This window comes from Hyla sarda, chromosome 5 (genome assembly GCF_029499605.1).
Source record: "Hyla sarda isolate aHylSar1 chromosome 5, aHylSar1.hap1, whole genome shotgun sequence".
Taxonomy (NCBI): domain Eukaryota; kingdom Metazoa; phylum Chordata; class Amphibia; order Anura; family Hylidae; genus Hyla; species Hyla sarda.
In genome coordinates, this window is record NC_079193.1 from 126679153 (window position 1) to 126967510 (window position 288358).

Here is a 288358-nt window from a genome sequence, read left to right on the forward strand (position 1 = left end):
GCAATAAAAAGCTATTTTATATATTGGATCTATGTTTAGACATACGTGATCGTACAGTCTGAATTGTTCGACCTACGTATTGTAATTGGCAACTACAACTCAAAAGATATATTGCAAAGTGGGTGTCACAGCTGACTCTGTGTTCAATAGAAAATGTTCGCTTAGTCTGAATGGATACAAAAGAAAACTTAGGAGTATTAATCATGGAGCAACACAGACAACGTGGTCTATGGCAAGGGAAGCAACCCAGTTTTGATTCAGAGGTAATTTGATTTTCACCGTTATTGGTTTTAAATCTATTAGGGGCTATCAGGCTCTGCAAGTTTCTAGATCACCAAAAGGTTACACCTGGATTCATAGGTATAATATTTTTCAATACCGGGTCACCACAAAGTATGGGCCAGTTACGTTACAGAATATTTTTTATTTCACTAGCTCTACAACATAGAGTCAGCTGTGACACCCACTTTGCGATATATCTTTTGAGTTGTAGTTGCCAATTACAATACGTAGGTCGGACAATTCAGACTGTACGATCACGTATGTCTAAACATAGATCCAATATAAAAAATAGCTTTTTATTGCATAGTACATCTCGTCATTTTTCTGTAGTACACAATAATAATATTAATGACTTGCAGCTTACCATTTTAGAAACCATTCCGGCAATAACTCCTAACCGTTATCAAAAATTTATAAATCGAGAATCTTATTGGATTTTTAAATTAGCTACGCTTACCCCTCAGGGACTTAATGAATCAATAGAAAATGTTCGATAGTCTTTTATATTGTTTTTCATTGGATATTTATTTTTCATTTTTGTTCTGTAGGTTATTTTTAAATTTTTGTATTTTTGCATTATTGTACCTTTTTAATAATTTCTTATGAATGATTATATCAATGAGATTATCTATTTATAATGATAAAATGTTTTTATATGTAGCACTTAATGTGGTTCACTGTGGATTCGGCATTTTCCGTCTCCCCAAGCAACCCATATTGCGTACATATAATGAGAAAGATATTGCAGTTACACAATTCTACCTATTTTCTTAATCGCATTGCGACTCTCCGTATCCTCTGCTATAAATTAGCAGTGGATCCTGGCGACTCATAATGCAGTTTTATAATAATTGAGGAATTTTCTTCTGCCAACTAAATGGTAAAATTTTTAGCAATCTTCTTTGTTAGTCAATGGGTTAAATCCTACCTATTTATACCTGCTGTGTACTCTATCTGTCATGCCTGATGAAGCTGCGCATGCGCAGCGAAATGCGTTGCATTCTGGACAAATAAATCCTTTTAATCCTTCACCTGTTGTGGTCGTTCAGCGCCGTGGAGCCGGGTTCCCTCTGAAGCCTTGTATTCCTTTAAAGGGGTACTCCGCCCCCAGACTTCTTATCCCCTATCCAAAGGATAGGGGATAAGATGTCAGATCGCCGCAGTCCCGCTGCTGAGGACCCCGGGGATCGCCGCTGCGGCACCTCGCCATCATTACTGCACAAAGCAAGTTCGCTCTGTGCATAATGACGGGCGATACAGGGGCCGGAGCAGCGTGACGTCATGGCTCCGCCCCTCATGACATCACGGCCCGTCCCCTTAATGCAAGTCTATGGCAGGGGGCGTGACGACCGCCACGCCCCCTCCCATAGACTTGTATTAACGGGGCGGGGCGGGCTGTGACGCCACGAGGGGCGGAGCCGTGACACGATGCTCCGGACCCTGTATTGCCCGTCATTACGTGCAGAGCTATCTCGCTCTGCGCAGTAATGATAGCGGGGTGCTGCAGCGGCGATCCCCGGGGTCCCCAGCAGCGGGACCGCGGCGATCTGACATCTTATCCCCTATCCTTTGGATAGGGGATGAGATGTGTAGGGGTGGAGTACCCCTTTAATAGCCATAACTCTTTGATTTGTTCACCTACACACCCATATGAGGGTTTGCTTTTTGCAAAAATAATTGTACTTTGTAATCACCTTCTCAAGCCGTTTGGGCATGCTGGGATTTGTAGTTTTGCAACATCTGGAGGGCCACAGTTTGGAGATCACTGTGCAGTCATCTCTAATTTGTGGCACTTCAGATCTTGCAAAACTACAACTCCCAGCATGCCCAAACAGCAAACAGCTGTCTCGGCATGCTGGGAGTTATAGTTGCATACCTCCAGCTGTTGCATAACTACATCTCCCAGCATGCCCTTTGGCAATCAGTAGATGCTGGGAGTTGTAGTTTTGCAACAGCTGGAGGCACACTGGTTGAAAAATACTGAGTTAGGTAACAGAACCTAACTGAAGGTTTTCCAACCAGTGTGCCTCCAGCTGTTGCAAAACTACAACTCCCAGCATGCACAGTCTATCAGTGCATGCTGGGAGTTGTAGTTTTGCAACAGCTGTAGGTTCCCCCCCCCCACCACCATGTGAATGTACAGGGTACATTCACACGGGCGGGTTTACAGTGAGTTTCCTGCTTCAAGTTAGCACTGCGGCACATTTTACGCTGCAGCGTAAACTCCTAGTGGGAAACTCACCGTAAACCTGCTCCTGTGTGAATGTACCTTAAAACCACTACACTACACTACACTAACACATAATGAAGGGTAAACACTACATACATACCCCCTTACAATGTCCCCCCCACCAATAAAAATAAAAAACATATCGTACGGCAGTGTTTCCAAAACGGGGCCTCCAGCTGTTGCAAAACAACAACTCCCAGCATTTCCAGACAGCCACTGACTGTCCAGGCATGCTGGGAGTTTAGCAACAGCTGGAGGCACCCTGTTTGGGAATTACTGACGTAGAATACCCCTATGTCCACCCCTATGCAATCCCTAATTTAGTCCTCAAATGCGCATGGTGCTTTCTCACTTCGGAGCCCTTTTGTATTTCAAGGAAACAGTTTTGGGCCACATAATGGGGTATTTCTGTACTCGGGAGCAATTGTGTTACAAATTTTGGAGGGCTTTTTCTCCTTTTACCCCTTATGAAAAGGAAAAAGTTGGGGTCTACACGTGCCTGTAAGTGTAAAAAAAAAAAAAGTTTTTTACACTAATATGCTGGTTTTGCCCCATACTTTTTATTTTCACATGAGTTCAAAGGAAAAAAAAGTCCCCCAAAATTTGTAATGCAATTTCTTCTGAGTACGGAAATACCCCATATGTGGACGTAAAATGCTCTGCGGGCAAACAACAAGGCTCAGGAGTGATAGCGCACTATGAACATTTGAGGTCTAAATTGGTGATCTGCACAGGGGTGGCTGATTTTACAGCGGTTCTGACATAAACGCAAAAAAATAAATCCCACATGTGACCCCATTTTGGAAACTGCACCCTCACGGAACATAACAAGGGGTATAGAGAGCCTTAACACCCCACAAGTGTTTGACGAATTTTCGTTGGATGGGAAAATTAGAAAAATTTTTTTTTTTACTAAAATGCTGGTGTTACCCTAAATTTTTTATTTTTACAAGGGAAAATAGGAAAAAAGCCCACCAAAATTTGTAACCACTAATGTGGATGTAAAGTGCTCTGTGGGCGAACTACAATGCTCAGAAGAGAAGGAGTGCCATTGGGCTTTTGAAGAGAAAATTTGTCCAGAATTGAAGGCCACATGTGTTTACATTAAACTTTCATTTGCACAGCCCACTGTTCCAAAGATTTGTCAAACGCCAATGGGATGTAAATGCTCACTGCACCCCTTAGTCCACTGTTCTGGCACCATGGCCCCTGACTTCTATTCCAACCAAATTCTCTCTTCAAAAGCTCAATGGCTCTCCTTCTCTTCTGAGCATTGTAGTGCACCAGCAGAGCACTTGACGTCCATACATGGGGTATTTTCATACTCAGAAAAAATGGGGTTACAAATTTTGGTGGCATTTTCTCCTATTACCCCTTGTAAAAATGTAAAATTTGGAGAAAAAACTGCATTTTAGTGGAAATTTTTTTTTTGCATTTACACATCCGACTTTAAATGGGCACTGTCACCAAACATTTTTTTTATATGTTATAGTACTCATGTACTACAACATATCTCTAATATAGATCTATTATTATTTTTTCATTAAATTAGTTTATTTTACATTTGAAAACCGGCCACTAGGGGGTCTCCCTACTAGTGGCCGGCTGCAGGCTGGCGTGACGTCACGCATGAATTCGGACCGATCCCGTTTCAGCGAGCAGGGAGGGGGATGGGGGGTTTGTTAGCACCGCGGCCATAGAAAATGTATTGTTTTCGGCGGGGGTGGCCGTTGGGGGTGGCTGTATGATTAGCGCCGCGGCCACAAATTTATTGTTCTGGGGGGGCTGCACAGAACAATAGATGTCAGGGCAAGCTGGGAGTTGCAGTGGTGAAACAGCCTGAGGAACCCTGTGTAGATGAACTAAGGGCGGAAGTCAGCCCCCCCAGCAGGCATTAGTGACGTTGTGCCTGGTGGGGAAGTCTGCCTGGTAGTGAGCACACTACCAGGCAGACAAAAAGGCATTTTTTATATAGCAAAAAAAAATTAAAAGCAGGGAGGGGATTATGGAGAGATGGGCAATAGGCAGGGCCAGAAAGAAAAAAGAAAGGATGGTGGGAGCTACCCTTTAACAAAAAGTCATCAAACACCTGTGGGGTGTTAAGGCTCACTGTACCACTTGTTACGTTCCTTGAGGGGTGTAGTTTCCAAAATAGTATGCCATGTGTTTATTTTTTTATTTTTTTTATTTTTTGCTATTCTGGCACCATAGGGGCTTCCTAAATGTGACATGCCCCCAAAAACCATTTCAGAAAAACTCACTCTCCAAAATTCCATTGTCACTCCTTCCCTTCTGAGCCCTCTAGTGCACCCACAGAGCTAAATTTGCTTTCCAAAAGCCAAAAGGGACTCCTTTTCTTCTGAGCATTGTAGTGCACCCACAGTGCACTTGATGTCCACATATGGGGTATTTCCATACTCAGAAGAGATGGGGTTACACATTTTGGGGACATTTTCTCCCATTACCCCTTTTCAAATTCATTTACACATCCAACTCTAACGGAAAGTCGTCAAACACCTGTGGGTGTTATGTTCCTTGAGGGGTTTAGTTTCCAAAATAGCATGCCATGTGTTTTTTTTTCTTTTGCTGTTCTGGCACCACAGGGCTTCCTAAATGTGACATGCCCCTCAAAAGCCATTTCAGAAAAAATCACTCTCCAAAATTCCATTGTCACTCCTTCCCTTCTGAGCCCTCTAATGCACCCACAGAGCACTTGACATACACATGAGATATTTCTCATATGTGGGTCTACAAGAACATGCGAGTGTAAAAAATTACGATTTTGAATTTTCTCCTTCACTTTGCTGCTATTCCTGTGAAACACCTAAAGGGTTAATACACTTACTGAATATCATTTTGAATACTTTGAGGGGTGTAGTTTTTATAATGGGGTCCTTTATGGGGTATTTCTAATAAGAAAGCCCCTCAAATCCACTTCAAAACTGAAATGGTCCGTGAAAAATTCCGATTTTGAAAATTGTGTGAAAAACTGGAAAATTGCTGCTGAACTTTAAAGCCCTCTTGTCTTCCAAAAGAAATAACATGTCAACTTTATGATGTCAACATAAAGTAGACATACTGTATATGTGAATCAATATATAATTTATTTGGGATGTCCATTTTCCTTATAAACAGAGAGTTTCAAAGTAAAAAAATGCAAATTTTTCATCAAATTTTTGCATTTTTCACCAATAAATGATGCAAGTATCGACAAAAATAATTTCCACTAAAATAAAGTAGAATATGTCCCAAAAAAACAATCTCTGAATCAGAATGAAAAGTAAAAGCATCTCAGAGTTATTAATGCTTAAAGTGACAGTGGTCAGATTTGCATAAAAGAGCTGCATCCTTAAGGTGAAAATAAGCTGTGTCCTTAAGGGGTTAAATCTTTTTCATTATGTTTTAGTATTTGAGATTTTTTTTTCTTTAAATTTCCATTTTTTACCCTTTTTTTTGTATAGCCAGCTTAAGTAGGGCATATTTTTTAAGCTGTGATCTGTAGTTTTTTATTGCTATAATTTTGTCATTGTTTGAACTTTTTGATTACCTTTTACTCCTTTTTTGTAGGTTTTTTAATGCTTACACTATGCACTATAAAAAAAAAGAGTAATATTTAAATTGTTCAGAAAAGCAATTATGTTTATTTTTATTATGTTTAAAGGTTTTTTTATGGAAAATGGAAAACTTTTAACATGAAAGGAGTAAATAAATGTATATAAAACCTGTATAATTAAGATTATATTTTTTTTTAACACTTTATTGGTGTCCGTATGGAACTTGCATGAGGAATCAGGAAACAGATAAAGTCAGGAGCCTACATCATACCTCCTTAATGGCATCTTAACATTTATATACAAGTTGTTAAGAGGCTAAACATATTTTTAAAGCAGATTTAAGCATAAATAATGCAGCAAAAGGAATTTGAAATGGAGCACTTACCAGGTCAGTAGCTTGAAGACTGTATTCTTAATTTCATAAATTCATCACAAGTGCAGGGGAGCGGACAAGAGCAGTGAGGGGGAAGTGTATGGGCGAAGGACCGTATCGCGCGTGTAGCGCTTCGTCAGGCCCCTAATTGATACATGTGAAGGAGGTGACATCACCGTTACCAAGGAAACATATAAACATTGCGTTAAAAACACAGGTAATTAAAAACACAACCATTCTATACAAATGAACTGCAGGCATTTAGAGTAAATAACGGTATTTTCAATAAATCCTTTCATTTCTATCATTGAAGCCCAATGCGGCTGTTGCATCTAATCTGTAGATCCATCGAGACTCTTCTGTTAGTAAATGCTGATGCCTATAGCTAGAGATGAGCGAATCGAACTTGACGAACCCAAATTCGTTACGAATTTCATGAAAAATTTGATTTGCAACGAATACGAATATCGTCGCGATTCTATCGCACGAATCGCTTCATTAAACTCCATTTTACAGCGTTCCAGGCTATTGTAGAGCTAAGATGGCGGATCCACATGTGAGTACATGGGATTATGGGATTATGGTATTATGGGAGGGCGGGAAACAGCGGCGGGAATGAAGGTAGGCGGGCTGACCCAGAACCACATGTGAGATGCAGCCTATCAGTGTTCACTGACCCCTGTGATGTCACAGCCCTTATATAATCGGCGGCCATCTTGCCTCACTTCATTTCATCTATGCACTCAGATGGAGAGGACAGGACTGTGTGTGTGAATAGCTCATACCACAGTGTTACACTGCAACTGCTTGTCACATCAGCATTAGGGAAAGGTAGGAGTGCAGAGTACTTTGCTGTTACACTGAGAAGGATCATTGATTGCTAAAACTCATATTCACGTTATTAAGCATTGCAGCAGAGAGTGGCAGATAGCTGTCAGCTGCCTCATACAGATCTCCAAGCTGCCTGAACTTTCTGAAGCATCTTATCTGCTCATTTTTCAGCTCTATTGAGGTTTTTTTTCTCCACAAATCTTCTGATGCTCATAATTGTGTGACAGAGGGCAATTTAGGGTTTAATCCCTGGATTTTTTTTTTGTGGTGCTGCACTGTTGGGTCCTGCTGCTGTTCAGAAATAAGTCATATTAGTGTGGACTTTAGTGCCTTTTTACCATTTTTCCCCTGTTACTCTGTCTCTGTGCTAAATTCAGTGTTATACCACACCTTACAAATACGCTTTTTCAGTGGCCTTATCATTGCAAAGGGCCTAAATACAAGCAAATAGCGTACCATATACTACCCTTTTTTCTGTCTCTGTGCTAAATTCAGTGTTATACCACACGTTATACACCTGCCGGTGTATTAAAGAAAAAAATTTTTTTCTGAGTACAGATACGCTTAACAGTGGCCTTATCATTGCAAAGGGCCTAAATACAAGCAAATAGCGTACCATACACCACCTTTTTTTCTGTCTCTGTGCTAAATTCAGTGTTATACCACACGTTATACACCTGCCAGTGTATTAAAGAAAAAAAAGTTTTTCCTGAGTACAAATACGCTTTTTCAGTGGCATTATCATTGCAAAGGGCCTACATACAAGCAAATAGTGTACCATATACTACCTTTTTTTCTGTCTCTTTGCTAAATTCAGTGTTGCACCACACGTTATACACCTGCCGGTGTATTAAAGAAAACATTTTTTTCCTGAGTACAGATACGCTTAACAGTGGCCTTATCATTGCAAAGGGAATAAATACAAGCAAATAGCGTACCATATACTACCTTTTTTTCTGTCTCTGTGCTAAATGAAGTGTTATACCAGACGTTATATACCTGCCGGTGTATTAAAGAAAAAAAAGGTTTTCCTGCAAAAAAAATACGCTTAACAGTGGCCTTATCATTGCAAAGGGCCTACATACAAGCAAATAGCGTACCATATACTACCTTTTTTTCTGTCTCTGTGCTAAATGAAGTGTTATACCAAATGTTATATACCTGCCGGTGTATTAAAGAAAAAAAAGGTTTTCCTGCGTAAAAATACGCTTAACAGTGGCCTTATCATTGCAAAGGGCATACGTACAACCAAGTAGTGTACTATTTAGTACATGTATTTCTGTCTCGGTGCAAAATTCAGTGCTATTCCACACATTAGTATACACTGGCTGATGTACACAACAAAAAAAGAGTTTTTTTCTGCGTATAAATACGATTAACAGTGCGCTCATCATTGCAAAGGGCATACATACAACAAAGGAGTGTACTATTTAGTAACTGTTATTCTGTCTAGGGCCTATATACTTTGAAAGGACAGCCGTAAGTAATCGCCTGCTGCTGTTCTATACCCTCTTAAACGCACTAAGTATGTCAGGAAGGGAAGTGCCAGGACGTGAACAGAGAAGAGGCAGAGGCCTACATACGTCAGGCAGAGTTGGCAGCAGACTTGGGGCGAGTGGCAGCAGGAATCGCAGCAATAGGCCTGAGCTCCCGTTAACACCCAGCGGTCGTGTCGTCGACCCATCTCTCCTCGTCAATTGGTTTGCACACGCATCCCCATCATCACAAGCGACATCTGACAGCCCCAGTCAAGAGTCGGTGGGTTCCTCAGACACAACCCTCAGTTGGCATGGCCCGGTAGCAGTCCCTGTAATCCCATTGCCTTTGTCCTATGCTGTTCCCTCTCCCAAAGAAGTATCTCATGCTTTGGGTTCAGCTCCACTATTTAGCGAGGACGATGTAATAGAGGACAGTCAGCATCTAATGGGCAGCCAAGAATGGGAGGAGACATGCGTCCCTTGCTCCGCAAGGCGGCCAAGTAGTGATGCGGAGAGTGACGTGGGAGGCGGTGTTTCAGTGTTTCAATTGCTCAGGGTCCTGAGGCAGACACTGTTGTGGAACACAAGGAGGACATCAGTGACGTGCACACATCTTTTGATGATGATGAAGCTGATCGCAATTGGGAGCCGGGTGCAGAAGCCGGGGCTTCATCATCATCAGGAGAAGAGATTTGCTCTTTGTCTTTGAGGCATTAAGGCGGTAGCACGGTTGGCAATGAGCGTGGTGGTGGCAGTAGTGGAAATTCAGGAGCCAAACGTGCCAGGGGGAGACCACCTGCTTCGCGGCAAGCTACCATTCAGGGAGGTAGTGGAACAGGGGTTCCTGGAAACGGCGTCAATAGCAGTGAAATAGTGTGAACTACGGGTGGGAAAATCAGCTACTCTGCGGTGTGGTTGTTCTTCATAAACAATCCGGAGGACCTTAGCGTAGTCACATGCAAAATCTGTCGGCAGAAAGTGAAGCGTGGCCAGGGTCCCAATCTCGGCACCACGGCTCTGTGCTAACACATGATTCGCCACCATAAAGCGGCCTGGGATAACCGTGGCTCCGAGGTAGTGGTCCAGCCTGCCGCATCACCCAGTGGCCATCTGCTCCCTCCATCATCCAGCCAAGGCTCTACCACCACAGCCGAAGGAAGCATTGTGTCAAACCATCCTTCTTGCGCTCCTGCTTTCTCCGCTCGTAGTCAGCCATTCCGCCAATCGATCGGTGAAGCCATGTCCAAGAGACAACAGTATGCGCCCACTCATCCAACGGCGCAGAAGTTGAAGGCGCTCCTGTCCAAGTTGCTGGTGTTGCATACCCTCCCTTTCCATCTGGTGGACTCTGCAACTTTCAGGGAATTGATGGCTTGTGCCGAGCCGAGGTGGAGAGTCCCAAGCCGTCATTTCTTTGCGAAGAAGGCAGTACCAGCCCTGCATAAGTTTGTACAAGAGAAGGTGAGCCAGTCCTTCAGCCTGTCGGTGTGTTCAAAAGTGCACGGCAGCGCCAACGTGTGGAGCTGTAACTACGGGCAGGGACAATACATGTCTTTTACGGCCCACTGGGTAAATGTTGTTCCTGCACAGCCACAGCAGCAACTTGGACAGGTCACACCACTTCCTCCTCCACGCTCTCGCTCCCAGGCATTTGGTCCTTTTACAGTGTGCGCCTCCTCCTCCTCCTCCCCCGTGTCCTCGGCCTCCACTGCACATCCAAATCTCGGTGGCCCTTCATCGTACCACGTGTGTAGGGCACAGCGGTGTCAAGCCGTCCTTCACATGGTTTGCCTTGGCGAACGGAGTCACACAGGGGAGGAACTTCTGAAGTTCATTAGGGTAGAAATCCGAGTATGGCTTACTCCACGAAATCTGGAAAGGGGAACCATGGTGACCGACAATGGGAAGAACATTGTCGCCGCGCCGCGACAAGGAAGTGTGACCCATTCACACTGCATGGCACACGTGTTGAATCTGGTTGTCAAGAAGTTCATCAAGTCTTCACCCCATTTGCAAGACATCCTTACAATGGCAAGGAAACTGTACATGCACTTCAGCCACTCGTACACCGCCAAGAACACTTTGCTTGAGCTGCAGCATCAGAACGGTATCCCACAACATAATTTCATTTGTGACGTTGCCACACGTTGGAATTCCACCCTCCATATGTTGGACAGACTATACGAACAAAGAAAAGCCATCACAGATTTTTTGATGATACAAGCAGATAGGAGTACTCCTCTGTGTAACTTCAATGTGAACAAGTGGCAGCTCATACGTGACACCTGCCGTTTGCTGAGGCCCTTTGAGGAAGCCCCATTTTTTGTTAGTCACTCAAATTACGCCATGAAAGATGTAATTCCACTCCTACATTTACTCCAAAAAATGATTGAAAACATGGCTGGTCACGGCAATGGAGATGTTGAGCCTACATCAGAAGGCTACATGAGTCCTGTGGGGGATGAACTGGAGGAGGATGATGAGGGGCAGAGCGGAGCACAGTTTACGGTGGATGAGATGGCCGGTGTTTCTGGTCATTGGACAGGAGGGGAGGAGCAAGAGCAGCCAGAGGAGCTGGAGGGTTATTACGAGGGAGGCGAGACAGAGGACCCAGAAACACTGTGGCAGTATGCAGTGGAGATGGAGGCAGGTAGTCCCAGTGAGTCACTGTCACATATGGCACGATGCATGCTGAGTTGCTTGCGTAGTGACCCCCGAATTGTCAAAATTCGTCAGTGCGATGACTTCTGGATCTCCACCTTATTAGACCCTCGCTACCAGCCCAGAATGGTGGCCTTTTTTACACCCACTAAGAGGGAGGACAAACTGACCTACTTCAGGGAGCTTCTACGTAGTCGGTTGGCCGATGCCTATGGTCCATCCACTAGCAGGTCTGACTCGGGGGCCCTCTGCGCTCACCTTCCACTGCCCCGGCTGCTGGGGAGGGGAGGGATGGCAGGAGCAGTACCGGCTCAATCACCAGCAGCCTGAGTCTACAGTCGCTGACGAGTAGCTTCCTTCAGCCGCATAGTGAAGCTACTCATCAGCAGTAGGTGGACATGGAGCAGGACCTGAACCAGCAGGTGATGGCTTACCTCGACATGACCCTGCCAACAACCGTTGAAGATCCGCTGGACTTCTGGGCAGCCAAACTCGATTTATGGCCGCAACTAGCGGAGTTTGCCCTGGAAAAGCTGTCCTGCCCGGCCAGTAGTGTGCCATCAGAGCGGGTGTTTGTCAAGATGAATCAGGGATGGATCAGCCAGGATTTACAGCCACCAATGACAGATGGGTCTGAGTAGATTGACCATGCTCCTACAACAAAATTTTCTCTATTGTGGTTGGTTATGAAACCCTCTGGGGCAGACCTGGGGATTGTATGGCCCGCTTGACACATACAGCCCTTTGATTGGCTCTGACCGGCCCGCGCTGATTGGGGGACAACTATGCTGCCTAATCTGGGGGACATCTATGCTGCCTAATCTGGGGGACAACTATGCTCCTAATCTGGGTGACATCTATGCTGCCTAATCTGGGGGACAAGTATGCTCCTAATCTGGGGGAAATCTATGCTGCCTACTCTGGGGGACATCTATGCGGCATAATCTGGGTGACATCTATGCTGCCTAATCTGGGGGACAACTATTGTCCTAATCTGGGGGACATCTATGCTGCCCAATCTGGGGGACAACTATGCTCCTAATATGGGGAAAACTGAAGCTTCTGGCCTTGGGTCTATAATTTTTTGAAGTTTAGCAGTAGCTAAATACATGCTTAATTCAAATGTCAACATTGATCTTTAAATGTAAGGGGTTATGAAACCCTCTTGGGTACTGCAAATGACTGCTCCAGACTCATTCTGTGTCTTTCACAAACTACTTGCCTCCCTGGTGCCTCAGGCCTTGGGCCTATAATTTTTTGAAGTTTAGCAGTAGCTAAATACATGCTTAATGCAAATGTAAACATTGATCTTTAAATGTAAGGGGTTATGAAAACCTCTTGGGTACTGCAAATGCATGCTCCAGACTCATTCTGTGTCTTTCAGGAACTACTTGCCTACCTGGTGCCTCTGGCCTTGGGCCTTAAATTTTTGGATGTTTAGCAGTAGCTAAATACATGCTTAATGCAAATTTCAACAATAGTTTGAACATACATAGTATGTATGGTTGAAAAAAGACATACGTCCATCAAGTCCAACCAGGGAATTGAAGTCAAGGGTGCAAGGGGATAAGGGAAAGGGATGTAGTTTTATAATTCTGCATAAGCATTAATGTTATTTTGTTCCAGGAATGTATCTAACCCTGTTTTAAAGCTGTTAATTGTTCCTGTTGTGACCAGTTCCTGAGGTAGACCATTCCATAAATTCACAGTCCTCACGGTAAAGAAGGTGTGTCGCCCCTTTAGACTAAACCTTTTCTTCTCCAGACGGAGGAAGTGCCCCCTCGTCCTTTGGGGGGGGGGGGGGGGGTTTAACCTGGAACAGTTTTTCTCCAGATTTTTTGTATGGGCCATTTATATACTTATATACGTTTATCATATCCCCCCTTAAACGTCTCTTCTCAAGACTAAACAATTGTAACTCCTTTAATCGCTCCTCATAGCTAAGATGTTCCATGCCCCATATTAGTTCAGTTGCGTGTCTCTGCACCCTTTCCAACTCCGCAGTGTCCCTTTTATGAACAGGCGACCAAAACTGAACAACATATTCCAGGTGAGGCTGTACCAATGCTTTATAAAGGGGGAGTATTATGTCCCTGTCCCTTGAGTCCATGCCTCTTTTTATACATGACAATATCCTGCCGGCTTTGGAAGCAGCAGCCTGACATTGCATGCTATTCTGTAGTTTGTGATCTACAAGTACACCCAGATCCTTCTCTACCAGTGACTCTGCCAGTTTAATCCCCCCTAAGACATACAATGCATGCATATTATTAGTACCCAGATGCATAACTTTACATTTATCCCCATTGAACCTCATTTGCCAAGTGGATGCCCAGACACTTAGACTATCCAAGTCATCTTGTAACTTATGCACATCCTCTATAGACTGTACCGTGCTACAAAGCTTGGAGTCATCTGCAAAGATAGAAACAGAGCTGTTAATGCCATCCTTTATATCATTTATAAATAAATTAAACAACAGCGGGCCCAGTACTGAACCTTGGGGTACACCACTAATTACTGGGGACCAATCAGAGTACTAATCATTGACCACCATTCTCTGGGTACGATCCATGAGCCAGTGTTCAATCCAGTTACAAACTAAAGTTTCCAAGCCCAAAGACCTTAACTTACCTGTCAGACGTCTGTGAGGGACAGTATCAAACGCTTTGGCAAAATCCAGAAACACTATATCCACAGCCATTCCTCTGTCAAGGCTTCTACTCACCTCTTCATAAAAGCAAATTAGATTGGTTTGACAACTTCTATCCTTAGTAAACCCATGCTGGCTATCACTTATAATACTATTATCCCCTATGTATTCCTGTATGTAATCCCTTATAAGTCCTTCAAACAATTTACCCACAATGCACGTTAGACTTACCGGTCTATAATTGCCTGGCAAAGACCTAGAGCCCTTCTTGAAGATTGGTACCACATTAGCCTTGCGCCAGTCCCTTGGCACAATACCAGACACCAGAGAATCTCTAAATATCATGAACAAGGGTACAGATATTACTGAACTTACCTCTCTAAGAACTCTTGGGTGTAGTCCATCCGGCCCTGGAGATTTGCTTACATTTACTTTACTTAACTTACCTTGTACCATCTCTACATTAAGCCAGTTCAGTACATTACATGATGTGTTACTAGCACTGACCTGGCCAATGTCAGCTCCTGTTTCCATAGTGTATACAGAACTAAAGAACCCATTCAGTAGCTCCGCCTTCTCTTGATCGCCCGTGACAACCTCCCCATTATCATTATTAAGGGGTCCTACATGCTCTGTCCTTGGTTTTTTTGCATTTATATATCTAAAAAAATATTTAGGATTCGTTTTGCTTTCTTTGGCCACCTGTCTCTCATTTTGAATTTTTGCTGTTTTTATTACATTTTTACAGATTTTATTAAGCTCCTTGTACTGTTTAAATGTTATAGCTGACCCATCAGATTTGAGTTTTTTGAAGGCTATTTTTTTGTTGTTTATTGCTCTTTTAACATCATTTGTCAGCCATGTAGGATTTAGTTTTAATCGTTTATATTTGTTCCCCTTTGGTATATATTTAGCTGTATAGTTATTTAGAGTTGATTTAAAGATGTCCCATTTACCTTCTGTATCAGTATTTGACAACACCTTCCCCAGTCTATGTCCTGTAGTGCAGCTCGCAGCCCAGGGAAATTTGCCTTTTTAAAGTTATATGTTTTTGCCTTCCCCGTCTGTCTTTGTTTTCTACATTTTAAGTCAAAAGTAACTATATTGTGGTCGCTATTACCAAGGTTTTCCCGCACAGTTACATTACCAACCAGCTCTGCGTTGTTGGAAATGATCAGATCCAACAAGGCATCACTTCTTATTGGGTCCTCCACAAACTGGCCCATAAAATTATCCTGCAATAAATTTAGGAATTTTCTCCTCTTTGTAGTTTTAGCCAGCCCCCGGCCCCAATCTATATCTGGATAGTTAAAATCTCCCATTATTACCACTGTACCTGCCCGGGCGGCTCTCTCTATTTGTTTATTCAGCTGACCTTCTATCTCTTCAGTGATATTAGGGGGTCTGTAGATTACACCAAATACGATTTTTTCAATATTTCCCTCCTTTTGTAATTCTACCCACAGTGATTCCACATCTTCAGAATCATCACACACTATGGCATCGTTCACACTAACTTTCATACCACTTCTTACTCCACCACCTTTTCTGTTCAGTCTATCCTTGCGAAACAATGTAAACCCCTGCAGATTAACGGCCCAGTCATGCGAGGAGTCCAGCCATGTCTCAGTGACCCCAACTATATCAATATGTTCCTCCAGTATCAAGGCCTCAAGCTCCCCCATTTTATTTGCTAGGCTTCTGGCATTTGTGAACATACACTTTACATTTCCATTAAGTTTTACACATATAGTCTCACTAATGAGATTTTCATAGTTGTTGGGGTTAATGTTATTTTTTGAGTTATAAGGGCTAATTGTACTATTTAAGTTATTGGGGCTAATGGGATAGTAATTTGTCCACCCTTTCCACCACATGCTGAACCCTAGCACCAGGGAGACAGCAAACCATTCGGTTGAGGTGGTCTTGGCGACAAATTATTCTATCCGTCTTCCTGATTATAGAATCCCCTACCACAACTAACTGTCTTGGCCTCCCTGCGTTACCATCCCCCACACTACTAGTTGAGCTGTTCCGCCGGCTGTTAGGGAGACCAGTATCCACTAGGGTTGCCATCTCTGATACTGAGGCCCTCGTATCATCGCCCAACTTGGCAATTTTACTTGGGAGATCAGAAGCAGAAGTGACCTTCCTTTTCCTTGCCCCCTTTCCAGTCCCTCTAACTACACTAACCCAGCTCCCTACTTGGGCCTCCTGGCTAGTTTCTCCAACCTCCATTTTTACCCCACTAACTGCTTGCTCTGTAAGATAGTCAATCGCCCTCAATGTTGCATTTTGCTCCTCTAGATTTCTAATACGAGCTTCCAGGTGGGTAACATGCTCACATTTGTCACAGCGGTATTCACCCTGAAGCTGCTGCTCCAGAGATGTATACATGTGGCACAATGTGCACTGAAGAAAACCTCCAATCCTGCTGTCCATATCCTTGGTGACAAACAGCTGTTATTAACTATTAAGAAAAACTACTTTTATCAAGGGAGTGTAATACTTACAGTTACAGTGGGTCCTGCTTACAACTCCTGCTTTTTAAACTTCTGCGTATAAAACTTCTCAGATGTTAACACTTAAGAATGCAACACTTTAGAATACAAACCAAGCTTCAGTTAGTCTCAGTCAGAGCAGGGCTCACAGAGTTTCCCATGATCGTAAAATTCTCGGCGCTCTGCCAGGGCCTTCTCCTACCCCGCCTGGGCCGATCCGAGGACCTCACTAACCAACTCACTAACTAATCCAATCGCTTATAGCGACGGGCAGTGTGTACAAAGGGCAGGGACTTAATAAACGCCAGCTTATGACCCTCACTGGTAATTCCTTGTTTTAAGATTAAATAATTGCAATCACAGATCCCTATCATGAACTGGTTTCAGCGTGCAACACGCACCTGTCCTTGAAAGATAGAGACACGCTAATCCGTTCAGTGGAGCGCTAGTTCGGCCCTGGACATCTGAGGCCATAACACACCTGTTATTGCTCGATCTCGCAATTGATCGGGCAAGGTAAGGGGTTATTAAAGCCTCTTGGGTACTGGTGAGGCCTACTCCTGACTGCTCCTGGTGCAATGTATGGGGTAATTAAACATTCTTGGGTAGTGTTATTGCTAAATTTACTGGTAATTTTATCAGTAATAAAATTGAATTTTGCAGAATGCTAACCGTTACACAACGGAATGCTTGTTGGGTGTGATTTTTTAATGAAAAAAATAAATAAATAGATGGAGAGGGATTAACTCTGCTTAATCATTTTTGGCGAATAGAATCCTTTTGCCATCTGATTTTTTGGAGACAGATGTACTTACACACATGTAATAATTTTTTTAACCAAATTTCAAACATTGTGTGGTTTATAACTTTTTAGAAGAATGTCTTTGGGTGGTCCACCATCCTGCATTATAGAGTCTTCTGAACTGCTGTATATGCGCTTGTTATTTTAAAAAAAAGGTATTTTGTCTGACAATTTCGATAAAATTTTGTGTTTTTTTTGGGGTGGATTGTGAAGCCCGGGTGACGGGTGTGTAGTGTGTACTCGTGCATCAGTCAACTCCAGTCTGTGTCCGTTAGGCAATATATGGGTTACTGATGCAGCAGAGGTGGGGCCTGGGTCTAGGAATTTCAATTATTTAAAAAAAATTTAACATATTGTGGGGTTTATTATATTATAGAAGAATGTCTTTGGGTGGTCCACCGTCCTGCATTATAGAGTTTTCTGAACTGCTGTATATGTGCTTGTTTTTTTTTAAAAAAAAGGTATTTTGTCAGACAATTTCGATAAAATTTAGCGTTTTTTTGGGGTGGATTGTGAAGTCCGGCTGATGGGTGTGTAGTGTGTACTCGCGCATCAGTCAACTCCAGTCTGTGTCCGTTAGGCAATCTATGGGTAACTGATGCAGCTGAGGTGGGGCCTGGGTCTAGGAATTTCAAATTTTTTTTTTTTTATTCAACAATTGTGTGGTTCATTATTTTTGAGAAGAAAGTCTTTGGGTGGTCCACCGTCCTGCCTTATAAAGTCTTCTGAAATGTTGGATATGCGCTTGTGTTTACACAAAGTTGTAAATTAAAAAAAAAATTTATACAATTTTGTTGATTTTGGGGCGGATTGTGAAGCCCTGTGTGTACTGGTGCATCAGCCAACTCCAGGCTTTGTCCTTCAGGCAATAAATGGGTTCCTGATGCCGCAGAGGTGGGGCCTGGGTCTGGGAATTTTAAATTTTTGGATTGCGGGTGCTACAAAAAAAGATGGACACACCCTAATCCGTTCAGTGGAGCGCGCCTGCGGCCCCGGACATCTGAGGGCATAACACACCTGTTATTGCTCAATCTCAGGAGAAGGGGGTTCATCATCGGGAGAAGAAAGTTGCAGGTTGCCCTTGAGTCAGCAAGGCAGTAGCATTGTTGGCAGTCAGCGTGGTGTGGCAGTAGTGGAAATTCTGGAGCCAAACGTGCCCGGGGGAGACCACCTGCTTCGTGGCAGCTTACCTTTCCGGGAGTTAGCGGGTTACCAGCATCGGTCGATGAAAGATAGAGACGCGCTAATCCGTTCAGTGGAGCGCGCCTGCGGCCCCGGAAATCAGAGGGCATAACAAACCTGGTATTGCTCGATCTCGCAATTGATCGTGCAAAGGTAGGGGGTTATTAAAGCCTCTTGGGTACTGCTGAGGCCTACTCTTGACTGCTCCTGGTGCAATGTATGGGGTAATTAAACACTCTTGGGTAGTGTTTTTTTTTATGTACTGATAATTTTATCAGTAATAAAATTGAATTTTCCAGAATGCTAATCGTTACACAACGGAACGCTTGTTGCATGTGATTTTTTAATGAAAAAAATATATAAAAATACGGACAGGGATTAACTCTGCTTCATCATTTTGGGCAAAAAAAGTCCTTTGGTGATCTGATCTTTTGGAGACAGATGCACTTACACACATATTGAATTAGTTTTTGTAAAAAAAATTTCAAACATTGTGTGGTTTATTATTTTTAAGAAGAATGTCTTTGGGTGGTCCACCGTCCTGCATTATAGAGTCTTGTGAACTGTTGGATATGTGCTTGTTCTTACACAAAGGTATTTCTTTAAAACATTTCTAAAATGTTGTTGTTTTTTGGAGGGGATTGTGAAGCCGGGGTGTGTACTGGTGCATCAACCAACTCCAGTCTGTGTCCTTCAGGCAATATATGGGTTCCTGACGCCGCAGAGGTGGGGCCTGGGTCTTGAAATTTCACATTTTTGGATAGCGGGTGCTACCAATGAGAAATCTTTGACAAAAATTTCATACATTGTGTTGTTTTTTTAGGGGGGATTGTGAAGCCCTGGTGTGTAGTGTACTAGTGCATCAGCCAACTCCACGCTGTGCCATTCAGCCACTAAATGGTCTCCTCTTGCTGCCAACATGTCCACGCTATGTCATTCAGTCACTATATGGTCTCCTGACACTGATGCCACCACCAGGCTCTGTCATTGTGCTGCTGTGCGGCAGGGATTCTAAGAGCGATGCCGGTAATCTGCATGCTATTCTGAATAACAGTATTATTTCACTACCCCAGCACACTCCATATGCGTTTTAGGACACAGCAAAGTGTTCTATACCCCTATAGAGGCTGTATGTAGGCTAGAAATAGCCTTTCTTAACATCAATTCGCCGCAAATAAATTCGGATCGAAACAAACTTTGCGGGAAAATTCGGCGAATCGGGTGAATCAAATTTTTGAAAAGTTCGCTCATCTATACCTATAGCCTTCTCCTGCTAGATCTACTTTCTCTACTGCTGTAAATTGTAATACGCTAGAATCCCTTCTCTGACATGGTAAATTCGTTTTGTAGCTTCTACTCCTGTTTTAATGGATCTTAAATGTTCTCTAATCCGATGGAATAGGGGGCAGATAGTTTTGTCAATATAAAATAAACCACATGTACAGAAAAGGGTGTACACAAAAAAACTTTGTTCTACAAGTTATAAATTGTTGTATTTTAACCCCTTAACGACCGAGGGTTTTTCCGTTTTTGCATTTTTGTTTTTTCCTCCTTGCCTTTAAAAAATTTTTGCACCTAAAAATTTTGCTCCTAAAAATCCATATGATGGCTTATTTTTTGCGCCACCAATTCTACTTTGTAATGACGTCAGTCATTTTTCCCAAAAATCTATGGCGAAAAGGAAAAAAAAATCATTGTGAGACAAAATTGAAAAAAACGCTGTTTTGTAAATTTTGGGGGCTTCCGTTTCTACGTAGTACATTTTTCGGTAAAAAAGACACCTTATCTTTATTCTGTAGGTCCATACGATTAAAATGATACCCTACTTATATAGGTTTGATTTTGTTGTACTTGTTATGCCGAGCGCTCCGGGTCCTTGCTCCTCCCCGGAGCGCCTGCGGCGTTCCTCTCTCTGCAGCGCCCCGGTCAGACCCGCTGACCGGGAGCGCTGCACTGACATTGCCGGCGGGGATGCGATTCGCATAGCGGGCCGCGCCCGCTCGCGAATCGCATCCCAAGTCACTCACCTGTCCCGGTCCCCGGCTGTCACGTCCTGGCGCGCACGGCTCCGCTCCTTAGGGCGCGCGTGCCAGCTCTCTAAGATTTAAAGGGCCAGTGGACCAATGATTGGTGCCTGGCCCAATCAGTCTAATTAGCCTCCACCTGCTCCCTGTCTATTTAACCTCACTTCCCCTTCACTTCCTTGCCGGATCTTGTTGCCATTGTGCCTGGAGAAAGCGTTTATTGTGTTTGCCATAACTGTGTTCCTGACCTCTTGCTATATCCATTGACTACGAACCTTGCCGCCTGCCCCGACCTTCTGCTACGTCTGACCTTGCCTCTGTCTAGTCCTTCTGTCCCACGCCTTCTCAGCAGTCAGTGAGGTTGAGCCATTGCCGGTGGATACGACCTGGTTGCTACTGCCGCAGCAAGACCATCCCGCTTTGCGGCGGGCTCTGGTGAATACCAGTAGCAACCTAGAACCGGTCCACCGACACGGTCCACGCCAATCCCTCGCTGACACAGAGGATCCACACCCAGCCTGCCGAATCGTAACAGTAGATCCGGCCATGGATCCCGCTGAGGTGCCGCTGCCAAGTCTCGCTGACATATCCACGATGGTCGCCCAGCAATCTCGACTGATCGCCCAACAAGGTCACGAGCTGTCGCACTTGACCACCATGCTACAGCAACTTCAGTCTCAGCTACAGCAGCAACCATCTCCTCCGCCGGCTCCTGCACCTCCTCCACAGCGAGCGGCCGCTCCTAACCTCCGCTTGTCCCTGCCGGACAAATTTGATGGGGACTCTAGACTCTGCCGTGGTTTCCTGTCTCAATGTTCCCTACATTTGGAGATGTTGTCGGACCAATTTCCTACAGAACGGTCGAAGGTGGCTTTCGTGGTTAGTCTCATGTCTGGGAAGGCCCTGTCATGGGCCACACCGCTCTGGGACCGTGATGATCCTGTCACCGCCACTGTACAGTCCTTCTTCGCTGAGGTTCGCAGTGTCTTCGAGGAACAAGCCCGAGCTTCTTCTGCCGAAACTGCCTTGCTGAACCTGGTCCAGGGAAATTCTTCTGTAGGCGAATACGCCATCCAATTTCGTACCCTCGCCTCTGAATTATCTTGGAACAACGAGGCCCTCTGCGCGACCTTTAAAAAAGGCCTATCCAGTAACATCAAAGATGTGCTGGCCGCACGAGAAATTCCTGCCAACCTGCATGAACTTATCCATTTGGCCACCCGCATTGACATGTGTTTTTCTGAAAGACACCAGGAGCTCCGCCAGGAAAAAGACCTTGATCTCTTGGCACCTCTCTCACAATTATGGACATTTAACAACGGGTTTAGTCAGGTTTTCTTTACTACAATTGTCGCAAAATTGTCGCAACTGCGACTACGCGATTTTTCGTGCGACATTTTGACTGGAAAGCGAGAAAAGCAAGTTTTCCAAAAATTAACTATGTAGTAATAATTTTAAAATGGACTACGGGTAGTCAGGTATTTATTAACTGCGACAGTCGCAACTGTGCAAAAAAAAGTCGCAACACTGTTAAAAATTGACTAAATTTACTCCAGCTCAAACATGGAGCAGAAAAAGCTACTACCAAAGTAAAAAAGTTAAAATTGCTTACGTGAAAGAAAATTATCAACAGGCTGAAACCAGTTGATAAATACGTCACATATAAGCAAAAAACGTGGGAGTGGCGTCTCTTGGTCTGAAGTCTGCTTCTCCACGTCTCACTGTGCCCGTACGGATTTCTCCTTCTGCCAACTCCTCCTTCTCAGCTGTTGCCTTCTTGGACTCTGGTTCTGCGTGAAATTTTATTTTGGCCTCTTTTGTTAATAAGTTCAACATCCCTGTGACCCGTCTCGCCAAGCCGCTCTACATTTCCTCGGTCAACGGAGTAAAATTGGACTGCACTATGCGTTACCGCACAGAACCCCTGCTCATGAGCATTGGACTGCATCACGAAAAAATTTAACTTTTTGTTTTGCCCAACTGCACCTCTGAAGTCCTCCTCGGTCTGCCATGGCTCCAACGCCACTCTCCTACCCTTGACTATACCACCAGGGAGATCAAGAGCTGGGGTGCTTCTTGCCACAAAAAATGCCTCACGTCTGCTCCCAGTCCCGTCTGTCAAACCTCAGTGTCTCCTCCTATACCTGGTCTCCCCAAGGCCTATCAGGACTATGCCGTGCCTCCTCATAGCCCCTGTCCTTGTAAGACTCTGCCCCATGCCAAGCTTCACCCTCTGCCCCCCCCTCCCCATTCCCACTCCTTCTGAACTGCCTGCCTTTGAGTTTTCCCAGGACTTCTCTGTCTTCCAGAAGAAAACTCTACAATCGCTCCCAATGTCCTCGTCCCATGGGAAGCGACAACCGGACAAAAAGAGGGGGAGACCTAAGGGGGGGGGTACTTTTACGCCGAGCGCTCCGGGTCCCTGCTCCTCCCCGGAGCGCTCGCGGCATTCCTCTCTCTGCAGCGCCCCGGTCGGACATTGCCGGCGGGGATGCGATTCGCATAGCGGGACGCGCCCGCTCGCGAATCGCATCCCAAGTCACTCACCTGTCCCGGTCCCCGGCTGTCACGTCCGGGCGCACGCGGCTCCTCTCCTTAGGGCGCGCGCGCGCGCCAGCTCTCAATGATTGGTGCCTGGCCCAATCAGTCTAATTAGCCTCCACCTGCTCCCTGTCTATTTAACCTCACTTCCCCTTCACTTCCTTGCCGGATCTTGTTGCCATTGTGCCTGGAGAAAGCGTTTATTGTGTTTGCCATAACTGTGTTCCTGACCTCTTGCTATATCCATTGACTACGAACCTTGCCGCCTGCCCCGACCTTCTGCTACGTCTGACCTTGCCTCTGTCTAGTCCTTCTGTCCCACGCCTTCTCAGCAGTCAGGGAGGTTGAGCTGTTGCCGGTGGATACGACCTGGTTGCTACTGCCGCAGCAAGACCATCCCGCTTTGCGGCGGGCTCTGGTGAATACCAGTAGCAACCTAGAACCGGTCCACCGACACGGTCCACGCCAATCCCTCGCTGACACAGAGGATCCACATCCAGCCTGCCGAATCGTAACAGTACTTCTGGAAAAAATCATAACTACATGCAGGAAAATTTATACGTTTAAAATTGTCATCTTCTGACCCCTATAACTTTTTTATTTCTGCGCATATTGGGCGGTATGAGGGCTCATTTTTCGCGCCGTGACACCTCATCTTTATTCTGTAGGTCCATATGATTAAAATGATACCCTACTTATATAGGTTTGATTTTGTTGTACTTCTGGAAAAAATCATAACTACATGCAGGAAAATTAATACGTTTAAAATTGTCATCTTCTGACCCATATAACTTTTTTTATTTCTGCGCATATGGGGTGTTATGAGGGCTCATTTTTTGCGCCATGATCTGAAGATTTAGCGGTACCATTTTTGCATTGATCGGACGTTTTGATCGCTTTTTATTCATTTTTTCATTATATAAAAAGTGACCAAAAATGCACTATTTTGGACTTTGGAATTTTTTTGCGCGTACGCCATTGACCGTGCGGTTTAATTAACGATATATTTTTATAATTCGGACATTTCTGCACGCGGGGATACCATATGTTTATTTTTATTTACAGTGGGTTTTTTTTATGGGAAAAGGGGGGTGATTCAAACTTTTAATAGGGAAGGGGTTAAATGATCTTTATTAACTTTTTTTTCACTTTTTTTTTGCAGTGTTATGTCCATAGGGACCTATAACACTGCACACACTGATCTTTCACATTGATCACTGGTTTCTCATAGGAAACCAGTGATCGATGATTCTGCCGCTTGACTGCTCATGCCTGGATCTCAGGCACTGAGCAGTCATTCGGCGATCGGACAGCGAGGAGGCAGGTAGGGACCCTCCTGCTGTCCTGTAAGCTGTTCGGGATGCCGCGATTTCGCCGCAGCTATCCCGAACAGCCCACTGAGCTAACCGGCATACTTTCACTTTAGACGCGGCATTCAACTTTGAACGCCGCGTCTAAAGGGTTAATAGTGCGCGGCACCGCGATCAATGCCGCACGCTATTAGCCACGGGTCCCGCCCTTTTTTAGAGGCCGGGCCCGACCCGCTATGACGTGGGGCCACGTCGTGGACCCGCGTTATAGATCAGGAGCGGACACATGACGTTCCAGTACGTCATGTGTCCTTAAGGAGTTAATCAGGCATCCTCCTAATCTGATTTCTTTTACACCAGAGTTATACCTGCAAACAGAGCATGAACCGCAAGGAAAATTCCCAATAAGGCCTTGTTCAGACAGCCAATGCTTTTTTTTTCTTTCCTTGCTTTTCTTTTTGATGTACTGCTGAATGGCTTTGCTCCTTTTGTAGGTAATAATTTTTTTTTCAGTAGCTAGTGACAAATCATAATGTTGCTGCAACATATACCAATTTTGAAAGATGGCTTTTTTAATACAGTTATTCTTAGGGGTATTAGCGAATGAGAAAGTAATGCAACCATTTTTCTTCTTTTTACTCTTTAATAAATCTTCACGTTTGACTTTATCTGCTCTTTCTCTCGCTTTTTTCACTTTTTTCACTACAGTATGAACCTTTGTTCCAATTCTGCAGATTGGTTCCCTTTCAATAATTTTTTGGTTATGTTTTCTTGCTAAATTTTTAATTAATCATGATATCTGCAGTTTTTATTCTGATCACTAAGCCTAAAAGTAACTCCAGTAACTCCTGTTCTGTATAAAATGCTTTCCAGTGGTGTCCTCCTTATTATTGTATAGATAAGATCCTTTCACAATAGCTAAAAAATTTCCTTTGTGCCCGTCAGAGAGCAGAAAAAAATACTCCCATCATTTGATTGATTATATTAATAAATGCAATGCATACGGATTGCACTGAACTCTTTGAATTATTTAATAGAACTAAAACAAGATTGAACTAAAACAACCAGTATTATAACACCATCTATGTTTATATTAAGACTTATGGGATGGAATTTACCGTACCCAGAGAGTGGTGGTCAATGATCCATACTCATATTGGTCCCCAGTTATTAGTGATGACACAAAGCTTTGTAGAACAGTACAATCTATAGCGGATGTGCATAAGTTACAAGATGACTTAGACAGACAAAGTGACTGGGCATTCACTTGGCAAATGAGGTTCAATGTGGATAAATGTTAAGTTTTGCATCTGGGTACAAAAAACCTGCACGCATCATATGTCTTCGGGGAGGGGTTAAACTGGGAGAGGCACTGGTAGAAAAGGATCTGGGTGTACTTGTAGATCACTGTCTACAGGCCAGCAGGATATTGTTATGTATCAAAAGAGGCATGGACTCGAGGGAAAGGGACATAATATATATATATATAAAGCATTGGTAAGGCCTCACCTGGAAAATGCTCAGTTCAGATTTGGGCACCGGTTCATAAGGGATGTTATAGAGCTGGAAAGGGTACAGAGACGCGCAACTAATAAGGGCCATGTTAACTGTAAGAAAAGATTAAAATAATTAAGTTTGTTTAGTCTTGAGAAAAGACGTTTAAAGGGTAGCTCCCACCATCCTATTTTTTTTTTTTGCTAGCCCGTTACCCTCCCCCCCCCCCCCGCTACGGCACTAGCCCGTTCACTCCTCCAAACCCCCCAGCAACCCGCGCCCCGCATACCCCGTTCCCTCATTACACTTGCAGTTACTGCAGAGTCCGGCAGCGGGCGTGCAGGGACAGCGGCGGGAACGAGGCGGCGGTGCCAATGTGTGGGAGGAGTGGCCTCCCAGCCAGTGGCCAGGGAGCCAATGCGCTCGCTCCCGCCTGTCTGATTGACAGGCAGGGAGCGAGTGCAGCCTAACTGAAAAAGGACTGATTGCCACTCCAAAATCAGTCCTTTTTCAGTAGCCGGTTTTTAAATGTAAATTAAACCTTTTTAATGAAAAAAAATAAAAATAAAAGTATATTAGAGATATGTTGTAGTACATAAGTACTACAACATATCAAAAAATAAAGTTGGTGACAGTGCCCATTTAAGGAGCGGATATGACCAACTTATGTAAATATATAAATGGCCGTATGAAAAATATGGGGAAAAACAGTTCCAGGTTAAATCCCATCAAAGGACAAGGGGGCACTACCTCCGACTAGAGGAAAAAAGAAAGGAAAGTTAAAATGTATCTAAAACTCAAACCTAATGTTTGAACAATAAATATTCAATATTAACCTGTTGGGAATGAAGGGCGTATCCTGGTACTTAACCCCTTAAGGACCCAGGACGTATGGGTACATCCTGGGTCCCGGTCCTGTCATATAACGTGGGGTCACACGGTGACCCCGCATCATATCGTGGCGGGTCCCGACTCATAGTGAAGCCGATTCCCGCCTCTAATAGCGCGGCACTGATCGCGGTGCTGCACTCTATTAACCCTTCAAAGCTGAGCCGCGCGGCTAAAAACGAAAGTGAAAGTTGCCGGTTAGCTCAGGGAGCTGTTCGGGATCAACGCGGCATCCCGAACAGCTGTAGCACAGGAGGAAGGTCTCTTACCTTCCTTCCTGCAGTCCGATCGTCAATTGAATGCTTCAAGCCTGAGATCCAGGCTTGAGCATTCAATCGACAAAAACACTGATTGATCCATTCCTATGGAGATGGATCAATCAGTGTAAAAGATCAGTTAATGCAATGTTATAGCCCCCTATAGGAGCTATAATATTGCATTAAAAAAGTGTAAAAAAATCATTAACCCTTTCAATTATCCCTTCTCCTAATAAAAGTTTGAATCACCCGGCATTACCAAGAATAAAAAAAACACAGTGTAAATAAAAATAAACATATGTGGTATCGCCACGTGTGGAAATGTCCGATTTATAAAAATATACTGCTTTTTAAACCGCACATTCAATGGTGTACGTGCAAAAAAATTCCAAAGTCCAAAATAGCGCATTTTTTATCACTTTTTATACCACAAAAAAGTGAATAAAAAGTGATCAAAAAGTCTGATCAGAACAAAAATGGTAACGCTAAAAACGTACGATCATGGTACAAAAAATGAGCCCTCATAGCAGCCTGCACATAGAAAAATAAAAAAGTTATAGGGGTCAGAAGAGGACTATTTTAAACGTATACATTTTCCTGCATGTATTCATGATTTTTTTCTGAAGTGATACAAAATCAAACCTATACAATTAGGGTATCATTTTAACCATATGGACCTACAGAATTAAGATAAGGTATAATTTTTGCCGAAAAATGTACTGCGTAAAAACGGAAGCCCCCAAAACTTACAAAATAGTGTTTTTTCATAAATTTTGTCGCACATTGATTTTTTTTCTCATTTCACCGTAGATTTTTGGGTAAAATGACTAATGTCATTACAAAGTAGAATTAGTGACACAAAAAATAAGCCATCATATAGAATTTTAGGTGAAAATTTTAAAGAGTTATGATTTTTTAAAGTTAAGGAGGAAAAATGGAAAATGGAAAAACGGAAAAAGCCCGGGTCCATAAGGGGTTAAGGACAAAGGGCGTATCCATACGCATATCCATATCAATCAGCAGGCAACCCATGCAAATGCCCTGGGGGGTCATTAGACCCCCCCCCCACGTCAGTGATTGGCGCAAATCGCAAGTGAATTCACACTTGCGATTTGCGCCGATTCCGGGTCATTATGGGTCTATAGTGACACAATAGGCGGGGATGAACGGGGAACCGAAGAGGACCGAATGCCGACGTCCACTTACCCGTCCGGAGGCGACGGTGATCGGCGGGCGGCTATGGAGATCGGCGGAAGGCTCCCTGGATCCTACGGAAGCCGTTAAGTTGCCTAGCAACATCTGGAGGGCTACAGTGGTCTCTAACCTGTAGCCCTCCAGATGTTGCAAAACTACAACTCCCAGTATGCCCAGACAGCTGTTTGCTGTTTGGGCATGCTGGATTCTGGAATATGTAGTTTTGCAACAGCTGGAGGACTGCAGTTTGAGACCACTATATAGTAGTCTCTAAACTGTATCCCTCCAGATCTTGCAAAACTACAACTCCTAGCATGCCCAAACAGCTCTTTTTGCTGTCTGGGCATGCTGGGATTTTTAGTTTTGCAACATCTGGAGGGTCACAGTTTGGAGATCACTGGGCAGTGGTCTATAAACTGTAGCCCTCCAGATGTTGCAAAACTGCAAATCCCAGCATGCCCAAACAGCAAACAGCTGTCTCGGCATGCTAGGAGTTGTAGTTGCGTACCTCCAGCTATTGAATAACTACATCTACCAGCATGCCCTTCGGCGATCAGTATATGCTGGGAGTTGTAGTTTTGCAACAGCTGGAGGCATACTGGTTGAAAAATACTGAGTTAGGTAACAGAACCTAACTGAAGGTTTTCCAACCAGTGTGCCTCCAGCTGTTGAAAAAGTACAACTCCCAGCATACACGGTCTGTCAGTACATGCTGGGAGTTGTAGTTTTGCTTCTCAACATAATCAGACCACAGGTGTGCACATAATGGGTGGCTTCCCTATGTCTATCTCAGGGCTCTGTCTCCTGAGTGTAGTAAACCATATATATAGAAATAGACATAGACTGGGAATTGCACTTAAAAAGTTCTTTATCTCCAAATTCATCCATGTACAAAACAGTAGAGAGATATACAGAACATAATCACCAGGTGCTCAATAGACTGCTCAAAGGTTATTCCACTCGGTGTCTTCAGAACCTTCCATCCCAGACTTGCTGCTTGCTGGACGGTGTGTTCCTGGCCATGTGGACGCTAATTAGACTTAGACTAAATGAACATAGAAGCTCCATCAGGTTGTTTAAGAAAAAAACAGAGAGTGGAGATAGTGTATCCGAAGATTATAGTCGAGAGAAATTTGGGGAAACGAGTCTGGCTAGACATTTCGTCACAACTCCTCAGTCAGTACATGCTGGAGGCTTGCCCCCCATGTGGTTGTACAGGATACATTCACACGGGCATGTTACAGTAAGTTTCCTGCTTCAAGTTTGGGATGCGGTAAATTTTTCGCCGCAGCGCAAACTCCTAGCGGGAAACTCACCGTAACCCGCCAGTGCGAATGTACCCTAAAAATACTACACTAACACATGATGAAGGGTAAAGCAGTACATATACACCCCCTTACACTGCCCCCCCCCCCCCAAAAAAAACAAAAAATACGTATTATACAGCAGTATTTCCAAAACGGAGCCTCTAGCTGTTGCAAAACAACAACTCCCAGCATTCTGGACAGCCACTCACTGCCCAGGCATGCTGGGAATTTCACAACAGCTGGAGGCACCCTGTTTGGGAATCACTGGCGTAGAATACCCCTATGTCCACCCCTATTCAATCCCTAATTTAGTCCTTAAATGCGCATGATGCTCTCTCACTTTGGAGCCCTGTTGTATTTCAAGGAAACAGTTTAGGGCCACATATGGGGTATTTCCGTACTCGGGAGAAATTGCACTACAAATTTTGGGGGGCTTTTTCTCCTTTTACCCCTTATGAAAAGGAAAAGTTGGGGGCTACACCAGCCTGGTAGTGTAAAAAACATGCTGGTGTTGCCGCATACTTTTTATTTTCACAAGCAGTAAAAGGAAAAAAAGACCCCCAAAATTTGTAACGCAATTTCTCCTGAGTACGGAAATATAGGGGTATAGTGAGCCTTAACACCCCACAAGTGTTTGACGAATTTTCATTAAATTTAGATGGGAAAATGAAAAAAAAATAAAGTTTTCACTAAAATGCTGGTGTTCCCTTTACAAGGGAAAATAGGAAAAAAGTCCCCCAAAATTTGTAACCCCATTTCTTCTGAGTAAGAACATACCACATATGTGGATGTAAAGTGCTCTGCTGGCGCACTACAATGCTCAGAAGAGGAGCGCCATTGAGATTTTGAAGAGAAAATTTGTCCGGAATTGAAGGCAACGTGTGTTTACAAAGCCCCCATAGTGCCAGAACAATGGACCCCCCCACATGTGATCCCATTTTGGAAACTACACCCCTCATGTAATGTATTAAGGGGTGCAGTGAGCATTTACACCCCACAGGTGTCTGACAGATTTTTGGAACAGTGATCCGTGAAAATGAAAAATTAAATTTTTCATTTGCACAGCCCACTGTTCATAATATCTGTCAAACGCCAGTGGGGTGTAAATACTCACTGCACCCCTTATTAAATTCTGTGAGGGGTGTAGTTTCCAAAATGGGGTCACATGTGGTCCACTGTTCTGGCACCACGGGGGGCTTTGTAAACGCACATGGCCCCTGACTACCATTCCAAACTAATTCGCTTTCCAAAAGCTCAATGGCGCTCCTTCTCTTCTGAGCATTGTAGTGCGTCAGCAGAGCATTCTACATCCTAACATGGGGTATTTCCATACTCAGAAGAGATGGGGTTACAAATTTTGGGGGGCATTTTCCCCCATTACCTTTTGTAAAAAATGGTAAATTGGGGAAAAACTGCACTTTAGTGGAAATTTTTTTTTTCATTTACACATCCGATTTTAACGAAAAGTCGTTAACACCTGTGAGGTGTTAAGGCTCACTGGTCCCCTTTTTACGTGCCTTGAGGGGTGTAGTTTCCAAAATGGTATTCCATGTGGGTGTTGCACTGCTGTTCTGGCACCATAGGGGCTTCCTAAATGTGACAAGCCCCCCAAAAACCATTTCTGCCAAATTCACTCTCCAAAATCCCATTGTTGCTCCTTCCCTTCTGTGCCCTCTACTGCGCCCACCGAACACTTGACATACACATATGAGGTATTTCCTTAATCGAGAGAAATTGGGTTACAAATTTTGGGGGGCTTTTTCTCCTATTACCACTTGTAAAAAAAAAAAACTGGGTCTACAAGAACATGCGAGTGTAAAAAAGGACGATTTTTAATTTTCTCCTTCACTTTGCTGCTATTCCTTTGAAACACCTAAAGGGTTAACAAACTTTCTGAATGTCATTTTGGATACTTTGAGGGGTGCTGTTTTTATAATGGGGTCATTTGTGGGGTATTTCTAATTTGAAGGCCCTTCAAATCCACTTCAAAACTGAACTGGTCCCTAAAAAATCAGAAAATTGCTGCTGAACTTTGAAGCCCTCTGATGTCCTCCAAAAGTAAAAAAAACATGTCAATTTTATGATGCAAACATAAAGTAGACATATTGTATATGGGAATCAATATATAATTTATTTGGAATATCTATTTTCCTTACAAGCAGAGAGCTTCAAAGTTAGAAAAATGCTAAATTTTCAAAATTTTCATCAAATTTTTTAATTTTTCACCAAGAAATGATGCAAGTATTGACAAAAATTTACCACTACCATAAAGTAGAATATGTCACGAAAAAACAATCTCGGAATATAAGTAAAAGCATCCAGAGTTATTAATGCTTAAAGTGACAGTGGTCAGATTTGCAAAAAATGCTCCCGTCCTTAGGGTCATAATGGGCTCCGTCCCCAAGGGGTTAAACTCTTAAAGAACACTGATACGCCTTTTTATGATGCTCAGCAATTATTGTATATTGACCAGGCTCACAAGCTGACCCACTCTATATGCACACGTGTTAACTGACATCTACCTACAACTGCCAGCAATCTAACGGTCCGTATGCAGCAATCAATAGAGATTGTGGCAAGCAGAGACTGAACTGACAGGTTCTGCATCAGTCAGGAGTTCAATCAATTACTATCAGGTCCAATCAGGTCCAGTGTTTCCCATTGGCAGCAGGGCCGCTGTCAGGGGGGTACCTACCATCCCGGAACGGCCCCCACATGTCCCGGATTTAACTGTATGTGCCCAATAAGGCACATACAGTTAAATGCGGCGCTCAGTGGGAAGTTTGATAGGGTGAAGAGCCATTGGCTCCTCACCATGTCAATCACTCTTGTGTCCCTGGCTACAGTAAGCCAGCAGACACAAGAGGCTGGACCCTTCCTCTGTGCTCCAGTGTACGAGTGACATCATCAGACGCCGGAGTGCAGAGAAAGAGGAAATAAGAAGGAGAGTCCGCGCTGAGCTGCAGGAGCCGACAGATGAAGAGGACCAAAGACAGCAGGAGGCAGGAGCAAACCAGGGAAAAAACCTGCAGAAGGTAAGTATGCCAGAGCAGGGGAGCCACCCGGGGAGGCGGACCCTGCTGCTTCCTACTGTGGGGTGGGAGACCTGTTATGGGGGAACCTACTGCTATTGCCTACTGTGGGGGGTCCTATTATGGGGGACCCTGCAGCTGACTACTGTGGGAGGTGGGAGGACCTATTATGGGGGACCTTGCTGCTACTGCCTACTGTGGGGAGTGGGGGGGGCTATTATGATGGACCCTGCTGCTGCTACCTACTGTGGGGGGAGACTGCTTCCTCCTATGGGGGAAAATTCTGCTGGTACCTATTATGGGGGAAACTCTGCTGCTGCCTACTGGGGGGGGGGGGCTGCTGCTACTAAGGGGGGAACTGCTGACACTATTTAGCACACTGCTGCCTACTATGGGGGACCTCTGCCTATTATGGGGGAAACTGTTGCCTAGTATAGAATTTGCTGCATACCTAATGTGGCATACTACGTTCCTGCCTAGCAAATATGGGAGGTTAGGACATGGCAATAGATGTGGTTAGGGGAGTGGCTTGTCCCTCTATGCTTTCAGCAAAAGTTGAGAGGTATGCGGTTCTAAAGTGGCGCTGCGGCCTTTAAAACAGTGAGCCTGCGGTTGGGACTGACTGGGGAAGTCGTGCAAGTGACGTTCCACCGCAGACCTGCGCAGGAAGATGTCAGCGACGTCATATGTCAGTTCCAGCCGCCTCAGGAAAGAAGAAATCACGGACGGCCAGGTGAGTGTGTCTATAACTGTTTGTCTGTAGTGTGTGTCTGTAAGTGTATGTCTGTAGTGTGTGTCTGTAAGTGTATATCTGTAGTGTGTATCTGTTAGTGTAAGGCGGGGGGGGGGGCAAAAAAATGCTTGCCCAGGGTCCAATCAAAATTAAAGACAGCCCTGTATGCACCGCAGCTACAGCAGCACACACAGGTCCTGAGACTGACAGGCTGACACAGTGACTGGAGGTCCGGAAGCTACAGAGTCTGTACTACATAACATACAGACAGGACGCTCACTGCTGCCCCTACTGTCTGCCTTCTCCTCACAGGTTCTGGCTCCTCCTGCTGATGGCACATAGGAACAGAAGCTGCTCAGGGGAAAACCTGCTACACTGGGTAAGAGGAAAACCGATCTTATTACTATATGAGGAAGGGGGGCTAAGAGTCTTGCTATGTGTGAGGGGGGAGGGGGCTCTTATGTGAAGGGAGGGGGGTTTAGAGTCCTGCTATGTGTGAGGGGGTACTGGACAGGGGGGGGGGGGTCTGAAAGTCCTGCTATGTGTGAGGGGAGGGGGAGACTGAACAGTGGGGCCTCTTATGTGAAGGGGAGGGGGGGGTGAGAGTCCTGTTATGTGTGAGTGTGGATGGAGAGGGGAGACCTGTTATAAGGGGGGGGGGGGACTTGGAAGTGAAGATCTGCTGTTACCACTTTGTGAGGGAGGGGGCACTTTTTTCTTTTGTTTTTTTGCAATTCATGTTTTTTATTGTCTTTTAATTATTTTTTTATATAGTTACTTACAGTTAAAGGGAACCTGTAATCAGCTTTATGCTGCCAAAACCACGGCCAGTATAAAACTGGCATTGCAATTACGGGACACTATGATACAGTATATATCCTGTGTATAGGGGATAAGAAGTAAGGTAGGGGATTTTCCCTTTAAGTTCTGTAGTATACAGGATTTGGTCAGTAACAGTATGGTAATATGTATGGGGATATTTCCTCATTGAACTCACTGGCTCTTGTTTTTCTTGTCCTGTATTTAAAACATTTTTTTATGGATGATGGGGAAGATAGCAGTCGGGCCCTGGGGGCGGCTACAAGAGTTTGGGAGGTCGGGGCCACAGGTTTTGCGCTATGTAAGGGGCCCTAAAATTTCTGATGGCAGCCCTGATTGGCAGGCACGGTTAAAGGCTTCTTTGACTCCCAAAGATAAGTCTGTTTGCACTGTCTGCTTAAGGCACATTATACCAGAAAAAACTGATTTTACTGTACTTTAGAAGTATGGTCCTTCAAGCAGTAAAGTATTATCTTTCATCCAGGGGGGCTTACTTGGATGGTCATAATAAATTCATCATAGAGTTCTGGAATTTGTACTCACCAGGAATTACTTTCTCTTCGATGGCACGGTATACCACCAACTGAGGGGCACGGCAATGAGGAGCCCCTGTGCCCCCGTATATGCCAACTTATTATGGTCACAATTTATTGATGATATATTTATTCTAGAAACAAAGAGAACCACTTATGAATAAATAATGTGTATCAGCGATTAAACATATATGAAAAACAATTACATACATTATAAAAAGAATGATGAATTGTGAAAGGAATACAGCATCAATAAGGTGATATCACTGGCCCTGCATACAATCTATCAGTAGGAAGTGCATTAATTGGTCACAAGCTATAGCAGCACATAAAACTAAATACAGGTATACTGGCACACTATTGCACTGAAGGGTAAGGGATAGCATGACCACCCTACAAGCTCAAAGTGAGAGTGAGGTGCCAAATAACTAAACAAAGTGACAAATGCAAGTAAGCTGACCACGCTAAATACAGCCCTAATACGGGGGTAAACAGAGAATCAATGGTTACAGGCACGGGGATAGCACCACTCCAACGCATCTAGTGAATGGCCGCTCACCTCAAAGCAATAGAACATGCTCCTATCATCCTAGAGTATAGGGTACCAAAAGATCAGGAAGGCTGCTAAAGCCGGGAGGTTGCAGTAGGCAGGAGGAATTCCGTCCAGGAATTGTGGCAGAGGAAGAAGGAGGAAAAAGACCTATCCACCCGGGCGCTGAAAGTCCTTCACCTAAGTATAAAAATAACAGAAGTAAAATAAAAATACAAAGTAGCATATTATGCGTTTCAAGGGAAACACCCTCTTCATCAGATCTATACATCATGGGTACACTGGAGTTTAAATAATGAGAAAATTGGCGCCAAAACACAAAAATAAACCATCCCTCACCTTCCTGGGTTCCCGCGGAGCGCCACTACAGCTGATCGGTCCTCCGGTCCATCTTCTTCATACTTCCGTGTGAAGCGTCACATGGCGCTCAGCCTATTATGGGCCGAGGCAGAACATCGCGGCGGCCGATTGAGCGCCATGTGACGCTTCGTTCACACGGAAGTATGAAGAAGATGGACCGGAGGACAGATCAGCTGTAATGGCGCTCCGCGGGAACCCAGGAAAGTGAGGGATGGTTTATTTTCATTTTTCTTGCAGCCCGGGCAAGACGGAGCTGGAGTACTCTGCACCAGAGTACTCCTTTAAGTTGTAAAGCAGACGGAGCAGAGCGGTCAGAGATGTCATTCAAGCCGTTGGGGCGGGGCCACGGCCACAGCCAACGGAGGTGTTAAGTGAAAGTCCCCGCCCAGGAGACTTTACAACTTAATATCTTTACCATCCCCGGGGTCACAGACATAATAATGATTTTAGCATATATGACGCATTGCCAAACGTTATGTATACTAAAATGTGCTGATTGGTTCCCTTTAAGGGATAAAGTGGCCATACTGGCTGGGGCGGACTGGCCAGGATAGTGGTTTGGACGAAGAGGCATGTCAGTTGTCTTCTCAAGTGCAGGGCACACAACACGCATTGTCCAGAGCAGAATGTCCACTTGCAGCAGGCGTCGCCAAGGTATCAGCATTAGGACCACAGGATGTGCACCGTCTCTTAGATAGCAATGCATTCTGGCAGAATAAACATGTTCATTCTTTGGTCAGATTTCCATCGGCAGAATTCTGCTGCAGTGACTCCACAGTATGCACAGTATTGAAAACAACAGGACTCTGCTGCAAGCGGATTTCCGTCAGCAGAATGTCCGTACTGTCGACAAGCGCTAAGTCCCCCACACTCCTTAGTCCTCCTACAGACCCTTTAGTTTTCAGACCCCCTATCCTCCTCCATGCTCCTTTTCCAACAACCCCCCAGTCCTCCTCCATATTCCTTGTACAACCCCCGTTCTCCTCCATGTTACATTTACAACCCCCTGTCCTCCTCCTTGTTCCTTTTACAACCCCCCCCTGTCCTCCTCCATGTTACTTTACAACCCCCCTCTCTGTCCTCCTCCATGTTACTTTACAATCCCCCCTCTCTGTCCTCCTCCATGTTACTTTACAACCCCCCCCTCTCTGTCCTCCTCCATGTAACTTTACAACCCCCCCTGTCCTCCTCCATGTAACTTTACAACCCCTCCCTCTCTGTCCTCCTCCATGTTACTTTACAACCCTCCCCTCTCTGTCCTCCTCCTCAATGTTACTTTACAACCCCCTCTCGGTCCTCCTCCATGTTACTGTACAACCCCCCCCCCTCTGTCCTCCTCCATGTTACTTTACAACCCCCCCTCTGGTCTCCTCCATGTAACTTTACAACCCCCCTCTCTGTCCTCCTCCATGTTACTTTAAAACCCCCTCTGTCCTCCTCCATGTAACTTTACAATGCCCCTCTCTGTCCTCCTCCATGTTACTTTACAACCCCCCCTGTCCTCCTTCATGTAACTTTAAACCCCCCCCCCTCTCTGTCCTCCTCCATGTTACTTTACAACCCCCCCTCTCTGTCCTTCTCCATGTTACTTTTACACCCTCCCTCTCTGTCGTCCTCCTCCATGTTACTTTACAACCCCCCTCTCTGTCGTCCTCCTCCATGTTACTTTAAAATCCCCCCTCTCTGTCCTCCTCCATGTTACTTTACTGTCTGGGAGATCACAGGTGGAACAGTTAATTAATTAGCAGCAGATAAATTGCAGGTGTTTGCAGGCAGCTAGCCCTTTGCATCCAGTCTCTCCCAGCAGTGAAACAGCAAGGAAGTCCCTGCTAAATATAAGAGAGAAGTATACAAGCTATTGTTTGAGCTGTGATTGTTTTGAGCTGTATACAAGAGTGTGAAGTATACAAGTGAGTGTGGGTATAAAAGTGAGAGGGACTTAACATTACGTGACTTTAAATTCAGGGAGTTTAACCCCTTAAGGACCCAGCCATTTTACACCTTAGGACCTGGCAATTTTTTGAACATCTGACCACTGTTACTTTAAACATTAATAACTCTGGAATGCTTTTAGTTATCATTATGATTCCGAGATTGTTTTTTCGTGACATATTCTACTTTAACATAGTGGTAAAATTTTGTGGTAACTTGCATACTTTCTTGGTGAAAAATCCCCAAATTTGATGAAAAATTTTAAAATTTAGCATTTTTCTAACTTTGAAGCTCTCTGCTTATAAGGAAAATGGATATTCCAAATATTTTTTTTTATTTCATTCACATATACAATATGTATACTTTATGTTTGAATCATAAAATTGACGTGTTTTTATTTTTGGAAGACACCAGAGGGCTTCAAAGTTCAGCAGCAATTTTCCAATTTTTCACAAACTATTCAAACTCACTATTTTTCAGGGACCAGTTCAGGTTTGAAGTGGATTTGAAGGGTCTTCATATTAGAAATACCCCACAAATGAGCCCATTATAAAAACTGCACCCCCCAAAGTATTCAAAATGACATTCAGTAAGTGTGTTAACCCTTTAGGTGTTTCACAGGAATAGCAGCAAAGTGAAGGAAAAAAATTCACAATCTTTTTACAAGATTTTACAAGGGGTAAAAGGAGAAAATTTATACTTGTATTTGTAGCCCAATTTTTCTTGAGTAAGCACATACCTCATATGTCTATGTAAAGTGTTCGGCGGGCGCAGTAGAGGGCTCAGAAGGGAAGGAGCGAAAAGGGGATTTTGAAGAGTACGTTTTTCTGAAATGGTTTTTGGGGGGCATGTCGCATTTAGGAAGCCCCTATGATGCCAGGACAGCAAAAAAAAAAACACATGGTATACCATTTTGGAAACTAGACCCCTTGAGGAACGTAACAAGGAATAAAGTGAGCCTTAATACCCCACAGGGGTTTCACGACTTTTGCATACGTAAAATAAAAAAAAAAACATTTTCACTAAAATGTGTGTTTTCCCCCCCCAAATTTCACATTTATGCAAGGGTTAATAGCAGAAAATACCCCCAAAATTTGTAACCCCATCTCTTCTGAGTATGGAGGTACCCCATAAGTTGACCTGAAATTCACTACGGGCGAACTACAATGCTCAGAAGAGAAGGAGTCATATTTGGCTTTTTGAGAGCAAATTTTGCTCGGGGGGCATGTCGCATTTAGGAAGCCCTATGGTGCCAGGACAGCAAAATAACCTCCACATGGCATACCATTTTGGAAACTAGACCCCTTGAGGAATGTAACAATGGGTACAGTGAGCATTTACCCCCACTGGTGTCTGTCAGATCTTTGGAACAGTGGGCTGTACAAAATTTTTAATTTGCACAGCCCACTGTTCCAAAGATCCGTCAGACACCAGTGGGGTGTAAATTCTCACTGCACCGCTCATTACATTCTGTGAGGGGTGTAGTTTCCGAAATGGGGTCACATGTGGGTTTTTTTTTTTTGCGTTTGTCAAAACCGCTGTAACAATCAGCCACCCCTGTGCAAATCACCTCAAATGTACATGGCGCACTCTCCCTTCTGGGCCTTGTTGTGCGCCCCCAGAGCACTTTGCGCCCACATATGGGGTATCTCCGTAGTCGGGAGAAATTGCAATACAAATTTTTGGGGGCTTTTTTCCCTTTTACCTCTTGTCAAAATGAAAAGTATAGGGCAACACCAGCATGTTAGTGTAAAAAAATTTTTTTTTTTACACTAACATGCTGGTGTAGACCCCCAACTTCCCCTTTTCATAAGGGGTGAAAGGAGAAAAAGCCCCACAAAATTTGTTAGGCAATTTCTCCCGAGTACGGTGATACCCCATATGTGGCCCTAAACTGTTGCCTTGAAATACGACAGGGCTCCAAAGTGAGAGCGCCATGTGCATTTGAGGCCTGAATTAGGGATTTGCATAGGGGTATTCTACGCCAGTGATTCCCAAACAGGGTGCCTCCAGCTGTTGCAAAACTCCCAGCATGCTTGGACAGTCAACGGCTGTCCGGCAATACTGGGAGTTGTTGTTTTGCAACAGCTGGAGGCTCCATTTTGGAAACAGTGGCGTACCAGACGTTTTTCCTTTTTATTGGGGAGGGGGGGCTGTGTAGGGGTATGTGTATATGTAGTGTTTTTTACTTATTTTATTTTGTGTTAGTGTAGTGTAGTGTAGTGTAGTGTAGTATTTTTAGGGTACAGTCACACGGGCGGGGATTACAGCGAGTTTCTCGCTGCGAGTTTGAGCTGCCACGCAAAATTTGCTGCATCGCAAACTTGCAGCCTGATACTCACTGTAAGCCCCCTGCCCATGTGAATGTACCCTACATTCACAGGGGGGGAAACCTCCAGCTGTTGCAAAACTACAACTCCCAGCATGCACGGTCTATCAGTGCATGCTGGTAGTTATAGTTTTGCAACAGCTGGAGGCACACGGGTTGGGAAACACTGAGTTAGGAAACAGACAATTTTTCCCAACCAGTGTGCCTCCAGTTATTGCAAAACCACAACTCCCAGCATGCCCAGGCAGCCGAAGGGCATATTGGGAGTAGTGGTTACGCAACAGCTGGAGGAGAACAGTTTGGGAACCACTGTGTAGCCCTCCAGATGTTGCAAAACTACAACTCCCAGTATGCCAAAACTGTCCAGGCATGCTGGGAGTTGTAGTTCTGTAACATCTGAATGGCCAGATGTTACAGAACTACAACTCCCAGCATGCCTGGACAGTAAGGGCATGCTGAGGATGTGTAGTTTTGCAACATCTGGAAGGGCACAGTGGTCTCCAAACTGTGGACCTCCAGATGTTGCAAAACTGCAACTCCCAGCATGCCCAGACGCCAAGGGCTGTCTGGGCATGCTGGGAGTTGTAGTATACAGGGTCCCATTACAGCAATGCATGTCGCTTTACGGCGATGTGCATTGCTGTAAAGGGCCCGACCGCGGTTGAAGAGGAACTCACCTGTCGCCGCCGCCTTCATCACCAGGATCCGGGTCTTCAGGGACGAGGTAAGTACCGGTGCCGGTCCCCAGCACTCCCCCGTCCCCCGCCACGTCCTCCGGTCTTCCTCCCATCCTCTCCGGACTTCCAGGGGCCGGGCAGAGCGGGAGGAAGTAACTGCCCCCCCCCCTGCGATTGGTCGGTTAACTAACCAACGGATCGCAGGGTATGGGAGGATGTGGCAGGCTTGCCACCTCGCTCCTATACTTAGCATGGTCCTGGCTGTTTGTGACAGCCGGGATCATGCAAAATTACCAGGCGGTCGGGTCCCAGAGACCCGATCAGCCCGGTATCGCCGCAGATCGCAGCGATTTCCCTAGCGATTTGCGGCGATTGCCGACATGGGGGGCCTACACGGCCCCCCTCGGCGTTTGCCCTGGATGCCTGCTGAAGCATTTCAGCAGGCATCCGCTTCCGATCTCTGCCCGGGGCGCGGCAGAGACCGGAAAAACACCAGGACGTACTAGTACGTCCTGGGTCCTTAAAGCCCAGGGTGCCAGGACGTTCTAGTACGTCCTGGGTCCTTAAGGGGTTAATTGACATATTTGATTGGTTTATTTTTGTTTTTATTTACCGATATTTTTGCAATCCCCAAACCTAGAATGGCCTCCATGTTGGAAAATGCAGTCCGGTGTGCATCTTGTACAATGTATGCAATCCTTGAGCTCACTGAGCAGGCACTCTCGGGGGTAGAGGTGGGGGAGGACAGTAAGACAGAGTTGCAGGACAGTCAGGCAGCTAGCTGGGTTACAGTTAGAAAGCGGGGTAGGGGAAAAAGTGTCAGGGAGGCTAGTCCTGAACTGGCACACTCCAACAAGTTTGCCCGCTTGGCAGATGAGGGGGATGCAATTTCAGAGCTAGCAGTACTGCAGCAGGATACTGCCTCTGACCACGAGGGGGGTGTCTGCTCCAGTAAGGAGGGAGGGAGGAGTGCAGGGAAGGCCAGACAGGTACTAGTGGTGGGGGACTCAATTATTAGGGGGACAGACAGGGCGATCTGTCACAAAGACCGGGATCGCCGAACAGTGTGTTGTCTACCTGGCGCTCGAGTTCAGCACATCGTGGATCGGGTTGACAGGTTGCTGGGCGGGGCTGGAGAGGACCCAGCAGTCATGGTACATATTGGCACCAATGACAAAGCAGTCATGGTACATATTGGCACCAATGACAAAGTAAGAGTTACAACCCCCTCTCGGTCCTCCTCCGTGTTACTTTACAACCCCCCCTCTGTCCTCCTCCATGTTACTTTACAACCCCCCCTCTGTCCTCCTCCATGTAACTTTACAACCCCCTCTCTGTCCTCGTCCATGTTACTTTACAACCCCCCCCTGTCCTCCTTCATGTAACTTTAACCCCCCCCCCCCTCTCTGTCCTCCTCCATGTTACTTTACAACTCCCCCTCTCTGTCCTTCTCCATGTTACTTTTACACCCCCCCTCCTCCATGTTACTTTACAATCCCCCCTCTCTGTCCTCCTCCATGTTACTTTACTGTCTGGGAGATCATAGGTGGAACAGTTAATTAATTAGCAGCAGATAAATTGCAGGTGTTTGCAGGCAGCTAGCCCTTTGCATCCAGTCTCTCCCAGCAGTGATACAGCAAGGAATTCTCTGCAAACTATAAGAGAGAAGTAGACAAGCTATTGTTTGAGCTGTGATTGTTTTGAGCTGTATACAAGAGTGTGAAGTATACAGGTGAGTGTGGGTATAAAAGTGAGAGGAACTTAACATAACGGGACTTTAAATTCAGGGAGTTTAATTGACATATTTTATTGTTTTTTTTTGTTTTTATTTACTGATATTTTTGCAATCCCCAAACCTAGAATGGCCTCCATGTTGGAAAATGCAGTCCGGTGTGCATCTTGTACAATGTATGCAATCCTTGAGCTCACTGAGCAGGCACTCTTGGGGGTAGAGGTGGTGGAGGACAGTGGGACGGAGTTGCAGGACAGTCAGGCAGCTAGCTGGGATACAGTTAGAAAGCGGGGTAGGGGAAAAAGTAGGGGTAGGGGAAAAGGGCAGGCCGCAAGCTTAAGGCAAGGACCTCCAAGGTAGTATTTTCTGAAATATTACCTGTACCACGAGCCACACCAGAGAGGCAGCAGGAGATCAGGGAGGTAAACAAGTGGCTCAGAAGCTGGTGTAGGAAGGAGGGGTTTGGGTTCATGGAGACCTGGTCGACTTTGTTGTCGGTTACCGGCTCTACCATAGGGACGGGCTGCACCTCAATGGGGAGGGTGCAGCTGTGCTTGGGGAGAAGATGGCTAGAAGGGTGGAGGAGTGTTTAAACTAGGGACTTGAGGGGAGGGAACCTACAGCAAAGAGGGGGAAGATAGCGTAGATAGAGAGGTGGGAATTATTAATGTACCTGCGGGTGGAGCGGAAGGAGGGATTAGAATAGTTAATAGGAATAGGCTTCGTAGGAAAATAAAACACATACCCTTGAATCCCATTAACCCCAATAATATAAAGGATGGAAATGTAAAGTGTATGTTCACAAATGCCAGAAGCCTAGCAAATAAAATTGGGGAGCTTGAGGCCTTGATACTGGAGGAACATATTGATATAGTTGGGGTCACTGAGACATGGCTGGACTCCTCGCATGACTGGGCTGTCAATCTGCAGGGTTTTACATTGTTTCACAAGGACAGAATGAATAGGAAAGGTGGTGGAGTCTGTCTGTATGTTAGAAGTGGTATGAAAGTCAGTGTGAACGTTGCCATAGTGTGTGATGATTCTGAGGATGTAGAATCACTGTGGGTAGAATTACAAAAGGAGGGATCTACTGAAAAAATATTTGGTGTAATCTACAGACCCCCTAATATCACTGAGGATATAGAAGGTCGGCTGTATAAACAAATAGAGAGGGCTGCCCGGGCAGGTACAGTGGTAATAATGGGAGATTTTAACTATCCAGATATAGATTGGGGTCGGGGGTTGGCTAAAACTTCAAAGGGGAGACAATTCCTAAATTTATTGCAAGATAATTTTATGGGCCAGTTGTGGAGGACCCAACAAGAAGTGATGCCTTGTTGGATCTGATCATTTCCAACAGCGCAGAGCTGGTTGGTAATGTAACTGTGTGGGAAAACCTTGGTAATAGCGACCACAATATAGTTACTTTTGATTCAAAATGTAGAAAACAAAGACAGATGGGGAAGGCAAAAACATATAACTTTAAAAAGGTAAATTTCCCTGGGCTGAGAGCTGCACTACAGGACATAGACTGGGGGGAGGTGTTGTCAAATACTGATACAGAAGGTAAATGGGACATCTTTAAATCAACTCTGAATAACTATACAGCTAAATATATACCAAAGGGGAACAAATATAAATGATTAAAACTAAATCCTACATGGCTGACAAATGATGTTAAGAGAGCAATAAACAACAAAAAATAGCCTTCAAAAATACAAATCTGAGGGGTCAGCTATAACATTTAAACAGTACAAAGAGCTTAATAAAATCTGTAAAAATGTAATAAAAACGGCAAAAATTCAAAATGAGAGAGAGGTGGCCAAAGAAAGAAAAACTAATCCTAAATATTTTTTTGGATATATAAATGCAAAAAAAACAAGGACAGAGCATATAGGACCCCTTAATAACAATAATGGGGAGGTTGTCACGGGCGATCAAGAAAAGGCGGAGCTACTGAATGGGCTCTTTAGTTCTGTATATACTAGGGAAGAAGGAGGAGATGACATTGGCCAGGTCAATGCTGGTAACACATCATGTAATGTACTGAACTGGCTTAATGTAGAAATGGTACAAGGTAAGTTAAGTAATATTTATAGCATGCAATGTCTCTTCTCAAGACTAAACAATTAAACGTCTCTTCTCAAGACTAAACAATTTTAACTCCTTTAATCGCTCCTCATAGCTAAGATGTTCCATGCCCCATATTAGTTTAGTTGCGCGTCTCTGCACCCTTTCCAGCTCCACAGTGTCCCTTTTATGGACTGGTGCCCAAAACTGAACAGCATATTCCAGGTGAGGCCGTACCAATGCTTTATAAAGGGGGAGTATTATGTCCCTGTCCCTCGAGTCGAATATCCTGCCGGCCTTGGAAGCAGCAGCCTGACATTGCATGCTATTCTGTAGTCTGTGATCTACAAGTACACCCAGATACTTCTCTACCAGTTACTCTGCCAGTTTACTCCCCCCTAAGACATACGACGCATGCATGTCATTAGTACCCAGATGCATAACTTTACATTTATCCCCATTGAACCTCATTTGCCAAGTGGATGCCCAGACACTTAGTCTATCCAAGTCATCTTGTAACTTTTGCACATCCTCTATAGACTGTACCGTGCTACAAAGCTTGGTGTCATCTGCAAAGATAGAAACAGAGCTGTTAATGCCATCCTCTATATCATTGATAAATAAATTAAACAACAGCGGACCCAGTACTGAACCTTGGGGTACACCACTAATAACCGGGGACCAATCAGAGTACGAATTATTGACCACCACTCTCTGGGTACGATCCATGAGCCAGTGTTCAATCCAGTTACAAACTAAAGTTTCCAAACCCAAAGACCTTAACTTACCTGTCAGACGTCTATGAGGGACAGTATCAAACGCTTTAGCAAAATCCAGAAACACTATATCCACAGCCATTCCTCTGTCAAGGCTTCTACTCACCTCTTCATAAAAGCAAATTAGATTGGTTTGACAACTTCTATCCTTAGTAAACCCATGCTGGTTATCACTTATAATACAATTATCCCCTATGTATTCCTGTATGTAATCCCTTATAAGTCCTTCAAACAATTTACCCACAATGCATGTTAAACTTACCGGTCTATAGTTTCCTGGGGAAGACCTAGAGCCCTCTTTGAAGATTGGTACCACATTCGCCTTGCGCCAGTCCCTTGGCACAATACCAGACACCATTGAATCTCTAAATATCATGAACAGGGGTACAGATATTACTGAACTTACCTCTCTAAGAACTCTTGGGTGCAATCCATCTGGCCCTGGAGATTTGCTTACATTTATGTATATAAGTATATTAATGGCCCATACAAAAAATATGGAGAAAAACTGTTCCAGGTCAACCCCCCCCCAAAGGACGAGGGGGCAATCCCTGTGTCTGGAGAAGAAAAGGTTTAGTCTCAAGGGGCGACACGCCTTCTTTACCATAAGAACTGTGAACTTATGGAACAGTCTACCTCAAGAACTGGTCACAGCAGGAAAAATTAACAGCTTTAAAACAGATTTAGATACATTCCTGGAACAAAATAACATTAATGTTTATGAAGAAATATAAAATCCCATCCCTTCCCCACAATATCGCGCCACACCCCTAACCTTCAATTCCCTGGTTGAACTTGATGGACGTATGTCTTTTTTCAACCGTACTAACTATGTAACTATGTAACTATGTATGATTCAGGACCCTGAATTCTGGAAACACCACCTCCCACGTCACCCTCCTCATCAATAATTGCTTGCCTAGCTTAGGAAGTGGCAGATGTCTCCTCCACTTCTTGGCTGGGCAGTAGCTGCTGACTGTCATGTAATACTTCTTCCTCACTGAATAGTAGAGCTGAACCCACTGCGTAAGATAATTCTTTAGGGGTGGGAACAGCATAGGACAGAGGCAATGGAAGGACAGGGACTGCTCCCGGGCCATGCCAACTGAGGGTTGTGTCTGAGGAACGCACGGTCTGTTGACTGGGGGTATCAGATGTTACTTGTGATTAAGTGGATGACCATGTCAACCAATCGACGACGACAGATGGCTTGTCGGTAGAGACACGACCGGTAGCTGATACCGGGAGCACAGGTCTCTCGCTGCGACTGCTGCTGCCACTTGCTCCTAGTCTGCTGCAACCTCTGCTTGATAAATTTAGCCCTCTGCCACTCCTCTGAGCACGTCCTGGCACTTCTCTGCCTGACATACTTAGTGCGTATACAATGGGAGTAAAATACGCTTCACTACACGCCTTTCACTGTATGTGGGCTTGTTGCAGATTAACAGGTTCAAAAAAGCACACTACTTATTTGTAGCTATGTGGTATGCACATATGACAGAAAAAAAGGCTCTAGAGTACACTTTGAAAACGTATTTTTGTAACACACCAGCCGGTGGTTACTATTCCCTCGCCTTTCACTGTATGTAGGTTTGTTTCAGATTAACAGGTACTCTGGAGTTCCCAGAGATGCTTAGCACTTGTTGGCCCTTTTGCCTTCACTCTGCGGTCCAGCTCACCCCAAACCCTCCCGATTGGGTTCAGTTCCGGTGACTGTGGAGGCCAGGTCATCTGGCGCAGCACCCCATCACTCTCCTTCTTGGTCAAATAGCCCTTACACAGCCTGGAGGTGTGTTTGGGGTCATTGTCCTGTTGAAAAAGAAATGATGGTCCAACTAAACGCAAACCGGATGGAATAGCATGCCGCTGCAAGATGCTGTGGTAGCCATGCTGGTTCAGTATGCCTTCAATTTTGAATAAACCTTCAACAGTGTCACCAGCAAAGCACCCCCACACCATCACACCTCCTCCTCCACTCCAGCACACCTGTGAAGTGAAAACCATTTCAGGTGACTACCTCTTGAAGCTCAACAAGAGAATGCCAAGAGTGTGCAAAGCAGTAATCAAAGCAAAAGGTGGCTACTTTGAAGAACCTAGAATATATCATATTTTCAGTTGTTTCACACTTTTTTGTTATGTATATAATTCCACATGTGTTAATTCATAGTTTTGATACCTCCAGTGTGAATCTAAAATTTTCATAGTCAAATAAAGAAAACTTTGAATGAGAAGGTGTGTCCAAACGTTTGGTCTGTACTGTATGACAGAAAAAAAAAGGCTCTCTAGTACATGTCAGGATTCGGCAGGCTGGAGGTGGATCCTCTGTGTCAGAGAGGGATTGGCGTGGACCGTGTCGGTGGACCGGTTCTAACTTGCTGCTGGTTTTCACCAGAGCCCGCCGTAAGCGGGATGGTCTTGCAGCGGCGGTAGCAACCAGGTCGTATCCAACGGCAACGGCTCAACCTCTCTGACTGCTGAGATAGGCGCGGTACAAGGGATTGGACAAGAGGTCGGACGTAGCAGAAGGTCAGGGCAGACAGCAAGGATCGTAGTCAGGGGCAACGGCAAGAGGTCTGGAACACTGGCTAGGGATACACAGGGAACGCTTTCACTGTCACAATGGCAACAAGATCCGGCAAGGAAGTGCAGGGGAAGTGAGGTAATATAGGGAAGTGCACAGGTGAACACACTAATTAAAAACCATGCGCCAATCAATGGCGCACCGGCCCTAAGGAGCGGGGCCGCACGCGCCGGGACAGCACAGACGGGGAGCGAGTCTGGTAAGCGGGTCGGGATGCGCACCGCGAGCGGGCGTGTTCCGCATCGCGAATCGCATCCCGGCTAGGGACATTATCGCAGCGCACCCGGTCAGTGCGTCTGACCGGGGTGCTGCGAACAGGAGAACGCTGTGAGCGCTCCGGGGAGGAGCGGGGACACGGAGCGCTCGGCGTAACAGTACCCCCCCCTTGGGTCTCCCCCTCTTTTTAGAACCTGAAAATTTGTAGATAAGGTCCTTGTCAAGGATGTTATCTTCGGGTTCCCATGACCTCTCCTCCGGGCCGCAATTCTCCCAATCTACAAGAATTTTTTTTTACCTCTGACTGTCTTGGATGCAAGAATTTCTTTAACCGAGAAGATGTCTGAGGACCCGGAGACAGGAGTAGGAGCAACAATCTTAGGAGAGAAGCGGTTAAGGATAAGTGGTTTAAGGAGAGAGACATGAAAAGCATTGGGAATACAGAGAGAAGGAGGAAGAAGGAGTTTGTAGGAGACAGGGTTGATTTGGCACTTGATTTTAAAAGGTCCAAGATAACGTGGTCCCGGTTTATAACTGGGGACACGGAAGCGGATATACTTGGCGGAGAGCCACACTTTGTCTCCAGGAGAAAAGACAGGAGGAGTTCTTCTTTTTTTGTCGGCATGTTTCTTCATCCGGGATGAGGCCTGTATGAGAGATTTTTGAGTCTCTTTCCAGATGGTGGAGAAGTCCCGAGTTACCTCATCAACAGTGGGCAAACCAGAAGGCGTGGGAGTGGGGAGGGGGGGAAGAGGGTGACGGCCGTACACCACAAAGAATGGGGTTTTAGCGGAGGACTCAGAGACTTTGAAATTGTACGAGAATTCGGCCCATGGTAGGAGATCGGCCCAATCATCCTGGCGGGAGGAAACAAAATGTTGCAAATAGTCACCAAGAACCTGATTAACTCTCTCCACTTGCCCATTGGATTGGGGATGATAGGAAGACGAGAAGTTTAATTTGATTTTAAGCTGATTACAGAGGGCCCTCCAGAATTTCGACACAAATTGAACGCCTCTATCCGAGACGATATGCGTAGGAAGCCCATGAAGGCGAAAAATGTGCACAAAAAATTGTTTCGCCAACTGTGGCGCAGAAGGAAGACCTGGAAGAGGAATAAAATGTGCCATCTATGAGAAACGATCAACGACCACCCAAATAACTGTGTTGCCATGGGATAAAGGTAAGTCTGTAATAAATCCATAGCAATCTGAGACCATGGTAGCTCAGGAACAGGCAGAGGAAGAAGGAGACCGGCAGGCTTCTGGCGAGGAGTCTTGTCCCGGGCACAGACTGTACAAGCCCGAACAAAATCAGCAACATCTGCTTCCAGGGTAGGCCACCAATAAAAACGAGAGATGAGCTGGACGGATTTTTGGACGCCAGCATGGCCGGCGAGGTGTGAGGAGTGTCCCCACCTGAGAATCCTGAGGCGCTGGCGTGGAGGGACGAAGGTCTTTCCAGGAGGAGTTTGTCTGATGGAAGCTGGGGAAGCAGAGATCAGACAGTCAGGAGGAATAATGTGTTGCAGGAAGGCTTCCATTTCAGAGGCATCCGAGGAACGAGAGAGGGCGTTAGCCCTAATGTTCTTGTCAGCGTGGCGAAAATGAATCTCAAAGTTAAAACGGGCAAAGAACAACGACCACCTAGCCTGGCGAGGGTTCAGCCTTTGGGCAGACTGAAGATAAGAGAGATTCTTGTGATCAGTGTATATAATAACTGGGTATTTGGACCCCTCCAGCAGGTGCCTCCATTCCTCGAGGGCCAGTTTTATGGCCAGTAGTTCTCGATCACCAATGGAGTAATTTTTCTCCGCCGGAGAGAAGGTCCTAGAAAAGAAACCACAAGTAACACCATGTCCGGAAGAATTTTTCTGTAGGAGTACAGCTCCAGCTCCCACCGAGGAGGCGTCTACCTCCAGTGAGAAGGGTTTAGATGGATCAGGTCTGGAGAGTACGGGAGCAGAAGAAAAGGCAGTTTTGAGACGGTTGAACGCCTCTTCCGCTTGAGGAGGCCAGGACTTAGGGTTGGCGTTTTTCTTGGTTAGGGCCACAATTGGGGCCACAATGGTGGAAAAATGTGGAATAAATTGTCTGTAGTAATTGGCAAACCCCAAGAATCGTTGGATAGCTCGGTGTTCGGAGGGGCGTGGCCAATCCAACACGGCTGATAGTTTGTCCGGGTCCATTTGGAGTCCCTGCCCAGACACTAAATATCCTAGGAAGGGAAGAGATTGGCATTCAAAGAGACATTTCTCCATCTTGGCATATAACTGATTGTCCCGGAGTCTCTGAAGAACCATGCGGACATGCCGGCGGTGTTTTTCTAGGTTAGAAGAAAAAATCAAAATATCGTCCAGGTAGACCACAACACAGGTATATAGAAGATCACGAAAAATGTCATTTACAAAGACTTGGAAGACGGCAGGGGCGTTGCAAAGCCCAAAGGGCATAACCAGATATTCAAAGTGTCCATCTCTGGTGTTAAACGCGGTCTTCCACTCGTCCCCTTCCCTGATGCGGATGAGATTATATGCACCTCTTAAATCCAATTTGGTTAAGATGTTGGCGTCACGTAGACGGTCAAAGAGTTCCTAAATAAGAGGCAGGGGATAGCGTTTTTTTATAGTGATTTTATTAAGACCGCGGTAATCAATGCATGGTCGTAAGGAGCCGTCTTTTTTGGAGACAAAGAAGAACCCTGCTCCGGCAGGGGAGGAAGACTTGCGGATAAATCCCCTTTTTAAATTTTCTTGGATGTACTCCGTCATGGCTTGTGTTTCCGGAGCAGACAGAGGATAGATTCTGCCCCGGGGTGGAGTAGTACCAGGGAGGAGATCAATAGGACAGTCATAAGGCCTGTGAGGAGGCAAAGTCTCTGCTTGTTTTTTGCAAAAAACATCAGCATAGTCCAGATAGGCCTTGGGGAGACCTGGTATCGGAGGAGCCATGGGGTTTTGACTGGCAGGACTGGGAGCAGACATAAGGCATTTTTTGTCGCAAGAAGTACCCCAGTTCTTGATTTCCCCGGTGGTCCAGTCAAGGGTAGGGGAATGGCGTTGCAGCCAAGGTAGTCCAAGAAGAATTTCAGAGGTGCAGTTAGAAAGTACCAGAAATTCAATCTTTTCGTGATGGGGTCCAATGCACATTAAGAGGGGTTCTGTGCGGTAACGCACAGTACAGTCCAATCTTTCACCATTAACAGAGGAGATGTAGAGGGGTCTGGCGAGACTGGTCACTGGGATGTTGAACCTGTTAACGAAAGAGGCCAAAATAAAATTTCCTGCAGATCCGGAATCCAAGAAGGCCACAGCTGAGAAGGAGAAGTTAGAAGAAGAAATCCGCACAGGCACAGTAAGACGTGAAGAAGCAGAGTTTACACCTAGAGCTGTCTCAACATTGTGCAGAATCGGAGTGCGTCTTTCCTGACGTGGAGGTCGGATAGGACAATCCTTCAAGAAGTGTTCGGTACTGGCACAGTACAGGCATAGGTTCTCAATTCGGCGGCGTGTCCTCTCTTGAGGTGTCAGGCGAGACCGGTCTACTTGCATAGCCTCCACGGCGGAAGGCACAGGAACAGATTGCAGCGGACCAGAGAAGAGAGGAGCCGGGGAGAAAAACCGCCTCGTGCGAACAAAGTCCATATCCTGGCGGAGCTCCTGACGTCTTTCGGAAAAACGCACGTCAATGCGGGTGGCCAGATGAATAAGTTCATGCAGGTTAGCAGGGGTTTCTCGTGCGGCCAGCACATCTTTGATGTTACTGGATAGGCCTTTTTTGAAGGTCACGCAGAGGGCCTCGTTATTCCAGGACAATTTCGGAGGCGAGAGTACGGAATTGGATGGCGTACTCACCTACTGAAGAATAACCCTGGACCAGGTTCAGCAGGGCAGTCTCGGCAGAAGAGGCTCGGGCTGGTTCCTCGAAGACACTTCGAATCTCCGCGAAGAAAGAGTGTACAGAGGCAGTGACAGGATCAGGTCCCAGAGCGGTGTGGCCCATGACAGGGCTTTCCCAGACAGAAGACTGACCACGAAAGCCACCTTTGACCTTTCAGTTGGAAATTGGTCCGACATCATCTCCAAATGCAGGGAACATTGCGAGAGAAAACCACGGCAAAGTTTAGAGTCCCCATCAAAGTTGTCCGGCAATGATAAACGGAGGCTGGATGCGGCCACTCGCTGCGGAGGAGGTGCAGGAGCTGGCGGAGGAGATGGTTGCTGAAGCTGTGGTAGGAGCTGCTGTAACATCACAGTCAGTTGAGACAGCTGGTGGCCTTGTTGCGCTATCTGTTGCGACTGCTGGGCGACCACCGTGGTAAGGTCAGCGACAACTGACAGCGGGACCTCAGCGGGATCCATGGCCGGCTCTACTGTCAGGATTCGGCAGGCTGGAGGTGGATCCTCTGTGTCAGAGAGGGATTGGCGTGGACCATGTCGGTGGACCGGTTCTAAGTTTCTACTGGCTTTCACCAGAGCTTGCCGCAAAGTGGGATGGTCTTGCAGCGGCGGTAGCAACCAGGTCGTATCCACTGGCAACGGCTCAACCTCTCTGACTGCTGAGATAGGCGCGGTACAAGGGATTAGACAAGAGCAAGGTCGGGCGTAGCAGAAGGTCAGGGCAGGCAGCAAGGATCGTAGTCAGGGGCAACGGCAAGAGGTCTGGAACACTGGATAGGGATACACAAGGAACGCTTTCACTGGCACAATGGCAACAAGATCCGGCAAGGAAGTGCAGGGGAAGTGAGGTAATATAGGGAAGTGCACAGGTGAACACATTAATTAAAAACCATGCGCCAATCAATGGCGCACCAGCCCTTTAAATCGCAAAGAACTGGCGCGCGCCCGCCCTAGGGACAGCACAGACGGGGAGCGAGTCTGGTAAGCGGGTTGGGATGTGCACCGCGAGCGGGCGTGTCCCGCATCGCGAATCGCATCCCGGCTAGGGACATTATCGCAGTGCACCCTGTCAGCGGGTCTGACCGGGGCGCTGCAAACAGGAGAATGCTGTGAGCGCTCTGGGGAGGAGCGGGGACCCGGAGCACTCGGCGTAACAGTACAATTGGAAAACTTATTTTCGTTAAACACCAGCCGGTGGTTACTATTCCCTGGCCTTTCACTGTATGTAGGTTTGTTTCAGATTAACAGGTACAAAAAAGCACACTACTTATTTGTAGGTATGTGGTATGCACATATGACTGAAAAAAGGTTATATAGTATAGTACACTTGGAAAATGTATTTTCATAACACTGATGAGGGCAGAACAATATGCCAAAAAAACCCTGTATTTTTGTAAAACACCAGCCAGTGAGTACTGTTGCTTTGACTTTCACTGTATGTAGGCCCTTGACAGATTAAAAGGTAAAAAATAGTACAGTACTTAGATGTAGGTATGTGGTATGCACGTATGAGGGCAAAAAAATGCTCTACAATACGCCAAAAAACTGTATTTTTGTAAAACACCATCTGGTGAGTACTGTTGCGTGGACTTTCACAGTATGTAGGCCTTTCACAGATTAACAAGTACAAAATTGTACACGAATTAGATGTACGTATGTGGTATGCACTGATGAGGGCAGAAAAATGTGAAACAATATGGCAAAAAACTCTGTATTTTTGTAAAACACAAGCCGGTGAGTACTGTGGCTTGGACTTTCACAGTATCTAGGCCCTTGACAGATTAACAGTTACAAAATGTTACACTTATTAGATGTATGTTTGTGGTATGCACGTATGAGGGCAAAAAACAATGCTCTACAATGCGCCAAAAACTCAGTATTTTTTTCAGTACGTGGTAACCCCCCACATTAGGTGCAGCAGAGTTCCCCCCACATTAGGTGCAGCATAGTTCCCCCCACATTAGGTGCAGTAGAGTTCCCCCCACATTAGGTGCAGCAGAGTTCCCCTCACATTAGGTGCAGCAGAGTTCCCCCCATATTAGGTAGGCAGTGTTCCCCCCACATTAGGTGCAGCTTAGTTCTCACCACATTAGGTTGGCAGTGTTCCCCCCACATTAGGTGCAGCATAGTTCTCCCCACATTAGCTTGGCAGTGTTCCCCCTACATTAGGTGCAGCATAGTTCCCCCCACATTAGGTTAACAGTGTTCCCCCCACATTAGGTGCAGCAGAGTTCCCCCCACATTAGGTAGGCACTAGGCAGTGTTCCCCCCACATTAGGTGCAGCATAGTTCTCCCCACATTAGATTGGCAGTGTTCCCCCCACATTAGGTGCAGCATAGTTCTCCCCACATTAGGGTGGCAGTGTTCTCCCCACATTAGGTGCAGCAGAGTTCCCCCCACATTAGGTGCAGCAGAGTTCTCCCCACATTAGGTAGGCAGTGTTCCCCCCACATTAGGTGCAGCATAGTTCTCCACACATTAGGTTGGCAGTGTTCCCCCCACATTAGGTGCAGCATAGTTCTCCCCATATTAGGTTGGCAGTGTTCCCCCCACATTAGGTGCAGCATAGTTCCCCCCACATTAGGTGCAGTATAGTTCCCCCCACATTAGGTACAGCAGAGTTCCCCTCACATTAGGTGCAGCAGAGTTCCCCCCACATTAGGTAGGCAGTGTTCCCCCCACATTAGGTGCAGCTTAGTTCTCACCCCATTAGGTTGGCAGTGTTCCCTCCACATTAGGTGCAGCATAGTTCTCCCCACATTAGCTTGGCAGCGTTCCCCCTACATTAGGTGCAGCATAGTTCCCCCCACATTAGGTTAACAGTGTTCCCCCCACATTAGGTGCAGCAGAGTTCCCCCCACATTAGGTGCAGTAGAGTTCCCCCCACATTAGGTAGGCACTAGGCAGTGTTCCCCCCACATTAGGTGCAGAATAGTTCTCCCCACATTAGATTGGCAGTGTTCCCCCCACATTAGGTGCAGCATAGTTCTCCCCACATTAGGGTGGCAGTGTTCTCCCCACATTAGGTGCAGCAGAGTTCCCCCCACATTAGGTGCAGCAGAGTTCTCCCCACATTAGGTAGGCAGTGTTCCCCCACATTAGGTGCAGCATAGTTCTCCGCACATTAGATTGGCAATGTTCCCCCCACATTAGGTGCAGCATAGTTCTCCCCACATTAGGCTGGCAGTGTTCCCCCCACATTAGGCGCAGCATAGTTCTCCCCACATTAGGTTGGCAGTGTTCCCCCCACATTAGGCGCAGCAGAGTTCCCCCCACATTAGGCACAGCAGAGTTCCCCCCACATTAGGTAGGCAGTGTTCCCCCCACATTAGGTGCAGCATAGTTCTCCCCACATTAGGATGGCAGTGTTCCCCCCACATTAGGTGCAGCATAGTTCTCCCCATATTAGGTTGGCAGTGTTCTCCCCACATTAGGTGCAGCATAGTTCCACCCACATTAGGTGCAGTAGAGTTCCCCACACATTAGGTACAGCAGAGTTCCCCTCACATTAGGTGCAGCAGAGTTCCCCCCACATTAGGAAGGCAGTGTTCCCCCCACATTAGGTGCAGCTTAGTTCTCACCACATTAGGTTGGCAGTGTTCCCTCCACATTAGGTGCGGCATAGTTCTCCCCACATTAGCTTGGCAGCGTTCCCCCTACATTAGGTGCAGCATAGTTCCCCCACATTAGGTTAACAGTGTTCCCCCCACATTAGGTGCAGCAGAGTTCCCCCACATTAGGTGCAGTAGAGTTCCCCCCACATTAGGTAGGCACTAGGCAGTGTTCCCCCCACATTAGGTGCAGCTTAGTTCTCACCACATTAGGTTGGCAGTGTTCCCCCCACATTACGTGCAGCATAGTTCTCCCCACATTAGGTTGGCAGTGTTCCCCCTACATTAGGTGCAGCATAGTTCCCCCCACATTAGGTTAACAGTGTTCCCCCCACATTAGGTGCAGCAGAGTTCCCCCCACATTAGGTGCAGTAGAGTTCCCCCCACATTAGGTAGGCACTAGGCAGTGTTCCCCCCACATTGGGTGCAGCATAGTTCTCCCCACATTAGGCTGGCAGTGTTTTCCCCACATTAGGTGCAGCATAGTTCTCCCCACATTAGGTTGGCAGTGTTCCCCCCACATTAGGTGCAGTAGAGTTCTCCTCACATTAGGTTGGCACTAGGCAGTGTTCCCCCCCCACATTAGGTGCAGCATAGTTCTCCCCACATTAGGCCGGCAGTGTGTCCCCCCCCCCCCACATTAGGTGCAGCATAGTTCTCCCCACATTAGGCTGGCAGTGTTCCCCCCACATTAGGTGCAGCATAGTTCTCCCCAGATTAGGTTGGCAGTGTTTCCCCCCACATTAGGTGCAGCATAGTTCTCCCCACATTAGGTAGGCAGTGTTCCCCTCACATTAGGCGCAGCATAGTTCTCCCCACATTAGGTTGGCAGTGTTCCTCCACATTAGGTGCAGCAGAGTTCCCCCCATATTAAGTGCAGCATAGTTCCCCCCACATTAGGTTAACAGTATTCCCCCCACATTAGGTGCAGCATAGTTCCCTCCCTATTAGGTTAACAGTGTTCCCCCCACATTAGATGCAGCAGAGTTCCCCCCATATTAGGTGCAGTAGAGTTCCCCCCACATTAGGTAGGCAGTGTTCCCCCACATTAGGTGCAGCATAGTTCTCCCCACATTAGGCCGGCAGTGTCCCCCCCCCCCACATTAGGTGCAGCATAGTTCTCCCCACATTAGGCTGGCAGTGTTCCCCCCACATTAGGTGCAGCATAGTTCTCCCCAGATTAGGTTGGCAGCGTTCCCCCCACATTAGGTGCAGCATAGTTCTCCCCACATTAGGTTGGCAGTGTTCCCCCCACATTAGGTGCAACATAGTTCTCCTCACATTAGGCTGGCAGTGTTCCCCCCACATTAGGTGCAGCATAGTTCTCCCCACATTAGGTTGGCAGTGTTCCCCCCACATTTGGTGCAGCATAGTTCTCCCCACATAAGGTTGGCAGTGTTCCCCCCACATTAGGTGCAGCATAGTTCTCCCCACATTAGGCTGGCAGTGTTCACCCCCACATTTGGTGCAGCATAGTTCTCCCCAAATTAGGTTGGCAGTGTCCCCCCCCCCCCCCACATTTGGTGCAGCATAGTTCTCCCCACATTAGGTAGGCAGTGTTCCCCCCCCCCACATTAGGTGCAGCATAGTTCTCCCCTCATTAGGTAGGCAGTGTTCCCCCCACATTAGGTGCAGCATAGTTCTCCCCACATTATGTTGGCAGTGTTTGCCCCACATTATGTGCAGCATAGTTCTCCCCACATTAGGCTGGCAGTATTCCCCCCACATTAGGTGCAGCATAGTTCTCCCCACATTAGGCTGGCAGTGTTCCCCCCACATTAGGTGCAGCATAGTTCTCCCCACATTAGGTTGGCAGTGTTCCCCCCACATTAGGTGCAACATAGTTCTCCTCACATTAGGCTGGCAGTGTTCCCCCCACATTAGGTGCAGAATAGTTCTCCCCACATTAGGTTGGCAGTGTTCCCCCCACATTTGGTGCAGCATAGTTCTCCCCACATTAGGTTGGCAGTGTTCCCCCCACATTAGGTGCAGCATAGTTCTCCCCACATTAGGCTGGCAGTGTTCCCCCCACATTAGGTGCAGCATAGTTCTCCCCACATTAGGCTGGCAGTGTTCCCCCCCCACATTAGGTGCAGCATAGTTCTCCTCACATTAGGTTGGCAGTGTTCCCCCCACATTAGGTGCAGCATAGTTCTCCCCACATTAGGCTCGATGCTCCGGTCTTCTCCGCCTCCCTTGCTATGGGCGCACGCACGGGACGTCAGTGACGGCCCCTGCTTTTTTAAACTTAACGCGGGGCCGCAGAGAGTTAATGGGGGCATCCCTGTGTCTCAAAAACATCTTTCGGGACACAGGGATGTCCTTAATAGTGATGGGGGAATCGCCTATCGCTACAGGACGGGCAAGCATGGGCTCTGCTTGGGGCCCCTGGCCAGCTCAGGGCCCAAAGAAATTGCTTGGTTTGCCTGTCCTGTAGCGACGGGCCTGGTTAAGAATGGTGTGAAATGGTTTTTATACAGTCTACAGACGGTGTAAGCAGCAGATGACTTCTTGTGGAAAAAATACACAGAATTGCACTGAAAATTCTTCCCTGCCTCCTGTGATAAGGTTCATGAAGTTCAGGCAGCTTGTTGATATGTATGAGGCAACGAAAAGCTATCTGCCCCTCTCTGATGAAATGCTCAATAAAGTGAATGGCAGGTTTATAGCGTAAAAATCTTTCTCAGTCAGACCATGCAAAGCAATGCACTGCTCTCTGTCCACAACGCTGATGTAAATAGCAGTTGGCAGTGGAACGCTGTGGTATAAGCAATTCAGCGCTTCTGTGTAACACACACAGACACGCAGTCCTTCCTATCTCTGCAGTCTATGTGGCATGAAATTAGCAGGCTGATGATTATATAGGGCTGAGACATCACAGGGATCAATGAATGATGATAGGATGCATCTCGCATGGGATTCAGGGTCATCCCGCCTACCTCCCTTCCCGCCGTACTTTCCTGCCCTTGCATTATCCCCTGCCCCATGTAGTGACATGTGGATCTGCCATTTTAGGTCTCCTTTAGCCTGGAACGCTGTAAAATGCAGTTTAATGAAGCGATTTGCGCAATAGAATCGTGGCGATATTTGCATTTGTTGCAAATCGAATATTTCATGAAATTCGTAACGAATTTGGGTTCGTCAGCTTCGATTCGTTCATCTCTAGTAATGAGTACTAGACTTACGTGGACAGAACTTTGACTGTTTGTAGGTGACCAAATACTTATTTTACCAAGGAATTTAGAAATCCTACAATGTGATTTCCTGTCTTCTTTCCCCCATTCTGTCTCTCATAGTTGAAGTATACCTATGATGAAAATTACAGGCCTCTCTCATCTTTTTAAGTGGGAGAACTTACACAATTGGTGGCTGACAAAATACTTTTTTAGCCCACTGTATGTATATATGAGCAAAGACAATTTTTCCTTATATGCAAATTGATAAATCTAGGCCATCATACCGGAATATTTGACCTGATATTTTGACCTAACATGTTAGACAGTTTAAACTTTTTGGTGCATTGTACCTATCCTTTTCAGAAATTAATTACTATTGTTGCAGGACATTGAGGAAATTCAGATACACACAGTTGCAAGAAAAAGTATGTGAACCCTTTGGAATTATATGGTTTTCTGCACAAATTGGTCATAAAATGGGATCTGATCTTCATCTAAGTCCCAACAATAGACAATCACAGTCTGCTTAAACTAACACACAAATAATTAAATCTTACCATGTTTTTACTGAACACACCATGTAAACATTCGCAGTGCAAAAAGTATGTGAACCCCTAGACCAGTGTTTCCCACCCTTTTTCGGTTTGGGGCACACCTCGGAAATTTTTTTTTCCACGGGGCACCGCTACCGAGGTTGACGAGCAAGAAAAAAAAAAAAGAATTGAAAACGGTAAAAAACGCAATGCACTATATCTATTTATCAGTGGGTATGTAGTTTAAAGTGCTGCTTTATACAGCAACTCACCAATGACGTCTTCTCTAATTTGCATTGTTGCCTTCTCTTCTCCATCTGGTCTGGGCCATCATCACGATTTCTTCCACACACAATTCTTCACCGTTAAACCTGCAAAACAAACCTATTAGGCGCCAAACTTTTTTTCTTTTTTTTTTTTTACATGGGTGACAGAGGGGTGTAGAGGAGTGTACAGAGGGGTGTAGAGGAGTGTACAGAGGGGTGTGGAGGAGCGTACATGGGTGACAGGGGTGTAGAGGAGCGTACATGGGTGACAGGGGTGTAGAGGAGCGAACATGGGTGACAGATGGATGTAGAGGAGTGTACATGAGTGACAGAGGGGTGTAGAGGAGTGTACATGTGTGACAGAGGGGTGTAGAGGAGTGTACATGGGTGACAGAGGGGTATAGAGGAGTTTACATGGGTGACAGAGGGGTGTAGAGGAGTGTACATGTGTGACAGAGGGGTGTAGAGGAGTGTACATGGGTGACAGAGGGGTATAGAGGAGTGTTCATGGGTGACAGAGGGATGTAGAGGAGTGCACATGGGTGACAGAGGGGTGTAGAGGAGTGCACATGGGTGACAGAGGGGTGTAGAGGAGTGTACATGTGTGACAGAGGGGTGTAGAGGAGTGTACATGGGTGACAGAGGGGTGTAGAGGAGTGTACATGGGTGACAGAGGGGTGTAGAGGAGTGTACATGGGTGACAGATGGGTGTACATGGGTGACAGAGGGGTGTAGAGGAGTGTACATGGGTGACAGATGGGTGTACATGGGTGACAGAGGGGTGTAGAGGAGTGTACATGGGTGTACAGAGGGGTATAAAGGGGTGTACATGGGTGACAGAGGGGTGTAGAGGAGTGTACATGGGTGACAGAGGGGTATAGAGGGATGTAGAGGAGTGTACATGGGTGACAGAGGGGTGTAGAGGAGTGTACATGTGTGACAGATGGGTGTACATGGATGACAGAGGGGTGTAGAGGAGTGTACATGGGTGACAAAGGGGTGTAGAGAAGTGTACATGGGTGACAGAGGGGTGTAGAGGAGTGTACATGGTTGATAGATTTGTGTACATGGGTGACAAAGGGGTGTAGAGGAGCATACATGGGTGACAGGGGTGTAGAGGAGCGTACATTGGTGACAGGGGTGTAGAGGAGTGTACAGAGGGGTATAGAGTAGTGTACATGGGTGACAGATGGGTGTACATGGGTGACAGAGGGGTGTAGAGGAGTGTACATGGGTGACAGAGGGGTATAGAGGAGTGTACATGGGTGACAGAGGGGTATAGAGGAGTGTACATGGGTGACAGAGGGGTGTAGCGGAGTGTACATGTTTGACAGAGGGGTGTAGAGGAGTGTACATGGGTGACAGAGGGGTATAGAGGAGTGTTCATGGGTGACAGAGGGATGTAGAGGAGTGTTCATGGGTGACAGAGGGGTGTAGAGGAGTGCACATGGGTGACAGAGGGGTGTAGAGGAGTGTACATGGGTGACAGAGGGGTGTAGAGGAGTGTACATGGGTGACAGAGGGGTGTAGAGGAGTGTACATGGGTGACAGATGGGTGTAGAGGAGTGTACATGGGTGACAGATGGGTGTACATGGGTGACAGAGGGGTGTAGAGGAGTGTACATGGGTGACAGAGGGGTGTAGAGGAGTGTACATGGGTGACAGATGGGTGTAGAGGAGTGTACATGGGTGTATAGAGGGGTGTAGAGGAGTGTACATGGGTGACAGAGGGCTACAGAGGAGTGTACATAGGTGACAGAGGGATGTAGAGGAGTGTACATGTGGGACAGATGGGTGTACATGGGTGACAGAGGGGTGTAGAGGAGTGTACATGTGTGACAGATGGGTGTACATGGGTGACAGAGGGGTGTAGAGGAGTGTACATGGGTGACAAAGGGGTGTAGAGAAGTGTACATGGGTGACAGAGGGGTGTAGAGGAGTGTACATGGTTGATAGATTTGTGTACATGGGTGACAGAGGGGTGTAGAGGAGCGTACATGGGTGACAGGGGTGTAGAGGAGCGTACATGGGTGACAGGGGTGTAGAGGAGTGTACAGAGGGGTATAGAGTAGTGTACATGGGTGACAGATGGGTGTACATGGGTGACAGAGGGGTGTAGAGGAGTGTACATGGGTGACAGAGGGGTATAGAGGAGTGTACATGGGTGACAGAGGGGTATAGAGGAGTGTACATGGGTGACAGAGGGGTGTAGATGAGTGTACATGGGTGACAGAGGGGTGTAGAGGAGTGTACATGTGTGACAGTGGGGTGTAGAGGAGTGTACATGGGTGACAGTGGGGTGTAGAGGAGTGTACATGGGTGACAGAGGGGTATAGAGGAGTGTACACGGGTGACAGAGGGGTATAGAGGAGTGTACATGGGTGACAGAGGGGTGTAGATGAGTGTACATGGGTGACAGAGGGGTGCAGAAGAGTGTACATGGGTGACAGGGGTGTAGAGGAGTGTACATGGGTGAAAGGGGGTTAGAGGAGCGTACATGGGTGACAGGGGTGTAGAGGAGTGTACAGAGTGGTGTTGAGAAGTGTACAAAGGGGTGTAGAGGAGCGTACATGGGTGACAGGGGTGTAGAGGAGTGGACAGAGGGGTGTAGAGGAGTGGACAGATGGGTGTAGAGGAGTGTACATGGGTGACAGATGGGTATAGAGAAGTGTACATGGGTGACAGAGGGGTGTTGAGAAATGTACATGGGTGACAGAGGGGTATAGAGGAGTGTACATGGGTGACAGATGGGTGTGCATGGGTGAAAGAGGGGTGTAGAGGAGTGTACATGGGTGACAGATGGGTGTACATGGGTGAAAGAGGGGTGTAGAGGAGTGTACATGGGTGGCAGAGGGGTACAGAGGAGTGTACATGGGTGACAGAGGGGTGTAGAGGAGTGTACATGTGTGTCAGAGGGGTGTAGAGGAGTGCACATGGGTGACAGGGGTGTACATGGGTGACAGAGGGGTGTAGAGGAGTGTACATGTGTGACAGATGGGTGTACATGGGTGACAAAGGGGTGCAGAGAAGTGTACATGGGGGAAAGAGGGGTATAGAGACGTGTACATGGGTGACAGAAGGGTGTAGAGAAGTGTACATGGGTGACAGAGGGATATAGAGAAGTGTACATGGGTGACAGAGGGGTGCAGAGAAGTGTACATGGGTGACAGGGGTGTAGAGGAGTGTACAGAGGGGTACAAGAGTGATAGATGGGTGACAGAGGGGTGGACATGGGTGACAGGAGGGTGGACAGGGGAGACAGGGGGTCAGAGGGGTGGACAAGGGGGTAAAAGAGGCACAGGAGTGACAGAGAGGGGTGGAGTGGGGTAACAAAGGGACAGATGGGTGAACAGGAGGGTGGACATGGGTGACAGGGTAGACTACGGGGGTAGACAGGGATGGACAGGGGAGTGGACAAGGCAGACATGGATGACAGGAGGGTGGACATGGATGAGAGGAGGGGTGGACATGGGTGACGGGGATGATAGGTGGGGGGACATGTGTGATGGGGGGTGGACATGGGTGACAGGAAGGTGAACATGGGTGACGGGGGGTGTTGACATGAGTGACAGGGAGGGTGGACATGGGTGACAGGGAAGGGTGCACATGGGTGACAGGGAAGGGTGGACATGGGTGACAGGGAGGGGTGGACATGGGTGACATGGGGGGGTGGACATGGGTGAGAGGGGGGATGGACATGGGTGATGGGGGGGGTGGACATGGGTGATGGGGGGGGTGGACATGGGTGACGGGGGGGGGGGTGGGCATGGGTGACGGGGGGGGTGGACATGGGTGACGGGGGGGGTGGACATGGGTGACGGGGGGGTGGACATGGGTGACGGGGGGGTGGACATGGGTGACGGGGGGGTGGACATGGGTGACAGGGGGTGGACATGGGTGACGGGGTCAGAGAGGGACAGGAGTGACAGAGAGGGGTGGACTGGAGTGACAAAGGGACAGATGGGTGAACAGGAGGGTGGACATGGGTGACAGGGTAGACTACGGGGGTAGACGGGGGGGTAAACATGAGTGACAGGGATGGACAGGGGAGTGGACAAGGCAGACATGGATGACAGGAGGGTGGACATGGGTTAGAGGGGAGGTGGACATGGGTGACGGGGGGGGGGTGGACATGGATGACGAGGGGGTGGACATGGGTGACAGGGGGGGTGGACATGGGTGACGGGGGGGTGGACATGGGTGACGGGGGGTGGACATGGGTGACAGGGAAGGGTGCACATGGGTGACGGGGGGTGGACATGGGTGACAGGGAAGGGTGCACATGGGTGACAGGGGGGTGGACATGGGTGACGGGGTGGACATGGGTGACAGGGGGTCAGAGAGGGACAGGAGTGACAGAGAGGGGTGGACTGGAGTGACAAAGGGACAGATGGGTGAACAGGAGGGTGGACATGGGTGACAGGGTAGACTACGGGGGTAGACGGGGGGTAAACATGAGTGACAGGGATGGACAGCGGAGTGGACAAGGCAGATATGGATGACAGGAGGGTGGACATGGGTGAGAGGGGAGGTGGACATGGGTGACGGGGATGATAGGTGGGGGGACATGTGTGAGAGGGGGTGGACATGGGTGACAGGGGGGGGGTGGACATGAGTGACAGGGAGGGTGTGGACATGGGTGACAGGGAGGGTGTGGACATGGGTGACAGGGGATGGTGGACATGGGTGACAGGGGGGGTGGACATGGGTGACAGGGGGGGTGGACATGGGTGACTGGGGGGGTGGACATGGGTGACTAGGGGGGGTGGACATGGGTGACAGGGGGGTGGACATGGGTGACAGGGAGGCAGGGAGGGTGGACATAGGTGACTGGGGGGGTGGACATGGGTGACAGGGGGGGTGGACATGGGTGACAGGGGTAGGTGGACATGGGTGACTGGGGGGGTGGACATGGGTGACAGGGGGGGTGGACATGGGTGACAGGGGTAGGTGGACATGGGTGACTGGGAGGGGTGGACATGGGTGACTGTGGGGGGTGGACATGGGTGACTGGGGGGGTGGACATGGGTGACATTGGGGGGTGGACATGGGTGACTGGGGGGGTGGACATGGGTGACAGGGGGGGGGTGGACATGGGTGATAGAGATGGACAGGGAGGTGGACAAGGCGGACATGGCTGACAGGGGGGGTGGACATGAGTGACGGGGTGGGAATAGAGGGTGGACCTGGGTGACGGTGGGGGGGTTTAGACAGGGTTGAGAAGGTGAACAGAGGGGTGGAAAGGGTACGGTACCTTAAGCAAGCCGGCCCGCGCAGCTTGCAGTTCCACAGCAGGCACGGGAGTCCGGCGCAGGTGCAGCTCGTTCCGCCCCAGGGCACCATTTTCGGCTCACTGCGCCGCAAGGGAGAGGGGGACGGAGGGGAACGCAGGAGATGGAGGGTGAAGGAGGGGGACGCGGGGGACACAGGGAACAGAGGGGGAAGGAGGGGAATACGTGGGACGCGGGAGACGCAGGGGACGGAGGGGAACACAGGAGATGCAGGGGGACGCTGTGTGCGCAGTGCGCATGCAGACTTCCCTCCCCCCCCCTGCGCCGTCAGGCCGGGGCGGGACATTTAAAAAAAATAATAATAAAAAATTTAAAAAAACGCGGCACCACGGGCAGTGCTCAACGGCACACACGTGTGCCGCGGCACCGCGGTTGGGAATCACTGCCCTAGACGAAGGTCATCTCCAAGAGCTAAGAATAGCATGTAATGTCAGGCTGCTGCTTCCAAAGCCGCAGGATATTGTCATGTATCAAAAGAGGCATGGACTCAAGGGACAGGGACATAATACTTACTCCCCCTTTATAAAGCATTGGTACGGCCTCACCTGGAATATGCTGTTCAGTTTTGGGCACCTGTCCATAAAAGGGACACTGCGGAGTTGAAAAGGGTGCAGAGATGCGCGACTAAACTAATATGGGGCATGGATCATCTTAGCTATGAGGAGCGATTAAAGGAGTTACAATTGTTTAGTCTTGAGAAGAGACGTTTAAGGGGGGATATGATAAACGTATATAAGTATATTAATGGCCCATACAAAAAATATGGAGAAAAACTGTTCCAGGTTAAACCCCCCCCCCCCAAAGGACGAGGGGGCACTCCCTCCGTCTGGAGAAGAAAAAGTTTAGTCTCAAGGGGCGACAGGCCTTCTTTACCGTGAGGACTGTTAATTTATGGAACGGTCTACCTCAGGAATTGGTCACAGCAGGAACAATTAACAGCTTTAAAACAGGATTAGATACATTCCTGGAACAAAATAACATTAATGCTTATGAAGAAATATAAAATCCCATCCCTTCTCCAATATCGCGCCACACCCCTACCCCTTAATTCCCTGGTTGAACTTGATGGACATATGTCTTTTTTCGACCGTACTAACTATGTAACTATGTAATTGGAGTGAGGTGTCATCCAACTGGAGTCCAATCAATGAGATGCCCTATAAAAACACCCACCAGTTCTGGGTTTGCTTTTCACAAGAAGCATTGCCTGATGTGAATGATGCCTCGCACAAAAGAGCTCTCAGAAGACCTACGATTAAGAATTGTTGACTTGCATAAAGCTGGAAAGGGTTATAAAAGTATCTCCAAAAGCCTTGCTGTTCATCAGTCCATGGTAAGACAAGTTGTCTATAAATAGAGAAAGTTCAGCACTGCTGCTACTCTCCCTAGGAGTGGACGTCCTGTAGGAGATGACTGCAAGAGCACAGCGCAGACTGCTCAATGAGGTGAAGAAGAATCCCAGAGTTTCTGCTAAAGACTTACAAAAGTCTCTGGCATATGCTAACATCCCTGTAGCGAATCTATGATAAGTAAAACACTAAACAAGAATGGATTTCATAGGAGGATACCACAGAGGAAGCCACTGCTGTCCAAAAAAAATAAAAATTGCTGCACATTTACAGTTTGCACAAGAGCACCTGGATGTTCCACAGCAGTACTGGCAAAATATTCTGTGGACAGATAAAACTAAAGTTGGTTGTTTGGAAGAAACACACAACACTATGTGTGGAGAAAAAGAGGTACAGCACACCAACATCAAAACCTCATCCCAACTGTGAAGTATGTTTGTTGGGGGCATCATGGTTTGGGGCTGCTTTGCTGCATCAGGGCCTGGACAGATTGCTATCATGGAAGGAAAAATGAATTCCCAAGTTTATCAAGACATTTTGCAGGAGAACTTGCAGTTCTCCTGCAAGCTGAAGCTCAACAGAAGATGGGTGTTGCAACAGGACAACGACCCAAAGCATAGAAGTAAATCAACAACAGAATGGCTTAAACAGAAGAAAATACACCTTCTGGATTGGCCCAGCCAGAATCCTGACCTCAACCCGATTGAGATGCTGTGGCATGACCTCAAGAAAGCGATTCACACCAGGCATCCCAAGAATATTGCTCAACTGAAACTGTTCTGTAAAGAGGAATGGTCAAGAATTGCTCTTGACCATTGTGCATGTATGATCTGCAACTACAGGAAATGTATGGTTGAAGTTATTGCTGCCAAAGGAGGTTCAACCAGTTATTAAATCCAAGGGTTCACATACTTTTTCCACCTACACTGTGAATGTTTACATTGAGTGTTCAATAAAAACATCTTAAGATTTAATCATTTGTGTGTTATTAGTATAACAGACTGTGATTGTCTATTGTTGTGACTTAGATGAAGATCAGATCACATTTTATGACCAATTTGTGCAGAAATCCATATAATTCCAAAGGGTTCACACACTTTTTCTTGCAACTGTATTCTAAGAACCATTGGAATGATAAATGTAGAGTCAATCTATTCCACAAGAAGATCAGTAAAATGAAAATAGTTCAGACATTGAGGCCATCACATATTTACCTTGTTCATTTATATGTTATAATGGATTTTTGTATTTTGCAAAAGGAAATGTACATTTGAAGGTCACTCACTACAAACAAGCCTATATTATTTTATTCAAAGAACTACAGAAGGTTTGCTTTTGACTAATGTTGTTTTAATTATGTTCTCTGAATTTCTTACAAGGGTCATAAAGGTTTTTGAGGAGGTGGATGGAAATGTAATTGTTGACCTTTAAAAACATCAACTAACCAAAGCATTAATTTGAAACAACATGAATCCAAAGAAAATTACAAATTTTATAAAGTAGAAAATATTAAATGCAGTGGAAAATAAGCAAGAAACAGAATAATATAGGGAGAGATTTATCAAAACCTGTCCAGAGAAAAAGTTTCTGAGTTGCCCATAGCAACCAATCAGATTGCTTCTTTCATTTTTAAAAAGGCCTCTGAAAAATGAAAGAAGCGATCTGATTGATTGCTATGGGCAACTTAGCAACATATCCTATGGACAGGTTTGATAAATCTCCCCCATAGTCTATAAAACATATGTACATGTATTTAAAGGGGTTTCAATAGAGCATAAAAAATATCAAGTGGGGGAAAAACCCATAAAATAACATAAGAATCATTATTTACATGAAAAATAGTTTAGTACTAACATTCCAATAGGCCATCTGCTACTGTCTCCCACATAGCTAAAAACCTGTGCTGACTATGACAACACCTAACCATAATTTCACATTACAATTATGGTATTACCAGACAGCATTATAATTTCCTTCTGGAGGAGATCTAGTTTCCATATATTTTTTTCCCAGGAAGGATTACATGGGCTATAAGACTCCCTTCACCAGCTCCGGCAGTTTCCTCAATGCTACATTTTACTTTCATTCCCACATAAATGGCCTCTCTGCCATCAAGCCAGAAATGATAGCGAGAATTTTGAAACATCTCTTTACAGCTGGGAATCAGAGGCGGCTCTAGACTTTTTGAGGCCTTAGGCAAAAATAAATCTGAGCCCAACCCCCCCAAGTGCAATAAAAAAAGAAGAAAAAAGAAAAAAATGAAAAAAAAAAGAAAAAAAAAAAACATTTTAAATTTTTTTTTCCGCGGGGCTCCCCTACCGAGGTTGACGAACAAAAATAAAGGATAAAATGGTATAAAGAAAAAAAAATGCAATGCACTATATCTATTTATCAGTGGGTATGTAGTTTAAAGGGCTGCTTTATACAGCAACTCACCAATGACGTCTTCTCTAATTTGCTTCTTTTCCATCTCTTCTCCATTTGGTCCGGGCCATCATGACAATTTCTACCACACACAATTCTTCACCATTAAACCTACAAAACAAACCTATTAGGCTCCGCACTTTTCTTTCCCATGGGTGACAAAGGGGTGTAGAAGAGTGTACATGGGTAACAGAGGGGTGTAGTGGAGTGTACATGGATGAAAGAGGGGTGTAGAGGGGTGTAGAGGAGTGTACATGGGTGACAGTGGGGTGTAGAGGGGTGTACAGAGGGGTGTAGAAGAGTGTACATGGGTGACAGAGGGGTGATTATGGATGAAAGAGGGGTATAGAGGAGTGTACATGGATGACAGAGGGGTGTAGAGGAGTGTACATGGGTGACAGAGGGGTGTAGAGGAGTGTACATGGGTGACAGAGGGGTGTAGAGGAGTGTACATGGATGAAAGAGGGGTGTAGAGTGTACAGAGGGGTGTAGAAGAGTGTACATGGGTGACAGAGGGGTGTAGAGGAGTATACATGGGTGACAGAGGGGTGTAGAGGAGTGTACATGGGTGACAGAGGGGTGTAGAGGGGTGTACAGAGGAGTGTAGAGGGGTGTAGAGGAGTGTACATGGGTGGCAGAGGGGTGTAGAGGAGTGAACATGGGTGGCAGAGGGGTGTAGAGGAGTGTACATGGGTGACAGAGGGGTGTAGAGGAGTGTACATGGGTGACAGAGGGGTGTAGAGGAGTGTACATGGGTGACAGAGGGGTGTAGAGGAGTGTACATGGGTGGCAGAGGGTTGTAGAGGAGTGTACATGGGTGGCAGAGGGGTGTAGAGGAGTGAACATAGGTGACAGAGGGGTGTAGAGGAGTGTACATGGGTGGCAGAGGGGTGTAGAGGAGTGTACATGGGTGGCAGAGGGGTGTAGAGGAGTGTACATGGGTGACAGAGGGGTGTAGAGGAGTGTACATGGGTGGCATAGGGGTGTAGAGGAGTGTACATGGGTGGCAGAGGGGTGTAGAGGAATGTACATGGGTGGCAGAGGGATGTAGAGAAGTGTACATGGGTGACAGAGCGGTGTAGAGAAGTGTACATGGGTGACAGAGGGGTGTAGAGGAGTGTACATGGGTGACAGAGGGGGTGTAGAAGAGTGTACTTGGGTGACAGAGGGGTGTAGTGGAGTGTACATGGGTGACAGAGGGGGTGTCGAAGAGTGTACATGGGTGACAGAGGGGTGTAGAGGAGTGCACATGGGTGACAGAGGGGGTGTAGAGGAGTGTACATGGGTGACAGAGGGGTGTAGAGGAGTGTACATGGGTGGCAGAGGAGTATAGAGGAGTGTACATGGGTGGCAGAGGGGTGTAGAGGAGTGTACATGGGTGGCAGAGGAGTGTAGGGGAGTGTACAGAGGGGTGTAGGGAGGTGTACAAGGGTGACAGATGGGTGTAGAAAAGTGAACATGGTTGACGGGGGCATAGGGGGTGACAGATGGGTGGACCGGAGTGACAAGGTGGTAACAGAGGGGTGGACATGGGTGACAGAGGGGTGAATAGGGGGTGGACATGAGTGACAAGGATGTGATCAGGGGGGTGGACAATGGAGAGTGAACATGGGTGATAGGGATGGACAGGGGTGACAGAGGGTTGGATGGGGGGGTGGACATAGATGACAGGAGGGTGGACATGGGAGACAGGGGGTCTGAGGGTTGGACAAGGGTGACAAGGGGGTAAAAGAGGGACAGGAGTGACAGAGAGGGGTGGACTGGGGTAACAAAGGGACAGATGGGTGAACAGGAGGGTGGACATGGGTGACAGGGTAGACGGGGTAAACATGGGTGACAGGGATGGACAGGGGAGTGGACAATGCGGACATGGATGACAGGGGGGTGGACATGAGTGACGGGATGATAGGAGGGTGGACATAGGTGAGAGGGGGGGTGGACATGGGTGACAGGGGGGTGGACAGGGGTGACAGGAGGGTGGACATGGGTGACAGGAGGGTGGACATGTTATATAACATTATTACGGACAGTGTACACACCTGACATCCTAACTGGCCATGGTGTGGGATGAGTATGGACTGGATAGGTGTTTCCCAACCAGGGTGCCTCCAGCTGTTGCAAAACTACAACTCCCAGCATGCCTGGACAGACTTAGGCTTTCCGGGCATGCCGGGAGTTGTAGTTTTGCAAAAGCTGGAGGCACCCTGGTTGGGAAACACCTATCCAGTCCATACTCATCCCACACCATGGCCAGTTAGGATGTCAGGTGTGTACAGTGTCCGTAATAATGTTATATAACATGTCCACCCTCCTGTCACCCATGTCCACCCTTCCTGTCACCCCTGTCCACCCCCCTGTCACCCATGTCCACCCCCCTGTCACCCATGTCCACCCCCCCTCTCACCTATGTGACAGGGGGGGGGGGTAGACATGGGTGACAGGGGGGGGGGGTAGACAGGGATGACACGGGGTGGACATGGGTGACAGGGATGACAGGGGGGAGGACATGGGTGACAGGGATGACAGGGGGTGGACATGGGTGACAGGGGGAGGATATGGGTGACAGGGATGACAGGGGGGTGGACATGGGTGACAGGGGGGAGGACATGGGTCACTGGGATGACAGGGGGTGGACATGGGTGACAGGGGGTGGACATGGGTGACAGGTGGGAGGACATGGGTGACAGGGGTGACAGGGGGGAGGACATGGGTGACAGGGATGACAGGAGGGTGAAAATGGGTGACGGGAGTGGACAGGGGTGACAAGGGGGGTGGACAGGGGTGAACAGGGGTGACAGGAGGGTGAACAGGGGTGACAGGGGAGTGGACATGGGTGACAGGGGGGAGGATATGGGTGACAGGGAGGAGGACAGGAGGGTGAACATGGGTGACAGGGGAGTGGACAGGGGTGACAGGGGGGTGGACATGGGTGACAGGGGGGTGGACATGGGTGACAGGGGGGTGGACAGGGGTTACAGGGGGGTGGACAGGGGTGACAGGAGGGTGGACATTGGTGACAGGGGGTGGACAGGGGTGACAAGGGGGTGGACATGGGTGACAGGGGGGTGGACAGGGGTGACAGGAGGGTGGACAGGGATGACAGGGGGGTGGACAGGGGGGACAGGAGGGTGAACATGTTTAATAACATTATTACGGACAGTGTACAAACCTGACATACTAACTGGCCATAGTGTGGGATGAGTATGGACTGGATCGGTGTTTCCCAACCAGGGTGCCTCCAGCTGTTGCAAAACTACAACTCCCAGCATGCCTGGACAGACTTAGGCTGTCCTGGCATGCTGGGAGTTGTAGTTTTGCAACAGCTGGAGGCACCCTGGTTGGGAAACACTGGACTGCATACTTATATCATTGATTGTATTGCTATATTTACATCCAGAGCTGCCAGAGTAACACCATTTAAAGGGCCCCTGATCCTTGATGAGCCAGCAGGGCTCCAAGGGGTTTCCCAATACCACAAAATGAATGGCCATGGGTGACAGGGGGGGTGGGGGGTTAGACATGGGTGACAGGGGTGGGGTGGTAGACATGGGTGACAGGGGGGTGGGGGTGGTAGACATGGGTGACAGGGGGGTGGGGGTGGTAGACATGGGTGACAGGGGGGTGGGGGGGTGGTAGACATGGGTGACAGGGGGGGTAGGGGGTGGTAGAAATCGGTGACAGGGGGGTGGGGGTGGTAAACTTTGGTGACAGGGGGTGGGGGGGGGTAGACATGGGTGACAGGGGGGTGGTGGGTGGTAGACATGGATGACAGGGGGGGTGGGGGGTAGACATGGGTGAAAGGGGGGTGGTAGACATGGGTGACAGGGGGGGTGGGGGGGTGGTAGACATGGGTGACAGGGGGGTGGTAGACATGGGTGACAGGGGGGGTAGGATGTGGGTGAAAGGGGGGTTGGGGGGATTAGACATGGGTGACGAGGGGGGGTGGTAGACATAGGTGACAGGGGGGGTGGGGGGTGGTAGACATAGGTGACAGGGGGGGTGGGGGGTGGTAGACATAGGTGACAGGGGGGGTGGGGGGTGGTAGACATGGGTGACACTGACAGGGGGGGGTAGGATATGGGTGACGGATGGACAGGAAGGTAGAGAAGGCGGACATGGATGACAGGGGGGCGGACATGTGTGACGGGGGGGGGGGGGGGAGAGGGTCGACCTGAGTGACATTGGGCAGTTTGGACAGGGTTGAGAAGGGGTAACGGAGGGGCGGAAAAGGTACGCTACCTTATGCAAGCCGGCCCGCGCAGCTTGCAGTTCCACGGCAGTCCGGCGCAGTTCGCTCCAACGTCGGGTACCATTTTCGGCTCACTGCAAGGGGAGGGCGAGGTTTGGACGCGGGGACGCAGGGGGACGCTGTGTGCGCAGTGCGCACACAGGCTTCCTTTCCCCCCTGCGCGCAGGCCGGGGCGGGACATTTGAAAAAAAAAATTAATCTCGACAAAATAACTGCTCTAACTATACGATTTAGGCGACCGCAAGGCCCCTTTTAGCGCGAGGCCTTAGGCGGCAGCCTAAATCGACTAATTAGAGAGCCGCCTCTGCTGGGAATCTCTACCTTTTGGATAAGATTCTGACTTGGCACATAATCCCTAGTCCTGTTTTATGGCTCTTTATCCTATAAGTGGCACAAGACAGCAATCTCTTTTCTTTATTAAGGAGAGCTACTTTTCAGATAGAGTGTGGTATTTACAAAATGCTGTTGGTTTAAGGACCCATTGTTCCCTATTTACTAAAAGTGGTATTTTTTTTACTAGTATGGAATGTTGTTTTATACTTGCCTGATTACCACTCCACTCTGTTTACTATTAAGAAACGCACTTCGGGAAAGATCTGACTAGCTTTTTCTTGGTGCTAATTTCCAGCCATTTATTCACAGAACTTTGTGTAAATTCAATGATAAATAGGTGAGATTGTGAGAACACGCACCTTTTAGTGACCACACCCCTTTTCCAGTTGTCCACTCTCATTTTGGGGGGTTTCCATGTTTGTAGGCTTATTTTGGCACATTACACCACAAAATTCTGGTGCTGGCCCAATTTCTGACACAATATGCAAAATTTGGGCAAACCTTGGTGCAAAACCCAACAAAAGCAGATTGGGTTCACAATAGTAAATGAGGGTGTTAACAGAGCATTCCTCATAGCAATTTACCAACAAAACTAGTCAGAACTATCCTGTAGATTAAAAAAAATACAGCATCTCATATAAATGAGTACACCCCTAACATTATTGTAAATATTTTATTACCTCTTTTTATGTGACAACACTGAAGAAATGTCACTCTGCTACAAAGTATAGTAGTGAGTACACAGCCTGTATAACAGTATTCAATTTTGCTGTTCCCAAAAAGTAACTCAATACACAGCCATTATTGTCTAAACCTTGGCAACAAAAGTGAATATACCGCTAAGTAAAAATGTCCAAGTTAGCCCAATTATCCATTTTCCTTCCCCAGGGTCATGTGACTCGTTAATGTTACAAGGTCTCAGGTGGGAATGGGGATCAGGTAAATTTGGTGTAATCGCTCTCACTCTGGTCACTGGAAGTGCAACATGGTACCTCATGGCAAAGAACTCTGAAAATGGAGGATCTGAAAAAAAAGAATTGGTGCCCTACCTAAAGACAGCCTAGGCTATAAGAAGATTGCCAAGACCCTTAAAATAGCATGGTGGGCAAGTCTATACAGCGGTTTCAAAGGACATGTTTCACTCAGAATAGGCTTTACCATGGTCAACCTAACAAGTTGAGTGCACATGTTCTGCATCACTGCAGAGGTTGAAGGTGTAGGGGGTCAGCCTGTCAGTGCTCAGACCAACCATACTCCACACACTGCATCAAATTGGTCTGACTGGCTGTTGTCCCATAAAGTAGCTTCTTCTAAAGATTAAGCACCAGAAAGCCTGCAAACAGTTTGCAAAAGACAAGCAGACTAAGGACATGGATGTGTGGTAGAGGGTGCGATGAGGGCAGATGCTGTTACCCTAGGGGCAGATGGCATTAACCCCTTGTATTTGTGACGCCAGGGCATGGTTTAGCCTAAAACAACCCAAAGGTATACTGTTGGATCTTGGGCTAGGCACGGGGGCAATAATGACTCCCACGCCAAGTTATAGACAATGGTTGTTTTAGTGAGAATAGACAGTTGGTAAAGTCTATACAATTCAGCCAGGGCCCAAGGAGGTGGCCAGTGATGCAGAGACCTTAAAGGCTTGCTCGGACTTGTAGTAGGACTGGACAATTGAATGCAGACCATGCTGACTTGACAGATGATGGGGACTGACTTGACTCATAAAGCTGTTACTTTAGCTTATTTGAATTGATGGTAGCTGCAGGACTTGACCTCCAACACCCTGGACACACACTAGGCATGACTGCACTGGACCTCAGCAGGAAGCCAGAGCTCTAAGCTCCAAGAGAAAGAAGCTAGCTCCACCCAGGGCTTATATGGTCGAGACTAGCAGGGAGCCCATAGTGCACTCTTGGGATGACTTGGTCACTGACACCTCCTGGGTCACAATCACATGACATAACTCCTAAGGATACAACACATTTTATAATACAATACATTGCAGAATATATGTACACGGGTGAAACAGGTGCAAGGGGCTCTGGGGACACTGAAGAAAGCTGCCTGACAGGGCAGCAAGGGTACGGGGAAACATCTCCCGTACTGGGCCACCACAGATGATTATTGGAACCATGCTCATGGTTCAGGTGGTATCAAGCGTGTATAGCAGGAATTTTGGAACCATGCTCATGGTTTAGGTGGTATCAAGTGTGTGTAGCAGGAATTTTGGAACCATGCTCATGGTTCAGGTGGTATCAAGTGTGTGTAGCAGGAAACCAGGTGAGGAGTACAAAGACAAGTGTGTCTTGTCTTCAGTCAAGCATGGTGTTGGGAGTGTCTTGGTATAGACCTGAATGAGTGCTGCTGGCACTAGGGAGCTATAATTCTTTGAGGGAATTATGAATGCCAACATGTATTGTGACATACCGTAACAGAGCAGTATTTCAACATTATAATGACCCCAAACACACCTCTACGATGAGATGACCTTTGCCTTGAGGGTAAAAGTGATGATCTGACCAAGCATTTCTCCAGACTTAAATGGGCACTGTCAGATACAAAAACGTTTGATATGTTGGACATCTTTTTTTTTTAAATAACAGTTTTTTTTAACCCCTTAAAGACTGAGCCCTTTTTCACCTTAAGGACTAAGCCCTTTTTTGCAATTCTGACCCCTGCTACTTTATGCATTAATAACACTGGGATGCTTTTAACTTTTAATTATTCTGATTCCGATTTTGTGGTTACGTGCATCCTTTCTTGGTGAAAAATCCCAAAATTTCATGAAACTTTTGAAAATTTTGCACTTTTCTAACTGTGAAACTCTCTGCTTGTAAGGAAAATGGATATTCCAAATAAATTTTAGATTGATTCACAAATACAATATGTCTACTTTAGGTTGGCATCATAAAATTTACCTATTTTAACTTTTTTTTCATGAAAATGTCAAAATCTGAATTTGTCAGGGACCAGTTAAGTTTAAGCTGGATTTGAGGGGCCTTTCTGTGAGAAATACCCCATAAATGACCCCATTATAGAAACTACACCCCCTCATAGTTTTCAAAATGACATTCAAAGAGTGTGTTAACCCTTTAGGTATTTCACAAGAATTGCAGCAAAGTGGAGGAGAAAAATCTAAATGTTCTTGCAGCCCCATTTTTCATTTTTAAAAGTGGTAAAAGCAGAAAAAGCCCACCAAAATTTGTAGCCCAATTTCTCTCGAGAACGTAAATACCTCATTTATTGACATAAAGTGCTCTGTGGGCTCACAACATGGCTCAAGAGGGAAAGAGCAACTGTAGGATTTTTTTAAACAAATTTTGCTATCATGGTTTTTGGGGGCCATGTTGCATTTAGGAAGCCCCCATGGTGCCAGAACAGCAAAAAAAAAACACCCACATGGCCTACTATTTTGGAAACTACACCCCTCAAGGAATGTAACAAGGGGTATAGTGAGCCTTAACACCCCACAGGTGTTTGACGACTTTGCGTTGAATTTGGAAAATGGAAAGTTAGATTTTTAACACTAAAATGATGGTGTTACCCCAAATTTTTCTTTTTCACAAGGGATAATAGGAAAAAATGGACCCCAAAATTTGAAGCCCACTTTCTCCTGATTAAGAAAATGCCCCATATGTGGACGTTAAGTGCTCTGCTGGCTCACTACAGTGCTCAGAAGAGAAAAAGAGCAAAATTTGGCTTTTTGAGATTGAATTTTGCTGAAAGGGTTTTTGGGGGTCATGTTGCATTTAGAAAGTCCCCAGGGTGCCAGAACAGCAAAAATCCAGCACACGGCATACTATTTTGGAAACTACACCCCTCAAGGAACATAACAAGGGGTATATTAACCACTTAAGGACCGGGGTTTTTTCCATTTTCGTTTTTTGCTCCTTGCCTTTAAAAAATCATAACTCTTTCAATTTTGCACCTAAAAATCCATATGATGGCTTATTTTTTGCACCACAAATTCTACTTTGTAATGACATCAGTCATTGTGCCCAAAAATCTACGGTGAAACTGAAAAAAAATCATTGTGAGACAAAATTGAAAACAAAACGCCGTTTTGTAACTTTTGGGGGTTTTAGATTCTACGTAGTGCATTTTTCTGTAAAAATGACACCTGATATTTATTCTGTAGGTCCATACGGCTAAAATGATACCCTACTTATATAGGTTTGATTTTGTCGTACTTCTGGAAAAAATCATAACTTCATGCAGGAAAATTAATACGTTTAAAATTGTCATTTCTGACCCCTATAACTTTTTTTATTTTTCTGTGTATGGGGTGGTATGAGGGCTCTTTTTTTTTACGCCGTGATCTTAAGTTTTTAACGGTACCATTTTTGCAATGATAGGACTTATTGATCGCTTTTTATTCATTTTTTCATTATCTAAAAAGTGACCAAAAATGCACTATTTTGGACTTTGGAATTTTTTTGCGCGCACGCCATTGACCGTGCGGTTTAATTAACAATATATTTTTATAATTCGGACATTTCTGCATGCGGCGATACCATATATGTTTATTTTTATTTACACTGTTTTTTTTATGGGAAAAGGGGGGTGATTCAAACTTTTAATAGGGAAGGGGTTAAATGGTATTTATTCACTTTTTTTTCACTTTTTTTTTTCAGTGTTATAGCTCCCATAGGGACCTATAACACTGCACACACTGATCTTTATCATTGATCACTGGTTTCTCATTAGAAACCAGTGATCGATGATTCTGCCGCTTGACTGCTCATGCCTGGATCTCAGGCACTGATCAGTCATTCGGCGATCAGACAGCGAGGAGGCAGGTAGGGACCCTCCTGCTGTCCTGTAAGCTGTTTGGGATGCCACGATTTTACCGCGGCTATCCCGAACAGCCCACTGAGCTAACCGGCATGGTTTCAGTTTCACTTTAGACGCGGCGTTCAACTTTGAACGCCGCGTCTAAAGGGTTAATAACGCGTGGCACACCGATCAATGCCGCGCACTATTAGCCACGGGTCCCGGCCGTTGATAGAGGCCGGGCCCGACCCGCTATGACGCCGTGGCCCCGCGTTATAGATCGGGAGCGGACATAAGACGTTCCAGTACGTAAGGGGTTAAAACTTAACACCTCACCGGTGTTTAACGACTTTGCGTTAAAGTTGGACGTAAAAATGGAAAATTAGATTTTTAACACAAAATTATGGTGTTACTACAATTTTTTCATTTTCCCATGGTTTAATAAGAGAGAATGGACCACACAATTTGAAGCCCAATTTCTTCCGGTTAAGAGAACACCCCATATGTGGATGTTAAGTGCTCTTCTGGCGCAGTACAGGTCTCAGAACAGAAGGAGTGCCATGGGACTTTTGGAGATAGAATTTTGCTGGAATTGAAGTTGTGGGCCATATACATTTACAAACCTCCCATGATGCCAGAACAACAGAAACCCCCACATGTGACCCCATTTTGGAAACTACACCCCTCACAGAATATAATAAGGGGTGCAGTGAGCATTTCCACTCCACTGGCGTTTGACAGATCTTTGGAACAGTGGGCTGTGCAAATGAAAAATTACATTTCTCATTTTCACTGACCACTGTTCAAAAAATCTGTCACACACCTGTGGGGTGTTAATGCTCACTGTAACCCTTATTAAATTCTGTGAGGGGTGTAGTTTCCAAAATGGGGTCACATGTGGGGGGGGGGTCCACTGTTCTGGCACTATGATGGCTTTGTAAACACACATGGCCTTCAATTCCAGACACATTCTCTGTCCGAAAGCCGAATGGCGCTCCTTCTCTTCTGAGCATTGTAGTTTGCCCGCAGAGCACTTAACGTCCACACATGTGGTATTTGTATACTCAGAAAAAATGGTGTTACAAATTATGGGGGCATTTTTCCTATCCCTTGTGAAAATGAAAAATTTTGGATAACACCAGCATTTTAGTGAAATTTTTTTTTTATTTTCACTAGAGATGAGCGAATTGAAGTTGACGAACCTGAATTCGTTATGAATTTCATGAAAAATTCGATTTGCAACGAATATGAATATCGCCGCGATTCTATCGCGCAAATCGCTTCATTAAACTTCATTTTACAGCGTTCCAGGCTATTGGAGACCTAAGATGGCGGATCCACATGTGAGTACATGGGGCAGGGGATTATGGGAGGGAGGGAAACAGCAGTGGGAATGAAGGTAGGCGGGCTGACCCTGAATCACATGTGAGATGCAGCCTATCAGTGTTCACTAACCCCTGTGATGTAACAGCCCTATATAATCGGCGGTCATCTTCCCTCTGGTCATTTCTCCTATGCACGAGATAGGGAAAAGAAGTGACTGCACGTCTGTGTGCTGATCGCATACAACGGCGTTATACAGCATCCGACCGCTACGAGTAGCGGTGACATCAGCATTAGGGAAAGACAAAGGGCACAGTGTTGCTGCAGTTCTGACCGAGAACGATTCTAGCAAAACCTCGTATTCTCGTTACTCAATATAGCAGGCATAGAGGTGCTGCATAACAGTCACCTGTGTTATAGATCTCACAGCTGTTTTATCTGTATGGAGCATCTAATATCCACTTTTTTCAGCCCAATTGAGTTTTTTCTGTTGCTCCGCAAATCTGATTCTCACAATTGTGGGACAGAGTGCAATTTAGGGTTTAATCCCTGTAAAAAACAAAATTTCTGCCCAGTTGGGTCCTGCTGCTGTTCAGAAATAAGTCATATTAGTGTGGACTTTAGTGCCTTTTTACAATTTTTCACCTTTTACTCTGTCTCTGTGCTAAATTCAGTGTTATACCACACGTTATACACCTGCCGGTGTATGAAAGGAAAAAAAAAGTTTTTCCTGCGTACAAATACGCTTAACAGTGGCCTTTATCATTGCAAAGGGCCTACATACAAGCAAATAGCGTGCCATATACTACCTTTTTTTCTGTCTCTGTGCTAAATTCAGTGTTATACCACATGTTATACACTTGCCGGTGTATGAAAGAATAAAAAAAGGTTTTCCAGCGTGCAAATAAGCTTAACAGTGCCCTTATCATTGCAAAGGGCCTACATACAAGCAAATAGCGTGCGATATACTACCTTTTTTTCTGTCTCTGTGCTGAATTCATTGTTATACCACACGTTATACTGTGAAAGGACAGCCGTAAGTAATCACCTGCTGCTGTTCTAGACAAATACCGTTTAAAGAGTAGTGTGGCGTATAATAATATCCTCATAAACGCACTAAGTATGTCAGGCAGGGAAGTGCCAGGACGTGCAAAGAGAAGGGGCAGAGGCCTACATACGTCAGGCTGAGTTGGCAGCAGACTTGGGGCGAGTGGCAGCAGGAGTCGCAGCAATAGGCCTGAGCTCCCGTTAACACCAAGCAGTCGTGTCGTCAACACATCTCTCCTCGTCAATTGGTTTGCACACTCATCCCCATCATCACAAGTGACATATGACTACGCCAGTAAAGAGTCGGTGGGTTCCTCAGACACAACCCTCAGTTGGCATGGCCCGGGAGCAGTCCCCGTAATCCCATTGCCTTTGTCCTATGCTGTTCCCTCTCCCAAAGAAGTATCTCATGCTTTGGGTTCAGCTCCACTATTTAGTGAGGACGATGTAATAGAGGACAGTCAGCAGCTAATGGGCAGCCAAGAATGTGAGGAGACATGCGTCGCTTGCTCCGCAAGGCGGCCAAGTAGTGATGCGGAGAGTGACGTGGAAGGCGGTGTTTCAATTGTTCAGGGTTCTGAAGCAGACACTGTTGTGGAACACGTGGAGGACATCAGTGACGTGCACACATCTTTTGATGATGATGAAGCCGATCGCAATTGGGAGCCGGGTGCAGAAGCTGGGGCTTCATCATCATCAGCAGAAGAGATTTTCTCTTTGTCTATGAGGCAGCAAGGCGGTAGCACGGTTGGCAATAAGCGTGGTGGTGGCAGTAGTGGAAATTCAGGAGCCAAACGTGCTAGGGGGAGACCACCTGCTTCACGGCAAGCTACCATTCTGGGAGGCAGTGGAACAGGGGTTCCTGGAGACCGCGCCAATAGCAGTCAAATAGTGCGGACTGCGGGTGGGAAAATGAGCTACTCTGCGGTGTGGTTGTTCTTCATATAGAATCCGGAGGACCTTAGCGTAGTCACATGCAAAATCTGTAGGCAGAAAGTGAAGCGTGGCCAGGGTCCCAATCTCGGCACCACGGCCCTGCGTCAACACATGATTCGCCACCATAAAGCGGCCTGGGATAACCGTGGCTCCGATGTAGTGGTCCAGCCTGCCGCATCACCCAGTGGCCATCCGCTCCCTCCGTCGTCCAGCCAAGGCTCCACCACCTCAGCCGAAGGGAGCATTGTGTCAAACCCTCCTTCTGGCGCTCCTGCTTCTTCCGCTTTTTGTCAGCCATTCCGCCAACAATCGATCGGCGAAGCCATGTCCAAGAGACAACAATATGCGCCCCCTCATCCAACGGCGCAGAAGTTGAATGCGCTCCTGTCCAAGTTGCTGATGTTGCAGTCCCTCCCTTTCCAACTGGTGGACTCTGCAGCTTTCAGGGAATTGATGGCTTGTGCCGAGCCGAGGTGGAGAGTCCCAAGCCATCATTTCTTTGCGAAGAAGGCAGTACCAGCCCTGCATAAGTTTGTACAAGAGAAGGTGGGCCAGTCCTTGAGCCTGTCGGTGTGTTCAAAAGTGCACTGCAGCGCCGACGTATGGAGCTGTAACTACGGGCTGGGACAATACATGTCTTTTACGGCCCACTGGGTAAATGTTGTTCCTGCACAGCCACAACAGCAACTTGGACAGGTCACACTGCTTCCTCCTCCACGCTCTCGCTCCCAGGCAGTTGATCCTTTTACAGTGTGCACCTCCTCCTCCCCCGTGTCCTCGGCCTCCACTGCACGTCCAAATCTTGGTGGCCCTTCATCGTACCACGTGTCAAACCGTCCTTCACATGGTTTGCCTTGGCGAACGGAGTCACACAGCGGAGGAACTGCTAAAGTTCATTAGGGAAGAAATCCGAGTATGGCTTACTCCACGAAATCTGGAAATGGAAACCATGGTGTCCGACAATGGGAAGAACATTGTGGCCGCGCTGCGACAAGGAAGTGTGAACCATTCGCCCTGCATGGCACACGTGTTGAATCTGGTTGTCAAGAAGTTCATCAAGTCTTCTCCCCATTTGCAAGATGTCCTGACAATGGCAAGGAAACTGTACATGCACTTCAGCCACTCGTACACCTCCAAGCACACTTTGCTTGAGCTGCAGCGTCAGAACGGTATCCCACAACATAGTCTCATTTGTGACGTTGCCACGGGTTGGAATTCCACCCTCCATATGTTGGACAGACTATACGAACAAAGAAAAGCCATCACAGATTTTTTGATGATACAAGCAGATAGGAGTACTCCCCTGTGTAACTTCAATGTGAACGAGTGGCAGCTCATACGTGACACCTGCTGTTTGCTGAGGCCCTTTGAGGAAGCCACATTTTTTGTTAGTCGCTCGAATTACGCCATGAACGACGTAATTCCACTTCTAAATTAACTCCAAAAAATGATTGAAAACATGGCTAGTCACGGCAATGGAAACGTTGCGCCTACATCAGAAGGCTACAGTCCTGTGGGGGATGAACTGGAGGAGGATGATGAGGGGCAGAGTGGAGCACAGTTTACGGTGGATGAGATGGCCAGTTTGTCTGGTCATTGGACAGGAGAGGAGGAGCAGAAGCAGCCAGAGGAGCTGGAAGGTTATTACGAGAGAGGCGAGACAGAGGACCCAGAGACATCGTGGCAGTATGCAGTGGAGATGGAGGCAGGTAGTCCCAGCGAGTCACTGTCACAAATGGCACGATGCATGCTGAGTTGCTTGCGTAGTGACCCCCGAATTGTCAAAATTCGTCAGTGCGATCACTTCTGGATCTCCACCTTATTAGACCCTCGCTGCTGGCCAAGAATGGGGGCCTTTTTTACACCCACTGAGAGGGAGGACAAACTGACCTACTTCAGGGAGCTTCTACGTAGTCAGTTGGCCGATGCCTAACGGCCACATGGTCCATCCACTCGCAGGTCTGACTCGGGGGGCCCTCTGCGCTCACCTTCCACTGCCACGGCTCCTGGGGAGGGGTGGCAGGAGCAGTACCTGCTCAATCAGCAGCAGCCTGAGTCTACAGTCGCTGATCGAGTCATGTCGAGGTAAGCCACCACCTGCTGGTTCAGGTCCTGTTCCATGTCCACCTGCTGCTGATGAGTAGCTTCACTATGCAGCTGAAGGAAGCTTCCTTCAGCCGCATAGTTAAGATATTCATCAGCAGCATGTGGACATGGAGCAGGACTTGAACAAGCAGGTGGTGGCTTACCTCGACATGACCCTGCCAACAACCGTTGAAGATCCGCTGGAATTCTGGGCAGCCAAACTCGATTTTTGGGAGCAACTAGCGGAGATTGCCCTGGAAAAGCTGTCCTGCCCGGCCAGTAGTGTGCCATCAGAGCGGGTGTTTAGTGCGGCCGGGGCCATAGTCACCCCAAGGCGAACTCGTCTGTCCACTAAAAATGTGGAGAGATTGACGTTTGTCAAGATGAATCAGGGATGGATCAGCCAGGATTTCCAGCCACCAATGACAGATGGGTCTGAGTAGATTGACCATGCTCCTACAACAAAATTTTCTCTATTGTGGTTGGTTATGAAACCATCTGGGGCAGACCTGGGCATGGTACGGCCCGCTTGCCACATACAGCCCTTTGATTGGCTCTGACCGGCCCGCGCTGATTGGGGGACAGCTATGCTGCCTAATCTGGGGGACAACTATGCTCCTAATCTGGAGGACATCTATGCTGCCTAATCTGGGGGTCATCTATGCTGCCTAATCTGGGTGACATCTATGCTGCCTAATCTGCGGGACAACTATGCTCCTTATCTGGGGGAAAACTATGCTCCTAATCTGGGGGACAACTAAGATCCTAATCTGGTGGACATCTATGCTGCCTAATCTGGGGTACAAGTATGCTCCCAATCTGGGGGACAAGTATGCTCCTAATCTGGGGGACATCTATGCTGCCTAATCTGGGTGACATCTATGCTGCCTAATCTGGGGGACAACTATGCTCTTAATCTGGAGACATCTATGCTGCCTAATCTGGGGGACAAGTATGCTCCTAATCTAGGGGACATCTATGCTGCCTACTCTGGGGGGCAAGTATGCTCCTAATCTGGGGGACATCTATGCTGCCTAATCTGGGGGACAACTATGCTCCTTATCTGGGGGACAACTATGCTCCTAATCTGGGGGACAACTATGCTCCTAATCTGGGGGACAACTATGCTCCTAATCTGGTGGATATCTATGCTGCCTAATCTGGGTGACATCTATGCTGCCTAATCTGGGGGACAACTATGCTCCTAATATGGGGAAAACTGAAGCTTCTGGCCTTGGGCCTATAATTTTTTTAAGTTTAGCAGTAGCTAAATACATGCTTAATGCAAATGTCAACATTGATCTTTAAATGTAAGGGGTTATGAAAACCTCTTGGGTACTGCAAATGCATGCTCCAAACTCATTCTGTGTCTTTCAGGAACTACTTGCCTCCCTGGTGCCTCTGGCCTTGGGCCTTACATTTTTGGATGTTTAGCAGTAGCTAAATACATGCTTAATGCAAATTTCAACAATGATCGTTAAATTCTCGGCGCTCTGCCAGGGCCTTCTCCTACCCCACCTGGACCGATCCGAGGACCTCACTAACCAACTCACTAACTAATCCAATCGCTTATAGTGACGGGTGGTGTGTACAAAGGGCAGGGACTTAATCAATGCCAGCTTATGACACTGACAGTGGTAATTCCTCGTTTTAAGGTTAAATAATTGCAATCCCAGATCCCTATCACAAACTGGTTTCAGCGTGCAACACGCACCTGTCCTTGAAAGATAGAGACACGCTAATCCATTCAGTGGAGCGCTAGTGCGGCCCAGGACATCTGAGGCCATAACACACCTGTTATTGCTTGATCTCACAATTGATTGGGCAAGGTAAGGGGTTATTAAAGCCTCTTGGGTACTGCTGAGGCCTACTCCTGACTGCTCCTGGTGCAATGTATGGGGTAATTAAACACTCTTGGGTAGTGTTATTGTTAAATTTACTGATAATTTTATCAGTAATAAAATTGAATTTGGCAGAATGCTAACCGTTACACAACGGAATGCTTGTTGCGTGTGATTTTTTAATGGAAAAAAATATATATATATGGAGAGGGATTAACTCTGCTTAATCATTTTTGGTGATTAGAATCCTTTTGTGATCTGATCATTTGGAGACAGATGCGCTTACACACATGTAATAATTTTTTTATCCAAATTTCAAACATTGTGTGGTTTATTATTTTTGAGAAGAATGTCTTTTGGTGGTCCACCATCCTGCATTATAGAGTCTTCTGAACTGCTGTATATACGCTTGTTTTTAAAAACCAGGTATTTTGTCAGACAATTTCAATAAAATTTTGCGTTTTTTTGGGGTGGATTGTGCAGCCCGGGTGTGTACTCGTGCATCAGCCAACTCCAGGCTGTGTCTTTCATACAATCTATGGGTTCCTGATGCCGCAGAGGTGGGGCCTGGGTCTGGGAATTTAACATTTTTGGATTGCGGGTGCTACCAAAAAAGATGGACACACCCTAATCCTTTCAGTGGAGCGTGCCTGAGGTCCCAGACATCTGAGGGCATAACACACCTGTTATTGCTCGATCTCAGGAGAAGGGGGGTTCATCATCGGGAAAAGAGAGATGCAGGTTGCCCTTGAATCAGCAAGGCGGTAGCACGGTTGGCAGGCAGCATGGTGTGGCAGTAGTGGAGTAGTGGAGCCAAATGTGCCCGGGGGAGACCACCTGCTTCGCGGCAGCCTACCTTTCTGGGAGTTAGCGGGTTGCCAGCACCGGTCGATGAAACATAGAGACAAGCTAATCCGTTCAGTGGAACGCGTCTTCGGCCCCGGAAATCTGAGGGCATAACACACCTGGTATTGCTCGATCTCGCAATTGATCGTGCAAAGGTAGGGGGTTATTAAAGCCTCTTGGGTACTGCTGAGGCCTACTCCCGACTGCTCCTGGTTTAATGTATGGGGTAATTAAACACTCTTGGGTAGTGTTTTTTTTTTAATTTACTGATAATTTATCGGTAATAAAATTGAATTTTCCAGAATGCTAATCGTTACACAATGGAACGCTTGTTGTGTGTAATTTTTTTAATGAAAAAATAAAAATAAAAATACGGACAGGGATTAACTCTGCTTCATCATTTTGGGCGAAAAAAGTCCTTTGGTGATCTGATCTTTTGGAGACAGATGCGCTTACACACATATTGAATTAGTTTTTCTAAAAAAAATTCAAACATTGTGTGGTTTACTATTTTTGAGAAGAATGTCTTTGGGTGGTCCACCTTCCTGCATTATAGAGTCTTTTGAATTGTTGGATATGCACTTGTTCTTACACAAAGGTATTTCTTTAAAAAATGTCTAAAATTTTGTTGTTTTTTGGAGGGGATTGTGAAGCCCAGGTGTGTACTGGTGCATCAGCCAACTCCAGGCTGTGTCCTTCAGGCAATATATGGATTCCTGTTGCCGCAGAGGTGGGGCCTGGGTCTGGAAATTTCTAATTTTTGGATAGCGGGTGCTACCTATGAGAAATGTTTGTCAACAATGTCCTATATTGTGTTTTTTTTTGGGGGGGGGATTGTGAAGCCCTGGTGTGGTCTCCTCTTGCTGCCAACATGTCCACGCTGTGTCATTCAGCCACTATATGGTGTCCTCAAGCTGCCAACACCTCCATGCTGTGCCATTCATCCACTAAATGGTGTCCTCATGCTGCCAACACCTCCACGCTATGTCATTCAGTCACTATATGGTCTCCTGACACTGATGCCACCACCAGGCTCTGTCATTGTGCTGCTGTGCGGCAGTGATTCTAAGAGCGATGCCGGTAATCTGTATGCTATTCTGAATAACAGTATTATTTCACTACCCCAGCACACTCCATATGTGTTTTAGGACACAGCAAAGTGTTCTATACCCCTATAGAGGCTGTATGTAGGCTAGAAATAGCCTTTTTTAATATTGATTCACCGCAAACAAATTCCTATCGAAACAAACTTTTCGGGAAAATTCGGCGAATCGGCCGAATCAAATTTTTGAAAAGTTCGCTCATCTCTAATTTTCACGTCCAACTTAAACGAAAATTCGTCAAACACCTGTGGGGTGTTAAAGCTCACTATACCCTTTGTTACATTCCATGAGGGGTGTAGTTTCCAAAATGTGGGTATTTTTTTTTTTTTGCGTTTATGTCAGAACTGCTGTAAAATCAGCCACCTTTGTGCAAATCACCAATTTAAGCCTCAAATGTACATAGTGCGCTCTCACTCCTGAGCCTTGTTGTGCATCCGCAGAGCATTTTATGCCCACATATGGGGTATTTCCGCGCTCAGGAAAAATTACGTTACAAATTTTGGGTGTCTTTTCTTCCTTTTCCTTCTTGTGAAAATGAAAAGTAAGTATGGGCCAGCATGTAAGTGTAAATTTTTTTTAATTTTTTTTACACTAACAGGCTGGTGTAGACCCCAACTTTACCTTTTCATAAGGGGTAAAAGAAGAAACCCCCCCCCCCAAATGTATTCGGCAATTTTTCCCGAGTACCAAAATACCCCATATGTGGCCTTATACTGTTGCCTTGAAATACGACAGGGCTCCGAAGTGAGAGAGCGCCATGCGCATTTGAGGCCTGAATTAGATATTTGCATAGGGACGGACCGGATGCAAGAGTTAGACTTGCCTTGGATACCAAAATTACCCTTCGGCAGTGTTTCCCAAACAGGGCGCCTCCAGCTGTTGCAAAACTCCCAGCATGCCTGGACAGTCAATGGCTGTCTGAAAATACTGGAAGTTAGGAAGTTATTGTTTTGCAACAGCTGAAGGCTGCGTTTTAGAAACCGTGCCGTACCAGAGGTTTCTCATTTTTTATTGGGGGGGGGGGGGGGGTAACTGTGTAGAGGTATGTGTATATGTAGTGTTTTTCCCTTTATTTTGTGTAGTGTAGTGTTTTTAGGGTACATTCAGACCGCCGGGAGAATACAGAGAGTTTCCCGCTGGGAGTTTGAGCTGTAGCGGACAATTCCTGCATCTCTAACTTGCAGCGAGAGACTAACTGTAAACCCCCGCCCATGTAAATGTACCCTGTAAACCTCCAGCTGTTGAAAAACTACAGCTCCCAGCATGCCCTTTGGCTGTCCGTGCATGCTGAGGGTTGTGGTTATACAACATCTGGAGGCACACTGGTTGGGAAACACTGAGTTAGGAAACAGACAATGTTTCCCAACCAGTGCGCCTCCAGTTGTTCAAAACTACAGCTCCCAGCATGCCCAGACTGCCGATGGGCATGCTGGGAGTTGTAGTTTTGCAACATCTGGAAGAGCACAGTTTGGAGACCACTATACAGTGGTGCCCAAACGGTAGTGCTCCAGATGTTTCAAAACTACAACTCTAAGCATGCCCAGACTGCCTGGGCATGCTGGGAGTTGTAGTTCTGTAACATCTGTCCCTTCAGATGTTGCATTACTACAACTTCCAGCATGCCTAGACAGTCTCGGCATGCTGGGAGTTGTAGTTTTGCAACATCTGGGGGTCTATAGCTTAGAGACCACTGTATAGTGGGCATGCTGGGAGTTTTAGTTTTGCAACATCTGTAGGGCCACAGTTTGGAGACCACTATACAGGGGGGCCCAAACGGTAGCCCTCCAGATGTTGCAAAACTACAACTCCCAGCATGCTGAGACTGTCCAGGCATGCTGGGAGTTGTAGTACTGCAACATCTGAAGGAACAGATGTTACAGAACTACAACTCCCAGCATGCCTGGGCAGTCTGGGCATGCTGAGAGTTGTAGTTTTGCAACATCTGGAGGGCTACCGTTTGGGCACCACTGTAAAGTGGTCTCCAAACTGTGGCCCAACAGATGTGGCAAAACTACAACTCCCAGCATGCCCAGACAGCCTTTGGCTGTCTGGGCATGCTGAGAGTTGCAGTTTTGCAACCCCTAGAAGGCAGCAGTAAAGATCGCTTTACTGCTACCTTCATTGCTGCTCCGTGCCGTCACCTCCCTACCACTGATCTCCACCACTGATCTCCTCTGACGCCACCGATAATCACCGGTCCCCGCCGCAAGTCCCCAGGTATCGGCCGCCATCTTCTCCCCCGCTCTGCCCGACATCCAGGGGTTTCCATGGTAACCCCCTGCCTTCAACTGCCATTGGTCAGTAGTCATTACTGACTAATGGCAGGGGATAGGAGGGGGTGGCATCCCTGCCACCTCACTCCTATCCCTTTGGATGATCGGAGCTATCCCTGACAGCTCCGATCATCTCTATTTTCTGGGCGATCGGGTCATCAGAGACCCGATCAGCCTGGAATTGCCGCAAATAGCCGATCTGAATCGTCGACATGGTGGGGGGTCCCCCCAGGCATTTGTAGGGGATGCCTGCTGAATGATTTCAGCAGGCATCGCAGTCCCAACGGCGTATCCATATGCCCTCAGTTCTTAAGGACTTTAAAATGGGGGCGTATGGATATAAGAAGGAAGCACAGACATGTCTCCAATGTAGGAAACTAATGAAACAGTTAAAGTTACATGGTCATAGTTTTATCTACAAGATGTTCCTGGAATGTATCTAACCCTGTTTTAAAGCTGTTAATTTTTCCTGCTGTGACCAGTTCCTGAGGTAGACTGTTCCATAAGTTCACAGTTCTTATGGTAAAGAAGGTGTGTCGCCCCTTGAGACTAAACCTTTTCTTCTCCAGACGGAGGGAGTGCCCCCTCGTCCTTTGGGGGGGTTTGACCTGGAACAATTTTTCTCCATATTTTTTATATGGGCCATTAATATACATATATACATTTATCATATCCCCCCTTAAACGTCTCTCCTCAAGACTAAACAATTGTAACTAATCGCTCCTCATAGCTAAGATGTTTCATGCCCCATATTAGTTTAGTCGCGTGTCTCTGCACCCTTTCCAGCTCCACAGTGTCCCTTTTATGGACTGGTGCCCAAAACTGAACAGCATATTCCAGGTGAGGCCGTACCAATGCTTTGTAAAGGGGGAGTATTATGTCCCTGTCCCTTGAGTCCATGCCTCTTTTTATACATGACAATATCCTGCCGGCCTTGGAAGCAGCAGCCTGACATTGCATGCTATTCTGAAGTCTGTGATCTACAAGTACACCCAGATCCTTCTCTACCAGTGACTCTGCCAGTTTAATCCCCCCTAAGACATACGATGCATGCAGGTTATTAGTACCCAGATGCATAACTTTACATTTATCCACATTGAACCTCATTTGCCAAGTGGATGCCCAGACACTTAGTCTGTCCAAGTCATCTTGTAACCTATACACATCCTCTATAGACTGTACCGTGCTACAAAGCTTGGCGTCATCTGCAAAGATAGAAACAGAGCTGTTAATGCCATCCTCTATATCATTGATAAATAAATTAAACAACAGCGGTCCCAGTACTGAACCTTGGGGTACGCCACTAATAACCGGGGACCAATCAGAGTATGAATCATTGACCACCACTCTCTGGGTACAATCCATGAGCCAGTGTTCAATCCAGTTACAAACTAAAGTTTCCAAACCCAAAGACCTTAACTTACCTGTCAGACGTCTATGAGGGACAGTGTCAAACGCTTTAGCAAAATCCAGAAACACTATATCCACAGCCATTCCTTTGTCAAGGCACATTAGTATATGTAAGGGGGGAAACTTTTCAAGATGGGTGGTGACCATGGTGGCCATTTTGAAGTCGGCCATTTTGAATCCAACTTTTGTTTTTTCAAAAGGAAGAGGGTCATGTGACACATCAAACTTATTGAGAATTTCACAAGAAAAACAATGATGTGCTTGGTTTTAATGTAACTTTATTCTTTCATGAGTTATTTACAAGTTTCTGACCACTTATAAAATGTGTTCAATGTGCTGCCCATTGTGTTGGATTGTCAATGCAACCCTCTTCTCCAACTCTTCTCTCTGGTCTTCTCATTGGTCTGACACTAACCCACATTGGATAGATCCCTCCAAGACTGTTGGAACACAAAAATTGATGGTATGGTGTGGTATATGGGGTACAAAGATAGTGGGGCCATTCTTCATCATTGGAAACCTCAAGGCCACTGGATATGCAAAATTGCTACATGATGATGTGTTTCCCTCTTTATGCACTGAAGCTGGCATGTTCCCTGAGTTTTTCCAGCAAGATGGTGCACCACCACATTATGGGTGTCAGGTCCGAGCATTTCTAGATGAACAGTTTCCTGGAAAGTGGATTGGTTGTCATGGGCCAGTTGACTGGCTCCCAAGGTCTCCCAATCTGACCCCCTTAGACTTTTATCTTTGGGGGTCATTTGAAGGCAATTGTCTATGCTGTGAAGATACAAGATGTGCAGCACCTGAAACTACGGATACTGGAAGCCTGTGCTAGCATTTCTCCTGCGGTGTTGCTATCAGTGTGTGAAAAGTGGGAGAAGAGGGTTGCATTGACAATCCAACACAATGGGCAGCACATTGAAAACATTTTATAAGTGGTCAGAAGTTATGTTAAAACCAAGCACATCATTGTTTTTCTTGTGAAATTCCCAATAAGTTTGATGTGTCACATGACCCTCTTCCTATTGAAAAAACAAAAGTTGGATTCAAAATGGCCAACTTCAAAATGGCCGCCATGGTAACCACCCATCTTTAAAAGTTTCCCCCCTCACATATACTAATGTGCCACAACCAGGAAGTTAATATCACCAACCATTCCCATCTTATTAAGGTGTATCCATATAAATGGCCCACCCTGTGTGTGTGTGTATTATTTTAATATATATATATATATATATATATATATATACTGTATATATATATATATATATATATATATTTATTTTAATATATTGATCAGCAATCAGAATCATCATAGTCATCCCCAACAGTCCCCCCCCTAAAAACATTCATTATTCTTCATCTTTCCCTACTATAGGTTCTGCCTAACAGTCTCAGGTTCAGGTGGGAGAGGGGTATGGGATACTTCACTGGTTTGAGACGAGTGGCTCCTTCTGAACCACTCCCATTTGTACCCAGACTTATCCTTCACCTTGCCATAAGATATTCTCCTTGATCCCCTGGGCCTGGATTCTCTATAGTAAGGACCATTGACATGTTACCACCCTTTATGTGTTTATTGCAGGGGCCAGGTTTTGTCAAAACCAAGAGTGATTTTCCATTTTTGTCTTTCTTACTCAATGGTTTCCCTGTTCAGATTCTGGATCTGGAATAGAAGAGTAAACTACAGCATGTGTTACTTTCAGTTCATTACCCGGGGTGATCACAAACTTTACCATACTATCATTCCCTGAACTAAGCTGCTGGGGATAATAACACCCTAACTTAGGAATTCCCCCAAAAAGTATCTCATGTGGGGTTAAGCTTGTTGGCTGCCGGGGTGTGTTCCTAACAGAGTACAGGGCAATGGGCAATACTTCTGGCCATGGGAGGGACAGTTCTCTATTGCCTTTAAGGATTTAGTTTTTTAAGGTGCCATTCAATCTTTCCCACTGCTCTGAGGGTGATATGGAGTGTGGAGTCCAAGATCTGCTCCCACCATTTTCCATAGTTCCCTTGTGATATCCGCACTGAAAGCTGGACCCTGGCCACTTTCAATGATTTCCGGGACTCTAAATCTGCATACTAGTTCTATCAATATTTTCTTCACAGTGGTCTGTACTGTCATATTAGTGACAGGGTAGGCTTCTGGCCATCCTGAAAACATATCCACTGCTTCCCACTCTTGGGTAGCTGAATATGATCGATCTGGATTCTCTGGAATGGGTAGCAAGGCTTAGTTAGGTGTTTCTTAGGAGTGACATAACATGAACAATAGAAAGAAACTCACAGCACTCGGTCTGGATGCAATTAAAAGTCTTTAATCCCACTGGAGGTATATACAGGTGTCAGGAGGGGGAGAAGAGATGGGACTTAGGAGTGACCTCTGTTCTCCCAGGGTTGCAGGTATTGAAAATGTCGCATCCCTTGACGGATTATTTGATAGGTGTTGTTATTTTGTTAATTAAAGTGATCATTTGTTTTTTTCCTCTGTGTGTGACTCCATGAGCCAATTGAGTCACTGCCGGAAAAAGGGCTTGAGGAAGACAAATTCCGTTTTCTTTTCTTCATAGACCATCTGGTTCTCTTGGCTCAGCCCCTAATTTCTCCCACAAACTCTTCTCTTTGTCCAAGGCTTGGGTCTGGAATTGTTTCAGCGTCTTCAGTCCAGAGTTTTTATTTCCCTCTTTAGAGTCTTCTGATTCCTTCTTCTGTCTTCTTGTCACCACATATACCCTTGCTTTCTCTTGAGTGAGGGGCTGAATGGCAGCCTCCTTGGCTGCCTTGTCTGCCAAGAAATTGCCTTTGGCTTCCTCAGAGTCCAATCTTCAATGTGCCTTAATTTGGTGATTGCCAGCTGTTTAGGCAGTTTTAAGGCTTCAATCAGAGTCTTGACAGCTTCAAAGTTTTTGATAGGGGGTCCCATTTGCAGTCATGTACCCTCTCCGGGCCCATTTTAATCCAAAATCATGCACCACTCCATGCCTGTAGGCGGAGTCCGTGTAAATGTTGGCTGTTTCTCCTTCTGAGATACAGCAGGCTTCAGTGCGGGCGGTAAACTCTGCCTCTTGCGCTGAGACGTGTTGGGGGAGTGGCTTTGTATGTAGAATTTCAAACTGGCTGACCACTGAGTATCAAGTGTGAAAGTTACCCCCCTCATCCGCATATCTGGACCCATTTGTGTAAAGAGTGAAGGTTGCATTGTCTATTGGTGTCTCTTGGACCGTTGGTAGATGGGATAATTCCATGTCCATAACATCTAAGCAATTGTGCTCAGAGTCTTTTGCTTCCAGCATTTACTTCCTCTTCATTCCCATCAAAGGAGGAAGCAGGGTAGCGGGGTTGAGGACTGTGCATCTCTGAAGAGTAACATTGTCTGTGAGAAAAAGTGTACACTAAAGTCTCACCTGCCTTTGTAGAGAAAGCAAATTTCTTTGGCTTTGAGTTAGAATAGCTTTCAGGTCATGAGGAGCCATAATAATGACTGAGTGTCCAAGAATGATGTCAGATGTCTTGTCAAAAAGGTCCTTTGCTGCTAGCACAGCCCGAAGACAGGTGGGTGCTGTCTGTGAAACAGGATCTAGTCTGCATGAGTAGTATCCCAAGGGTCTCACTTTTCCTCCATGTCTTTGTGCAAGAACTCCAGAGGCACGGCCTTTAGTCTCAGAGATGAACAGGTAGAACATAGTAACATAGTAACATATTTCATAAGGTAAGAACGGTAGCTCATAGTTGGGGATGCCAAGCGCTGGGGCAGATAAGTTCTTTTAGATGGTTAAAACACTGTATTGCTTCCTGCGGAAGCTGCTGGATTTGACCAACATCCTGAATTGAATTATACAGAGGTTGCATTAGTGCTGGGGCATCAGGAATCCATTGTCTGTAGTAAGTTATCATTCCTAGAAATGCCTGTAGTTGTTTGACATTTGTAGGGACAGGAATCTGTTGTATGGCTTGCTTCCTGTCTTCTATGAGATGTTTGGCACCTTGAGAGATAGTGTCCTAAGAAGACAACTCTTTGTTGTACCCATTGAACTTTTTCAAGGGATACCTTTCAGTTGATTGTGGTAAAGAATGATAGTAGATCAACAGAAGTGATAGCACACAGTTCTTGTCATGCAGCACAGAGTAGAAGATCATCAATGTATTGAAGTAAAGTCACATCAGGATGGGCAGATATCCATAGATCCAGACAGGTGGACAAAGCCTGGAAGAAGTGATTGGGGGAGTTCTGAGTCCAAATCGAGTCCAAGTGTACTGTCTGCCTCGGTGGGTGAAAGCAAAGAGATATTGGCAGTCTTAATGTAGGGGAACACTGAAGAAGGCATTGGCAAGTCCAGGACCATGAAAAACTTGGGATCTGGGGGTATTGTGCTGAGAAGAGTATGTGGGTTGGGAACGATGGGAGTATCAAAAATGGTGGCAGCATTAACAGCACTGAGGTCATGTACCACCCGGAACTTTTCAGGTTGCCCTTTTGGGGTCTTTTTCTTTACAGGAAACAAAGGAGTGTTTGCTGGGGAAACACATTTGATCAAGTCTCCATTCTTCAGAAGAGTTGCAATTTGTCAAGATAGAGAAGCTTCTTGTTTGGCTTTGAGAAGATATTGGAGTAACTTTGATATCTTGGCTCCAGGTTTCAAAAAGACTTTGACAGGTGGGACAGGCAAGAGTCCGATGTCATCAGGGCCTTTGGACTAGACACGGTCAGGAATTTGTCGAAGACAGATGTCAGGTATAGTATTTATTTGGATTTCCATGATCATCAGTGGAGAGGCTTGTAGAACACAAAGTTCTTCAGGTGTGAGTGGTTGAGGTAATTGAAGGTGCATGCCATCATCTTCATATATTATGGTGGCCTTGAGCTTCTGAAGTATGTCTGCGCCCAACAGATTTAATGGGCAGGTATCCGATATGAGCAGACGGGAAAGTATGTCTTGCTGTGCTCCAATTGGTATAGGGTGTGTGAGCTTGGAGGAAACAGATGTGCCATCCACACCCACACAAGAAAGATGGTCAGAGTAGATGAGGGAATTGCATGGCAGGTCTTTAGAGCATATTACTCAGGGGTGTCAAACTCAAATTCATCGGGGGCCGCATCAGCAGTTTGGTCACCCTCAAAGGGCCGGTTGTATCTGTAGGACCCCCACCCCCACCCCACACACCGTATATGCCGGCGTATAAGATGACTGGGTGTATAAGACGACCCCCAACTTTTACAGTTAAAATGTAGAGTTTGGGATATACACGCCATATAAGACTACCCCTCCTACCGCAATGTACAGTACCTTGTAGTTCCCCCCATATTAGGTAGGCAGCATGTTCCCCCACATTAGTAGGCAGCATGCTCCCCCACATTAGGTTGGCAGTATAATTTCCCCCACATTAGGTTGGCAGTATAGTTCCCCCACATTAGGTTGGCAGTATAGTTCTCCCCACATTAGGTAGGCAGTATAGTTCCCCCCACATTAGGTTGGCAGTATAGTTTCCCCCACATTAGGTTGGCAGTGTAGGTTCCCCCACATTAGGTTGGCAGTATAGTTCCCCCCACATTAGGTTGGCAGTATAGTTCCCCCCACATTAGGTGGGCAGCATATTCCCCCACATTAGTTGGCAGCATGTTCCCCCCACATTAGTTGGCATCATGTTCCCCCACATTAGTTGGCAGTATAGCTCCCCCCACATTAGGTTGGCAGTATAGTTCCCCCCCCACATTAGGTAGGCAGTATAGTTCCCCCCACATTAGGTAGGCAGTATAGTTCCCCCCACATTAGGTAGGCAGTATAGTTCCCCCACATTAGGTAGGCAGCACGTTCCCCCACATTAGTTGGCAGTATAGCTCCCCCCACATTAGGTTGGCAGTATAGTTCCCCCCCACATTAGGTAGGCAGTATAGTTCCCCCCACATTAGGTAGGCAGTATAGTTCCCCCCACATTAGGTAGGCAGTATAGTTCCCCCACATTAGGTAGGCAGCACGTTCCCCCACATTAGATTGGCAGTATAGTTCCCCCCACATTAGGTAGGCAGCATGTTCCCCCACATTAGTTGCCAGCATGTTCCCCCACATTAGTTGGCAGTATAGTTCCCCCCACATTAGGTTGGCAGCACCCCCCTCCCTCCCCACAGACAAACAGCCTCCAGCCATATACAGTGTATGGCTGGAGGCTGTATGTCTGTGTGCTGCCCCCACTGTGATCCGGTCACCGCTCCTCCGGCCCGGGGTCACATCTACTGCTATGGCCTATGGACCATAGCAGTAGGTGCCAGGACCGGTCGAGCTGTGACCGGAACGCTGAAGAAGATAACGTGCCGCCGGTCACTTACCAGGGCCTGCGCGCGTCCTCCTGCGATGATCCTGCCGTCCTCCTGTTCCTCCCGCGTCTCTATGGTTGTACGCACGTGACGTCAGTGACGTACAACCATAGAGGCGGAGGACCAGGATGACCGAAGGAGGATTGCCACGCATGCGCTGAAGAGGCGGCTTTCTTTCTTTTTTTAAAGCGAGATTAAAGGTGAAGGCTGGCGGCCGGCAGTGGGCCACATGACGAGGTCTGGTGGGCCAAATTCGGCCCGCGGGCCGGGTGTTTGACACCCCTGATATTACTGATCTGCCGGCACCTGTGTCCACTAAGAAAGGAAGTGTTTTTTCACACATAGTAAGTTGTGCAAAGGAGGTTGGTCCTGATTTAGTAAAGTCGGTTTGAGTAGGCACTTGGGAGATTAGTTTGGGCACAGGCTTACCACTGTCCTATTGTGGATGATAAGGCAACTCTAAGGAAAGTCTTAGTAGTAGGAGGAACATGGATTAGTCTCAGGTCCGGACTCCTGATGGTCCCTGGGTGGGATACGATTTGGTGGATACTGTGAAGTCATGCTGTTGTCAGGTGGTGGGTGTGAAGCCATCCTGGTGTCGGGTGGATATCTAAGCATAAGTCCAGATGGGCGTTGGTTGAGATTGTAATGATCCTGTGTCATCCTGGGTCTTGGTACAGCTGCATCCATATGCTAGTTGTCCTGTGGTATTTTGGATCTGCAATTTCTCTGGACAAGTCCAATCTTTCCACATCTATAGTAAATAATGTTTCTGACAGGTGGCCTCTGTGGGACATAATTCTGAGCAGGATATTGTGCGGGATTTGTGTGGACCGGTCCATTATACATCATGGGTGTATCTTGACAGACTGCAACTTTGGAGGGTTTCTTCATAGGAGATGCTTCAACTTGTTTCTCAATACCCTTTACAATGAGTAAGAGCTGCTTAGGTTAAAGTTCTATAAATTCAGGCCTTGTGTCCACAAGTCTTTTCTTGGTAGCTGCCGACAGACCACTTACAAAGGTGTTGATGAAGAGTGTCTTATGAAATTTGGTTTCTAGGTCATTACCTTGATCCTGGAACAAGCTGTGTAGCCTTGAGAATGTTACACTCTGCGCTCTGGCCTCAAGCATCAGTTGTGAGTGCGGAGTCCCTGTGTCCTCATCTGCCAGCGGGGCTGGGATTCGCATCGCGGGATGCACCCGCATGCGAATCACAGCCCGTCACTCACCCTGCACCATTGCCGTCTCCTCCCCTGTTTCTGAGCTCCGGCGTGCACGTCCCCATCTCCTGGGGTGCGCGCGCGCTGGAGCTCTGAAATTTAAAGGGCCAGTACGCCCACAACTACTTTCACACCAGTCACTACATTATAAACTTCCTGCACCTCCCCCACTTCCCTGCTGGATATTCAGTGCCCCTAGCCTGAAATTAAGTGTTCCTTATAGCCTGTTAGCCTTACCCGTTTATTCAGACTTTCTGCTATGTTATTTGACTCTGCACCTTTGCCGCTTGCCTTGAACTTCTGCTACGTTTGACTACACTACTGCCTTATCCTTTTTTTTTACCTCGCCTTGCCCAGCTACCTGTGTGGTCAAGTCGCGTCGTGGGTAGCAACCTGGGTGTCGCCTGGGTGTGGTCTGGTGAAGACCAGTGGCACTTTAGACTCCGCTCCCCGATACGGTCCGAGTCATCAGCCACACAGGTTAGAAGATCCACATCCAGCTCCGTTACAGCAAGATCTGGCCATGGATCGCGCTTGAGTTCCTATGCCTGATAGTCCGGATCTCGCTTTCATCGTGGTGCTCCAGTCACAGCAGTTGGCCCAGCAGGCACAGCAGTTGAGCCAGTTATCTGCCATGATGCAGCAGTTGCTAACTGCTCAGCAACAACCGCCTCTTCCTGCTCCAGTGGCACCTCTCTTTCCTGCAGTCATCTCCAGATCAAGACTCCGACTGTCTCTTTCCGAGAGATATGAGGATAATCCCTAGTCCTGTCATGGTTTCATGACTCATGGCGGATCAGTTTCCTACGGAACGAGCAAAGGTTGCCTTCATCCTCAGTCTTTAAACTGGAAGGGCTTTGGCCTGGGCAACTCTGCTTTGGGATCATAGAGATGCCCTCACACCCAATCTCCAGGCGTTCCTGATGGAATTTTAGGGTGTCTTCAAAGAACCTGCTCAAGCTTCCTCCGCTGAGATGGAATTGCTGAGTCTTACTCAGGGCAACTCCTCTGTGGGTGAGTATGCCATTCAGTTTTGTACTCTGGCATCGGAGTTAGCGTGGAATGATGAAGCTGTTTGTACCACCTTCAAGAGAGGATTATCAAGTCAAATCAAGGATGTCCTCACTGCCTGGGAATTGCCATCTAATCTGAATGAGCTTATACAGTTGGCATCCTGGATTGCTATCCGTTTCTCAGAGCAACGTGAGGAACTATGCCAAGAAAGGGAGTCTGCACGACCTTGGCACTTTCCTTGTCTGGCACCTGTCTTCCAGCAGCCACCACAACCTTTTATGTTGCCTCCGGCAGTGGAGGCTATGCAGGTGGATCGATTTAGCCTGACCCCGCAGGAAAGAACTCGCCTATACTGCACCAGTGCAGATCATTTCCTAAAAGATTGTCCTTTTCGTCCTCAGTCACAGGGGAATGCTCACACCTAGGGTTTGTGGGAGAGGCCTCCCTAGGTGTGAATACCACCTCTCCATGCTTAAATATGATGGTCCAGTTTTTCCTACCCTTGCCTTTTTGCATTCTGGCTCTGCGGGAATTTTTTTTTGATGCTTCCCTCGTATATAGGCATCATCTGCCGGTGTCCCGCCTGTTAAAGCCTCTGTACATCTCTACAGTCAATGGTGAAAGACTAGACTGTACATATGATATATATGATTATTAGAGATGAGCGAACTTTTCAATAATTCGTTTCGGCCTATTCGCCAAATTTTTGAAAAGTTTGTTTCGATCCGGATTTTTTCGCGCCAAATCTATATTAAAAAAGGTTATTTCTAGCCTTCATACAGCCTCTATAGGGGTATAGAACACTTTGCTGTGTTCTAAAATGCATATGGAGTGTGCTGGTTTAGTGAAATAATACTGTTATTCAGAATAACATGCAGATTACCGGCATCGCTTTTAGAATCTCTGCCGCACAGCAGCACAATGAAAGAGCCTGGTGGTGGCATCAGTGTCAGGAGACCATATAGTGACTGAATGACAACATGGAGGTGTTGGCAGCATGAGGACACCATATAGTGGCTGAATGACACAGCTTGGATGAGGCTGAAGCATGAGGACACCATATAGTGGCTCAATGTGAATAAATGTAAAGTTATGCATCTGGGTACTAATAACCTGCATGCGTCGTATGTCTTAGGGGGGATTAAACTGGCAGAGTCACTGGTAGAGAAGGATCAGGGTGTACTTGTAGATCACAGACTACAGAATAGCATGCAATGTCAGGCTGCTGCTTCCAAGGCCGGCAGGATATTGTCATGTATAAAAAGAGGCATGGACTCGAGGGACCGGGACATAATACTCCACCTTTATAGAGCATTGGTACGGCCTCACCTGGAATATGCTGTTCAGTTTTGGTCACCTGTCCATAAAAGGGACACTGTGGAGCTGGAAAGGGTGCAGAGACGAGCGACTAAACTAATATGGGGCATGGAACATCTTAGCTATGAGGAGCGATTAAAGGAGTTACAATTGTTTAGTCTTGAGAAGAGACGTTTAAGGGGGGATATAATAAACGTATATAAGTATATTAATGGCCCATACAAAAAATACGGAGAAAAACTGTTCCAGGTTAAACCCCCCCAAAGGACGAGGGGGCACTCCCTCCGTCTGGAGAAGAAAAAGTTTAGTCTCAAGGGGCGACACGCCTTCTTTACCATGAGAACTGTGAACTTATGGAACAGTCTACCTCAGGAACTGGTCACAGCAGGAAAAATTAGCAGCTTTAAAACAGGATTAGATACATTCCTGGAACAAAATAACATTAATGCTTATGAAGAAATATAAAATCCCATCCCTTCCCCAATATCGCGCCACACCCCTACCCTTCAATTCCCTGGTTGAACTTGATGGACATATGTCTTTTTTCGACCGTACTAACTATGTAACTATGTAACTATGTAATGACACAGAATGGAGGTGTTGGCAGCATGAGGACACCATATAGTGGCTGAATGGCACAGTGTGGAGGTGTTGGCAGCATGAGGACACAATATAGTGGCTGAATGGCACAGTGTGGAGGTGTTGGCAGCATGAGGACACCATATAGTGTCTGAATGACACAGCTTGGATGAAGCTGAAGCATGAGGACACCATATAGTGGCTGAATGACACAGCATGGAGATGTTGTCAGCATGAGGAGGCCATATAGTGGCTTAATGACACAGCATGGACATGTTGGCAGCATGAGGACACCATATAGTGGCTGAATGACACAGCTTGGATGAGGCTGAAGTATGAGGACACCATATAGTGGCTGAATGACACAGAATGGAGGTGTTGGCAGCATGAGGACACCATATAGTGGCTTAATGACACAACATGGACATGTTGGCAGCATGAGGACACCATATAGATGCTGAATGACACAGCTTGGATGAGCCTGAAGCATGAGGACACCATATAGTGGCTGAATGAGATAGAATGGAGGTGTTGGCAGCATGATGAGACCATATAGTGGCTGAATGACACAGCCTGGAGTTGGCTGATGCACAAGTACACACCAGGGCTTCACAATCCCTCCAAAAAAACACCACAATTTTAGAAATTTTTGAAAAAGATTTTGGATAGGGGGTGCTACCTATGAGAAAATTTGAAATTACCAGACCCAGGCCCCACAGCGGCATCAGTAACCCATATATTGCCTGAATGACACAGGCTGGAGTTGGCTGATGCACGAGTACACACCAGGGCTTCACAATCCCTCCAAAAAAACACCACAATTTTAGAAATTTTTTAAAAAGATTTTGGATAGCGAATGCTACCTATGAGAACATTTGAAATTACCAGACCCAGGCCCCACAGCAGCATCTGCAACCCATATATTGCCTGAATGACACAGCCTAGAGTATGCTGATGCACGAGTACACACCAGGGCTTCACAATCCCTCCCAAAAAATACCACAATTTTAGAAATTTTTGAAAAAGATTTTGGATAGCGGGTGCTACCAATGAGAAAATTTGAAATTAACAGACTCAGGCCCTACAGCGGCATCAGTAACCCATATATTGCCTGAATGACACAGCCTGAAGTTGGCTGATGCACGAGTACACACCAGGGCTTCACAATCCCTCCAAAAAAACACTACAATTTTAGAATTTTTTTTAAAAGATTTTGGATAGCGGGTGCTACCCATGAGAAAATTTGAAATTAACAGACCCATGCCCAGCAGTGCCATCATTTTTTTATTTGAAATGTAAAACAACCTTTGCGTGTCCCGGACCCCAGCGTGTGGGTACGAAGGACCAAATAGAACAAGCCCCCACAGGGCTCATGTGGCCGTGAGATTTAGGCAAAACGTCTCCATTGCCCTGACCGGCCATTGTTCCCAAGACTTCTCGCCAAGGCAAACCATGTGCACACATGAAAGGGCCACTGAGACTTGTCCGGGCAGTGGAGGCTTAAGACACAGAGGAGGATGTGGAGGCAGAGTAGCACACTGTCGCAGGACCAATGGGCTGACAGAGTGTAGCAGGAAGCAGCATTGAGTACACACCAGGGCTTCAGAATCCCAAAGAAAAAACAACCATTTTTAAAATAATTTTAAGAATATTTAGGACAGCGGGTGCTACCTATATGTTGCATGAATGACACACCCTGGAGTTGGCTGATGCATGAGTACACACTAGGGCTTCACAATCCATAAAAAAAAAACACAACAATTATAGAAATTAATAAAGAAGACTTATGAGAAAATTTGAAATTCCCAGACCCAGGCCCAGCAGCACCATCAGTAAACCATATATTGCCTGAATGACACAGGCTGGAGTTGGCTGATGCATGAGTATGCACCAAAGCTTCACAATCCCTAATAAAAAAGACAAACATTTTTGATGAAAAATTTTAACAAAAATTTAGGACAGCGAGTGCTCTCCATATATTACCAGAATGATGCAGCCTGGAGTTGGCTGCAGCATGAGGAGACCGTTGAAATGTGTGATTTTTTTTTTTTTTAAATTTAAATCAAAATTTGTGTCCCGGACCCAGCCGTGTGGGTAGAAAGGACCTAATCTTACAAGCACCCACAAGTGGCCGTAAGATGTAGGTGCAACGTCTCCATAGCCCTGACTGGCCATTTTTGTTTTTTGTACCTTTGTTTAAGAACAAGCGCATATCCAAGAGTCCAGAAGACTCTATAATGCAGGACAGTGGACCACCAAAAGACATTCTTCTATAAAATAATTTTTTATAAAATAGAGAAGCAGAGTTCATCCCTCTGCATATTTTTTTTTTTTTTTTAATTTTACTTAAAAAATCACACGCAACAATCGTTCAATGGTGTAATGGTTATTGTTCTGGAAAATTCAAGTTTATTACTGTGATAATTATCAGAAAATTTGAAAAAAAACACTACCCAAGAGTGTTTAATAACCCCATACAATGCACCATAAATGTTTACATTTTAATTAAGCATGTATGTATGCATTTCAAAAATCCTAAAATTAAAGGCCCAAGCCCAGAAGCATCAGGAAGTCAAGTACTTCCTGAAAGACACAGGAGAAGTCAGGAGTAGGCATCAGCAGTACCCACGAGGCTTTAATAACCCCTTACATTGCGCGATCACTTGCGAGATGGAGCAATAACAGGTGTGTTATGCCCTCATATGTCCGGGGCTGCACGCGCGCTACACTGAACGGACCAGCGTGTGTCTATCTTTCACCAACAGGTGCGGGTAACCCGCTGAGCCCCTTCGCTATAGGGATCAGGGATTGCAATTATTTGCCAGGAAAGAAGAATCACAACTAAGCGCCGGTCATAAGCTCGGGTTCATTAAGTCCCTGCCCTTTGTAAACACCGCATGTCTCTACTACCGATTGGATGGTTTAGTGAGGTCCTCGGATCGGCCCCAGCGGAGTAGAAGAAGGCCCTAGCAGAGCGCCGAGAATTTAAAGATCATTGTTGAAATTAGCATTAAGCATGTATTAGCTACTGCTAAACTTCCAAAAATTTAAGGCCCAAGGCATGAGGTATCAGGCAATTATTTCCTGAAAGACACAGAATGAGTCAGGAGCAGTCATTCTCAGTACCCAAGAGGATTTCATAACCAACCCCTTACATTTAAAGATCAATGTTGAAATTTGCATTGAGCATGTATTTATCCTGTAAAACATCCAAAAATTGAAGGCCCAAGGCCTGAGGCATCAGGGAGGCAAGTAGTTCCCGAAAGACACAGAATGAGTCAGGAGCAGTCAGAAGCAGTACCCAAGAGGGTTTCATAACCATCCCCTTACATTTAAAAGTCAATGTTGAAATTTGCATTAAGCATGTATTTAGCTACTGCTAAACATCCAAAAATTGAAGGCCCAAGGCCTGAGGCATCAAGGAAGCAAGTAGTTCCCGAAAGACACAGAATGAGTATGGAGCAGGCATTCGCAGTACCCATGAGGGTTTCATAACCCCTTACATTTAAAGATCAATGTTGACATTTGCATTAAGCATATATTTAGCTACTGCTAAACATCCAAAAATTAAAGGCCCAAGGCCAGAAGCATCAGTGAGGCAAGTAGTTCCTGAAAGACACAGGATGAGCCAGGAGCAGGCAATCGCAGTACCAAAGAGGGTTCCATAACCCTAATTGATAACCCAAGAGGGTTTCATAACCAACCATAATTGGGAAATGTTGGTGTAGCAGCTTGGTCAATCTACTCTGAGGCATCTGGCATTGGTGGCTGGAAATCCTGGCTGATCCATCCCTGATTCATCTTGACAAACGTCAGTCTCTCCACATTTTTTGTGGACAGACGAGTTCGCCTTGGGTTGACTATGGCCACGGTCGCACTAAACACCCGCTCTGATGGCACACTACTGGCCAGGCAGGACAGCTTTTCCAGGGCAAACTCTGCTGGTTGTGGCCATAAATCAAGTTTGGCTGCCCAGAAGTCCAGCGGATCTTCAATGGTTGTTGGCATGGCCATTTCAAGGTACGCCACCACCTGCTGGTTCAGGTCCTGCTCCATGTCCACCTGCTGCTGATGAGTTGCTTCACTATGCGGGTGAAGAAAGCTACTCATCAGCGACTGTAGACTCAGGCTGCTGACGATTGAGCTGGCACTGCTCCTGCCACCCCTCCCCTCCTCAGCAGCCATGGCAGTGGAAGGTGAGCACAGAGGGCCCCCCCGAGTCAGACCTGCGAGTGGATGGACCATGTGGCCGATAGGCATCAGCCAACTGACTACGTAGAATGTCTCTGTAGTAGGTCAGTTTGTCCTCCCTCTCAGTGGGTGTAAAAAAGGCCCCCATTTTGGGACGGCAGCGAGGGTCTAATAAGGTGGAGATCTAGAAGTCATCCCGCTGACAAATTTTGACAATTCGGGGGTCACTACGCAAGCAACTGAGCATGCATCGTGCCATTTGCGCCAGTGACTCGGAGGGACTACTTGCCTCCATCTTGACTGCATACTGCCACGGTGTGTCTGGGTCCTCTGTCTCAACTTCCTCATAACCCTCCAGCTCCTCGGGCTGCTCCTGCTCCTCTTCTCCTGTCCGAAGACTAGAAACACCGGCCATCTCATCCAACCTAAACTGTGCTCTGCTCTGCCCCTCATCATCCTCATCCTCCAGTTCAGCCCCCACAGGGCTCATGTAGCCTTGAGAAGTAGGCGCAACGTCTCCATTGCCGTGACCAGCCATGGTTTCAATCATTTGTTGTAGGAAATGTAGGAGTGGAGTTACGTCGTTCATGGCGTAATCCAGGCGACTCACAAATAATGTGGCTTCCTCAAAGGGCCTCAGCAAACGGCAGGTGCCATGTATGAGCTGCCATTGGTTCACATTGAAGTATCACAGGGAAGTATTCCTATCTGCTTGGATCATCAAGAAATCGGTGATGGCTTTTCTTTGTTCGTATAGTCTGTCCAACATATGGAGGGTGGAATTCCAACGTGTGGCAATGTCACAAATAAGACTCTGTTGTGGGATACCGTTCTAACGCTGCAGCTCAAGGAAGGTGTGCTTGGCGGTGTACGAGTGGCTGAAATGCATGCACAGTTTCCTTGCCATTTTCAGGATGTTTTGCAAATGGGGTGAAGACTTGAGGAAGTGCTTGACAACCAGATTCAACATGTGTGGCATGCAGGGCGCATGTTTCACACTTTCTTGTCGCAGCGTGGACACAATGTTCTTCCTGTTGTCTGTCACCATGGTTCCCATTTCCAGATTTCGTGGAGTAAGCCATACTCGGATCTCTTTACGTATGAACTTTAGCAGTTCCTCCCCTCTGTGACTCTGTTCGCCAAGGCAAACCATGTGAAGAACAGCTTGACACCGCCGTGCTCTACACACATGGTACGATGAATGGCCTCAGAGATTTGGACGTGCAGTGGAGGCCGAGGACACGGTGGAGCATGAGGAGGCGGCGTCACACACTGTAACAGGACCAACTGCCTGGGAGCGAGAGCGTGGAGGAGGAAGCGGTGTGACCTGTCCAAGTTGCTGTTGTGGCTGTGCAGGAACTACATTTACCCAGTGAGCCGTAAAAGACAAGTATTGTCCTTGCCTGTAGTTACAGCTCCACACGTTGGCGCTGCCGTGCACTTTTGAACACACCGAAAGGCTCAAGGACTGGCCCACCTTCTCTTGTACAAACGTATGCAGGGCTGGTACTGCCTTCTTCGCAAAGAAATGATGGCTTGGGACTCTCCACCTCGGCTCGGCACAAGCCATCAATTCTCTAAAAGGTGCAGAGTCCACCACTTGAAAAGGGAGGGACTGCAACACCAGCAACTTGGACAGGAGCACATGCCTCTCGCTGCGACTCCTGCTGCCACTCGCCCCAAGTCTGCTGCCAACTCTGCCACTCCTCTGTGCACGTCCTGGCACTTCTCTGCCTGGCATACTTAGTGTGTTTATGAGGGTATTACAATACGCTACACTACTCTTTAAACAGTATTTGTCTAGAACGGCAGCAGGTGATTACTTACGGCTGTCCTTAAACAGTATGTAGGCCCTTGACAGATTAACAGGTACTAGATGGTACAATACTTGGATGTACCTATGCGGTATGCACTGATGAGGGCAGTAATATGCTTAACTATTAGCAGAAAAACATCAGCCGGTGGATACTAATGTTTGGACTTTTGACGGTTTGGAACACCTTGACAGATTAACAGGTACTAAATGGTACAATACTTGGATGTATGTTTGCGGTATGCACTGATGAGGGCAGTAATATGCCTATTAGCAGAAAAAACTCTGTATTTTTGTAAAACACCAGCCGGTGGATACTATTGTTTGGACTTTGACGGTTTGGAGCACCTTGACAGCTTAACAGGTACTAAATGGTACAATACTTGGATGTACCTATGCGGTATGCACTGATGAGGGCAGTAATATGCCTAACTATTAGCAGAAAAAACTCTGTATTTTTTAAATACACTAGCTGGTGGATACTATTGTTTGGACTTTGACGGTTTGGAACACTTTGACAGATTAACAGGTACTAAATGGTACAATACTTGGATGTGGGTATGCAGTATGCACTGATGAGTGCAGTCTGATGCCTAACTATTAGCAGAAAAAATTCTGTATTTTTGTAAAACACCAGCCGGTGGATACTATTGTTTGGACTTTGACGGTATGGAGCACCTTGACAGATTAACAGGTACTAAATGGTACAATACTTGGATGTACGTATGCAGTATACACTGATGAGAGCAGTAATATGCCTATTAGCAGAAAAAACTCTGTATTTTTGTAAAACACCAGCCGGTGGATACTATTGTTTGGACTTTGATGGTATGGAGCACCTTGACAGCTTAACAGGTACTAAATAATACAATACTTGGATGTACCTATGCGCTATGCACTGATGAGGGCCTCTTAGCAGAAAAAAAGTCTGTATTTTTGTAATACACCAGCCGGTGGATACTATTGTTTGGACTTTGACAGTATGGAGAATCTTGACAGCTTAACAGGTACTAAATGGTACAATACTTGGATGTACATATGCGGTATACACTGATGGGGGCAGTAATATGCCTATTAGCAGAAATAAACTCTGTATTTTTGTAAAACACCAGCCGGTGGATACTATTGTTTGGACTTTGACGGTATGGAGCACCTTGACAGCTTAACAGGTACTAAATGGTACAATACTTGGATGTACCTATGCGGTATGCACTGATGAGGGCAGTTATATATGCATAACTATACGCAGAAAAAACTATTTAAAAACAAACAAACAGCCGGTGAATAGTATTTTTTGGACTTGCACAGTATGTAGCAAGCCCCTTGACAGATTAACAAGTAAAAAATGGTGCAAATGCACTACAGTCCACTGAACAATCACGTATTTCTGAACAGCAGCAGTACCCAACAGTGCAGCACCACAAAAAAAAATCCAGGGATTAAACCCTAAATTGCACTCTGTCACACAATTCTGAGCAGCAGAAGTTTTGTGGAGCAAATAAAAATAAACTCAACTGGGCTAAACAATGAGGAGATAAGATGCTTCAGAAAGTTCAGGCAGCTTGGAGATCTGTATGAGGCAGCTGACAGCTATCTGCCCCTCTCTGCTGCAATGCTCAATAACGTGAATAGGAGGTTTAGCTATCAATGATCCTTCTCAGTGTAACAGCACAGCACTCTGCACTCTTGCCTTTCCCTAATGCTGATGTGAGTAGCAGTTGCAGTGTAACACTATGGTATGAGCTATTCACACACACGCAGTCCCGTCTTCTCCATCTGAGTGCATAGATGAAATGAAGAGGCGCAAGATGGCCGCCGATTATATAGGGGCTGTGACATCACAGGGGTCAGTGAACACTGATAGGCTGCATCTCACATGTGATTCAGGGTCAGCCCGCCTACCTTCATTCCCGCCGCTGTTTCCCGCCCTCCCATAATCCCTTGCCCCATGTACTCACATGTGGATCCGCCATCTTAGGTCCCCAATAGCCTGGAACGCTGTAAAATGGAGTTTAATGAAGTGATTCGTGCAATAGAATTGCGGCGATATTCGTATTCGTTGCAAATCGAATATTTCATGAAATTCGTAACGAATTCGGGTTTGTCAACTTCGATTTGCTTATCTCTAATGATTATATATGACTATATTGCACAGAACCATTGTCTATGCAGGTCGGAGTCTCACATAGGGAGAACTTGTGATTTATATTCACCCTCATTGTACTTCTCCTCTCTTGCTTGGCCTACCGTGGTTGCAACTCCATGCTGGATTGGAAAACTGGAGAATTTCTTCGCTGGGGCTCGCATTGCAACAACCACTGTATCCACCTATGTATCTCAAAATTGGAGCCATCATCTCTTCCTATGTCCGGTTTGCCTTCCTTTCTTCAGGACTATGCTGATGTCTTCAGTGTAAAGCAAGCCGAAGTGTTACCACCACATCGTCCTTACGATTGTCCTATTGACTTACTGCCCAGCACCACTCCTCCCAAAAAAAATACGGGTCCATGCGGAAACGCTACCCACTTCCTTTAATCTCAGAGTTATCTCAGAGGTGCCAGGTTTTTCTCTAAACTAGATCTTCGTGGAACCTATAATTTAATTTGTATACGAGAAGGGGACGAATGGAAGACTGCATTTAATACTCGTGACGGACATTTAGAATATCTTGTGATGACATTCGGACTCTGCAATGCTCCAGCAGTTTTCCAGGAGTTCATCAATGATATTTTCTGTGACCTCCTGTACTCCTGTGTCGTTGTCTATTTGGATGACATACTCATCTATTCTCCCAATATCCAATCTCGTCGCTCTCACCTCCGCCAAGTGTTACAGCATCTATGTGAAAATCATCTCATCATGGAGAAATGTACTTTTGAAAAGACTAGCCTCCCTTTTCTGGGCTACATTGTTACCAGTCAAGGTCTACAAATGGATCCCAACAAGTTATCCGCAGTACTGGACTGGCCACAACCTACTGGTCTGAAAGCAATTCAGTGCTTCCTCGGCTTTGCCATTTATTATCTACAATTCATTCCTCACTACTCCACTCTGGTAGCTCCCATTGTTTCGCTTACCAAGAAGTCTGCTAATCCAAAAGTCTAGACTCCTGAGGCTGAAGAAGCTTTCAAACAATTAAAGTCCGCCTTCGCTTCTGCTACTGTGTTATCAAGACCCGATCCAGGCAAGCCATTCATTCTGGAAGTGGATGCATCTTCAGTAGGTGCAGGGGCAGTTTTGACACAAAAATCCTCCAAAGGTAGAACTGTAACTTGCATTTTTTTCTCTAAAACCTTCTCTTCTGTGAAGGGAAATTATACCATAGGAGATCGCGAGCTTTTGGCTATGAAGTTGGCCTTGGAAGAATGGTGTCATCTCTTGGAGGGCTCTGTACACCCAATTACTATTTATACAGATCAAAGAACTTGCTCTATTTACATACTGCTCATTGTCTCAACCTCCATCAGTGTCACGCCGAACGCTTCGGGTGCCACTGCCTTCCCGGAGCGCTCACGGCATTCCTCTGGCTGCAGCGCTCCGGTCGGCATTGCTGACCGCGAGCGCTGCTCTCTGGTCCCCGGAGGGGACGCGATCCGAGGCACGGCTTGTGTCCGCCCTTGGATTGCGCCCCGTCTCTCTCACCTCTCGCTCCCGTCTGCTTCCGGTGCGCGCGGTCCCGCTCCCTAGGGCGCGCGCGCGCCGACTTGCTTAAATTTAAAGGGCCAGTGCACCACTAATTGGTGCCTGGCCCAATCACGCCCTAATGTATAAAAACCCACTTCCCCTTCCTCTCCTCGCCGGATCTTGTTGCCTTGTGCCCTGAGAAAGCGTTATACTGTGTTCCAAGCCTGTGTACCTAGACCTTCTGCTGTTGCCCCTGACTACGAACCTCGCTGCCTGCCCTGACCTTCTGCTACGTCTGACCTCGCCTCTGTCTAGTCCTTGTGTACCACGGCAGTCTCAGCTGCCAGAGAGGTCGAGTCGCTACTGGGGAACACGACCTGGTAGTTACTGCCGCAGCAAGTCCATCCTGCTTTGCGGCAGGCTCTGGTGAACACCAGTAACTGCTTAGAACCGATTCCCCAGTACGGCCCGCGTCATCGCCTCTCTGGTACAGGGGATCCACCTCCAGTGTCATCACCAGCCGCTAGCCCGGATCCTGAAAATCAGGCTCGCTGGTCTCTGTTCTTCTCCAGATTTGACTTTTCCATTCACTTTCATCCCGCAGAAAAGAATCTTCAGGCGGATGCTCTGTCTAGGTCCTCTGATGTACGAGGCCAAGAATCGCATCCTCAACATATTATACCTCATAATCGTCTCATTTCTGCAGCACCAGCAACTCTTCAGCACCTGCCTCTGGGAAAGACTTATGTAACTCCCCGTCTCAGACTTCGAGTCTTGAAATGGGGTCATTCCTTATTGTTAGCCGGTCATGCCGGTATCCATAAAACCTTACAACTCATATTCCGACAGCATTGGTGGCCGTCGTTGACTTCGTCTGTTCCTGTCCGGTCTGTGCCCGGGACAAGACCCCTCCCTCCAAACCTGCAGGACTTCTACAACCTTTGCCTGTTCCTGAGTTACCTTAGACCGATATTGCCATGGACTTTTTTTGACCTTCCTTACTCTGGTGGCAATACAGTCATTTGGGTTGTAGTTGACCAATTCTCTAAAATGGCTCATTTGGTGCCCCTGCCAGGATTACCATCGGCACCGCAGCTTGCAAAACTTTTTCTCCACCACATCTTCCGCTTACATGGACTGCCTACCCATATTGTATCCGACAGGGGAGTTCAATTCGTCTCAAAATTCTGCCCTCTGCTTACATCTCCAAGTCAAATTAAATTTTTCTTCGGCTTATTACCCTCAATCTAATGGACAAGTCGAAAGGGTGAACCAGGTCTTGGGAGACTACCTTCGCCATTTTGTTTTGGCTCGTCAGGATAATTGGACTGATTTACTCCCCTGGGCAGAGTTTTCTTACAATCATAGGGATTCCAAATCCACTTGGACTTCTCCTTTTCATGTAGTCTATGGACTTCATCCACGTCCACCACCCCTTCTGTTTGTCATCTCCCTCCGGTGTCTCTATGGCAGATGAACTTTTACATAATTTCACCTCCATCTTAATGAAATTTCAAGCAGACATGAAAAGGCGTTCTCCTCCCGAATTCTCTCCTGGAGACAGAGTGTGGTTGTCATCTAAATATATCCGCTTCAAAGTACCCTGCTATAAACTGGGTCCTCACTATTTGGGTCCTTACAAGGTCAAGAAACATCTAAATCCAGTGGCTTATTCTCTTCATATGCCATCCTCCCTCCGGATCCCAAATTCTTTTCACGTCTCCCTCTTCAAACCTGTCATCCATAACCGCTTCTCTAAAATGGAAATTTCTCCTACTCCCATCTCAGGTACTCATTGGCACTCGCCATTTATATATATAAAAACATATTGACTCTTCCGAGCCGGCTGGTGTAATGCCTTTCTTTTTATCTGCGCTTATTTTATATGACCAATTGGGTTTTGAAACCTGTGCCACTTAATACCTCACTTTTATAATAGGTAATATGAATCCCGTTCCTTGGCCAGCATAACATAACGAGCGTGGAGTTGTTTACATAGCACGTCACTAAGCCCTGCCCCCTCCATGCATCATGGAGGGGGCGGCCCGGGGGTTTTCCGGAAGTGGAAGGGCTTTATCAGAGAGATGCTGGCGTGCTTAGTGCACACCACGCTGGTGAACAGGCTTTCTGACCTGCCACTGCAGGTCTGTTAGGAAAGACATGGTGATCCTGGTGACAGGTGAGGAACACCATAGTGGACATTTACTCAGTGTCTGTTGATCGGTTTGGGATATGTATTGAAAGTGCCATTTGCTCTTATTGCAGGTTCATCTCCCCACCACACACTGAGTACTAGTGAGCACCCCATACATATGTAAGTAGAATTCTCGTCATAGCATACGTGGAAGCTGAGTGACAAGGTACCGGTTAGAAACCTTTCTGTACTTGTTTTCAATTGTTTTCAGAAGTTTACCTCTTGGGATGTTTTCTGCTTTTTTGAAACCTTCGATAATTTTTTCTGGATATTCTCTTTCTTTGAGTCTATTTTTTAGTGCTGCTGCTTGATCTCTGTATGTTTCTTGAGTACTGTTTATTCTTTTTAATCTTAAGAATTGTGAATATGGGATGCTTTTTTTGACATAATGAGGGTGTGAACTAGCATAATGTAATAGCATATTTTTTGCTGTATTTTTACGGTACCCTTTTTAATTAAGTTGATTGTGTTTTATATATATATATATATATATATATATATATATATATATATATTGTTAGGTCTAAAAAGTCTAACTACATATTCCCACAGACACTAGTAAATAGCATATTTTCAACATTAGTTTCATAAAGAAATGCAAGATCTAGAACCTATTCACACAAGAAACATAATTTAGATTTCTGGACCACTGACTCAGATACTAGTATGTCAGACGAAACTACTGGAATTACTCAATTAAAAATTTCTAATCCTCGGCCAACCCCTTTAGGAAACCAACAAGAAGAGGGAGGAAAAAGAAGAAAAGAATGAAGCAAAAAACACAAGAATGTGTCTTGGAGGAAGTAAAAAAGGACAGTGTCATGAATCTAACCAAGATCCCCTTATCCGAGGACTGTATCTCTCTGCTAGCTACAGGACTGAATGAAGAATTTGACCCAGTACAATTTGAAATTGATCTTTATAAAACATTATGAAAAATTAATCTGCATACATTTTTCTTTAAAGAGGGTAAAAATAAAAATGTTGCCACACGGGAACCATTAGAGGAGAAATGTTGCCACAAGGGAACCATTAGGAGAAATCCCCAGTATCATAGGGCCTCTAGGTTTTAGTTCAGTAAGCACAATTTCAGAGGAAGAGTTCCACTACATTAACATGCTAGCAGAACTAGCTGAGGATACAGAAACACAAGCCTCCCCTGATACATATGAAGTTTTACACTTTAAAGGAGGGAATAAATCTAAATTCTCACCACAGGTTCAACTAGGCAGTTCTATTGACCTGTTTAGAAGAACAGTATTGAGGGAGGTAAAAGCCTTAATATACCCGAGTGTGAACAGTAATCTATCAGAAGGTGAAAAAAGAGCCCTTAAATGGTTTAAAAATAGGCCAGACCTTAAAGTTAGCAGGGCTAACAAAGTTAGCAGGGCAGATAAGGGAGAAGACACAATAGTAATGTCCTCTGATTATGTCACTTTTAAAAGTAACCGGTTATTGAACAACAAAGAAACATACGAAATTCTCAAAGCAAACCCTACTCCCCGTATACTGAATAATTTGCGCTCCTTTTTAACCTATTGGGGACGAAGGGGGTATGCATACGCCCTTGCGTCCTGGCACTTAAGGACGAAGGGCGTATCCATACGCCCGTGGGAATTTCGGCCCCCGCCGCGCGCCGGGCGGGGACCGGGCCGGGGTGACTGCTGATATCTATCAGCAGGCACCCCGTGCAAATGCCCAGGGGGGTCATTAGACCCCCCCATGTCGGCGATCGGCGCAAATCGCAAGTGAATTCACACTTGCGATTTGCGCCGATTCCGGGTCATTACGGGTCTATGGTGACCCGGTGACCCGCAATAGAAGGGGGATCGCGGGTGTCTAAGACACCCACGATCCCCCTAAAGCGATAGGAGTGAGGTGGCATGGGTGCCACCCCTCCTATCTCTGCTATTGGTGGTCTAGACGCAACCACCAATAGCAGATCTGGGGCGGACGGGTTTACTTTCGTTTTCCCCGTCCTGCCCTCCCACAATAGGTGGGACAGGACGGGGAAACCGAATAGGAGCGGCGCCAGAGTCCACTTACCCCTCCGGAGGCAGCGGAGCGACGGGGATCGGCGGCGTGCGGCAGAAGAGGACGGCTCCCAGATGTGACGGAAGCCGGTGAGTAGTTGCATAGCAACATCTAGAGGGCTACAGTCTGAGACCACTATAGTGGTCTCTAGACTGTAGCCCTCCAGATGTTGCAAAACTACAACTCCCAGCATGCCCAGACAGCTGTTTGCTGTGTGGGCATGCTGGAATTTGTAGTTTTGCAACAGCTGGAGGTCTGCAGTTTAGAGACCACTGCACAGTGATCTCTATACTGCCCTCTAGATCTTGCAAAACTACAACTCCCAGCATGCCCGCACAGCTGTTTGCTGTCTGGGCATGCTGGGAGTTGTAGTTTTGCAACATCTGGAGGTCCACAGTTTGGAGATCACTGTTCAGTGGTCTCTAAATTGTAGCACTCCAGATGTTGCAAAACTACAAATTCCAGCATGCCCACACAGCAAACAGCTGTCTCGGCATGCTGGGAGTTGTAGTTGCGTACCTCCAGCTGTTGCATTAAACTACATCTCCCAGCATGCCCTTCTGTGATCAGACATGCTGGGAATTGTAGTTTTGCAACAGCTGGAGGCACACTGGTTGGAAAATACTGAGTTAGGTAACAGAACCCAACTCAGTATTTTCCAACCAGTGTGCCTCCAGCTGTTTCAAAACTACAATTCCCAGCATGTACTGATAGACCGTGCATGCTGGGAGTTGTAGTTTTGCAACAGCTGGAGGCTCACTGGTTGGAAAATACTGAGTTAGGTAACAAAACCTAACTGAAGGTTTTCCAACCAGTGTGCCTCCAGCTGTTGCAAAACTACAACTCCCAGCATGTACTGACAGACCGTGCATGCTGGGAGTTGTAGTTTTGAAACAGCTGGAGGTTTGCCCCCCCCCATGTGAACGTACAGGGTACATTCACACGGGTGGGTTTACAGCAAGTTTCCTGCTTCAAGTATGAGCTGCGGCAAATTTTTCGCCGCAGCGCAAATTCCTAGCGGGAAACTCACCGTAGCCCGCCAGTGTGAATGTACCCTAAAAACACTACACTAACACCTAATAAAGAGTAAAACACTACATATACACCCCCTTACACTGTCCCCCCCAATAAAAAGGAAAAACGTATTGTACAGCAGTGTTTCCAAAACGGAGCCTCCAGCTGTTGCAAAACAACAACTCCCAGCATTTCCGGACAGCCACTGATTGTCCAGGCATGCTGGAAGTTTAGCAACAGCTGGAGGCACCCTGTATGGGAATCACTGGCGTAGAATACCCCTATGTCCACCCCTGTGCAATCCCTAATTTAGTCCTCAAATTCGCATGTGCTCTCTCACTTTGGAGCCCTGTCGTATTTCAAGGAAACAGTTTAGGGCCACATATGGGGTATTTCTGTACTCGGGAGAAATTGCACTACAAATTTTGGGGGGCTTTTTCTCCTTTTACCCCTTATGAAAAGGAAAAGTTGGGGTCTACATCAGCCTGTTAGTGTAAAAAAAAAAAAATGTTTTACACTAACATGCTGGTGTTGCCCTTTACTTTTTATTTTCACAAGAGGTAAGAGGGAAAAAAAAAAAAAAATTTGTAACGCAATTTCTCCTGAGTACGGAAATACCCCATATGTGGGCGTAAAATGCTCTGTGGGCACACAACAAGGCTCAGGAGTGAGAGCGCACCATGTACATTTGAGGCCGAAATTGGTGATTTGCACAGGGGTGGCTGATTTTACAGCGGTTCTGACATAAATGCAAAATAATAAATACCCACATGTGACCCCATTTTGGAAACTACACCCCTCACGTAATGTAATAAGGGGTACAGTGAGCATTTATGCCCCACAGGGGTCTGACAGATTTTTGGAACAGTGGTCTGTGAAAATGAAAAATGTAATTTTTTTGTTTGCACAGCCCACTGTTCCAAAGATCTGTCAAACGCCATTGGGGTGTAAATGCTCACTGCACCCCTTATTACATTCCGTGAGGGGTGTAGTTTCCAAAATGGGGTCACATGTGGGGGGGGTCCACTGTTCTGGCACCACGGGGGGCTTTGTAAATGCACATAGCCCCCGACTTCCATTCCAAACAAATTATCTCTCTAAAAGCTCAATGGTGCTCCTTCTCTTCTGAGCATTGTAGTTCGCTCGCAGTGCACTTAATGTCCACATATGGGGTATTTCCATACTCAGAAGAAATGGGGTTACAAATTTTGGGGGGAATTTTCTCCTATTACCCTTTGTAAAAAAAGTAAAATTTGGGGAAAAACCAGCATTTTAGTGGAAAAATATTTTTTTTTCATTTACACATCCGACTTTAACAAAAAGTTGTCAAACACCTGTGGGGTGTTAAGGCTCACCGTACCCCTTGTTACGTTCCTTGAGGGGTGTCGTTTCCATAATAGTGTGCGATGTGTTTTTTTTTGCTGTCCTGGCACCATAGGGGCTTCCTAAATGGGACATGCCCCCCAAAAACCATTTCAGAAAAACTCACTCTCCTAAATCCCATTGTTGCTCCTTCGCTTCTGAGCCCTCTAGTGCACCCGCCGAACACTTGACATACACATGAGGTATTTCCTTACTCGAGAGAAATTGGGTTACAAATTTTGAGAGGATTTTTTTCCTTTTACCCCTTGTAAAAATTCAAAAACTGGGTCTACAAGAACATGCCAGTGTAAAAAATGAAGATTTTGAATTTTCTCCTTCACTTTGCTGCTATTCCTGTGAAACACCTAAAGGGTTAACACACTTACTGATTGTCATTTTGAATACTTTGAGAGGTGCAGTTTTTATAATGGGGTCATTTATCGGGTATTTCTAACCAGAAGACCCTTCAAATCCACTTCAAACCTGAACTGGTCCCTGAAAAATTCCGATTTTGAAAATTTTGCAAAAAATTGGAAAATTGCTGCTGAACTTTGAAGCCCCCTGATGTCTTCCAAAAGTAAAAACTCATCAATTTTATGATGCAAACATAAAGTAGACATATTTTATTTGTGAATCAATATATAATTTATTTGGAATATCCATATTCCTTATAAGTAGAGAGCTTCAAAGTTAGAAAAATGCTACATTTTCAAATTTTTCATGAAATTTTTGCATTTTTCACCTAGAAAGGATGCAAGTATCGCCGAAAATGTACCACTAACATAAAGTAGAATATGTCACGAAAAAACAATCTCGGAATCAAATTTATAAGTAAAAGCATTCCAGAGTTATTAATGCTTAAAGTGACAGTGGTCAGATTTGCAAAAAATGCTCCCGTCCTTAGGGTCATAATGGGCTCCGTCCCCAAGGGGTTAAGAACCCAAGTTGGGAAAGGACTTATTTCCCATAAAACTGCTGAAAATCTGATACCCGAATTCCCTAGGTTCCAGAAATGGTATTTCTTGCCAAAAACGCACAAGTCGCAGAGCCATCCTCCAGGATGACCCATCGTCGCCGAAATTGGCTCTGCGACCGAAGCATTATCAGAATATACTGATTGGGTACTCAGAACTCTTCTCAAATATACTCCCACATATTTGAAGGATACTGGAAATTTACTGCAACACTTGGACACATTTGTATGGTATGAAATCTACCATTTAGCATCAATTGATGTAGAGAGCCTGTACACCCGCATTCCCCATAATGCGGGTGTACAGGCCATCAGAGAGCTATTATCATTTACTGATAAATCCTTGGGCTTTGTAAATTTTACATGTAATGCACTATCATTTATCCTCACAAATAGAGATGAGCGAATCGAACTTGACGAACCCGAATTCGTTACGAATTTCATGAAAAATTCGATTTGCAACAAATACGAATATCGCCGCGATTCTATCGCACGAATCGCTTCATTAAACTCCATTTTACAGCGTTCCAGGCTATTGTAGAGCTAAGATGGCGGATCCACATGTGAGTACATGGGGCAGGGGATTATGGGAGGGCGGGAAACAGCGGCGGGAATGAAGGTAGGCGGGCTGACCCAGAACCACATGTGAGATGCAGCCTATCAGTGTTCACTGACCCCTGTGATGTCACAGCCCCTATATAATCGGCGGCCATCTTGTCTCACTTCATTTCATCTATGCACTCAGATGGAGAAGATGGGACTGTGTGTGTGTGAATAGCTCATACCACAGCGTTACACTGCAACTGCTAGTCACATCAGCATTAGGGAAAGGCAGGAGTGTAGAGTACTGTGAAGGATCATTGATAGCTAAACCTCCTATTCACGTTATTGAGCATTGCAGCAGAGAGGGGCAGATAGCTGTCAGCTGCCTCATACAGATCTCCAAGCTGCCTGAACTTTATGAAGCATCTTATCTCCTCATTTTTAAGCTCTATTGAGGTTTTTTTTTCTCCACAAATCTTCTGCTGCTCAGAATTGTGTGGCAGAGTGCAATTTAGGGTTTAATCCCTGGATTTTTTTTTGGGTGGTGGTGCTGCACTGTTGGGTCCTGCTGCTGTTCAGAAATAAGTCATAAGTCGCTTCATCCTTCTAACTAGAGCTAGCAGTGCCTACTTCAAGGGTCCTTTCCCTGCCTTCTTCCATTATCCACTCCTGGACGACTCAGTCTTCTCCTGTAACCCTTTGGCTCAGCAGCGGCTCAAACCTTTTACACCCCATTGTGGGTTATATGCGCTATTACTACTACAATCAGGTGAACAGCCATCCATAAGCTCCGCGGGGTTGCCCACCACTCACCACCCTCAGTACCCCTGGGTAATACACGAGGCGCCGTCTGTCGGTCTTCTTTTTCTTTTCTCCACAGAAGATAAAAGTAGACTAAATAAAAATGAGAAAAGATTCTCTTTTGCATTCGGCAACAGTAACATGAATAAAACCATAGCAAACGCAAACAAATAAAAAAGAAAACAACAATTGGTAACCCATGCAGTACTTGCAATTATTGTAGTCTGAACATAGCCAAAAAAGTTGTGAAATTGGGTGGATACACCCATATTCCGACCAGACTAATAACATGCCGCAGTACTCATGTAGTATACGCGTTAATTTGTCCTTGCGGACTGTTTTACATTCGTAAGACAGTCAAGCAATTACAAATCAGAATTCGAGAGCATTTATACTCTCTCAGAACAGGACATGGAGCCCCTAAACTAATAGCTCACATGAAAGAAACCCATAATAATGATGGAACAGTGCTGAGATTTGCGGGACTAGAAATGGTTATTATGCCGTCTGCAGGAGGAAACAGGAATAACCTACTCCTGCAGTGCGAAGCAAAGTGGATACATAAACTTGATGCTCTCAGCCCTATGGGCCTTAATGATAGAAACGATTTAAGTTCATTTTTGTAATGTTATATTCATTATTTGTTTTGTCTAATGTTGTCATGTGAAATGAACAGAGACAGGTGTAGCCTAATTAATGAGAGGCAAAAGGGGATTTAACCTTACCTGGATCCTCTCATGTCAGACGCCTGATGAAGTACGTGTTGAAGTAGGAAACAGCTGTCGCGCCGACTCCTCGCTCCTGCTAAACATCTCTGCAGCTCCCCGCCTCAGCGTTTGTGTTGGCACATGAAAACCGCATTAATAAAGACAGAATTTACCGGTATGGGTGAGTCGCCATTGCTTCCACTTATTCTTCAATATATACTCTACTATCTAGCACTACTGTGTGTATATAACATCGCATGCATATACCCTATATATCAGCATATGAATTTCTTACTATACTGATCCCCTGAGGACATCCCCTGTGATTAATGTGAACAGCACAGAGGGACAGAAACGTACGTTGAGACATGGTAATATAGTTTAGTGATGAGCGGCATATGCCATATTCGAATTCGTGATATTTTGCGAATATGAGGACGAATATTCGTCCCATATTCGTGGAATTCGAATATTCGTGATATTCCTGATGTTTTTTTCCTTTGCGAAATTTCGCCATTGCGAAATTTTGTTATTGCGAAATTTCGCTCGTCTGCGCATGCGTGCTATGACATTATGCGAGAACGGAGATAATTTCCTGGATCTTTGCCAGTTGTTTTTCGCATCACGATTTTCTGCTGCCCTGTGAAGCGAAAATGGTGGGGAGTAACTTTTCACCAAGTGAGGAAAAACTGCTGATTAATGAAGTAATGTCACCACTATTTCATTATATATAACTGCATTTTAGACTAGTTTAAAAGTTATGATATAAGATCAGATAGCAGTGTTTCCCAAACAGTGTGTCTCCAGCTGTTGCAAAACTACAACTCCCAGCATGCACTGACAGACCATGCCTGCTGGGAGTTGTAGTTTTGCAACAGCTGGAGGCACACTGGTTAGTTAACAAACTCTCAGTGTTTCGCAACCATTGTGCCTCCAGCTATTGCAAAACTACAACTCCCTGCATGCAACTCGCTGCACCCCCCCCCCTCTCCCCCAAAGTGAATGTACAGGGTACATTCACATGGGCAGGGGCTTACAGTGTGTTTGTAGCTGAGGCAAATTTTGCGCTGCAGCTCAAACTCTCAGCGGGAAACTACTGTGAACCCCCGCCCGTGTGACTGTACCCTAAAAACACTACATTACACTACACTAACACAAAATAAAAAGTAAAAAACACTACATATACACATACCCCTACACAGCCCCCCTCCCCAATAAAAATGAAAAACGTCTGGTACGGCACTGTTTCCTAAATGGAGCCTCCAGCTGTTGCAAAACTCCCCACTATTACCGGACAGCTGTTGACTGTCCAGGCATGCTGGGAGTTTAGCAACAGCTGGAGGCACCCCGTTAGGGGGTATTGTACGCTAGTGATTCTCAATGTCCACCCCTATGCAATTCCCTAATTTAGTCCTCAAATGCACATGGCACTCTCACTTTGGAGCACTGTGTTATCTGTAGTGTTACATAGGACTGCAGGTCACATCTACTACATTATCTGTACTCATAGAGTTATCACTGTGTTATCAGTTGTGCTTCTTCTGTTTTTAAAAAAACAATTGGCTCCTCTTCTGCTTTTAAAAAAGCAATTGGTTGTCACAGGATACAAGGCACAAAGGACGCAAGCAAAAGCACAGAAACACTCTCCTCTCTAAACCACCATGTGAATCTGCAAAGGTATGCTGGTGGGGAGTGATGTTATATACTGGCCGTGCCAGCAAGTTTCTATTGGTTGCTAGGGACGTTGCCAAGCTCTGAAAACTGTGCTTGCAGAACTCTCATTGGCTCACAGGCATAAGTAGGGTGGAATTTCAAAGAATATTCGTATTGCAAATATTCGTATTGCAAATATTCGTATTGCGAATATTCGCAATGCGAATATTCGCATGCATAAACCTTTCACCTCACAGTCTCATCCCTGGGTCTTTAATGATACAAGCATTGCATTTATCAGTCGAAGGAGATCCCTACAATGTGCCCAGTTTTTAAAACAGTTTGAAAAAAAGACGAATATTCGTAATAGCGAATTTTTAGCGCAAAATTTCTAATATTCGTGAATTTGCAAATATACGATATTCGCTGCAAATATTCGAAATGCGAATATTCGTGAGCAACACTAATATAGTTATGGGTGTATGTCACCCTATCTGTAGGGCATATACAGGGTATTTAATTTGTACTTTATGAATATGCATGTGATTTAGTGATATTATTTTGCATGACTAATATGATATAGCATCTGCCCGTTGTTAGTATGATGCAACAGGAATCCAATATTGATTAGTATTTTTTGTGTGCACCTTCTATCCCCTTTTTCTTGGGAAAACACATTTCTGTTTGGGTGTTATTGTAATGCATATCAATAAATATCCAGTTTTTGGCACTTCCCTTTCTAAGTCTGATTCAAATAGCTGGGAACAATTCTCCTAATTTGGTTGGCATATAACCTGCATTTTATATGTAATCTTGTCCCATCTCAGATACCCCCGATGTTTTTACGGTCAAGGAAATTCTCGACTCCAAATTTATCAGAAGAAAACGTTTCTTCCTTGTAGGTTGGAGGAAAGGTCTTGGGAGTCACAAGATAATATTCTAGACCTTGACCTAATCCTGAAGTTCTTGTCCTCCAAAAAGAGATGGAGACTAAAGGGGGAGGGTACTGTTACACTCCGCGCTCCGGCCGCAAGCACCGGCCATGAGCACGGAGTCCCTGTGTCCCCATCTGCCGACAGGCTGGGATTTGCATCGCAGGACGCGCCCGCATGCGAATCCCAGCCCGTCACTCACCCTGCTCTGCTGCCGCCTCCTCCCCATGTCTCAGTTCCGGCATGCATGTCCCCGTCTCCTGGGGCGCGCACGTGCTGGAGCTCTGAAATTTAACCTGTTCAGGACCCCAGGCGTTCCGTTATGTCCTGACACCCTGGGTCTTAAGGACCCAGGACGTACATGTACATCCCTGGGAATTTCCGTCCCTGCCGCGCAGAGGGCAGGGATCGGACCGGGGTGACTGCTGATATCGATCAGCAGGCACCCCGCACAAATGACCAGGGGGGTCATCAGACCCCCCCATGTAGACAATCGGCGCTAATCGCAAGTGAATTCACACTTGCGATTTGCGTCTATTCTGGTGATGCGGGTCACAGGTGACCCGCTGACCCAGATATACATGGTGATTGGGGGTGTAGGATGCACCCCCTATCACCCACTGCATCTATGGGGAGGTGGCGATTTCGTCACCCCCCCCCCCAGGAATGCTGCGATCGTCCAGCCAATAGCAGCCGGCAGGGGAGGGGTTAACTGCATCCTCCTGCAGCTCAAGCGGCTGGCTGGGTTCAGTCAGCGGTCAGAGCTGCTGGAGGAAGCCAGAGAACCCCCCCCTCTGCACGATCGGAGCCCCCTCAGGTCCGAAGATCCCCCTTAGAGCAGGGACAGATACACCCCAGGGACAGGTAAGTGTTAAAATTTTATAAAAGTAAAAAAAAGTTAAAAAAATGTTTTTCCCCCTCCCCCCTGACCCCCTAATAGGTCCCCAAGGGTCCTCTGCAGTTTTTTCAGTGTGACCCGGGCCCTATTAGGGGTTCAGGGCGCTGCATTTGCCCCCCCCGTTTTTTTTTTTGGCCGCGGCTTTTTTCCCCCCATATAACGATGTGTGATTTTTAATCACACACTGTTGTATAATAGTCACACCAACCACACAACACTACATACTCCCCCCCCACACACACACACACACACCCCACCGTAGAAAAAAGGCGATAGCTCACCAGGCATTTTCGGTAGCGGAGGCATACGGTTTTCTTGCCTCCGACTCCGAATCTGTCAGTGAGGACGATGAAGATCCTACATTCCTGTGTTCTTCATCGTCCTCCTCATCATCTAGTACTGATGATGAGTTTCCTGTACGGCGGCGGAGACGCCGCCAGGCAAGGCCACGCAAACCCCATGATAGTGGCCCAGTGTCCGGCACTAGTGCGAGTGGTGATGCCACTCGTACTAGGAGTCCGACCCCCCCAGACAAGTTTACCAGAGCCCCCTTCCGTTGAACCTGTGTGGAGACCACCAGAGGGTTATCAGCCATGGATTCCGGAGTTTGTTGGCAACTCCGGAATCCGGATTGACAATTCTAGATTCCCTGAAATTGACTATTTCAGTTATTTTTTCAGTGACAGTTTTGTCAATCACATGGTGGAGCAGACGAATCCGCCCACTACCCAGATTCACTTTTGGCCAGGTCCAATTAATGGTGCACCATTGATGCAGCAGAAGTGAGGACATTTTGGGGCCTCTTGCTGCATATGGGCCTGGTCAAAAAGCCAAGTGTCAGGCAGTACTGGAGCGGGGACATCGCTTTACAGTATGGCCATGACACGGAAGTGGTTCGAGGCCATTCGGAAATGCCTCCATTATGTAGATAATGAGGCATGTCCACCCCGAAGTGATCCCACCTATGACCGGCTTTACAAAGTGAGGCCACTCATCGATCACTTTGGGGCAAAATTTTTGGAGGCCTACGTACCGCTCAGGGACCTCTCGGTAGATGAGTCTCTTATCAGTTTTAAGGGGAGGCTCATCTTCCGCCAGTATATTCCCTCGAAGCGGGCACGGTATGGCGTGAAGCTATATAAACTTCATGAGAGTACCTCCGGGTACACTTACAAGTTTAGGGTGTATGAGGGACGAGATTCCCGTATTGAACCCCCAGATTGTTCCCCCACTCTGGGTGTTAGCGGTAAAATCGTTTGGGACCTTATGTACCCATTGCTGGATAAGGGTTACCACGTATACGTGGACAACTTTTATACCAGCATCCCTCTCTTCACATCCCTTGCCTCCAGATCCACGTCCGCTTGTGGGACCGTGTGGAAGGACCAGAGAGGCCTCCCTCTAAATTTGATCCAGACACCAATGCCCAAGGGTGAGTCCCGTGCCCTTGCCCATGAAAACCTGTTGCTGGTCAGGTATAAGGATAAGAGGGATGTCCTTATGCTGACCACTATTCATGGTAACGGCAGCTCACCTGTCCCTGTGCGAGGTACCACAACAACGGTCCTCAAGCCCGATTGTATTCTGGACTACAATTAGTATATGGGGGGGAGTTGATCTTTCTGATCAAGTCCTCAAGCCACACTTGGCCATGCGGAAAACACGGATATGGTACAAGAAAGTTGCGGTCTACATGGTACAGGTTGCCATGTACAACTCTTTTGTACTGTCCCAGTACGCAGGCAACACAGGGACATACCTTCAATTCCAAGTACTCCTAAAGGTCCTGATTAGAGATGAGCGAATTTACAGTAAATTCGATTCATCACGAACTTCTCAGCTCGGCAGTTGATGAATTTTCCTGCATAAATTAGTTCAGCTTTCAGGTGCTCCGTTGGGCTGGAAAAGGTGGATACAGTCCTAGGAGACTCTTTCCTAGGACTGTATCCACCTTTTCCAGCCCACCGGAGCACCTGAAGGCTGAAGTAATTTACGCAGGATAAGTCATCAACTGCCGAACCGTGAAGTTCATGACGAATCGAATTTACTGTAAGTTCGCTCATCTCTAGTCCTGATCTTTGGCAACCGGAAGGACACCACCACTCAATGTGACACTTGCCCCGATCATCAGGGCCTCTGCATTAAAAACTGCTTCAGGGAGTATCACACTTCCATGCGGTACAAAATTTTCCCTCTTCATTTTAATTTCCCATAATTTGACCCCAATGTACCAAGTCCAGAGTACATTCCACCCCATAAAACCACTAAATTGCCTAAAAACTTTTTTTATAAAAAAAAAATAAAAAAATAAAAAAACCTGATAAGACCTCTGGGGGCATCTTTTTTCCCAAAAATGGGTCATGGGTCACTGAGTCACTATCATCGGGGACATTTTATGTTGCCTCAAATGTGCACCCCGCTCAGAAAGGAGAGAGAGCGCTGCGCATTTGAGGCAACATAAAATGTCCCTAAAAAGGTTAGGGAGGGCCAAACACATCACATTCCCAGAATGATGATTCAGAGCATAGGGTTTGGGGTGGGCATATTTTTGAGTTTTGGCTATGCTCTGGGTCATCATTCTGGGAACATAATTTATAATTTTATGTCCCACTGTACCCCACTTTAGTTACTTAGTGTATCCCAGTTATTTACCCCATGTAATGCCCCTTGAGGGGGGGGGGTTCCCACTGTTCCTCCTCTATAGGAGAAATGCAAAGTTCAAGGACCCTGACTGATCTCCGGCACCTCTGAGACCAGTGTGCAAGCTGTTTACGGGCAAATATGAGGTATGACCTTACTCCAAAGAAATGCATTTACGAATTTACAGTAACATTTTCTCCTGTTACCACTTGTGAAAATGAAAAATTTGGGGTAACCTCAGCATTTTTGTGTAAAAAAATGTCAGCAAAATTTGCAAATGTGACTCCTTCTCTTCTGAGCAGTGTAGTGCGCCAGCAGAGCACTTGACGTCCACAAATGGGGTATTTCCATACTCAGAAGAGATGGGGTTACAAATTTTGGGGGGGGCATTTTTTCCTATTATCCCTTGTAAAAAAAAAAAAATTTGAGGGAAAACCAGCATTTTTGTGAAAAAAAATTACATTATTTACACATCCAAATTTAACAAAAAGTCGTCAAACACCTGTGGGGTGTTAAGGCTGACTGGACCCCTTGTTACATGCCTTGAGGGGTGTAGTTTCCAAAATAGTATGCCATGTGGTTTTATTTTGCTGTCCTGGCACCATAGGAGCTTCCTAAATGTGACATGCCCCCCAAACACCATTTCAGAAAAACTCACTCTCCAAAATCCCACTGTCGCTCCTTCCCTTCTGAGCCCTCTACTGCGCCCGCCGAACACTTGACATACACATATGAGGTATTTTCTTACTCAAGAGAAATTGGGTTACACATTTTAGGAAGATTTCTCTCCTTTTACCCCTTGTAAAAATCCAAAAACTGGGTCTACAAGAACATGCCAGTTTAAAAAATTAAGATTTTGAATTTTCTCCTTCAAATTGATACTATTCCTGTGAAACACCTAAAGGGTTAACAAACCTTTTAAATGTCATTTTGAATACTTTGACGGGTGCAGTTTTTTTTAATGGGGTTATTTATGGGGTATTTCTAATATGATGACCCTTTAAATCCACTTCAAAACAGAGCTGGTCCCTGAAAAATTTCGATTTTGAAAAATTTTTGAAAAATTTGAAAATTGCTGCTATACTTTGAAGCCCTCTGATGTCTTCCAAAAATAAAAACATGTCAACTTTATGATGGAAACTTAAAGTATAGAAACAGACATACAATTGGGAATTGCACTTAAAAAGTTCTTTATCTCAATATTCAGCCATGTACAAACTTGCAATGAGATATACAGAACATAATCACCTGGTGCTCAATGAACTGCTCAGAGATCAATCCACTCGGTGTCTTCAGAACTCTCCATCCCAGACTCGCTGCTTGTTGGACAGTACGTTCCTCGCCATGTGGACGCTAATTCTGAGAGGGTGTAGAAAGGCTCGCTTGCATGCAAGGTTGCTGGACGTTTCAGGAGTCTCCTCCCTTTCTCAACATAGTTCCTGTGAACCCACCACCACATACTTATACAGGTACGTTTTCTTGCGAGAATTCATTTCTATATACAAAATAATATAAAATAATTAAAACCAGGGTTCTAATCAGACAGTATTCATAAGAACACATTAGGTGGAGTGTCCTTAAAAATGATTTCAGGGACTTAGGCTGCAAGCTTAAGGCAAGGACCTCCAAGGTAGTATTTTCTGAAATACTACCAGTACCACGAGCCGCACCAGAGAGTCAGCGGGAGATCAGGGAGGTAAACAAGTGGCTCAGAAGCTGGTGTAGGAAGGAAGGGTTTGGGTTAATGGAGAACTGGGCTGACTTCGCTGTCGGTTACCGGCTCTACCGTAGGGACGGGCTGCACCTCTATGGGGAGGGTGCAGCTGTGCTTGGGGAACAGATGGCTAGAAGGGTGGAGGAGTGTTTAAACTAGGGACTTGGGGGGGAGGGAACCTACAGCAAAGAGGGGGAAGATAGTGTAGATAGAGAGGTGGGAATTATAAATGTACCTGGGGGTGGAGCGGAGGGAGGGATTAGAATAGTTAATAGGAATAGGCTTCATAGGAAAATAAAACTTATACCCTTGAATCCCATTAACCCCAATAACATAAAGGATGGAAATGTTAAGTTTATGTTCACAAATGCCAGAAGCCTAGCAAATAAAATTGGGGAGCTGGAGGCCTTGATACTGGAGGAACATATTGATATAGTTGGGGTCACTGAGACATGGCTGGACTCCTCGCATGACTGGACAATCTGCAGGGGTTTACATTGTTTCGCAAAGATAGAATGAACAGAAAAGGTGGTGGAGTCTGTCTGTATGTTAGAAGTGGTATGAAAGTCAGTGTGAACGATGCCACAGTGTGTGATGATTCTGAGGATGTGGAATCACTGTGGGTAGAATTGCAAAAGGAGGGAAATACTGAAAAAATAATCCCTATGTTAGAGAAGAAAGTACAGGCAACTCACCACGTTGTTGTAACTTCGTGTTTATTGCTGGGACATGCAGAAAAAAGCGGCTCCACGCAACACCGGGATGCCGAACGCTAGTGCGTTAACGGATGACAGCTGTTTCTTTCCGTTCAGGAACTTCAACAGATCGTACTGAAAAAATAATGCTTGGTGTAATCTACAGACCCCCTAATATCACTGAAGAGATAGGTCGGCTGCATAAACAAATAGAGAGGGCTGCCCGGGCAGGTACAGTGGTAATAATGGGAGATTTTAACTATCCAGATATAGATTGGGGTCCGGGGTTGGCTAAAACTACAAAGGGGCGACAATTCCTAAATTTATTGCAGGATAATTTTATGGGCCAGTTTGTGGAGGACCCAACAAGAAGTGATGCCTTGTTGGATCTGATCATTTCCAACAACACAGAGCTGGTTGGTAATGTAACTGTGCGGGAAAACCTTGGTAATAGCGACCACAATATAGTTACTTTTGACTTTAAATGTAGAAAACAAAGACAGGCGGGGAAGCCAAAAACATATAACTTTAAAAAGGCAAACTTCCCTGGGCTAAGAGCTGCACTACAGGACATAGACTGGGGGGAGGTGTTGTCAAATACTGATACAGAAGGTAAATGGGACATCTTTAAATCAACTCTAAATAACTATACAGCTAAATATATACCAAAGGGGAACAAATATAAACGATTAAAACTAAATCCTACATGGCTGACAAATGATGTTAAAAGAGCAATAAACAACAAAAAATACGAATCTGATGGGCCAGCTTTAACGTTTAAACAGTACTGTCAGGATCCGGGTACTGTGAGGATACTGGTGGTGGATCCTCTGTGTCAGTGGGGTGAGGACGTGGGCCGTACCAGGGGAACGGAGTCTAAGGGGTTACTGGTATTCACCAGAGCCCGCCGCAAAGCGGGATGGACTTGCTGCGGCAGGTAACCCCCAGGTCGTTCCACCCGAGAGCGACTCAACCCCGACTGACGGCTGAGATAGGCGCGGTACAAGGGATTAGGCAAGAGCAAGGTCGGACGTAGCAGAAGGTCAGGGCAGGCAGCAAGGATCGTAGTCAGGGGCAACGGCAGAAGGTCTGGAACACTGGCTTGGGACATACAAGGAACGCTTTCACTGGCACAATGGTAACAAGATCGGGCAATACTGGGAAGGGGAAGTGAGGTAATATAAGCTAAGGCACAGGTGAAGTTACTAATTGGACCAGGCGCCAATCAGCGGCGCACTGTCCCTTTAAATCACAGAGAGCCGATGCGTGCGCGCCCTAGGGAGCGTGGCCGCGCGTGCCGGGACTGGACAAACGGGGAACAGGTCCGGTTAGCAGGCTGGGATGCGAACCGCGAGCGGGCGCGTCCCGCATCGCGGGTCGCATCCCCGCCAAGACACTAGCCCAGCGCTCCCGCTCCCGGACAGGCCTTCTTTACCGTGAGGACTGTGAATTTATGGAACGGTCTACCTCAGGAACTGGTCACAGCAGGAACAATTAACAGCTTTAAAACAGGATTAGATACATTCCTGGAACAAAATAACATTAATGCTTATGAAGAAATATAAAATCCCATCCCTTCCCCAATATCGCGCCACACCCCTACCCCTTAATTCCCTGGTTGAACTTAGTTACATAGTTAGTACGGTCGAAAAAAGACATATGTCCATCAAGTTCAACCAGGGAATTAAGGGGTAGGGGTGTGGCGCGATATTGGGGAAGGGATGAGATTTTATATTTCTTCATAAGCATTAATGTTATTTTGTTCGAGGAATGTATCTAATCCTGTTTTAAAGCTGTTAATTGTTCCTGCTGTGACGAGTTCCTGAGGTAGACCGTTCCATAAATTCACAGTCCTCACGGTAAAGAAGGCGTGTTGCCCCTTGAGACTAAACTTTTTCTTCTCCAGACGGAGGAAGTGCCCCCTCGTCCTTTGGGGGGGTTTAACCTGGAACAGTTTTTCTCCATATTTTTTGTATGGGCCATTAATATACTTATATACGTTTATCATATCCCCCCTTAAACGTCTCTTCTCAAGACTAAACAATTGTAACTCCTTTAATCGCTCCTCATAGCTAAGATATTCCATGCCCCATATTAGTTTAGTCGCGCGTCTCTGCACCCTTTCCAACTCCGCAGTGTCCCTTTTATGGACAGGTGCCCAAAACTGAACAGCATATTCCAGGTAAGGCCGTACCAATGATTTATAAAGGGGGAGTATTATGTCTCTGTCCCTTGAGTCCATGCCTCTTTTGATACATGACAATATCCTGCCGGCTTTGGAAGCAGCAGCCTGACATTGCATGCTATTCTGTAGTCTGTGATCTACAAGTACACCCAGATCCTTCTCTACCAGTGACTCTGCCAGTTTAATCCCCCCTAAGACATACGATGCATGCAGATTTTTAGTACCCAGATGCATAACTTTACATTTATCCACATTGAACCTCATTTGCCAAGTGGATGCCCAGACACTTAGTCTATCCAAGTCATCTTGTAACTTATGCACATCCTCTATAGACTGTACTGTGCTACATACATACTTGATGGACATATGTCTTTTTTCGACCGTACTAACTATGTAACTATGTAACTATGTAACAGGAAGAAGAAGAACCTGTTTGGGAGAAGGTCAGGGAAAGAAGAGGGGGGACACGCACAGATGTATAGCTGTAGCCAGAAGAGTAGTAATAACAAGAAGGAGTAAGGACTGAAGGGGGGGGGGGAGGGCCAAGGAAGGAGGAAGAAGAAAGGAAAAACTGAGGAGAGGGGGGGGGGTAAGGGTAGGGGTAGAGACCAGTCTCAGAAAGAGGGAGAAGGAAGGTAAGGAGGGGTGAGAAATGGAGGGCGGAGTAGAGGAGAAGGGAGCACGGTAGAGAAAATAATGGGGTAAATACAGGGAAGTCTCCAAAATATGGAGAGTGACGGTTATCCGCTATGAAGGAGGGTGAGGTGCTGCAGGAGAAGCATTTGAGGCAGAGGGGAGAGAATCAGTGGAGACAGGGTGACCTGTCAGGGATGCTGAATATTTCAACCATGGAGTCCATACCTTTAAATGTGTCATGAGAGCAAAGACTCCAACTCGCCAACTCCTCCATTTTACATAAATCACATATTTTTGGACACCATTGAGCCAGCGTGGGTGCCGAGGTCTGAAGCCAATGCAAGGGTATCAAAGTTTTTGTGACAGAGAGCAAGTGAGCGACCAAGGATGTCTTGTGGAGTATACAGTCAGTGTTGGAGAGTCCCAATAAGACTAGTGCTGGGGTCAGCCGCATCGATTTCCCCATTATGACAGATATAAGTCTACCCACCTCTGTCCAAAACTTTGTAATGCCCGGGCAGGTCCACCATATATGTAGATATGAACCCACCTCTCTTTGACACCTTCATCACATGGCCGTGGTGGCCGACCCCTTATGGTAAAGCAGCTCGGGCGTATGTTACCAGCTTGTAGTGAGCCTCCTGCAATTTCACGCACTTGGAGAAGCCGTGGGAATGTCTCAGTACTTCCCCACGTTCCTCCTTGGTCAGTGATATATCCAACTCCTTTTCCCAAGAAATCAGGAATAGTGGAACCGCAGACTCCCCCTCCTTAGATAGTGAAGAGCGTATCGAACGCAAGGTGAGTTATGAGGGGGGGGGGGGCTACTAGCGCCAGTTTCTCCAGCCAATGTAGGTCAGGACCAAGGACACACACTCTAAGCATCGCAGCGCAAGCCCTCCTTATCAAATAGCAATGAAAGAAATTTGGCACAACCGTCAGCAGCAGCACCTGCATATGACCAAGGGAGGGCGGGGCGTCACCGGGGCACATCCCTCTGATGAGGGATCACGAGACATCCCTCTGATGAGGGATCACGAGACATCAAAGCCAACACATCTCAATATGGACCCCAAGTCCCTTTAGGGGCAAAACCAGACGGGGCGGCAGGAGGAAAAAATCCAGCACAAGGATACAAGAGAAAGAAGACGGTAACATGGAGACAATGATGGACGACTCGCTTGTAGCCAATCTGACTAATATAGAACTGAGCGAAGCATGTATTTCTGTCCTGAATAAAGGACTCAATTTTGGACTGAACAAGGATTTTCAATACCATTTATTTGAGGAGGACTTTCTACAAGGACTGCGCAAAATTAATTTAAAAAAGTTTTTCACATCAGCAATAAAATCAAATAAAAATTAGTCATCACAAAGAGAGGGTGAAACAAAGTGTATGATTGGCCCCTTAGGATTTAGACCCATCAAAGATTGTACTGATGTAGATTATGAGAATATCAAAACGCTGATGTCATTAACAGGAGAAGAACATATCATGCCAGATATAAATGAAGACAGGGAAGAATTTGGAGGGGGAAACCCCTCAAAATTCAATCCCCAAATTGTTCCTGGAAGTAGTCTTGATCTGTTCCAAAAAGCTGTATGTAGGGATGTTAAAGCAATTTTTTACCCCAAAGCTAAATTAAATATCACAAGGAGGAGAAAAAAGCCCTTAATTGGCTTGGAGCCCGCAATGATATTGTGGTCTCCAAAGCTGATAAGGGTGGCACAATTGTTATATGGAACAGATCAGACTACGAAAAAGATGCACTTACTCAATAGAATGACACCAGAATTTATGAAAAGCTCTCCTATGACCCAATGACCAAAGTAATGGATAAACTAAGAGTTTTCTTGCGCAGGTCAACTGAGAAAGGTATTCTAACAACTAAGTTAGCAGAGAAATTACTTCCAACTGATCCAATAAAACCTCACTGGTACATCCTCCCAAAACTCCACAAGGGGAGAAACCCACCACTAGGGCGCCCCATAGTAGCGGGTATAGGGGTCCCTACAGAATATTTATCAAGTTACATTGAGTGGCTGGTTTCTCCCCTTTTGAAGTCTATTCCCACATATCTCTGAGATACTGGAGATTTAATCTCCGCACTATACCAATTTGAATGGCTTGATGATTATAAACTTGCCTCTATTGATGCGGAAAGTTTATTTACTCGAATCCCATGGTCTGCTGGCACTCAAGCCATGGGAGAATGTTTATCAAGTACAAACAAATCATCAGAATTCATAGAATTTGTAACAGAAGCCGTCCATCTAATTTTATCGAACAATGTATTCCAATATAATGATCAATGGTATAGACAAATTAGCGGAACTGCGATGGGGACACCCATCTCATGCAGTTTCGCTAATATATTCCTTGCCATATTTGAAAGAAATTATATCTTTTCCCCTGACAACCCCTATATTGCACACGTCAAAACGATTTGGAGATTCGTTGACGTGTTTTGTAATATGGAACTGTGATCAGAATGAATTCCAATGTTTTGTCGAATACCTTAACCAAGCCAATACAGTAAACATGGCTTTTACATTCCAGTTTGGCAATAAAACATTGGATTCTTGGATGTCCAATTGAATGTTGTTGATAATAAAATTATTACATCTGGTTATGGAAAGTCAATATCAAGAAACTCCCTATCGCATTACAAGTCATCACATCCTCCCCAAACTAGAGATAGTATACCCTATAGTCAAATAATTAGACTAAAATGTATCAATAATGACTATAATATTTACCAAAAACAAGTGGAGGATTTATGTGGAAGACTGAGAATGAGGAGGTACCCTCAACATATTCTTGAGGAAGCCAAACAGAGAGCTGAGTTGGTCTCTCGTGTTGACCTGCTCAAACCAAAAGTCAAAATGAAAAATAAAAAACAAAATCATGACCGATTCATATTTGCATGTAATAATACCCCTATGAATTCAGCCGTTAGACGAGCAATATACCAAAACTGGTACATACTCCAACATGACAACGAATTAAAAGATTCCACCAAAAGCAAACCCATAATCACTTACAAAAGAAATAAAACAATCCATGATTATCCAAGGATAAAAACCAATAAAAAAAGTGAGACAAAGAAAAATTGGTTATCTGCATCCATCCCAGTAGGAAATTATTTGTGTGGTAATTGTTCATTTTGTCCTTTAAACAGCAAATTAAAAGAGATAAAATTGGGAGGTGAAACAATTAATATCAAACAATTCCTTACATGCCGATCCAATTTCGTGGTATATACTATATTTTGCGAGTGTGGCCTATTCTATATTGGCAAAACAATTCGCCCCCTATACCACCGCATTCGCGAACATGTTATAAATCTATAACTAGTGGTATAGGAGCCACGAGATTGATCGACCAAGTAAGGACTGTTCACACTGGTAATCCGAAAGCACTGCGTTTTGCAGCCCTTGAAACAGTTAATCAGCCCAGAAGGGGAGGTAATAGACACCATCAGCTTCTCATTAGGGAAGCAAGGTGGATAGCTAAATTACATGCCACGGGTTAAATGACAGATCGGAAGTTGTTCTGTAAATGTAAAAAAGCTTGTTAAATATATATTTATTGCCATCGTACCTATCCCAGTTACATCTGATTCATATGTATGTTTTAGAGTTGTTTTTAACTTACCTTATGCCTTGTTACCTTGTTTTCCCTTTGTTTGGTTTGTATACACCCCTCACCATGGTAACGGGCTTCAGGTGTTGTATAACACCTAGCACACGGAAGCACACTAGTGGCCTGACGAAGCGCGATCTCGCGCGAACACGGTCCGTTTGCCCAACCCCCCACGCCTATCCTCTCTCCCGCACTGCTTTTGTTACCTGCTCCAATGCTGAATAAAGCCTGAAGATTTTGTAAGCTTCTACTGGGTGAGTGCTCCGATTTATTCTTCTACACACGCCGTCACCGGGGCACAGATCTCTAAGAGGCATATGTTCTAATCGCATCCAAATATCATCGGTGATAGTAGTTTGGGGGTGGGCAAGAAATGGGACGAGGGAAGCCGGCAGTGCAGGGGATATAAGCTTATGGTCTGACGTCACCTTCTCCGTCCTTTTATTATAGGTCTGTTTGAGGGTCAATGTAGCTTTAGTCAGTCGGTTAGTCACTGTCTTGATAAAATGCTTGGAAGGGAGCCATAGTGCCCTAGAGTCAGTCGTTTGGGTCAATAAGTGCAATTTCACTGAGTCACCCAAGGGGAAGGTCTTCAGTTGCTTAACCAATTCCACCCATCTCTGTAAGTGGACAGCCTGGTACAGTCGAGAGATGTCCGATAGACCCAAGCCACCCGAGGCCTTATCCCTGGTGAGGAGGGAGTAAGACAGACGCGGTTTCTTACCCGACCACAGAAATGTGCGGAACAATCGCTTCCACTGAAGCAAGTATGGCTGGGGCAACATAATGGGGACCATCCTCAACATGTACAATATGGTCGGGACAATGTAAGTCTGCAGCAGGTTTCTTTTACCAACCCAGGAGAGGTAGGGTAATTTGTATTGGTCTATTTGCGTTCTCAACTTGTTGTAGAGGGGAGCATAGTTTGCCACAAAAAGTTCGCTTAGCGAACTAGGTAGGACAATGCCAAGGTATTTAAGCCCAGACTGTGGCCAACATTAAGGTAATGTGGACTTCAATAAAGCTGCTTCTGACGGGGGAAGAGTAATATTGAGGAGCTCAGATTTACCATAGTTGACTTTAAAATTAAAGAGGCTGCCGTACTGGTCTAATAGGGTCTGTATTTTAGGGAGTGAGCGTTGGGGGTTGGTAGTCATGATCAACAGGTCATCAGCAAACGCTGCAACCAAATGCGTCCGTCCCCCAACCCTCAATCCCTCAATGTCTTTATCTTGACGTAAGGCCTGCATAAGCGTCTCCATGACTAAAATGTAGAGAGTTGGAGAAAGAGGACATTCCTAATCAGAAAGGGCAGAGACAGGGTGCCATTTACCCTCACCCGGGCCCTGGGGTCTGAGTATAGGGACATCGCAGCTTGGGCAAATGACAGTGGGAAACCTAACCGTAACATAGTGTGATGTAAATAGTCCCATGCAACCCTATCGAAGGCCTATAACTAGAGCACAGCTTGCGTCCTTGCCCTCTTTAGGAAGGACTGTTATGTAAGCTTCTAAGGCCTGTGATGGTAAGGGTACCCCCGCAAGCAAGGCGTTGCACCACGAGGTCAGTCGAGGGAGGAGGGTGGGTGTAAACTTTTTGTAGTAAAGCAGACTAAGGCAATCGGGCCTCGGACTCTTCCCAGCTGGGAAGGAGGACAAAACTTTACCCACTTCTTCTTCCGTGCATGGGCGTAGGACCGTAGACCCCTCCTCCTCCGAGAGGCCAGGCAGTTTCATGGTGTCAAGGAAAGTTTTGATCGCCAAGGGTCTGTCAGGTGGGTGTGTGGTGGTGGGGGAAATGTTGCACAACGAGGCATAATATGCTGAAAAGGCCGAAGCAATGGAAGGGGTGTCAGCGGTGAGCTGACCTCCAGGTTGCTGTTTGGAATGGATGTACATCTGATCCCTGCGTTTCTTAATCATAGCGGTTATGAACCTACCCCCTTTGTCCCCATGAAGAAAAAGCCTCTGTTGGAAACGTGTGACATGTGCAGCATACTTATCATGAAGTAACTGTTTCAATTCATCCCTCAGTTGCGTCAAGGTCCCCTTCCTTTCTGCGTCCCCCTGTGGCCCTGCACCGCCATCTAAGAGAGCAATGCGCTTTAACAGCGCATGAATGGCCAGGGATCTTTTCTTAACCTTTGTCCCCAATGCTGTCAGCAGTCCTCTCATGTAGCATTTGTGTATCTCCCATTCCGTATAAAGAAAAACGTCAGGTGTAGTATTTAAGTCTAAGAACGTTTTCAACTGGGCGTCCAGAGTAGCAACCACCGCTGGATCGTCCAAAAGCGAGTCATTGAGTCTCCATGTCCAATCCCTGACAGGGAGTTGGGAGAACAAGACTGAAGCTAGGATCGGGGCGTGGTCAGAGAGCATGCAGGAGCCAATGTCAACAGAGGCGACCAGAGGAAGTAAGCTGTCATGGCATAGGAGGTAGTCCAAGTGCTGTGCCGACTGGTGAGGAGTAGAAAAGAAAGTATAGGTATGGTCCCCTGGGTGTAGACAACGCCAAGCATCGACTAGACCCAGTGAGTGAAGTTTATTTCTCAAGGTGCTGAGGAGATAGCCTATCATCTCGAGGACGTATCCCATTTGGGGTCAAGGGCAACATTAAGATCCGCACCTATAATGATGGGACCTTCAACAAAAGCCCTTAGCTCCTCCAGGGCCCTCAGCAGCCAACAAACTGTGAACTGTATAGCGAGGCCAGAGTGTATGTCCTGGTGCCAATCCTACCTTTTAAAAACAAGGCTCTGCCATCTCCAGAATCATGTTGAGTCAGCAGCTGAAATGGGACGTCTTTATGGATCGCGATGGAGACACCTTTAGAGGAGGAGTTTCTGCTTCCACTATGATACCAGAGAGAGAAAAAATTAGTAGGCATATTTGGTATGCGACCCTGTTTAAAATGCGTTTCTTGCAGGAAGGCCACCGAAACCTCCTCCTCCTGCAACAAGGACACCACACTATGACGTTTTGCTGGCAGGTTGAGAAAGAAGGAAACTAGAGGGTAAGAAAAGGAAGGAAAAAACAAGTAAGAGAGGAGAAGGAGACTATGAGAACTTAGGAGAGAAGCAGAGGGGAAGAAAAAGTATTAGAGAAGGAAGAAAGAAAGGAATACTAAGAATAAGAATGCCTACACAGGTAAGGCACTAAGTACAAAGAAGTCAAAAGTCTTAGGAGACACTTTTGGAAGTGTACTCAATGGAGTACGGAAGTAGTCCTGAACCGACAGCCGGTCCGATCTGCAAGACCACAAGGAATCCCTGTGGTAACCATTTAAACTCTAATAATTCACAGAAAACTAACCACCCATAACATGTGACGTGGGCCCTGAGGGTCATTAACCGGGGGGGGAGTACCAGAGGAAAGGGAACATAAAGGGCAAAGAATCGGGGAAAGAGGAGAGGGGAGGAGAGGGGGGGGAGAGGGGGGAGGTAGGAGGAGAGAAGGGGAGATCATGAAATCTAGGTGGGGAGGGGTGGGGGAGGGTAAGGCCACATAGTAATATAGGTCAGGAATCGCCACAAAGGTCCAGCAGGACCGTCAGTTACATAAGACCAACCTCAATATAACAGAATGGCAACAAAACATGCATATTCATAAATGAGCCAGAAAAAAGAAATTCAAGTCACACATCTTATACATAAACCGTGGATCTGCCGCGTCATAGCAGGGATGTGAGTACCCAATTAGCCCAAGGGGCCTCACCGACATAGGAGAAAAGTCCCAGTGATTCGATCCAATAAAGTAAGCCGCATGGATGTTGTGATGGCAAACGTGCATCTTCAAGGTAATAAACAACAGTCCTGGCGCTTCTGAAAGTCCAGTAATAAAGATCCGAGAATAAAGTCTAAAGTTTTTAAGTCCACATGAGACCCGGGGAGTAGGGGCATATGGGGAGGGGGGAACGCTAAAGGGGGGGGACGGGACGAGGGAAAGGCCAGTCCATAGTAGTAGCAATGAAGGGCAAAAACAATAACCACCCGAAGGTGTATGTAAAAATGAGAAACACAAATCTCAAAAGGGGGTAAGACACATAGCGATTCCATCACTAGGGCACCATTCCAGTATTACCAAAATGGGGCATAAGAAAAGCAAAGAGTCACCTCATGTAGGGTCACCAGACTGCCTGCTTCGGTTTTTCTGCCTCCGGGGACCGGATAGCTAGGCGTCGGCCATCCTTCACCACCGATAGTCCGAACGGGTAGTTCGGATCATCATATTTCTCAGCTGTTGTAGTAACGGCTGTAGGACACGCCACTTGGCCAGGGTAGCGGGTGAGAGATCCTGAAAAAGGCGCAGGCCATGTCCCTCAAAGGTCACCTCGCCCGCGACTTGGTTCGCAGACATCACGGCAGCGGTGTCCACGTAGCTGAGGAGCCCACAGATTACATCACGTGAAGGTTCTTTTGGAGATGGAGTCAGGCGTAGCTCTCGGTGCACTCTCTCCACCACCACATCACCACTGCCGCCGCACTGTCCTCACCCAGGAGAGAGGCGAAAATCTGCATCGCGACAGAGTGCAGGGCTTCTGCAGCATAGGATTCAGGTAAGCCCTTGATCCGGACATTCTTTCATTTCCTGCGATTTTCCTGGTCTTCCAGGAGGAGCAATGCCTTGTTTAGATGGTCTTCTTGCTGTCGCAACTGCTTGGCTGTGGAGTCGCCAAACATCACCGTCTGAGATGGCTCCCTCAAGGAACTCCGTGCGGTGGCCTAATTGGCAGACCTTGGCCTTGATTTCTGCGAGTTCCTGCAGCACCGGGGTCAGGGCGCCCTGCAAGACTTTTGCCTGTTGCACCACCTTCTTTATCATCGAGCGAGAGAGGAGGCCTCTAGCATCTTCTCCACAAGAGTCCACTCGGCTGCTATGATGACTGTCGGCATCGGAGTCGTTGTCTCGCTATGCCTCCCTCGTGGTGGCCGGCACCATTTTGGGAGTGCGCGCCGGGCTGTGAGTAGACTTTTTCCTGAAATATTGCGCTACATCCACATGATTTTTCCCCATTTTTGCTTGGCAGGAGGTTTCCCCCGGCTTCTGTTTATCTTTGTTGCCCATTTGTGCAAGGTGGAAGGGAGGAATTATGCAGTATCGGGCTCGGCTGTGGAGAGCTGCTCTCTGAAGCTGCCATCCAGCTCCGCAGTCAGGCTCCGTCACCAGTTTGTTTTTCAATAGCATTGACAATGAGTAAGAGCTGGTTTGGTTAAAGTATCACATATTCAGGCCTAGTTTCCATAAGCCTTTTCTTGGTAGCATCACTGAGGCAAGTAACAAAGGTGCAAATGAAGAGTGTCTTATGGAATTTGCTTCCTAGGTCATAACCTTGATCCTGAAACAGATTAAGTAGTCTGGAGAAAAACTTTTCAGCTGATTATGTAGGTTCCTGAGAGGCATCAGAGAAATTGGTGCAGCTTGAAGCTAGTCTGTCTCTGACCCATGCTTGTAGTTGTCGGCAGAATTCCATTCCAGAAGAGTATGTCTCCTTGTCCATAATGGCAGAGCTATCAAGGCTGGCGGAAATGATAGGCCAGAAGGCGTCTCCAGTTTTGACAGAGACTAGATTATATAAATCCTTCCATACTGATGAATAGGTTTGTTAAATTTGCTTGATTCTTCGGTAGAAAGGCATTGGCTGTTTCTCTGGGTCAGCTAGTTGGGCTACAAGATTATTTACTTGCACCGAGGTAAGCGGAACATATTTGTAAAGAGTTTCTGAAAGAGGTTTTTCAGACCCTTTATTTCCACCACTATAGGTAAGTGGTATTGGCATAGATTGCAGTGGACTGGATTCACCAAACCTATACCGGAGCTCTCTGGAACCATCAGGCTGTTTGGGCAAGAGTTTAGATGGCGTGGATCTGGGCACACTATGTTGTAGGTTACCGGAATCATCATGTGGCATTGGGTGTTTACCCAAGAGGTTAGGTTTCTTGAGCAAGTTGACAGCATCCACCAGAGCTTGGACTGTTTTGTATGTTTTAGAGATAAGCCTGATTTCCTGTAATGTTGGTACTGGCTTGTGATTCTCAACACTGGACACTATTGCCTTGGCACAGATATTAGGAGGAAATCCAAAGAGTCCAGAACTGATGGGTGGAATGGCCAGAGAGGAAATTTCCTTCTCTCCAGCTAGATCAAGAACGTGGAGTATTCTGGACTGAAGCTGCCTTATGCAGGCATCATGTTGGGCAGAGGAATATCTGGGACCAACAACATGTATTATCATGTTGCAAGTGTCACGATTCGGCTGGCTGGAGGTGGATCCTCTGTGCCAGAGAGGGATTGGCGTGGACCGTGTTGGTGGACCGGTTCTAAGTTGCTACTGGTATTCACCAGAGCCCGCCGCAAAGCGGGATGGTCTTGCAGCGGCGGTAGCAACCAGGTCGTATCCACCAGCAACGGCTCAACCTCTCTGACTGCTGAAGATAAGCGTGGTACAAGGGAGTAGACAAGAGCAAGGTCGGACGTAGCAGAAGGTCAGGGCAGGCAGCAAGGATCGTAGTCAGGGGCAACGGCAGGAGGTCTGGAACACAGGCTAGGAACTCACAAGGAAACGCTTTCACTGGCACAATGGCAATAAGATCCGGCGAGGGAGTGCAGGGGAAGTGAGGAATAAGTAGGGAGTGCACAGGTGAACATACTGATTAAGCCTGCTGCGGCAATCAGTGGCACAGTGGCCCTTTAAATTGCAGAGACCCGGCGCGCGCACGCCCTAAGGAGCGGGGCCGCGCGCGCCGGGACAAGACAGACGGGGAACGGGTCAGGTACGGGAGCCGGGATGCGCATCGCGAGCGGGCGCCTCCCGCATCGCGAATCGCATCCCGGCTGAGAGTGATATTGCAGCGCACCCGGTCAGCAGGTCTGACCGGGGCGCTGCGAATGAGAGGATGCTGCGAGCGCTCCGGGGAGGAGCGGGGACCCGTAGCGCTCGGCGTAACAGTACCCCCCCCCCCTTGGGTCTCCCCCTCTTCTTGGAGCCTGAGAACCTGAGGATAAGACTTTTGTCTAGGATGTTGTCCTCAGGTTCCCAGGATCTCTCCTCTGGGCCACAGCCTTCCCAATCCACCCAAAACATTTTTTTCCCTCTGACAGTCTTGGAGGCCAGAATCTCCTTCACGGAGAAGACGTCAGATGAACCGGAAACAGGAGTGGGAGAAACAAGTTTGGGAGAGAAGCGGTTAATGATGAGTGGTTTAAGGAGAGAGACATGGAAGGCATTGGGAATACGAAGAGAAGGAGGAAGAAGGAATTTGTAAGAGACAGGGTTAATCTGGCACAAGACTTTGAAAGGGCCAAGATAGCGTGGTCCCAGTTTGTAACTGGGGACACGAAAGCGGACATATTTAGCGGAGAGCCATACCTTGTCTCCGGGAGCAAAAATGGGGGGAGTTCTTCTTTTCTTATCGGCAAATCTTTTCATCCGGAATGAAGCCTGTAAAAGAGAATTTTGGGTTTCTTTCCATATGGTGGAAAGATCACGAGTCACTTCATCCACAGCGGGCAAACCAGAGGGCAAGGGAGTAGGGAGGGGGGGAAGAGGGTGACGGCCGTACACCACGAAAAATGGGGATTTAGCAGAAGATTCGGAGATTCTGAAGTTGTATGAGAATTCGGCCGAGGGTAGAAGATCTGCCCAGTCATCCTGGCGGGAGGAAACAAAATGTCGTAAATAGTCACCCAGGACCTGATTAATTCTTTCTACTTGCCCATTGGATTGGGGATGATAAGAAGAAGAGAAGTTTAATTTGATCTTGAGCTGTTTACAGAGGGCCCTCCAGAATTTAGACACGAATTGGACGCCTCTATCCGAGACGATATGCGTGGGCAAACCGTGAAGGCGAAAAATGTGTACAAAAAATTGCTTTGCCAACTGAGGCGCTGAAGGAAGACCAGGAAGAGGAATAAAATGTGCCATCTTGGAAAATCGATCAACGACCACCCAAACAACTGTGTTGCCACGGGATGAGGGCAAGTCCGTAATAAAGTCCATACCAATCTGTGACCAAGGCTGTTCAGGAACAGGCAGAGGATGAAGGAGACCAGCAGGCTTCTGGCGAGGAGTCTAATCCCGGGCACAGACAGTACAGGCCCGCACGAAATCAACAACATCAGTCTCCAGAGTCGGCCACCAATAAAAACGAGAGATGAGTTGCAAGGATTTTTTGATGCCCGCATGGCCTGCGAGGTGGGAGGAGTGTCCCCATTTGAGAATCCCGAGACTCTGGCGTGGAGAAACGAAGGTCTTCCCTGGAGGAGTTTGCCTGATGGAGGCTGGATAAGTGGAGATCAGACAGTCAGGAGGAATGATGTGTTGCGGAGAGACCTCTACTTCAGAGGCATCAGAAGAACGAGAGAGGGCATCGGCCCTAATATTCTTGTCAGCAGGGCGAAAATGGATTTCAAAGTTAAAACGGGCAAAGAACAACGACCACCTAGCCTGGCGAGGGTTCAGTCGTTGGGCAGACTGGAGATAGGAGAGATTCTTGTGATCAGTGTATATGATAACTGGAAATTTTGATCCCTCCAGCAGGTGCCTCCATTCCTCAAGCGCCAATTTAATGGCCAGTAGTTCTCGATCATCAATGGAGTAGTTTCTCTCCGCCGGAGAGAAGGTCCTAGAAAAAAACCCACAAGTAACAGCATGCCCGGAAGAATTTTTATGTAGAAGGACAGCTCCAGCTCCCACAGAAGAGGCATCTACCTCCAATAGAAAGGGTTTAGATGGGTCAGGTCTGGAGAGCACGGGAGCAGAAGAAAAGGCAGACTTGAGATGTTTAAATGCGTCTTCCGCTTGGGGAGACCAGGACTTAGGATTGGCATTTTTCTTGGTTAAAGCCACGATAGGGGCCACAATAGTGGAGAAGTGTGGGATGAATTGTCTGTAATAATTGGCGAACCCCAAAAAACGTTGGATAGCACGGAGTCCGGAGGGGCGTGGCCAATCTAAGACGGCAGAAAGTTTATCAGGGTCCATTTGTAGTCCCTGGCCAGAGACCAAGTATCCTAGGAAAGGAAGAGATTGACATTCAAAGAGACATTTTTCCATTTTGGCATAAAGTTGATTGTCCCGAAGTCTCTGAAGAACCATGCGGACATGTTGGCGGTGTTCTTCTAAGTTGGCAGAAAAAATCAGAATATCGTCCAGATAAACCACAACACAGGAATATAGGAGATCACGAACAATTTCATTAACAAAGTCTTGGAAGACGGCAGGGGCGTTGCACAGGCCAAAGGGCATGACCAGATACTCAAAGTGTCCATCTCTGGTGTTAAATGCAGTCTTCCATTCGTCCCCCTCCCTGATGCGGATGAGATTATAAGCACCTCTTAAGTCCAGTTTGGTAAAGATGTGGGCGCCTTGTAGGCGATCAAAGAGTTCCGAGATAAGAGGTAAGGGGTAGCGTTTTTTTACCGTGATTTTATTAAGTCCGCGGTAATCAATGCAAGGGCGTAGGGAGCCATCTTTTTTGGAGACAAAAAAAAATCCAGCTCCGGCAGGAGAGGAGGACTTGCGGATAAACCCCTTTTTTAAATTCTCCTGGATGTACTCCGACATGGCTAGAGTCTCTGGAGCAGACAGAGGATAGATTCTGCCCCGGGGTGGAGTAGTACCTGGGAGGAGGTCAATAGGACAGTCATAAGGCCTGTGAGGAGGTAAAGTCTCTGCTTGCTTTTTGCAAAAAATATCAGCATAGTCCATATAAGCCTTAGTAAGACCGGATACCGGGGGAACCACAGGGTCATGACAGGGAGTACTGGGAACCGGTTTAAGACAGTCCCTGAGACAAGAAGTACCCCAGTTCTTGATTTCTCCTGTGGACCAATCAAGGGTTGGGGAATGGCGTTGAAGCCACGGTAATCCAAGAAGAATTTCTGAAGTGCAGTCAGAGAGGACCAAAAATTCAATTTTTTCGTGATGGGGTCCGATGCACATTAGGAGAGGTTCCGTGCGGTAACGCACGGTACAGTCCAATCTTTCATTGTTAACAGAATTGATGTAGAGGGGTCTGGCGAGACTGGTCACCGGGATGTTGAACCTGTTTATGAGTGAGGCCAAAATAAAATTTCCTGCAGATCCGGAATCCAAGAAGGCCATAGCAGAGAAGGAGAAAGTAGAAGAAGATATCCGCACAGGCACAGTAAGGCGTGGAGAAGCAGAGTTTACATCAAGAACTGTCTCACCTTTGTGCGGAGTCAGCGTACGTCTTTCCAGGCGGGGAGGACGGATAGGACAATCCTTCAAGAAGTGTTCGGTACCGGCACAGTACAGGCAAAGATTCTCCATGCGGCGTCGTGTCCTCTCTTGAGGTGTCAAGCGAGACCGGTCAACTTGCATAGCCTCCACGGCGGGAGGCACAGGAACGGATTGCAGAGGACCAGAGGAGAGAGGAGCCGGGGAGAGAAACCGCCTCGTGCGAACAAAGTCCATATCCTGGCGGAGCTCCTGACGCCTTTCGGAAAAACGCATGTCAATGCGGGTGGCAAGATGAATAAGTTCATGCAGGTTAGCAGGAATTTCTCGTGCGGCCAGCACATCTTTAATGTTGCTGGATAGGCCTTTTTTAAAGGTCGCGCAGAGGGCCTCATTATTCCAGGATAATTCGGAGGCAAGAGTACGGAATTGGATGGCGTACTCGCCAACAGAAGAATTACCCTGGACCAGGTTCAGCAGGGCAGTCTCAGCAGAAGAGGCTCGGGCAGGTTCCTCAAAGACACTTCGAATCTCCGTGAAGAAGGAGTGTACAGAGGCAGTGACAGGATCATTGCCGTCCCAGAGCGGTGTGGCCCATGACAGAGCTTTCCCAGACAGAAGGCTGACTACGAAAGCCACCTTAGACCTTTCAGTAGGAAACTGGTCCGACATCATCTCCAAGTGCAGGGAACATTGCGAAAGAAAGCCACGGCAAAACTTAGAGTCCCCATCAAATTTATCCGGCAAGGATAATCGTAGGCCGGATCTACTGTCACGATTCGGCTGGCTGGAGGTGGATCCTCTGTGCCAGAGAGGGATTGGCGTGGACCGTGTTGGTGGACCGGTTCTAAGTTGCTACTGGTATTCACCAGAGCCCGCCGCAAAGCGGGATGGTCTTGCAGCGGTGGTAGCAACCAGGTCGTATCCACCAGCAACGGCTCAACCTCTCTGACTGCTGAAGATAAGCGCGGTACAAGGGAGTAGACAAGAGCAAGGTCGGACGTAGCAGAAGGTCAGGGCAGGCAGCAAGGATCGTAGTCAGGGGCAACGGCAGGAGGTCTGGAACACAGGCTAGGAACTCACAAGGAAACGCTTTCACTGGCACAATGGCAACAAGATCCTGCGAGGGAGTGCAGGGGAAGTGAGGTATAAGTAGGGAGTGCACAGGTGAACATACTGATTAAGCCTGCTGCACCAATCAGTGGCGCAGTGGCCCTTTAAATTGCAGAGACCCGGCGCGCGCGCGCCCTAAGGAGCGGGGCCGCACGCGCCGGGACAAGACAGACGGGGGAACGGGTCAGGTACGGGAGCCGGGATGCGCATCGCGAGCGGGCGCCTCCCGCATCGCGAATCGCATCCCGGCTGAGAGTGATATTGCAGCGCACCCGGTCAGCAGGTCTGACCGAGGCGCTGCGAATGAGAGGATGCTGCGAGCGCTCCGGGGAGGAGCGGGGACCCGGAGCGCTCGGCGTAACAACAAGGCAGTGTCCCAGAGCCTGTAATGGCCAGTTGGGAGGTTGAAATGGGCCCTTGTTGTAGTACCAACAGATCAGAGTCATGCGGTATACTAGTCCCCCCTGCATGCATTAAGGAAGCAGCAAGGCCATCATTATGCTGAAGATATGAATTTGCAGGGTTAACTATAGCTTGCACTCGTTGGGTTTCCATGGAACCCATGCCAATCTGGAATAGGGTGTTATTCCAGATCTTTGTTCCAAGGGCCGGTTGAAAAGATTCAGACACCATACTTGATCTAATGGTTTGGTAAATGTTACTGTTGGAGGTATTGGGAGGCACATGAAATTGCACCACAGTAGGTGTGATTGCATTAACAGGTGAAAGTGGTATCTTTGCTGGGGACTGATGATGATGATGATGATCAGTGATAGGAGACTGAAACCGTGCATGGGGTTCATCTTGGGCTGGAGGACTGTCTTCACTGGGTAGAGAGGTCCGACTTCTTGGTGAGGCACAGCAATTATTAGCAGAATGAAATACAGAGCTTTCCGGTGAGGGTTGATCTGGGAGTGTATGGGTTTGACTTGGGTATAGGCCAGTGATCTGGTCATTAGAGACAAAGTAACCCCCATCCTGAGTTATACCTGGAAAGAGATCAAGTGCTTTAGCACTCGGATAACCCAACAACAAAACTCCCTGAGGGATTTCAGTGCATACAATAGTACCAACAACCTTTAGTGGTAGCGCCCCAAGGGGTTAACCCTAAACTAGAAGCCCCCCCCTAAAACGTAATACTTTATTAGTGTCAGTTAAAACAAAGTATCCCTTGTAAACGTATATTTAAAAACACAGCCAAGTGTGTTAACTTGGTTTTAAGATGCACCCATAAAGTATGCAATCCTTGTCCGCTATGGTTTTTCCAGTGGGTGCATTTTATTATCCTGAAATGACCACTGCTGGCTGCTAGTTAAAACTGTCACCGATAGCCCTCCACAACCCGACGTTTCGTCAGCTCGTAAGATGCACCCACTGGAAAAACCATAGCGGACAAGGATTGCATACTTTATGGGTGCATCTTAAAACCAAGTTCACACACTTGGCTGTGTTTTTAAATACACGTTTACAAGGGATACTTTGTTATAACTGACATTAGGACTCGGATGACTGCCAGAGGAAGTTCCGTTTGGAAACCTTCCAGCAACTGGCAAAGCCTGTTTGGGTGTACTGGATGAGGGCTCATTACAGCTAGTAAGTAGATTGGGTAAGCCAAGATGGCTGACAGTAGATGAAATGGATGAGGCAGCACTTCCTGGTCCTCCAAGATGGCTGAGAGCACAGGAAGTGGATGGAGCAGCACTTCCTGGCACTTCAAGATGGCTGACAGGACAGGAAGTGGGTTGAGCAGCACTTCCTGGTACTCCAAGATGGCTGACATCACAGGAAGTGGGTTGAGCAGCACTTCCTGGTACTCCAAGATGCCTGACAGCACAGGAAGTTGATGCAGTAACATGGCCACTACTAGATGGAGGTTAAATAGCATATAGTGGGGTGGGTGCATTTGGGGAGGTTCCATTTTTGCAGCATACGGAGAGGCTGTGGCTTCATATGAAGAAAAAACATACACCATTGAATTGCATGATGACTAATGCCAGAAGTCTGACCAATAAAACTGATGAACTGGAGTGGTTGATGTCTGAGGAAAATTATGACATCGTGGGTATAACAGAGACTTGGTTGGATGATAGCTGTGACTGGGCGGTCAACATACAGTGTTATAGTCTATTCAGGAAGGATCGGACAAAATGGAAAGGGGGTGGAGTTTGTCTGTATCTGAAATCAATTCTGAAGGCCGCATTGCGGGAGGGAGACGATAATGTGGAGGCATTATGGGTAGAAATATATGAAGATAAAAATAAAAAAAATTCTGATAGGGGTTTGTTATAAGCCACCAAACATGTTGGAAGGCAGAAGATCAATTACTGAGGCAAATAAACAAGGCAGCAAATCAAAATGATGTGATAGTAATGGGGGACTTTAACTATCCTGATATAAACTGGGAGACTGAGACCTGTGAATCTCATAAAGGAAACAGGTTTCTGACTATAGCTAAAGACAATTATCTGTCCCAAATGGTGCAGAGGCCGACCAGAGGGGGCGCCCTACTAGACTTAATATTAACCAGCAGACCTGACAGAGTAACTAATGTGCAGGAAAAGGACACCTGGGAAATAGTGATCATAATATAATATATTATAACTTATTCTTCAATAAGGGAATCTCACGAGGGGCCACAAAAACAATGAACTTTAGGAAGGCAAAGTTTGATCGGCTCAGAGAAGCCCATAACAATATAAAATGGGATATTGTCCTCAAAAACAAGAATACTGACACTAAATGGGAGACTTTGAAAGATATCTTAAATTATCACTGTAATAAATATGTACCTTATGGGAATAAAAGGGTCAGAAATAAAATAAAACCAATAAGTATGAATAAAAACATTAAAGGGGCAATAAAGGACAAAAATAAAGCATTTCAATTACTAAAACAGGACAGCAGTGAAAAAGCATTAAAGAGCTATAGAGAGAAATGTAAAATATGTAAAAAACAGATAAAAGCCACAAAAATAGAGACAGAAAGACTCATTGCCAAAGAGAGTAAAACTAACCCCAAAATGTTTTTTAACTATATAAATAGCAAAGATGTCAAAAATGAAAGTGTGGGCACCTTAAGGACCAATCCCATTTTGGCCTTAAGGACCAGAGCGTTTTTTTTCTCACTTCTGACCACTGTCACTTTAAACATTAATAACTCTGGGATGCTTTTAGTTATCATTCTGATTCCGAGATGGTTTTTTCGTGACATATTCTACTTTAACATGGTGGTAAATTTTTGCGGTAACTTGCATCCTTTCTTGGTGAAAAATACCAAAATTTGATGAAAAATTTGAAAATGTTGCATTTTTCTAACTTTGAAGTTTTCTGCTTGTAAGCAAAATGTATATTACAAATAAAAAAAAATTGATTCACATATACAATATGTCTACTTTATGTTTGCATCATAAAATTGATGAGTTTTTACTTTTGGAAGACATCAGAGGGCTTCAAAGTTCAGCAGCAATTTTCCAATTTTTCACAAAATTTTCAAACTCACTATTTTTCAGGGACCAGTTCAGGTTTGAAGTGGATTTGAAGGGTCTTCATATTAGAATTACCCCACAAATGACCCCATTATAAAAATCCCCCCCCCCAAAGTATTCAAAATGACATTCAGTCAGCGTTTTAACCCTTTAGGTGTTTCACAGGAATAGCAGCAAAGTGAAGGAGAAAATTCACAATCTTCATTTTTTTACACTCGCATGTTCTTGTAGACCCAATTTTTGAATTTTTAAAAGGGGTAAAAGGAAAAAATGTATACTTGTATTTGTAGCCCAATTTCTCTCGAGTAAGCACATACCTCATATGTCTATGTAAAGTGTTCAGCGGGAGCAGTAGAGGGCTCAGAAGCGAAGGAGCGACAAGGGGATTTTGGAGAGTACGTTTTTCTGAAATGGTTTTTGGGGGGCATGTTGCACTTAGGAAGCCCCTATGGTGCCAGAACAGCAAAAAAAAATACACATGGCATACCATTTTGGAAACTAGACCACTTGAGGAATGTATTTTTTCACTAAAATGTGTGTTTCCCTCCAAATTTCACATTTTTGCAAGGGTTAATAGCAGAAAATACCCCCCAAAATTTGTAACCCCATAACCCCATAAGTTGACCTCAAGTGCACTACGGGCGAACTACAATACTCAGAAGTGAAGGAGTCATATTTGGCTTTTTGAGAGAAAATTTTGCTCAGGGGGGCATATCGCATTTATGAAGCCCCTATGGTGCCAGGACAGCAAAAAAAAAAAACAAATGGCATACCATTTTGGAAACTAGACCCCTTGAGGAACGTAACAAGGAATTAAGTGAGCCTTAATATTCCTCAGGTGTTTCACGACTTTTGCATATGTAAAAAAAAATAATTAATTCACTAAAATGTGTCCCCCCCCCCCAAATTTCAAATTTTTGCAAGGGTTAGTAGCAGAAAATACCCCCCAAAATTTGTAACCCTATCTCTTCTGAGTATGGAGGTACCCCATGAGTTGACCTGAAGTGCACTATGGGCGAACTACAATGCTCAGAAGAGGAGGAGTCATATTTGGCTTTTTGAGAGCAAATTTTGCTCAGGGGCATGTCGCATTTAGGATGCCCCTATGGTGCCAGGACAGCAAAAAAAAAAAAAAAACACTTGGCATACTATTTTGGAAACTAGACCCCTTGAGGAACTGAACAAGGGGTTCAGTGAGCATTTACCCCCCACTGGTGTCTGACAGATCTTTGGAACAGTGGGCTGTAAAAAAACTTTTCATTTTCACGGACCACTGTTCCAAAGATCTGTCAGACACCAGTGGGGTGTAAATTCTCATTGAACCCCTTATTACATTCTGTGAGGGGTGTAGTTTCCGAAATGGGGTCACATGTGTTTTTTTTTTTGTGTTTGTCAAAACCGCTGTAACAATCAGCCACCCCTGTGCAAATCACCTCAAATGTACATGATGCACTCTCCCTTCTGGGCCTTGTTGTGCGCCCCCAGAGCACTTTGTGCGAACATATGGGGTTATCTCCGTACTCAAGAGAAATTGCGTTACAAATTTTGGGGGGCTTTTTTCCCTTTTACCTCTTGTGAAAATGTAAAGTATGGGGCAACACCAGCATGTTAGTGTAAAAAATTATTATTTTTTACACTAACATTCTGGTGTAGACGCCAACATTTCCTTTTCATGAAGGGTTAAAGGAGAAATAGCCCCCCAAACCTTGTAACGCAATTTCTCCTGAGTACGGGACAGGGCTCCAAAGGGAGAGCGCCATGCGCATTTGAGGCCTAAATTAGGGACTTGCATAGGGGTGGACATAGGGGTATTCTACGCCAGTGATTCCCAAACAGGGTGCCTCCAGCTGTTGCAAAACACCCAGCATGCTTTGACAGTCAATGGCTGTCCGGCAATACTGGGAGTTGCTGTTTTGCAACAGCTGGAGGCTCTGCTTTGGAAACAGTGGCGTACCGGACGTTCTTTTTTTTTTGGGGGGGGGGTACTGTGTAGGGGTATGTGTATATGTAGTGTTTTTAACTTTTTATGTTATTTTGTGATAGTGTAGTGTAGTGTTTTTATGGTACAGTCACACGGGCGGGGGATTACAGCGAGTTTCCCAGCGCAAAATTTGCTGCATCTCAAACTTGCAGCGTGAAACCCACTGTAAAACCCTCGCCCATGTGAATGTACCCTGTACATTCACAGGGGGGGAGGGGGTGCACCAGCTGTTGCAAAACCACAACTCCCAGCATGCATGGTCTGTTAGTGCATGCTGGGAGTTATAGTTTTGCAACAGCTGGAGGCACACAGGTTAGGAAACACTGAGTTAGAAACAGACAATGTTTCCCAACCAGTGTGTCTCCAGTTGTTGCAAAACTACAACTCTCAACATGCACTGACTGTCCAGGCATGCTGGGAGTTGTAGTTCGGCAACATCTGAAGGGCCAGATGTTACTGAACAAAAACTCCCAGCATGCCTGGACAGTCAGTGCATGCTGGGAGTTGTAGTTTTGCAACAGCTGGAAGAGCACAGATTGGAGACCATTATACAATGGTCTCCAAACTGGGGCCCTCCAGAAGTTGCAAAACTTTTTCAGACTCCTAGAATCAGCAGTGAAGATCTTCACTGCTGCCTCTGAGGACCATGTACTTACCTGCCGGTCCTGCCGCTGCTCCTCGGTCCCGCAGCTGCTCCAGGTTAGGCCGCCGGTCCCTGCGTTTTCCCCCACTATGCCGCAGGCCCCCGCAGCCATCTTCCCCCGTTCTGCCCGACTTACAGGGGCGGGCAGTGCGGGGGATCTGAACTTTCACCCCAGGTTACTGTGATTGGTCCACAGGGACCAATCACAGTGATCGCTTACCAGGATCATCAATGGATGGTCCTGGGGGGTGAAGCAGAAGTTGTCTCCTGCTGGAAACAGTGGGACTTCTGCTGGTTAACCTGTGCGATGCTGCGCATCACCGGGTTTACTGAATGTCATTTATAAACGTCGGGATGCGCGAACGCACTGCACAACCCAGCGTTTATATATGACATTCTGCGGGAAGGGTTAAAAAATGATGAGAAAGAAATTATAAACAGGAATCAGGAAAAAGCAAATATATTAAACAAATTCTTCTCCACTGTATTCACCGAGGAAAATGAAATGCCAGGTGAAATACAGCGAGATAAGGTAAACTCCCCAGTACAGGTCACCTGTCTAACCCAGGAAGAAGTACAGTGCCGTCTACAAAAAATCAAAAAAGACAAATAAGTAATGTATTAGACAGACCCCTATTTTTAATATTCCGCCAGTCCTATAGTAACAGGGACTGTTCCCCAGGACTGGTGCATAGCAAATGTAGTACCAATATTTAAAAAGGGAACAAAAGGTGACCCAGGGAATTATAGGCCTGTTAGTTTAACCTCCGTTGTATGTGAATTGTTTGAGGGTTTTCTAAGGGATGCTATTTTGGAGTATCTTGATAAAAATAAATGTATGACTCCATATCAGCATGGCTTTATGAGGGATCGGTCCTGTCAAACTAACCTGATCAGCTTCTATGAGGAGGTGAGCTCCAGACTGGACCAGGGGAAATCGCTGAATGTCGTATATCTGGATTTTTCCAAAGCATTTAATACGGTGCCTCATAAAAGGTTGGTCCATAAAATGAGAAGGATTGGACTGGGTGTGTAAGTAACTGGCTCAGTGATAGAAAAAAAAGGGTGGTTCTTAATGGTACTGATTGGGTGACTGTTACTTGTGGGGTACCACAGGTGTCCGTCTTGGGTCCTGTTCTATTTAATATATTTATTAATGACCTTGTAGAGGGGTTGAATAGTAAAGTAGCAATCTTTGCAGATGATACTAAACTCTGTAAAGCTGTAAACACTATAGAGGACAGTCAGAGGCGGCTCTAGACTTTTTGAAGCCTTAGGCGAAAATAAATCTGATGCCCCCTAAGTGCGATAAAAAGAAGAAAAGAAAAAAAGTAAGCAGGCGATATTAAAATTAACTGTATAAATTGCAAAAAAAAAAAAAAATTCTAATTCCAATATCTATTTATCAGTGGGTATGTAGTTTAAAGTGCTGCTTTATACAGCAACTCACATGTGACGCCTTCTCTGATCAGCGTCGTTCGTCTGGTCCGGACCGTCATGGCCATTTCTTCCAGCCACAATTCTTCACCGATAAACCTGCAAAACAAATCTATTAGGCTCCGCACTTTACCAGCATCAGCCTCCAGATTCCCCTTTTACAAGTGAAGAGGAATACAGGGGCGTATAGGTGAAAAGGGGTAACAGAATGGTGTACATGGGAGACAGGTGTGTAGAGGAGTACACAGAGTGACAGAGGGCTGTACATGGGTGACAGGGGGTGTAGGGGGTGATAGAGGGGTTTACAGTAGTGGCAGAGGGGTGTAGAGGAGTGTATATGGGTGGCAGAGGCTTGTAGAGGAGTGTACATGGGTGGCAGAGGGGTGTGGAGGAGTGTACATGGGGGACAGAGGGGTGTAAGGGAGTGTACATGGGTGACAGAGGGGTGTAGAGGAGTGTACATAGGTGACAGAGGGGTGTAGAGGAGTGTACATGGGTGACAGAGGGGTGTAGATGGGTTACAGAGGGGTGTAGTGGAGTGTACATCGGTGACAGGGGGGCATCAGGGGTGACAGAGGTGGACAGGAGTGACAAGGTGGTAACAAGGATGACAAAGGTACAGAGGGTGTACATGGGTGACAAGGATGTAGTCAGAGGGGTGGACAATGGGGGTGAACATGGGTGACACGGGGATGGACAGGGATGACAGAGGGGTGGACAAGGGTGACAGAGGGGTGAATGGAGGGGGAGAACATAGGTGACAGGTGTAGACTGGAGGGTGGTCAGAGGGGGGAAGACAGGGGTGACCAAGGTAGACATGGATGACAGGAGGGTGGACCCGGGAGATATGGGGTAAGCAAGGATGACAAGGGGGATAAAAGAGGGGGGACAGAGGGGTGAATAGGGGGTGGATATGGGTGACAGGGGGTAGACTAGGGGGGGTGAACATGGGTGACAGGGATGGACAGGGGGGTGGACAAGGATGACAGGAGGATAAATATGGGTGAGGGGGGGGGAGGATGGACATGGGTGAGAGGGGGTAGGATGGACATGGGTGAGAGGGGGGATGGACATGGGTGAGAGGGGGGATGGACGTGGGTGAGAGGGGGGATGGACATGGGTGAGAGAGGGGGGATGGACACGGGTGAGAGAGGGGGGGATGGACATGGGTGAGAGAGGGGGGAATGGACATGGGTGAGATAGGGGGGGATGGACATGGGTGAGAGAGGGGGGATGGACATGGGTGAGAGAGGGGGGATGGACATGGGTGAGAGGGGGGATGGACATGGGTGAGAGGGGGGATGGACATGGGTGAGAGGGGGGATGGACATGGGTGAGGGGGGGATGGACATGGGTGAGAGGGGGGTGGACATGGGTGAGAGGGGGGGTGGACATGGGTGAGAGGGGGGGAGGGACATGGGTGAGAGGGGGGAGGGACATGGGTGAGAGGGGGGGGACATGGGTGAGAGGGGGGGGAGGGACATGGGTGAGAGGGGGGGAGGGACATGGGTGAGAGGGAGGGGGATGGACATGGGTGAGAGGGAGGGGGATGGACATGGGTGAGAGGGAGGGGGATGGACATGGGTGAGAGGGAAAGGGGATGGACATGGGTGAGAGGGGGGGAGGACATGGGTGAGGGGTGACAGATTTTTGCAGACTCCTGCAAACTTTACTCTCATATCCACCATATCCACACATACACAGCCCTCATATACACAGCCCTCCATACACAAACATACGCAGCCCCCATACGCACACATACACAGCTCCCATACACACACAAACGCAGCCCCCATATACCCATACACAGCCCTCCATACACACAGCCCTCCATACACAAACACGCAGACCCCATATATGCACACAGCCCTCCATATACGCACACAGCCCACCAGATACGCACACAGCCCCCCAAATACGCACACAGCCCCCCATATACGCACACAGCCCCCCATATACGCACACAGCCCCCCAAATACGCACACAGCCCCCCATATACGCACACAGCCGCCCATATACACACAGCCCTTCATATACACACACAGCCCTCCATATACACACACACAGCACCCGATATACGCACACAGCACTCCATATACACACACATCCTTCCATATACACACACAGCCCTCCATATACACACATACAGCCCCCCCATATATGTAAACAGCCCTCCATATACACACACACAAAGCCCTCCATATACACACACACAAAGCCCTCCATACACACACACACAGTGCTCCATATACACACACACAAAGCCCTCCATACACACACACAACAGTGCTCCATATACACACACACACCCCCATATACACTGTGGTGTCTCAGTACCGCATTCTATTCGGTACCTGTTTATGTATGGGTCCCCATAGCCAGAGTCCCTAGGACTTAGGGATCCCTGTTAGCCAGTCTACCCCTAGTCGCCTCTATTCTAGTGTATAAATCTCTAATTTATTCATAGGTTAATGTAAATAGGATAACATGTGTAAATAAATGGTTAATTACTTGTTGCAGGACCTGTGGGTCATGTGACGAGGGGAACTCTATGGTATTTAGCTTAAGGACCTTTGGAGGCCCTGTGACGTAAGCAATCCCATCACACCATATAATGGTGAATGGCAGACGTTCGGACCAATCAGATTCGCCACGCCCCCTGCCCATATAAGGGAGTGGCGGCCATGTTTCTCTCTCTTACCTCATGGGCTGTCATGAGAGAAGGATCTGCGCAGCAGCTATCGCAGTGAGTTAGGCCTGAGCCTTGCGGCAACGGCTGAACAATCTAATTATAGAGTGTATCACTTCCCAAACACTCTGCAGCATCACCGGACCTAATAATTCCCCTAAATCCGGATGGATCTGCAAATCTCTTCCTAAATTCAGAGACTTTATGTCTAGCTCAAGGTCCGCAACTACCGCCAGTCACTAAGCAACCTAAGGACTGTTTGTATAAGACTGTTACTGTGCCGTGGTTATTGCAAGCACTTCAGTAAAAGTTATTCAAGTTCAAGTTCAAATCTCCTTGTGGACCTTCAGTTATTTTATGCACCTATCGTTATTGGGAAGGGCGGCGATAGGCCGGAACACTGATTCAGCATACCAGCCCTCAGCCTGGCATCACGAACTATCGGGTCAACATTAACCCCTCATATACCGATGCCATACCACCAATACTATACACCGCCCAAGGGCTACCACATACACACACACAGCCCCCCATATACGCACACAGCCCTCCATATACACACACAGCCCTCCATATTCACACACACAGCCCCCCATATACGCACACAGCCCTCCATACACACATATACACAGCCCTCCATATACACACACAGTCCTCCATACACACACAGCCCCATCCCCATATACACAGCCCTCCATATACACAGCCCCCCCCTCATATATACAGTCCTCATAAGTAAATACCTCATGTGTAATTACTGTTGCCGGCAGCAGCTCCTCTTCTCCTCTTCTCCTAATGGCTGCTTGGTACTGACGTGCCACGCGCAGGCACATCTCATACCAGCAGCCAGTGCTGGACATTGGCCACAGGAGGTGGCGCTAACAGGGTCACAGCCAGAGCAGGGCTGGGTCGGGCCGGCCCCAGTAACAGAATATATATATATATATATATATATATGAAAAACGGCCCTTAACTTGAATGTTTGCACTGCCTGTACAGTGCTGATCATGTGACTCCTCCTCCTCCATGTGACTGATGACATAACGGTGACATCATCGCAGGTCCTGTTACAGCCTCAGGCCAGCGCACACAAACATCCCTTCCCCTGCAGTGACGGGGAGGGAAAGCACTGCTCTAATTACACGAATTAGGCAGCCGCGAGGCCCCTTTTAATGAGAGGCCTAAGGCGGCCGCCTAAATTGCCTAATTAGAGAGCTGCCTCTGAGGACAGTGCACTGTTACAAATGGATCTGGATAGGTTGGAGGTTTGGGCTGAGAAGTGGCAACTGAGGTTCAACACTGATAAATGTAAGGTAATGCACATGGGGAGGAAAAATCCGGGCAGGGATTATGTATTAAATGGGAGAACACTTGGGACGACTGACATGGAAAAGGACTTAGGAGTTTTAGTTAACAGTAAATTTAGATGTAGAGACCAATGTCGGGCAGCTGCTGCCAAGGCTAGTAAAATCATGGGGTGTATCAATAGGGGCATAGATGCTTAGAACAAGGAAATAATTCTACCGCTGTACAAATCACTAGTCAGACCACACTAGTGAACAGTACTGGGCACCAGAAAGAAAGATATAGTGGAGCTGGAGAGGGTACAAAGACGGAGGACTACAGTACCCAGAAAGATGATCAGAATTAGGGTTATTTAGTTTAGAAAAAAGAAGGCTTAGGGGAGACCTAATAACTATGTATAAATATATCAGGGGACAGTACAGAGATCTCTCCCATGATCTATTTATACCCAGGACTGTATCTATAACAAGGGGGCATCCTCTACGTTTAGAGGAAAGAAGGTTTCTACACCAGCACAGACGGGGGTTCTTTACTGTAAGAGCAGTGAGACTGTGGAATTCTCTGCCTGAGGAGGTGGTCATGGTGAACTTTGTAAAAGAATTTAAAAGGGGTCTGGATGCATTCTTGGAGAATAATAACATCGCTGGTTACGTATACTAGATTTATAGGGACAGAACGTTGATTTATTCTGACTGCCATATTTGGAGTCGGGAAGGAGTTTTTACCTCTAGTGTGAGGGTTCTTTGCCTTCCTCTGGATCAACTCAGTAGGAACTCATTAGGGATATAGCTTGATGGACTCTGGTCTTTTTTCAACCTCATGAACTATGTTAATATGTTATTATGTTACCATGTTACTCTGCCAACTTCTGCCAGTGCACAGTGCCACTCATGTCTGTTGTCACAGTAGCTTGCACGCATAGTACCAGTTATCGGAAAAAAAATGACAGGCAGAGGTAGGCCACCCCGCAGGGGCCATCGTGGTGCTGTGATTCCCTTTGGCCCTAGAATAATGGCCAGTGTTCAGAGGCCATGTACCCTTAACTCGAAAAGTTAGTGATGCGCAACCATTAGTGCCAGAGGATGTAGATAACAGGGATATGTCTCAGTCAGGCAGCATTACACACATGGACGTACGGTGTGATGATGATGATGTTGTACCCGCTGCTGCTTCCTTTGCTGAGTTGTCAGATACAAGTGAAGCGGTTGATGATGACGATGCGTCCGTGGATGTCACGTGGGTGCCCGCTAGAAGAGAAGAAGAACAGGGGGAAAGTTCTGATGAGGAGACAGAGAGGAGGAGGAGACGAGTTGGAAGCAGGGATAGGTCGTCGCAAGGAGCTAGTGGCACAGTCAGACAGCATGCATCGGCACCCGGGGTCAGCCAGACAGCACGCCAATAAATGCATGCTGTTGCCACCACCAGAATTCCGTCAGAGCTCAGCAGTGTGGCATTTTTTTTGTGTGTGTGCCTCTGAAAACAGCGATGCCATTTGCAACCTGTGCCAAAAGAAACTGAGTCGTTGTAAGTCCAACACCCACCTAGGTACCACTGCTTTGCGAAGGCACATGATCTCACATCACAAACACCTATGGGATCAACACATGAGTACAAACAGCACAGAAACTCAAAGCCGCCATCCTCCTCCTGGTCCAGCATCTTCAGCCACATCAACCACTGCTGTCCTCCTTGCCCCCTCTCAACCATCCGCCACTCCGACTCTCGCCTTTAGCAGTTCCTGCTCATCTGCCCAGTCAGGTGTCTGCCAAGGACATGTTTGAGCGTAAGAAGCCAATGTCACAAAGTCACCCCCTTGCCCGGCATCTGACAGCTGGCTTCTCTGAACTCTTAGCCCGCCAGCTTTTACCATACAAGCTGGTGGAGTCTGAGGCATTCAAATAATTTGTAGCTATTGGGACACTGCAGTGGAAGATACCCAGCCGAAATTTCTTTGCACAAAAGGCAATCCCCAACCTGTACTCGATTGTGCAAAAGAAAGTGATGGCATGTATGGCAAACAGTGTTGGGGCAAGGGTCCATCTCACCACTGATACCTGGTCTGCAAAGCATGATCAGGGCAGGGATATCACCTACACTGCGTATTGGGTAAACCTGCTGACAGCTGCCAAGCATGGAATGCGTGGCTCTGCAGAGGAGTTGGTGACACTTGCAGGCAGGCCTGCTGCCACCTCCTCTACTCCTCCTACTTCATCCTCTTCCATAACCTCCTTGGCTGAGTCCTCTTCTGCTGCGTCTTGCTCCACATCAACTATTCCACATCCCGGATACGGCAGTGTCACGCCGTCTTGGGGTTGACTATCCTGAAAAGCAGAGAGTCACACCGCACCAGCACTCCTGTCCACCCTGAACGCACAGGTGGATCAGTGGCTGACTCTGCAACAACTGGAGATCAGCAAAGTGGTTTGTGACAACGGAAGAAATTTGTTGGTGGCATTGAATTTGGGCAAGTTGACACACGTGTGTAATCTGATTGTACAATGCTTTGTGCATAAGTACCCAGGCTTACAGGACGTCCAGAAGCAGGCCAGGAAGGTGTGTGACCATTTCAGGCGTTCCTACACGGCTATGGTGCAAAGTACCGAATGTTATGATAGGCAGTTCCTGGGTACATAGTCTCTGACTTTGTGTTCCAGGGCATCCAACATACCCTGTGCAAAGGGGCACTGTCAAAACACATGCAAAGATGTTTCCTCCACGAAAGGGCACCGGGGGCAGTACTGGGTTCTGCACAGGTCGCGGGCATGCATGAACAACCTGAGAGACAATCCTCCCTTAATGGCCATCCACGACAAGTCCTTTTGTCCATTGGTAAGCCCCTTTGAAGCAACATTAGTCCAAACAGTCTCTGCCGTGGTGGTGGGGAGCCCCGCAACAAGCTCCAACAAGTCTTTACCTCGGATAAGCTTGTAGATGGTCTTTGGCTTCCCCAGGTCCGGTTTCAGACCCTCCAGCTGGTGCTCCCTCACAAACCGGTCAACATCCCCATAGAACCAGGGAGTATTCCAGTTGTAAGGAATGGAGCTGTCCCACCTGTCCCAGTCCAGCTGTCTCCAGATGGGCATGAGGAACAAGCGAGACATAGACCTGCACACTGAGCCAGTCTTTTCAACAAGAGTTTGCTGCACGCTGACACGTGCAAAGTAGGCCCTAGTAGGCAGAGTGGGGATATCGGGGATTCCTTTCCCACCCTTGCGGGACTCCTTATACATCACAGTCCTCTTCACTCTGTCCATTTTGGCCCAGATGAATCGAAAGCCATATACACGTCCCCTGATAGGGGACGTAACAGGGATTAAACTGATGAGAATAGAACTACTTAACACTCCTATCTGGTGGCACATTGGATTGCACGCGCAGTGCCCCAAATTTGAAGTAGGAGGTCTGACCAAGCATCTTTTTCCATCTCCCGGTTCCTAAATTTGATGCCATATACACGTCCCCTGATAAGGGATGTAATAGGGATTAAACTGATAAGAATAGAACTACTTGACACACCACTCCTATCTGGTGGCACATTAGATTGCATGCGCAGTGCCCCAAATTTGAAGAAGGAGGTCCGACCAAACTTCTTTTTCCATCTCCTGGTTCTTAAAATCAATGCCATATACTCGTCCCCTGATAAGGGACGTAACAGGGATTAAACTGATAAGAATAGAACTACTTAACACACCTTATAATAACACAGAGAGAGAGAGAAGTCTGAAGAAGAGGAGTCAGAGGAGGAAGGTGGTTTTGAGGAGGTGGAAGACCAAACACAGCAGGCGTCCCAGGGGGCTTGTTGTCACCTTTCGGGGACCCTTTTTGTTGTACGTGACTGGGTGGAGGAAGAGACCTTCAATGACATCAGTGAGGACAAGGAACATGGCTAGCTTGGTATCCAACCTTGTGCAAATGGGGAGTTTGCGGTTGTGCAAATGGACTGTTTGCAGTTGTTTACGGTGCGTTAAACGGGGAGTTTGGTCTGAATCGGGCGTACACCACCTGATCGATACAACATCATACCTGATGTTTTAAAGCATGTTATTCCAAACAATTTAGGAATGTTAGGTGATTTATGCTCTTAATGGCTTAAAACCAGACTCTGCATCAACTATGTCATTTTCCATGGGAGTTTTGCCATGGATCCCCCTCCGGCATGCCACAGTCCAGGTGTTAGTCCCCTTGAAACAACTTTTCCATCACTATTGTGGCCAGGAAGAGTCCCTGTGGGTTTTAAAATTCGCCTGCCTATTGAAGTCTATGGCGGTTCGCCCGGTTCACCGGTTCGCAAACTTTTGCGGAAATTCGCGTTCGTCGTTCGCGATCAGAAAATGTTATATTTGCGACATCACTAATTCTGAGATTGCTTTTTCTTGACATATTGTACTTTACATTAGTGGTAAATTTTTGATTGATATATTTAGCAGTTTTTGTAAAAAAAAAATGTTTGCGAAAAAAATGTACATTTTTCAACATTTTATATTTTCTGCTCGTACGACAAATAGCCATGCTGATTAATTCACCTCTACAATATGTCTACTTTATGTTCCCATTATTTGATAAACATTCTTTTACTATTTTAGAATGTTAGAGGGTTTATAAATTTTGTAGCAATTTTCCAGATTTTCAAGAAAATTGCAAAATCTGATTTTTCAGGGACCAGCTAAGTTCTAAAGTGGAATTGAGGGGCCTGTATGTTACCCCCATAAATCCCCCCATTTCATAAACTGCACCCCTTAAAGTAGTCAGAATTACCTTAACCCCTTAAGGACCAGGCTATTTTACACCTTAGGACTAGAGCGTTTTTTGAACATCTGACCACTGTCACTTTAAGCATTAATAACTCTGGAATGCTTTTAGTTATCATTCTGATTCCGAGATTGTTTTTTCATGACATATTCTACTTTAACATGGAGTAAAAAATTTTATGCATCCTTTCTTGGTGAAAAATCCCAACATTTGATGAAAAAATTGAAAATTTTGCATTTTTCTAACTTTGAAGCTCTCTGCTTGTAAGGAAAATGGATATTCCAAATAAATTTTTTTTAATTCACATATACAATATGTCTACTTTATGTTTGCATCATAAAATTGACAAGTTTTTACTATTGGAAGACACCAGAGGGCTTCAAAGTTCAGCAGCAATTTTCCAATTTTTCACAAAATTTTCAAACTCACTATTTTTCAGGGACCAGTTCAGGTTTGAAGTGGATTTGAAGGGTCTTCATATTAGAAATAACCCATAAAGGACCCCATTATAAAAAACTGCACCCTCCCCAAAGTATTCAAAATGACATTCAGTCAGCATTTTAACCCTTTAGGTGTTTCACAGGAATAGCAGCAAAGTGAAGGAGAAAATTCACAATCTTCATTTTTTACACTTGCATGTTCTTGTAGACCCAATTTTTGCATTTTTACAAGGGGTAAAAGGAGAAAATTTACACTTGTATTTGTAGCCCAATTTCTCTCGAGTAAGCACATACCTCATATGTCTATGTAAAGTGTTCGGCGGGCACAGTAGAGGGCTCAGAAGCGAAGGAGCGACAAGGGGATTTTGAAGAGTACGTTTTTCTGAAATGGTTTTTGAGGGGCATGTTGCATTTAGGAAGCCCCTATGGTGCCAGAACCCCTTGAGGAACGTAACAAGGAATTAAGTGAGCCTTAATACCCCACAGGTGTTTCACGACCTTTGCATATGTAAAAAAAATGTGTGTTTCCCCCCCAAATTTCACATTTTTGCAAGGGTTAATAGCAGAAAATACCCCCCAAAATTTGTAACCCCATCTCTTCTGAGTATGGAGGTACTCCATAAGTTGACCTGAAGTGCACCACGAGCGAACTACAATGCTCAGAAGAGAAGGAGTCCTATTTGGATTTTTGAGAGCAAATTTTGGTTGCATTTAGGAAGCCTCTATGGTGCCAGAACAGCAAAAAAAAACAAAAACACATGGCATACCATTTTGGAAACTAGACCCATTGAGGAACGTAACAAGGAATAAAGTGAGCCTTAATACTCCACAGGGGTTTCACAACATTTGCATATGTAAAAAAAAAAATAGCAGAAAATACCCCCCAAAATTTGTAACCCCATTTCTTCTGAGTATGGAAATACCCCATGTGTGGACGTCAAGTGCCCTGCGGTTGAACTACAATGCTCAGAAGAGGAGGAGCGCCATTGAGCTTTTGAAGAGTGAATTTGTTTGGAATGGTAGTCAGGGGCCATTTGCGTTTACAAAGCCCCCATGGTGCCAGTGGACCCCCCACATGTGACCCCATTTTGGAAACTACACCCCTCACAGAATTTAATAAGGGGTGCAGTGAGTATTTACACCCCACTGACATTTGACAGATCTTAGGAACAGTGGGCTGAGCAAATGAAAAATTAAATTTTGAACATGTTGGGGGGTCCATTGTTCTGGCACTATGGGGGCTTTGTAAACACATGTGGCCTTCAATTCCGGACACATTTTCTCTTCAAAATCCCAATGGCGCTCCTTCTGTTCTGAGCATTGTAGTTCGCCCGCCGAGCACTTTACATCCACATTTGGGGTATTTTCTTACTCAGAAGAAATGGGGTTACAAATTTTGGGGGGATTTTTTCCTATTTTCCCTTGTGAAAATGAAAAATTTAGGGTAACACCAGCATTTTAGTGAAAAAAAATATTTTTTTTCATTTTCCCATCCAACTTTAACGAAAATTTGTCAAACACCTGTGGGGTGTTAATGCCCAGTATACCCCTTGTCACATTCCGTGAGGGATGTAGTTTCCAAAATGGGGTCACATGTGGGTATTTAATTTTTTGTCAGAACCTCTGTAAAATTAGCCACCCCTGTGCAAATCACCAATTTAGGCTTCAAATGTACATAGTGCGCTCTCACTCCTGAGCCTTGTTGTGCGTCCGCAGAGCATTTTACGCCCACATATGGGGTATTTCCGTACTCAGGAGAAATTGCTTTACAAATTTTGGGGGTCTTTTTTTCCTTTTACCTCTTGTGAAAATAAAAAGTAAAGGGCAACACCAGCATGTTAGTGCAAAAAAAAAATTTTTTTTACACTAACAGGCTGGTGTAGACCCCAACTTTTCCTTTTCATAAGGGGTAAAAGGAGAAAAAGCCATCCAAAATTTGTAGTGTAATTTCTCCCGAGTACGGAGATACCCCTTATGTGCCCCTAAACTGTTTCCTTGAAATACGACAGGGCTCCGGAGTGAAAGAGCGCCATGCGCATTTGAGGACTAAATTAGGGATTGCATAGGGGTGGACATAGGGGTATTCTACGCCATTGATTCCCAAACAGGGTGCCTCCAGCTGTTGCTAAATTGCCAGCATGCCTGGACAGTCAGTGGCTGTCCAGAAATGCTGGGAGTTGTTGTTTTTCAACAGCTGGAGGCTTCGTTTTGGAAACACTGCTGTAAAATACGATTTTAATTTTTATTGGGGGGGGCAGTGTAAGGGGGTGTATATGTAGTGTTTTACCCTTTATTTTGTGTTAGTGTAGTGTAGTGTTTTTAGGGTACATTGACAGTGGCGGAGGTTTACAGTGAGTTCCCTACTAGGAGTTTGTGCTGCGGCAAAAAAATTGCCGCAGCTCATACTTGAAGCAGAAAACTTACTGTAAGCCTGTCCGTGTGAATGTACCCTGTATGTTCACATGGGGCAAACCTCCAGCTGTTTCAAAACTACAACTCCCAGCATGTACTGACAGACCGTGCATGCTGGGAGTTGTACTTTTGCAACAGCTGGAGGCACACTGGTTGGAAAACCTTCAGTTAGGTTCTGTTATCTAACTCAATATTTTCCAACCAGTGTGCCTCCAGCTGTTGCAAAACTACAACTCCCAGCATGTACTGATCACCGAAGGGCATGCTGGGAGATGTAATTATGCAACAGCTGGAGGGATCGCAACTACAACTCCCAGCATGCTGGGATTTGCAGTTTTGCAACATCTGAAGAGCTACAGTATAGAGACCACTGCAAACTGTGGCCCTCCAGATGCTGCAAAACTACAAATCTCAGCATGCCCAGACAGCAAACAGTTGTGTGGGCATGCTAGGAGTTGTAGCTTTGCAAGATCTGGAGGGCTATAGTTCAGAGACTGCTATATAGTGGTCTCAAACTGTAGCCCTCCAGCTGTTGCAAAACTACAACTCCCAGCATGCCCAAACAGCTGTCTGGGCATGCTGGGAGTTGTAGTTTTTCAACATCTCGGACTGCAGCCCTCCAGATGTTGCTAGGCAACTTACCGGCTTCCGTCGGATCCAGGGAGCTTGCTGCACATCATCGCCGCCCGCTGATCTACGACGCCGATCGCCGCCCGCAGCCTCCACAGATGGGTAAGTGGACTCCGGCGCCGGTCCTCAGTCGTTTCCCCGTCCTGCCCCGTCTATTGTGGGTGGGCAGAACGGGGAAAACAAAAGTTTTGGTGGTCGCATCTAGACCACCAATAGCAGGGATAGGAGGGGTGGCACCCCTGCCACCTCACTCTTATCTCTTCAGGGGGATTATGGGTGTCTTAGACACCCGCGATCCCCCTTATACTCCGGGTCACCGGGTCACCATAGACCCGTAATGACCCTGAATCGCGCAAATCGCAAGTGTGAATTCGCTTGCGATTTGCGGCGATCCTCGACATGTGGGGGTCCCGGGACCCCCCTCGGCGTTTGCCTGGGACGCCTGCTGAATGATTTCAGCAGGCATCCAGTTTCGTAACCCGCCCGGCAAGCGGCGGGATGCGAAATTTGCTGGGACATATGAGTACGTTCCTGGTCCTTAAGACCCAGGGCGCAGGGACGTACTCATACGTCCGTGGTCCTTAAGGGGTTAAGGACTACGGACGTATGCATATGTCCTAGCTACCTGGTACTTAAATGGGGACTCTGGTGCTAAGACATCTTATTCCCTATCCAAAGGATAGGGGATAAGATGCCTGATCGCGGGGCGGAACAATCAGTCCCCGGAGCATGTTCACTCCTGGTCTGATGACTGGCGATCATGGGGCCGAAGCATTGGGACATCACGGCCCCGCCTTTGTGTGAAATCACGCCCCCTGCCATAGGCTTGCATTGAGGGGGCGGAGCGTGATGTCACATGGGGGCGGGACCGTGGCGTCACAATGCTCCTGCCCCATGATCGCCAGTAATCAGATTCCGGAGCGAACATGCTCCGGGGACTGATTGTAACGGGGTGCTGCATGCAAAATCACGGGGGTCCCCTTTGGATAGGTGATAAGATGTCTTAGCGCCCTAGTACCCCTTTAAGGACGTATGCGTACGTACGATATCTATCAGCAGGCACCCCGTGCAAATGCCATCTGCGGCGATTCGGGTCATACGGGTCATGGTAGGATACACCCCCAATCACCTACTGTATCTATGGGGAGGTGGCGATTTCGGCCTTCCATAGCAGCTGGAAGGGGAGGGGTTAATTACCTCTTCTCGCAGCTCTGCCAGCTTACTGTGTTCATACAGCGGGCAGAGCTGCAAGAAGGAGCCAGGGATCTCTGCTGAGATCGGAGCCCCTCAGGGCAGAAGACATATGTGTAGTGCAGGGAGAGAATACAATAAAGGGACAGGAAGAAGTGAAAAAAAAAAGTTAAAAAAAAAACCTAAGTCCTCGTGGGTCCGCCGCTGTTTTTTCAGTGTGACCTGGGCACTATTAGGGGTTCAGGGCTCTGCGATTTTCCACCATTTATTATTTGGGCCGCAGCGTTCCCCCCCCCCCCATATAACTGTGTGTGATTTATAATCACACACCGTTATATATAAAGTTACACCAAGCACACACTACATACTTTCCCGCCCCCCACACACACACCCACCCCCCACTCCCCCCCACCCCACCACCATAGAAAAATGACGATGGCTCGCCTGGCATTTTCGGTGGAGGAGGCATACGCCTAACTTGCCTCCGACTCCGAATCTGCCAGTACGGATGAGGAAAATTCTACTTTTCTGTGTTTTTCCTTGTCCTCCTCATCACCTAGTACTGATGATGAGCCCCCCAGAAGGCGGCGGAGACGCCGCGAGGCGAGGCCACGCACCCCCCAGAAAAGTGACCCAGTGGCCGACACTAGTACGAGTGGCCATGCCGCTCGTAATAGGAGTCCGACCCCAAAGACAGTTTTACCGGAGCCCCCTTCCAGTGAACTTGTCTGGAGACCCCAAGAGGGTTATCAGCCACGGATTCCTGAGTTTGTTGTCGACTCAGGAATCCGGATTGACAATGCTGGATTCACTGAAATTGACTATTTTAGTTATTTTTTCAGTGACAGCTTTGTCAATCTAATGGTGGAGCAGATGAATCTGTACACCCAGCAGTTCATCGCCCATTACCCAGATTCACTTTTGGCAAGGCCCAATGAATGATACGCCATTGATGCAGCAGAAATTAGGACATTTTGGGGCCTCGTGCTGCATATGGGCCTGGTAAAAAAACCAGTGTCAGACAGTACTGGAGGGGGGACATCCTCTACCAGACCCCTTTCTACAGTATGGTCATGACATGGAGGCGGTTCGAGGCCATTCGGAAATACCTGCATTATGCAGATAATGCGGGATGTCCCCCCTGAGGTGATCCCGCCTATGACCGGCTTTACAAAGTGAGGCCGGTCATAGATCACTTTGGGACCAAATTTTGGAAGGCCTACGGACCCCTCAGGGAGCTCTTGGTAGATGAGTATCAGTTTTAAGGGGAGACTCATCTTCCCCAGTGTATTCCCTTGAAGCGGGCGCGGTATGGCGTGAAGCTCTACAAACTTTGTGAGATGACCTCCCGGGTACACTTGCAAGTTTAGAGTATATGAGGGACAAGATTCCCATATTGAACCCCCAGAATGTTCCTCCACTCTGGGTGTTAGCGGGAAAATAGTTTGGGATCCTGTGCACCCATTGCTGGATAAGGGTTACCAATTGTACGTGGACAACTTTTATACCAGCATCCCTCTGTTCACATCCCTTGCCGCCAGATCCACGTCCGCTTGTGGGACCGTGCGGAAGAACCAGAGAGGCCTCCCTCTAAATTTGATCCAAATACCTATGCCCAAGGGTGAGTCCCATGCCCTTACCCATGAAAACCTGTTGCTGGTCAAGTATAAGGATAAGAGGGATGTCCTTATGCTGACCACAATTCACGGCAATGGCAGCTCACCTGTTCCTCAGCAAGGTACCACAACATTGGTCCTCAAGCCCGATTGTATTCTAAACTACAATCAATATTTGGGGGGAGTTGATTTCTCTGATCAAGTCCTAAAGCCATACATCGCCGTGCGGAAAATACAGATATGGTACAAAAAAGTTGTGGTCTACTTAGTACAGGTTGCCATGTACAACTCTTTTGTACTGTACCAGAATGCTGGCAACACAGGGACATTCCTTCAGTTCCAAGAAGTCCTAAAGGCCCTGATCTTTGCTGACGGGGAAAGAGCAGGCCAGACTTTCCAAGGAACTGAAGTTGTTGGTGCCAGGATTATCCCAGGCCAACACTTTCCAGGTGAAGTCCCCCACACTATCCAGATATAGATTGGGGTCCGGGGTTGGCTAAAACTACAAAGGGGCGTCAATTCCTAAATTTATTGCAGGATAATTTTATGGGCCAGTTTGTGGAGGACCCAACAAGTAGTGATGCCTTGTTGAATCTGATCATTTCCAACAACGCAGAGCTGGTTGGTAATGTAACTGTGCGGGAAAACCTTGGTAATAGCAACCACAATATAGTTACTTTTGACTTAAAATGTAGAAAACAAAGACAGGCGGGGAAGGCAAAAACATATAACTTTAATAAGGCAAACTTCCCTGGGCTGAGGGCTGCACTACAGGACATAGACTGGGGGGAGGTGTTGTCAAATACTGATACAGAAGGTAAATGGGACATCTTTAAATCAACTCTAAATAACTATACAGCTAAATATATACCAAAGGGGAACAAATATAAACAATTAAAACTAAATCCTACATGGCTGACAAATGATGTTAAAAGAGCAATAAACAACAAAAAAATAGCCTTCAAAAAATACAAATCTGATGGGTCAGCGATAACATTTAAACAGTACAAAGAGCTTAATAAAATCTGTAAAAATGTAATAAAAACAGCAAAAATTCAAAACGAGAGACAGGTGGCCAAAGAAAGCAAAACTAATCCTAAATATTTTTTTAGATATATAAATGCAAAAAAACCAAGGACAGAGCATGTAGAACCCCTTAATAATGATAATGGGAAGGTTGTCACGGGCGATCAAGAGAAGGCGGAGCTACTGAATGGGTTCTTTAGTTCTGTATACACTATGGAAAAAGGAGCTGACATTGGCCAGGTCAGTGCTGGTAACACATCATGTAATGTACTGAACTGGCTTAATGTAGAGATGGTACAAGGTAAGTTAAGTGATATAAATGTAAGCAAATCTCCAGGGCCAGATGGATTGCACCCAAGAGTTCTTAGAGAGGTAAGTTCAGTAATATCTGTACCCCTGTTCATGATATTTAGAGATTCTCTGGTGTCTGGTATTGTGCCAAGGGACTGGCGCAAGGCGAATGTGGTGCCAATCTTCAAAAAGGGCTCTAGGTCTTCCCCAGGAAACTAGAGACCGGTAAGTTTAACGTGCATTGTGGGTAAATTGTTTGAAGGACTTATAAGGGATTACATACAGGAATACATAGTGGATAATTGTATTATAAGTGATAGCCAGCATGGGTTTACTAAGGATAGAAGTTGTCAAACCAATCTAATTTGCTTTTATGAAGAGGTGAGTAGAAGCCTTGACAGAGGAATGGCTGTGGATATAGTGTTTCTGGATTTTGCTAAAGCATTTGATACTGTCCCTCATAGACATCTGACAGGTAAGTTAAGGTCTTTGGGTTTGGAAATTTTAGTTTGTAACTGGATTGAACACTGGCTCATGGATCGTACCCAGAGAGTTGTGGTCAATGATTCGTACTCTGATTGGTCCCCGGTTATTAGTAGTGTACCCCAAGGTTCAGTACTGGGCCCGCTGTTGTTTAATTTATTTATCAATGATATAGAGGATGGTATTAACAGCTCTGTTTCTATCTTTGCAGATGACACCAAGCTTTGTAGCACGGTACAGTCTATAGAGGATGTGCATAAGTTACAAGATGACTTGGATAGACTAAGTGTCTGGGCATCCACTTGGCAAATGAGGTTCAATGTGGATAAATGTAAAGTTATGCATCTGGGTACTAATAACCTGCATGCATCGTATGTCTTAGGGGGGATTAAACTGTCAGAGTCACTGGTAGAGAAGGATCTGGGTGTACTTGTAGATCACAGACTACAGAATAGCATGCAATGTCAGGCTGCTGCTTCCAAAGCCGGCAGGATATTGTCATGTATCAAAAGAGGCATGGACTCAAGGGACAGGGACATAATACTCCCCTTTATAAAGCATTGGTACGGCCTCACTTGGAATATGCTGTTCAGTTTTGGGCACCTGTCCATAAAAGGGATACTGCGGAGTTGGAAAGGGTGCAGAGACGCGCGACTAAACTAATATGGGGCATGGATCATCTTCGCTATGAGGAGCGATTAAAGGAGTTACAATTGTTTAGTCTTGAGAAGAGACGTTTAAGGGGGGATATGATAAACGTATATAAGTATATTAATGGCCCATACAAAAAATATGGAGAAAAACTGTTCCAGGTTAAACCCCCCCAAAGGACGAGGGGGCACTCCCTCCGTCTGGAGAAGAAAAAGTTTAGTCTCAAGGGGCGACACGCCTTCTTTACCGTGAGGACTGTAAATTTATGGAACGGTCTACCTCAGGAACTGGTCACAGCAGGAACAATTAACAGCTTTAAAACAGGATTAGATACATTCCTGGAACAAAATAACATTAATGCTTATGAAGAAATATAAAATCCCATCCCTTCCCCAATATCGCGCCACACCCCTACCCCTTAATTCCCTGGTTGAACTTGATGGACATATGTCTTTTTTCGACCGTACTAACTATGTAACACTGGAAAGAAGGGACGATCCCAGAAAATATGCAGAGTGTGTTACAAGAGGGGGATACGGAAGGACACCACCACTCAATGTGACACTTGCCCCGATCATCCGGGCCTCTGCATTAAGGATTGCTTCAAAGAGTATCACACTTCCATGGAGTACAAAATTTTCCCTCTTCATTAACATTTTCCACAATTTGACCACAATGTTCCAAATCCAGAGTACATTCCAAATTTTAACCCCATAAAACCACTAAACTGCCCCAAAAAACTCTTTTATAAAACAAACCTGATAAGACCTCTGGGGGTGTTTTTTCCAAAAATGGCTCATAGATCACTGAGTCACTATCGTCAGGGACTTTTTATGTTGCCTTAAATGCGCGGCACTCTCTCTCCACCTGAGCAGTGTGCGCATTTGAGGCAACAGGTTAGGGACGGCCACACACATCACATTCCCAGAATGATTGGTAGGGTTTGGGGTGGGCATATTTTTTAGTTTTGGCTATGCTCTGGGTCATCATTCTGAGAACATAACCTGTTTTATAATTTTATGTCCCACTGTACCCATTGTTAGTAATTTACCCCATGTAACGTTCCTTGAGGGGGGGTCCCGCAGTTCTTGCTCCATAAGCAGTTATGTAGAAGCTCAAGGCCCCTGAATGCCCTCCTATTCTTCCGAGACCTGGTGTGCACCCGCACCAGAGATGTTAATGCCCAGATATGAGGTATGTCCTTACTCCAAAGAAAGGTATTTACAAATTATGGTGACATTTTCTCCTAATACAACTTGTGAAAATAAACAATTTGAGATAACCCCAGCATTTTAGTGTACAAAATCTAATTTTTCCTTTTCACATCCCACTTTAATGAACATTTATTAAACACCTGTGGGGTGTTAAGACTCACTGTACCCCTTGTTATGTTCCTTGAGGCGTGTATTTTCCAAAATAGTGTCCCATGTTTTTTTTGTTTTTTTTGTTGCTGTTCTGGCACCATAGGGGCTTCCTAAATGCGACATACCCACCCATTTCAGCAAAATTAGCAAATGCTACTCCTTCTATTCTGAGCATTGTAGTGCGCCCGCAGTGCACTTGACGTCCATATATGGGGTATTTACATACTCAGAAGAGATGGGGTTACACATTTTGGGGGGCATTTTCTCCTATTACCCCTTGTACAAAAGTCAAATTTTGGGGAAAACCAGCATTTTAGTAAAAAAAAAACTATTCATTTACACATCCAAATTTAACGAAAAGTCATCAAACACCTGTGTGGTGTTAAAGCTTACTGTACCCCTTGTTATGTTCCTTAAGGGGTGTAGTTTCCAAAATAGTAGGCCATGTGTTTTTTTTTTGTTTGTTTTTTTGCTGTCCTGGCACATAGGGGCTTCTTACACCTGTCAAACCGTAACGCAGGTGTCCTAATGCGAGCTCAGGGAGGACAGAAACCTCCCGTTGAGCAGATGGGCAAAAGCTTGGCTCAAGGCCCATCTGCTCAACGGGAGGTTTCTGTCCTCTCTGAGCTCGCATTAGGACACCTGCGTTACGGTTTGACAGGTGTAAGAAGCCCCTATGTGCCAGGACAGCAAAAAAAAAAACACATAGCCTACTATTTTGGAAACTACACCCCTTAAGGAACATAACAAGGGGTACAGTAAGCTTTAACACCCCACAGGTGTTTGATGACTTTTCATTAAATTTGGATGTGTAAATGAATAGTTTTTTTTTACTAAAATGCTGGTTTTCCCCAAAATTTGACTTTTGTACAAGGGGTAATGGGAGAAAATGCCCCCCAAAATGTGTAACCCCATCTCTTCTGAGTATGTAAATACCCCATATATGGACGTCAAGTGCACTGCGGGCGCACTACAATGCTCAGAAGAGAAGGAGTAGCATTTGCTAATTTTGCTGAAATGGGTGGGTATGTCGCATTTAGGAAGCCCCTATGGTGCCAGAACAGCAACAAAAAAAAACAAAAAAAACAAGGGACACTATTTTGGAAAATACACGCCTCAAGGAACATAACAAGGGGTACAGTGAGTCTTAACACCCCACAGGTGCCCCTCGAAAAACATTTCAGCAAAATCTGCTTTCCAAAAGCCAAATGTAACTCCTCTCCTGAGCATTGTAGTGCACCAGCAGAGCACTTGGCATCCACACGAGGTACTTCCATACTCAGAAGAGATGGAGTTGCAAATTTTGGGGGCATTTTCTTCTATTACCCCTTGTAAAAAAAATTAATTTGGGAGAAAACCAGCATTTTAGTGAAAAAAAATCATTTGCATATCCAGCTTTAACGAAAAGTCGTCAAACACCTGTGGGGTGTTAAGGCTCACTCTGAACCCCTTGTTACGTTCCTTGAGGGTCGTAGTTTCCAAAATAGTAGGCCATGTGTTTTTTTTTTCCAGCTGTCCTGGCACCATAGAGGTTTCTTAAATGTGATATGTCCCCCAAAAACCATTTCAGAAAAACTCACTCTCCAAAATCCCATTGTTGCTCCTTCCCTTCTTAGCCCTCTACTGTGCACGCCGAACACTTGACATACACATATGAGGTATTTCCTTACTCAAGAGAAATTGGGTTACAAATTTCGAGTTCAAACCTGAACTGGTCCATGAAAAATTCTGATTTTGAAAATTTTGTGAAAAATTGGAAAATTGGAAAAATTGGAAAATTGATGCTACCAAAAGTAAACAAAAATGGACATTTATGATGCAAACATAAAGTAGACATATTGTATATGTGAATCAAAATATAATTTATTTGGAATGTCTATTTCCTTACAAGCAGAGAGCTTCAAAAATTTTCATCAAATTTTGGAATTTTTCACCAAGAAATTATGTAAGTATGGACAATACTTCACAACAGGTGGATGTGAAGAGATGGTGGTATATATCACAGCGCTGTCCACAAGCCGGGTAAAAGAGTATTCTTTTTATTTTACCATATAACGCGTTTCAAGGACGCTCCGTCCTTTTCCTCAGACATGCTCAACATACATAAAAATCGCACATATATACTCATTTGGGCATGACCGTAGCAAATGGAAATTACCTCACAAGTTAGTTTACATAAAATGACGTTTTTGAATATATTATATAAAATTCAATATAATACATAAAATATAATACATATAGTAACACTTCTCATAAAATAACACACTTAATTTGTTACATAATAAAGACTCTCTGAAGCTATCATTGAAAGGTTTTTTCTATTGTCTCATTTAATCCTCTGGGCCATAAAGAGTTAAGGGAGTAGATCCAAAAGGATTCCCTATTCACTAGTTTTTGGAAGCGATCGTCATATTCTGAAGAGATACTCTCCAAAATAGTAAGTTTCAAGCATTTATGATCACTATTATGTAGGGCCATGGTGTGTCTTGATACACTATGTGGTATAAAATTATTTTTAATATTGTGTCTATGTTTATTTATGCGGGCACCTACAATTTGCACTGTACGGCCCACATACTGAAGCCCACACTCACATGTGAGGAGATAGATGACAAAAGAGTCAGAACAATTAAATTTTTCTTTCAAAGAAAAAACTTCACCTGTGGAAAAAAATGTTACCGCATCACAAGGGGGAAACGCAATCCATTCGCAGCACAGGCAGCATTTTTTGCCGCAGCGGAAAGTGCCAATCTCAGTAGGTTTAAAGGTGTTTTGTTTATTACTTATGTTTTTTAGTTTACTTGGGGCTAAATGATTTTTTAAAGTTTTAGCTCACCTGAATGTCAAGGTGGGGCATTTTGGAATTAGTGATTTTAAAATGGGATCCATCAAAATAATCGGCCAATGTTTATTTAGTATATTTCTTATTATATTTGTGGCATTATTAAAAGTGGTAATAAAATTAAATTTGGGTACATTATTCTCTTTTTGTTTTACCTCATATTTAATTAAATCAATCTGTTTTAATCCCTCTACTTTTTTATATGCGTTGGTTAAAAAAATTTTGGGGTAATTTTTTTCTTTAAAATGTTTTATATAAAATTTTAGATTGTTCCTTAAAATCCTCGGAGAAAGTGCAATTTTTTCTTATCCTCCGGTACTGTCCGTAGGGGATGTTTGCCACTTTGAATAATGACAGCTGTCAAAATCAAGAAAACTATTTACGTCTACTTTTTTTAAAGTGCGTTTTTGTGCATATTTTAGAATCCACAATTTTAAAAATTTCTAAATCCAGAAAAACTGTAGAATTAAAAGAAAAATTCATGGTGAAATGAAGACCTCAACCATTATTATTTAAAAATTAAACACATTTCAAGGCTTCTTCCTGTGACCCCTTCCATAAAATAAATAAATTGTCTATGAATCTCTTGAAATAAAAAATATTATCATTAAAAAACCAAGGAGTTCTACTGTTACTGTTGGTTGTTTGATATCGTGCTTTATAATTTTTTATTATTAATATAATTATGAGGATTTTTTGTGAAGGGTAGCCTTTTAGGGTCTCCTTCCTTGTTCCTACATTTGGATTAATCGCTGTTGTCCCTAATGGGTTTAATTGATCAGTAGTTTTCTGTACATTTTCATTCCATTTTTCATAAGAATTATATTTTGGCCATTTTCGTATCTGATTTGTGGCATAATCTTCTTTATCTCTGTTATATTTTATTACTTTTTTTATTTATGATCTCTGTTTCTAATTTATTTAAACGAGATACTCTGGAGCGATCTAGTCTCTGAAACTCCACAGTGTGTTGGTGGGGCAAAAGAGTCAGGATAGCTTCACAAATGTTGTCAGAAAAATTCTTTGCTAGAGTGCGTCTTTTTATCAAAAGTCGATTAATCATTTCCGCAGAACATTGTTCCATAAATAACTCCCATGTGTGTGTGAACTCAGTATCCTCCTTGAAGGAAGGTTCAAAGGGCATACAGAGTCCATGGGGTGCAATTTTAGTATCAAGATACAATTCTAAAAATATAACATCAATCCCATGTTGAATTTCCTTCTTACAAAGGTCTTCTAATATTAAAAATTATCTGTTAAAATCTTTAAATCATTAGAAGTCACATGTTCAGATGGATTTTGTGTTGGTGCTGGATTTACCGTTATCCCCAAAAGTTCAGAAATCAGTTTATCGCGTTTCCCAGCTCGATTGGTAAGAAATTCAATTTTTTTCTCTTTTTTTTTGTATATATTCCTCCTTATGTTTACAAAAAGCAAGTTTGATTATACTTTTAATGTTAATGACAAGTCTATGGGTGAATCAGACCGTGTTCACACTATTAGGGCAAATAAACGTTCATTCACCTATTGATCTGTAAAGAGGTAGATCAAACCTTATTCACAATGTTGAAGCGAAGAAACCTAAAGGTGGGTTTGTTCAAATCACACCTCAGGTGCAGCTCTGTAATCAGGGTTTTCCAAGTCAGGCTTGGAGACTCAAGGATAAATCCAGGTAGAAACTGAAGGAGAAAAAAGAAAACCGAGCGCTCCAATGTGTAGAACAGAAGATGATTTTTTTTAGTCCAGGATGAATTTTTATCTGACATCCAATCCCAATTTTTATTAGATTCTATTAAATTCATTTTAAATCATAATATTTTTTCTTTTGATAACGTGGTCTATCGCCAGACGAGAGGCTGTGCGATGGGCACCCGCTTTGCACCTAGTTATGCAAACCTTTATATGGGTTTATTCGAGAGTGTGTCCATCGCACAGTCTCCCTGGTTTTTTAATGGTAATATTTTTTATTTCAAGAGATTCATAGACGATTTATTTATTTTATGGAAGGGGTCACAGGAAGAAGCCTTGAAATTTGTTGAATTTTTAAATAATAATGATTGGGGTCTTCATTTCACCATGAATTTTTCTTTTAATTCTACAGTTTTTCTGGATTTAGAAATTTTTAAAAATGTGGATTCTAAAATATGCACAAAAATGCACTTTAAAAAAGTAGACGTAAATAGTTTTCTTGGTTTTGACAGCTGTCATTATTCAAAGTGGCTTACAAACATCCCCTACGGACAGTACTGGAGGATAAGAACAAATTGCACTATCCCCAAGGATTTTAAGGAACAATCTAAAATTTTATATAAACGTTTTAAAGAAAAATTTACCCCAAAAATATTTTAACCAACGCATATAAAAAAAGTAGAGGGATTAAAACAGATTGATTTAATTAAATATGAGGTAAAACAAAAAGAGAATAATGTACCCAAATGAAATTTTATTACCACTTTTAATAATGCCACAAATAAAATAAGAAATATACTTAATAAACATTGGCCGATTATTTTGATGGATCCCATTTCAAAATCACTAATTCCAAAACGCCCCACCTTGACATTCAGGTGAGCTAAAACTTTAAAAAATCATTTAGCCCCAAGTAAACTAAAAAACATAAGTAATAAACAAAACACCTACTGAGATTGGCACTTTCCGCTGCGGCAAAAAACGCTGCCTGTGCTGCGAATGGATTGCGTTTCCCCCTTGTGATGCGGTAAGATCTTTTTCCACAGTTGAAGTTTTTTCTTTGAAAGAAAAATTAAATTGTTCTGACTCTTTTGTCATCTATCTCCTCACATGTGAGTGTGGGCTTCAGTATGTGGGCCGTACAGTGCAAACTGTAGGTGCCCGCATAAATAAACATAGACACAATATTAAAAATAATTTTATACTACATAGTGTATCAAGACACACCATATCCCTACATAATAGTGATCATAAATGCTTGAAACTTACTATTTTGGAGAGTATCCCCTCAGAATATGACGATCGCTTCCAAAAACTAGTGAATAGGGAATCCTTTTGGATCTACTCCCTTAACTCTTTATGGCCCAGAGGATTAAATGAGACAATAGAAAAAATCTTTAAATGATAGCTTCAGAGAGTCTTTTTATGTAACAAATTAAGTGTGTCACGATTCGGCTGACTGGAGGTGGATCCTCTGTGCCAGAGAGGGATTGGCGTGGACCGTGTTGGTGGACCGGTTCTAAGTTGCTACTGGTATTCACCAGAGCCCGCCGCAAAGCGGGATGGTCTTGCTGCGGCGGTAGCAACCAGGTCGTATCCACCAGCAACGGCTCAACCTCTCTGACTGCTGAAGATAAGCGCGGTACAAGGGAGTAGACAAGAGCAAGGTCGGACGTAGCAGAAGGTCAGGGCAGGCAGCAAGGATCGTAGTCAGGGGCAACGGCAGGAGGTCTGGAACACAGGCTAGGAACACACAAGGGAACGCTTTCACTGGCACAATGGCAACAAGATCCGGCGAGGGAGTGCAGGGGAAGTGAGGTATAAGTAGGGAGTGCACAGGTGAACACACTGATAAGGCCTGCTGCGCCAATCAGTGGCGCAGTGGCCCTTTAAATTGCAGAGACCCGGTGCGCGCGCGCCCTAAGGAGCGGGGCCGCGCGCGCCGGGACAAGACAGACGGGGAACGGGTCAGGTACGGGAGCCGGGATGCGCATCGCGAGCGGGCGCCTCCTGCGTCGCGAATCGCATCCCGGCTGGGAGTGATATTGCAACGCACCCGGTCAGCAGGTCTGACCGGGGCGCTGCGAATGAGAGGATGCTGCGAGCGCTCCGGGGAGGAGCGGGGACCCGGAGCGCTCGGCGTAACAGTACCCCCCCCTTGGGTCTCCCCCTTTTCTTGGAGCCTGAGAACCTGAGGATAAGACTTTTGTCTAGGATGTTGTCCTCAGGTTCCCAGGATCTCTCCTCAGGGCCACAGTTTTCCCAATCCACCCAAAAAAATCTTTTACCTCTGACAATCTTGGAGGCCAGAATCTCCTTCACAGAGAAGACGTCAGACGAACCGGAAACAGGAGTGGGAGAAACAACTTTGGGAGAGAAGCGGTTAAGGATGAGTGGTTTAAGGAGAGAGACATGGAAGGCATTGGGAATATGGAGAGAAGGAGGAAGAAGGAGTTTGAAAGAGACAGGGTTAATCTGGCACAAGATTTTGAAAGGACCAAGATAGCGTGGTCCCAGTTTGTAACTGGGGACACGAAAGCGGACATACTTAGCGGAGAGCCATACCTTGTCTCCGGGAGAAAAAATGGGGGGAGTTCTTTTTTTATCAGCAAATTTCTTCATCCGGGATGAAGCCTGTAAAAGAGAATTTTGGGTTTCTTTCCATATGGTGGAAAGATCACGAGTCACCTCATCCACAGCGGGCAAACCAGAGGGCAAGGGAGTAGGGAGGGGAGGAAGAGGGTGACGGCTGTACACCACGAAAAATGGGGATTTAGCAGAAGATTCGGAGACTCTGAAGTTGTATGAGAATTCGGCCCATGGTAGAAGATATGCCCAGTCATCCTGGCGGGAGGAAACAAAATGCCGTAAATAGTCACCCAGGACCTGATTAATTCTTTCTACTTGCCCATTGGATTGGGGATGATAAGAAGAAGAGAAGTTTAATTTGATCTTGAGCTGTTTACAGAGGGCCCTCCAGAATTTAGACACGAATTGGACGCCTCTATCCGAGACGATATGCGTGGACAAACCATGAAGGCGAAAAATGTGTACAAAAAATTGCTTTGCCAACTGAGGCGCTGAAGGAAGACCAGGAAGAGGAATAAAATGTGCCATCTTGGAAAATCGATCAACGACCACCCAAACAACTGTGTTGCCACGGGATGAGGGCAAGTCCGTAATAAAGTCCATACCAATCTGTGACCAAAGCTGTTCAGGAACGGGCAGAGGATGAAGGAGACCAGCAGGCTTCTGGCGAGGAGTCTTATCCCGGGCACAGACAGTACAGGCCCGCACAAAATCAACAACATCAGTCTCCAGAGTCGGCCACCAATAAAATCGAGAGATGAGTTGCAAGGATTTTTTGATGCCCACATGGCCTGCGAGGTGGGAGGAGTGTCCCCATTTGAGAATCCCGAGACGCTGGCGTGGAGAAACGAAGGTCTTCCCTGGAGGAGTTTGCCTGATGGAAGCTGGAGAAGTGGAGATCAGACAGTCCGGAGGAATGATGTGTTGCGGAGAGACCTCTACTTCAGAGGCATCAGAAGAACGAGAGAGAGCATCGGCCCTGATGTTCTTGTCAGCAGGGCGAAAATGGATATCAAAGTTAAAACGGGCAAAGAACAACGACCACCTAGCCTGGCGAGGGTTCAGTCGTTGGGCAGACTGGAGATAGGAGAGATTCTTGTGATCAGTATATATAATAACTGGATATTTTGATCCCTCCAGCAGGTGCCTCCATTCCTCAAGTGCCAATTTAATGGCCAGTAGTTCTCGATCACCAATGGAGTAGTTTTTCTCCGCCGGAGAGAAGGTCCTAGAAAAAAACCCACAAGTAACAGCATGCCCGGAAGATTTTTTTTGTAGAAGGACAGCTCCAGCTCCCACAGAGGAGGCATCTACCTCCAATAGAAACGGTTTAGATGGGTCAGGTCTGGAGAGCACGGGAGCAGAAGAAAAGGCAGACTTGAGATGTTTAAATGCGTCTTCCGCTTGGGGAGACCAGGACTTAGGGTTGGCATTTTTCTTGGTTAAAGCCACGATAGGGGCCACAATAGTGGAGAAGTGTGGAATGAATTGTCTGTAATAATTGGCGAACCCCAAAAAACGTTGGATAGCACGGAATCCGGAGGGGCGTGGCCAATCTAACACGGCAGATAGCTTATCTGGGTCCATTTGTAGTCCCTGGCCAGAGACCAAGTATCCTAGGAAAGGAAGAGATTGACATTCAAAGAGACATTTCTCCATTTTGGCATAAAGTTGATTGTCCCGAAGTCTCTGAAGAACCAGGCGGACATGCTGGCGGTGTTCTTCTAAGTTGGCAGAAAAAATCAGAATATCGTCCAGATAAACCACAACACAGGTATATAGGAGATCACGAAAAATTTCATTAACAAAGTCTTGGAAGACGGCAGGGGCGTTGCACAGGCCAAAGGGCATGACCAGATACTCAAAGTGTCCATCTCTAGTGTTAAATGCAGTCTTCCATTTGTCCCCCTCCCTGATGCGGATGAGATTATAAGCACCTCTTAAGTCCAGTTTGGTAAAGATGTGGGCGCCTTGTAGGCGGTCAAAGAGTTCCGAGATAAGGGGTAGCGTTTTTTACCGTGATTTTATTAAGTCCGCGGTAATCAATGCAAGGGCGTAGGGAGCCATCTTTTTTGGACACACAAAAAAAATCCAGCTCCGGCAGGAGAGGAGGACTTGCGGATAAACCCCTTTTTTAAATTCTCCTGGATGTACTCCGACATGGCTTGAGTCTCTGGAGCAGACAGAGGATAGATTCTGCCCCGGGGTGGAGTAGTACCCGGGAGGAGGTCAATAGGACAGTCATAAGGCCTGTGAGGAGGTAAAGTCTCTGCTTGCTTTTTGCAAAAAACATCAGCATAGTCCAGATAAGCCTTAGGAAGACCAGATACCGGGAGAACCACAGGGTCACGACTGAGAGTACTGGGAACCGGTTTAAGACAGTCCTTGTGACAAGAAGTACCCCAGTTCTTGATCTCTCCTGTGGACCAATCAAGGGTTGGGGAATGGCGTTGAAGCCACGGTAATCCAAGAAGAATTTCTGAAGTGCAGTTGGAGAGGACCAAAAATTCAATTTTTTCGTGATGGGGTCCGATGCACATTAGGAGAGGTTCCGTGCGGTAACGCACGGTACAGTCCAATATTTCATATTTCAATATTTCAACAGAATTGATGTAGAGGGGTCTGGCGAGACTGGTCACCCGGATGTTGAACCTGTTGATGAGAGAGGCCAAAATAAGATTTCCTGCAGATCCGGAATCCAAGAAGGCCATAGCAGAGAAGGAGAAGGTAGAAGAAGATATCCGCACAGGCACAGTAAGGCGTGGAGAAGCAGAGTTCACATCAAGAACTGTCTCACCTTTGTGCGGAGTCAGCGTACGTCTTTCCAGGCGGGGAGGACGGATAGGACAATCCTTCAAGAAATGTTCGGTACCGGCACAGTACAGGCAAAGATTCTCCATGCGGCGTCGTGTCCTCTCTTGAGGTGTCAAGCGAGACCGGTCAACTTGCATAGCCTCCACGGCGGGAGGCACAGGAACGGATTGCAGAGGACCAGAGGAGAGAGGAGCCGGGGAGAGAAACCGCCTCGTGCGAACAAAGTCCATATCCTGGCGGAGCTCCTGACGCCTTTCGGAAAAACGCATGTCAATGCGGGTGGCAAGATGAATAAGTTCATGCAGGTTAGCAGGAATTTCTCGTGCGGCCAGCACATCTTTAATGTTATTGGATAGGCCTTTTTTAAAGGTCGCGCAGAGGGCCTCATTATTCCAGGATAATTCGGAGGCAAGAGTACGGAATTGGATGGCGTACTCGCCAACAGAAGAATTACCCTGGACCAGGTTCAGCAGGGCAGTCTCAGCAGAAGAGGCTCGGGCAGGTTCCTCAAAGACACTTCGAATCTCCGTGAAGAAGGAGTGTACAGAGGCAGTGACAGGGTCATTGCGGTCCCAGAGCGGTGTGGCCCATGACAGAGCTTTCCCAGACAGAAGGCTGACTACGAAAGCCACCTTAGACCTTTCAGTAGGAAACTGGCCCGACATCATCTCCAAATGCAGGGAACATTGCGAAAGAAAGCCACGGCAAAACTTAGAGTCCCCATCAAATTTATCCGGCAAGGATAATCGAAGGCTGGAAGCGGCCACTCGCTGCGGAGGAGGTGCAGGAGCTGGCGGAGGAGATTGTTGCTGAAGCTGTGGTAATAGCTGCTGTAGCATCACGGTCAGTTGAGACAGCTGGTGGCCTTGTTGCGCTATCTGTTGCGACTGCTGGGCGACCACCGTGGTGAGGTCGGCGACAACTGGCAGTGGGACTTCAGCGGGATCCATGGCCGGATCTACTGTCACGATTCGGCTGGCTGGAGGTGGATCCTCTGTGCCAGAGAGGGATTGGCGTGGACCGTGTTGGTGGACCGGTTCTAAGTTGCTACTGGTATTCACCAGAGCCCGCCGCAAAGCGGAATGGTATTGCTGCGGCGGTAGCAACCAGGTCATATCCACCAGCAACGGCTCAACCTCTCTGACTGCTGAAGATAAGCGCGGTACAAGGGAGTAGACAAGAGCAAGGTCGGACGTAGCAGAAGGTCAGGGCAGGCAGCAAGGATCGTAGTCAGGGGCAACGGCAGGAGGTCTGGAACACAGGCTAGGAACACACAAGGGAACGCTTTCACTGGCACAATGGCAACAAGATCCTGCGAGGGAGTGCAGGGGAAGTGAGGTATAAGTAGGGAGTGCACAGGTGAACACACTGATTAGGCCTGCTGCGCCAATCAGTGGCGCAGTGGCCCTTTAAATTGCAGAGACCCGGCACGCGCGCACCCTAAGGAGCGGGGCCGCGCGCGCCGGGACAAGACAGATGGGGAACGGGTCAGGTACGGGAGCCGGGATGCGCATCGCGAGCGGGCGCCTCCTGCGTCGTGAATCGCATCCCGGCTGGGAGTGATATTGCAGCACAACCGGTCAGCAGGTCTGACCGGGGCGCTGCCAATGAGAGGATGCTGCGAGCGCTCCGGGAAGGAGCGGGGACCTGGAGCGCTCGGCGTAACAATGAGAAGTGTTACTATATGTATTATATTTTATGTATTATATTGGATTTTATATAATATATACAAAAACGTCATTTTATGTAAATTAACTTGTGAGGTCATTTCCGTTTGCTACGATCATGCCCAAATGAGTATATATGTGCAATTTTTATGTATGTTGAGCATGTCTGAGATCCTTGAAACGCGTTATATGCTAAAATAAAAAGAATACTCTTTTACCCGGCTTGTGGACATCGCTGTGATATATACCACCACCTCTTCACATCCACCTCTTGTGAATATCTGCCATTGTTTTGTCCCACACTGTTGCCTGGGCGGGATAAGCTGCAGTCCACTTTCGATTCATCATCACCTCCGGAAGGAGATTGTGCTTACGAGTGTTGTGCCCCCATTCCAGCACAACACCATCTGGTGAGTCTTTTTCATATCTAAGGGGCTCCCCCTCATCATCTTTTGTTCTACACATTGGAGCACTCTGTTTTCTTTTTTTCTCCATAAAGTAGAATATGTCTAGAAAAAAACTTTCTCGGAATCAGAATGAAAAGTAAAAGCATCCCAGAGTTATTAATGCTTAAAATAACAGTGGTCAGATGTGCAAAAAATGCTTTCATCCTACAGTGAAAATTGGCTTGGCCCTTAAGGGCTTGAAATAAAACTCAAGATTTATTCCCTGAATTCTGACTTACTTAGATATATCCCATATGTGGCCTTTGTGCGATATGTGTCACTCACACAAGCCTCAACCATGAAGGTGTGCTGTGTGGATTTTGGGGCATGCTTTTAGTTTAGGATATTTTGTTGGCATCATATAAAATTACAGGGGCCTTTGGGTGCAAAAATATTTTTGGGAGACAAGTTGACGCTTTCATTGGTACCATTCTGGAGAACATGTGACATTCTGATCGTTTTTTCCATTTTTTATGAGGTGGTATACATTAAAAAAATCTGTTGTGAGAATGTTTTAAATTTTTATTTTTTAGGTCGTTTGTCATGCGGTATAAATGACATGTTAATGTTACACTGCAGGTTGATACAATTACGGCGATACCAAATTTATATACTTTTTTTTATATTTTATTTAATTTATGGCATAAAAACAATTTTTTTTTTAAATCATGTTTGTAAGTTGCTCCACTGTGTGAGCTGTAACGTTTTATTTTTTCACTAATGCAATTGTGGACTCTCTTTGTGGGACATGTTGATGTATTTTGGGAGACAATTTTTGAGGGTGTATTATACACATATATAATTTTTTTAAACATTTTTTTTTTCTTTCACTTTTTTCACACTGTTTCTTCACACTTTTTTTTATTTTTTTTTACTATTATACACCTGTACTCCATTGAATTATTCCTATGTCTGTTAGTACTGACCTTAGGTAGGGACCAATCGCTCATGTTGCCATGACAACAGAGGCCAGTGTAAGGCAACCATCAGCGCTCTGCTTTCCCTTTGCAGAGCGCCGATCAGTGATGGAGCTCCCTCCTTCTGTCACCCTAATAGATGCTGCGGTCTCAGTGACCGCAGCGTCTACAGGGTTAACCCAGCTCCTTAGTGCGCAGCTCCTTAGTGTCCGCAGGTGGCCTCCTCCAATGGGGCCCCCTCACCACCGATCGCTTCACACAGTGAAGCAACAGAGGAGAGGGGGAAGGAGGAGACCCCCGCTAACTCTCTATTATTGGTCACTCTGTACTGAAGGACCAATAGCAGCGATCGTCGGCCGGGGGCCGATGCAATTGGTCCCTGGCTGGCTTCAGGGAGGCTCGGCTGTGCAGCCGAGCTCAATAAACTGTCACAGCGCCTGATGGCGCTGTGACAGTTTATTCTCATCAGTTACATGTACGTGGTCTTACGGGGAGTCATCCCTAATCATCACGTACACGTACCTGATTTTGCGGGAAGGGGTTAAAATTTTTCTATGACTATTATTTTTGTGCCATAATCTGTGGTTTTTTTATCAGTACCATTTTTGATGGGACTTTTTGATCACTACAGTATTTATTAATTATGTTGTTCACCGTGCAAGATCAAGCACATTATATTTCAATACTTTGGACAATTATGCACACAGTGATACTAAATATGTTTAGTATAAAAAAAAAATTGTAAAATGGAAAAAGAAGGGTAATTTGTTTTTACATTAGATTGCTTTTTCTGTTTAATGCTATGCTATTGCATAGCATTGAACAGTGAGATCAGTGCTCCACTGATACAGCCGACTCTGCCAGGCTGCATCATTGGAGAGCCGATCCGGACTCTTTGCCTCCATTTTAGTTTATCGGACCCCTGCAATCATGTCACAAGGGTTCGATAACCTCCACTAAGCAATAGTCAATTATGCTTTAGATGCCGTGATCATCATTATTCTCGGTGTCTAATGCATTAACCCCTTGAGGACCCAGACAATTATCACTGTAGGACCCGGCCATTTTTTGCACATCTGACCACTGTCACTTAAACATTAATAACTCTTACCTTTCATTCTGATTCCGAGAATGTTTGTTTTTTCGTGACTACTTTATGGTAGTGGTAAAATTTTGTCAATACTTGCATCATTTCTTGGTGAAAAATTCCAAAATTTTATGAAAAAATTGAAAATATATATATATTTTTTTAACTTTGAAGCTCTCTGCTTATAAGGAAAATCAATATTCCAAATAAATTATATATTGATTCACATATACAATATGTCTACTTTATGTTTTTATCATAAAGTTGAAAGTTTTTTACATTTGGAAGACATCGGAGGGCTTCAAAGTATAGCAGCAATTTTCTAATTTTTCACAAAATTTTCAAAATCGAAATTTTTCAGGGACCAGTTCTGTTTTGAAGTGTATTTGAAGGGCCTTCAAATTAGAAATACCCCACAACTGACCGCATTATAAAAAAACTGCACCCCTCAAAGTATTCAAAATGACTTTCAAAAGGTTTGTTAACCCTTTACGTGTTTCACAGGAATAGCAGCAAATTGAAGGAGAAAATTAAAATCTTCTGACATGTTCTTGTAGACCCAGTTATTGAATTTTTACAAGGGGTAAAAGGAGAGAAATCTTCCTAAAATGTGTAACCCAATTTCTCCCCAGTAAGAAAATACCTCATGTGTATGTCAAGTGTTCGGCGGGCGCAGTAGAGAGCTCAGAAGGGAAGGAGCGGCAGTGGTATTTTGGAGAGTGAGTTTTTCTGAAATAGTTTTTGGGGGGCATGTCACATTTAGGAAGCACCTATGGTGCCAGAACAGCAAAAAAAAAAAAAAAAACACATGGCATACCATTTTGGAAACTACACCCCTCAAGGCACGTAACAAGGGGTCCAATGAGCCTTAACACCCCACAGGTGTTTGATGACTTTTCGTTAAAGTTGGATGTATAAATGATTTTTTTTTTCACTAAAATGCTAGTTTTCCCTCAAATTATTTTTTTTTCCAAGGGATAATAGGACAAAATGCCCCCCAAAATTTGTAACCCCATGGAAATACCCCATGTGTGGACATCAAGTGCTCTGCTGGTGCACTACAATGCTCAGAAGAGAAGGAGCGCCATTGTTCTGGCACAATGGGGGCTTTGTAAACACACGTGGCCTTCAATTCCGGACAAAATTTCTCTTCAAAAGCCCTCCTTTTCTGAGCATTGTAGTGCGCCAGCAGAGCACTTTACATCCACACATAGGGTATGTTCTTATTCAGAAGAAATGGGGTTACAAATTTTGGGGGGCTTTTTTCCTATTTTCCCTTGTGAAATTGAAAAATTTAGGGTAACACCAGTATTTTAGTGAAAACATCTTTTTTTTCATTTTTCCATCCAACTTTGATGAATTTTCATTAAACACCTGTGGGGTGTTAAGGCTCACTATACCCCTTGTTATGTTCTGTGAGGGGTGTAGTTTCCAAAATGGGGTCACATGTGGGTATTTCTTTTTTTGCGTTTATGTCAAAACCGCTGTAAAATCAGCCACCCCTGTGCAAATCACCAATTTAGGCCTCAAATGTACATAGTGCGCTCTCACTCCTGAGCCATGTTGTGCACCCGCAGAGCATTTTACGCCCACATATGGGTATTTCCATACTCAGGGGAAATTGCGTTACAAATTTTGGGGGTATTTTTTTCCTTTTAACGCTTGTGAAAATAAAAAGTATGGGGCAACACCAGCATGTTAGTGTAAAAATAATTTTTTTTACACTAACAAGCTGGTGTAGCCCCAACTTTTCCTTTTCATAAGGGGTAAAAGGAGAAAAAGCCCCCCAAAATTTGTAGTGCAATTTCTCCCGAGTATGGAAATACCCATTATGTGGCCCTAAACTGTTTCCTTGAAATACGACAGGGCTCCGAAGTGAGAGAGCTCCATGCGCATTTGAGGACTAAATTAGGGATTGCATAGGGGTATTCTACGTCAATGATTCCTAAACAGGGTGCCTCAGCTGTTGCTAAACTCCCAGCATGCCTGGACAGTCAGTGGCTGTCCAGAAATGCTGGGAGTTGTTGTTTTGCAACAGCTGGAGGCTCCATTTTGGAAACACAGCCATACAATAAGTTTAGTTTTACATTTTTATTGGGGGGGGGGAGAGTGTAAGGGGTGGATATGTAGTGTTTTACCCTTTATTATGTGTTAGTGTAGTGTAGTTTAGTGTTTTTAGGGTACATTCACACTGGTGGGTTACGGTGAGTTTCCCGCTAGGAGTTTGCGCTGCAGCGAAAAATTTGCCGCAGCCCAAACTTGAAGCAGTAAACTCACTGTAAACCTGCCCATGTGAATGTACCCTGTACGTTCATGTGACGGGGTTCAACACGTAAGGATTGTCACACAATCAGCAGCGCAGGAGATGGGAGAACAGCACCAGATTTATTGGCAGAGACCACAAAACAAAACACAATCCACACGATGAGGGGTGATCCGGAGTCTGGGCAAACAATGGGCAACAGAAGGGCACAGTCACTGGGCACAGGGAACAAACTGCAGATCCCAGGATTCAGCTCCGGGTCCAACACTCAACACTCCAATGTATTGTCCACAGTCCACAGATAACAGCTCCACGTCAAGTGATACCTCAAGTCTCCTGGGAGGTCCGGTCCTCACATCCGCTCCTCAGTTCACAGAGGTCCACAGCTAAATCCACAGATAACTCCAACACGATTCCTTGTTCCAGAGGGCGGCCTCAGCTCCTCTATCCCAGCAATCCTCCAGATTCTGGGGCACAATCTCCAGGGCAGGTTGTACTGGCAGAAATTCTCACCCCAGAGATCAACACAGCAACTCCATCAGATGACTCCTCAGCTATCGGCGTACTACAGGTCTCAGCAGGCTCTGTACTAGCATCAGCTCCTGTCTCAGGGACATCACACACTACACCCAGAGTCCCCCACCCAGCTCTTCTTATCTACCCAGATTCCTGTAGGGGGGAGGGAAGGCATCTCTAGCGTCTCCAAGGTGTCTGCCCCAGACATGAGATGGGCACCAGGAATAATTTGCATTCCTTTGGTCAATATCCCCCCATCTTCCTGTGTTCATCCAGCCCCACCCAGAGCAGACATACACAGCAGGGTCAATCCATATTCCTCTGCTCAGCATCTTCCTGTGTCCATCTTATGTCCAGTTATATCCACCATGACAGTTCACATGGGGGGCAAACCTCCAGCTGTTTCAAAACTACCACTCCCAGCATGTACTGACAGACCGTGCATGCTGGGAGTTGCAGTTTTGCAACAGCTGGATGCACACTGGTTGGAAAACCTTCAGTTAGGTTCTGTTACCTAACTTAGTATTTTCCAACCAGTGTGCCTCCAGCTGTTGCAAAACCACAACTCCCAGCATGTACTGATCACCAAAGGGCATGCTGGTTGATGTAGTTATGCAACAGCTGGAGGTACGCAACTACAACTCACAGCATGCCGAGACAGCTGTTTGGGCATGCTAGGAGTTGTAGTTTTGCAACATCTGGATGGCTACAGTTAGAGACCACTGTATAGAAGTCTCAAACTGTGCCTTCCAGATGTTGCCAAGCAATTCACCAACTTCCGTAGGATCCAGCCGCACGACATTGCCGCCGGCCCGCAGCCTCCGGATCAGTAAGTGGATCTTCGGCACCAGTCCCTGTCGGGTTTCCCTGTCCTTTCCCGCCTATTGTGGGTGGGCAGGACGGGGAAAACTAAAGTTAACCCCCCTGCCCCCGATTTGCTATTGATTGTCGCTTCTGGCGACATATAGCAGGGATAGGAGGGGTGGCATCCCTGTCACCTTACTTCTTTCCCTTCAGGGGGATCGTAGGTGTCTTAGACAACTGCGATCCCCCTTATATTGCGGGTCACCGGGTCACCATAGACCCGTAATGACCCAGAATCAGTGAACCAGAGAAGTGTGAATTCAATTTGCCGCGATCGCCAACATGGGGGGTCTGATGACCCCCCTGGGCGTGTGCATGGGATGCCTGCAGGGGCCTGAATTGCAGGGGCTGGAATTCTCCATGACGTACGCGTACGTCATGGGTCCTTAAGTACAAGGGTGTCATGACGTACGTGTACGTCATGGGTCCTTAAGTGCCAGGGTGTCATGACGTACGCTGCCTGTCATTAGTGGTGAGGTCACAGCTACTGTTAGTAACTGTCTCTCCCCACCTCGCTTCATAGGCATTTAACCAGTTAAGGACCCAGCCATTTTACACCTTAGGACCCGGCCATTTTTTGCACATCTTACCACTGTCACTTTAAACATTAATAACTCTGGAATGATTTTAGTTATCATTCTGATTCCGAGATAGTTTTTTCGTGACATATTCTACTTTAACATAGTGGTAAAATTTTGTGGTATCTTGCATCCTTTCTTGGTGAAAAATCCCAAAATTTGATGAAAAATTTGAAAATTTTGCATTTTTCTAACTTTGAAGCTCTCTGCTTGTAAGAAACATGGATATTCCAAATAATTTTTTTTATTCACATATACAATATGTCCACTTTATGTTTGCTTCATAAAATTTACGTGTTTTTACTGTTGGAAGACACCAAAGTTCAGCAGCAATTTTTCACAATATTTCCAAACTCACAATTTTTCAGGGACCAGTTCAGGTTTGAAGTGGATTTGAAGGGTCTTCATATTAGAAATACCCCACAAATGACCCCATTATAAAAACTGTACCCCCCAAAGTATTCAAAATGACATTCAGTCAGAGTTTGAACCCTTTAGGTGTTTCACAGGAATAGCCGCAAAGTGAAGGAGAAGATTCATAATCTCCATTTTTTACACTCGCATGTTCTTGTAGACCGAATTTTTGAATTTTTACAAGGGGTAAAAGGAGAAAATGTATGCTTATATTTGTAGCCCAATAAGCACATACCTCATATGTCTATGTAAAGTGTTCGGTGGGCTCAGTAAAAGACTCAGAAGCGAAGGAGCGACAAGGGGATTTTGGAGAGTTTTTCTGAAATGGTTTTTGGGGGGGCATGTTGCATTTAGGAAGCCCCTATGGTGCCAGAACAGCAAAAAAAAAAAAAAAAGGCATACCATTTTGGAAACTAGACCCCTTGAGGTACATAACAAGGAATAAAGTGAGCCTTAATACCCCATAGGTGTTTCACGACTTTTGCATATGTAAAAAAAATAAAAATAAAATGTCACTAAAATGTGTGTTTCCCCCCCAAATTTCCCATTGGGCATGCTAGGAGTTGTAGTTTTGCAACATCTGGAGGGCAAGGGTTAATAGCAGAAAATACCCCCCAACATTTATAACCCCATCTCTTCTAAGTATGAAGGTACCCCATAAGTTGACCTGAAGTGTACTACGGGCGAACTACAATGCTCAGAAGAGGAGTCATATTTGGCTTTTTGAGAGCAAATTTTGCTTGGGGGGCATGTCGCATTTAGGAAGCCCCTATGGTGCCAGGACAGCAAAATAACCCCCACATGGCATACCATTTTGGAAACTAGACCTCTTGAGGAACGTAACAAGGTGTAAAGTGAGCATTTACCCCCCACTGGTGTCTGTCAGATCTTTGGAACAGTGGTCTGTACAAAATTTTTAATTTGCACAGCCCACTGTTCCAAAGATCTGTCAGACACCAGTGGGGCGTAAATTCTCACTGCACCGCTCATTACATTCTGTGAGGGGTGTAGTTTCCGAAATGGGGTCACATGTGGTTTTTTTTTTTTGCGTTTGTCAAAACCGCTGTAACAATCAGCCACCCCTGTGCAAATCACTTCAAATGTACATGGCGCACTCTCCATTCTGGGCCTTGTTGCGCGCCCCCACAGCACTTTGCGCCCACATATGGGGTATCTCCGTAGTCGGGAGAAATTGCATTACAAATTTTGGGGGGCTTTTTTCCCTTTTACCTCTTGTCAAAATGAAAAGTGTAGGGCAACACCAGCATGTTAGTGTAAAAAAATTTTTTTTTACACTAACATGCTGGTGTAGACCCCAACTTCACCTTTTCATAAGGGGTGAAAGGAGAAAAAGACCCCCAAAATTTGTTAGGCAATTTCTCCCGAGTACGGCGATACCCCAAATGTGGCCCTAAACTGTTGCCTTGAAATACGACAGGGCTCCGAAGCGAGAGCGCCATGTGCATTTGAGGCCTGAATTAGGGATTTGTATAGGTGTGGACATAGGGGTATTCTACGCCAATGATTCCCAAACAGGGTGCTTCCAGCTGTTGCAAAACTCCCAGCATGCTTGGACAGTCAACGGCTGTCCGGCAATACTTGGAGTTGTTGTCTTGCAACAGCTGGAGGCTCCATTTTGGAAAGTGTGGCATACCACACGTTTTGTATGTGTATATGTAGTGTTTTTTACTTTTTTTTTTATTTTGTGTTAGTGTAGTGTAGTGTTTTTAGGGTACAGTCACACGGGCGGGGGATTACAGCGAGTTTCCCGCTGCGAGTTTGAGATGCCGCGCAAAATTTGCTGCATTGCAAACTTGCAGCCTGATACTCACTGTAAGTCCCCTGCCCATGTGAATGTACCCTGTACATTCACAGGGGGGGGGGATCTCCAGCTGTTCCAAAACTACAACTCCCAGCATGCACAGTCTATCAGTGCATGCTGGTAGTTATAGTTTTGCAACAGCTGGAGGCACACGGGTTGGGAAACACTGAGTTAGGAAACAGACAATGTTTCCCAACCAGTGTGCCTCCAGTTGTTGCAAAACCACAACTCCCAAACATTCTCAGGCATGCTGGAAGTAGTAATTCGGCAACATCTTTAGAGCCAGATGTTGCCGAACTACAACTCCCAGCATGCTTGGAGTTGTAGTTTTGCAACATCTGGAGGACTACAGTTTGCACACCACTAATACAGTGGTTTCCAATCTGTGCCCTTCCAGATGTTGCAAAACTACAACTCCCAGTATGCCAAAACTGTCCAGGCATGCTGGGAGCTGTAGTTCTGCAACATCTGAAGGGCCAGATGTTACATAACTACAAATCCCAGCATGCCTGGACAGTAAGGGCATGCTGAGGATGTGTAGTTTTGCAACATCTGGAAGGGCACAGTGGTCCATAAACTGTGGACCTCCAGAAGTTACAAAACTGCAACTCCCAGCATACCCAGACGCTAAGGGCTGTCTGGGCATGCTGGGAGTTGTAGTATACAGGGTCCCATTACAGCAATGCATGTCGCTTTACGGCGACGTGCATTGCTGTAAAGGGCCCGACCGCGGCTGAAGAGGAACTCACCTGTCGCCGCCGCCGTCTTCATCGCCGGGATCCGGTTCTTCAGGGACGAGGTAAGTACAGGGGCTGGTCCCCAGCACTCCCCCGTCCCCCGCCGCGTACTCCGGTCTTCCTCCCGTCCTCTCCGGACTTCCAGGGGCAGGTCCGGGCGGGAGGATGTCAAGTCCCAGTCCGCAAGGGTATACCTGTATGCCCTGTGTCACATTGCAATTGCCAATAGGTACTATTACAGAGCTATTCTTTCCTTATGTACCCTTGTTTAAAAAGGGTATATAAGGATAATTCAAATGCAACCAACAATAAAACCTTTTCATGTCATCTTATAAAATCAGAGACATATGGAGTGACTATAGCGTTTGCATAGTAGTTGAATGAAGACATAATGCAAACAGTTTGAATTTCATCCTGAGAGACAAAAAATTATCACATATTTGCTTTACTTTAGCAATATCTTCGATATCATTATTTTGAAAGCAGTCAAGCATGCAAGTAGCAGTGTCAAAGGCATCAATGTGGGCTCCCCATACTAATTCTTTAAGTCACAGTTGGCATGTCTGCTAGATAGGAGTTTAGAATTCTCATCTTTGCAACGCTGGATAGGATAAATATCCTACTCAACAAATCCTCCCTTAGTTCTGGTATATTCTGGTCAGAGGGTGCCTGACAAAATTTTAACTAGAAATGCTGTCTTCACTTCTTATTTTTCCAAAGAATTTCCCCTAAGTGGCTGTGTGCTCCAAACAAATATGACTGTAATCTGTAATCATCATTGTTGAAACTGTTAACCCTGATAATAAACTGGATGGCCTCCTAAAAAGATGACATGCATCCTCAATAAACTGCCAACATATGAGCTTTATACAAAGTTTCCCTGCTTGACTGCTGTGCTGGATGAGGTAATCTATGACATTGTTGTTTTGCTCATCCAATCTGTTCAGAACATGAAGCAAATAATTCAGTCACTTCAATTTCAGGCTTTCAGACCTGCCAGAATTGGGGTAATACTCTGCTGGACACTGACAGAACCTTACATAGCATCTGTTATAAAAATAAAAATAAATATTGAATAATTACACAGCATTTCACAATGCCACATATTCCACATATTTTATCACACAACTTATATTCTGGTCCCCTGGTATTTTAATCAACAAGTATCATGAATATTATTCGCTGTTAACGTTACATGCTGACCTTATATTTTCTGCTGACTGGCCTTTTATTTTTGACTATGAATAAAGCGTATCTCTAATCACTTGCACCAAAAAATGAATCTTCCATCTAATGTTCTCCATTGGAGTAAAATGAAAACGAGCAATAAATCATCTACCAGTCATACATAGTTCCTGCGATATAGGCTTTCATGTATCCAATTAATATTTTTTGCGTAAAAAACCAAACAATGCTTTATTGTTACAAATAACAATAACCATCTTATGAAGGTTGTAAAATAGGTAACCATGAAGGCCATAACAACCTAGAGGCAACTCTAACATGAACTGGTTGTGTTAAAGAATGCTTTGTACTTTCATTGGTACCATTTTAGCGTGCATAAAACTTTTGATTGTTTTTAATTTATGTTTTTGGGAAGATAGGTACAGGTATAGGTTCTTTTTACAATGTTTACCAAGAGGAATAGGCTATTTGACAATTTTGTAGTACAGTGACTTTATTATATTTTTATTTCAACTATTTCCACCATGTGATTCCTTGGGGATTTAATTAAAACACTGGTAGCCTATACAGACCTGTTTAGGCAGTGCTGCATTCCATATGGACTGTGTCATCTGAGAAGCTAAATGGCAAGAATGGTTTGAATGTTACACATGACTCCTGGTGTTGAGGTCATAGACTTAGTTCTTGAGTTTATGCTATATCTGCTATATTTTAATAGTGAAGTAATGTGCAGGAACTATCCACTCTCCAATGAACTTCATCATTGTCTCATTCACATGAATTGGGAAACACTGCAGTTCCTTGCACAGCTGATCTGGGAGTAAGACCTCCCTGTCAACATAAAATTAGTTATCATATTGGTCATTAATTGTTACAGGCTAAATATCTCCTTTAAAGATGAATGTGGGTCTTCTTTAACTTCTTAAAGGGGTATTCCAGGCAAAAACTTTTTATATATATATTAACTGGCTCCGGAAAGTTAAACAGATTTGTAACTTACTTCTATTAAAAGATATTAATCCTTCCAATAGTTATTAGCTTCTGAAGTTTTCTGTCTCACTGCTCAATGATGATGTCCGGTCCCGGGAGCTGTGCATGATGGGAGAATATCCCCATAGGAGAAGGACAGCTCCCGGGACGTGAGTCATCAGAAAGCAGTAAGACAGAAAACAGCAACTCAACTTCAGAAGCTAATAACTATTGGAAGGATTAAGATTTTTTAATAGAAGTAATTTACAAATCTGTTTAACTTTCCGGAGTCAGTTGATATATAAAAAAAGTTTTGGCCTGGAATACCCCTTTAAGGACCCAGGGCATATGGATACGCCCTGGCACCCTGGTACTTAAGGACCCAGGGCGTACCTGTACACTCGTGGGAATTTCGGTCCCCGCCAAGCGGCGGGCAGAGGCCAGACTGGGATGACTGCAAATGCCCAGGTTGGTCCTGAGACCCCCCCCCTCCATGACGGCGATCAATTCAGAACAGCGATCTGCGGCGATTCTGGGTCCAGAGACCCAGAAAATAAGGGGGATCGGGGGTGTCCAAGACACCTCCGGTCCCCCTAAAGGGATAGGAGTTAGGTGGCAGGGGTGCCACCCCTCCTATCCCTGCTATTGGTCGGTCAGAAGCAACCGACCAATAGCAGATCGGGGGCGGAGTGTTTAAGGTTCAGTTTCCCCGTTCTACCCACCCACGGTAATCCAGGCAGAACTGACTGGCGGCGGCTGTGGAGGTCCCTTACCGGCGATCGGCAGCGGGCGGCGAACATATCTCTCCCCTGGTGCGGCGTGCGCTGATCCTACAGAAGACGGTGGGTTGCCGAGCAACATCTGGTGGGCTACAGTTTGGAGACCATTATACAGTGGTCTCTCAACTGTAGCCCTCCAGATTTAGCAAAACTACAAATCCCAGAATGCCCAGACAGCAAACTACTACAAAAAAATCAGTACATGCTGGGAGTTGTAGTTTTGCAACAGCTGGAGGCACACTGGTTGGAGCATACTTAGTTAGGTAACGCAACAACTCCCAGTATTTCCGGACAGCCACTGTTCAGGCATGCTGGGAGTTTAGCAACAGCTGCAGGCATCCTGTTTGGGAATCACTGACGTAGAATACCCCTATGTACACCCCTATGCAATCCCTAATATAGTCCTCAAATCCGCATGGTGCTCTCTCACTTCGGAGCCCTGTTGTATTTCAAGGACACAGTTTAGAGCCACATATGGGGTATTTCCGTACTCGGGAGCAATTGCGTTACAAATGTTGGGGGGCTTTTTCTCCTTTTACCCCTTAAGAAAAGGAAAAGTTGGGGTCTACTCCGGCCTGTTAGTGTAAAAAAAAAAAAATGTACACTAACATGCTGGTGTTGCCCCATACTTTTTATTTTCACAAGAGGTAAAAGGAAAAAAAGACCAACAAAGTACCCCATATGTGTATGTAAAATGCTCTGCGGACGCACAACAAGGCTCAGGAGTGAAAGCGCACTATGTACATTTGAGGCCTAAATTGGTGATTTGCACAGGGGTGGCTGATTCTACAGTGGTTCTTACATAAACGCAAAAAAATAAATACCCGCGTGTGACCCCATTTTGGAAACTACACCCCTCACGGAACGTAACAAGGGGTATAGTGAGCCTTAACACCCCTCAGGTGTTTGACGAATTTTTGTTAAAGTTGGATGGGAAAATGAAAAAAAATTTTTTTTTACTAATATGCTGGTGTTATCCTATATTTTTCATTTTCACAAGGGAAAATAGGAAAAAAAGCCCAACAAAATTTGTAACCCCATTTCTTCTGAGTAAGAACATAACCAATGCTCAGAAGAGAAGGAGCGTCATTGAGCTTTTAGAGAGAAAATGTGTCCGAAATTGAAGGCCACGTGTGTTTACAAAGCCCCCATAGTGCCAGAACAATGGAACCCCCCCCCCACATGTGATCCCATTTTGGAAACTACACCCCTCACGGAATGTAATAAGGGGTACAGGTGTCTGACAGATTTTTGGAACAGTGGTCCGTGAAAAGGAAAAATTAACTGTTCCAAAGATCTGTCAAACGCCAGTGGGGTATAAATGCTCACTGCACGCCTTATTAAATTGTAGAATTTAATAAGGCGTGCAGTGAGCATTTACACCCCACTGGCGTTTGACAGATATTTGGAACAGTGGGCTGAGCAAATGAAAAATTTAATTTTTCATTTTCACGGACCACTTTTCCAAAAATCTGTCAGACACCTGTTCCCCTTATTACATTCCGTGAGGGGTATAGTTTCCAAAATGGGGTCACATGTGGGGGGTCCACTGTTCTGGCACCACTGGGGGGGTCTTTGTAAACGCACAAGGCCCCCGACTTCTATTCCAACCAAATTCTCTCTCCAAAAGCCCAATGGTGCTCCTTCTCTTCGTAGCATTGTAGTCTGACAGCAGAGCACTTGACATCCACACATGTTGTATTTCCATACTCAGAAGAAATGGGGTTACAAATTTTGGGGGGCATTTTCTTTTATTACCCCTTGTAAAAATGTAAAACTCACTCTCCAAAATCACATTGTCACTCCTTCCCTTATGAGCCTTGTAGTGCACGCACAGAGCACTTGACATACACATATGAGGTATTTCCTAACTCGAGAGAAATTATGTTACTAATTTTCGGAAGATTTCTCTCCTTTTACCCATTGTAAAAATTCAAAAACTGGGTCTACAAGAACATGCGAGTGCAAAAAATGAAGATTTTGAATTCTCTCCTTCACTTTGCTGCTATTCCTGTGAAACACCTAAATGGTTAACTAACTTACTGAATGTCATTTTAAATACTTTGAGGGGTGCAATTTTTATAATGGGGTCATTTATTAGGTATTTCAAATATGAAGGCCCCTCAAATCCACTTCAAAACTGAAATGGTCCCTGAAAAATTCAGATTTTGAAAATTTTGTGAAAAATTAGAAAATTGCTGCTGAACTTTGAAGCCCTCTGATGTCTTCCAAAAGTAAAAACATGTCAACTTTATGATGTAAATATAAATTAGACATATTATATATGTGAATCAATATATCATTTATTTGGGATGTACAATTTTTTTTATAAGCAGAGAGATAAGCAGAGAGTTTCAAATTTAAAAAAATGCAACATTTTAAAATTTTTCATTAAATTTCGGAATTTTTCACCAAGAAATGATGCAAATATTGACATAATTTTACCACTAACATAAAGTAGAATATGTCACGAAAAAACTATCTCGGAATCGGATTGGAAAGTAAAAGCTTTCCAGAGTTATTAATGCTTAAAGTGACAGTGGTCACATGTGCAAAAAAATGCCCAGGCCCTTAAGGTGAAAATGGACTGGGTCCTTAAGGGGTTAACATTTTAATAAAAAAAACAGCTGAAACATTTTAAACACATGCAATCTGGTTTAAAGTAAAAGAAATTGTGTACTATACTTACCTTTATCCTGTAGGATTTCTTTTGTATATATATCTCATCCAGTTCTGCAGAGTTTTTCTGTTTGCATTTATCAATAAATACATCTTGCCAAAAGGTGTATGTAAAAGGGAAATTCCATTTCTTTTTCCAGCCAGATGGTACTATAACAATAAACAAACATTTAAAAAAGATGACAGATTGAGATAGATAAATAATTATGTCTGTTTAGCCTAGCTTCAAAAATGGGGAGACAAACTTAAAGGAAATCTGTCATCAGTATTGCTCACACTAACCTGTTGGCACAGGCTTATTTTTTATTTTAGTTTTTTGAGTGCAAAATTTTGTGTTCAATGACCCATGAGCAAGTAAAAAGTGCAAGTGTTCAAACAAAAAAATGTGAACAAGGATGTGGTTCATTGCAAGCCCTTCACCTCTGGGCCAAAAAGCACCTGCAAGTTTCAAGGTACAATGTCCCTTTTGACCCAAGCTAATAGGGGACTGTAAGTACTCCTGGCGTCTCCTAAGTACTCCTATTTAAAAGCTTAGTCCTTCCAGTACTTATCAGCTGCTGTATGCTCCACAGGAAGTTCTTTTCTTTTTGAATTTCTTTTCTGTCTGACCACAGTGCGCTATGCTGACACCTCTGTCCCACGTCAGGAACTGTCTCCAGAGCAGGAGAGGTTTGCAATGGGAATTTGTTCCTGCTCTGGACAGTTCCTGACATAGATAGAGATGTCAGCAGAGAGCGCTTCCTGTGGAACACAACAGCTGTTGGTTGTGTCTGACTTCCGGAGTTTCCCAGAGATAGAGGAGAGAAGCAGTGTTTTAAACAGCCTTTTCCCCAGGAGGGTGGCAGCCTCCTTGGAAGAGCCTCCTGCTATGGAGCCCCAGACTTCCACCCCCCCCCAAACTAGGCCGGCGAGGGGTGGGAGTGAGAGAGCTATGGCCGATTCCCGGGACGGGGTGAGAAGATCCAGCAGGCTCCACAGTAATGTGGAGCCCACTCCCCCGTCCATCGCTGGAAACCACAAGGTGTCCGGTAAGAAGATTACAGTTATGTCTTCGGGAACTGTGTCTGACATTATGGAACCCCAGCAATGGAGGGTGAAGGGACCCAGGGAGTCACTAGCTACTTTCGGTTCCTGCATGCAGGCAAAGCTAGCAGAATATGAGCAGCTAGGGAAAAAAATGAAAATAATAAGGGAAGATCTGAAGTTTGTCCGCTACCAAACAGATCACTCAGACAAGGCCATAAGGGCAAGGTTTGCTGCCAGGGTGTGTGAGCTGAAGGCAGAGGAGCAGGAGGTGCTGAGAGCCCGAATGCAGATCATAGAGGGAGCAGGCATGTTTAAAGAAAAAAAAAAAATGAGGACCGCTTTAAGACCACACGGACCCCTGTGAAGGAGGAAGAGGATAGCCAGGGGGAGGAAGAGTGCTTGTGTGTCATGGAGGAGAAGATGGAGGAAGGTGGTGAGGGAGATGGCGGCAGTGAGGGTGATGAGAGTGAGGGGGATGTGTGTGATACCCAGTGTACCCCTAAGACCTCTGTCACCCTGAGTACAGATTACATCAACCCTGCCCAAGTCGCCTTACCAGCCACCTCTGAGGAAAGTGACAGCAGTGATGGCGGTGACAGTGGCCCGGTCGGTGGGGGGCTCCTGCAGGCAATAGTGATGCAGGAGTCACCCACCCGCCTGGAAAATTTCAGTTTTGGCCAGGACCTGGGCCCCGAGGGGAGTAAGAGGAAGAAAAAGAAGAAGAAGAAGAAAAAGGCTGAGAAGCAAGTGAAGTTTGTCTTCTCCCCTTTCCAGCAGTCTGGGCCACCTGAAAAGTTGGTTCAGGATGCTGTGCCCACCCTGCCAGATCCCGCTTCTGCTGTGGAACGGGACCAGCACGGGGGGGGGTACAGTGCTGCATCCAACATGGCCATGGGTGATACAGTCACGCATCCTGCTGGTAGGGAAGAACAGGACATGCTAATGGTGGGCAATAGTTATGCAGCAGTGTGCAAGGGGAGCGGTTCCCTGAGTATTGTGGGCAATGTTACCAGCCCTGCGGGGCACTTCTCTGAGAGGGGGGGGAGTGTCCTAGTGCCTGAGGTGTGTGGTGAGATCACCTGCTCGGGGGAGCGGTCCCCCGGGCGCTGTTAGTACTGTCGGTGCTGCGGGGCACTCCCCTGTGAGGGGGGGGGAGCGTCCAGGTGTCAGAACCTGCTGCTGAGCCCGTGCGGTATGGTGCAGGCACTGCAGGGATCTCCCCTGTGTGAGAGAGGGGAGTCATGCACATCAGTGAAAGGAGGAGGGGCGGAGGGGTAACCGGAGGGGCAGCCTCAGCTTTAGGAGGTGATGTCGGCGGTGACATCTCGAATGGAGGAGGAGTCAGCGTGGCAGACAATGGCAGCCGCTGGTGACCGGAGAAGGTACAAGAAGGCCAAGCTAAAGCATGTCCAGGCCAGCCCAGAGGTAGTGGGTGAAGCAGCTGCTGATCCCAAAAATACTGTCAATAAAAGCAATGTTAATATAAGGTGTGTGAATGATGGGAGTGGTAGTGCTGTGGATGAGAGGGGTGTATGGCAGTGGTAGTGGTGTAGATGGGAGGAGTGGTAGTGGTGCAAATGGGAGGAGTTGTAATGGTGTGAATGGGAGGGGTGAAAGTGGAGTGAATGAGAGGAGTGGTAGTGGTGTGAATGGGAGGGGGGGTAGTGGTGTAGATGGGAGGAGTGGTAGCGGAGTGATCGGGAGGAGTGGTAGTGAAGTGAATAAGAGTGGTGATAGTGGAGTGAATAGGAGGGGTGGTAGTGGTGTGAATGAGAGGAGTGGTAGCGGTGCAAATGGGAGTAGTGGTGTGAATGAGAGTAGTAGTAGTGGTGTGGATGGTGGGAATAAGAGTGGCTTTTGTGGCCTAGGCGGGGATGTAGGGACGGTGTCTGGTCCGGCTGCCATACACCCCCCATCCCCCCCCCCCCCGGTCGCCAGGAGTTATGCAAGCGTGGCGGCTGGCGGTTCAGTGCGATCTTTACATCCTGCATCTGGTGACGGTCAGTTGCAACGGAGCCACCTGGAGGGGCTAAAGAGAGGAGAAAGGACGCTCCAGGTAGAGGGAAAGAAGATGGAACTGTCTTTTTGGGTGGAGAGACATGGTCTAGGAGTGTTCCGAGAAAGGAATAGGGAGACCATATGGTCCCTCCAGACACCCGGGCAGAAGGTAGATCGCAGGAATGTGGCCCGTCTGGTCTGGAAAGGTGAAGATGCGTGTCCCCAAAGGGGCAACGTGGTGGAGCTTCTTTTCCAGATGGGTTTCAGGGCTGGGGACATCTTTGCCCTGATTCAACCCTTCGGCTCCCCCGAGTTTGACGTGAGCTTTGTTAGGCCAGAGGGACTAGATCTCGTTTGGTCTAATTATGAGCTGATGAAAAACGAGTCCGGATGGTTAGATTTTGCTGTAAAAGCGGTATCTCGCCAGAGTATGGTAAAGAAAGTGACTGTTTTGACCCGTAACGAGTCACTTTCTTGTTATGACATTATTACCTGGCTGGTCAGGTACTGGGAGGGGACGGGCGTCCCCCGGAAGAACTTTGACGAGCACAATATATGGTCTGGGGCCTGGACGCTTTCCGTCCGTTTCAGGCGTTCAGGGAACACGGTCACCTGAACACGGTCAGGAGGCAGTGCGGCCTCAAGGAGGTGCCGAGCCTCCTTCCTCTGGGGCAGTTTCCTCAGGAGCGGAGGTAACACCAGATGCTGGAGGTAAAGATCCTGGGATGGATATATCCCTGAGTTTAAAAAGAGGCAAATGGTCTTCCTCCGATTCAGATGGGGGTGGAGGGAAGGAGAGGAAGAAGATTAGATTTGTAGCATTTGATTTTCTCGGGCGTGTTGAAGCCGACATTTTCTTTTTACAAGAGACCAGGTTGTCAGATCTAGAGAATGGAGGTCCCTCCCACTGGTCTCTTGCGGCTGAGCCGTATAGTGGAGTGGCAGTCCTTTTTACCGCTCCTGTTGAATGCAGACGGGTTATTGAGTTAGAAATGGGGAGGTGCCTGATCTTAGATGTCTTCATGAAGGCACAAGAGCTCCAGCTCATTAACATCTACGCCCCGCAAACTAAGCGGGCCGTAAAGATCTCTTCATGAGGATTAAGCCCTTTTTTTTTACGAGTCGGCAAGTGTTCTTTGGAGGGGACTTCAATAATGTCACAAGGTCCCAAGATAGGAGAGGCTCCAATGGACCGTTGACTGGTGATAGTGTGGCACTGATTAGCATAGCTAGAGAGGCTCGCCTAGATAATGCCCACATCCGGAGCCCCTCAGGCCACGCGGGTTTCACCTATCATCAAGGTAGCCACAGGTCTAGGATAGATAGGTTTTATTTAAAGGAGGAAGCTGTCTCTTCCGCAGTGTCCGTAGTTGAGGTGGAGTTCTCCGATCACTGTATGATTTTGTTTTCCCTGAATGTTTCAGAGACCCCCCGGATGGGAAAAGGTTATCGGAAACTGAATTTGTCCCTCCTGGAGGAAGCGGAGATAAGACAGTCCTTTGAGGATTTTCTTCAGAGTCAGGTACCTTTACTGGGCCTATGTAGTAGTAATAGAAATTCCCTCCAAACAGGCAGAGATCAAGAAGGCGCTGGAGATCAGATAAAATTTAGCTTTTCTTTACTCCCACAAGGCAACGCCTTTCGCGGAAGTTCCGCTTCATCAGGCATAAGGGTTACAACAAGATGTGTGGTTTTTATAGGGAAAATGCTTAACCCCTTAAGGGAAAAGCATTAACCCTTTACAATATCTGTAGAACATACATATATATTTTAACATATAAAATCCACATAATAATACATAAAAGAGAATATATAAGGTTATTATATCAGTAGACAATACCACAAGAAATTCATACAGAAAAAATATATTTATATTTATATGACAAAATACTAAAAAAAAATATTTTTGGTATATAAAAAATGAATTAATAACAAATTATTAGTACAATATTAAAAAAATATATATTTATATCTTCAAATCCTAGCGAGCATTTTCAAGGGTTTCATTTAAACCATCCGGAACCAAAGTAAAGTAAATATCCAAAAAGCTTCCCTATTATTTAACTTCTGTATGCGGCTTGGAGAATTGAGTGGTATTGTCTCCAGTATAAATATCTTTAATTCATCAACACATTTTTGATGTTTAAATAAAAAATGACGGGATAAACTATGTAACATAAATCCATTGGTAATATTTGAGCAGTGTTTATTCATACGTGACCGCATAGTCTGAACTGTGCGGCCAACGTATTGAAGTCCGCAACCGCAACTTAATAGATATACAGCAAAAGAGCTGTCACAGGTGTAACGACCTTTTGAGATAAATGTTTTTTATTCACAAATGAAGAAAAAAAGGGGGTAGTGTTACTCATCAGAGAGCAGCACTTGCAACGTGCACATTTACAAGGAAAAGTGCCAGGTGCAACTGCCGCTGTCGGACCAGGAGGGACATAACTAGCTTTAAGTCTACTGGGGCCAATAAGGTTTCTCAAATTAGGGTATCTGCGAACGGTAACACCCGGTTGTGGGGTTATATTCCTTTCATAATAGGGTCATCCCGAAGGACCAACCAATATTTGGATAGGATGGATTTAATATTATGTGCGGCACAATTATAATCCGTAATGAAATTATATCACATAATATTAAATCCATCCTGTCCAAATATTGGTTGGTCCTTCGGGATGACCCTATTATGAAAGGAATATTACCCCCACAACCGGGTGTTACCTTTTGCAGATCCCCTAATTTGAGAAACCTTATTGTCCCCAGTAGACTTAAAACTAGTTATGCCCCCCCCTGGTCCGACAGCGGCAGTTGCACCTGGCACTTTTCCTTGTAAATGTGCACGTTGCAAGTGCTGCTCTCTGATCAGTAACACTACCCCCTTTTTTTCTTAATTTGTGAATAAAAAAACATTTATCTCGAAAGGTCATTACACCTGTGACAGCTCTTTTGCTGTATATCTATTAAGTTGCGGTTGCGGACTTCAATACGTTGGCCGCACAGTTCAGACTATGCGGTCACGTATGAATAAACACTGCTCAAATATTACCAATGGATTTATGTTACATAGTTTATCCCGTCATTGTTTTTTTTAAACATCAAAAATGTGTTGATGAATTAAAGTTATTTATACTGGAGACAATACCACTCAATTCTCCAAGAAGTTAAAAAATAGGGAAGCTTTTTGGATATTTACTTTGTCAACTTTGGTTCCGGATGGTTTAAATGAAACCCTTGAAAATGCTCGCTAGGATTTGAAGATATAAATATATATTTTTTTAATTTTGTACTAATAATTAATGTTGAGCGGCATAGGCCATATTCGAATTCGCGAATATTCGTGAATAGATGGACGAATATTCATCATATATTCGCTAAATTTGCATATTCGTAATATTGGCGTTTTATTTTCGCATATGCGTGTGCGAAAATTAGCAAATACAAAAATTAGCATAAGCGAAAATTTGCATATGCAAATTTTCGCATATGCAAAAATTCGAACGCCAGTCTCACACAGTAGTATTAGAGCCTTCTTTACACCACACAAGCTGGAAGCAGAGAGGGATGATCACTGTGATGTGTACTGTGATAAAAAAAATAATAATACAATATTCGTAATTACGAATATATAGTGCTATATTCGTGAATATTCGCATTGCGAATATTCGCGAGCAACACTACTAATAATGTGTTATTAATTTTTTATGTATAAAACATTTTTTTTTTGTATTTTGTCATATAAATATATACATTTTTTATACAATGTATTTTTTTCTTTATGAAATTCTTGTGGTATTGTCTACTGATATAATAACCTTATATATTCTCTTTTATGCATTATTATGTGGATTTTATATGTTAAAATATATATGTATGTTCTAGAGATATTGTAATGGGTTAATGCTTTTCCCTTAAGGGGTTAAGCATTTTCCCTATAAAAACCACACATCTTGTTGTAACCCTTATGCCTGATGAAGCGGAACTTCCGCGAAACGTGTTGCATTGTGGGAATAAAGAAAAGCTACATTTTTTCTGATCTCCAGCGCCTTCTTGATCTCTGCCTGTTTGGAGGGAATTTCTATTGCATCTGTGGTTATATGAAGCGGAGTGGCTGCTGAGACCTTATTTCTTACATACTCTCTTCCATGGTATACTTGGATGGAGTACAACCGCATCTGGTAAGCGCTAATTCACATTGAGTATATCACATGTTATTTGGGTATCACACAAGGGAGCGCATCCTTTTGTCTTTTTCTTCTTTATGTAGTAGTAAGTCAGAGTGGTGGGAGATATTCAAGAAGCGGGTTGCGGGGTTCTTCCGCCAGCTCTCGAGCCTCAGGTCCCTGAACAGGTATCGCTTGTATCAGAATCTGAGGAAATTTGAGCTTCTCGTCTCGACTGGAGGTAGCCATGAGGATATCTCCAGAGTGAAATCCTTGCTTATGGGGTGTCAGTACGATAGACACTTTTTGAGAGGGATTTCGGGAAGTACCACTCGCCCGACCCTTACAGAAACTGTAAGATGTCAGTGAGTAGTAAAGTCATTTCAGGACTGATTGATAGTACAGGATCTCTGAATCGGTCCAGATCAGGGATCTTGGAGGTCGTCAGATCCTTCTACTCGCACCTCTTGGGGAGGAAGGATCTAGATTGAGACAAGATGTCGGTTTTCCTGACTGAAACCATTCCTGAGCCGATCGAGGGGCTTGCCCCTAAGAAGTCGCCAGGTCCAGATGGCTTAACATCCGAGTGGTACAGGACCTTTAAGGAGTCTTTAGCTCCTGAGGTATTCAATAAGTGTCTCTCCTCGGGCACTCTGCCAAATTCAATGAGGAGGTCAGCCCTGATTCTTCTGTCAAAGGGTAAAGATCCTAGCCGTATTGAGAATTGGAGGCCCATAGCTCTTCTCAATATGGACAGGAAGCTTCTGGCTAAGATACTGTTTAATGGGCTGGTGAAGTTTGCACCCCAGCTCCTTTCGGGGGCTCAGCACTGCTCTGTTCCAGGCCGAAGCACCTCAAGTGCGGTCCTTAGTGTCAGGGAGACAGTGGAGCGGAGTAGTGCAGGTTTCTGGAAGGGGTACTTGCTGTCCCTGGATCAGGCCAAAGCGTTTGATTGGGTGAACCACGAGTACCTCTGGTCCATCCTCCTGAGATATGGCTTACCGACTACTTTTGTTAATTAGAGTAAGATCTTGTATGCAGGGGCAGAGAGTTTCCCGCTGTTGAACAGTTGGTCTGGCCGCTCTTTTGTGATGGGGTCCAGAGTCCGTCAGGGCTGTCCTTTGAGCCCGCTTTTATATGTTTTTGCGATCGATCCCTTTGTCTGGAGGGTGGATTGTGGGCCGTTGGCGGGAGTCGGGATGAGTCTGGCGGAGCTGGATGTTGCCCAGAGAGTTTGGCGTACGCTGACGATGTCACCATTTTCGTGTCCTTGAAAGAGGAGGTCGATCTGGTGATGTCGGAAGTGGACCGCTACTCGGAGGTATCCGGGTCTAAGGTCAACCGGGATAAGTGTGAGAGTCTCTGGCTGGGAGGGAGAGATCCCACGTTTGATCTCCTGGACACCCTTGTGAATGAGAGTAGTAGTAGTGGTGTGGATGGTGGGAATAAGAGTGGCTTTTGTGGCCTAGGCGGGGATGTAGGGACGGTGTCTGGTTCGGCTGCCATACTCCCCCCCCCCCCGGTCGCCAGGAGTTATGCAAGCGTGGCGGCTGGCGGTTCAGTGCGATCTTTACATCCTGCATCTGTTGATGGTCAGTTGCAACAGAGCCACCTGGAGGGGCTAAAGAGAGGAGAAAGGACGCTCCAGGTAGAGGGAAAGAAGATGGAACTGTCTTTTTGGGTGGAGAGACATGGTCTAGGAGTGTTCCGAGAAAGGAATAGGGAGACCATATGGTCCCTCCAGACACCCGGGCAGGAGGTAGATCGCAGGAATGTGGCCCGTCTGGTCTGGAAAGGCGAAGATGCGTGTCCCCAAAGGGGCAAGGTGGTGGAGCTTCTTTTCCAGATGGGTTTCAGGGCTGGGGACATCTTTGCCCTGATTCAACCCTTCGGCTCCCCCGAGTTTAACGTGAGCTTTGTTAGGCCAGAGGGACTAGATCTCGTTTGGTCTAATTATGAGCTGATGAAAAACGAGTCCGGATGGTTAGATTTTGCTGTAAAAGCGGTATCTCGCCAGAGTATGGTAAAGAAAGTGACTGTTTTGACCCGTAACGAGTCACTTTCTTGTTATGACATTATTACCTGGCTGGTCAGGTACTGGGAGGGGACGGACGTCCCCCGGAAGAACTTTGACGAGCACAATATATGGTCTGGGGCCTGGACGCTTTCCGTCCGTTTCAGGCGTTCAGGGAACACGGTCACCCACATCCCTTCTGCCGCCTTCCTAGGACGCGACAGGATTCAGATCTTCTATCAGGGGCAGCCGAAGCTGTGTCACAGGTGTGGTGACCCAAACCACTTTAGCCCCAACCCTATGCTGTGGGGTGAGTCACCTGGCGGCCACCTGTGGGCAGATTTGGTGTAACTTGTGTGGTGACTTAGGTTACTCGTTCAGCCGGTGTCCACTCTTGTTCCCTAACACTGTGACCACCCCGGCTGGGGAAAGCCTAATGGTTGCCCCGGCGGGGGAGGGGACTAGTGGGGGAGAGTGGGCACCAAAGCCAGTGAAGGAAAAACATAAGACCCTCTCTATGCGGAAGCGAGAGGAGAAGCGCAGGTTGGAGAGGGCCCTTGAGAATGTCCAGGTGCCGGGGTAGCTTGGGGTCTCACTCCAGACACTGGCTCAGAAGGAGGTCAGAATAACTCTGAGGCTTTGGGTGACGCCGAACTGGATGAAGAGATAGGGAGACTGCGTAGGGAAGAAGGTCAAGATGCTCCTTCTTCCAGTCATGCCTCTGAATCCGAAACTGTGGATGAGGAGGAGAAGGAGGGGCAGACAGTAAATGGTGGCCAGAAAAAGAAGAGGAGGAAGAAGGGTAAGAGTAAGGCGGCGCCGTCCTCCTCTTCAGTTGTAGCCTCAGACCATAGAAGGAACAACTCAGTCTCTGACCCTCTGATCGTCCTTTCAAATCGATATGAGGCCCTCGGGGATACTATCTCCCCTCCTCCTCTTGAGGGTCAGGAGGCAGTGCGGCCTCAAGGAGGTGCCGAGCCTCCTTCCTCTGGGGCAGTTTCCTCAGGGGCGGAGGTAACACCAGATGCCGGAGGTAAAGATCCTGGGATGGATATATCCCTGAGTTTAAAAAGAGGCAAATGGTCTTCCTCCGATTCAGATGGGGGTGGAGGGAAGGAGAGGAAGAAGATTAGATTTGTAGCATTTGATTTTCTCGGGCGTGTTGAAGCCGACATTTTCTTTTTACAAGAGACCAGGTTGTCAGATCTAGAGAATGGAGGTTCCTCCCACTGGTCTCTTGCGGCTGAGCCGTATAGTGGAGTGGCAGTCCTTTTTACCGCTCCTGTTGAATGCAGACGGGTTATTGAGTTAGAAATGGGGAGGTGCCTGATCTTAAATGTCTTCATGAAGGCACAAGAGCTCCAGCTCATTAACATCTACGCCCCGCAAACTAAGCGGGCCGTAAAGATCTCTTCATGAGAATTAAGCCCTTTTTTTTTTACGAGTCGGCAAGTGTTCTTTGGAGGGGACTTCAATAATGTCACAAGGTCCCAAGATAGGAGAGGCTCCAATGGACCGTTGACTGGTGATAGTGTGGCACTGATTAGCATAGCTAGAGAGGCTCGCCTAGATAATGCCCACATCCGGAGCCCCTCAGGCCACGCGGGTTTCACCTATCATCAAGGTAGCCACAGGTCTAGGATAGATAGGTTTTATTTAAAGGAGGAAGCTGTCTCTTCCGCAGTGTCCGTAGTTGAGGTGGAGTTCTCCGATCACTGTATGATTTTGTTTTCCCTGAATGTTTCAGAGTCCCCCCGGATGGGAAAAGGTTATCGGAAACTGAATTTGTCCCTCCTGGAGGAAGCGGAGATAAGACAGTCCTTTGAGGATTTTCTTCAGAGTCAGGTACCTTTACTGGGCCTATGTAGTAGTAATAGAAATTCCCTCCAAACAGGCAGAGATCAAGAAGGCGCTGGAGATCAGATAAAATTTAGCTTTTCTTTATTCCCACAAGGCAACGCCTTTCGCGGAAGTTCCGCTTCATCAGGCATAAGGGTTACAACAAGGTGTGTGGTTTTTATAGGGAAAATGCTTAACCCCTTAAGGGAAAAGCATTAACCCTTTACAATATCTGTAGAACATTCATATATATTTTAACATATAAAATCCACATAATAATACATAAAAGAGAATTTATAAGGTTATTATATCAGTAGACAATACCACAAGAAATTCATACAGAAAAAATATATATATATTTATATGACAAAATACTAAAAAAAATATTTTTGGTATATAAAAAATGAATTAATAACAAATTATTAGTACAATATTAAAAAAATATATATTTATATCTTCAAATCCTAGCGAGCATTTTCAAGGGTTTCATTTAAACCATCCGGAACCAACGTTGACAAAGTAAATATCCAAAAAGCTTCCCTATTATTTAACTTCTGTATGCGGCTTGGAGAATTGAGTGGTATTGTCTCCAGTATAAATATCTTTAATTCATCAACACATTTTTGATGTTTAAATAAAAAATGACGGGATAAACTATGTAACATAAATCCATTGGTAATATTTGAGCAGTGTTTATTCATACGTGACCGCATGGTCTGAACTGTGCGGCCAACGTATTGAAGTCCGCAACCGCAACTTAATAGATATACAGCAAAAGAGCTGTCACAGGTGTAATGACCTTTTGAGATAAATGTTTTTTATTCACAAATGAAGAAAAAAAGGGGGTAGTGTTACTCATCAGAGAGCAGCACTTGCAACGTGCACATTTACAAGGAAAAGTGCCAGGTGCAACTGCCTCTGTCGGACCAGGAGGGACATAACTAGCTTTAAGTCTACTGGGGCCAATAAGGTTTCTCAAATTAGGGTATCTGCGAACGGTAACACCCGGTTGTGGGGTTATATTCCTTTCATAATAGGGTCATCCCGAAGGACCAACCAATATTTGGATAGGATGGATTTAATATTATGTGCGGCACAATTATAATCCGTAATGAAATTATATCACATAATATTAAATCCATCCTGTCCAAATATTGGTTGGTCCTTCGGGATGACCCTATTATGAAAGGAATATTACCCCCACAACCGGGTGTTACCTTTTGCAGATCCCCTAATTTGAGAAACCTTATTGTCCCCAGTAGACTTAAAACTAGTTATGTCCCCCCTGGTCCGACAGCGGCAGTTGCACCTGGCACTTTTCCTTGTAAATGTGCACGTTGCAAGTGCTGCTCTCTGATCAGTAACACTACCCCCTTTTTTTCTTAATTTGTGAATAAAAAAACATTTATCTCGAAAGGTCATTACATCTGTGACAGCTCTTTTGCTGTATATCTATTAAGTTGCGGTTGCGGACTTCAATACGTTGGCCGCACAGTTCAGACTATGCGGTCACGTATGAATAAACACTGCTCAAATATTACCAATGGATTTATGTTACATAGTTTATCCCGTCATTTTTTTTTTTTAAACATCAAAAATGTGTTGATGAATTAAAGTTATTTATACTGGAGACAATACCACTCAATTCTCCAAGAAGTTAAAAAATAGGGAAGCCTTTTGGATATTTACTTTGTCAACTTTGGTTCCGGATGGTTTAAATGAAACCCTTGAAAATGCTCGCTAGGATTTGAAGATATAAATATATATTTTTTTAATTTTGTACTAATAATTAGTGTTGAGCGGCATAGGCCATATTCGAATTCGCGAATATTCGTGAATAGATGGACGAATATTCGTCATATATTCGCTAAATTTGCATATTCGTAATATTGGCGTTTTATTTTCGCATATGCGTGTGCGAAAATTAGCAAATACAAAAATTAGCATAAGCGAAAATTAGCATATGCAAATTTTCGCATATGCGAAAATTCTAACGCCAGTCTCACACAGTAGTATTAGAGCCTTCTTTACACCACACAAGCTGGAAGCAGAGAGGGATGATCACTGTGATGTGTACTGTGATAAAAAAAATAATAATACAATATTCGGAATTACGAATATATAGTGCTATTTTCGCGAATATTCGCATTGCGAATATTCGCGAGCAACACTACTAATAATGTGTTATTAATTTTTTATGTATAAAACATTTTTTTTTGTATTTTGTCAAATAAATATATATATTTTTTATACAATGTATTTTTTTCTTTATGAAATTCTTGTGGTATTGTCTACTGATATAATAACCTTATATATTCTCTTTTATGCATTATTATGTGGATTTTATATGTTAAAATATATATGTATGTTCTAGAGATATTGTAAAGGGTTAATGCTTTTCCCTTAAGGGGTTAAGCATTTTCCCTATAAAAACCACACATCTTGTTGTAACCCTTATGCCTGATGAAGCGGAACATCCACGAAACGTGTTGCATTGTGGGAATAAAGAAAAGCTACATTTTTTCTGATCTCCAGCGCCTTCTTGATCTCTGCCTGTTTGGAGGGAATTTCTATTGCATCTGTGGTTATATGAAGCGGAGTGGCTGCTGAGACCTTATTTCTTACATACTCTCTTCCATGGTATACTTGGATGGAGTACAACCGCATCTGGTAAGCGCTAATTCACATTGAGTATATCACATGTTATTTGGGTATCACACAAGGGAGCGCATCCTTTTGTCTTTTTCTTCTTTATGTAGTAGTAAGTCAGAGTGGTGGGAGATATTCAAGAAGCGGGTTGCGGGGTTCTTCCGCCAGCTCTCGAGCCTCAGGTCCCTGAACAGGTATCGCTTGTATCAGGGTCTGAGGAAATTTGAGCTTCTCGTCTCGACTGGAGGTAGCCATGAGGATATCTCCAGAGTGAAATCCTTGCTTATGGGGTGTCAGTACGATAGGCACTTTTTGAGAGGGATTTCGGGAAGTACCACTCGCCCGACCCTTACAGAAACTGTAAGATGTCAGTGAGTAGTAAAGTCATTTCAGGACTGATTGATAGTACAGGATCTCTGAATCGGTCCAGATCAGGGATCTTGGAGGTCGTCAGATCCTTCTACTCGCACCTCTTGGGGAGGAAGGATCTAGATCGAGACAAGATGTCGGTTTTCCTGACTGAAACCATTCCTGAGCCGATCGAGGGGCTTGCCCCTAAGAAGTCGCCAGGTCCAGATGGCTTAACATCCGAGTGGTACAGGACCTTTAAGGAGTCTTTAGCTCCTGAGGTATTCAATAAGTGTCTCTCCTCGGGCACTCTGCCAAATTCAATGAGGAGGTCAGCCCTGATTCTTCTGTCAAAGGGTAAAGATCCTAGCCGTATTGAGAATTGGAGGCCCATAGCTCTTCTCAATATGGACAGGAAGCTTCTGGCTAAGATACTGTTTAATGGGCTGGTGAAGTTTGCACCCCAGCTCCTTTCGGGGGCTCAGCACTGCTCTGTTCCAGGCCGAAGCACCTTAAGTGCGGTCCTTAGTGTCAGGGAGACAGTGGAGCGGAGTAGTGCAGGTTTCTGGAAGGGGTACTTGCTGTCCCTGGATCAGGCCAAAGCGTTTGATTGGGTGAACCACGAGTACCTCTGGTCCATCCTCCTGAGATATGGCTTACCGACTACTTTTGTTAATTAGAGTAAGATCTTGTATGCAGGGGCAGAGAGTTTCCCGCTGTTGAACAGTTGGTCTGGCCGCTCTTTTGTGATGGGGTCCAGAGTCCGTCAGGGCTGTCCTTTGAGCCCGCTTTTATATGTTTTTGCGATCGATCCCTTTGTCTGGAGGGTGGATTGTGGGCCGTTGGCGGGAGTCGGGATGAGTCTGGCGGAGCTGGATGTTGCCCAGAGAGTTTGGCGTACGCTGACGATGTCACCATTTTCGTGTCCTTGAAAGAGGAGGTCGATCTGGTGATGTCGGAAGTGGACCGCTACTCGGAGGTATCCGGGTCTAAGGCCAACCGGGATAAGTGTGAGAGTCTCTGGCTGGGAGGGAGAGATACCATGTTTGATCTCCCGGACACCCTTCCAGGGCCCCAAGAGTCAGCAAAAGTTTTGGGCATCACATTCGGCCAGGATGATTATCCCACCAAAACTGGGATGGTAAGCTCCAGGATGCCGCTCAGAAGGTTGACCAGTGGAAGGGTTGGTCTATGATCAGGGAAAGGGTACACTTGATCAAATCATACCTGCTACCCTTGTTTATCTATCTGGCCAGCGTATGTATCTTGACAGAGGCTTACTATACTAGGATCTACAGCCTGTTTTTCCAACTTTTATGGGGGAACAGGGTGAACCTAGTCAAGAGGGAGGTTACATATATCGCACGAGGAGACTAGGGGGTTTATCTATGGTAAACCCTGTGGTTTTCTTAACGAACACCTTTTTGAAAGCTAACATCTCAAACCTCTGGAAAGAAAAGGCTCCTCCATGGGTACTCTCCTGCAGGGAATGGTTTCCGCCTTTCTTCCAGGAATGGAAGACAGGAGGGCGATTGAAGGACCTTTGTACGCCCCATGGATATCTTCCGGCTTATGCTTCCGACTCTGAAGTCGATACGTCGGTGGGGTCTGGGAGTGTGGGAGATCAGGACCAGGTCAAGGCAGTTCCTTGACAAATGGGTTCTGTTGACCCACTTATAGAAGCCTCTGGCACTCAGGGACTGCCCAGGTCGGGATCTGAGGATGGGGTTGTACCTTTTAAACATGAAAAGGATCCCCCAGAAGTTTTGGGACTTGGCTTGGCGTTGCTTTCAGGGGAAGCTATATGTGAGGGACAATTTGAAGTGTAGGAACTCTGATGACCAGGGATGTCCCCGAGAAGAGTGTGCGGACACGCTGGAAAGCATGTACCACTTCCTGCTTCATCGTCCCTTTAATATAGGGGTTTACGACAGGGTGGGTGCTTCCATCGGCTGGAGTCAACTTGCCGGCCTTACCTATCTGGAGTGGGCTTTTGAGGCATTCAGGACCTGGGTGGCCGAGACCGGGGCACTTTATTCTTAGTTAGTTTAGTGGCTAGGTACTACACATGGAATGCACAGAGTTTAGTGTCGACCCAACAGAAAATCCTCTCCGAGGTGGAGGTCTGTAGGAAGATCAGGTCTTTGGAGTATGGCAGTCTTGGTAACCATAGGGCTTATCTCCTATGGAGCGGGTTTTCTTTTGATGTGCCCTAGGTACTAGACCTTTTGGGTAGAGTACCTTTATTTTGGTTAGGGACAGTGTTATAGGGATAGAGATAGGATGAGAATAGGGTTAGTTTGAATGGAGGGATAGAATTAGGGAGAATTGTAGGGGGAGTTCAAAATTATTTTGAAAGTATCAAGTCTGCCATCCTTCTTCCTAGTGGTGGGCTAATGCATGTGCATGCTAGCTTTTTGTTTTTAAGCTGATATGGTATGATATGGTAAGCTGATATGGTACAGGCGACCAAACTTGGGCCTAAAGTGGGTTGTGGTTCAGTGTGTATAAGTTTGTGTATAAGTTGGTTGGGAGGAGTGCTAGGTGGAGAGGGTGTACTTGTGGCTGGTGGTGTTCATCTTTGGGAGACCTGACATGGGTCAGTTAAGGACTGGACTTTTTGAACTGTAAGAACGGTATGGACTCTGACCCATGTACAGGAGGGGTGGTGTGGGTGAGGGTACAGTTTTAGTGTATGGTTTTTTCTAGGGTTTTCTATTGATTTTGTAGGTGTTTTCTGTAGTGCGTATATTTTATTTATATTATATTTTATTAATATAGTATATTTAGTGATTTTGTACCTATATTGTGTAATATCTATATTGTTTCTTATTGTTTCATGTTATAACGTTATGGTAGTTGGACGAGTTGTTGTGTTGATATGTGGTTTATGTGGTTTATTTGGTTTATTTCAGTTATTTGGTCTGTTTTTTTGTTTTTTTTGTTTTGTTTTCTTGCTGTGTGTATTTCCTTATAGCCAGATAATGCTAAATCGTATAAGTTTAATAGTAAGGCCCTTTTGAAAGTGAATGTATGTGTGATATGATTATTTTGACTATTATTATTTTTATTTATATTAAAAAGTGAAAAAAATATAAAAAAAAATATATATATATATATATCTATATATCTATATAAAACTCAACGTGTGTGTGTATGTATGTATGTATGTAAGTGTGTATGTTCCAGCATCACGTACAAACGGCTAAAGATATTAACATGCAACTTGGCACACATGTTACTTATATGTCAACAACAAACATAGGATAGGTAATTTAACCCTTACTCACCCCCATTTGCCAGGGGCGGGGTTTATGTTTAAAGTCCCATACAAATCTATGGGAAATATATGTTACTACATAACTTCCAAACGACTGGCGATATTTCGATAATACTTGGTCACATGTTACTTATATGTCCACTTAAAATATAGGATAGTTTGTTTAACCCTTAGCTACCCCCATTTGAGAGGGTCGGGGTTTTTGTTTAAAGTCCCATGCAAATCAATGGGAAACGTATGTTCCCACATAACTTCAGTATGGCTGGAGATATTTCAATACCTGGTACACATATTACAGGTCTGGATAGGAGGTCGAGATAGGAGGTCGCGATAGGAGGTCGGGATATGAGGACGGGATATGAGGTCGGAATAGGAGGTCGGGTTAGGAGGTCGGGATAGGAGGTCGGGTTAGGAGGTCGGTTTAGGAGGTCGGGAAATGAGGTCGGGAAAGGAGGTCAGGAAAGGAGGTCGGGATAGGAGGTCGGGATAGAAGGTCGAGATAGGAGGTTGAGATATGAGGATGGGATAGGAGGTCGGGATAGGAGGATGGGATAGGAGGTCGGGATAGGAGGTCCAGATAGGCTGTCCAGATAGGAGGTCGAAATAGGAGGAAGGGATAGGAGGTCGGGATAGGAGGTCGAGATAGAAGGACGGGATAGGTCGAGATAGGAGGTCAAAATAGGAGGTTGAGATAGGAGGATGGGATAGGAGGTCGAGATAGGATGGCATAGGAGGTAGAGATAGGAGGACAGGATAGGAGGGGATGGATAGGAGGGCAGGATAGGAGGGGATGGATAGGAGAACAGGTTAGGAGGTCGGGATAAGAGGTCGAGATAGGAGGACGGGATGGGAGGTCAGGAAAGGAGGTCGAGATAGGAGGTCGAGATATGAGGACGGGATGGGAGGTCGGGATAGGAGGACGGGATAGGAGGTCGGGATAGGAGGACAGGAGAGGAGGATGGGATAGGAGGTCGAGATAAGAGGTCGAGATAGGAGGTCAAGATAGGAGGTCGAGATAGGAGGTCGAGATAGGAGGACAGGATAGGAGGACGGGATAGGAGGACGGGATATGGGGTTGGGATATGGGGATGGGATAAGAAGTCAAAAGCTTCCTCCTTTGTTGACTTTCCTCCCCTACAAGGATTAGGAAGGAAAAACCGGGCAACGCCGGGTACTCAGCTAGTATATATATATATATATATATATATATATATATATATATATATATAAAAAAAAGGGGATTTTTTTTTTTTTTGAGAGATGTGCTTGCTACGTTTCTCAATCCAGTAGAAGGGAATAGTGGTCGGCACTGCTATGCTATAGGGATGGTGATGATCCTTTATTCGCATCTAATTCAGTCCAGCACATAAACCACTTCATGGTACTCAATCTTAAGGTAGTGTTTAAATAAATCGCATAAAAAGAGGTTGATGGCACTCACAATTTGCAGTTAAAAATTCTTTATTGTAGTCAGGTGGTCTCACAGATATGGCCGACGGGCCGTTTCTCGTTATAGAGCGCTTTCTCAAGAGCATGGACTTCCGTGTTTCACCCCACTAGTTCAGATCAATTCAGACCAATCAGACCAAAAAATGTCCTAATAGTTCTCAAGATAAATTCTGTTTCCTTTTGTAACAATTTCTTGTGTCTATCCCCACCCATATCAAGGGGTTTTATCACAGCTAAGCCTAAAAATTTAAAATCTTGAACATTATTTTTGTGAATTAACTTCATATGTTCTATCACGTGTGGACAGCCTATCCCGGTCGTTAGTGAACGCAAATGTTCTCTAACCCATGTGAACAACGGCCGAATAGTTTTCCTATATAATGATATCCACAGCTGCATACCAAAGCATAAACCAAATATTCAGTTCTACAGGTAATAAAATCATTAATGCACAATGTGTACGGACCCAATCCAATATTTTTTAGTTCTAACATATGAGTACAAAAATTACAATGTCCACACTTATGATTACCTCTTGGTAACTGTTGTTTTATCCAATCCTCAGTTTTTTTCTTTTCAATCCTGTTTTACACTAAAATATCTCTTACATTTTTACTTCTCTTAAATGAAATCACTGGTCTTTTTAAATTTTCTTTTGCTAATATTTCATCTTGCTCTATTAGATGCCAATTATTGTGAATCGCTGATTTTATTATATTCTCCATCAGGCTATAATCGAAAGTAAAAGGAAAAACCTTTTGTACTTGACTTTGACCTTGTTCAGATTGTATGCGTTTTTTAGATTTTTTGGATAGTAATGTATTTCTCGGTATGCGTCTCACTTTTTCTAAGGCTTCTACAATAATTTTAATTGGGTAACCCCGAGCTTTCAATCCATCTGATAATTCAGCCGCTTGTTTTTCAAAACTATCCTGTGATGTGTTAATACGTCTCAACCTGATAAACTGTCCGTATGGTATTGATTTTTTAATATGTTCTGGATGAAAACTATCAAATCTTAAAAAGGAGTTTGTAGCTGTTGGTTTTCTGTAACCTTCTGTAACTAAACCATTATCATCTATTTGTAATTTGACATCCAAAAATTCAAGGTAGGTGCAGCTATGTGTACTTGTAAATGTCATGTTCACATTATTAGTATTCATATATCTGGCAAACAGTTCGAACATGTCTTCTGAACCTGACCATATGATTATGATATCATCCACGTAACGCAAATACAGGGAAAGATACTGGAGATCTTGATTATTGGATGAATAAATTAATTGGTCCTCTAGTACCCCCAGAAAAATATTAGCAAAAGTTGGGACGACAGCTGTCCCCATCGCCGTACCATCGCACTGGATAAACAGTCACCATTTAATTGAAAGGTATTGTGGCTTAAGACGAATTTTAACATGTCCCAAATGTATGTAATAAAAGAATTATCGTATTGCTGTAATGCCTCCAGGCGTTGACGGACAGCCTGCACACCCGCCTCCTAGGGGATCTGATGTACAGGCTCTCAACGTCAACCCTGGCCAAAGAAAAATGTGGTTGCCACCCAAAATTCTCCAAAATTTTTAGTAGGTCTGAGGTATGATGTAAATAGGATGGAATTTGTTTTCAATAATGGTCTTAAAACAAAATCCAAATATTGGGACAGGGCTTCCAATAGAGAACCTCTACCCGCAACTATGGGGCGTCCTGGGGGGGGGGGGGGGGTACTTAAACATTTATGTATTTTTGGAATCCAATACCAGTATGATTTTTTAGTTAATTCTATAAACAATTTTTCTGCAAATTTAAAGTTGAAAATACCCTCTTCTACACCTTTTCTGAGTAGCATTCTTTCCAAATTCTGGTGTTTTAATGTGGGATCTTTCTGTAATTTGTAATATGTGTTTGTATCACCCAATTGTTTATTGGCCTCCTCCATATAATAATTCTTGGATAACAACACAATATTTTCCCCGTTATCAGCATCTCGAACTATAACTTCCTCTTGAGAGGATAACCATTTTAATGCTTGTTCTTCACCAACAGTTAAATTGTTGGTTGCCCTGGGATATATCAAAGATTTGACATCCCTTTATACTTTTGGTAAACTGTTGAAGGTTCGAACCTGCGGGTAAGGGGGGGATTGAAGTTGGAGGGTACACCTCCTCTAAATGTTTGGATGGCAATGTCTTCCTCACTCTCGTCAGGACAGTCTAGCAGTAGTCTAAAATTTTCACGGTCTGTTGCTGTAAATGTGGGGTTAACACAAAAGCCGAGTGGACCCAATTTAACTGGTTGTTCTCCACTACCACTACTCAAATGTTACTTGCTTCTATCACTATTGCATAAGAAAAAACAATGTAAATTAATTTTACGTATCACCCTATTTAAATCGATGACAAAATTACTGTATTTAAATTCAGATTTTACACAAAAGTTTAAACCCTTATTCAACATACTTATGCAATCGGCAGAAAGAGACACATTTAGATAAATTCACTACATTGTTTGTGGTAACAATTTGAGAAGCAGGATCACCAGGGCCAGATTAAGAGCATTATGGGCCTGGTGCTGAATATTGTGATGGGCCTTTTTATCAAAGTATATGAAAACGCGACACAAAGCAATTTTGTCACATGTTTTATGCACATTAAATTACCAGGATAGCTGAATATATGTTAGTGTATGGAGACTTTGCACATCTTTATTGAATCTGTTCTTTAGCTAAAAAAATTAAATAAAAACAACTCATTTTTATGGGGACCCAGAGTGTTAAAGAGGTGTGATAGAGGGTCTGCTATGCCCCCAGACTGTACCACCTATCCAATTTGACTGTAACACCTATCCAATTTGACGTCACATCCACTGCTTCTTTGGGTAACACGCAGGGCTTGCTTGCCAGTGACGTGTTGCCACTTGTGAACCACAATCCCTATTCATGGTGCATGCACAGGATATCAGACTGCTCATGCATCACAATCCCCATTCACCGCGCATAGGGGATGCATGTGTCAAAGAAGGAGCGGAGAAGTGTTGCAGCCCTGTAGCCACACCTCTTTCACACTCAATGCACCCCTAAAAAATGTTATTTTTGTTTAGTGAAATAAAGGATCAAACAACATCTATAAGGATATGTAAAGTATCCATACACCAACATCTTTTATGGCTATGCTAGTAATTTCATATGCATAAGGCTTCTTTCACACTGCCGTTAGCACACGGGGAATAGCGGGAAAAATTACTCAAAGCTGTCTATAATAGCTGAGCTATTATAAGCAGATATGCCATGTAGGAGCATGAAAAAGCTAGGTGAGAAATTGTCAGCTAGCTTTTCTGGGCTTCTGAATGGCATATCTGCTTATCATAGCTCAGCTATTCTAGACAGATTTGACTAAAAGTTATAGAAAAATCTATCTACAATAGCTGAGCTATGATAAGCAGATATGTCATTCAGGAGCCCAGAAAAGCTAGGTGACAATTTCTCACCTATCTTTTTCATTCTCCTGAATGGCATATCTACTTATCATAGCTCAGCTATTATAGACATATTTGCCTATAACATATAGTCAAAGCTGTCTATAACAGCTGAGCTATTATAAGCTAAGTGAGAAATTGTCATCTAACTTTTCTGGGCTCCTGAATGGCATATTTGCTTATCATAGTTCAGCTATTATAGACAGCTTTGACTATATGTTATAGGCAAATCTGTTTATAATAGCTGAGCTATTATAAGCAGATATGCCATTCACGAAGCCAGAAAAGCTAGGTGAGAATGTTTCACCTAGCTTTTTCATATTCCTGAGTGGCATATCTTCTTATAATAGCTCAGCTACTATAAGCAGAAATGCCATTCAGGAGCATGGAAAAGCTAGGTGAGACATTGTCACCTAGCTTTTCTGTGCACCTGAATGGCAAGTCAGTTCATGCATGGTGGACTAGTGATACCTTTGGGGGAAACTCCTGGGGCAGAGGTAGAGAGTAATGTGCACCGGCGGCGGGACCTCAGGCAGGTGGCAGCTACAGCACACACAGTAGTTTTTTAAACTTGGCGGGGGCTGGCTGAATGGGAGGGAGGAGTCTCATACGCTACCCTGATGTCATGTGGGGCACGCAGGTCAGCAGGTTACGCAGCCACGTCACCAACAGGGCCGTAGGTAAGCCTGTGGGCCGGCCTGGGATATTGCAGGGCCAGCCCTCTTTTACTGTTAACCAGAGGTGGCTCTAGAATTTGTGAGGCCTTAGGCGTAACCCGAATTTGTGAGGCCCCGGCATAATTTTCTGCAGACGTCACATAGTTATCCGATCGTCCGATGGCAAATTCTGTCTAGTACATCGAGACCACAATCACCAATAATACCAGTATACATGGAGGGCAAAATTGAAAAAAAATATACCTTTTAGCAACTTTTGGGGTGCGTCCGTTTCTATGCAGTGCACTTTTCGGTAAAAAGACTCTTAAAGGGGTTCTCCGGTGCTTACACATCTTTTCCCCTTTCCAAAGGATTGGGAATAAGATGCCTGATCACGGGAGTCCCGCAGCTGGGGACCCCCGGGATCATGCACGCGGCACCCCGTTTGTAATCAGTCCCAGGAGCGTGTTCGCTCCGGGTCTGATTACGGTCGACCGCAGGGCCGGTGGTGTGCCATGTCACGCCTCCGCCCCCGTGTGACGTCACGCTCCGCTCCTCAATGCAAGCCTACGGAAGGGGGCGTGATAGCTATCACGCTCCCTCCCGTAGGCTTGCACTGAGGGGCGGAGCGTGACGTCACACGGGGGCGGAGGCGTGACGTCACACGCCGCCGGCCCTGTGGTCGACCGTAATCAGACCCGGAGCGAACACGCTCCTGGGACTGATTACAAACGGGGTGAAGCGTGCATGATCCCGAGGGTCCCCAGCTGCGGGACTCCCGCAATCAGGCATCTTATCCCCTATCCTTTGGATAAGGGATAAGATGTGTAAGCATCGGAGTACCCCTTTAATCTTTATTCTGTAGGTCCATACGATTAAAATGATACCATTTTATATACGGTAGGTTATTTCTGTTTAATTACTTTAAAAAAATTCTTGTTGTACAAAAATTAGTTTGCATTAAAGTGTCTCTTCTCACCCCTATAACCCTTTTATTTTTCCACATACACGGCTATATGAGTGCTCATTTTTTTTTGTGATTGTGCTGTGATCTGAAGTTTTATCAGGACCATTTTTATTTTGCTGACACCTTTTAACCATGTTTTATTTTTCGACCAAAAATACGCACTTTTAATATTTTTTCACGCTTTTGCCTTTCACTGTATAACTCAATTAACATTATATTATATTAGTTCAGACATTTGCACACATGGCGATACCACATATGTTTATAGTGTTTTTTTTTTTACATTATTTCATTTGAAAAATGAGAAAATGGGGTGATTCAAACTTTTCTTAGGGAATGTTATATCACATGTATCACATGTTATATCACATGTATTTACTTAAAAAAAAAAAAATTACACTTTTTTAGTCCTCATTTATTGGCCGGTCGGTGTAGGCCAGCGAGAACAGGGACATAATACTGCGGGGCTATATACAGCGACTGTGCTGTGTACCCACTGCCATGGTTACTATATATATATATATATATATATATAGTAACCAGGGCACAGGGCAGCTGATGTATATAGACCTGCATTATTATGTCACTGTATACCAATGACTGTGCTGTGTTCTCTGCCCTGCCTGGCCCATGCTACATATGTGAAAGGTTGGCACAACCTGGATTTATGGGAGGAGCCGATAGCCTTCGCTATTTAAGGGTAAGAAGGGGCAGGTCACTCATGGTTGGCGATCGTTTCTGCACTTCCGGTTCCGGTCCTCGTGGGGTGCGGTGAGCAGTGGAATTTTGGGGCGCACGGTAAATCTGGTGTTGCGGGGTGCAGCCCGGCGGGGCAGGCCACATCTACGTTAGCCGGGTGTTTCCGGTGCGGTCGGCGGAGCGCCGGCATCTGGCGCTGAGCGCTGGCGTCCCGGTCACCTGGCAACCAGATCAGCTGACCGGGCAAGCACGGGGGAGGCCCTGCCGGCACCACAGGTCAGGGTGTAGCTTGTCCCGGGCGGCGTGGTGACCAACGCGCCGGACGATCGGCTGATTTCCCGATACGCTCGGCGGGACACCGGTGTCTGGCGCTCAGCGCTGGCGTCCTGCTCACGTTGCCTAGCGACCTGGGTCAGCTGATCTGGCTGCTCGTGGCAGTGAGGCAGTGCCTGGGGCGCGGGGTACGCAGATGGCCCTGCCGTTGCAGTACGTCGGTCACCGGGTACCTCCAGCTGTTTGAGTTAATAGCTGGTATGATGCGCTGGGGCCCTGCGCATTATGCCTGGCAGCCACAGGCAGCTGTTTGAATTACACGGGGATAGTACGGGGGGCGCTCGGTCTCACGTGGCTCGTAGCAAGCCTCCGTTGCTGCGCAACTACCACCGGGTGCCTCCAGCTGTTCTAGCAGAGGACAAACTGTAAGTTTGTATATGTTTTGTATATAAGTTTTCAGGTTAGCGTGCGCCATAAGTGGGACAACATGTCTTCAGGTATCCACGTGCATCATTCGGTGCAGTTGTTTCACGCATTTGTTCATTTGTTTTGTTTCTTGCTGTAGATTTTCGGTTAAATGTTCATTATGAAACACGTTTTAGTTTCCAATATGACATAATACGCGGAAAAGAACATGATTACGTTTTCTGTTCCATACAGTATACACGTTTATATTTTCCATACAGTATGACACGCTTGTATTGCCATACAGTATACACGTATATATTTTCCATACAGTATTACACGCTTGGATTTTCCATACAGTATACACGCTTGTATTTTCCATACAGTATACACGCCTGTATTTTCCATACAGTATTACACTCTTGTTTTTTCCATACAGTATATACGCCTGTATTTTCCAGACAGTATACACGCTCGTATTTTCCACACAGTATACACGCTCTTATTTTCCACACAGTATACACGCCTGTATTTTCCATACAGTATACACGCTTGGATTTTCCATACAGTATACACGCTTGTATTTTCCATACAGTATTACACGCTTGGATTTTCCATACAGTATACACGCTTGTATTTTCCATACAGTATACACGCCTGTATTTTCCATACAGTATTACACGCTTGTTTTTTCCATACAGTATATATGCCTGTATTTTCCAGACAGTATACACGCTCGTATTTTCCACACAGTATACACGCTCGTATTTTCCACACAGTATACACGCTCTTATTTTCCACACAGTATACACGCTCTTATTTTCCATACAGTATGACACGCTTGTATTTCCATACAGTATGACACGCTTGTATTTCCATACAGTATGACACGCTTGTATTTTCCATACAGTATTACACGCTCGTATTTTCCATACAGTATTACACGCTGGTATTTTCCATACAGTATTACACGCTGGTATTTTCCATACAGTATTACACGCTTGTATTTTCATACAGTAGTACACGCTTGTATTTTCATACAGTAGTACACGCTTGTATTTTCATACAGTAGTACACGCTTGTATTGTCATACAGTAGTACACGCTTGTATTGTCATACAGTAGTACACGCTTGTATTGTCATACAGTAGTACACGCTTGTATTGTCATACAGTAGTACACGCTTGTATTGCCATACAGTAGTACACGCTTCTATTGTCATACAGTAGTACACGCTTCTATTGTCATACAGTAATATACGCTTGTATTTTTTCCATACAGTGTACATGCTCGTGTCGTCCATACAGTATACATGCTCGTATTTTCCATATAATATTACATGCTGGTATTTATATACAGTAGTTCACGCTTGTTTTCATGCATTAGTACACGCTTCTATTGTCATACAGTAGTATGCGCTTGTATTTTCCATACAGTATATATGCCTGCATTTCCATATAGTATATACGTGTGTTTTTCAATACAGTAGATACGCTTGTCTTTCATACAGTATTACACACTTGCATTTTCCTTTACAGTACTATACGCTGGCATTTTTCCTTACAGTGCTATACGCTTGTATGCTCCATACTGTATTTTATGCTGGTTTCCATACAGCAGAATACACGCTTGTATTTCCATACAGGATAAAACGCTTGTATTTTCCATACAGCTTTTATTCTCCATGCAGTATAACACGTTTAGTTACCGTACAGGTTACACTTATATTTCATGCTGTACAACACGCTCTGTTTCCATATTGGAGCACTCACTGGTGTTTTCCATATAGGATACACGTTGGTATTCTCCATACGCTATAACACGCTTCTATCTACGGGACAATATAATTCGCTAGTGTTTGCTACACAGTATATGCCGTTATTTTACATACAGTAATTAAGCTTGTCTTTTTCATTCAGTATTCGCTGGCTTTTACCATACAGTATGACACGCTTAGATTAACATACAGGATAACACGGTAATGTTTTCATCTGGTGTAACATTACTCATGTTTCCATACGGTACAACGCGCTTACGTTTCCATACGGTCCAACACGCTATGTATCCGGATGGTACAACACACATTTGTTCCATACGAGTACTCGATCGGTTCCATATGGTTAACTCACTCGTAGGTTCCCATACGGTACAATACGCCTGTCGGGTTATGGATAACGGACTCCTTGTTACTATAGCAGCACGTTTGCGTATGTGGCACATGTTCCTATAGCAGTGGTACCACACATACGACACCTTAGCGTTGTTTACTCATGGATGTTACTGTAGCATGGTTATTCCACAGAAGTTACTAATTTGGTTTGGCTCACGTATGATGGCAAGTGGGTTACCACGCTTATGTTATTCAGCATGTGATTATTGTTTGGACTATGACACTATGCGTATTTTGGCATTGGTTAGAGATATGGGTTATTTTGGCATTCACACATAATGCCAGGGACTCTGCAGCTATTTTTCGTAATTGGTAAACATAATTTCCCTTAGCGGGGTCCAGTAATGGTTTCTTTACTTGTGTGTTATGCGCATGGCAAGGGGTTAGGTTACCAACACGTGTTGGTGCGTACCTAGGGTCACTACGCTTATTCATGCGATTACGTAAGTCAGTATTCTGCGTATACATTTTCACTTGTTGACGCGGTGCTTATCTCTCCATGCGTTGGGTACGTTACGTTAGGGACATTGCCTTAGTCCACATTTCACATTGATAGGACGAAGTCAGGTTACGATGACACATCACATTATACTTCTCCACTTCAAGCTAGCTTACGTTGCATAGGGCACAATTAAAGGTTGTAGCGTTGTTAGATAGGCATTTCCATGCATACACAAATTGAGCACACGTTGGTTTTCCAAGCGAGTGTCACGGTACCGTATTCATACGCTATATCGTTGATGGGTGTATGTTACTACATGCTGGGCACGGTGCTTATCCCATAACATATCTTCGGCCTAGCAAGTTTCACCATACTCATTCGTTTAGCGTTTTTCAGCTCTAGCATCGGTGTTATTAGTTATTACGGTCTTATTGCTAGTCACGATATCTATTTTATTTACCTTAGGAGTTAGCATGGTTACATTGAAGGTGGGATTTGCAGGTAAATCAGTAGGATATACGCATTAGTTTCCCTGTTCTCAGATTCGGCGTTGATACGTTTTGGGTAGCTGCGTTGTCATTTATTTCACTCTACACGCTTAAGTTGCTTTTGCTTTATCAGGGTATTGTCCTAGCACGTGGTAACACTGCAAGATATTCAGCCTTAGGGTGTTCATTTATATTTTAGCTCTGAGTTATGTGTCGTCAGGTTAGTTTATTTTAGGCACATATGGCCTCATGATTGGGTTCTGATAGCTTGGCTACAGTGGCGGCATTAGAATTTGGTTTACTATTGCGTTATGTCAGGTATGTTAGTGCCAGGATAGTCGCATTTACAGGGGTATCGCAGCTCGTTACACAAAATGTTCATAAGCATTTTGCACATATGCCCACAAGCAACTCATTGGTCATGTCATACTTACAGGTTGTGGATATTCTCAGCCAGCCTGCCTGCCACGTCTGCAGGGGTATACGTTATTTGGGCTATTGTTCCGGACACGTTTTCCAGAGCAATAGCAACAGGTCACATAGAGGGGTATATACCTGTCATGCCTGACACGTTTCTCAGGTGGGATATACCGCTTGGTTATTGTTGCTGACACGGTTTTCAGAGCAATAACATCACTACACAGAAGCAGTCGTATACCTGTCATGCCTGTCACGTTTTCAGGTGGGATGCACTGCATAGTCACATGTTCTGACACGTTTTTTCAGGACATGACTGCCATATTCGTCACTAATTTTCTAATTTGCAGGGGACATATTCACACATGGTCACATGGCTGTTAGTTGTTCTTTGATATTTATACTCATTTATTCAGGGCATATTCCGCTTTGTAGACAGTATATTCCGTAATGTTCAGTGTCTCATGATGCTCGGGTTCTTTCTATTGTTGTTCTCTACGGTTTGTCAGGTTTTGGCCCATATTACTGAATACAAACAGTCCAATAACAGTTACTCCCCGAAGTAGCACAATTGACTTTCACCTCTTCTAAAATGCTATTGGTTAGACAGTAGTGCCTTATTTCACGACAGGACATACGTGGTGTCCAGTAACAGTACTTAGAGATTACATTCAACTCTTGCCCCATCCACTCCAACATCGCCGCTTTTGCCATTCCCGGTATAGGCCATTTCTATATCTTTGTTGGTATCTTACGTTCATTGCCTCTTGGAATTCCCAGGTTTGGATGCTACCAGGTCATTCGTTCGGGAGCAGCCTCAGCAGCATCAAGCAATAGTGTCCCGGTTCACGTCGTTAGAAACTGGGCAGGTGGAGAGCAGCATGTTACGCTACTTATATTCCAGAGCCACATAGTGAAATGGTTAATGCTGTAAAATCCTCGGTGTCTAAACAAATTATTTTCCTAAGAATGCTGTCTTTGCCCTCTTTTAGGTATACCCCCGACGGCAGCTCGGGCACACCACAAGCCGCAGTTAGCTTAGGTTCCCAGGGTGGTTTTGGGTCAGGTACACATTCTGTTCCAGGCGGTAGGATCCAACCATAAGTGAAAGGTTGGCACAACCTGGATTTATGGGAGGAGCCGACAGCCTTCGCTATTTGAGGGTAAGAAGGGGCAGGTCACTCATGGTTGGCGATCGTTTCTCCCACCCACACCACCCTCTTTTACATATTTCTCAATAACATTATCCATGACTGGGGTATGCCCTCTTTTAGGTATACCCCCGACGGCGGCTCGGGCACACCACAAGCCGCAGTTAGCTTAGGTTCCCAGGGTGGTTTTGGGTCAGGTACACATTCTGTTCCAGGCGGTAGGATCCGACCATAAATTATATACGTAATATGGGCCAGGCAGGGCAGAGAACACAGCACAGTCATTGGTACACAGTGACATAATAATGCGGGTCTATATACATTAATTGTGCTGTACCCACTGCCCTGGCTACTTTATACATGCAGGCTACTATATATAAATGTAGAAAAAGCGCAGCACTCCTCAATAACGTGAAAAAAAGTGGTGGTTTATTGGCTCACATAGCAGCAACGTTTCTGTCCTACCATAGGACCATTTTCAAGCTTAGTGACACAACTCAAGTAGGGGGTATATATACCCAAACATATGTGTGTAATCAACATCATAATCAATATAAACAATTATCAAAATAAAGTGCATAAGGGCAAAAAATGCATTGCATTACAAGCAGTGTAAACAGTATCAAAAGTGTACAATCATATTATATAAAGTGCATTACATAAAGTGTGCGGTAGATTAAAAACATGCTTGAAAATCTCCTAATACATATAATTGTCTATTAATAACTACAGCTGATAACAATATTAAATAATATATAGTAGTAAGTGGAGATACCTGTGAGATGCTCCTAAGCATAACAGTATGGTGCCCGCAGCATGGGACGCCGTTCTCGGCGTCTCCTATTGCGAGCGACCGAGTTCCGGTCAGGTGAACATGTCACATGACTAACAGCAATCACGTGATGCTGTAGTCATGGAACCCACAGACGCCTGAACTTGCGCCCGTGAGAAGCATATGGATCAGATGGAGGATGGTCTAGAGTGTGAACAGCGCCCGAGGGATGGCACACAATCAATCCCAATGTACAAAGTAATAAGATATTGCACAGGATAGGAAAAATGAAATGAAATGAAATAGAGATAAAATAAATTCAAATAAAAACATACCAAAAAAATAAACGAAAATGCATATAAAAAAATAATAAAATAAAATAAAAAATGAAAAATAAAAATAAAAAATAAAAAATAAAAATTAATATAAATTGATAAATAAATCAAAAGATACTGGTACACTAAACAAATATAATTATTTATTATTAATCTTCTTTCCCTTGGGCTAGGGAAGGAGGATAAAGGCCATCTACTAAAGACCCTCCCTGGTTTGTAGGGCGACCCCGGATGTGTCCAGAAACCGGGTCACCACCCGAGGATGCCAAAGGTTCATCCAACAAACACGAGGTTCTGTTAGGAATCCCCGGTTCGCTGGAGTTCCCACTACAGCCAAATTTGGGAGCGTGCTAATATTTAAATAGCACCATAGACTCATGTATATATATTAATATTTAGGCCAACCTCCAGATGTCAAAATGATGAAAGTAAATGATAAATTAAAATAAAAAAATAAAACATAACATGACAAATAATGATTATATAAAGTATAAAAATAATAAAAAAATGAAAAAAACTAAATACAAAAATAAACAAAGAAGGAAAAGGAATTATATTGATAGTTGAAACCAGTAGAGCATGTAGTTAGTATATCTGAATTTATTGAGTACCCACTCATGGACACAGCTGATTATAGGAAGGAGGTGTACAGACAGCTCATGGACGCTGGTACATATCAATTGTTGGATAGAGATCCATGTCCTGATATACAGAAACGTTTCTCTAGCCTTGTTTGTGAATCTTTGGCAGCAGGTATTATTGATGAGCCACTCAAGGAATACCTTTTGATACAATATCCCAAAACACCATCACTGTATATCCTGCCTAAGGTTCACAAATCATTGTCTAATCCACCTGGCCGCCCGATCGTTTCGGCTAGGGAGGCGGTACTGAGTCATGCCTCAATTTTTTTGGACAGAGTTCTACGACCATTGGTCTTTAGGGCCCAGTCGTATATACGTGACACTAATGATTTTTTAAGTAAAATACACAATACCAACATACCTGCAGATACAATCCTGGTTTCACTTGACATTTCCAGTCTCTATACATCTATTGATCACAATAAAGGGATTGCTGCAGTTCAAAAGAAATTGGCGACAACAGACTTCCCCATAGCGGCCCAACATTTTATGTTAGATTTATTAAAATGAATCTTGACTAACAATTATTTCATTTTTGATGACAAATATTATTTACAGTTAGTTGGGACCGCTATGGGGACGAATGTTGCGCCAATGTATGCAAATCTATATGTTGGTTCATTGGAGGAAGATGTCGTCTATATGTGCCACCACTTCAGACATTGCCTGGGGTGGTGGCGTTACATTGACGACGTCTTCCTCCTGTGGAGTGGTTCCGAGGAAGAGCTACACACTTTTCACGAGTTCTTAAACAATATGGAGGACAACATCAAATTCACTATGACTTATTCCAAACAGGAAGTGAGCTTTCTTGATGTGATGGTTTGCAAAACAGGACAACATCTAAATACTACACTATACTCCAAACCTACAGATAAAAATACTTTGCTCCATTTCTGGAGCTGTCATCCACGTAAAATGGTTAAGTCCTTGCCCTACAGCCAGATGCTGAGGGCAAGGAGGATCGTGGATGACAGTTCCAAGTTAATGGAGACACTAAATGTTATGTCTAGAAATTTCCAACTAAGGGGTTATCCTAATGATATCATTAATGCACATAAAGAGGAGGTGCTAGCGCTAGATAGAGAATCTATTTTGAAACCCAAGACTAGAGCCAAATATACTAGGATTCCTTTCATTTCTACTTACCGTATATACTCGAGTATAAGCCGAGTTTTTCAGCACGATTTTTCGTGCTGAAAACACCCCCCTCGGCTTATACTCGAGTGAACTCCCCCCACCCGCAGTGGTCTTCAACCTGCGGACTTCCAGAGGTTTCAAAACTACAACTCCCAGCAAGCCAGGGCAGCCATCGGCTGTCCGGGCTTGCTGGGAGTTGTAGTTTTGAAACCTCCGGAGGTCCGCAGGTTGAAGACCACTGCGGCCTTCAACATCATCCAGCCCCCTCTCACCCCCTTTAGTTCTGAGTACTCACCTCCGCTCGGCGCTGGTCCGGTCCTGCAGGACTGTCCGGTGAGGAGGTGGTCCGGTGAGGAGGTGGTCCGGGCTGCTATCTTCACCGGGGAGGCCTCTTCTAAGCGCTTCGGGCCCGGCCTCAGAATAGTCACGTTGCCTTGACAACGACGCAGATACGTCGTTGTCAAGGCAACGGCTCTATTCCGGGCCGGAAGCGCGGAGAAGAGGCGCCCCCGGTGAAGATAGCAGCCCGGACCACCTCCTCACCGGACCACCTCCTCACCGGACAGTCCTGCAGGACCGGACCAGCGCCGAGCGGAGGTGAGTACTCAGAACTAAAGGGGGTGAGAGGGGGCTGGATGATGTTGAAGGCCGCAGTGGTCTTCAACCTGCGGACCTCCGGAGGTTTCAAAACTACAACTCCCAGCAAGCCCGGACAGCCGATGGCTGCCCGGGCTTGCTGGGAGTTGTAGTTTTGAAACCTCTGGAGGTCCGCAGGTTGAAGACCACTGAGGGCGAATGATGAGAAGAGGATGATGAAGGGGGGGGGGGGGTGGGGATGATGAAGGGGGGTGGGGATGATGAAGGGGGGATGTGTGGGATGATTACAAGGGGATGATGAAGGGGGGATGTGTGGGATGATAAGGGGATGTGTGGGATGATGACAAGGGGATGATGAAGGGGGGATGTGTGGGATGATGACAAGGGGATGATGAAGGGGGGATGTGTGGGATGATAAGGGGATGTGTGGGATGATGACAAGGGGATGATGAAGGGGGGATGTGTGGGATGATAAGGGGATGTGTGGGATGATGACAAGGGGATGATGAAGGGGGGATGTGTGGGATGATAAGGGGATGTGTGGGATGATGACAAGGGGATGATGAAGGGGGGATGTGTGGGATGATGACAAGGGGATGATGAGGATGTTAATGACGGGTCTGGATGATGACAGGGGGGGATGAGGTATTTCCCACCCTAGGCTTATACTCGAGTCAATAACTTTTCCTGGGATTTTGGGTTGAAATTAGGGGTCTCGGCTTATACTCGGGTCGGCTTATACTCGAGTATATACGGTATTCTGCACATAGTAACCATATTTCTAATATTTTGAACAAACATTGGCCTATTATGCGAGATAGCTTTAAAAATATCAGTGAGTTCAGAGCGAACCCTCTGATGTCGTACAGACGATCATATAATCTAAGAGACAAACTAGTAAAAACAGAGGTTCCTTCACAGAAAGTCAATCATCAAACTTTCCTAGGATCCCAAAGAAAAGGATCCTTTCCTTGCCTCACGTGTATCAACTGTCCCTCAATGTTGAAGGGCAATGAGTTTACCCATCCTACAACACAGAAAAAATACCGGTTGAGACAGTTCCTGACTTGTGACTCCGGTTGGGTGGTCTATGTGTTGGTGTGCCCATGTGGACTGCTTTATGTGGGTCAAACCACGTGCAGTCTCAAGGTGCGCATCAACAATCATAGATACAGCATCCGTAAGCGCAGGATGGATCTTCCTGTTTCAAAGCATTACACTGAAGTAGGACACACTGACAAGGATTTAAAATTTATGGCACTAGAATCTGTCCCCAAGCCCAACAGGGGTGGTGATAGGTTGGCAAGGTTAAAACAGAGGGAATTCTGGTGGATTCATCAGTTGAATACACTCCGTCCTACTGGTCTTAATGTCGACTTTAATATAATATAATATGAGTGGTGAGCATATTTCCTTCACACTATTCATACCTCTTGACAATCTTCAACAATTACATCTGTTGATAATTTTATACAACTTCAGCTAGGACTCCTTTGACACAATTTAGACCTGTATTATTATGATTATGGATATGATTATTGTTATGTATTGCTATTATTGATTTTTATTAATTTTCCTTTTTTTTCTTTTTTTCTTTATTTTTTTCAGTTTACAGAACCTCAAAGTGGAAGACACCTGTGCGACTGCTCATATATTTTTTATTTAATATTTTCATGTTCTTATATGTATATTGATGTATATATAGATGGTGACATGGTCAACAGTGAGAAAAATGACCCTGAATGGGTACTCAATAAATCCAGATATACTAACTACATGCTCTACTGGTTTCAACTATCAATATAATTCCTTTTCCTTCTTTGTTTATTTTTGTATTTAGTTTTTTTCATTTTTTTATTATTTTTATACTTTATATAATCATTATTTGTCATGTTATGTTTTATTTTTTTATTTTAATTTATCATTTACTTTCATCATTTTGACATCTGGAGGTTGGCTTAAATATTAATATATATGCATGAGTCTATGGTGCTATTTAAATATTAGCACACTCCCAAATTTGGCTGTAGTGGGAACTCCAGCGAACCGGGGATTCCTAACAGAACCTCGTGTTTGTTGGATGAACCTTTGGCATCCTCGGGTGGTGACCCGGTTTCTGGACACATCCGGGGTCGCCCTACAAACCAGGGAGGGTCTTTAGTAGATGGCCTTTATCCTCCTTCCCTAGCCCAAGGGAGAGAATAATAATAATAAATAATTACATTTGTTTAGTGTACCAGTATCTTTTGATTTATTTATCAATTTATATTAATTTTTATTTTTTATTTTTTATTTTTATTTTTCATTTTTTATTTTATTTTATTATTTTTTTATATGCATTTTCGTTTATTTTATTAGTATGTTTTTATTTGAATTTATTTTATCTCTATTTCTTTTCATTTCATTTTTCCTATCCTGTGCAATATCTTATTACTTTGTACATTGGGATTGATTGTGTGCCATCCCTCGGGCGCTTTTCACACTCTAGACCATCCTCCATCTGATCCATATGCTTCTCACGGGCGCAAGTTCAGGCGTCTGTGGGTTCCATGACTACAGCATCACGTGATTGCTGTTAGTCATGTGACATGTTCACCTGACTGGAACTCTGTCGCTCGCAATAGGAGACACCGAGAACGGCGTCCCATGCTGCGGGCGCCATACTGTTATGCTTAGGAGCATCTCACAGGTATCTCCATTTACTACTATATATTATTTAATATTGTTATCAGCTGTAGTTATTAATAGACAATTATATGTATTATGAGATTTTCAAGCATGTTTTTAATCTACCGCACACTTTATGTAATGCACTTTATATAATATGATTGTACACTTTTGATACTGTTTACTCTGCTTGTAATGCAATGCATTTTTTGCACTTATGCACTTTATTTTGATAATTGTTTATATTGATTATGATGTTGATTACACACATATGTTTGGGTATATATACCCCCTACTTGAGTTGTGTCACTAAGCTTGAAAATGGTCCTATGGTAGGACAGAAACGTTGCTGCTATGTGAGCCAATAAACCACCACTTTTTTTCACGTTATTGAGGAGTGCTGCACTTTTTCTACATTTATATTACATGGACTTTGATCGGGTCTGGGGCGCTGGCACCCGCTGCTGTGTTGGATAAGTAGTGCTGCAGATTTTCTTCATTGAGATATATATATATATATATATATATATATATATATATATATATATATATATATGCATATGTATTGCAGCCAGGCCAGTGGTTACTGCACAATTAATGTATATAGCCCAACAGTATTATGTCACTGTATATCAGTGTTTTCCAACCAGGGTTCCTCCAGCTGTTGCAAAACTACAACTACAACATGCTGGTAGTTGTAGTTTTGCAACAGCTGGAGGGAACCTGGTTGGGAAACAGTGCTGTATATCAATGACTGTGCTGTGGATAGGGGATAAGTCCAGGCCCGGCCACTGGGACTTAACTACAGAGCTCTCACCTTCTGACCTTCTTCTTCACACTGATGGCCGCCTCTGCAGGTCGGAGACTGTCAGACTGGAAGGAGCTCCTCAAATGGAGTGAAGATACAGACCGCAGAGGCTGTACAGCTGTGAGGCAGCGTCTCTCTCTGCCGTCTCTTCAGTTCTGTGGTGAGCAGCAGGGGGAGGGGCGGGCAGGGACTATTAACTAATAAACTGCAATGTCTTTGGCACATGATCAGCTCCATCAGCCCCCTCTCTTAAAGGGAAAGCAGGGTCTGGTCGGAAGCAGCGCTGGGGCCCATAGGAAATGTTTTATTTTTAAACTTCACTCCCTGCGGTCGGGGCCGGTGAGTAGGGAGTTGCAGCGGTCGGTCTGTGCAGGCCGTTTGTGCGGGCCGCTGGGCCTATTTTAACGCAGGGGCCTGGAGCTGCCGCTCCATCCGCCCCTACATTAATCCGGCCCTGAGGATCAGCTACCTTCTCCAGATGACCTGCTTTCTCTTGATGCCACCTCTGTTTCTGTGATTTCTTGCCCCAGCCCCTTCGGATCTTATGTCTAAAGGGGGTCGTTGGGGGTCCCGCTCTACCACTTGGTTAGAGGGACCAGCAGTCGTTGCACAGTCCATATTGGTGCTCGAGTCTGAACCCGAGTCCGTTGACAATATTCTTGGTTCTTTGAACTCGGTCTGCGTCTTCTAAATCCTCTTTTTTTTATTGGTATTCTGATTCCAATCAAATACATGGCCAGAGTCATAATCGTGTTTGTCCCTTAAGAATTTACTACGTTTTCTGTCCTTGATTTCAACTTGGATCACATATATTTCTTTTCCAATCTCTTCTCAAAGTTTAAAAACTGTTCATTTGTATATCTTGTTTTTTAGTTCCGTTTTAGCTTTCAATAGTTGGGCAGTAATCTTTTCGTACTCCTGTTCTGTGCGGCGTAACATTAGTTGTGTGAGCTTCAAGCTGTGCTCTTGATGTAGCTGATTCCATTCCACTGTGAAAGTTGGATCTTCTTGAAACAAAGACGCCTCCTTATAGATGCATAGACCTCTTGGTACGCGTTCATATTGAGTATAGGACTTTAATGAATTAATTGTCCAAAAATGCTTAGTTTCTTTCTCAGCCAATGCCGTGATTTAAAATTCTAGGGCTTTTGTGCCAAGCAACTGCAACTCGTCTTTAAAGTTGCATTCTGCAAAGAAGTAATCTGCGTTTCCACGACCTTGCATGACCGTTGCTGGATCTGAAGTTGATCCATTTGTCCATAGAGGTATCAGGTTCATCACTCTTTCCTTTTTCCATCCTTGTGCTTATGTTGGCGTGCTCAGACCCAGAAAATAGCCATCAACACAATCCAATAGAAGGGAATAGTGGTCGGCACTGTTATGCACCTATAGGGATGGTGATGATCCTTTATTCGCATCTAATTCAGTCCAGCACATAAACCGCTTTGTGGTGCTCAATCTTAAGGTAGTGTTTAAATAAATGGGCAAAAAGAGGTTGATGGCACTCATGATTTGCAGTTAAAAATTCTTTATTGTAGTCAGGTGGTCTCACAGATATGGCCGACGGGCCGTTTCTCGCTATAGAGCGCTTTCTCAAGAGCATGGACTTCCGTGTTTCACCCCACCCTTAAATACACACAGGTATATTTAACCCTTAGTGAACAACAATAATGTTCGATAATGGCTAGGTGAGCCACCACGCCTATGTGAATAAAGACCGCTTATTTGCATCTTATGAGAGTGCTGTCACCTATTTCGTTTGCTGACCATGGACTTCCGTGTTTTCTTGCTACGTTTCTATTTAGTTTTCTTGTTTTGTGTTCCCAAGTATGGATGGTTTTGAGTTATAGCCGGGTAATGATAACTTTTATGTTTATATTTTGATAAGCCAAGTTGTGCTATTTTTATGTTCATTTTCGATAAGCGTGTGAGTGTGTTTGATTATATAGTTTGGGCACATTTTAATATCTTAGTATTTTAGTATATTACAATACAGGAATTTAGGTGCACTACTGTGGTAGATGTATACAGTGACATTAGCTATCCCTCAACACTGATGTTAAAATTGAGACATTCGGCAGTATATCCTTATATGAAGGACATACCCGAGCCCGCACAGCAACGCCAAGGTTTCTCAAATGGCACGGGACCTAGCGCTAAACCTACCTGTGCGTGATAAGCAAAACAGGGGCCAGTGGGCAATTACGGCCGAATTAGGTCGATTCACAGAGTCCTCCCAGGTACCCTCCAGCGTGGCTAAGCACACATACAATGGGAGGGAGGGAAGCAAACTGCAAACCCCACCTGAGTTGGCTAATATAGGTGCATGGCCTCACAGGTGCTACCTTGATGCTGCCTGGAAAATGTTCAAGGCGAATCAAGGATTCTATTGTGGCACTGCTCCCCTAGTATAAATGCACAACCAAATTTGGGGTTGAGCCCCTCCAGCCATTTGAGACCACGTTTTTTGCTGTTGTTTAAAATTTGTACTTGGAGGTGTGTAAACTCCATATGTAATTCGCCTTGAACATTTTCCAGGCAGCATCAAGGTAGCATCTGTGAGGCCATGCACCTATATTAGCCAACTCAGGTGGGGTTTTCAGTTTGCCTCCCTCCCTCTCATTGTATGTGTGCTTAGCCATGCTGGAGGGTACCTGGTAGGACTCTGTGAATCGACCTAATGCGGCCGTAATTGCCCACTGGCCCGTGTTTTGCTTATCACGCACAGGTAGGTTTAGTGCTAGGTCCCGTGCCATTTGAGAAACCTTGGTGTGCGGGCTCTGGTATGTCCTTCATATAAGGATATACTGGCGAATGTCTCAATTTAAACATCAGTGTTGAGGGATAGCCAATGTCACTGTATACATCTACCATAGTAGTGCACCTAAATTCCTGTATTGTATTGTTCTAATTGTTACACATCCACACCGTCTATCTGGGGTAGGATTCTATTGTGGCACTTGTAGTCCACTGCAGGCATCCTCCATTGTATGTATTTTTATGCTGGGGATCGCCCCTAGCAACGGACTACAAGGACAGGATCTGCTCCCCCAGTATAAATGCACAACCGCATTTGGGGTTGAGCACCTCCAGCCATTTGAGACCACGTTTTTTGCTGTTGTTTAATATTTTAGTATATTAGTAAAGCTGGGCTGGCCGTTTAGGCAGGGTTTTGTTTTTTGTTCTAGAGTATTTCTAATTTATGTTATAGCTGGTTAAGCTTGCTTTGTGTTTTGTATTTGATACGTTTTGTATTTTTCTAATAAAAAAGAGTGTCAGCAAAGAGTACTGGGGTTAGAACTGTGGACAGAAAAGAAATTCAATAAGAAAGGAACTTCCTGTGGGGCATATAGCAGCTAATAAGTCCATACAATAATAACATGAAGAAAGAAAATGATCGTACTCACTGCTCCGGTACAAGCTGTAAAAGGATTTTATTCAGAGCAAGGATAAGGTGCAAACCTAACACAGACAGGTACGCGGCATAGCTGATAGAACTTGGTTGCGAATGCACACAGGTACACTTCTTCAGACCTCACTTCTTACTCCACGTCACTGCCTAAATACACCTGTAGAGTGAGGTGGGTAAGAGGGAACACAAAGCTAATACAACAGTGAATTAAAAACAATGTGTAGAGTATCTAACAAGTATGTTAACTATTTTACACAAAAACACTAAGTCTAGTCTTTCTACCTAGATTGGCTTGAGCATTCATTCTGAGAATCCATTTGGCTTCTATTTGTAACAGGGATTTATTTCCTTCTATCCATACCTTCTTTAGCATTAACTCTTTCAATGCCATGAAATTTCACATTACTGCAATCACCTTTGTGGACTGTATTCATGTGATCTATAAGTCGCGGAGAACATTTCAGGGACTGTACTGAATAAATATGTTCACGTACTGTCACGATCACACCCTATCGCTCCAGCCGAGACGCTAGAGAGAGTGTGATGGTGCAAGGGTTAAAGCCGCCAGACCTCTGGGTATCCACTACAAGTCCCAGCAAGTCACCAAATTAACCCTCAGATAAACGTGTTTCCACCCGAGCTGCCTTAAGAAAGGTGAGCTCATATATTTAGAGATCAAAGACCAGAGCTGATTAATTAAACATTTAATCTGATAAAAGGTATCACAGTGCTATGCATAAAAATTAACAAATGACATACAGGTATAAGAATATATATAAGAGTTTAGCAATACAAGTTCAGAAAAGCAAAAAATGAAGTTCTCACAGCGTAATAGTATAGCAGTCCATGAGAATGAGTCTCCAGCTGTACTTAGGATGGTCTTGTCAGCTTGGGACACATATCTTAACAACCAAAACTTTCAGTCTAGCATTGTTTAAATATCATATCTGCTTGTTTTTGGAGGGAAGCTCCATTCCCCCCTCCCCTCTGATCCCACCAGGGGGGCATCTCTCTTCCTGGCCCTCTTATCTGGTTGATTATATGATGGGACCAGAGTGCAGGACTTCAAAGACAATGTAAACACACAGCCAGACCCCCCCAATAGACTGCAATACACAAAAGACACAGGATACACCGTCTGAATGACCCCTCACCCCCCAGGTCTTAGTTTATACACAGATGCAATAATAAAACACATGTATGTTTCCATAATCAGTCCTTGGGCCTGACACGTACCCACGTTTTAATGGGTCTTATTGTGCTTACTATATATAATCGACCACATTGACTGACCAGGGTATACACGACCCAATTTGTTCTGCATGTCATGAGGCTATTTACAAAGATATCTATCCCACCTAGTGAAAAGTATTTCCCAGGTGAGAGACGTGTACACTAGAGATGAGTGAATCGAATATGATGAATCTGAATTCGTTACAAATTTCATGAAAAATTAGATTCTCAACTAATGCGAATATCGCCGCAATTCTATCGCGCAAAATGCTTTATTAAACTCCATTTAGTGTGGTCCAGGCTCCAGGACATCTAAAATGGCAGATCCACATGTGAGGACATGGGGCAAGGAATCCTGGGAAGGCGGGAACAAGGGTAGGCGGGATGACCCTGAATCACATGCAGGATGTAGCCTATAAGCAGCCAGTCACCCCTGTGATGTCACAACAGCCCTATATAATAGGCAGCCATATTCCGGCTAGTCACTTCATCCTTTCACTGCAGAGAGATAAGACAGACAGAGCTTTTTGTGTTACACAGAAAAGCCTTTTCCAGCAGCTTTTCACCTCCTAGTCACGTCAGCGTTCTGGTGGACAGAGAGCAGTGCGTTTTTCATAGAAAATAATTTTTACTTCCCAGTCACTTTCTACAGCATTGTATTACAGAGAGGGGCAGAGAGCTGTATATTGCCACATACATTTGAAAAAGCTGGCTCATCTGGAGAAACCTTAACAGAGGAGGGAGGAATAACTTTTTAGTGCAACTCTGTGTCTTTGTTCCACAACAAATGGTCTGCTGATTATACTAGTCTGTAGACAGTATAATACCCAGCAGTCAATTCCTAATAGTCCTTGAGAGAGTGCAATTTTGGGTTTAGCACACAGTGACTCTGTGCTGCAGCACTGTTGTTTACTGCTGGTGTTGAGCAAAAATAAGTTTTTTAAGCATACTGTAGCATATTTTTCTGCCCTCATAAGCACTTACCACATATGTATATCTAAGTAGTGTACTATTTTGTACCTGTTAATCTGTCAAGGGCCTGGATACTGTAAAAGTCAAGGCAAAAGTAATCACCGGATGGTATGTTACTCCAATACTTTTTTAAGCGTACTGTAGTGCATTTTTTTGCCCTCATAAGTGAATACCACATACGTACATACTATTTTGTACCTGTTAATCTGTCAAGGGCCAAGATACTGTGAAAGGCCAGGCATACAGTGTCCATTTTAGGACATCATCAGTTGTCAGCCGTACCTCCGTCCTCCGTCAGGCAAAACAGCATCCCGCCTCCTCCCTCGCACCAATCTCTGTCAGACATCAGCTGCAACTCCCTCCTTTGTCATCCTAAAGTCTCTCATCCAAAACTCTGTCATCCTAAAGTCTCTCGGACCAATCTCCGTCAGGCGTCAGCCACAACTCCCTCCTCACTGCTTTGTCATCCTAAAGTGTCTTATCCAAAACTCCATCATCCCTCAGACAAAAAACCTTCCTGCCATGTAGCATAGCCGAGTCAGTGTTGGCTCTGCTATACAATGCTGTGCAGCATCGGCTCTGCTATGCGGCAGGAAGTTGAGTCTGAGGAAGAATCGTCTGAGGCATGAAAGCGTTTTGGGTGAGGGACTTTCGGATGAGGGAGTTGTGGCTGAAGGATGACGGCGATTGGTGTGAGGGAGGAGGAGGGACGCCCTTTCACATGACGGAGGACGGAGTTGCGGCTGACGACTGATGGCGATTAGTCCGAGGGAGGACACTCTTTTGCCTGACGGAGGACGGAGTTACAGCTGACGACTGACGACTGAAGTCGATTGGTCCGAGGGAGGAGGCAGGACGCTGTTTTGCCTGATGGAGTTACGGCTGAAGACTGACGGTGATTGGTCGAGGGAGGAGGCGGGATGCTGTTTTGCCTGACGGCGGACGGAGGTACGGCTGCCGACTGATGATGTCCTAAAATGGACATTGTATAGGATAAAAAATCACCAGCTAGTGTTTTACTCAAATAATTTTTTAAGCGTACTGTAGCGCATTTTTCTGCCCCCATTAGGGCATGCCACATTGCCCTCATAAGTGTATACGACATACCTACACCTAAGTAGTGTACTATTTTGTACCTGTTAATCTGTCATGGGCCTAGATACTGTGGAAGGCCAGGCAAAAGAAATCACCAGCTGGTGATTTACTAAAATTATTTTTTAAGCGTACTGTAGCACATTTTTCTGCCCTCATAAGTGCATACCACATTACCCTCATAAGTTCATACAACATACCTACATCTAAGTAGTGTACTATTTTGTACCTGTTAACCTGTCAAGGGCCTAGATACTGTGAAAGGCAAGGCAAAAGTAATCACCGGCTGGTGATTTACTCAAATAATTTTTTAAGTGTACTGTAGCGCATTACTCGGCTCTCATAAGTGCATACCACATACCTACATCTAAGTAGTGTACTATTTTGTACCTGTTAACCTGCCAAGGGCCTAGATACTGTGAAAGGACAGGCAAAAAGTAATCACTGGCTGATGTTTACTCTAATAATTTTTTTAAGCATACTGCAGCACATTTTCCGGCTCTCATAAGTGCATACCAAATTGCCCTCATAAGTGCATACCACATAAGTACATGTAAGCAGTGTACTATTTTGTACCTGTTAATCTGTCAAGGGCCTAGATACTGTGAAAGGTCAGGCAAAAGTAATCACCGGCTGGTGTTTTACTCCTATACTTTTTAAGCGTACTTTAGCGCATGTTTTTTGCCCTCATAAGTGCATACCAAGTACATCTAAGTAGTGTACTATTTTGTACCTGTGTTATGGATATGAATAGGACATACATTTTATTTGCTATATTTGTGTTTTCATGCCCATAAGCTTCACAGAGTTAATTGCCACCTTTTCAACACAGGAAGGGTTAATTTCAATGTAACATCATGTCTTTTGTTATAGACTGGCCTGACCGCTTCTAGGAGGTGTTTATGGATAGGGAATAACCTGGAGGTTGTAGAATCTGGGAGGGGCTTCTTTTAGATAAAAGACTTTGCTGGTCATTGTTGTCGGTCCCTTTTCCTTTCACCTCTGGCTGTGGCTGGAACATTTTCCAATATGTAGGCCTCAAGTTTACAGGGCCTCATGGGTCAACAAAGGCCGATCCATCTGCCACAACAGCTGAAACTTCCATCTACATTTTCCATCTAAGATCCTGGGATGCTAAGTATAAAACTGTATAATTTCTGTGCATTTTATATTTGTCTACATGAAATCACTTGGATAGCCTTGATATGCCTTTATCGCCATCATGTGATATGGACTTAGTACTGCATAGATAATTGTCTAGTTAGTATTACAAGTGTTTAACTAGAATATGTTTCTTATCTTATTAAACATTATTAGTTTTTGCTGCATTCTGAGTGACTGTCAATATTGTTTGTTAACCGTTAGGATTAGAAATGAGTGAATCAAAGTTGACGAAACCGAATTTGTTACGAATTTCATGAAACATTCGATTTGCAACGAATGCGAATATCGCCACGATTCTATTGCGCGAATTGCTTCATTAAACTCCATTTTACAGCGTTCCAGGCTATTGGAGAGCTAAAATGGCGGATCCACATGTGAGTACATGGGGCAGGGGATTATGGGAGGGCGGGAAACAGCGGCGGGAATGAAGGTAGGCGGGCTGACCCTGAGCAACATGTGAGATGCAGCCTATCAGTGTTCACTGACCCCTGTGATTAGAGATGAGCGAACTTACAGTAAATTCAATTCTTCACAAACTTCTCGGCTCGGCAGTTGGTGTCTTATCCTGCATAAATTAGTTCAGCTTTCAGGTGCTCCGGTGGGCTGGAAAATGTGGATACAGTCATAGTAGACTCTTTCCTAGGACTGTATCCACCTTTTCCTGCCCACCGGAGCACCTGAAAGCTGAACTCATTTATGCAGGATAAGTAATCCACTGCCGAGCCGAGAAGTTTGTGACGAATCGAATTGACTGTAAATTTGCTCATCTCTACCTTTGATGTCACAGGCCCTATATAATCGGCAGCCATCTTGCCTCTCTTCATTTCATCTATGCAGTCAGATAGAGAGGACGGGACTGCGTGTGTGTGAATAGCTCATTATTAACATTTGACCGCTAAGCGGTCACTAAGACCCTATATTTCCCACCCAATATAAAACTTAACGTTTATTGAGCCAAGATTAAAATAACCTCATACATATTGATCCATAATCCATTGATTGGCATGACACTGCATGCTATCTTAATTGAATTGAAAAGATAGATTGTGGCTGCAGTCCACAATCTATAGTGTGAGACAATTAAAAATCTAACACATTGCCCGCCCGCCTGACGTTTCGCCACAGGCTGTGGCTTTTTCAAGGGCTAAGAGGCAAATGGCGTGCAAACAAGCCTTACAGGGGTTTATATAACCTCCTGTCTCTGACATCATCAAAACATGTCACTTCCTGTATAATCATGACATCTAATTGGTCACAATCCCATGCAAACTATTGATTGATCGCTTCCTGGCCAATAGAATTTAGACCAGGATGCATCTTGCTATATTCACTTGATTGACAGCATTCTTGACCAACCGTCCACATATGTGCGCCATTACTCCTGCGCTAACTGATAGACTCCCAAACATCCGGTTCGGGCGCATGTGCAGTCCGGATGCGCAAAGGGACTTGCGCGAGTACTTAGTCAGTTACAGCCACTAGACCAAGGAGCTGCGCGAAAACATATGCGCCGGCACTTAGCCGATTTCTGCCTTCATTACATTATGGTTCGCACATAACTATAGTAATAAAGACTGTGATACACAATTCAACCACTATATGTTATCTCACGACTGCGCAGCAAGAGCACCGCTAACCCAGTTCGAGATTACCAATAGTAGTTACCGCCTGGCAACAAAGGGGGACAGTGATATATTTGCATGTGTGTATTTATCAATTGCACTGCATTATTAGTTTCTATATACCAGATAAACCTTAATAGTTTTATACGTGCAATAGACATATATGAGGTTAAATACCTCAAAGGGGTTAAGGGCCAAGGAATATTATTCGTAATATCGCTGAGGTCTTGTAATCGATAGTAAGAAGGTGACTATTAATCGTCATGTTCTGCATGGGTTTGGTCATAATTAATTCATATCATCAAACGATAATTTTAATCTAAATTACTATAGTCATCATGAATTAAGGATTGTAAATTAAATCAGAATTTTTATTACTAGTACAGGCTCGTAACGGCTCTTCTGTGTAGTATTAATTGTAATGGGTGATTCCTATCCTACAAGAAGGCTGCATAGGTAAAGCCTTCATTGAGTCCGTTTGGATTTTGGGATTTTAATCTCCAAATCCATCGGGCTTCTTCTTGAAGCAGTCTGATGTTGAGATTGCCACGTCTCGGACCCAGTTTACACTGAGTAATGCCACAAAAACGTAATTCAAAAGGAGCGTCATTGTGTACAGTCCTCATATGCCTCGCAATCGGCGTATCTTGGCAGGTGTTAATAGTACTTATATGTTTTGAAATGCGCCTACGCAATTGTTGAACTGTCTTTCCTACATAAACCTTAGGACAGTTGCATGTGGCTAAGTACACTACTCCCATCGTCTGACAGGTAATGAAATCCCTAATTTGATATTTCCGATTATCAATCGGATTGGAGAATTCTTTTGTACGTGGCATGTATTTGCAAAAATTGCACCGTCCACATGGGTGTGATCCTTGGATTGATGATTTCAACCAACTGGATGCAGACTCCTCTGCATAAAAACTCCTGACTATTTGATTTTGAATGTTAGGTCCTCTACGATAAGTTATGGAGGAGTGAGTGGAGATCACCTCCCTAAGGTCATTGTCCACCTGTAATATAGACCAATATTTCCTTAATATGTTCATGATTTTATGAATGTGTTGATCAAAAGTTCCGATGCACCTAATGATCTTTTGGCCACTAATGTCTTTAGCTGAATTGTGATCACGTAATAATTCAGATCTTGGAGTTGCCCTAGCTCTGGCAAACGCCTTGTGGAGGATTTTCTTGGGATATCCTCTATTTGTGAAGTGTCTATACAGGAGATCACATTCTTCTTGAAATTTAAGAGGATCAGAGCAATTCCTTTTGGCTCGTAGATATTGACTGATTGGGATACCTCTCTTCAATGGTACAGGGTGATAACTCTTCCAATTAAGAAAACTATTGGTTGACGTGGGTTTACGATATATAGAGGTGTGAATGTGACCAAGTGAATCAATAGTGATAGTAAGGTCAAGAAAGTGAAGGAATTTATCGTGAATTTCAGAAATAAAGTGCATATTAATGTGATTAGTGTTAAGTGCTTGAACGAAGGATTGAAATAATTGTGTAGTGCTGTCCCAAAAAATCAATATATCGACCCCAACGACCCCAAAATAAAATGTGAGAATTAAATTCTTGAAAAGTGTCAGAGAAAACGTGAGTGTCTTCCCACCACCCTAAGAATAGATTAGAATAATTTGGTGCACAAGGAGTGCCCATAGCAGTGCCCTTCAACTGAAACTAAAAGTGCCTATCGAAAAGAAAATAATTGTGAGTAAGTAGAAAACGTAAAAGTGTCAAAACGAATTGATTGTGTGCTGTGTACTGAATGCCTTTAGTAATTAGAAAGTATTGTACAGCATTGAGTCCCTGTTCATGTTGGATGTTTGTATAGAGAGATTCCACATCCAAACTGGCTATGAGAGTACCCGGAGGGAATGTGATCTCCTGTAGTTTCTTCACAGTATCCTTGGTATCCTTAATAAAGGACGGGAGGGAGGAAACAAAAGGGGCCAAGAACTGGTCTACATAATGACTAATGTTTTGTGTGATATTATCACACCCTGAAACAATGGGTCTGCCAGGGATAGGGGAACTCCGTTTGTGCACCTTGGGAAGAGCATAAAAAGTAGCTATTGTTGGCGATGGGTTGAAGAGATATTTAAATTCTTCTTCTGTTATCAATTGATCTGTTCTTGCCTCTTGTAAAATTGTACGTAAATTCTGATTAAACTCCTGAAGTGGATTATGATCAAGTTTACGGTAAATATCTTTATCATTCAACAATCTCATTACCATAGCTTTATAATAACTTTTATCCATCAGGACAATGTTGCCTCCTTTATCAGAAGGTTACAGACAATCTCATCATTATGTTGTATTTCATCAAGTGCTCGGATTTCTTCTCTAGATAAATTAGATGGAATGTGGGGAGTCCTTGACCTTAGGGAACTGATCTCATGTGTAACCATCTTGACAAAGGTATCGATATCAGAATATTGTGACAAGGATGGTGTAAAAATTTACTTAGGTTTTAGATTAGAGAAGGGAGCTTCAACTGAAACAATTCCTGTCTCACTTTCTTCTCTGACACTTTTCAAGAATTTAATTCTCACATTTTATTTTGGGGTCGTTATATAGATGATATATTGATTTTTTGGGACAGCACTACACAATTATTTCAATCCTTCATTCAAGCACTTAACACTAATCACATTAATATGCACTTTACTTCTGAAATTAACGATAAATTCCTTCACTTTCTTGACCTTACTATCACTATTGATTCACTTGGTCACATTCACACCTCTATATATCGTAAACCCATGTCAACCAATAGTTTTCTTAATTGGAAGAGTTATCACCCTGTACCATTGAAGAGAGGTATCCCAATCAGTCAATATCTACGAGCCAAAAGGAATTGCTCTGATCCTCTTAAATTTCAAGAAGAATGTGATCTCCTGTATAGACGCTTCACAAATAGAGGATATCCCAAGAAATTCCTCCACAAGGCGTTTGCCAGAGCTAGGGCAACTCCAAGATCTGAATTATTACGTGATCACAATTCAGCTAAAGACATTAGTGGCCAAAAGATCATTAGGGGCATCGGAACTTTTGATCAACACAATCATAAAATCATGAACATATTAAGGAAATATTGGTCTATATTACAGGTGGACAATGACCTTAGGGAGGTGATCTCCACTCACCCCTCCATAACTTATCGTAGAGGACCTAACATTCAAAATCAAATAGTCAGGAGTTTTTATGCAGAGGAGTCTGCATCCAGTTGGTTGAAATCATCAATCCAAGGATCACACCCATGTGGACGGTGCAATTTTTGCAAATACATGCCACGTACAAAATAATTCTCCAATCCGATTGATAATCGGAAATATCAAATTAGGGATTTCATTACCTGTCAGACGATGGGAGTAGTGTATTTAGCCACATGCAACTGTCCTAAGGTTTATGTAGGAAAGACAGTTCAACAATTGCGTAGGCGCATTTCAAAACATATAAGTACTATTAACACCTGCCAAGATACGCCGATTGTCAGGCATATGAGGACTGCACACAATGACGCTCCTTTTGAATTACGTTTTTGTGGCATTACTCAATGTAAACTGGGTCCGAGACGTGGCAATCTCAACACCAGATTGCTTCAAGAAGAAGCCCGATGGATTTGGAGATTAAAATCCCAAAGTCCAAATGGACTCAATGAAGGCTTTACCTATGCAGCCTTCTTGTAGGATAGGAATCACCCATTACAATTAATACTACACAGAAGAGCCGTTATGAGCCTGTACTAGTAATAAAAATTCTGATTTAATTTACAATCCTTAATTCATGACGACTATAGTAATTTAGATTAAAATTATCGTTTGATGATATGAATTAATTATGACCAAACCCATGCAGAACATGACGATTAATAGTCACCTTCTTACTATCGATTACAAGACCTCAGCGATATTACGAATAATATTCCTTGGCCCTTAACCCCTTTGAGGTATTTAACCTCGTATATGTCTATTGCACGTATAAAACTATTAAGGTTTATCTGGTATATAGAAACTAATAATGCAGTGCAATTGATAAATACACACATGCAAATATATCACTGTCCCCCTATGTTGCCAGGCGGTAACTACTATTGGTAATCTCGAATTGAGTTAGCGGTGATAACATATAGTTGTTGAATTGTATATCACAGTCTTTATTACTATAGTTATGTGCGAACCATAATGTAATGAAGGCAGAAATCGGCTAAGTGCCGGCGCATATGTTTTCGCGCAGCTCCTTGGTCTAGTGGCTGTAACTGACTAAGTACTCGCGCACGTCCCTTTGCGCATCCGGACTGCGCATGCGCCCGAACCGGATATTTGGGAGTCTATCAGTTAGCGCAGGAGTAATGGCGCAGATATGTGGACACTTCCGGCACCAATAAGGAGTTTACAAGTATGAATGGATTCTGCTGGTTGGTCAAGAATGCTGTCAATCAAGTGAATATAGCAAGATGCATCCTGGTCTAAATTCTATTGGCCAGGAAGCGATCAATCAATAGTTTGCATGGAATTGTGACCAATTAGATGTCATGATTATACAGGAAGTGACATGTTTCGATGATGTCAGAGACAGGAGGTTATATAAACCCCTGTAAGGCTTGTTTGCACGCCATTTTCCTCTTAGCCCTTGAAAAAGCCACAGCCTGTGGCGAAACGTCGGGCGGGCTGGCAATGTGTTAGATTTTTAATTGTCTCACACTATAGATTGTGGACTGCAGCCACAATCTATCTTTTCAATTCAATTAAGATAGCATGCAGTGTCATGCCAATCAATGTATTATGGATCAATATGTGTGAGGTTATTTTAATCTTGGCTCAATAAACGTTAAGTTTTATATTGGGTGGGAAATATAGGGTCTTAGTGACCGCTTAGCGGTCAAATGTTAATAATATTGGATTTACCCTCCACTCATAGGTCCTTTTTGCTGCATTTGTGAATAGCTCATAACACAGCGTTACACTGCAACTGCTAGTCAGTGCTGGTCACATAAGCATTAGGGAAAGGGAGTGCTTTCCTGGTGCACTGAGAAGAAGGATCATTGATAGCTAAACCTCCTATTCACGTTATTGAGCATTGCAGCAGAGAGGGGCAGATAGCTGTCAGTGGCCTCAAACAGATTTCTAAGCTGCCTGAACTTTCTGTAGCATCTTATCATGTCCTCATTTTTCAGCACAATTGAGTTTATATTTATTTGCTCCACAAATCTTCTGCTTCTTAGAATTGTGTGACAGAGTGCAATTTAGGGTTTAATCCCTGGATTTATTTTTTTTTTTTTTGTGGTGCTGCACTGTTGGGTCCTGCTGCTTTTCAGAAATATGTGATTAAGTGTTCAGTGGACTGTAGTGCATTTGAACCATTTTGTACCTGTTCATCTGTCAAGGGGCTGGTTACATACTGTGCAAGTCCAAACAATACTATTCACTGTCTTTTTTTTTAAAAACAGTATTTTCTGCATATAGTTACGCATATAACTGCCCTCATCAGTGCATACCGCATAGAAACATCCAAGTATTGTACCATTTAGCACCTGTTAAGCTGTCAAGGTGCTCCATATCGTCAAAGTCCAAACCATAGTATCCACCGGCTGGCGGTTTTCAAAAATACAGAGTTTTTTTCTGCTAATAGTTAGGCATATTACTGCCCTCATCAGTGCATAGCGCATAGGTACATCCAAGTATTGTACCATTTAGTACCTGTTTATCTGTCAAGGGGCTGACTACATTCTGTGCAAGTCCACACAATACTATTCACTGTCTTTTTTTTTTTTAAATAGTTTTTTCTGCGTATAGTTACGCATATATAACTGCCCTCATCAGTGCATACCGCATAGGTACATCCAAGTATTGTACCATGCCTGTTAAGCTGTCAAGGTGCTCCATACCTTCAAAGTCCAAACCATAATATCGGCTCGTGGTTTTCCAAAATACAGAGTTTTTTCTGCTAATAGTTAGGCATATTACTGCCCTCATCAGTGCATAGCGCATAGGTACATCCAAGTATTGTACCATTTAGCACCTGTAAAGCTGTCCAGGTGCTCCATACCGTCAAAGTCCAAACCATAGTGTCCACGGGCTGGTGTTTTTCAAAAACACAGAGTTTTTTCTGCTAATAGTTAGGCATATTACTGCCCTCATCAGTGCATAGCGCATAGGTACATCCAAGTATTGTACCCTTTTTGCACCTGTTAAGCTGTCAAGGTGCTCCATACCGTCAAAGTCCAAACCATAGTATCCACGGGCTGGTGTTTTTCATAAATACTGAGTTTTTTCTGCTAATAGTTAGGCATATTACTGCCCTCATCAGTGCATACCACATAAGTACATCCAAGTATTGTACCATCTAGTACCTGTCCATCTGTCAAGGGGCTGGCCACATTCTGTGCAAGTCCAAACAATACTATTCACTGTCTTGTTTTTTTTTTTTAAATAGTTTTTTCTGCGTATAGTTACGCATATATAACTGCCCTCATCAGTGCATACCGCATAGGTACATCCAAGTATTGTACCATACCTGTTAAGCTGTCAAGGTGCTCCATACCTTCAAAGTCCAAACCATAATATCGGCTCGTGGTTTTCAAAAATACAGAGTTTTTTCTGCTAATAGTTAGGCATATTACTGCCCTCATCAGTGTATAGCGCATAGGTACATCCAAGTATTGTACCATTTTGCACCTGTTAAGCTGTCAAGGTGCTCCATACCGTCAAAGTCCAAACCATAGTATCCACGGGCTGGTGTTTTTCATAAATACTGAGTTTTTTCTGCTAATAGTTAGGCATATTACTGCCCTCATCAGTGCATACCACATAAGTACATCCAAGTATTGTACCATTTAGTACCTGTAAAGCTGTCCAGGTGCTCCATACCGTCAAAGTCCAAACCATAGTATCCACGGGCTGGTGTTTTTCAAAAATACAGAGTTTTTTCTGCTAATAGTTAGGTATATTACTGCCCTCATCAGTGCATAGCGCATAGGTACATCCAAGTATTGTACCATCTAGTACCTGTTAATCTGTCAAGGGCCTACATACTGTTCAAGGACAGTCGTAAGTTATCACCTGCTGCTGTTCTAGACAAATACTGTTTAAAGAGTAGTGTAGCGTATTGTAACACCCTCATAAACGCACTAAGTATGTCAGAAGTGCCAGGATGTGCACAGAGGAGTGGCAGAAGCCTAAATACTTCAGGCAGAGTTGGCAGCAGACTTGGGGCGAGTGGCAGCAGGAGTCGCAGCGAGAGGCCTGAGCTCCCTTTATCAGCCAGCTGTCCTGTCTCCACCAGCAACCCATCTGCTGTCGGGGATTGGTTAACACGCTCATCCACATTATCACAAGTGACATCTGACACCCCCAGTCAACAGTCGGTGGGTTCCTCAGAGACAACCCTCAGTTGGCATGGCCCGGGAGCAGTCCCTGTCCTCCCATTGCCTTTGTCCTATGCTGTTCCCTCTTCTAAAGAAGTATCTTATGCTGTGGGTTCAGCTCCACTATTTACTGAGGACGATCTAATAGAGCACGGTCAGCAGCTACTGGACAGCCAAGAAGGGGAGGATACATGCGCTGCTTGCTCCGCTAGGCGGCCAAGTAGTAATGGGGAGAGTGACTTGGGAGGCGGTGTTGCAAGTGTTCAGGGTCCTGAAGCAGACACTGTTGGGGAACCTGAGGAGGAAATCAGTGACGTGCACACAACTGTTGATGATGATGAAGCGGATCACAATTGGGAGCCGGGTGCAGAAGGGGCTTCATCATCATCAGGAGAAGAGAGTTGCAGGTTGCTCTTGAGGCAGCAAGGCGGTAGAACGGTTGGCAGTCAGCGTGGTGGCAGTAGTGGAAATTCAGGAGCCAAATGTGCCCGGGGGAGACCACCTGATTTGCGGCAGCCTACCTTTCCGGGAGGTAGTGGAACAGGGGTTCCTGGAGACGGCGCCAGTAGCAGTCCATTAGTGCGGACTGCGGGTGGGAAAATCAGCTACTCGGCGGTGTGGAAGTTTTTCATAAGGCATCCGGAGGAGGTTCATGTAGCCACATGCAAGATATGTCGGCAGAAGGTGAAGCGTGGCCAGGGTCCCAATGTCGGCGCCACGGCCCTGCGTCAACACATGCTTCGCCACCATAAAGCGGCCTGGGAGAACTGTGGCTCCAATGTAGTGATCCAGCCTGCTGCATCACCCAGTGGCCATCCGCTCCCTCCTTCATCCAGCCAAGTCTCCACCACCTCAGCCGAAGGGAGCTGTGTGTCAAACCCTCCTTCTGTCGCTCCTGCTTCTCCCGCTTTTAGTCAGCCATTCCGCCAACAATCCATCGGCGAAGCCATGTCCAAGAGACAACAGTATGCGCCCACTCATCCAACGGCACAGAAGTTGAATGTGCTCCTGTCCAAGTTGCTGGTGTTGCAGTCCCTCCCTTTTCAAGTGGTGGACTCTGCACCTTTCAGAGAATTGATGGCTTGTGCCGAGCCGAGGTGGAGAGTCCCAAGCCGTCATTTCTTTGCGAAGAAGGCAGTACCAGCCCTGCATAATTTTGTACAAGAGAAGGTGGGCCAGTCCTTGAGCCTGTCGGTGTGTTCAAAAGTGCACGGCAGCGCCGACGTGTGGAGCTGTAACTACGGGCAGGGACAATACTTGTCTTTTACGGCTAAATGTGGTTCCTGCACAGCCACAAAAGCAAATTGGATAGGTCACACCGCTTCCTCCTCCACGCTCTCGCTCCCAGGCAGTTGGTCCTGTTACAGTGTGCGACGCCGCCTCCTCATCCTTCACCCTGTCCTCGGCCTCCACTGCACGGGCAAATCTCGGTGGCCCTTCATCGTACCATGTGTGTAGGGCACGGCAGTGTCAAGCTGTTCTTCAAATGGTTTGCCTTGGCGAACGGAGTCACACAGGGGAGGAACTGCTAAAGTTCATTCGTAAAGAAATCCGAGTATGGCTTACTCCACGAAATCTGGAAAGGGGAACCATGGTGACCGACAACGGGAAGGACATTGTGTCCGCGCTGCGACAAAGAAGTGTGAAACATGCGCCCTGCATGGCACACGTGTTGAATCTGGTTGTCAAGCGCTTCCTCAAGTCTTCACCCCATTTGCAAGACATCCTGAAAATGGCAAGGAAACTGTGCATGCACTTCAGCCACTCGTACACCGCCAAGCACACCTTCCTTGAGCTGCAGCATCCGAATGGTATCCCACAACATAGTCTTATTTGTGACGTTGCCACACGTTGGAATTCCACCCTCCATATGTTGGACAGACTATACAAACAAAGAAAAGCCATCACCGATTTCTTGATGATCCAAGCAGATAGGAGTACTCCCCTGTGTAACTTCAATGTGAACCAGTGGCAGCTCATACGTGACACCTGCCATTTGCTGAGGCCCTTTGAGGATGCCACATTATTTGTGAGTCGCCTGGATTAAGCCATGAACAACGTAATTCCACTCCTACATTTCCTACAACAAATGATTGAAACCATGGCTGGTCACGGCAATGGAGACATTGCGCCTACATCGCCAGGCTACATGGGCCCTGTGGGGGCTGAACTGGAGGAGGAGGTTGATGAGGGGCAGAGAGGAGCACAGTTTAGGTTGGATGAGATGGCCGGTGTTTCTAGTCTTCGGACAGGAGAGGAGGAGCAGCCAGAGGAGCTGGAGGGTTATGAGGAAGTTGAGACAGAGGACCCAGACACACCGTGGCAGTATGCAGTGGAGATGGAGGCAGGTAGTCCCTCCGAGTCACTGGCGCAAATGGCACGATGCAAGCTCAGTTGCTTGAGTAGTGACCCCCGAATTGTCAAAATTTGTCAGCGGGGTGACTTCTGGATCTCCACCTTATTAGACCCTCGCTAACGTCCCAAAATGGGGGCCTTTTTTACACCCACTGAGAGGGAGGACAAACTGACCTACTACAGAGAGATTCTACGTAGTCAGTTGGCTGATGCCTATCGGCCACATGGTCCATCCACTCGCAGGTCTGACTCGGTGGGGCCCTCTGCGCTCACCTTCAACTGCCATGGCTGCTGGGGAGGGGAGGGGTGGCAGGAGCAGTACCAGCTCAATCAGAATCAGCAGCAGCCTGAGTCTACAGTCGCTGATGAGTAGCTTTCTTTACCCGCATAGTGAAGCAACTCATCAGCAGCAGGTAGACATGGAGCAGGACCTGAACCAGCAGGTGGTGGCATACCTTGACATGGCCATGCCAACAACCATTGAAGATCCGCTGGACTTCTGGGCAGCCAAACTTGATTTATGGCCACAACTAGCAGAGTTTGCCCTGGAAAAGCTGTCCAGCCCGGCCAGTAGTGTGCCATCAGAGCGGGTGTTTAGTGCGGCCGGGGCCATAGTCACCCCAAGGTGAACTCGTCAGTCCACAAAAAATGTGGAGAGACTTTTGTCAAGATGAATCAGGGATGGATCAGCCAGGATTTCCGGCCACCAATGCCAGATGGCTCGGAGTAGATTGACCATGCTCCTACAACAAAAATTTCTCAATTATGGTTGGTTATGAAACCCTCTGGGGCAGACCTGGGCATTGTATGGCCCGCTTGCCATATACGGTCCTTTGATTGGCTCTGACTGGGGGACATCTATGCTACCTAATCTGGGGGACATCTATGCTGCCTAATCTGGGGGACAACTATGCTCCTAATCTGGGGGACATCTATGCTGCCTAATCTGGGGGACATCTATGCTGCCTAAACTGGGAGACATCTATGCTGCCTAACCTGGGGGACATCTATGCTGCCTAATCTGGGGGACAAGTATGCTCCTAATCTGGGTGACATCTATGCTGCCTAATCTGGGGGACATCTATGCTGCCTAATCTGGGGGACAAGTATGCTCATAATCTGGGGGACATCTATGCTGCCTAATCTGGGGGACAAGTATGCTCCTAATCTGGGGGACATCTATGCTGCCTAATCTGGGGGACAAGTATGCTCCTAATCTGGGGGACAACTATGCTCCTAATATGGGGGAAACTGATGCTTCTGGCCTTGGGCCTATAATTTTTTTAAGTTTAACAGTAGCTAAATACATGCTTAATGCAAATGTCAACATTGATCTTTAAATGTAAGGGGTTATGAAACCCTCTTGGGTACTGCGAATGACTGCTCTAGAATAATTCTGTGTCTTTCAGGAACTACTTGCCTCCCTGGCGCCTCAGGCCCTGGGCCTATCATTTTTGGAAGTTTAGCAGTAGCTAAATACATGCTTAATGCAAATGTCAACAGTGATCTTTAAATGTAAGGGGTTATGAAACTCTCTTGGGTACTGCGAATGCCTGCTCCATACTCATTCTGTGTCTTTCAGGAACTACTTGCCTCCCTGCCCTCAGGCCTTGGGCCTTCAATTTTTGGATATTTAGCAGTAGCTAAATACTTGCTTAATGCAACTTTCAACATTCATCTTTAAATGTAAGGGGTTGGTTATGAAACCCTCTTGGGTACTGCGAATTCCTGCTCCATACTCATTCTGAGTCTTTCTTACTTGCCTCACTGATGCTTCAGGCCTTGGGCCTTTAATTTTTGGATGATTAGCAGTAGCTAAATACATGCTTAATGCAAATTTCAACATTGATCTTTAGTGAACGGGTTATGAAACCCTCTTGGGTACTGCGAATGCTTGCTCCTGACTCATCCTGTGTCTTTCAGGAACTTCTTGCCTCACTGATGCTTGGTGCCTTGGGCCTTTCATTTTTGGATGTTTAGCAGTAGCTAAATGCATGCTTAATGCAAATTTCAACAATGATCTTTAAATTCTCGGCGTTCTGTCAGGGCCATGGCCTACCCCACCGGGGGCCGATCCGAGGAACTCACTAAACCATCCAATTGGTAGTAGAGACAGGCAGTGTGTACAAAGGTCAGGGACATAATGAACCCAAGGTTATGACCCACACTTAGTTGGAATTCTTCTTTCATGGCAAATAATTGCAATCCCCAATCCCTATCACGAATATGGTTCCCTATACACACAGGCTGGTCCGTTCAGTGTAGCGCGCGTGCAGCCCCGAATAACACACCTGTTATTGCACGATCTCACGATTGATGGTGCAATGTAAGGGGTTATGAAAGCCTTGGGTACTGCTGATGCCTACTCCTGACTGCTCCTGTGTCTTTCAGGAACTACTTGCCTTCATGATACTTCTGGGCTTGGCCCTTCAATTTTAGGATTTTTGAAATAGATACATACATGCTTAATTTAAATTTCAACATTTATGGTGCAATGTATTGGGTTATTAAACCCTCTTGGGTACTGTTTTTTCAAAAGTTTCTGATACTATTTTTGGTAATAAACTTGAATTTTCCAGAGTACTAACCATTACACCATGGAACGCTTGTTGTGTATGATTTTTTTAATTTACATTTTCAAAAATAATACGGAGAGGGATGAACTCTGCTTCTATATTTCAGAAATAATTACTTTAGAGAAGAATGTCTTTTGGTGGCCCCCCGTCCTGCATTATAGAGTCTTCTGGACTCTTGGATATGCGCTTGTTCTTAAACAAAGGTACAAAAACAAAAAATGGCCGGTCAGGGCAATGGAGACGTTGCGTCTACATCTCACGGCCACATGAGCCATGTTGGGTGCTTGTGAGATTATGTCCTTTGTACCCACACGGCGGGGTCCGGGACACAAATTTTGATCTAAATTAAAAAAAAAAAAAAGACATTTCAATGGTCTCCTCATGCTTCAGCCCACTCCAGGCTGCGTCATTCAGTTAATATTTAGGTAGCACCCGCTGTCTTAAATTTTCGTAAAAATTTTTCGTAAAAAATGTTTGTCTTTTTTTTGTAGGGATTGTGAAGCTTTGGTGCGTACTCATGCATCAGCCAACTCCAGGCTGTGTCATTCAGGCAATATATGGTTTGCTGATGGCGCTGCTGGGCCTGGTAATTTCAAATTTTCTCATAGGTAGCACCCGCTATCCAAAATCTTTTTCAAAAATTTCAAAAATGTTTTTGTTTTTTGGGGGGGATTGTGAAGCCCTATTGTGTACTCATGAATCAGCCAACTACAGGCTGTGTCATTCAGGCAATATATGGGTTACTGATGCCGCTGTTGGGCCTGGGTCTGGAAATTTCAAATTTTCTCATAGGTAGCAACCGCTATCCAAAATCTTCGGTTTAAATTTCTTAATTCATCTTTTAAACTTAGGGATTGTGAAGGCCTAGTGCCTACTCATGCTGCTGGCAACTCCGGGCTGTGCCATTCATCCACTATATGGTCTCCTCATGCTGCCAACACCTCCATGCTGTGTCATTCAGCCACTATATGGTCTCTTCATGCTGACAACCAGTCCATGCTGTTTCATTAAGCCACTATATGGTGTCCTCATGCTTCAGCTTCATCCAGGCTGTGTCATTCAGCCACTATATGGTGTCATAATGCTGCCAACACCTCCACGCTGTGTCATTCAGCCACTATATGGTGTCCTCATGCTTCAGCTTCATCCAGGCTGTGTCATTCAGCCACTATATGGTCTCCTCATGCTGCCAACACATCCACGCTGTGTCATTCAGCCACTATATGGTGTCCTCATGCTGCCAACACCTCCACGCTATGCCATTCAGCCAGTATATGGTGTCCTCATGCTGCCAACACCTCCACGCTGTGTCATTCAGCCACTATATGGTCTCCTCATGCTGTCAACACCTCCACGCTGTGTCATTCAGCCACTATATGGTGTTCTCATGCTTCAGCTTCATCCAAGCTGTGTCATTCAGCAACTATATGTGTCCTCATGCTGCCAACACCTCCACGCTGTGTCATTCAGCCACTATATGGCTTCCTCATGCTGCCAACACCTCCACGCTGTGCCATTCAGCCACTATATGGTGTCCTCATGCTGCCAACACCTCCACGCTGTGTCATTCAGTCACTATATGGTTTCCTGACTGTGATGCCACCACCAGGCTCTGTAATTGTGCTGCTGTTCGGCAGTGAATCTAAAAGCGAGGCCGGTAATCTGCATGTTATTCTAAATAACAGTATTATTTCACTAACCCAGCACACTCCATATGCGTTTTAGAACACAGCAAAGTGTTCTATACCCCTATAGAGGCTGTATGTAGAATAGAATTAGGCTTTTTTTAATAGCGATTCGCCGAGAAAAAATTCAAAACGAAACAAACTTTTTCGGAAAATTTTGCGAATCGGCCGAATCAAATTTTTTAAAAGTTAAAAATTAATAGGTTGGTGTTACGCTATGCGCTCCGGCCTCACATGCTGGCCGTGAGCGCATGGTCCTCTTACCTTCTGCTGCCGACGGGGCTGGGACTCGCACTGCCGGACGCACCCGCATGCGAGTCCCAGTCCGTCACTCTTCGGGTGTTTCCCCTGCCTCTGCTTCCACCTCTCTGCTCCAGCGCACGTGTCCCCGTCCCTTAGGGCGTGCGCGTGCTGGAGCTTTAAGATTTAAAGGGCCAGTACGCTCATTAATGTAACCACCTGTGTCTTGTTGATAAATTCCTCCACCCTCCTCAGTTCTCTGCTGGATCTTTGTTGCCTTGTGCCCTAGAGAAAGCGTTCCTTTGTATTGCCCTGCCGTGTACCAGATCTCCTGCTCTTCTGACCTTGACCTTGCTTTTCTGCCACCTGCCTACTGAACTTCTGCTACGTCCCGACTACGCTACTGTGTTGCCTGTTCTGACCTACAGCTATCCTGACTACGAGTTGTCTCATCCCTTCTGTGCTTCGCATCTCCTCAGCCGCCTGTGTGGTCGAGCCGTTGCCGGCGGTTATGACCTGGGTGTCGCCTGCAGCAGCAAGCCCAACCTGCTTTGCAGCGGGCTCTGGTGAAGACCAGTGGCACCTTAGACTTCGTTCCCTGACACGGTATGAGTCATCTGCCCCACAGGTCCAGCGGATCCTCATACAACGGAGTTCCTGTTTTCAGAAACGTGAGTGTTACAGTTGGCTTTGGGTGCTTATGAATACATTTATGCTCGACTAATTCTGCTTAAAGTGTCTAATTTACCTGGGCTTTGTAATATTGTATTCACTGACCACACGGTTTTGTTGGACATTTTGGGTCTACACTCACCAGGTGGTTGGCAGAAATTTTGTTAACCCCTGAGGCACATGGCTTACCCCAAGCAACGAATCACAACAAATGGCGACGAGGATGGGATTCTGCCAGAGTTATGAATATTAGCAGTTAAAAACAAAATTGACATCAATATAAATTTTTTGCAATGTTTACGGAAATTATTATTTTTTCCCTGTGTGGTTTAGTTAGTAACCTCCAAATTTATTTTTGGGGTTACAATCCCACATTGCACCAGAAGTGGTGTGTTTTAAGTGTTGTCACAGATGTGAGGGCTTATTAAATGTAATTCAGGGTTCTGCAATAGCCTGATAACATAACAATTCTTGGTGTATCTAGATTATTATGTATATAGCACCATACTGTTAAGGGATTACTGTTAAATCATGCTTTAAGTTACTTGTGCGCATTATGGATAGAAAACTAGCTGTAAAGCCATGTATGAATGTTTAATTGTATGCTTGTGTACTTGTATATCTCGTGTAGCACTGTACTATTTACACAGGATCCTGAGACTGTTGCTTTAGTGTTTCAGAATAACTTGTTTAAATGTATTACATAAGTGATCGTCATTAGTATCGGGTCTAAAGTGTCTGGTTCTCCTGTTCAAGGGTAACTGATTATTAGTTATTGGCAGCCTATAGCTTTGATTCTCCTGCTCAAGGGTGACTGATTTGGTTTTATTGCATAAATAAGAGTTATTTGACAAAATTTAAAGCATATTAAAGTTGCCTGTTGTACATGTATTGCATGAGCGTAATTGTACATACTAACTTTGAATCATGTAACAGAGCTTTAATGTAAGACTTGTTTTTTCTAAGGAAAACTAAGTTTGAAGTGGATAGGTAGTAACCTGACATACAGGGTGGTCCATTTATATGCATACACCTTAATAAAATGGGAATGGTTGGTGATATTAACTTCCTGTTTGTGGCACATTAGTATATGTGAGGGGGGAAACTTTTCAAGATGGGTGGTGACCATGGCGGCCATTTTGAAGTCGGCCATTTTGAATCCAACTTTAGTTTTTTCAATTGGGAGAGGGTTATGTGCATATCAAACTTATTGGGAATTTCACAAGAAAAACAATGATGTGCTTGGTTTTAGCATAATTTTATTCTTTCATGAGTTATTTACAAGTTTCTGTCCACTTATAAAATGTGTTCAATGTGCTGCCCATTGTGTTGGATTGTCAATGCAACCCTCTTCTCCCACTCTTCACACACTGATAGCAACACCGCAGGAGAAATGATAGCACAGGCTTCCAGTATCCATAGTTTCAGATGCTGCAGAATGGGCAAAACAAAATTGGAACAGGACCCTCAGTTTATGCAGAAAATTTTGTTCAGTGATGAGGCAAACTTTTATGTGAATGGTGAACTTAACAAACAAAACCACCGCTATTGGACTGACACTAACCCACATTGGATTGAATTAAATTTATAGTATGGTGTGGTATATGGGGTACAAAGATAATGGGGTTATTCTTCATCAATGGAAACCTCAAGGCCACTGGATATGCGAAATTGCTACATGATGATGTGTTTCCCTCTTTATGCACTGAAGCTGGCACGTTCCCTGATTTTTTCCAGCTAGATGGTGCACCATTACATTATGGGTGTCAGGTCCAAGCATTCCTAGATGAACAGTTTCCTGGAAAGTGGATTGGTCGTCGTGGACTAGTTGAATGGCCCCTAAGGTCTCCCGATCTGACCCCCTTAGACTTTTATCTTTGGGATCATCTGAAGGCAATTGTCTATGCTATGAACATACGAAATGTGCAGCACCTAAAACTACGGATACTGGAAGCCTGTGCTAGCATTTCTCCTGCAGTGTTGCTATCAGTGTGTGAAGAGTGGGAGAAGAGGGTTGCATTGACAATCCAACACAATGGGCAGCACATTGAACACATTTTATAAGTGGTCAGAAACTTGTAAATAACTCATGAAAGAATAAAGTTACGTTAAAATCAAGCATTATTGTTTTTCTTGTGAAATTCCCAATAAGTTTGATGTGTCACATGACCCTTTCCTATTGAAAAAACAAAAGTTGGATTCTAAATGGCTGACTTCAAAATGGCCGCCATGGTCACCAACCATCTTTGAAAAGTTTCCCCCCTCACATATACTAATCTGCCACAAACAGGAAGTTAATATCACCAACCATTAACATTTTATTAAGGTGTATCCATATAAATGGCCCACCCTGTAGTATGCATTTGCTTGTTCATCAGTTTGCTTGTTTCCCTAGGTGATGGTACGTGTGCCTACTATTGTGTCACATTATTTAACCCCTTAAGGACCAAGCCCATTTTCACCTTAAGAACCAAACCAATTTTATTTTTGAGTTTTCGTTTTTTCCTCCTCGCCCTCTAAAATCCATAACTCTTTTATATTTCCATCTACAGACCAATATAAGGGCTTGTTTTTTGCGTGACCAATTTTACTTTGTAATGAAACCTCTCATTTTACCATTAAAGGTATGGCGAACCCAAAAAAATTTATTTAGGGAGGAAATTTCAATGAAAACCAAAATTTTGCACATTTTGGAGGGGCTCGTTTTCACACTGTACAATTTACAGTAACAATGATATGTGTTCTTTATTCTTTGGGTCAATACGATTAAAATGATACCCATCGCTGGATACTTTTATATTTTTGTACCGCTTAAAAATTTTTTAAAACTTTTTGTACAAAATCAGTAATCAAAAATCGCCCTATTTTGACCACCTATAACTTTTTAATTTCTCCGTATAAAGGGCTGTATGAGGGCTAATTTTTTGTGCTGTCATCTGTACTTTTTTTTACATACCACATTTGTATATATAAAACTTTTAGATCATTTTTTATTAATTTTTTTTAATAAAATGTGGCAAAAAAGCATCATTATTTGACTTTTTTTATTTTTATTATATTCGTATTTTTTACGTATACGCCATTCACCGTACAGGATTATTATCATTATATTTTGATAGTTCGGACATTTACGCATGTGGCAACACCAAATATGTAGATAAAAAAAATATTTTACGCTTTTTGGGGGTAAAATGGGAAAAACTGAAAATTTTCATTTTTATTGGGGGAGGGGATTTTTCCCTTTTTTTTACTTTTTATTTTTACATTTTTCAACTTTTTTTTTTACACTTTTTATGTCCCCATAGGGGACTATGTATAGCAATCCTTTGATTGCTAATACTGTGCAGTGCTATGTATAGGACACAGCACAGCTCAGTGTTATCGGTGATCTTCTGCTATGGTCTGCTCGATCTCAAAACCAGAGCAGAAGAGCCCGGGAGATGGCCGGAGCCAGGTGAGGGGACCTCCAGCTGCCACGCTGGATGATCGGATCACCGCGGAAGCGCTGCGGGCGATCCGATCATCCATTCAAAGTACCGCAATGCAGCAGATGCCGTGATCTGTATTGATCACGGCATCCGAGGGGTTAATGGTGGACATGCGCGTGATCGCGAATGTCGGCCATTATGGGCGGGTCCCCGGCTGCTGCTAGCAGCTGGAACCTGCCGTGTATGACGCGAGCACCGTTCCGATGCTCGCGGTCATACACAGGATGTAAATGTACGTCCTGGTGCGGGAAGTCCCGTCAAACCAGGACATACATTTACGTCCGTGGTCATTAAGGGGTTAAACACATGTGATTGTTCTTTGGGTATGATTACTTTAATTAGAAATGCTTGTGTGCTGCAAGTTTTGCTGCACTAACTTTAAGGTTTATATAACTGAGAACAGGAATTAACTTAGTTACATAGTTAGTACGGTCGAAAAAAGACATATGTCCATCAAGTTCAACCAGGGAATTGAAGGGTAGGGGTGTGGTGGGATATTGGGGGAAGGGATGGGATTTTATATTTCTGCATAAGCATTAATGTTATTTTGTTCCAGGAAAGTATCTAACCCTGTTTTAAATGTATTAATTGTTCCTGCTGTGACTAGTTCCTGAGGTAGACTGTTCCATAAATTCACAGTTCTTATGGTAAAGAAGGCGTGTCACCCCTTGAGACTAAACCCTTTCTTCTCCAAACGGAGGGAGTGCCCCCTTGTCCTTTGAGGGGGCTTAACCTGGAACAGTTTTTCTCCATATGTTTTGTATGGGCCATTAATATATTTATATACATTTATCATATCCCCCCTTAAACATCTCTTCTCAAGACTAAACTATTGTAACTTCTTTAATCGCCCCTCATAGCTAAGATGTTCCATGCCCCATATTAGTTTAGTCGTGCATCTCTGCACCCTTTCCAGCAACACGGTGTCCCTTTTATGGACTGGTGACCAAAACTGAACAGCATATTCCAGGTGAGGCCGTACCAATGCTTTATAAAGGGGGAGTATAATGGGTTAGAAGCTTTTACATCTAGCATTGCATTCCAGGTTCTAGGGGGGAGGAAAAAAACTGATATTTTTGTCCAGATCAAATGGCTTTGCTGAGAACGGGTAGATTTAAGCTTAACAAAGGTTTATCAATAATGGAGACATATGTGGTGTCCCGGTACCGTATCTTATACGTTACCTGTATAGAGGTCCCCATAGTCAGAGTCCCTAGGACATCAGGGTCCCTCTTGTCTAGTTTTCCCCTTGTCACCTCACACTTAGTTAATGACTATATAGCCGTTCTTATTAATATAACTGAAAATATAGGAATATCTATGTATATATTTTATCTACCTGTTCGCAGCGTAGCAGGACCTTCGGGTCACGTGATTAGGTGGAAACTCTATGGTTTTGCTTTAGGACCTTTGGAGGTTCCCGTGACGTATGCACCACCAATGCACTGTAACGGTGAGTGACAGTCGTTACCGACCAATCCAAAACGGCCAGGCCCTGCCCATATAAGGGACCTGCGCCATCTTGATCGTCCTCGTCTCTCTTGGGTTGCTGACTCTGGAAGAGGTAGGACCTCCGCAGCTTACAAGACAATTTAGTAGGCCAAAGCCTTGCGGCCTAGGCCTATAGCATAGCGGATATAATAAGCAATTCCCTGCTACTTATCGCAAGATCACTGGACCTAATTACTCCCCCAAATCCAGCGGATCTCTGCCATACAATTCTACAAAAGCTGAATTGGGCTTATCTGATCCCAATCGACTGTCAATCGCTGCTCAAGCTGTATGTAAAGAGATTCTGTTATCTGGACTGTTATTATTACTACATGCTCAGAAATTCCTCAGTAAAAGTTCCTGCAAGTTTTCAGTTAACAGCGGTTGTGGACAATCCTTTATTTCTGCATCACCTATTGCTCTTGGGAAGGGTGGCAATAGGCCTAGCAAGAACACAACATTTAACCCTCACCCTGGCATCACGAGTGACAAGGGTTAACAGCGCCCTTAACTATCCTGCACAGCAACACCATAAATACCTTACACTTCCCCAAAGACAGTGTCCTCTCTTCCGTCACCACACATATGTAGGGGGATGGGCTTAATTGTCCAGGGATGAAATGTACAATATCTAATGTAGCATTCAATCTGAATTTATAAATCTAAACTATGTCTTTCTGTTCTCCATCCTAGCTGTATCCGTCAGCTGATTTATGGGCCATGATGGACAAACATTTATTACCCATTATGGCTGGGCATGAATGGCCCCATGTTTCCTTTTACTGTATTGGTGGGGATAGAAAACAACCACACCAAAGTTGTAGCCTTGGTAGACACTGGGGCCGAGGTAACAGTGTAGCAAGGTAACCTTCCGAAGTTGTAGGCCCCATCACTGAATCACAGAGAGGGTCTTAAGGAAGAGCAACTAAGGCAGAAAGAACAAACAGTCACGCACACTCCATAAACAAAGAGTCCCTGGGTTTATGGCTAACATTTTGGGTTTCCAATTTCCTGACAATATCTTGGGGATAGATGTATTGTTAGAGCACAGAATAGAGATGCAGTGAGAGGTGTTCATACTCTTTGTTTTCAAATCCTCTTTGGTGAGAAATGCAAAGTGGACACCTGTGGTCATTTCCTCCCTCCCTGTAGTCCAACAAGGGTTTCTGGCAGGGTTGAAAGAAATCAGATTATTGTTATATGTAGTTCATCCTGCAATTAGCCCTTTTAAAGCTCTTGTGTGTGTGAAGGAGCTAAATGGCTCCTGGCAAAGGACGAATTGATTTTAGGGGCCTCAATGTAGTCGCTCCTTCATCGAGCAAAGTAGTCCCCCAATATTGTCTGTCAGTTTAAGATAGCCAAACAGACCCAAGAGTGGCATGTAGTGATTGATCTAGTGAATCCTTTCTTTTCCAATTCTTATTGCACCAAAGTCCATTTTGCATTTACTGGGGAAGAAAGTTATGCCCCAGACTATCTACACTTCACCAACACAAGCTATAGTATAGATGCCAGAGAATCAAGCCAAGCTGAAGGTGCTTATATTTCAACACTTCATAGAGACTGTGACACTAAAGGCCCCATAACTGGGTATGAAGAGGCCGACCAATCTGTGCAGAGGTGGCCAAAAGTCAAGCTCTTACACAAGTGGAAATGGTACCCACAAGAGCAAGGTGGATTTAAAAACTGGTGAATTTATGGATTTAAACCAAGCTTCAATGGTCTCGTGACACATGAATTCTTGCCACTTCCAAGATACCTGCATTACAGCTTTCTCCAATCAAGTTAGTTTTTTCCTTATTAGGAATTATATCCTGCAAGGAGCAAAAGAAACTGGACAGTTGTAAAAGCCATCCATATGATGAAGTGGGGATAGAAGAGCAAGATTATGGTGATTAACATTACCACATGGATAAAGGGACTACAATTGGCTTGTCACATGGCCCATTAGTGTGAGGAGCTATCGGAGAAGATCTGGGCAGCTGCTCCAACAAGAGTGATTCCAAGATGACTCAAAGAAGGAACCTGAAGACCAAAGACTGAGATCCTGTGGTTCCAGTTTACTTTAAATGGCTACATTGGGTCATGCAACTGAAGGACTACTACGCAAGTCCCATCTACAGCAAAATAAATATTACCGTATACAGCATGCCAACTGAGATTTAAAACTGACATTCGTTACTCACTTTACTGGTCAGTCCAATAGTGGGCACAGGACTATCCCATATCATTCCCCCCAAGCCTTGGGGTTGATTAAAATATGCAATGAGCTTTTGAGGATAGGACAGATTCATACACTATCCCCAAGTATGTCACAGGGGGTGGGATAGAACATTTACACACAATCTAATAATTCTGCATAACTGATCACCAGAACACACCTTTATGTGCCAGGGTTACATTTAATAATGACAATACTTTTGTTTGTTTTAAGGTTGACATGTACAGGTAACCTCCCCTAAAACGTAGAAAAAATAAAACCTTGTTTTAAGGTAAACTAACAGATCAGTAGGCCTGGAGAGGACTGGAGTAGAACTGGGTGGAATGTGTGAACGAATGAATGTGGAGCACATCTCTGTTTAGAAATAAAATGAATAGCTGCTGTTACAGTTCTAGGAGAGGTGGCGATCAGGGCACTCCACAGATCAAGTAGGGACCAAAACATGGTTATTACTAAGGTCTTATGAAATAGAAGGAAGAGGTTATTCAAAATAGTCATGGTACCATAAAAACTGTACTATTAAATAATGATTTTTAACCTGTTTATTTTCCTATTTTTTCCATAGATGTCCAACATCTCATATTTATACTGGTTTAAAAAATGGAAAAATAGCAGTCCTACTAGGCTAGGAAGAAAATTTTGAATAAGGCAGAATAAATAGAGATAAATAAAAAAGAAAGGAAGTGTCTGATAATAAGATATAAAATATAATTACATTTATTGAATACGGTGACCCCCTACCTACAATGGCCTCGACATACGATAATTTCAACATGCGATGGCCTCTCAGAAGCCATCGCATGTTGAAGGCAGCATCAACATACGATGCTTTTGTATGTCAGGGCCATCGCATAAACTGCTTCAGCTGCCGCCGGATAGCCGGTTACGGTGCCCCGTGTGCTCCGATAATGGTCTCCTACCTGTCCACGGGGCTCGGGAGCATCCTCTTTGGGATTCCCTGCATCGCCGGCGCTCTCCATCTTCGTCATCACGTCGCCGTGCACGCCGCCCCGTCATCCAATAGGAGCGGCGTGCGTAATGACGTGATGGCGGCGATGTGAGAGTGACGATCCCGGGGAAGTAGAGACGTCCGGAGTATGGGGGACACCCCAGGGATGCAGCGACAGGGATGGAGGGCAACATCCAGGGCAGCGGTGACGGGTCCGGAGCGGCAGGGACAGGTGAGTACAACTTCCTATACTTTACATTGCACGGATCCCTCAACATATGATGGTTTCAACAAACGATGGTTCATTAGGAATCGATTACCATCGTATGTTGAGGGACCACTGTAATATTGTGAGGTCTGGGGCAGGGCCCTTGCCGCAGACAGCTCACTAAAATAGAATGGTAAAAGTTAGTTATAAACATTTAAAACATGACATTAAAATAGTATTGCACTTAAACGGTGGGACAATGGTGGGGGCTTATAGTCCAATGTATTTAACAGGATATGTCCAATAAACAGTTTTTGCAGCACTGGAGGCTCGCAGTTCGGAGCCCACTGAGTATACTTGTATGCGCAGTAGCGCTAAAGATCTATCCTCTATACCCCGACGGCACAGGGAAAAAGTACAAAAGGAAAAATAGATCAAAGTCAGGCACTTAGTGCCTCTTACCAGCTCCGGCGAAAGCAGTCATATGCGCATAGTAGCGCTTAACGGTGATCCGGATTGATGCCTCTTAGCCCAGTCTTCACAGTCTTTGCATTTCCACCATTGAAAAAGGGGACGCTGCTCCCCGAAACGCGTCTGGTCCAAGACTGCCTTTGCACAAGAAGTCGGGACTATTTGGATTATTTGTCCACCACTATTGGTATTTTTCTGCCCTCTCAGCTTCTCCCTGCTCCTTCGGGGTAGAGAGGGATCCCACACGAAAGACCTCCAGCGCTGCCACACGCTACAAACGAATATTACCTTTTCCAGCGGACTACGCAATAACCATCTGTACTGGGCATCTTCACCTCTCCTACACCTTCCCCCGTGCTGTCGGGGCTGAGAGGCATCAATTTGGATCACCGTTAAGCGCTGCTATGCGCATATGACTACTTTTACCGGAGCCAGTAAGAGGCACTAAATGCCTGACTTTGATCTATTTTTCCTCTTTGTCCCTGTGCTGTCGGGGTATAGAGGATAGATCTTTAGCGCATACAAGTATACTCAGTGGGCTCGTAACTGTGGGCCTCCAGCGCTGCAAAAACTGTTTATTTGACAAATCCTGTTACAAACATTGGACTATAAACCCCCACCATTGTCCCACCAATTAAGTGCAATACTATTTTAACGTCATGTTTTAAATGTTTATAACTAACTTTTGCCATTCTATTTTAGTGAGCTAACTGCGCATTTTACTGCCCTCATAAGTGCATGTCACATTGCCCTCATAAGTGCATACCACATACCAACATTTAAGTAGTGTACTATTTTGTACCTGGTAACATGTCAAGGGCCTAGATACTGTGAAAGGACAGGCAAAAGTAATCACCGGCTATTGTTTTACTCAAATACATTTTTTAAGCGTACTGTAGTGCATTTTTCTGCTCTCATAAGTGCATACCACATATCTACATTTAAGTAGTATACTATTGTGTACCTGTTAATCTGTCAAGGGCCTAGATATTGTTATACTCCAACACTTTTTTAAGCGTACTGTAGCACATTTTTCTGTCTTCATAAGTGCATACTACATACGTATATGTAGGTAGTGTATAGTGAACCGGCGAACCGGCAAACCGTATAGTAAACCGGCGAACCGGGCAAACCGCCATTGACTTAAATGGGAAGGCAAATTTTAAAACCCACATGGACTCTTTCTGGCCACAATAGTGATTTAAAAGTTGTTTAAAGGGGACTAATACCTGGACTGTGGCGTGCTGGAGGGGGATCCAGGGCAAAACTCCCATGGATAATTACATAGTTGATGCAGAGTCTGGTTTTAATCCATAAAGGGCATAAATCACCTATTATTCCTAAATTCTTTGGAATAACTGTTACGCCGAGCGCTCCGGCTCCCCCTCCTCCTCCGGAGCGCTCGCAACGCTCCGGTTGGCAGTGCCGACCGGAAACGCTGCTCAGCTGTGCCCGGCGGGGATGCGATCCGCCTAGCCGGAAGTGCCCGCTCGCGGATCGCACCCCGTCCCTCTCACATGCCCCGTCCTCCTGCTGTTCTGTCCCGGCGTGCGTGGCCCCGCTCTCTAGGGCGCGCGTGCGCCGGCTCTACGAAATTTAAAGGGCCAGTGCACCACTAATTGGTGCCTGGCCCAATCAGTGTTAATTAGCTCCTACCTCAGTCATATGCGCATAGTAGCGCTTAACGGTGATCCGGATTGATGCCTCTTAGCCCAGTCTTCACAGTCTTTGCATTTCCACCATTGAAAAAGGGGACGCTGCTCCCCGAAACGCGTCTGGTCCAAGACTGCCTTTGCACAAGAAGTCGGGACTATTTGGATTATTTGTCCACCACTATTGGTATTTTTCTGCCCTCTCAGCTTCTCCCTGCTCCTTCGGGGTAGAGAGGGATCCCACACGAAAGACCTCCAGCGCTGCCACACGCTACAAACGAATATTACCTTTTCCAGCGGACTACGCAATAACCATCTGTACTGGACATCTTCACCTCTCCTACACCTTCCCCCGTGCTGTCGGGGCTGAGAGGCATCAATTTGGATCACCGTTAAGCGCTGCTATGCGCATATGACTACTTTTACCGGAGCCAGTAAGAGGCACTAAATGCCTGACTTTGATCTATTTTTCCTCTTTGTCCCTGTGCTGTCGGGGTATAGAGGATAGATCTTTAGCGCATACAAGTATACTCAGTGGGCTCGTACGTATATGTAGGTAGTGTATAGTGAACCGGCGAACCGGCAAACCGTATAGTAAACCGGCGAACCGGGCAAACCGCCATTGACTTAAATGGGAAGGCAAATTTTAAAACCCACATGGACTCTTTCTGGCCACAATAGTGATTTAAAAGTTGTTTAAAGGGGACTAATACCTGGACTGTGGCGTGCTGGAGGGGGATCCAGGGCAAAACTCCCATGGATAATTACATAGTTGATGCAGAGTCTGGTTTTAATCCATAAAGGGCATAAATCACCTATTATTCCTAAATTCTTTGGAATAACTGTTACGCCGAGCGCTCCGGCTCCCCCTCCTCCTCCGGAGCGCTCGCAACGCTCCGGTTGGCAGTGCCGACCGGAAACGCTGCTCAGCTGTGCCCGGCGGGGATGCTTCTTGCTTATAAAAACCCACTTCCCCTTCCTGTCCTTGCCGGATCTTGTTGCCTTAGTGCCCTGTGAAAGCGTTTAGTGTGTTCCCAAGCCTGTGTACCCAGACCTTCTGCTGTTGCCCCTGACTTCGACTCTTGCTGCCTTCCCTGACCTTCTGCTACGTCCGACCTTGCTCTTGCCTTGTCCCTGTGTACCGTGCCTGTCTCAGCTGTCAGTTGGGGTTGAGTCGCTATCGGGTGGAACGACCTGGGGGTTACCTGCAGCTGCAAGTCCATCCCGCTTTGCGGCGGGCTCTGGTGAAAACCAGTAACCCCTTAGACTCCGTTCCCCTGGTACGGCCCACGCCATCACCCCACTGACACAGAGGATCCACCACCAGTGTCCTCGCTGCATACCAGTCCGGATCCTGACAGTAGATCCGGCCATGGATCCCGCTGAGGTCCCGCTGTGTCGCTGACCTAACCACGGTGGTCACCCAGAAATCACAACAGATCGTGCAACAAGGACAGCAGCTGACTCAACTGACCGTCATGCTGCAACAGCTTCTGCCGCAACTTCAGCAATCATCTCCTCCGCCAGCTCCTGCATCTCCTCCACAGCGAGTGGCTGCTCCCAGCTTCCGCCTGTCTCTACCGTACAAGTTTGATGGGGACTCTAAACAGTGCCGTTGATTCCTGTCCCAGTGTTCCCTACACTTAGAGATGATGTCAGACCAATTCCCCACTGAACGGTCTAAGGTGGCTTTCGTGGTCAGTCTCCTGTCTGGAAAGGCCTTGTCATGGGCCACACCGCTCTGGGACCGCAACGATCCCGCCACCGCTACTATCCAGTCCTTCTTATGCATTTGGCCACCCGTATCGACATGCGTTTCTCTGAAAGACACCAGGAACTTCGACAGGAAAAGGATCTTGTTCACACCAGGCGATTTCTCTCCCCGGCTCCTCTCTTCCAAAGTCCTTTGCAATCTGTTCCTGCGCCTTCCGCCGAGGAGGCTATGCAAGTGGATCGGTCCCGCCTGACCCTACAAGAGAGGACTCGCCACCGTAACGAGAATCTGTGCCTGTACTGTGCTAGTACCGAACATTTCCTAAAAGACTGTCCTATCCGCCCTCCACATCAGGAGAAACGCACTCTATTACTTCACAAGGGTGAGACTCTTGGTGTGAATTCTGCCTCTCCACGTCTGACTGTACCTGTGCTGATTTCTCTTTCAGCCAATTCCTCCTTCTCAGCTGTGGCCTTCTTGGACTCTGGTTCTGCAGGAAACTTTATTTTTGGCCTCTTTTGTTAATAGGTTCAGCATCCCAGTAACCTGTCTCGTCAAACCGCTCTATATCTCTTCTGTTAACAGAGAAAAATTGGACTGCGCCGTGCGCTACCGCACTGAACCCCTGCCTATGAGCATTGGACTGTATCATGAGAAAATTGAATTTTTTGTTCTGCCCAACTGCACCTCTGAAGTTCTTCTCGGCCTGCCGTGGCTCCAACTTCATGTTCCTACCCTCGACTGGACCACCGGGGAGATCAAAAGTTGGGGTCCTTCTTGTCACAAACGATGCCTCACATCTGCTCCCACTTGTCAAACCCCTGAGGCTCCACCTATACCGGGCCTTCCCAAGGCCTACCAGGACTTTTCAGATGTTTTCTGCAAAAAGCAAGCAGAGATCTTACCACCTCATAGGCCTTATGATTGTCCCATTGACCTCTTTCCTGGTACCACTCCGCCCCGGGGCAGGATCTACCCTCTGTCTGCCCCAGAGACTCAAGCCATGTCTGAGTATATCCAAGAAAACCTAAAGAGAGGTTTATTCGGAAGTCCTCATCCCCTGCTGGAGCGGGGTTCTTCTTTGTTTCTAAAAAAGGATGGATCCTTACGACCATGTATTAACTACCACGGTTTAAATAAAATTACCATCAAAAACCGCTATCCCCTGCCTTTGATCTCTGAACTCTTTGACCGTCTTCGCGGAGCTAATATATTCACTAAATTGGACTTAAGGGGCGCGTATAATCTTATTACCTTGGACCATTTAAAGTCAAATCCATTCTGTCTCCTACAAACTTCATCTTCCTACTTCTCCTTGTCAAACCTCTCGTTCTTAACCGCTTTTCCCCCAAGGTCACCTGCTCCTGTCTCTGGCTCCTCTGATGTCTTCACGGTAAAAGAAATCCTCGCCTCCAAGGTGGTCAGAGATAAAAAAAAATATTTCTCGTTGACTTTTGAGAATTGTGGCCCCGAAGAGAGGTCTTGGGAGCCCGAGGACAATATCATGGACAAGGAGCTCATCCATAGGTTCCTGGGCTCCAAAAAGAGGGGGAGACCAAAGGGGGGGTACTGTTACGCCGGACGCTTCGGCCCCCCCTCCTCCTCCAGAGCGCTTGCGGCGTTTCCTGCCCTCCAACGCTCCAACGCACTGCCGACTGGAGACGCTGCTCAGCTGTGCCCGACGGGGATGCGATCCGCCTAGCGGGACGTGCCCGCTCGCGGATCGCACCCCGTCCCTCTCACCTGCCCCGTCCTCCTGCTTTTCTGTCCCGGTGCACGGCCCCGCTCTCTAGGGCACGCGCGCGCTGGCTCTCTGAGATTTAAAGGGCCAGTGCACCACTAATTGGTGCCTGGCCCAATCAGTGTTAATTAGCTCCTACCTACTCCTTGCTTATAAAAAACCCACTTCCCCTTCCTGTCCTTGCTGGATCTTGTTGCCTTAGTGCCCTGTGAAAGCGTTTAGTGTGTTCCCAAGCCTGTGTACCCAGACCTTCTGCTGTTGCCCCTGACTACGACTCTTGCTGCCTGCCCTGACCTTCTGCTACGTCCGACCTTGTTCTTGCCTTGTCCCTGTGTACCGCGCCTGTTTCAGCTGTCAGTTGGGGTTGAGTCGCTATTGAGTGGAACGACCTGGGGGTTACCTGCCGCTGCAAGTCCATCCCGCTTTGCGGCGGGCTCTGGTGAAAACCAGTAACCCCTTAGACTCCGTTCCCCTGGTACGGCCCACGCCATCAACTCACTGACACAGAGGATCCACCACCAGTGTCCTCGCTGCATACCAGTCCGGATCCTGACAATAACGTGCTTTAGCCCCCTTTAGGCTGCACATAGCGCCGCCCTTTAGGCATCACATAGTTAGATCCCCCCTTTAGGCAGCACATAGATTCCTCCATATTAGGCAGCACATAATTAGAGCCCCCCTTTAGACAGCACATAGGTGAAAATCACAGAGAAATCCTTTTCAAAATAAAAATTTTCATCAAATCAAGATGAAAGCAGCGGCCAGAAAAATTGCAGCAGCAGAACAAGGGCAGCGCCAGAGGCCAGAAAAATTAGGCATGTACACATGGCTGGAAAATCTGGTATTGTCGCAGCCGCAGCTCATCTGATCAGGCCTTGTTCAATCAAATGTATCGCCCAGTGTCAGTCCCTTCGGGATCCATCCCTCATTCATCTTAATAAAGGTGAGGTAATCTAGACTTTTTTGACCTAGGTGACTTCTCTTCTCAATGACAATACCTCCTGCTGCACTGAAGGTCCTTTCTGACAGGACACTTGAAGCGGGACAGGCCAGAAGTTCGAGCGCAAATTGGGATGGCTCAGGCCACAGGTCAGGCCGGCACACCCAGTAGTCAAGGGGTTCATCGCTCCTCAGAGTGTCGATATCTGCAGTTAAGGCCAGGTAATCTGCTACCTATCGGTCAAGTCATTCTCTGATGTCGGACCCCGAAGGGCTGTGGCGATGCATAGGATTTAAAAAGCTCTGCATGTCCTCCATCAACAGCATGTCTGTAAAGCATCCTGTCCTTGCCGGTGTGTTCGTGGGAGGAGGATGATTACTTTCACCTCTTCCCCTGTTAGATTCCTGGTGTGCTGCGACATGACCCTTATATACTTCTTAATTTATTTTGGACTTGCTGAATCCTTTCCGCCTTGCAATAATGCGGTAACTAACATGTCAGGCACTTTATGTTTATACCGGGGGTCTAGTAGCGAGGACACCCAGTACAGGTCGTTCTCCTTCAGCCTTTTTATACGATGGTCCCTCAACAGGGAGGACAGCATGAAAGACCCCATTTGCACAAGGTTGGATGTCGAGCTACTCATGTCCCGTTCCTCGTCCTCAGTGATGTCAGGGAAGGTATAATCTTCTTCGCCCCAGCCACGTACAACACCACGGGAACCAGATAGGTGACAAGGAGCACCCTGGGATGCCTGCTGTGGTTGGTCTTCCTCCTCCTCTTCAAAGCCACATTCCTCCTCTGACTCGGACTCGGCCGAGGAGGTTATGGAAGATGATGGAGTAGGAGGAGTAGAGGAGGTGGCAGCAGGCATGCCTGCAAGTCGTGGCGGTGTCACCAACTCCTCTGCAGAGCCACGCATTCCATGCTTGGCAGAAGTCACCAGGTTTACCCAATTTGCAGTGTAGGTGATATACCTGCCCTGACCATGCTTTGCAGACCAGGTATCAGTGGTCAGATGAACCCCTGCCCCTACACTGTGTGCCAGACATGCCATAATTTCCTTTTGCACAATGGAGTAAAGGTTAGAGATTGCCTTTTGTGCAAAAAACTTTGGCCGGGTACCTTCCACTGCGGTGTCCCAATGGCTACACATTTTTTAAAGGCCTCAGACTCCACCAGCTTGTATGGTAAAAGCTGGCTGACTAGCAGTTCAGACAAGCCAGCTGTCAGACGCCGGGCTAGGGGGTGACTTTGAGACATTGGCTTCTTGCGCTCAAACATCTCCTTGACAGACACCTGACTGTGAGCAGATGAGGTGAAACTGCTCAAGGCGAGAGACGGAGAGGTGGATGGTTGAGAGGGGGCAAGGAGGGCAGCAGTGGTTGACCTGTCTGAAGATGCTGGACCCGGAGGAGGATGGCGGCTTTGAGTTTGTGTGCTGGTTGTACTGATGTGTTGATCCCATAGGCATTTGTGATGTGACATCTTGTGCCTTCGCAAAGCAGTTGTACCTAGGTGGGTGTTGGACTTCCCATGACTCATTTTCTTCTGGCACAGGTTGCAAATGGCCTCACTGTTGTCAGAGGCAGACACACCAAAAAAATGGCACACTGCTGAGCTCTGTGATGACGGCATTCTGGTGGTGGCAACAGCATGCGTTGATTGGCGTCCCGTCTGGCTGACTGTGCCACTAGCTCCTTGCGACGACCTCCCCCTGCTTCCAACTCGTCTCCTCCTCCTCTCTGTCTCCCCATCTGAACTTTCCCCCTGTTCTTCTCTTCTAGCGGGCACCCACGTGGCATCCACGGACACATCGTCCTCATCAACACCTTCACCGCTATCTGACACCACAAGAAAGGAAGCAGCAGCGGGTACAACATCATCATCACACCGTACGTCCATGTGTGTAATGCTGCCTGACTGAGACATATCCCTGTTAACTACATCCTACATCCAATAATGGTTGCGCATCACTCCTGTCTTCAAACTGATGTGTAAATAACTCCTCTGACGTATCAAGTAAAGCTGCTGTGGTGCTAGTGTTGGTGGTGGCGGCAGGCAGGCAAGTGGTAGCATGAGAGGTGCCCGAAGCTAAGCTAGAGGAGAAGGATGGTGCGTCAAGGTTCCGAGCGGAAGCTGTAGAAGATTGGGTATCTTGTGATAGCCAGTCAACTATGTCCTCAGAACTTTGGGGGTTCAGGGTACGTGGCCTCTGAACACTGGCCATTATTCTAGGGCCAAAGGGAATCCCAGCACCACGACGGCCCTTGCGGGGTGGCCTCCCTCTGCCTGTAATTTTTTTTTGTTAAATTTGCACAAGTGTCACACCAAATATGATTTGCACTAAGGTGACACAATTAGCCCTGCAGGCAAAAAAAACTCACAACTGTGATGTGAACTGACTGGTTTTATTTCACAGCCAAAAAAGGCATTTTTTATTTTATTTGCACAAGTGTCACACCAAATGTGATTTGCACTAGGGTGACAATGGGCAAAAAAGGTTGCCAGCGGAGTTCCCCTTTTAAGCAGAGGTCCCCAACCAGGCTGCCTCCAGCAGTTGCAAGACAAACGGACTGAACTTATAGCCCTTTTAATACTGTAGTTAGTTGCTTGAAGGAACTTAAATTTTACACTGGAGTACCCCTTTTAACCAGCGGTTCCCTCCCAACCAGGGTGCCTCCTGGACTGAACTTATAGCCCTTTTAATACTGTAGTTAGTTGCTTGAAGGAACTTAAATTTTACACTGGAGTACCCCTTTTAACCAGTGGTTCCCTCCCAACCAGGGTGCCTCCAACTGTTGCAAGACACACGGACTGAACTTATAGCCCTTTTAATACTGTAGTTAGTTGCTTGAAGGAACTTACATTTTACACTGGAGTACCCCTCTTAACCAGCGGTTCCCTCCCAATCAGGGTGCCTCCAGCTGTTGCAAGACACACGGACTGATATTTGAGCCCTAAAAAGAGCTTTTTGGATTGCTGTCCTTAAAGCAGATGTTAGACTAGTGCTTTAGGAGTAGAGTGGACCCTGAATACACCACCTAGCAGCAACCTAGCTATCGCTTTCCCTATTACAGCAGGAGCAGCTTCTCTGTCCCTCCACTTTCTAAGCCTGCAGCATGCCGAATGAAGGTAAAATGGCGTCCGTGCAGAAGGTAGGAGGGTCTGGAAGGGAGGGACTGCTGCTGATTGGCTGTAATGTGTCTGCTGAATCTGACTCACAGGGTCAAAGTTTACAGCAATGTTAAAGTATAGGGGGCGGATTGAACTTCACATATGTTCACCGGCGGGCGAACAATTTGCGACAGTTTGCGACATCTCTAGCAGTGTACTATTTTGTACCTGTTAATCTGTCAAGGGCCTGGAGACTGTGAATGTCCAGGCAAAAGTAATCACCGGCTGGTGTTTTACTCATATAAATTATTAAGGCTACTGTAGCGCATTTTTCTGCCCTCATAAGTGCATACCACATATCTACATTTAAGTAGTGTACTATTTTGTACCTGTTAATCTATCAAGGGCCTAGATACTGTGAAAGGCTAGCCAAAGTAATCACCAGCTGGTGTTTTACTCATATATTTTTTTAAGCGTACTGTAGCGCATTTTTTTTGCCCTCATAAGTGCATACCACATACCTGTATCTAAGTAATGTGGTATTTTGTACCTGTCAAGGGCCTAGATACTGTGAAAAGCCAGGCAAAAGTAATCACCAGCTGGTATCATACTCAAATACTTTTTTAAGCATTCTGTAGCGCATTTTTTTCTGCCCTCATAAGTACATACCCCATACCTACATCTAAGTAGTGTACTATTTTGTATCTGTTAATATGTCAAGGGCTTAGATACTGTGAAAGTCCATGCAAAAGTAATCACCGGCTAGTGATTTACTCAAATACGTTTTTTAAGCATTCCGTAGCACATTTTTCTGCCCTCATAAGTGCATACCACGTAAGTAAATCTAAGTAGTGTACTATTTTGTACCTGTTAATCTGTCAAGTGCCTAGATACTGTGAAGGGCAAAATTAATCACAGGCTATTGTTTTACTCAAATAAATTTTTTAAGCGTACTGTTGTGCATTTTTCTGCCCTCATAAGTGCATACCACATACCTACATTTAAGTAGTGTACTATTTTGTACCTGGTAACCTGTCAAGGGCCTAGATACTGTGAAAGGCAAGGCAAAAGTAATCACCTGCTGGTGTTTTGCTCACATAAGTTTTTAAGTGTACTTTAGCGCATTTTGCTGCTCTCATAAGTGCATACCACTTACCTATATTTACGTAGTGTACTATTTTGTACCTGATAATCTTTCAAGGGCCTAGATACTGTGAAGGGCAAAATTAATCACAGGCTATTGTTTTACTCAAATACATTTTTTAAGCGTACTGTAGCGCATTTTTCTGCCCTCATAAGTGCATACCACATTGCCCTCATAAGTGCATACCACATACCTACATTTAAGTAGTGTACTATTCTGTACCTGGTAACCTGTCAAGGGCCTAGATACTGTGAAAGTCCATGTAAAAGTAATCACCGGCTAGTGATTTACTCAAATATGTTTTTTAAGCATTCCGTAGCACATTTTTCTGCCCTCATAAGTGCATACCACGTAAGTACATCTAAGTAGTGTACTATTTTGTACCTGTTAATCTGTCAAGGGCCTAGATACTGTGAAGGGCAAAATTAATCACAGGCTATTGTTTTACTCAAATACATTTTTTAAGCGTACTGTAGCACATTTTTCTGCCCTCATAAGTGCATACCACATTGCCCTCATAAGTGCATACCACATACCTACATTTAAGTAGTGTACTATTTTGTACCTGGTAACCTGTCAAGGGCCTAGATACTGTGAAAGGCAAGGCAAAAGTAATCACCTGCTGGTGTTTTGCTCACATAATTTTTTAAGTGTACTTTAGCGCATTTTGCTGCTCTCATAAGTGCATACCACATACCTATATTTAAGTAGTGTACTATTTTGTACCTGATAATCTGTCAAGGGCCTAGATATTGTGAAAGGCCAGGAAAAAGTAATCACCGGCTGGTGTTATACTCCAACACTTTTTTAAGCGTACTGTAGCACATTTTTCTGTCTTCATAAGTGCATACCACATACATACATGTAGGTAGTGTACTATTTTGTACCTGTTAATCTGTCAAGGGCCTAGATACTGTGAAAAGCAAGACAAAAGTAATCACCAGCTGGTATTATACTCAAATACATTTTTAAGCATTCTGTAGCGCATTTTTTCTGCCCTCATAAGTGCATACCACATACCTGTATCTAAGTGTTGGTAAAATTGTGTTTTGATATCTATGTTCTCTGCGTATATGTGTGTGTGTGTATATATATATATATATATATATATATATATATATATCTATGTCTAACTTTAGATGTGTTGGCCAGTTTTATCTAGTTTCAATTAACTACTGTCATAGTACTGGCCAGCACCCAGAAGGTGGAAAACTATCTAAATGACCTTGGTAAATAATGAGGCTTTTATTGGATAACAAGCCCTATTAAAGTGTACAGGGACCCTGTGATTGGTAATAAAGTTTAACACTATGAGCCACCAGGGTTTCCTTAGCCAATAAACTTACACTTAGAGTGTTCCCATATAAAAAGAGCTGTAATCTATTTTGGGGTATGATTTTCTTTTGCGGAGCTGTTTCTCTGCTTGTAAGAGATCATCCACCTGTATCGATGCATGTGCATTAAATATGTCTGATAATCAACACGGCTGGAGTTGACTGATCACAGGGAGAAATAGATCCTATCAAATATTCCTTTGATTGCCGGAAACAAAGAGTGGACTTCGGGTCGAACGGTACTGACCAAAATACTCAGTGAGTATTGAGTTTAAGTCACTGAGAACAAAAGACCCCCCCCCCTCAACGTTAGCTGTGAAACAGGGGCTGGTTGGTATGGGGTCCCAGGCCCACCTTCTGGTTCCGAACCTGATTGATCCAGTCCTCCAAGTCGTTTGAGAGGTAAGACAGACCAATTTTCTCTTTCTCTCTTTCTTTCTCTTTTCTTGAGGTGATTTCAGCATTGCATACCGGCACTATTGTTGGTCGTATAACAACTAGGTGACATAGTGGCCGAAGACAGGCACTGTTGTCGTTCGTATACAATCCAGGTGACACAGAGGCCGAAGAGGCTTTCTTGGGTGTAGCCTAATATAAATATGACACTGCCTGCTGTCCAGGACAGACAACAAAAAGATTTGCGCAAAGGTATATCGAACACCAGAGGAGTGTTGCCTGATGTAAACAGCTGGAACAGCTGAGTGATCAGGAGTGATCGCAAGGCTGAATTCCTTTGTCTCTCATGTCTGATACTAATTTTACCTTATCTATTACTAACACTACTGTTGCTGGTGGAGGGTTTAATTATTTTCTGTTTCTGCCATTTGTTTGGGATACTACGGTACAAGAATGTGGAAGAAGGAGTCAGGGGTGGACCCATGGGGTCCCCTGGATCAATGAATAGCATAATAATAATAGTAGTGAATTATTTCGCTTTTAAAATTGTTAGTAAAAATTAAAAGTGTTCTGATGAATCATTTCAAACTAGCAAAAAGATAAGGAAAATCTACCTGGTACTAATTGAAGGTTATTGTATATATTTGCATCATTTTATCCTTTCATACTTTTGTGAATGTATGAAGAGCCCTCTGTGTGTGTCCTATCTGTTATTGTGTTATCTCTTGCATATGATTCTTTGTGTTTGCAGTCTTTGTGATATTGGTTGTTACAAAAGAAGAGAATACTTGTAGATAGTGTTGTGAATTCTGTAATGCTGTCCTCTCCATCTCCTCTCTGCCTGGAGACTGTGTACATCGTGAGTGTATGATGTGGTGAAACCTGTGTTATTTACTGTATATACAGCGCTTGCTATATCTAATATGCTACATTTTAAAGTGAGTATTGGATTTCTATGGTAATGGAAGACAAAGTCAAACTTCTTTTTCCCGTCTCTTATGTGAGCTGTAACATGTTTAATCTTTGTTGTATAAAAATATAGAATCTTCAAAGCATAGGCATAGTGCTATGTTTCAAAATGGCGTCCGGGAACTAGCCAACGCCCAAGCATTCCAACAGGAGGGGCTTGTATTTTATACAAAGGGATGTGTAATTAACATAGGAGAATTTGTGAATGGTTTTAATAAATGCTAAAGACATAGTAGGGGAAATCAGGTATTCAATGCTTGCAGTACATACATGTAGTAGATGTATAAGTTGCCGGATTAGTGTAAATTCTGGAGTATGCGACGTCTAGTTGAATAATTATAGCAGAATACAGTTTCTCAGCGAGGCTATCTATCAGGCTGATGATTTTTAGTTCAGCTTCTGTGTCTCTGAGAATGTTCACACTCAGTATGTATTTGTATCAGTCCGGTTTTTGTTTTGGTTATAATTCTGGATCTCTTCAGATAAAAAATTCTGGTTTGTATTTTGTGCTATTTTTCTATCTAGATGTGTGTAATTTGACTTGTGATGCTATTTCTGTTTGTGTTCTGATTCTGTTCTATTTGTGTTTCTCTATGTTTAGTCCAGTGTGTCTTTAGCTGTTGTTGACATTGTTGGCTTTGTTTTGGGTTTTGCCTACTGTATAATAATTCTAATATGTCTTGAAATCTGTTTGCTATTTTGTAGTGTCTATTGTAGTCCAGGAATGGACTGGTGCCCAGTTGTCATGTGACCTGTGGTTTATTGCTTTTGTAGTGGACCCTGTGCTTATGGGGGTCCCCTTCCTGTCGTACTGAAGCAGTTTCAGTTACTCCGTGACAGAACTGCAAGGGTGCTCAACTTGGTGTATGAGAGGCCTTATGCTGCAGGGGGGGGCAAGTTCTGTGGGAGAGCGCCATTCATCGTTTTTCTTTTTTGTACTGTTTTTGTCAGTCTAAAAGTGCTACTTTTAAAATATTATTGTCCCAGTCCCTACTCTGCCTGTTCCTGCCTACACCCCTTATCTCATTCTTATAGAACGTGTCCTTGAGTACAGAATCTCCCTTCTTGAGGAGGGAGGGGGTGTGGGATTTTTGACGAACAAAAGATGTAGTATCATTGATGGTCTCTAATGATCTCCAGACACTAAACCACTCATCCACATCCCTATTTCAATTATGCGGCAGTATTGATACATGGGATGACCCATGTCTCAAGAGGGGGGAAGTATGGGGTACTAATAGCACTGTATACGGTTTAACAAACTACAAAAAAAAAAACTTTTGTTCCCAATGTGTGATATGTGCAAGACACAATCCACAAGGAGGTATTAGACCAATGAGAGGCATGGTCGACATTTTGTAAACCAAACTATAAAATACCTAATAGAAGTAATGAGTATAGAAGTAATAAATCACTGTGCACACCACCCCCACTCAGCAGGGTTCGTAGAAAAACATAATGGTATACTGAAAAGCAAAACTGAGAGAAGCTATGGAAGAGATGGGGAAAGTTGGATGTATTGTTTACCATGAGCTGTTCTGAGTATTACACTCACTAAAGATGGATTAAGTCGTTTTGAGATGTTGTAGACCACATAACATACCTTTGTTACCAAATGAGACACATATCGAGGGGGCAGAAAGAACAGAATATATGCAGAGCAGAATATATGTCCAGACTATTGGAGCAGAAACAAATTAACCAAGTCTGTTCCATTCCAGAAGGAGGATCCATAGAAGAAGAAAGAAATTTAACATTTTAGCCTGGGTGCTCATAAAAGAGATCAAGAAGAAACACTGACATTCACCTAAGTAGAAGGGACCCTTCAAAGTCCTACTAACCACAGCACTACAGCAATGAGGATAGCTGAGAGGAACACCTGGATCCATCAGTCTCACTGTAAAAAGGTTCTGCAGGCAGAGCAGGGTGAGAAGGCTGAGGGGTCTCCAATTAGTCCGGCTACAAAGGGAGATTCTGCATAAGGCAGAGACTGTCTCAAAACCTTTGAAGCCTCCAATACCCTACCTTTTGGAGCTCTTCAGCTGGATAGGATAATAGGGATAATACTTGTGGTGGGTCTGGTGGGAATTGCAGGAATCCTCCGAAGGATAATATCCAACCTTTAACAGACTGTATGGCTGTAGGTCGACCTCTCAATTTAACATTCCCAGAGGGAACCAGTAGTACAATACTAGTGGCCTGTGTCAGTTGATTGAGTGTGGGGATTTAAGACAGGCAAAAGCAATAAGAAATAGTAATGTATGTGTATATATGTGTATTCATGTATGTGTGTATATATGTATGTGTATATATATATATATATATATATATATATATATATAGTAAATTTGAGTAACCGTATTAGTCCAGTGATGCAGATGCAAATCAAAAAATTTTGCAGTATCTTGTAATACCTTTTTTATTAGACTAACAGAATTTTGTAGATACAAGCCTACGGGATTCCTCCCTTTATCAAGTCTAAAGCAAGGAAGGAATAGTAGGTAGAAGAAATCCTGGCACTCACTAGGTATGCTGAATCATAATGGTTTATTAATCCATATGCAAGATAATGTAGCGACTTGCAGGACGCGTTTCGGCCAGGTGGCCTTTGTCAACTGATCTACCAAATAGAGATCACAGGTGTACATATATAGGGAGAGGAAGCCCTCCCCTTCTGGCTCATAGGTGTAAAACACCTGACGGCTGAGTCGGGAGGAGACTGCATCTTACAAAAAATAAATACATAAGCAAAGGAAAAATATACAGAAAGAAAAAAATAAATGTAAACCAATAGTGGTAAGGGAGCAGCATGAATTTCATTATATACAGTAGTCATCAAGGAAAAGCAAAATATCTGTACTTGGACTATATAGAGATTCGTTTGGAATCATTCTGACCGTGCTCTATGCTTGCAGTGATGAGTGACAAGAAGAAGGAATATCAATGTGGCCTCTAAAAAAGAAGGAGACATAATCAATTAAAAAACAACAATATTAAATGCAATGACATTATTATAGAATTTGACTGATTTCATCGTCCCTATTAAGACCCCTAGGTTCAATAGTATTGAGGCGGTGTATCCAGTATGTTTCCTTTTTGAGTAGGAGTCTTTTAATATTGCCTCCCCTACGTGGTTTTTCAACATGATCTATGACTTGGAATCTCAGTTGTGAGATATGTTGACCCATTTTGTCAAAGTGGAAAGGGATGGGGAACAAAAGATTTTTGCAACGGATTGTGGACTTATGTCTATTGATGCGGTCCCCTACACGCTGGGTGGTTTCCCCAACGTATAGGAGACCGCACGGACACTTAATGGAATAAATGACATTCTTGGACTCACATGTGTAGAAAGAACGAATTTTAATGTTTTCACCGCTATGTGGATGTTGTACAGTATCACCCTTAATGATATGGCTGCATTGAGCACAATGCAGACATGGGTATGTGCCATTCTTTTTACTTTGTAAAAAGGTTTGTCGTGGAGACACTTTTGTTGACCCTATATCAGCCCTAACTAGTTTGTCACGTAAGTTAGGTGCTCTTTTGTTGCAGATAAGGGGAGGGTTTTAAATTCGGCAATCTGAAGTAGACTATTCCGATCAATGGGCTTTCTATAGAGATCAGTCTCAAGATCGCCCTTACCATCTTTAACAACCAGTGTGTCCAGAAAGTTAATACTTTCCTGGCTGCTTGACATGGTGAACTGTAATTCACTCCTAATACTGTTCATGAAGTCCAAAAAGAGATCAAGGGTAGGACGTGGCCCCTCCCAAACGCAAAAAATATCATCAATATATAGTTTCCAACATCTAACGTGTTGGGAAAAAAATGTATTAGTAGAGATAAAAAGATACTCAAAGTGAGCCATATAAGCGTTTGCATAGGGAGGGGCCACGTTCGCGCCCATCGCGATCCACGTTGCTGTAAGAAAAAGTTGTCACCGTACATGAAATAATTCTCAAACAGGACCAGCCTCAATAGTCCCAACAAAAAATCCTTCTGTTGTGGGCTGAAGTCACTAGATTCTAGTAGCCATCTGGTGGACTCCATTCCCTTTTCGTGCTCAATGGACGTGTAGAGGCTAACAACATCTATAGTAACCAACCATGTATCACCAGAGATATTATGTAGGCCTTTTATTACCTCCAAAAAATGTGAAGTGTCAAGTAGGAAGGCAGTGGTATTTTTAATCAAAGGAGTAAGGCATTTTTCCAGTGTGATAGACAAAGATGAGAGGATGGAGTCCACTGAGGCCACAATGGGTCTACCAGGGGGATTCACTGGGTCTTTATGGACCTTGGGGAGTATGTAAAAAAAACGGTGTGATAGGAAACTCATTACTTAAAAAGATATGCATTTTAGAATCTATCACCCCCTCCTCCAATGATGTGTTGAGGAAGGAAGTGATTTTACTCCTAATTTCAGGTAAAGGATCTCTGGTAAGTTTTTTATATGTAAGGTTATCCGCCAGCTGTCTTTCAATCTCACTTCTATATGCTATAGTATCCATCACCACTAGCGAGCCCCCTTTATCGGCTGGTTTTATTGTAATATTTCTATCATTAGCTAGATTTCTCAGGGCCGAGGACTCGCTGGAGGAGAGGTTATGAAACACATTGAAGTGTCCCTGTTGAATTTCTTTACAGAGGGAATCTACTTCATTTTTTACCAATTTGATATATGTTTCTGCTGAAAAGAACGTTTTCAGCCTAATAGATCGGAAGAAACGTTCGTTAGAACGTTTCTTCCGATCTATTAGGCTGAAAACGTTCTTTTCAGAAAAAGAAAATTCAACAGTATACTCAGCCTAGTCAGAATATTAATGTTATTGATGTTGCTACGCTTGACAATATGGAGAATGTCTTTACCTTAGACTCTCTTGGTTTGCGCCTTAAGAGTAAATTTAACCCCCCTAGGTCTAGTCATCCAGCAGAACATATATCAAATTGGTAAAAAATGAAGTAGATTCCCTCTGTAAAGAAATTCAACAGGGACATTTCAATGTGTTTCATAACCTCTCCTCCAGCGAGTCCTCGGCCCTGAGAAATCTAGCTAATGATAGAAATATTACAATAAAACCAGCCGATAAAGGGGGCTCGCTAGTGGTGATGTATACTATAGCATATAGAAGTGAGATTGAAAGACAGCTGGTGGATAACCTTACATATAAAAAACTTACCAGAGATCCTTTACCTGAAATTAGGAGTAAAATCACTTCCTTCCTCAACACATCATTGGAGGAGGGGGTGATAGATTCTAAAATGCATACCTTTTTAAGTAATGAGTTTCCTATCACACCGTTTTTTTTAC